At 36.2% G+C, this 274,999-nt stretch overlaps 3 protein-coding genes across 6 annotated transcripts; 2 read left to right on the top strand and 1 right to left on the bottom strand.

The window, feature by feature from the left end:
- Positions 1-41,439: 41,439 nt before the first annotated feature.
- Positions 41,440-43,750, bottom strand: LOC141395170 (uncharacterized). The gene is made up of 5 exons (XM_073970675.1): positions 43,474-43,750; positions 43,257-43,382; positions 43,092-43,189; positions 41,864-43,029; positions 41,440-41,734 (listed from the first exon to the last, which is right to left on the bottom strand). Exons 1-5 carry the CDS (start codon positions 43,535-43,537, stop codon positions 41,545-41,547), a joined length of 1,644 nt encoding a protein of 547 aa, XP_073826776.1. The 5' UTR covers positions 43,538-43,750; the 3' UTR covers positions 41,440-41,544.
- A 6,122-nt stretch (positions 43,751-49,872) lies between these two features.
- grp (serine/threonine-protein kinase grp) lies at positions 49,873-241,698 on the top strand. 2 transcript variants are annotated; one of them, XM_073970680.1, is made up of 8 exons: positions 49,873-50,118; positions 107,269-107,292; positions 147,599-149,116; positions 166,275-166,498; positions 223,415-223,592; positions 223,923-224,065; positions 232,082-232,291; positions 240,011-241,698. In XM_073970680.1, the coding sequence occupies exons 3-8, from the start codon at positions 148,944-148,946 to the stop codon at positions 240,676-240,678; spliced, it is 1,596 nt and encodes a 531-aa protein (XP_073826781.1). In that variant the 5' UTR covers positions 49,873-50,118; positions 107,269-107,292; positions 147,599-148,943; the 3' UTR covers positions 240,679-241,698. The 2 variants fall into 2 exon arrangements, with proteins under 2 accessions (XP_073826781.1, XP_073826782.1); XM_073970681.1 differs by lacking the exon at positions 49,873-50,118 and adding an exon at positions 96,958-97,732.
- Positions 49,876-65,526, top strand: squ (squash). 3 transcript variants are annotated; one of them, XM_073970676.1, is made up of 3 exons: positions 51,304-51,868; positions 51,934-52,034; positions 63,120-65,526. In XM_073970676.1, exon 3 carries the CDS (start codon positions 63,169-63,171, stop codon positions 64,954-64,956), a length of 1,788 nt encoding a protein of 595 aa, XP_073826777.1. In that variant the 5' UTR covers positions 51,304-51,868; positions 51,934-52,034; positions 63,120-63,168; the 3' UTR covers positions 64,957-65,526. The 3 variants fall into 3 exon arrangements, with proteins under 3 accessions (XP_073826780.1, XP_073826777.1, XP_073826778.1); XM_073970679.1 differs by lacking the exons at positions 51,304-51,868; positions 51,934-52,034 and adding an exon at positions 49,876-50,118; XM_073970677.1 differs by lacking the exons at positions 51,304-51,868; positions 51,934-52,034 and adding an exon at positions 59,158-59,288.
- Positions 241,699-274,999: the final 33,301 nt, after the last annotated feature.

Genomic DNA, 274,999 nt, shown 5'->3' on the forward strand with positions numbered 1-274,999 from the left:
CTTCAAAAACAAAACTACAACTCGTCAAACAAAAATAACGCTTTGTAAAACACTGATACTACCCGTGCTGATGTATGGTTCCGAAGCCTGGGTTCTTGCGCAAACAGGCATGGCAATGCTTGGCGTGTGTGAGAGAAAATTTTTTCGAAAGATCTACGGAACGATCTGCGTTGACGGTGAATATCGACGTCGTATGAACCACGAGCTGTATCTGCTATACAACGACATCAATATAGTTAAACGTATCGAGATGCAGCGATTGCGTTGGCTAGGCCATATCATAAGAATGGACGAAGATGAACCAGCTTAAAAGGCGTATAAATACGAACCGCTTGGCGGTGCACGCTGAATTGGCAGGCCAAGGAAGTGGATGAGTGCGAAGCAACAAATAGAGAGAATTGGAGATCTTTTCTTAGTTCGGCCTATAGAACAAATGTTCTGTAATGGGCCAGCTAAGTAAGTAAGTATGGAATAAATTTTAATTAAAATTTTGGCAAATAATTTCTACCTATAATATCGAATTTTGTAACGTAATTTTCTTAACAAACTAGTTTACTTAGATATCTAGCTAGTTCTGGGACTTGCAGTGAAATTTTGTGTAGAATATTTCTTCTTTTAACACCTTTCGTCTAAAACTAAACTTCATGTTACTTTCAAGCGTCAACTCGAAAAAATAACAAAACAAATTTATTCAAAAAAACAAGTAAGAACAGACTATAGTCGGACGGGGCCGACCATGTGATACCCTATACCACTATCCCTGTGCACTAGCTTTCCGGGCTAGCTGTTATAAGATGTGCATTAGAAATTTTACCAATTTTCACACAAAAGTTTTGATCAATTTAACCCGCTAAATATTATCCGATCATACCGTTGACTTGCACGCTACTTCTTCATCTCAAACCAAAACTACGTTTAAAATTTCGCGCCGATCGGACTATTATTGCGACCTACAGAGCGGCTACAAAATCGAGCAAAAATTTTGTTTTTGGTCCATTTCATCCCTTTAACATTTCACGATCATCGCCAAAAACTAATCAGTTCTATTCTGGTCCAAACCCGACCTCCATACTAAATTTCGTGACAATCGGTCCATAATTGCGGCCTCTAGCTTGATTACAATTTTTAATGGACGGACAGACGGACGGACGGACACACATCGCTAAATCGCTTTATCTCGTCGAGATATGAAGTTTGGTATACCACATGAGGGGTCTACGACGAATATTTCGCGGCGTTACATGAATTTTTGGGAAAACAAACTTATTATACCCTTTTCCACATTGTGGTATAGGGTATAAATATTTGGGTGTTTTGTTGGCAAACTTGATGTATATATTTTCTTGATACATATTGTAAATACAAATTTCATTTATTCGGCGACTTATATTGAAATTTGATGGAGAATATTTTTGTCGTTGACGTCTTCCAGCTAGAATGAAGTTTTGTGGGACAAAACTTAATAAACTCAGATAAAGTACAACATCAAACCTAAACTGTGATTTTACTTTTTGACAGATTCCTGGTGTTTAGGTACGATTAAGAGTTTTTGTGTATTCGAGGAACTATAGTAAAATTTTATGACAAATAATTTTGTTGAATACATATTTTGATCTGATACGATCACATTTTAAAGGAGTTTTCAACGTTTTTTGAAAAAAGGAACCAAAAAGACCTCTTTAGTGACTCGCATGAGGTTTAATTTTTTCATAAAAAGATACCCCGCATTGTTGTCAGTAATATTGCCAAAGACACTTTATACCTAAAATAAAAAAAAAAAAAAACTATTCCAACGACATGCCGAAGGAACAAGGGAAACTTCTCTCATGCTTAAGTGTGCAGAGTTATTTTATTATAATATGGAAGTTCTTCTTTGAAAAGACGACGGTCTTCTGTCCATCGAAGACCATTGATAAGTCTTCTATTTATGGTTGGTTGGTTTGAAGCCGTTGAAAGGCCTTCTATATATCGAATACCGTTGAAAGGGTTTCTTTCCATGGAAGATCGTTGAAAGGTCTTCTATCTATCTATCTATCTATCTATCTATCTATCTATCTATCTATCTATCTATCTATCTATCTATCTATCTATCTATCTATTTATCTATCAATCTATCTATCTATTTATCTATCTCAAACCATTGAATGGCTTTTTATTCATAGAAGACCGTTTAAAACACTTATGTCCACAGGAGATCCTTTAAATGTCTTATTTCTTTCTTCTTTATCTTTGAAATGTCTTCTGTATATAGAAGAAAGTATTTATATCCTTAGGCGACTGACGGTTGAAAGGTCTTCTGCCCACACACAGGGAATAGATATTGTTGAAACAATCATATTCTAAGAACAAAATAGTGTATTTTAAAAATCTGAAAATATATATTGTTGTTTCAACCATATATTTTTTATTAGGAAACATGATGACACAAAATACATTATTGGGCCAATAATACATATTTTAAGAATTTTAAATACCCCATTTTGTTCTTAGAATATGATTGTTCCAACAATATTTTTTCTCTGCGTGCATAGAAGACTGTCCAAAGGCCTTCTGTCCATAGAAGACCGTTGGAAAATCTCAAAATCGACATTTATTGTCTTCCTTGGGTAGACCTAAAAGTCTTTAAAAAATCCACTTTTATTGTCCACCTCTTTAAAAATTCCTCCTTGGGTCTATAAAAAATACCATGTTTACTGTCCTCCTTATGTCGACCAGATAATGATTGGGTCGAATAAAAACTCCTTTAAAATCCACATTTATTGTCCTACTTGGATCGAGCAAAAGATCTTTAAAAAATCCACGTTTACTGTCCTACTTGGGCGGAGCAATAAATCTTTAAAAAATCCACGTTTATTATCCTCCATGGGTAGAGCAAAAAGTATTTTAAAAATTCACGTTTATTATCCTCCATGGGTAGAGCAAAAAGTCTTTAAAAAATCCACGTTTATTATCCTCCTTGGGTCGAGCAAAAATCATTAAAAAATCTACGTTTAATGTTCTCCTTTAGTCGAGCAAAAAATCTTTAAAAAATCCACGTTTATTTTCCTACTTGGGTCGAGCAAAAGATCTCTAAAAAATCCACGTTTATTTTCCTACCTGGGTGGAGCACATTTTTTCAAAAATTTACGTTTAATGTTCTCCTTGGGTCGAGCAAAAAATCATTTAAAAATCTACGTTTAATGTTCTCCTTGGGTCGAGCAAAAAATCTTTAAAAAATCTACGTTTAATGCTCCCCTTGGGTCGAGCAAAAAATCTTTAAAAAATCTACGTTTAATGTTCTCCATGGGTCGAGCAAACAGTCTTTAAAAAATCTACGTTTAATGTTCTCCTTGGGTCGAGCAAAAAGTCTTTAAAAAATCCACGTTTATTATCCACCTTGGGTAGAGCAAAAAGTCTTTAAAAAATCCACGTTTATTATCCTCCTTGGGTAGAGCAAAAAGTCTTTAAAAAATCCTCGTTTATTATCCTCCTTGGGTAGAGCAAAAATCATTAAAAAATCTACGTTTAATGTTCTTTTTGGGTCGAGCAAAAATCATTAAAAAATCTACGTTTAATGTTCTCCTTGGGTCGAGCAAAAAATCTTTAAAAAAATCCACGTTTATTGTCCTACTTAGGTGGAGCAAAATTTCTTTTCAAAAATTTACGTTTATTTTCCTCCCTGGGTAGGGCAAAAAAATCTTTAAAAATTCACGTTTATTTTCCACCTTGGGTAGAGCAAAAAGTTTTTAAAAAATCCACGTTTATTGTCCTCCTTGGGTGGAGCAAAAAATCGTTCAAAAAATCCACGTTTATTGTCCTCCTTGGGTGGAACAAAAATCTTTAAAAAATCTACGATCATTGCGCTCCCAGGGTCGAGCAAAAAATCATTAAAAAATCTACGTTTAATATTGTCCTTGGGTCGAGCAAAAAATCTTTAAAAAATCTACGTTTAATGTTCTCCTTGGGTCAAGCAAAAAGTCTTTAAAAAATCTACGTTTACTGTTCCCCTTGGGTAGAGCAAAAAGTCTTTAAAAAATCTACTTTTAATGTTCTCCTTGGGTCGAGGAAAAAGTCTTTAAAAAATCTACGTTTAATGTTCTCCTTGGGTCGAGCAAAAAGTCTTTAAAAAATCCACGTTTTTGTCCTCCTTGGGTGGAGCAAAAAATCTTTAAAAATCCACGTTTATTGTCCTCCTTGGATAGAGCAAAAAGTCTTTAAAAAATCCACGTTTATTGTCCTTCTGGGCTGGAGCAATAAATCTTTATTTCAAAACCTGTAGAAATGGGCGGAACTTGCCACGCCATTTTAGGTTACTATCCGACGTAAACATTCAAAAAGCTTATACACCTGTCTTCTTTTTTCGGTCCTCTTTCATAATCTGGCCGAATTATCTTGTAATTATTTTTTTCTGTTGTACAGTGTAATCTAGTCACTCTTGCCATATTATCACCTCCCTCAATGCCAACCGGCCATTGAAACAATCTAAAATAATCATATATTACCTTTAACATTAAACTCAAAACAGGCATCCGATTTATATGTACATTTTGGTCACTTTATTTGTTCAATTTGTAATTTTGTATTTATAGTTTTTTACAACTCTGCACTTAGAAAATAAATAACGATACTTAAAACTAATACTAGATGTCACTGCAAGGATAAGCCACCCCTCCTCCTCTGACCAAATTTATGATGTTACACATCTCTTGGCCATGGGGGTGACGGGCGATGCTGAACGCACTCGTTGCATTTGCTTCTTCATGTGATCCATGTGGACCTTCAGTTTGCGGGTAAATGAAATTTGACGATTGATATTGATCAGCTCCTCCACATCGTATTCCGTAATGTGATCCACTGAATATGAGACCATTTCCTGGGTCAAATTTAATTTACTTTTCGAAAGTTTCAAAAGACGTCCTTGCGATTTACGCAATTCCTCACGATAGACAAACAACATATAGGGGATATTGTGGGAATTCGAAGAAGAACGTTGTGTTTCTGTGGATGAGGAGGATTTCGATGAGTTGGAGTTGCCAGACAACATTCCTTGTTCCTTGTGTTGCATTTTAGTGTAGGGGTGTTTGATCTTTTTCGAACAACTGTTGTTAACTGTTTGAAATGTTGTGGGTAAATGATGCTCTTTCTCAAATCTGTTAGAGATATTTATACCAAACTTCACTGTGTGATTACGGAAAGCCCAGGTAGATTTCAGCATGGTGTGCGCTTAGATATTCACCACAGGTAGTTGTACCAAAACAAATATTACGCTAAAACAAGTGACCTAAAAAGATTAATTCTTTTTCTCTTACAGGCCATCCAGCCAGCCACGTTTCGCAGGCGCTAAGGTCTCCGCCTTCGCCTGACTTCTGTTGCAAAATCACAGGTAAGGATTAAAAAATCACCGCTGTGGCCGCTAGTTCGCACGCGCATAACATGCATGTGTCAAATTAAAAATTCCTTTGATCCTCCTCGAGCCAAATCAACAGGGTCCTATCATAATATTACCTTTTAAATCTTTGTTGGATTTTGCATTTCACAACTATGGATTAAATTTAACTGGGATTAACTGCTCAGGAGATTACATGTTCAAACAAAAATGCATAGGCACTGTATGTAAAATTAGTAGATATTTTTATTTATGTTTTATATATATAATATATCATATAACTTCAGCGCTTTAGACATTCTTCTCTTTACAATAGACTCATGGGCTGTATTCTAACATGTAATACATTTAGGAGGTACTCTTTTTACAGAAGAGGTCTTCTCTTTGTGGGAGACCTTTAGGAGGTCTTCTATCTGTAGAAAACATTAAGAAGTCTTCTATCTGTAAAATAACTTTGCTTCTGTAGAAGACCTTAAGGAGATCTTCTATTTACAGAAGGACGGAAGATATTTAGGAAGTCTTCTATCAACCAAGGGGGACAATAAACGTGGATTTTTGAAAGACTTTTTGCTCTACCCAAGGAGAACAATAAACGTGGATTTTTTTAAAGATTTTTTGCTCCACCCAAGGAAGACAATAAATGTGGATTTTTAAAAGACTTTATGCTTTACCCAAGGAAGACATTAAAGTGGATTTTTTAAAGACTTTTTGCTCTGCTCAAGGAAGACAATAAACGTGGATTTTTTAATGATTTTGTCCTCGACCCAAGGAGGACAATAAGCGTGGATTTTTTAAAGATTTTTTGATCCACCCAAGAAGGACAACAAACGTGGATTTTTTAAAGATTTTTTGATCCACCAAGAAGGACAGTAAACGTGGATTTTTTAAAGATTTTTTGATCCACCCAAGGAGGACAATAAACGTGGATTTTTAAAGATTTTTTGCTCGACCTAAGGAGGACAATAAAAGTGGATTTTGTAAAGTTTTTTTTGTTCGACCAAAGAAGGACAATAAACCTGGATGTTTAAAGAACTTTTTCCTCCACCCTCCTTGGATTTTTTAAAGATTTTTTGATCCACTCATGAAGGACAATAAACGTAGAGTTTTAAAGATTTTTTGCTCGACCCAAGGAGGACAATAAACGTGGATTTTTTTTAAAAAATTTTCTCCATCCAAGGAAGACAATAAACGTAGATTTTTTAAAGATTTTTGCTCCACCCAAGGAGGACAATAAACGTGGATTTTTTAAAGACTTCTTGCACGACACAAGGAGGACAATAAATGTGTTTGTTTAGATTTTTTGCTCGACCCAAGGAGAACATTAAACGTAGATTTTTTAATGATATTTTGTTCGAATCAGGGAAAACAATAAACGTGTATTTTTTAATGATTTTTTGCTCGACCCAAGAAGGACAATAAACGTGGATTTTTAAAGATCTTTTACTCGAACCAAGGAGGGTAATAAAAGTGGATTTCTTAAAAGTTTTTGCTCCACCCAAGGAGGACAATAAACGTGGATTTTTTAAAAGTTTTTTGCTCCACCCAAGGAGCACAATAAACGTGGACTTTTTTAAAAGTTTTTTTGCTCCACCCAAGGAGGACAATAAAGGTGGATTTTTTAAAGATTTTTTGCTCCACCCAAGGAGGGCAATAAATGTGGAATTTTTAAGGATTTTTTTTTGCTCCACCCAAGGAGGACAAAAAACGTGGATTTTTTTAAAGATTTTTTGCTACACCCAAGGAAGACAATAAATGTGGATTTTTAAAAGATTTTTTGCTTCACGCAAGGATGACAATAAACGTGGATTTTTAAAAGATTTTTTGCTTCACGCAAGGATGACAATAAACGTGGATTTTTAAAAGATTTTTTGCTTCACGCAAGGATGACAATAAACGTGATTTTTTTAAAAATATTTTGCTCCGCCCAAGGAGGACAAATAACGTGGATTTTTTAAAGATCTTTTGCTCGACCCAAGGAGGACAATAAACGTGGATTTTTTTAAAAAATTTTTCTCCATCCAAGGAGGACAATAAACGTAGATTTTTTAAAGATTTTTGCTCCACCCAAGGAGGACAATAAACGTGGATTTTTTAAAGACTTCTTGCACGACACAAGGAGGACAATAAATGTGTTTGTTTAGATTTTTTGCTCGACCCAAGGAGAACATTAAACGTAGATTTTTTAATGATATTTTGTTCGAATCAGGGAAAACAATAAACGTGGATTTTTTAATGATTTTTTGCTCGACCCAAGAAGGACAATAAACGTGGATTTTTAAAGATCTTTTACTCGAACCAAGGAGGGTAATAGAAGTGGATTTCTTAAAAGTTTTTGCTCCACCCAAGGAGGACAATAAACGTGGATTTCTTAAAAGAAAATTCTCCACACAAGGAGGACAATAAACGTGGATTTTTTAAAAGTTTTTTGCTCCACCCAAGGAGGACAATAAAGGTGGATTTTTTAAAGATTTTTTGCTCCACCCAAGGAGGGCAATAAATGTGGAATTTTTAAGGATTTTTTTTTGCTCCACCCAATTAGGAAAAAAAACGTGGATTTTTTTAAAGATTTTTTGCTACACCCAAGGAAGACAATAAATTTGGATTTTTAAAAGATTTTTTGCTTCACGCAGGGATGACAATAAACGTGATTTTTTTAAAAATATTTTGCTCCGCCCAAGGAGGACAAATAACGTGGATTTTTTAAAGATCTTTTGCTCGACCCAAGAAGAACATTAAACGTAGATTTTTTAAAGATCTTTTGCTCGACCTAAGGAGAACAATAATAGTGGATGTTTTAAAGATTTATTGCTCGACCCAAGGAGAACATTAAACGTAGATTTTTTAATGATATTTTGTTCGAATCAGGAAGAACAATAAACGTGGATTTTTTAAAGATGTTTTTCTCGACCCAAGGACGACATTAAACGTAGATTTTTTAATGATTTTTTGCTCGACCCAAGAAGGCAATAAACGGTCTTCTATGAACAGAAGGCCCTTGCACAGTCTTCTATGGGCAGAAGACCTTTCATTGCTCTATCGCCTAAGGATAGAAATACTTCCGTCTATATACAGAAGACCTTTCAAAGATAAAGAAGAAAGAAAGAAGACATTTCATTGATCTTCTGTGGACATAAGTGTTTTAAACGGTCTTCTATGGAAAGAAACCCTTTCAACGGTATTCGGTACATAGAAGGCCTTTCAACGGCTTCAATAAAACCAACCAACCATGAATAGAAGTCTTCTCAATGGTCCTCGATGACATGCACACATAAGCATGATAGATGTTTCCCTTATTTATTCGGCATGTCGTTGGAAATAGTATTTTAATTACCAAAACGTGGACCTCTATCAACGTTTTCCGGTATAGAGTTTTTTTTAGAATTTTAAATGCCACACAGCTATGTATGGTATAATCTTTCAAATACTTCGTAATAGACACCGGGGGCAGCGCCTTCCTCCATCTTGGAAGAGAGAAGAATTAACTTCAGACCAAATACTACTGCTTGGAATAATTACTGAAGGCGTGTCAAACATTTATATCTCTGGAAGTCTAAAAGCCGCCCTCGCAGTCTGAAATCGGAGCAATATATCAAAAGTTTGGAGATCCTGCATCACGTTCAAAGCAACCTGGGGATTGTTTTTGATTGGTCCGGTGATCAGAAATGATGCAGTCCTTTGACCACTTCATAAATAAAGTCACGAAAAACCACATTGAATCAACAAGCACGAGGAAGGCAGACATTGGATTATTTGCAACGCAAAGCCAGCGTAAAATGGCATATGTGGAATCCCCGAACGACGATGAATGCTGATAGAAAGCATTGTGCAAAAATCCTATAGTGTAATGTAAAGATCTTTGGAAATTTTTCTCTGGGGAAACACGAAACGGACTAAATTAATCGTTTTCAGCCTTCTGGGCATGTTAAGATTATTCCGGATGATTATAAACACTTCCTGTCTACAACTGTTTACCACAATAATTAACGTCTGTAATGACAAAGAAAATATCATCATGGAATATCCTTGGGGAATGCATAGCTATAGAGGATGGACTGTCGAACAGTAATATTATTAAGTTGGTGTACAAATTTCCAATTGTAATTGGGTTTTTTCTCAAAATAACATAACATGTGTATAGGAATTATTCATTGCTTCACGTTGGAGTTTTCTCTAATTCAAGTTTAAAAGTTCCTGCCATCTTTAGAAGACGTTTAGGAGGCTTTCTATCTTCAGAAGACTTTTAACCCATTACCACCCATTGTACTCGCTTGAGTACAGAAAAAAGGCAAAATTTAGGCACCCACAATTTGTATAGCAAAGAGAATTAGGCAAAGTAGAGTTTACTTGTGCATTCCAGGCAAAGCATTTAATAGAGAAGTGAAGATAAAAGTAGACAAAAATGTACCGTTATTGTGCATGTTGTTTTGTTTTTGTACCACTTTGTCATATTTGCAAATTTTCGTTAGGTCAGCAATAATTTTGTTGCGTGGAGCAAAGACGTGTTTGATGAAACAAATGTATTTATTATTTTTGTGAAGAGGAGTGTTTGTTTGATCATTTTACATAAAGTTACATACATTTTTGTTTTTGTGGAAGAAAGTTATGTGAGTAGAAAAATCGCTGTACCCAACCGAGTACAATGGGCTGATATGTATATTTTTTTAGAATTTTCTTAAAATGGAAGCCTTTACAAATTTGAACAGCGCTCTTGATTTTGTGGAAAATGATTCTCACAGTAATTTCGATATAGCGATTATTCCACCAAATCCGCACTATATTACAGATGAGGAGGAGGGTAATCCAGATGACATTCTTTATGATCGTTTGCCAAATGATGTACCCGGTGAAGTCGAAGTATTTTTCGAAAATGATAGCGAAGACGATATTCCACTTGCACAGTTGCGACAAAAAGCCATGTCTTCAAAATCGACCAAAAATGCTCCTAAGTGGACAAAGAGACCTTGCGATATTCAAATGAATCAAACAAATTTTTTTATAGAGAATAAAGGCAAGATGATAGAAGAACTGGATGGGAAATCACCGGTGTCAATTTTTGAAGCTTTATTTGACGAAAAAGTTGTCAATTTAATCGTCGAGCAAACTTGCATTTATGCTTTACAAGCTAATGAACACAAATTTTCTTTTAACGCAGAAGATTTGAAAATATTCGTCGGTATTTTGTTGTACAGTGGATATCGTTCTATGCCTAGAGAAAACATGTATTGGCAGCTTTGCGAAGACACGCACACTCCAATCGTTTCTCAAAATATGTCGCGAAATAGATTTGTTGAAATAAAACGTTTCATTCACTTGGCGGATAACACTAAATTAGATACTACTGACAAAATGGCTAAGGTGAGACCTTTGTCAACACTTCTCTCGGCAAATTTTTGCAAGTACGGTTATATGCATGAAAAACTGTCAATTGATGAATCCATGGTGCGATACTTTGGAAGCCACTCCTCAAAACAATTCATAAGAGGAAAACCAGTAAGATTTGGATTTAAAAATTGGATGCTGACGAGCAGTTGTGGGTACTTATACCAGTTCGATACCTATTGTGGGGCCAAAGGTGTAAAATTAGACAGATCAAAGCTTCCCCTTGGATCCCGGGTCGTGCTTGATTTGTTAGACAACGTTCCATCCCCTTCAGATCATGTTATATTTTTTGACAATTTTTTTACGTCATATGATCTCCTGGTCGAATTAAAAGAAAGAGGATTTCGAGCTATTGGAACTGTTCGGGATACAAGAACAAAAAAATGCCCATTAGAATCGAACGCCTTTTTCAAAAAGCAAAAAAGAGGATACGTCGATTGCAGATTTGACAAAACCAATAAAATAATATTTGTTAAATGGAACGACAACAGTCCTGTAACCGTAGGATCCAATTTTGAAGGTGTTGAGCCTATGCATAGCGTATGCAGATGGTGTTCAACTCAAAAGGCGAAAAGTAGTGTTAACCAGCCTAACTTGATTGCAAAATATAATGCAGGAATGGGTGGCGTTGACCTCCACGATCAAGCTCTACAAAGTTATAGAATAAAATTCCGAGGAAAGAAATGGTGGTGGCCCCTCTTTACAACAATGTTGAGTTCCACTGTAGTAAATGCATGGAAATTATTTAAAGTTGCAAACAGATCACATATGGACTTGCTTGAGTTTCAACGAAATATTGTTAGATTTTATCTGCGAAACTATACCCAGAAAGCAAATATTTCCAAACGGTCACTGGCTCCAGATGTTGCAACTAGTCATGGAAACCACTTTCCGAAAAGGATAAAAAATCAATTACGATGTCGCGTGTGCCATTGTAGAATAAGGTGGTTATGTGAGCAATGTGATGTCGCTCTTTGCGTTGAAAAATTATGTTTTAAAAATTTTCATACCTTAGCAAAATAGCATACACATCTCCCCATTGTACCCATCCGAGTACAGCTCTAAAATCCAAATTAAAAATTTTTTTCTTTAAATTTTTTGTTATTTTCATATTCGTTAACTGCATTTAAATATAAATAAATATTTTTGATTTTAACTGGTCTTGGGTTTTAATGGGTTAAGAAGTCATTTATCTTTAGAAGACAGGAGGTCTTCTAGCAATAGAAGTGACTATATGTAGATGACTTTTAGGAGGCTTTCCACATTTGCTGAGCATTCGACCCTCCGTTGGTCTATATTCAATACGCCGATCGCACTCATTTATTGATATGATCTCCTTTTGTCCCTTTTAGAATTTTCCTCTCAACGTTTTTGGATCAAAAATGTATGAAATGATTTTCAATACAATTGTCTTTTAATCTTAAAACCAAATTACAATTGGAAATTTGTGCACCACCACCTTTATAATATTTCCATTCGACAGTCAATTCTCTTCACTTATGGATTTCCAAAGGACATTCCAACAATGATAATTTTTCCTTTGGACACTATATATAATAATTATGGTGGTATATAATTCTAAACAAGAAGTGTTTCTAATCACTCAACATAATCTTAACATGCCCAGAAGGCTGAGAACGATTAATTTATTTCGTTTGGTGTTTCCGCAGCGAAAATTTAACAAAGATCTTTACATTGCAACATGGAGTTTTTGCACAATTCTTTTATGCAGCATTCATCGTCGTTTGGGGTTTCCACATTTGCTATTTTCCTCTGGTTTTGGCTTGCAAATAATCCCATGTCTGCCGTAATAATGGTAGGTAGTTTTTTGTAGTTTTAAATTTATCTTCAAGATTTTTTAGCACATTTTTTCTACATTGTTGGGTATAATGTGGTACGCAAAAATTTTAGTAAAATAGCTTCTGCAATAGTTTTTCAATACATGGGATTTTGAAATCGAGGGCTGCGATAAAAAAAATTAATATCAAATGGATGAATATCACGCCCCTGTAGGTATACCACTAGTATAGCATTGCAACACATCGAAATAATGGTCAAAGATCCATACTTATATAAATATCAAAACAAGTAAAAATGTATCAGTCGGCTTTGGCGACAGAAATATACCCTCAGCCTGTGCAAATTGAAACACTTTTTTCACAAAAAACTTATGTATTTAGGGGGTTTCAAAATTTTGGTCTATGAACCGACAAAATTTTTGATTAGGATTGAAGTTCAAAAGTTTTGCGGAAAAGGTACATAAAGGAATGGACCGACATAGACCATGGGGTGCCATAGGGGGTTTTTACACCCTTCGGGCTGTTTTCTCAAGAAGTATGGACTTGCCCCTGAAACAACTTCGTAATTGAGGCAGCGAATGTAAGTTGCTTCAACAAAAATCAAAGTGATTCAATAGCAGGTCTTAAAGTGAACTTATCCAAAATTTTGTGTGGGAGGTACGGAATGGAGTGGAAAAATATAGTCCATATTCGAACCTGATCTATATCTGGTAGATATTATGAGAATGTGTAAAGTATGGGCCAAATCGGTCACTCCCATCAAGAGTTATCGTGCGCATAATTTTTCCGAATATTTTTGAACTTTTGTAGGGTAGGTAACTGAAGGAGTGGACCGATATGGCTTATTAACGAACTTAAACTAAGTTTGGAAACAATATTACGAAGGTCAAATTTTGGCCGGAATCGGCATTTCCGTTCGAAAATTATCTTGCGCTTCAACCCATAAACATGGTGTCATAGGGTTTGTTTTTCAACATTCAGGCTATTTTTTCAGGAAGTATGGACTTGCCCCTGACGAAACTTGTACCTTCGTATAGGGGACAGTGAATACAAGATGTTACAACAAAAACCAAGGCGATTCGAGAACAGGTCCTAAACTGAACTTTTCCGAAATTTTGTGTCGGAGGTACTGGAAGGAGTTTACCGATTGAGTCCATATTGGAACCTCATCTAAGTCTGGTAGAAATTTCATAATGTGCAAAGTATGGACCAAATCGGTTACTTGTTTCAAGAGTTATCGTACGCACAAATTTTTTTTCTCAGGAAGTATGGACTTGCCCCTAATGAAACTTACAGCGTCGTATAGAGGACAGCGAATACAACTTGCGTAAACAAAAATCAAAGCGATTCGAGACCAGGTCCTAAACTGAACATTTCCGAAATTTTGTGTGGGAGGTACCCGAAGGAGTGGACCGATTGAGTCCATATTGGAACCTCACCTAAGTTTTGTAGATATTACATGATGTGCAAAGTATGGACCAAATCGGTTATTCCCTACAAGAGTTATCGTGCGCACAAGTTTTGCGACAATTTTTGAACATTTGTGGGGGAGGTACCTGAAGGAGTGGACCTATATGGCCCACCTTTGAACTTAAATCGAATCTGGACAAAATATTTCGATACCCAAAATTTGAACCGAATCGATTGATCCGTTCGAGAGTTATCGTGCGCACCAGCCTGCCAGACAGACAGACAGACAGACGGACGGACATTGCTAGATCTACTCAAAATTGTCTGAAACGGATATCGTACAAACATACTTGGAGTCTAAAACCATTATTTCGATGAGGCACATTTTTGGTCGTATCAAAGTGTAAATACCCTCTTTAGCCTAAATAGAGATGGACAGTGGGTAAATACCCAATGGGTAAATACCCGGTAAATTGGGTAAATACCGGGTAAATACCCATTTGTGGGTATTTATTTGGGTATTTACTATATTGAATCGCTAATACAACATCTTAGACCCTATTTCTGGGTTTAGGCTATGAAATCGATTCAAAATGGATAGTTTTACAATACTTTAAACAAGTGGGTAAATACTTGGGTAAATACCCGAGTATTTACCCAAGTGTTGGGTAAAAACTCATTAACTGCCGAACCACTTGACGTAGGCTGACAAAATTTGGCTCAAATCTTACTTATGTCAAGAGAATATCTAGCATTGAAAATGGGGTCTCTGGGTCCATGTTTTGATATAGCCCCATATAATCGTACCTCCCGATTTAAGGTATTTTTTGTCTATTTGCCTCATTGTACAATCGTAGTGGCTGAAATTTGGCATAGTAAGTTCTCAATATGTAGCAAATACCCTTGCAAAAACTTGTCAACATAGGTCCACGTTTTCTAATAGCCCCCATATAAGTGTACCCCGATTTCGAGTATTTACCCAAATTTTGGGTAAAAACTCTTTAACTGGAGAACCACTTGACGTAGGCTGACAAAACTTAGCATAAATCTTTCTTATGTCAAAAGAACTTCTGGTACTGAACATGGGGTCTCTAGGTCCATGTTTTAATATAGCCCCCATATAGCCGTACCTCCCGATTTAATGTATTTTTCATCTATTAGCCACATTTTACAACCAAATTCGCTGTAAATTAGCACAGTGAGTCCTCAAGGAGTAGAAAATATCCTTGCAAAAATTTGTCAATATAGGTCCACGTTTCCTAATAGCCCCCATATAAGTGTACCCACATTTCGAGTATTTACCCAAATTTTGGGTAAAAACTCTTTAACTGCCGAACCACTTGACGTACGCTGTCGAAATTTGGCTCAAATCTTACTTATATCAAGGGAATATCTAGCATTGAAAAAGGGGTCTCTAGGTCCATGTTTTAATATGGCCTCCATATAGCCGTACCTCCCGATTTAAGGTATTTTTCATCTATTAGCCAGATTTTACAACCAAATTGGCTGTAATGTGGCACAGTGAGTCCTCAAGGAGTAGAAAATATCCTTGCAAAAATTTGTCAATATAGGTCCACGTTTTCTAATAGCCCCCATATAAGGGTACCCCGATTTCGAGTATTTACCCAAATTTTGGGTAAAAACTCATTAACTGCCGAACCACTTGACGTAGGCTGACAAAATTTGGCTCAAATCTTACTTATGTCAAAAGAACTTCTGGTACTGAACATGGGGTCTCTGGGTCCATGTTTTGATATAGCCCTCATATAGCTGTACCTCCCGATTTAAGGTATTTTTCATCTATTAGCCACATTTTACAACCAAATTGGCTGTAATTTGGCACAGTGAGTCCTCAATGAGCATTAAATATCCTTGCTAATATTTGTCAACGTAGGTCCACGCTTTCTTATAGCCCCCATATATGGGTACCCCGATTTCAAGTATTTACCCAAATAATATTTGGCTAGAAGCTTTCTTATATCAATAGTAATACTCGAAATCGGGGTACCCTTATATGGGGGCTACAGGAAAAAGTGGACCTACGTTGACAAATATTTGCAAGGATATATTATACTCTTTGAGGACTCACTGTGACAAATTACAGCCAATTTGGTTGTAAAATGTGGCTAATAGATGAAAAATACCTTAAATCGGGAGGTACGGCTATATGGGGGCTATATCAAAACATGAACCCAGAGACCCCATGTTCAGTACCAGAAGTTCTGTTGACATAAGAAAGACGTAAGCCAAATTTTGTCAGCCTACGTCAAGTGGTTCGGCAGTTAATGAGTTTTTACCCAACACTTGGGTAAATACTCGGGTATTTACCCAAGTATTTACCCACTAGTCTAAAGTATTGTAAAACTATCCATTTGAAACGAATTTACAACCTAAACCCAGGAATAGGGTGTAAAATGTTGTATTTGCCATTCAATATAGTAAATACCCGGTAAAATCCATCTCTAAGCCTAAATGCTGAGGGTATAAAAATCCACGTTTATTGTTCTCCTAGGGACGAGCAAACAATCTTTAAAAAATCCACGTTTTTTTATCCTGCTTTGGTCTTACAAAAAATCATTAAAAAATCCACGTTTATTGTCCTCTTTCGTTTGAGCAAAAAATCATTAAAAAATCTGTGTTTAATGTCCCCCTTGGGCCGAGCAAAAAATCTTTCAAAAATCAACCTTCATTGTCCCCCTTGGGCCGAGCAAAAAATCTTTCAAAAATCAACCTTCATTGTCCTCCTTGGGACGAGCAAAAAATGATTAAAAATCAACGTTTATTGCCCACCTTGGGTCGAACAAAAAATCTTTAAAAAATCCACGTTTATTGTCCTACTTGGGTCGAGCAAAAAATCTTTAAAAAATCCACGTTTATTGTCCTCCTTGGGTCGAGCAAAAAATCTTAAAAAAATCCACGTTTATTGTCCTACTTGGGTCGAGCAAAAAATCTTTAAAAAATCCACGTTTATTGTCCTACTTGGGTCGAGCAAAAAATCTTTAAAAAATCCACGTTTATTGTCCTACTTGGGTCGAGCAAAAAATCTTAAAAAAATCCACGTTTATTGTCCTACTTGGTTCGAGCAAAAAATCTTTAAAAAATCCACGTTTATTGTCCTACTTGGATCGAGCAAAAAATCTTTAAAAAATCCACGTTTATTGTCCTACTTGGGTCGAGCAAAAAATCTTTAAAAAATCCACGTTTATTGTCCTACTTGAGTCGAGCAAAAAATCTTTAAAAAATCCACGTTTATTGTCCTACTTGGGTCGAGCAAAAAATCTTAAAAAATCCACGTTTATTGTCCTACTTGGGTCGAGCAAAAAATCTTTAAAAAATCCACGTTTATTGTCCTACTTGGGTCGAGCAAAAAATCTTTAAAAAATCCACGTTTTCTGACCTCCTTTGGGTCGAGCAAAAAATCTTTAAAAAATCCATGTTTATGTCCTTGTTGGGCTGAGCAAAAAAAATCGTTAAAAAATCCACGTTTCCCGACCTCCTTTGGGTCGAGCAAAAAATCCATGTTTATGTCCTTGTTGGGCTGAGCAAAAAAAAATCGTTAAAAATCCACGTTTATTGTCCCCCAAGGGTTGAGTAAAAAATCCACTCTCATTGTCCATCTTTTTGTCCTCCTTGGGTCGAACAAAAAATCTTTAAAAAATTCACGTTTATTGTCCCACTTGGGTCGAGCAAAAAATCTTTAGAAAATCCAGGTTTATTGTCCTACTTGGGTCGAGCAAAAAATCTTTAAAAAATCCACGTTTATTGTCCTAATTGGGTCGAGCAATAAATCTTTAAAAATTCCACGTATTGACCTACTTGGGTCGAGCAAAAAATTTTTAAAAAATCCACGTTTATTGTTCTACTTGGGTCGAGCAAAAAATCTTAAAAAATCCTACTTGGGTCGAGCAAAAAATCTTTAAAAAATCCACGTTTCCTGACCTCCTTTGCGTCGAGCAAAAAATCTTTAAAAAATCCATGTTTATGTCCTTGTTGGGCTGAGCAAGAAAAAATCGTTAAAAATCCACGTTTATTGTCCCCCTGGGGTTGAGTAAAAAATCCACTCTCATTGTCCACCTCTTTGTCCTCCTTGGGTCGAGCAAAAAATCCACGTTTATTGTCCCACTTGGGTCGAGCAAAAAATCTTTAAAAAATCCACGATTATTGTCCTACTTGGGTCGAGCAAAAAATCTTTAAAAAATCCACAATTATTGTCCTACTTGGGTCGAGCAAAAAATCTTTAAAAAATCCACGATTATTGCCCTACTTGGGTCGAGCAAAAAATCTTGAAAAAATCCACGTTTATTGTCCTACTTGGGTCGAGCAAAAAATTTTTAAAAAATCCACGTTTATTGTCCTACTTGGGTCGAGCAAAAAATTTTTAAAAAATCCACGTTTATTGTCCTACTTGGGTCGAGCAAAACATCTTAAAAAAATCCACGTTTATTGTCCTACTTGGGTCGAAAAAAAATCTTTAAAAAATCCACGTTTTCTGACCTTCTTTGGGTCGAGCAAAAAATCTTTAAAAAATCCATGTTTATGTCCTTGTTGGGCTGAGCAAAAAAATCGTTAAAAAATCCACGTTTATTGTCCCCCAGGGGTTGAGTAAGCAAAACATCTTAAAAAAATCCACGTTTATTGTCCTACTTGGGTCGAAAAAAAATCTTTAAAAAATCCACGTTTCCTGACCTCCTTTGCGTCGAGCAAAAAATCTTTAAAAAATCCATGTTTATGTCCTTGTTGGGCTGAGCAAGAAAAAATCGTTAAAAATCCACGTTTATTGTCCCCCTGGGGTTGAGTAAAAAATCCACTCTCATTGTCCACCTCTTTGTCCTCCTTGGGTCGAGCAAAAAATCCACGTTTATTGTCCCACTTGGGTCGAGCAAAAAATCTTTAAAAAATCCACGATTATTGTCCTACTTGGGTCGAGCAAAAAATCTTTAAAAAATCCACAATTATTGTCCTACTTGGGTCGAGCAAAAAATCTTTAAAAAATCCACGATTATTGCCCTACTTGGGTCGAGCAAAAAATCTTGAAAAAATCCACGTTTATTGTCCTACTTGGGTCGAGCAAAAAATTTTTAAAAAATCCACGTTTATTGTCCTACTTGGGTCGAGCAAAAAATTTTTAAAAAATCCACGTTTATTGTCCTACTTGGGTCGAGCAAAACATCTTAAAAAAATCCACGTTTATTGTCCTACTTGGGTCGAAAAAAAATCTTTAAAAAATCCACGTTTTCTGACCTTCTTTGGGTCGAGCAAAAAATCTTTAAAAAATCCATGTTTATGTCCTTGTTGGGCTGAGCAAAAAAATCGTTAAAAAATCCACGTTTATTGTCCCCCAGGGGTTGAGTAAAAAATCCACTCTCATTATCCACCTTTTTGTCCTCCTTGGGTCGAACAAAAAATCTTTAAAAAATCTGCGTTTATTGTCCTCCTTGGGTCGAGCAAAAAATCTTTAAAAAATCCATGTTTATTGTCCTCCTTGGGTCGACCAAAATTATTGTAAAAAAATCCACGATTATTGTCCTCATTGGGTCGAACAAAAAATCGTTAAAAAATCCACGTTTATTGTCCTACTTGGGTCGAGCAAAAAATCTTTAAAAAATCCACGTTTATTGTCCTACTTGGGTCGAGCAAAAAATCTTTAAAAAATCCACGTTTATTGTCCTACTTGGATCGATCAAAAAATCTTTAAAAAATCCACGTTTATTGTCCTACTTGGGTCGAGCAAAAAATCTTTAAAAAATCCCCGTTTATTGTCCTTCTTGGGTCGAGCAAAAAATCTTTAAAAAAATCCCCGTTTATTGTCCTCCTTGGGTCGAGCAAAAAATCTTTAAAAAAATCCCCGTTTATTGTCTTCCTTGGGCCGAGCAAAAAATCTTTAAAAAATCCCCGTTTATTGTCCTCCTTGGGTCGAGCAAAAAATCTTTAAAAAATCCATGTGTAAAAAACCCACGATTATTGTCCTCATTGGGTCGTGCAAAAAATCTTTAAAAAATCTGCGTTTATTGTCCTCCTTGGGTCGAGCAAAAAATCTTTAAAAAATCCATGTTTATTGTCCTCCTTGGGTCGACCAAAATTATTGTAAAAAAATCCACGATTATTGTCCTCATTGGGTCGAACAAAAAATCGTTAAAAAATCCACGTTTCTTGTCCTCCTTGGGTCGAGCACAAAATTTTTAAAAAATCCACGATTATTTTCCTCCTTGTGTCGTGCAAAAAATCTTTAAAAAAACCACGTTTATTGTCCTCTTTGGTTCGATCAAAAATCTTTAAAAAATCCTCGTTTATTGTTCTCATTAGTTCTAGCAAACAATCTTTAAAAAATCCACATTTATTGTATTCTTTTCTTACCTATAAAGTCGTTTATAAGTATAGACCTTTCTGATTTTTTTAAAGATTTTCAAAAAAATGTTTTTCATAAAAAATTAACCTAGAACGGCAGCCTTCTGCAGTAGCATTCGAATTCGATTGAATAATAAAACCTTACAATTTTTATGATTTCCAATAAATATTTTATAAAGCCGAATTTGGTTCTGGAATTCCATTTGTTTGCAAAACATATTCTGCTACTGCAGTAGTAATAAAACCTAACCTAACTTTGCCTCTGTGTAAAGATTTTATTTGGTGTTGGGGATTTTCCAACAATTTCCAGGAATATTGTACAAATTCGTATGCAAATATTCCAAGAATGTTTAGAAAATATTTTTGCTAATAAATGCAAATAAACTCCGCAATAAGATACCATATAAGCCTCAGAGTCCTCAAGGTATATGTTTCAGTGTGGTGGTTAAACGAAAACCTAACATTTCAACAAAGGCTTAAAATATTGGATTTATTTTTTGGCCAACCAAAGAATTTTTCCACTGAAACCGTGTTGAAAATTCACAACTCATAAAATTAATGACCTGCTTGTGCGTGTAATTGCAAGCGATTTTACAGTTTATTACATGCCTAATTAGGTGCACAATGACACCACGAACCCAAAGAAGTTACAAGGAATCAATAAAAATCCCCGCTTAGCTGTTAATCTACTAAAAAAATGTGTGCGGTGTGTGTGCTCTCATAAACGGTTTTTTACCTGACCATTAATCCGTTTTTTAACGCACTATAAAATATAGGGCAGCGAACAATAGCGGCATCATTAGCAAAGTGTCATTTCTGGTGAAAACAGCAAAACCGAACGCGATAATTATGGCAACAAAAAGTTTAAAACGTGAACGTTCCACTTCATCATCATCATCGATGTCCTCAAAATCATCAGGAATACTGTCATCTTCCGTACCATCATCGATGTCATCCTCCAACTATTCCATACCCTATACCATTTTCATTTATCGCCAAGAACTGCGCAAGGGTCGTGACGAATTTATGCGATTGTCCAAAGTTAAATTGCATCTCACCGATAATTTGATAGTCAATACCATACAAAATATCACCAAATACGATGTGGCCGAAGTCATCAATATCAACGAACAAATGCAGTACAAAAAGCGTTTATTTTCGAAAATGTATAAAATCCGCAAATTAGAGAAGATGGGCTTGAAACACATTGACCCAAATCAAATTAGTGATGAATATTAGAATAAGTAACGAATATTTTGCTTCAGCGATAACATAGTTATCGAAGTCATTATACTTTTGTAGCATGCGATAGAATATTTAGAATTTAATTGGTTTTGTGATATAAAATATTTTCCTTGTAGGACTTTTAGTGCAATTTTATGGTGAATTTATTCAAAATAAATTTCTTAAAGTAATTTTTTAAAAATTTAAATAAAATTTGAAATTAAAAGAAATGGGGGTTAATTTTTGAATAAGTATAAAGTGCAGTTCACATTAGGTGTGTTCGTTTACTCAACAATTTGTACAAATTTGTACAAGTCCAGTAAATTCTTGTAATCGACTAAGGTCTTTTGTATTGTACTGCAAAGTAAACGAACAACATCCAGTAACAATTTGTACAAATTTTGAGTAAACGAACACACATATTGTCAGTTTTAAATGTCGATTTTTTTTTTGCAATTATCGATAACTGTCCAAACATCCAGCAACCACAAAATATTTTGTGGTTGCATGTGCATGATGAATGGCAAAATTGAACGGCCATACTAGCAAGTAACCGCAAAGCTGTCATTCAAAACGGACAATAGGTATGTTCGATAATTTCGCAAGTAAAAAGTACTTGTGATCGATTTCCGAGTTTGCCCATAGGTTGTGGACTTGGCGGTTTTACAGTTTCAAAAGAAAACTCGAAAATCGACGAATAGTCGATTATAATAAATTTTCTGCGGTTATGAAAAAGTCGAAAGTCGAGTTTTAAGACAACTAAACTAATTGCAAGACCGAAAAATCGCATTTTTAGTTTTAGACCAAAATCGAAAAGCGAAAAAATCGATTATTGCTTTCCATTACCTATCCCTAATGTGTATCCAGCTTAAGAACAATAGTCAACCATGACCAAGAGAGACCAACGAAACAATCTCCTATCCACCATATGAGTTCTGTTCCTTTACTTACCTCAGATTACCATTTTTATACCCTCAGCCTTTAGGCTAAGGAGGGTATATACACTTTGATACGATGAAAATGTGCCTCATCGAAATAATGGTTTTAGACCCCAAGTATGTTTGGACGAAATGTGTTTCAGACAATTTGGAGTCGATCTAACAATGTCCGTCTGTCTGTCCTGCTGGGTGGAGCGCACGATTCGGTTCAAACTTTCGTAATATTTTGGCCAAACTTAGTTTAAGTTCGAAGATGGGCTATATCTGTCCACTCCTTCCGGTACCTCCCCCACAAAAGTCCGAAAATGTTCGAAAATTTGTGCGCACGATAACTCTTGAAGGGGGTAACCGATTTGGTTTATACTTTGCCCATCGTGAAATATGAACCAGACTTAGATGAGGTTCCAATATGGACTTAATAGGTCTACTCCTTCGGGTACCTCCCACACAAAATTTCAGATAAGTTCAGTTTAGGACCTGCTCTCGAATCGCTTTGATTTTTGTTTTATCAACTTGTATTCACTGCCCCCCATACGACGGTACACGTTTCATCAGGGGCAAGTCCAAACTTCCTGAGAAAATAGCCTGAAAGTTTCACAAAACCCCTATGACACCGTTTGAGGTGGTTGGAGCGCAAGATAACTCTCCAAAGGATCTGCTGATTGGGTCCAAAATTTGGCCTTAGTAATATTTTGTCCAAACATAGTTTAAGTTCGAAGATAAGCCATATAGATCCACTCCTTCAGGTACCTCCCCCACAAAATTTCAAAAATGTTCGGAAAAATTGTTCGTACGGTAACTCTTGAAGGGAGTGGCCGAATTGGTCCATACTTTACACATCTTAATATATCTACCAGATATAGATCAGGTTCAAATATGGACTATATTTGTCCACTTTATCCAGTACCTCCCAAACAAAATTTCGGATAAGTTCACTTTAAGACCTGATATCGAATCATTTTGATTTTTGTTGAAGCAACTTGCATTCGCTGCCTCAATTACGACCGTAAAAGTTTTTTCAGGGGCAAGTCCATACTTCTTGAGCAAACAGCCCGAAGGGTGTAAAAACCCCCTATGGCACCATATGTAGTGGCTGGAGATCCACTTCCATAATGGTCAATGTCGATCCATTCCTTTAAGTATTTCCTCGGCAAAACGTTTGCTCAACATTTTTGTCGGTTCATACGCCCAACATTTTTAAAACCCTCTAAATACATACGTTTTTTGGAAAAAATTGTTTCAATATACACAGGCTGAGGGTATATCTCTGTCGGCCAAGCCGACTCATGCTTTTTTACTTGTTTTATTTTCATTCCATTTTTTATTTCTAATTCTATTTTTATTTTATTTTTTATTTTATTTTCCTTTAATTCATTTTATTTTATTATTTTATTTTGTTTCGTTTTATTTTATTATTTTTTCATTACTCATTTTTAATAACACCAGTTTCTTTTCATTTTTGTTCTCACGTCCCATTTTTACGTGTCTTATTTATCATTGCCAAGTAGAAAATAATGCAAAGCTAATCAAATGTTCTGTGGAACAAATAACATCCACACTTTGCAAGAGATCGGAGAGACTTAGCAAGATTGCGGAAAAATGAAGCAAGAGAGCACAAAAACTTTGCGAAAGAGAACGGTAATACTAAAATTTGCTTAGTACAAAGAGAAACTGAAAAGAATTTTTGTGGAACAAAAAAAATATCACTTTTCAAATAGCTAATTTTTGATAAGTGCAAAGTGAAAAGCGATAAGTTGTTTCGTGGAATAGGGTCCAGATCTACAATTTTTTCGTTCCTTTACTTTTCTGGTAAAAGTGGTCATGACAGAGAAATTTTGAGCAATTTTGACAGTTTTCTCTTTTACCGCTTTTACCATTAAAAAAGTAAAGGAACACCCGTGCATGTACTGCAACAATAGCATGTTATTGTGTTGCTGTGCTGGAAAAATCTTTGTTTTCTAATGTAAATGGTCCATTGATGATATGAGGAGGCACCCTGTTGCAGTTCTCAGGGCGACATTCTGTTCCCACAATATCCCCGAAGGGACAAGGGGAACTCCTCTCATACCAATGGGTGCACAAAGATTCATATTGGCTCAAATATATGAGACCTACATTTTATCGCCAAGTCCGAACGGCATATCTTACGACACCAAGCGTAGAGAAGTTTTTCATTGATGTTGTGGTCAGGGATTGAACCGCATACCTTCTGAGTACAAGGCGGACTTGCTTAACACTGCACCACGGTGACTCCCGCAGCATTCTGATACGTTTCAATATTTTTCCATCGCGTTGTACTTATATTTGCGGACCAAACTAGGGCCGCATAGACTTACCACAGACCGACCTCTCAAGTTATACATTCATATCTGGTCAATAAGATTTCTTTATATGCACCCCAAGTACTGCCGTCTGCTTTTCATCTCTTCATCTACTTGTTTGCTCTGTCTATGCTTAGGCCTGCCAATTCTGCTTGCACCGCCATGTGGGACGTATTTTAACCCCTTTTAATGGTTTCATCATCGCTCATTCTTATGATAGGGCCTAGCCAACGCAATCGTTGAATCTCGATACGTTTATCTATACCATAGGTGATCACTTCCTTACAGTAGCGTAAAAACAAACCACACGTATTCTCTCTTTATTTATCATTTGCTATTGCTTAGTAATGGGGAGAGTGTCTTACCACTACTAATACACGAACTATTCTGAGCACCCATGATCTATACTGATGTCGTTGTATATCAGATACAGCTTGTGGTTCATACGACGTCGATATCACCGTCAAAGCAGTTTGGTTCATATACATATCTCTCGAAGAATTTTTCTCTCAAACACACCAAGCACTGCCTTGTCTGCTGGCGCAAGTACCCAGGCTTCGGATCCATACGTCAGCACGGATAGTAACAGTGGTTTGTAAAGCGTTATTTTTGTTTGACGAGATCTGGCTTTGTTCTTAAACTGCTTACTTAAGCCAAAGTAGCATCTGTTGGACAATATAATTCTTCTTTTTATTTCAAAACTGATGTTGTTGTGTTTACGGCGAACTGTGGTTCACAAATGAATTTTCCTGGCCAAAAATCAAAATTTTGTTTTGTCAAAGATATTTAATTTGTATATGGGATTCGATAGCAACAAATTGAAACTAAGTAATCCAAAAAATTGATTCAAAATATTGGAAGGTGTGGGCGTGGCATGCTCCTAAAGATGAAAAATGTTTCCCAATTTTGGAAAATACGTAATTTTTGCAAATTTCTGGAGAAGGAAGCAGCTGTTTCTCAAAAACTATAATGGGTACTTTACACGAAATGTTATTTACATATCGACGCCTCCAAACAATAGTATGCTAAGTCGACTTAGCATGTTTTCAAGTTCTTTACATTTTTATATTTAACGTCCTTTAACTTAAATTCTGTCAAATTTTGGTAATAATCGGACAATCCGAACAGAAGTTATAAACAAATATGTACATAGCATAGTACTGAAGGTCAAAGCAATTTCCTAACTTTTAGAGCTTGTCCTGCAAAACTCACTGTTCTGAATTAGCAAGCTATTATTTGGAGGTGTTGAACGTCCTTTAACTTAAATTCTGTCAAATTTTGGTAATGATCGGTCAATCCGAACAGAAGTTATAAACAAATATTGACTTAGCATAGTACTGAAGTTCAAAAAAATTTCCACACTTTGAGAGCTTCTCCTGCAAAACTCACTTTTTAGACTTAGCATACTATTATTTGGAGGTGTCGATATGGGTTGTCACTTTCAAAATGTATATGCAAAGTGACAGCACATATGTAAAATAACATATCGTGTAAGCTACCCATAACAGATATTGTGTTCGTTGTTTTTTTGTTAGGTAGTTAGGACTAGAACTTTTAGGGAACAGTTTGGAACAAAGTTCCGTTTTCACAGAATGATGCCTGAGAGTGTACTCTTTCAGCCCATATGTACATAATTTGTAGCAGTCCCGTTCCATCCGTTTAACACTTTTTTTTTAATTTTTTTTGAAATTACATGGGTAAAAATTTGTTTTTTTTTCCATACCGTTTCCCGTATAAATTATAGGGTCATGGGCATTTTTAAAAAAATAAGAGTTTTTATAAGAGTTTTATGAAAACCCAAGGAGCATTTTTTCGATTTTGGACAAAAATTTAAATTTTTCGAAATTTTTTTTTTTTCAAAAAAATTTTTTTAATCTTTTTGTATTTTTATGGTTTGCTTTTTCGGGTTTGACCTTTCTAAATAGTTAGAACATTTGAAAACCTCAAAAACACTCATATTTTGATGCAAAATATAAAAAAGCTCAAATTTTTAACTTTGACCTTGAATTCCACGTTCGGCCCCATACAAATTACTATGTAAACAAAGATCGCTAGGTTGGCCCGGGTTAACTTAAACGGATCGCAATAAAATATAATATATAAAGTTTTTTGATCAAATAGAAAAGAAATTTAGGGCGTCCACGTATATTGTCCTACTTGGGTCGAGCAAAAAAATCTTTAAAAAATCCACGTTTATTGTCCTCCTTGGGTCAAGCAAAAATCCTAAAAAAATCCACATTTATTGTCCTCTTTGGGTCGAGCAAATTTTTTTGTTTAAATCACGGTTATTGTCCTCCTTGGGTCTAGCAAAAATTCTTTAAAAATCAACGTTCATTGTCCTCCTTGGGTAGAGCAAAAAATCTATAAAAAATCCACGTTTATTGGAATATTTATATTAGGCAATTTTTCTTGCGGCAATTGTCAGTTTGATGGAGAGAGAGAGAGGTGGGGCATATAGTAATCCTTTGCCCCTCAACACCCGCAGTTGCCTCAAGGAAAATTGCCTAATGTAAATAAAGACTTATCATGTAATCCTTTGGTCTGTTCCTTTACTTTTAAAAGTGGTAACAGTGGCAGAAAATGGTAAAAGGGAACACTTTGCGGGAAAGAGTGGTAAAAACTGGTAACCTCTGGCACGTAGAGGAACACGACTCTTATAAACTAATTTTTCATTAACAAAATTTAAAAAATTTTGTAGCAATTCTAAAGAAAAGTGAAAACATTACTTTTCACCTTCACTCCTGCCTTTAGGTAAAGGGTAACATTTTATTATTCCACCTTAGAGAATGATCCAAATCAGGTAATTTAGTCAACCAAATTTACCTCAACATTCATTCTGATTATAAAATATAAAGTGGTTACACTACCACTTCTGTATCAAAAATATTTCCAATTAAATAGAAATACATATTAGGGTTTATCCTCCTTTTGTTCAAATAAGGTGGTGGTGTTCAAATTACATCTACCGCTTTGTGTGGTGACTTGAATTGAATGTATGTACTTGTGTACCTTTACAATCTCTTCTATACAATTTTACCTAATTTACATGTACCACCATAAAACCACAATTTTGGCCTGTTTGAAATTTCATTGGAACACACTCGATATTTGTTGTTGTGTTTGAGATCACTCAAAATATTTGCTGCCTATGACAATTTATGATTAAGATTGTAACTTTTTAGTGAATGCAAGAATATTTTACACAGTTTAAACAGGGAATCAGTGTGGGCATTCTTGGAATACAATTGCCGAATATTGTGTTTGGGAATTCCCAATCACACAGGGATTCTTAGAAGATGAATTTTAAAAATGTTATGAAATGTTGTAGTTGTTTTAAATTGGTAAGAAAAATGCCAGAATTGCAAGAATCTGCTAATTTTTTACTATTTTTTTTTTTTTTTGATATCATAAACTTTATGGCAAAAAGTAAAAATTTATTATCGTAGTAAAAAATTTTAGATTCACCTGCAAGAATCTGGAACAATGGTCACAACCACAACTTCCCATTAGGAGGACCTGCCTTTCTAATACAGCAGTCTGTAGGGGGTAGCAGTAAAGTATGGCAATGTCAAGGTAGAGCCGATGAATAGCTGTTCCCTGCCTTATATGCCCGATATTAGTTCGCTTTTAGGGGCAATAACCGACTGGTGCTAGGTGACTTCAATGCTCATCATGAGCTTTGGTATTGGGTACAGCGCTGGCCAAGCAAATTTATAGTTCCACGTTTTGCACGGTGAAAGAAGGCGCTCCTACAAGGATAAGAGGAGAATGCCACTGCTCGCCAGTTATCGCTATTGTTACACCGGGTCTGATAAATGACGTATTCTAGCAACCCGTCATTTCCCTTGGCTCAGACCACCTTCCTATCATTGTCTACGTAAATAGAGCACCCGACTTCATAACCTCTGAACGCCGTATTTTTTCTAAACCATGGGAAAGCTGATTGGCAAGGGTTCAGAGAATTTACCCATCACCGCTTCAGAGAGCTGTCCATTCCCCCATATTCTCGGGTAGCTGAGATAACTTGTCGGGATATCATCACTGCACCAGCCGCTCGCTACATACCTGCTGGCGAATACCAGAAATCTGACCAAATTTCCCAGCAAAGTCGACGGAACTAGGAAATAAGCGCGATGAGCTTCGTCATGTAAACCCTGAGTTAGAGAACTTACTCTTGAGGTCAGCAGGCTAGTAGGCGAACATAAGCGGAGAAAGTGGTATTGGAGCTGTAGTGGAGACTGGTAAGAAGGAACATAGGATCTCAGTCACGTTTTGCAACGTTACGCTGACTGATCCGAAGAGGTGTGCCAGTTATTTTAATCGACAGTTTGTAAATCACCCAGGGAGTGAAAGTGCGAAGAGTACTTTTCTTCGCATTAAATCTCTTCCTGCCGAGGATTATTTGCTTGACCCTAGGATAACAATAAACGTGGATTTTTTAATGATGTTATTTAGCTCAACCAAGCAAGACAATAAACGTGGATATTGTAAAGATTTTTAGATCGGGCAATAAATGAGGACTTTTTTAATTACTTTTTTCCTCGACCCAAGGAGGACAATGAACGCAGATATTTTAATATTTTTTGTTCGGCACAAGGAGGACATAAACGTGTATCATTTACAAGTTTTTTACCTCGACCGAAGGGTGGCAATAAATTTGGATTTCTTAAAAAATTTTAGCACGATCCATGGAGGACAATAAACGAGGATTTTTTTTAAAGATTTTTTCTCTACCCAAGGAGTACAATAAACGTATATTTTTTTTAAAGATGTTTGCTCCACCTAAGGTGGACAATAAACGCCAATTTTTTAAAGATTTTTTTCTCCACCCAAGTAGGATAATAAACGTGGATTTAAAAAATTGCTCCACCCAAAGAGGACAATATACGTGACCAATATATCTGTGCTCAGTTTGTCACATCCGCATCTTTACACACATCCAACCTTCGGTGAGATGCAATAGATGTCAGGAGTGGGTGCATCTAAGGGGTTGCTCTGGACTTGTTCACGTGAGGGACTACGACAGGGACTATGTTGCTACATGCTGCGTGAGCACAGTCCCCAGTGAGTCGTCGTCGGATTTTCGAAACTCACTCGCCGTCTGACTACGAAACTCCCCCGCAGTCCCCTCGACAGCAACAGCACACGCAGCCTTTAACACCTGCCGTTGTTGTCCCAATCCCAGAGAATGCATCCTTTTTGCAATTTTATTGCAATGGACTCCGAGGTAGGATCGAGGAAATAGTAGATTTCATGAGTCGGAAGAACATCAAGGTCGCTGCGGTGCAAGAAACCAAGCTCAACAACAACTGTGGCTTACAACATTGTGATGGTTACAATGTGCTAAGGAAAGATGGCACCAGAAGTGAAGGTGGGGGATTAGCTTTCCTATTGCACCCGTCTGTCCAATACAGACCTATCTCGCTTGAGCCTGTCTCTAATGACCCGTACATGGAATGTATGGGGGCAGCAGTCAGGTGTGGAACTGCCGAGATAGAGTTGCTGAACGTATACATCCCGCCGAGAAATAGCTGTATCTCAGATTACCTGCCCGCTTTTCGAAGGACATAATAACCTGGTCCTGGGGGACTTTAATGCGCATTATGAGATGTGGCATTCGGCCCCCGGAAACGACCAGAGCGGTACAGCGCTGGCTGAGCAGATTAACAGCTCTACGTTTTGCGCGGTCAATGAGGACGCCCCTACCAGAATTAGAGGAGAGTGGCACAGCTCGCCAGACATAACCATCGTGTCACCTGGTCTGACAAATGACGTTACCTGGCAACCCGTCATTTCCCTTGGATCAGACCATCTCCCCATAAGTGTCTCCATTAGCAGACCACCCGATTTAATTACCTCTGAACGCCGCACATTCGTCAATCATAAGAAAGCTGATTGGCCGGGTTTCAGAGAGTTCACCAATCACCGCTTCAGAGAACTGCCCAATCCTTCTGATGTTCGGGTAGCAGCCGCTCGCCATATCCCTGCTGGTCGAATACCCGAAGAAAGACCAAACTTCCCAGCAGAGGCGACGGGATTAGGAAATGAGCGTGATGAGCTTCGCCGAACCAACCCCAATGGCCCCAGAGTCAGGGAGCTGACACTGGAAGTTAACAGGCTGGTCGGCTAGCATAAGCGAACAAGTGGTTAAATCATCTGAAGAGTTGCTACATTGGAGCGGGCATAGGTGAATTGTGGGCAACGGTTAAGTCACTCTCGAACCCTGGAAGAAGGGAAGATAGGATGACTGACCCGAAGAGGTGCGCAAGTTATTTCAATCGACAGTTTGTCGAGCACCCCGAGAATGACAGGGCGAAGAGAAGAGTATTAAGTCGCATCAGATCTCTTCCTGCCGAGGAGGAACCACCACAGTTTAAAATGGATGATTTTGCCAATGCCATCAGGAACCCTAAATCATCCAAAGCGTTGGACCCTGATGGAATCTCCATGGTAATGCTGAAGCAGCTGGATGAGCCGAGAGTGGAGTATCTCACTAAAGTTCTCAACTTGTCGCTATCCACCCTCATTGTTCCCGAAGTCTGGAAAATGGGCAGGGTGGTCCCACTACGGAAGCCCGGCAAGGATGCCAGCAAAAGTGAATCGTACAGGCCGATTTCGCTTTTGTCGCCCGTAGCAAAGACCCTTGAGGCCTTAGTCCTCCCCAGTATCAGAAATAGCTATCAAGTTACCGATCATCAGCATGGATTCCGTAAGCAGCACAGCACGACAACTGCGCTGCACGTCATTACCTCACATATTTGTCAAGGACTCAACCAGAGACGGCCGTGCGATAGAACAGTGATGGTGGCGCTTGACTTATCAAAAGCCTATGATACAGTCAGACACTCCACACTGTTTGAGGACATTGAGCAGACAACCCACCGGCCAAGCTTGAAACGTTGTATAGTCAATTATATGTGTGGAAGCCAGTCGTACGTGGAATTCAGGAACAAGAAGTTCAAACCCCGTAGGGTGAAACAGGGAGTTCCCCAAGATGGGGTGATATCTCCGGAACTGTTTAACCTCTACCTCTCCTGTATTCCGCCCCCTCCAGACGGCATCGAGATCGTAAGGTATGCTGATGATTGCACGATCCTGGCGTCGGGTACCTATCCTGATGACATCTGTGAGAGACTGAACAACTATTTAACCGATCTTACCACCTTTTTCCATTCGAGGAATATGAAAAAACCGCCACAAAATCAACAGCCACTCTGTTCACTACATGGACAGCGCAGTTTGGAAAAGAATTGAATGTCGTGGTCGACGGTAGCAGAATTCCGACCACAAACTGGCCCAAAATTTTAGGGGTCACATTCGACACTACTTTTAAGCAGAGCGCGCACGCCGCAGCTATCTGCGACAAACTGAAAAGTAGGAACAAGGTCATCAAGTCCCTAGCCGGCAGCACTTGGGGTGCAGATAAAGAAACCTTGTTGACCACATATAACGCGATTGGTCGGTCTGTGGTAAGCTATGCGGCGCCAGTCTGGTCCCCGAGACTATGTGATACGAATTGGAAAAATATTCAAACTTGCCAGAATGCCGCCCTGAGAACAGCTACAGGGTGCCTCCTCAAATATTCATTGGACCATCTACATGAGGACGCAAAGATTCTTCCAGTAAAGCAACACAATGAGATGCTTTCGTTGCAGTGCCTGCTTGGATGTTACCGTGTGAGCCATCCCAATCACCATCTTGTGGGTAGGCCCGACACATACAGGCAGATCAGGAAGGATATCCATGCTCTAGAGGGAGAGGTCCAACGAAACAGGAGAGAACCCCTAAATCAACAAGCGTATCACATTCGACAGCTTGTTCATGTCGTCCACGTATTCCAAATCTATCTGCGACAAGCTGAGATGTAGGAACAATGTCATCAAGTCGTTAGCCGGCAGCACTTGGGGTGCAGATAAAGAAACCTTGTTGACCACCGACCGCAGTTGGTCGGTGTGTGGTAAGCTATGCGGCGCCAGTATGGCCCTCGAATATAAGCTCAACACAATGGCATGCTTTAGTTGCAGTACTTGCTCGGGTGTTAACCTGAGAGCCATCCCAATCATCGTATGGTGGATAGGACCCCCCACCCAGACATGTCAGGAGGGATCTTCATGATCTAGAAAGAGAGGTCCAACGTTACAAGAGAGGACCTCTAGATCAACAAGCCTATCAAACAGTTTTAAATAGCATTCACACAGTTACGGTAACAGATGCCATAAACAACTATTCTGTGAATGCGTTCCTCGGAGAACATCTCCCATTTGTCACAGCTGAGAAGCGTCAGCTACCACGACAAACCAGAGTCAATCCCACAACGGCCGGTTTTATGTACCGGATTGACCCGAGGAACCATCTTCTCGGCCAGGGGCCGTCACCTCAGCAACTACTTGTTCGTGTTCGTCTTTATTTTTATTTGTCCCGGAATGCCTGCTCCGGATTCTTTTGGTCCGTGCCGGGATTGAGAGTAACCTCGGGCCATGGTTTGTCAACGTCTCATCCACCATAGGTCGGTGTCAATGAGATGCAACGGGTGCCAAGGATGGGTGTATTTCAGAAACTGTTCAGGCCTCACCTACCTGAGGGAGTATTACGACAGGGTTTATGTTGCCTCGTGCCGCCTGAGCTAGACTCTAGTGACCCATACTTGGAGTGTATGGGGGTAGCGGTAAGGTGTGGATCCGCCAAGATAGAACTGCTAAATGTGTATATCCCGCCGGTCAATAGCTGTGCCCCGCGTTATTTGCCTAACATCAGGCCTCCGTTGCGAGGTGATAACCGGCTGGTCCTAGGGGATTTCAATGCACATCACGAGTTATGGCATTCAGCTCTAGGGAATGACCAGAGAGGTACAGATCTGGCTGAGCAAATAGATAGCTCCACATTCTGCACTGCGAACGAGGACGCACCCACCAGGATTAGAGGAGACTGCCACAGTTCGCCTGGCATATCCATCGTGTCACCTGGTCTGACGAATGACGTGACATGGCAACCCGTCATTTCCCTTGGGTCGGACCATTTCCCTATCCTCATCTCCATAAACAGACCACCAGACATCATAACCTCTGAACGCCGCACTTTCATTAATCATGGAAAAGCGGATTGGCAAGGTTTCAGAGAGTTCACTAATCAACGCTTCAGAGAACTGCCCAGTCCCTCTGATGTTCGGGTAGCAGAGAGAAAGTTCCGAGACATCATCACTGTTGCAGCCGCTCGCTTTATCCCTGCTGGTCGAATACCTGCAATAAGACCCAATTTCCCAGCAGAGACGGCGGGATAGCTAATGAGCGTGATGAGCTTCGTCGTACGAACCCTAACGACCCCAGAGTCAGGAAACTGACAATGGAAGTCAATAGATTAGTCAGTGAACACAAGCGGAAAAAGTGGCTAGAACATCTGAAGTGCTGCAACATTGGAGCCGGCTGTAATAAATTGTGGACGACGGTTAAAGCGCTATCGAAACCTGGTAGGAGAGACGATCGGACATCTGTCACGTTTAACGGCGTGGCTGTGACAGATCCGAAAAGGTGCGCTGGCTATTTCTGCCGACAATTTATCGAGCACCCCGATAGCGACCGGGCGAAGAGAAGTGTTTTGCGTCGTTTGCGATCTCTTCCAGCCGAAGAGGCGCAAAGTCATCCAAAGCGCTTGGACCTAACGGAATTTCTATGGTGATGCTAAAACAGCTGGATGTCCCAGGAGTCGAGTATTGAAGTAAGGTCCTCAACGTATCGCTAGCCACTCTAATAGTTCCCGATGCCTGGAAGATGGGCAGGGTGGTCCCGCTGCTGAAACCTGGCAAAGATGCCAGTAAAGGTGGGTCATACAGGCCGATTTCACTTCTATCACCAGTAGCAAAGATACTCGAGGCATTACTCCTCCCCAGCATCAGAACGTGTTATCCAGTTGCAGATCATCAACACGGGTTCCGGAAGCAGCACAGTACCACAACAGCACTGCACGCCATTTCCACATATATTGGTCGAGGACTCAACCAGGACAAACCATGTCACAGAACAGTGATGGTAGCATTGGATCTGACCAAAGCGTTTGATACGGTCAGCCATGCTAGGCTGTTCGAGGATATCGAGAATACTACCCTACGGCCTTGTCTGAAACGCTGGGTCATCAATTATTTGTGTGGTCGCCAGTCATACGTGGAATTCAGAGACAGGAAGTCCAAACCCCGTAGAGTGAAGCAGGGAGTTCCCCAAGGAGGGGTGATATCTCCGGAACTGCTTAACCTCTACCTCTCTGCAATTCCACGCCCTCCCGACGGCATTGAGTTAATTACGTACGCGGATGATTGTACACTCATGGCGTCAGGTACCAATATCGCTAACGTTTGTGAAAGGCTAAATGCCTATCTCATTGATCTTGTAGAGTTTTTCCACGCGAGGAATATGAAAATATCCACCACTAAGTCAACAGCCACACTGTTCACCACATGGACGGCGCAAATGAAGCTCCCACTGAATGTGCAGGTCGACGGTGCAACTATTCCGACCACAAACTACCCCAAAGTCGATAGCATGTATAAGTCGTCCCAGCATACTACAGTTATCTGCGATAAGCTGAGAAACAGGAACAAGGTCCTCAAGTCCCTAGCCGGAAGCACTTGGGGTGCGGATAAAGAAACCTTGTAACCACATACAACGCGATAGGCCGGTATGTGGTAAGCTATGCGGCGCCAGCGTGGTTTGCTAACGTAAGTGATACGCAATGGGATAAACTACAAATCTGTCAGAATGCTGCCCTGAGAACAGCTACAGGATGTCACCTCATGTCTGCAGTGGACCATTTACATGAGGAGACAAAGATCCTTCCTGTGAGTCGTCACAACAGGATGTTGACGATGCAGTATTTGTTTGGATGCTATAGGCAAGACCACCCAAATCACCATCTGGTGGATATGCCTGAACCCCCCAGGCGAGTTAGGGAGGATTATAGAGATCTAGAGAGAGAGAGGTCCAAAGATATAAAAGAGAACCTCTAGATCAACGTGCATACCAGGCAGGTTTAAGAGACATTCATACTGATGCGGTTGCAGAGGCTCTGGTAGCCTACAGTGTGAATATAATCCTCGAAGATCATCCACCACCCGTGGCAGCGGAAGAACAGCAGCTGCCAAGACAAACGAGAGTCGTGTTGGCGCAACTTAGATCTGATAGCCGCCTCAATTCTTACTGGGCCAGGATTGATGGCACGCGGAATATCTGCCCAGCATGTGGCACCGGTCCGCATACTACGCAGCACCTGTTTAACTGCCCAGCCAATCCGACTGACTTAACTCCTCTCTCTCTTTGGACTAATCCAATTCGGGTGGGGTCCTTTCTGAGCTTGGAGCTGGAGGCAGAGCCGAATCAATAAAATAATGATTTACATGTACTTATAGAAACTGCTACAACAACAACAACAAACCAGAGTAGTTTTGTCTCAACTATGCTCGGGATGGTGTAGGCATCTAATGGGCCGATTCCGTACAGCGAGGCGAGTCATGTCGCGTCGTCTATCGTCTCTGTGACAAAATTTAAAAAATGCACTACGTACAGCGATAGAAAATAATCGTCGATAACAAGTTATTTTTATTTTTTTTTTTATTCGTTAGTAAAAATGTACGGCGACAGCTAATTTGTTGTCGCCGGAAAATGAACATTTCGGCGACAAAATTTGACGACGTCAGGCGATATTGCCATACGGAATCGAAAAATTGCATTTGGCAACGCGACTCGCCGTACGGAATCGGCCCATAAATTCCTATAGAGCAAGGATCGATGACACCGTGCACAACATCTTCCTAGCATGCGGCACAGGCCCGCACGACACCGTACCTCTCTTCAACTGCCCTGCCAAACCTTCTCAACTATTCCAGTAGCTTTGTGGCTACAACCCATCGAAGCGTCCACATTCCCAGAAAAAACCAACTTACAAACATATCATATACAGCCCAATTATGAACGGCATCTCACCGTGAGTTTTCTCTTTCTCGCCTCCTCCCCTATTATAAACATCATATCGCCGTGAGTGCTGATATGTTCTCACTCTTCCCTTATTATAAACAACAAGAGGGTAAGCAAAACTCACGTTCGTGAAAAAATTAGCTATTACAAATGTAAAAAAAGTGAGAAAAAGAGGCAAATTTCTGCTGAAATTTCTCACTACCGAAATCAAAGTGAGTTGAACAAAAAAATTTAAGTGTGAACATTTATTTTAAAAAATACGAATATTTTGTATCTGTAATGATAATTAATTGTATTTTAGGTTGAAAGTAACAAAAAATAATAAGAGATTTTTTATGTTGTCAGGTTATTGTTGACCTTTGGACGCTATTTTCTTTGGTTTTAATTTGGCTTAAGGTCAACTTAAAAATTTAAAAACAAATGGGCGTTTTTGTTTTTATTCTTATAAAAAGAAAGAAATATCATTATTATAAATTTCTACCATAATGTTTATAGTTGCATAAAACGAATGTTCTTGTTTTTTAAAGCTTAGGACATTGACCGCTAACATTTTTTCAGAGTTCTTTACGAATTCGGTCTGAATCTCTGAATTCTTTCAGAATTTGGTACAAAATTGGGTCTACCTTCAGTTCCAAGAATGGCATGTAACTATCCACTGGAGTTATATGACTAGGTTTGGCATCGCACCATTAAAAGACGCAGAGTGCTGTGCATGGTGCTATCAATATTTGCCTAAGAATTTAGACGACTGCAATATCCCAAGTATAGTTGAGCAAAAACTACTCTGGTTTGTTGGGGACTTTATTCACACTATATTTGTTTACATTAGAACCTGCGACTATGTGAAAGCTATTCAAAACTACTTGAAATGCTTGTTGAGCAAGGGATTCTATCCAGTATGGTTGGGCTTCCCTCTCTAGAACGTGAAGATCATTCTTGATGGACCTAGTGTGTCGGGCCAACCCACCCAACGTTTTAGTTACAGTACTTGCTCGGGCATTACCGTGAGAGCCATCCCTATCTCACGGTAATGCCCGAGCAAGTACTGTAACTAAAACGTTGCCCGTGGTATGTATCAGTGAAGCAAGGCCTAAATCGAGTTTTCAGGTATGGACAGATCAAAAAGGTACATTCTGCATAAAGCGGCTCACAACTATACAAGGACCCAATCAGGAGCAACCCATGTCTGCAATTGTTATTCCTAGAGAGAGTAATGTACACGATTTGGATCTTTTGGGGTCGCAGTCTTGGAAAGAATGGGAGATGGTGCTAAACACAACTTCCACTTCATTTCCTTGGTATTCCTCAGAATTTGCCATTTCTGTTATCACCCAAAATGCAACATTAAACATTTACTTATTGTAGCCATTTAATGACGTTTTTAAACGACATTTGTTCACTTTTTTACGATTTTCCAATAAATTTCACGAATTCTTCAGTGTAAATAAACAATTTTCACATATCTGCCAAAACAAAAGAACAGCTGTTACAGATGTTGCCATGTTGTTTTAATGTTGTATTTTCTTTTACCAATATCCATGTTCTTTTACAGTGGATTGTTAATAACTGACATTTTTCTTGCTAGAAATGTTTATTAATTTGAAAATTTATTTATTTTTTATACAAAAAATAAGAATTAATTAATCTCAAAGTTATTTGTGCAAAAAATGATGGTATGGCAACACAAATTATTATTTCAAGGGTTCACAAGTCGCGCCATTATTTTCCATTTTCCGACTTGTCAACCCTTGTTCACTTTTTGTGCTCCTCCCTGCTCAATCATAATAGCTCGAGCAGGTGAAAGTGAACTGCAACTCACTTGTGAGTAGCTCCCTACGTGAAGATTCATAATCGCTATGAAAATTTTTTTGTTTTTATTCTTATAAAAAGAAAGAAATATCATTGTTATTATAAATTTCTACCATATTGTTTATAGTTGCATAAAACAAATGTTCTTGTTTTTGAAAGCCAATCCCTGAGGATGACCATCAAAGATGGTTGAAATATTGGAAATTGAATAGATTCTACCTTATTGTGATAAGAGTTTCTTTATATTTTTAATCGCAATATGTTTTCGACAAAAACAAATATTAGGACATTTACCGCTAACATTTTTTCAGAGTTCTTTACGAATTCGGTCTGAATCTCTGAATTCTTTCAGAATTTGGTACAAAATTGGGTCTAACTTCAGTTCCAAGAATGGGATGTAACTATCCACTGAAGTTAAATGACTAGGTTTGGCATCGCACCTTTAAAAGACGAAGAGTGCTATGCATGGTGCTATCAACATTTGCCCTATAAGAATTTAGACGACTGCAATATCCCGAGTATAGTTGAGCAAAAACTACTCTGGTTTGTGGTGGACTTTATTCACACTATATTTGTTTACATTAGAAACTGCGACTATGTGAAAGCTATACAAACCTACTTGAAATGCTTGTTGAGCAAGGGGTTCTCTCCTGTATCGTTGGGCTTTCCTCTCTAGAAAGTGAAGATCATTCTTGATGGACCTAGTGTGTCGGGCCAACCTACTAGATGGTGATTGGGATGGCTCTCACGGTAACGCCCAAGCAAGTACTGTAACTAAAGCGTTCCCCGTTTTCAGGTATGGACAGATCAAAATGGTGCATACTGTATAAAGCGGTTCACAAATATACAAGGACCCAATCTGGAGCAACCCATGTCTGCGATTGTTGTTCCTAGAGAGAGTAATGTACACGATTTGGAACTTTTGGGGTCGCAGTCTTGGAAAAAATGGGTGCTGGTGCTAAAAAGATGACACGTCCAATCACTTGCCCTCAAGCTTGAATAGAATCAAATATTTTGATGGAATATAAGTCCAGACCGTTGCCCCAAAAAGATCCAAACCATTTTGAGATCTTAATCACGTCATCGTCGATAACCCAGTGGAATGGTATCTACACCAAGCAATTTCCTCGAATAGTATTTTAAGTACCGGTTGTTATATGCTACGGATACGCAGTGGAATGCAATAATCGGTTTTTCGATTATACGGTTTTCGTGAAAAACTTAAAACTCGATTTTCGGTTAGTCGATTATTTGAGAATGTACTAAAAGTCGACTTCGATTATTTCTCAACCGCCGAAACCCGATTATAATCGAATATAATCGACCATTTCCATTGATGCGATCCGTCCATTACGCGGTTTTAACACACCGAATAATCAACTACGACTAATAGTCGTCCACGATTAATAGTCGACTACGAATAATAATAGACTACGACTAATGGTCGACTACGAATAATAGTTGACTCCGTCGTTCGAAAGTCGATTAAGAATGATCGATTATCCGGTTTTCGCACAGTCAATAGTCGACTACGACTTTCAGAAATTTTGCGGCAAATAATCGATTAATCGATTAACCGAAATCGATTTTACGTATCCCTATTATATGCCATGAACAAAAAAAAATTGGAATTACAATTGAAATTTATTGAAATTGTATTTAAAATTCATTAAATTGGTTTAAGTGTTGAAGAAAGCATTAGGAATTATACTTAGCATTCATAGAATTGGTTCTTATACTGGAGAAAATATCGGATGTTTCACGAATTGTATTTACAATTCTTGGAATTGGCTAAATGCTGAACCTCATTTGAACCAATCATTGATCTCCTGTGATGTCCTAACATCGCTGGTACAGCTTCCACTCCATTTCCTTGGTATTCCTCAGAACTTGCCATTTCTGTTATCACCCAAAATGCAACATTAAACATTTACTTATTGTAGCCATTTAATGACGTTTTTAAACGACATTTGTTCACTTTTTTACGATTTTCCAATAAATTTCACGAATTCTTCAGTGTAAATTAACAATTTTCACATATCTGTCAAAACAAAAGAACAGCTGTTACAGATGTTGCCATGTTGTTTCAATGTTGTATTTTCTTTTACCAATATTCATGTTCTTTTACAGTGGATTTTTAATAACCGACATTTTTCTTGCTAGAAATGTTTATTAATTTGAAAATTTATTTACTTTTTATGCAAAAAATAAGAATTTAATAATCCCAAAGTTATTTGTGCAAAAAATGACGGTATGGTAACACAAATTATTATTTCAAGGGTTCACAAGTCGCGCCATTATTTTCCATTTTCCGACTTGTCAACCCTTGTTCACTTTTTGTGCTCCTCCCTGCCCAATCGTAATAGCTCGAGCAGGTGAAAGTGAACTGCAACTCACTTGTGAGTAGCTCCCTACGTGAAGATTCATAATCGCTATGATAGTGTTACAACAACAACGGGGAAGACAGGCTGCGCTTGAGAAGAAATAGGGGCCATAACAAATCGTGGACTTTGCAATGTAATCCCCGGCCTTAAAACCCAAGGTTTTCCAAGCACCTTTGCGAAATATACTTCATACAAAAGGGCAATCATGAATAAAAATTCCGTGCGGAATTTGTTCCCTTTCCCTAATTTCGCAACTTTTTATTTCGAGAGAGAGAATATTCCATAATTAAGTGATTGTAGCAGTTTTCAACGTTTTCAAATATTGATTTTTAAAAGAATTTTACTTTTCTAAATTATTTTCCGTGCGGAAAATTCCGAGGGAAGTATTTATGATCGCCCTGACAGTTGTCACCCATTTTTGCATCCCACAGCAGATATCCATGTATTTACAATTATCCTTAAAACGCCTTGAATTCAAATTTTTTATAGTGTAAATTGAGTAAAATCCTTTTGTATTTCTTAACTTGCTACTAAAAAGTGGGAGGTTTGTTTTATTAAATATAACTTCATTGTGAGGTTTCCATATATGCATTTGTGGTGATTCGCAAATTAATTACAGCAAGCCTTGCATTTCATTCATAAACTGGATATAGGCATCATCTTTGGAGGCGGCATTCTTTGTTTCGGCCGGCCGTGTTGTTGGTTCTTGTGTGAAAGGTTTTGTGCGATTGGGTTTGCGAGAATCATCACGTTTAACACGTAATGTTGAGGGAACAAAACGTGTTACATCGGCACTCAAATTTCTAGAAAGAAAAACGGAAATAATTAGGTTTAGTTCAAATTCTGCAAAGCTAGACTAAGGTCCAAATATCTCTCTCTAATTAATAACTGTCCCTAGTGAACAGTCGGAGCGAGTTTCATTTTTAACTTACCTAATTTGAGGTTTGGCCGTAATTGTCGTGACACCCTTACTATCCTTATTCTGCTGCTGTTGTTGTTGCTGTTGCATTTTATGATGAGCCATACGTGGTGGCATTCCGGGTGGTGGACCTGGTATACGTATACCCATTCGCGGCATACCACCCATACCTGGTGGTCTTGGTCCAGGTGGTGCACCGGGTGGCATGCGAATACCAAATCCATGCATACCTGGTGGTCTTGGTGGCGGCCTAAACATCATAGGTGGTGGGGGTGCCATGCCGGCCAGCGGTGGAGGTACTGGATGTCCATGCAGCGATATGTGAGGTTGGGGAGGTGCTGGTATATTTGGTAATGCTATGGCTACGGGAGGTATAGAAGCAGGTGTGGGTATTGCTGCTGTATCAGCATCACCAGATGAATGTGTCCGTCTGCGTTTAGAAGCCTCTTCATCATCATCGTCATCAGCCTCTTCATCACTAAAACTACACTCAGACAAATCACTTTTATTCTCATCGTCATCATCATCATCATCATCATCGTTGTCATCGTCATCATCTGTATTGGCACTGTCTTTATCCTTTTTGCTACCCTCCTTTGATGACTCAGTCTCTCCACGACTGGCAGCCACCTTTTTCTTGTGCACATTTTCCATTTCTTTCATAAAATCATCTATATTTTGACCCGATATTGCCAGCATACGTTGTTGCAAGGAGTTGGGTTTGGGTACCGATTTTGCGGACTTAGATTTGGAGACATATTTTTTCAGTACAACTTCATCGCCTTCAGCATCCGTATCCAAATCCGACATATCAGCCAACGTTGGAGGAGGTCCAATGGGAACGCCCAAGACTTCTTTGCGTTTAACCTCTTCCGTTTTCTCGGGAGGTTTCAATGCCGGCTCATTGAGTTTCTTTAATGCGCCCGGTGGTGCACCGGGGGCAAACGGTGGCAATGACAAGGCCGTAGGTGGAGGTGGTAATCTTTTGGGTCCAGTTGGGAAAGCGGCACCACCTCCAGCTGCCGGTGTTTGAGTGCTAGAAGGCAGAGGAATTTCATCGATTTGTACACTTTGAGCATGCTTTACACTTTCATAGTATTGTTGCTTTTTTAATCTCTTCTTTTCGTATTCCACTTCTTTGCGTTTTAATTCAGACCAATGTTCCGGATCGTCATTGTACTAAAATAAACAAGTGAAATTAAAATGTAACAAAGTTTCAAAATCAAGTAGAATCAACCTACATAAAGACGCATGACACGCTCAAATGTTTCTTTTAACTTTTTCCGTTTGTCCCTTAAGACTTTTTCATTTAGAGGTGATGGCTGGAGCACATTATATTCTAAAAAAAAGAAATGAGGAAATGTTATTGCATGTTTTCCAAGTTACACTTTTACTAGAATACCTACCCATTTCATCGATTTTTTCCATTTCCTCCAATATTTGACTAGGATCTTTATTCTTTAGCACTGCTGCCCTTACCATTTGCCTTTGTTTCTTGTTCTTCTTCAGTTCCTTTTTGCGGGCCTCCTTTCCTGTAATATGAGGACAAAAAATTTCCAGAAATGGTTAAAGGAACACTGCCATTGCTGGTACTACAATCATTTCTTGCTGCCTTGAACTTACTCGCTTGATCTGTTGGATTCATGTATTTACCACTTTTAGTGGTATTAATGGAGCGTCGCCCCATCTTTGCAGAACTCTTTTTTATGAACTTTTTTTAAGAAAAAACTTGAAATAGCTTAATAAATTTACAATTTTCTACTTGTTGTGATTTGTTTAGTGCTGCACGGCAGTTTGACAAGAGCACGACACATTACAGGGTGACTCTGAGAGACATTAACCCTGGACTACATGCATGGCCCAATAATAGGTCCTCCATCATGCGAATTCAAAGAATAACGAAGATTTTAAATGTCAAATTTCATAAACAGAGGCGAAAAAATTTTTGAGGCGAATTTCTTTTCTGTCAATTCAGGTAGATACATACAAAACATTTTTTTAGGAAAAAGTTGTTACCGTAGTTATTTTTGTTTGACGAAACAGAAAATACCAGCTGATCGAACTTGAACTGCTAAAATAAGTTATTGTAAATTAAATTCTCATACAAACACAACAAATGTTGACATTTTACGTGTACAACATAAAGTTTATTTGTTTTCTTTTTTCGAGATACATCTACCTGTTTCTATACAGTTCGACATTTCAATACCTCACAGCGAATTCAAATGACAAATATGAATTTTGACAGTTCAAATCGAAATCATCTGATTTTGCCGGAGGACCTATAATTGGGCCATGATTACATGTATTGCATGGTACAATAATACAGGTAGCATTATCATGCCAGCCGATGGTAACATAATGTGTCAATTGCATTGAATTTATGTCAAATTTTGACATCTTATGTTGCCAACAATTGCCGATGCGGCTACCTGTGTATTTGTACCATGATGTATTGATTGTCAAAAACCCAAAACTTGCCTGTGTGACGTAGGCATGATACAATAAGAAGGTAGCATTATCAGCCCAGCTGAAGCCCAGCTGATGGTAACAAAATGTGTCAATTGCATTGAATTTATGTCAAATTTTGACATCTTATGTTACCAAAAACGGCAGTTGCTGCTACCTTCTTATTGTATCATGGACATAGGCGTCTCAACAACTGCAAAAACAGTTGTAAAATTACCCAGCAAAAAATGGAAGTTGTGCAATTGGAGTTATGATTTCACAACATCTTTCGATGTAGTCCAGCAGAGTTATGAAAAATGCACTCCGTTCTATACATTTTATAAGCAGTTGCTTTAGAGATCCCTAGAATACAAAAACAGTTGGTTGGTCCCTACCCGACGCTGCCGACACAATTTCTTCAAAAGGAAACAAGTGTGAATATATTTCGAAGAATTTGTTATAAAATAAAAAATACAAACTAAAGTTGCGAATATTTTTGTGGTAATTTACGAGACGAAAATTTTTATTGGAGTGGATTTGGAGTCCATGCCGAAAGTTGAACTACTGATGGGAAGTCAACATAACAGTTGCGCTTGGATTAAATGGAGAACGGAGGAGGTACACTCAATTGTGATTGAATTTAATGGAAACTTTTTTTAATTTGTGTTTATATAATAAAGCTCTTTGTATTGTTGTTTTACACAAATAATAAATGAATTTTATTTATTCTGGGATATTTCGCAATAGCTTGCATTTTTACTGCATCTTTGGATTGATTAAAACACAATCCGAAGAGTGCCTTTAAATTCAACCCAAACGACTACATCAAAAGCTGTGATTTGGATCGAAAAGTGGATCCTAGCTGTGTGCTGTGGAAGCAAAATAGAGTGCATCCTAGCTGCGCGCTCTCTTGTAAAATTCATAAGTGAAATCATAGGAAAAGATGTACTCCAACGGCAAATGTACTGTACACTTGTAGTGATTCAACTGCATCCGCGGAAGCAAACTTTTTGCTGGGTATGAATGAAAATCGTCGATTTCTTTTTCGTTCACATATGCTCTGTTCTCCGTGCGGAGTTATTTTTTTCCATTTTTTTTCTCCCATCGGACGCCTCCCCAGGTGGTGGATAGAGGAACGCTCATCAGATATGGCGGGTACCGCAAAAATAAAATATGCGGGGCGAACCAAAGAAAAAAAAGGAAAACAAAGGCAGCGTTTGATCAACAGTTGGCGGCAGCAAACAGCGTCTGAATTCCAGGAGGAGCGGCTGAATATGTAGACGGAAACTATAAACCCTTCAGATGGCAACGGGAAACCCCTGAAGTATTATCCCATGATAATTATGCAATTTATGAACATAAATAATGAACGGCCCTCAGTCTCCGGCCAAACGAGGGTGCTAAGAATCCCCGGAGGTAAAACAAAAAATAACCCGAATATTGGTACTTGGAATGTGCGAAGTCTATATGAATCTGGAAAATTAGCTAACACTATTAACGAGATGAATAGAATGAATATTGACATACTTTGAGTTTGCGAAACATGGTGGCCTGATAATGGAGAATTTGTATCTCAAAATGTTAAAGTATTTCACTCAGGAAACCTAAATAGAAATCATAGAAACGGAGTAGGTGTCATTTTGAAAAGCCACATAGCGCAATGCGTAACAGGATTCATACCAAAATCTGATAGAGCAATGCTTATAAAGTTAGAAACAAAACCCTTAAAACTAAATACTATACAAATAGATGCGCCCACTGCAGACAAGGGTAAAGAAGATGTCGAAGATTTTTACGAAGATGTAAAATACTTAATAAATATGACAAAACCCCATGATATAAATATCATCCAAGGAGACTTTAATACCAAAGTTGGACAAGATATTGTACCAGGCATAACAGGCAAATTTGGACTAGGCGAGAGAAATGATAGAGGTGACAGACATATTCAATTCTGTCAGGAATATGGGTTTAAAATTACAAATACAATGTTCTGCCTGCCAAAAAGAAGATTGTATACCTGGAAATCCCCCCTAGACAAACCAACAAATATAATAAGAAACCAAATAGATTATATATTGATCAATAAACTCTTTTCTTCGTTTGTAATGAAAACATCCACATATCCAGGGGCAGATGTTCCGTCGGACCATATCCTGTTAATGACAAAAATACGAACAAAATTGAAGAGACACCCAAAGAGAACAATACGTGGAAAACTCAATACTGGAAAACTGGAGGAACCAAGAGTTAAGACCAGAATGAAAGAGATCATTGATGAAGAATTTAGAAGAATTGAAGCTACAGATAGTGAACAGATGTGGAATTCTGTTAAAAATACGCTAAAATCCATAGCGGACAATAATCTAGGAATCATGAAAAAAACACAAAAGAATGAATGGATGACAAAGGAGATACTGGATCTGATGGAGGAACGTCGAAAACATAAAAATCGAAACTGCGAAATATACTACGAATTAAAAAGAGAAATACAATCTGCAATCAGAAATGCGAAAAATAATCTCATAAACAGGCAATGCCAGGAGATTGAAAGATTGCAACAGTTAAATGACGATTTCAATATTCACAAGAAAATCAAAGAAATGGCAGGCGTATACCACAAATCAATACCAAAAATTTTATACAATAATGAAAATGAACCTATTTTTGATAAATCGGAAAAGATGGCAATATGGAAAGATTACATAAAGCTCCTGTTTACCGACCAGAACCGATCTACCTATGAGATGATGAGAAATGGACCGCCAGAAGGAACATCTATAACCAAGCAAGAAATTGAGTCAGCGATAAAATCCTTAAAAGTTAAAAAAGCATGTGGTCCTGACGAGATTCCATCGGAAATACTAAAGTTAATAGAGGGAGATAACATTAATTGGCTGAGATCAACGTTTATAACGATCCCAAAGAAAAACCAACCGAAACACTGCAGTGACTATAGACTTATCAGCTTAATGAGCCATGCTTTGAAGATTTTTCTAAAAATAATTCATGGGCGAATATATGAGAAGTGTGTGAAAGTTATGGGTGCATCCCAATTTGGTTTTAAAGAAGGCATAGGAACACGCGAAGCTCTTTCATCCCTACAAATCCTAGTCCAAAAATGCAAAACTGTTCAAAAAGATGTATACATATGCTTTATCGATTACGAGAAGGCTTTTGACACAATACAACATGATAAATTGATAGAGGTTGTAACGTCCATTGGTATTGGACAGAATGAAATTCGATGCATAAAAAGCTTGTATTGGCACCAGACTGCACATGTGGATGTAAATGGAGAATGTACAGAAGACATAGTAATATCTAAAGGTGTGAGACAAGGATATTATCCCCCCTATTGTTCAATGTCTACTCCGAAAGAATATTCCAAGAATCAATCAACGATATCAAAAAAGGAATTCTTATAAATGGAACTTTTCTCAACAATATTAGATATGCAGACGACACAACCATACTAGCTGATAGCTTTGCAGGACTCCAATACCTACTACATAGACTGGCAGCACACAGTGAAAGCTATGGTTTAAAGATAAACATCATGGTAGAATAAGAAAAGGTAGCAGCAATACACAGCTGACTGAACTGGGTTGTGACGTTAGTGTCAAATTTCATATGACATTTTATACATTTATTTCTATTTCGATGTACATTAGGGACATATATTTTTTGAGAAAAAAATATATCATTCGGAAAAAAACATTTCCAGAAAAACTTCTTCATATCAATGATATGTAACCTCCTCCAAGTTCGAACGATAAGCCGCGCAGTAAATCCCCGCTTGTAGAGGCGATATAACGTTTGTTAATATGTGAGGTATTTTGTTAAAATTTAAAAAATAAAGCCCTTATAAACATGTGCTTCTTTGATTTCTAAAACAAAACATTGAAACAGCTTCTCCTTTTTCTACGAATTTCCAGCGACCCCAAACTTTTCTGCAAGAATTTATGCATTTAGTAGAATGATGTGGAAACATAAAAATTGAAAATGTAACGAATTTTCATTCATGTTTTCCAAAATATTGAACCAAATGTGAAAAATTATTAGTTTTTTAAATTCCAATAATTTATAGACATTTCCTTGTTTTGTTTACAAATACAACTGGCAGTAACGTTACAAACAAAAACAAATTCCTTTGTGGTTGTTGTTCGAGTTGTATTTGTTGTAGTATTAACTTTACCTTATATTTGTTTTACCATGGATAAACATTAGAAAGACTAATGCTTGGTTTACATTTACGAAATCCACTCGATTTCAACTGTCAATTCCATTGGTTAATCGTCAAATGAAATCCAATGGATTTCAGATGTGATTTCATTTGACGTTTGAGCTATGGAATTGACAGTTGAAATCGAGTGGATTTCGTAAATGTAAACCTAGCATTAGAGTTTAGTATGGAACTCGATCTATAAACGCCAAAATAATGGGAAAGTTTCGTATGAAAATGTCAGCGTGTGGCTTTAGAGTAGGCCTGCTCACACACATACAAATACATTTTGTTATTGTGTTGGTTTTGAAATACACAAATTTCAATGTTTTCATTATTATAATTTTCGGCAAATAAAAATTCGTATTCAGTATCTTTATTCATTTTTTCAGTGTACGCATATAAATTCATAGACAAATTCGAAAACAGAACCTTCCTTATTGAATGTTCAATAGAGACTGATTGGTAATTTTGAAAATATTCAAAACAAAGACAAAAGCTCTCTTTTTAAATTGTGTGTGTGAGCAAATTGACACACACCGACAGCCCAGGTGCGCACTTTGAACAGGCATACTTTAGAGAAAGGAATTGACAGTTGAAATCGAGTGGATTTTTTATAAAGGGATTTGACTTTTCATATTCGATCAGCTGGTAGTTCTGCCATGATGTAACCCAAGCATTACTAGGCGTTTACACTAGACCAGGGTCGCCCGTTTGTATACTGCGGGCGCCCACTGACTTGTTTTGCTTTAGCCATTCTCCCTCATTCACAGTGTACGTGAGCAAAACACGACTGATAAATATCATGTGGTTGTTTTTTTTTTTTCACCTATGCATAAACACTTGCTTCAGTTTGATAGTGGGCGACGTGGGCGACACTGCACTAGACAGTTTGTCTTCAAATACAACTCTGATTTACTAACACATACATACATTTGTCGTTTGTCTCCCAGCTGTCCATCATTTTTTCACCGACAGTCGGGTCGACAAATTTTTGACATTTTTGTGAAAAAGAAGTGAGATGATAATTCAAATATGCTGAAAACAAAAGAATATGTACAAAAACAAAATATGTGAACGGAAAACGAAAAGGAATCGATGATTTTCATTCATAATTTTACAACTGTTTTTGAAGTTGTCTGGACGCCTACACACAGGCAAGTTTTGGGTTTTTGACAATCAATACATGAACTCAACTGTCCTGTCATTTGTAAACGCAGGGTAACCCTGTCATTTCAAAACTTATCAAAAGTCGACCATGAAAATTCGACTTTTCTATTTTCTCTTTGTCTTCGATTTTTAATGTCGATTAATGGAAAGTCCGACTTGCGTATCCCTGCCGCAAAGTTGAAGTAAACGGTTTTTGGTGTTTTTGCTGTGCTGTCATTCTGCAAAGAGTGTGTTTCTTTGTAATTTCCTTCTAAATAATAAACATAAATTAAACAATTAATAAAATTACATCAATTAAGTGCAAATAAACAGTGAAACGTAATAACAAGTGCCAAATTAACAGTTTTCAAGTGAAAAATTAAAAGCTAAACAAAAAAACTAGATACATGCTTTTGTTCTGAAACCGAGTTTGCGAAATTCTTGTGGTGAGTGTTAAGAAGAAAAATAAACATTTACCATATTGAAAAATTGTTAATACATTCGTTATCATAATTGGGAGCAACTAAAAATCTATACAATTTATTTGTGAAGAACTGCTGAAGTTTGCTTAAATTTATGTGTACCACTTTGATGTCTTTTTTTTCGGCATTTTATCTTTTCCCCTCGCTTATGGCATGTAAATTTTTGTTTAACTTTTTTTGGCGCAATTTTCTTTTGTTGTGCGACAGAGAACAAAAGCTCTCATATGGTTATTGTTTATATACGAGTAAGTGAGAAGGCAATAGTCCTATTCCCCCAACTCCCCTTTGACAATGGTTTCTTTTATTTTGTCATTCGTATGTGCAACAATTTTTCAGATGTTTTCTTTTATTGTATACCTTTATTGTGTGTTTTTACTTTGTGTCGAATATTCGCCGGTATCCATACGATTGTAATGTGTGCAAAATGAGGGAAGGAAGAAAACAAAAGACAATTGGAATACAAAGTTGCTGTTGGAATTAATGACGGCGTCATGCGGCTACCACTTGACTTTGTTAGAACGTTTTCACACGATAAGGTTTGCCTGCTCAAAAATGCGTTGTCCGTTTTGGTTCTCATTCGTAAATTGTGTCAGTGTTGAAACAAAATGTGGAAGTAAGTGAACGAAAACGTACATAAAGTACTTTTTTGATAAATTCGTTCAAGAAATACTTTTTATTTAATTTGTATTATACAAACATTACTTCAAGAAGATGTTATGATTTTTAATTAATTTCTTTTATAGTTTTCGTAATTGAGATTATTTTAAATGTTTTGAAAGAAAAATGTTCGAACAGAATTGTTTGTATAAAAGGGGACGAAAAAATCCATCAAGAAAAATTGCCTAATGTAAATCTGATCATGGTATAGTAATTACTGTTTCCTCACATATTTTTATAAAATTAAGAATGTGTGTGTGCGAAATGTTTAAGAAAAAAAATGTAAACAAATACTCATTTTTGTGTTAAATGCTGTAAGAAGTGACAATACTCACATAAACCTTTTTGGTACATTTATGTAAAACCGTACTTCTTTTTGTTCAAAAAGTACGCTTGTATAAAATGACTTCAAAAACGCAACACTAGATGTGAAAATTACGAATGAGAGTCAAAACGGAAACCACGTTTTTGAGCAGGCAAACCTTATCGTGTGAAAACGTTCTTATTTAAACGTTTCTTGTCAGTGTCCTTTAACTTTGGTTCTTTGCATTTTGGCAATTTCTATTGTAATTGTAGTTGTTACAAACAATTTTAACAACTTTTCAATCGATAAAAGTTAATGAATACAAATTTTAGTTTGTTTTAATTGCTAAATTCAACAATTAATTTATCCAACGTAGTTACCCTTTTCTTGGGCGACAATACTACCAACGATCTGCTACCAAACGAATAAAGTACCATAAAATACAACCCTGTACGAGTTTGATGAAGAAAAACAACACAAGGCTCTCTTCGCTCTCCTTTTGTTGTTACGCGAACTCACAAACACACATTAGCGGCGGCAAATAAAACTAAATTTTATGTTTGTGATTGATTTTGCTTTAGAATTTTAACAATAAATGCATAAAACATTAAATTCAGTGAATTTTAAGAGAAAATAAACAACATTTAATGAAGAATAATAAAATCAATACTTTATTGCTGTGTGAATACAAGTGTTGGTGAATTTCGTAATATTTTGCAAGACATCATATTTTTTACCAAAAAAAGTGTCAAAGTAAGCATAAAAAATTTGTCTTTGTAAAAAGGAACACTGATAAAGAAATGTTTTTACCCCAACAGGTAGAGACATTTTTTGTGTTCGATCGAGAAGCAGCAACAACACAAAGTGATTATTGAAGAAAGCACCTTGAACCCGGGAAGTTTAAAGGAAACCACAAACCGTAAGTAATACCGTTATTTCTTCTTTTTTTGGTGGATGTTTTATTGAAATCGATTCATTTATTTTTAAAGAAAATCTTTGGAAATTGGCTTTTTAACAAGAATTAACGGAACTCCAAAAGCAAGCATTTAATTAAGGCTATGTTGTAAAAAAAACAACAATTATATTGTAATTTTTGCAATTATGCAGAAATAAATTATAGTGTCTACGAGAAAGCCAAATTCAATTGGCAAATCGTGATAATCACTTAAGTCGTGTTCGTTTACGTGCCTGACGTGTTACCAGTTTTTTACCACTTTTTACCCCTTACTTTAAAAAAGCGTACAATTTACAGTTAGGCAAGAAAAGTATTGCAAAAACCAAAATTGAAGAAAATTTCATATTAATTGTTCGTTTATGGCAACAAATTATGTAAAAACTATACGGTTTTTTATGCAAATCTCTTGCTATAGGTCCTTACAACAATATTGCGTCAAAATATGCAAAGGGTATTTGCGATTTATGAGAAATACGGTCAAAAATAAGAATTAACTACTATTTGTGGGTGACAATAAAAGTATTGCAAAAATTACCAAATCGATGGTTTCTTCGAAAATTACCAAAGGTGTGTCCCTTAATGAGCTGTCTATCCACTTTGGACATTCATTGGAACATTAATGAGCTCAGTTAAACCAAAAATTAAGGCTCGGTATGTTCCACTCTAGGGATACTGGTTCCCCTATTTTTAGTAAATCTTGATCCTTCGTTGGAGGATGTTTTTGGAGTTTTTTCTTAAATTGGACCCAAACATTTTATGAGGGTTGATATCAGGATGTTAGCCCGATGTATTTAAGAGTTTTGTGTTGTTGTATTACATAGGCAATTTACACAAATAAGATTAACATGTCATTATCTGGTCTTTGGAATGGTGGTAGTTGACTTTGCTGGAGCTTTCGGGATCGATTTTTCTGACTTTCAGACTAATGACTATTAAATATTTCTTAATGATGTCAGTGGGGATGTCTTCCTAATCATTATTATATCCGTGAACCCAATTTCGCATACTATTATACATGGTAAAGAATATAGTACCCAAATATTCGGTATTCCAGCTTCTACAGTAGCGGTTTAATCTCCACATTTGATGGGTTTTATTGGATTTGGCGCAATTTTTTCGATTTATTATGATAGCAGAGGATAATATCTATCCAATTAGTAAAAATTAAATCATATCAATACCATCGAGAGACGAAATAGTGCTCTGTCGTAGGTCGTTTCGAAATACTACACTGGTGTCAATTTTTTCCTTATACTTTCCAGAGGTATTTCGATGTTTTCAAAGCCAAAATCGGACTGTTTTGCATTGTTCCATTATCTTACAATACATATTGAGTGAAATATTCATTCTTTGCGTACTTGCCTGTGGCCGATTCGTCATTGTTTATTGTTAATATGGCCCCATGCTTTTTTACCTGTCTGAAGACCCTTCATGACCGTATTTTTTATCACTGAACTTTATTACATTCAATACTGTTAGTTTATTAGTAGCCGCAAAAGTCTTAAAAATGCATAATGACCTCAAAAATTTGCAAAAATTTTATAGTTTTATAGTACTGATTTTCCTGTTGCAATACTTTTATTGTCACCCCCAAGCAGTAGTTAATTTTTATTTTTGACCGTATTTGTTATAAATCGCAAATAACCTTTGCATATTTTGATGGAATATTGTTGTAAGGACCTATAGCAAGAGATTTGCACAAAAAACCGTATAGTTTTTACATAATTTGTTGCCATAAACGAACAACTAATATGAAATTTTCTTCAATTTTGGTTTTTGCAATACTTTTCTTGCCTAACTGTATATGAGATCAATTCACCACTTTTATCATTTTTTGCCACTGTTACAATTTTTAAAAGTAAAGGAACAGTCCATTAGTGATAATGGAATTATTCTTCACTTTTAACTTCTTTCCGTAGAAGTAATCTGCAATTATCTGACACTACTTTACCACATGAACTGCAGAATTGGAATGTGAAGGTCGTTGACACGTATTCCAAACAACAACAAATCACTCATTTGAGGTTATGTTATGAGATAACCTCGCACAGTTTTTGTCTAAAAAATCAATCCAATAGCCTAGCCTCTTCACAGAATAGTTTGGCAACCGAAAGAGTTACTTTTGGACATTATTTTTTTTGCCTACATTTTCAAAGTCTGGGTTACATCATTTCTCCACTCAACTCCAAGAGAGAAGACAAGACTGTATATGCCAACTGCAGAGTTATAAACATCTTTCCTTCCCATCGCTTATAAAATATAATCAAAACATATCGTGTAAAAACGACCAAAACCTGTGGAAGATATTTACCATAGATCGAATTGAATGTATAACGTCCGGCCAAAATGATGTACAGACAGCAATAAACTGGCAGAAGAATAATAAGGCAGAAAGAGGAGATGGCTTACCCGCCGAGCTGTTCAAAACCGAAGGTAACACTCTGATAAGGAGTATGCGTAAACTGAGTACCATCTACCCCCAAGATTGGATCCTGAGCATCCACTTTCCCGTCCACAAGAATCGAGACAAAACTGTTTGTTCTAACTATATGGGTATATGCCTGCTCCATATCCCTTATAAGATTGTGTCAGAGATATAGGGGATTATTATGAACGGCAATTCCCCGTGAATTTTTTCACTTTCTCCCTTAAGTTGCCACGGCGGAAAAACAAAACTCACGGGGAAATTTAATTCATGATAACCCCAATTGTGTAAACGACTAAAACCTATGGTCAATGAAATAATTGGTCATATCAATGCGGTTTTGGACATGAAAGATCTACCATTGACCAGTTATTCATCTTGCGGCAAATCCTGGAAAGTATTCAATAGATCCAGATCAATTCTTACCGTATTTTTTGTCGATTTAAAGGTATTTCAACACATGTCTGAATTTGATATTCCTGCAAAATTCATTCGATTTTAAACTGATGCCAAGTTTTTTGGAGAGGTCCAATAGCTCTATATTCATGCAAGAATTCCACTGGCAAGAGCTGGGGACTGAGACCAAAGGGTCATCCATTGCCATCTTACGCCCAATTCTTACTTATGGTTCTCTGGTATAGTGGAATGCTTTGAGCAGCAAGACATCGTATCTTCATAAGCTAAACAACGTCTAAGAAACGGCATCAATCTGCTACATGACATTCATCCCCTGAATCTTGAAGTGCAGGAACTGGTAACCAATATGGTCACGCTGCAATTTTACGACGATCAGGACTACCACAGGGATCAATCCCACGGCAGCGGGTTCTCTCGTACCGGATTGACCCAGAACCACATAACATGCGTGTTCCGGCCAGCGGCTGCTGCCACCTCAGTGTACACATGTTTGTATTTGTTCCGGAATGCCTGCCGGAACGGAGGAAATCCCAGGACCAATATATTTGTGCTCGGTTTGTCACATCCGCATCATCACCCAAATGAGTGAGTGCATCTAAGGGTTTGTTCTGGACTTGTCCATGTGATGGACTACGACAGGGATTATGTTGCTGCAAGGTCGCGGCGGCGCAGGAAACCAAGCTCAACAACTGAAGCTTACAGCGTTATGATGGTTGCAACGTACTGAGGAAGGAGCGCACCAGCTTTTCTATTGCACCCGCCTGGCTGACTTCCGAAACGTCAGTTGCTATGTATATGCGCATGAAACTAGGGGTTCTTAGATCGAGTTCCCCACTACTGCAATTTCAATACAAACCCATTTCGCTTGACCCTGGCTCTAATGACTGTACATGGACTGTAAGGGTGTATAAGTCAGGGGTCGAACTGCAGAGGTAGAATTGCTTAAGGTGTACATCTCACCCATAAATAAGCTACTTTAGGAAGGTCATAACCTTCTGGAATGTTCCTGATGAGTTGAGGCATTCAGTCCTCGGTAATGACCAGAGAGGTTAGCGTTTTCTGAATAAAATGTATAGCTCTTGGTTTTGCGCAGTCAATGAGGACGCCCCTACCAGAATTACCGGAAAGTGTAACAGTTTGTCAGACATAACCATCGTGTCACCTCCCAGCAAACCAATCGTACCGACATCGTAACGAAATCGGAACAAAATTCGGACGATACGTCCGATATCTGATCCGAAATCGTAACGATATCTTAACGAAAGTTGTATGTAGTGGTTGACATAATTTCGGAACGAAATGTCGGAGCGACATCGGATCGATTTCGGTCCGATTTCGTAACGAAATCTGCAGAAAATCCTTGGGAAAGTCGGAAAGGAAATTTATTTCCGACATTCCGAATTCGGAGCGATATCGGTACAAAATCAGAACTATTTCCTCCCCGAAAAATCGTTTAGTAATCGGAACGAAATCTGGACGACTTTGCTTCCGAAATTGTTCAGACGTGTCGGACATCAGACATTTAGTTTGCTGGTCTGGTCTGACCAATGACGTCAACTGGCAACCCGTACTTTCTCTTGGATCAGACCATCTCCCCATAATTATCGCCATCAGCAGACCGCCCGATTTCATCAACTCGAAACGCCGCACTTTCATCAATCATGGGAAAACTAATTGGCTTAGTTTCAGAGAGTTTGTTAATCATCGCTTCAAAGATCCACCCATCCCTTCTGATGTTCGGGTAGTAGAAAGGACGTTCCGAGACATCACTGCTGCAGCCGCTCGTTTACATACCTTCTGGTCGAATAGCCGAAGTGAGACCAAACTTCCCAACAGAGGCGATGTGATTAGGAAATTAGCGTGATGAGCTTCGTCGTGCCAACCCCAGTGAACCCATACTCAGGGAGCTGACACTGGAAATTAACAGTTTGGTCGGTGAGCATAATGTTCCGTTCATGGTTAAATCATCTGAAAGGTAACAGGAATAAGTGAAGAGTGCACAACGGTTAAGTCGCTCTCGAACACTGGAAAGAAGGAAGATAGGACTTCAGTCACTTTGGACGACGTTACGCTGACTGATCCGAAGAGGTGCACAAGTTATTTCAATCCACAGTTTGTCGAGCACCCCGGACTTGACAGGGCGGAGAGAACAGTACTACGTCTCGTCAGATTTGTTCCTGCCGAGGATGAACCACCACAGTTTACAATGGATTATGTGGCGAATGCCATCAGGAACGCTAAATCATCCAAAGCGTTGGGCCCTGATGAAATCTCCATGGTAAAGCTGAAGAAGCTGGATGAGCCGGGATTGGAGTATCTCACTAAAATTCTCAACTTGTCGCTAGCCACCCTCATTGTTCCCGAAGTCTGGAAAAATGGGCAGGGTGGTCCCGCTACGGAAGCCAGGAAAGGATGCCAGCAAAAGTGAATCGTACAGGCCGATTTCGCTTTTGTCGCCCGTAACAAAGACCATTGATGCCTTAGTTCTCCCCAGTATAAGGAATAACTATCAAGTTGCCGACAACAGCGCTACACGCCATCTCCACATATATTTGTCAAGGACTCAACTAGAGACTGTCGTGTGATAAAACAGTGATGGTGGCGCTTGACTTATCAAAAGCCTTTACTACAGTCAGGCACTCCACGCAAGAAGTCCAAACCCCGTAGAGTGAAACAGGGAGTTCCCTGTATTCCGCCCCCTCCAGACGGCATCGAGATCGTAACGTATGCGGATTATTGCACGATCCTGACGTCAGGTACCTTCCCTGATGACATCTGTGAGAGACTGAACTCCTATTTAACCGTTCTTTCCACCTTTTTCCACGCGAGGAATATGCACATTTCCGCCACAAAATCTACAGCCACTCTGTTCAGCACATGGACAGCGCAGTTTGGAAGATAACTTAATGTCCTGGTAGACGGTAGCAGAATTCCGACCACAAACTGTCCCAAAATTGTAGGCGTCACATTCGACACTACTTTCAAGCCGTGCGCACACGCCTCTGCTATCTGCGACAGAATAAAAGGCAGGAACACGGTCCTCAAGTCCCTAGCCGGCAGCACTTGGGGTGCAGATAAAGAAACCCTGCTGACCACATATAACGCGATAGGTCGGTCTGTGGTAAACTATGCGGCGCCAGTTTGGTATGTGATACGAATTGTAAAAAGATTCAAACCTGTCAGAATGCCGCCCTGAGAACAGCAATAGGGTGCCTCCTCTTCAATGGACAATCCATCTACATGAGGAGGCAGCGATTCTTCCAGTAAAGCAACACAGTGAGATGTTTTCGTTGCAGTACTTGCTTGTGTGTTACCGTGAGAGCCATCCCAATCTGCATCTGCTGGCTAGGTCCGACACACCCAGGCATATCAGGAAGGATATTCATGCAAGGAGGTCCAACAATATAGGAGAGAAAACCCCTAGATCAACAGGCATATCAAGCAGGTTTAAATAGTATTCACACGGATGCAGTTGCTAAGGCCATAAGCAAATATAGTGCGAATAAAGTCCACGGAGTACATCCCCTATCTATCGCAGCTGAGGAGCGTCAGCTGCCACAACAAACCAGAGTAGTTTTGACTCAACTACACTCGGGATATTGCAGTCGCATGACATCTGCCCAGTATGCGGCATGGACACAAAGCACATTTTCAACTGCCCCGCCAAACCTACTCACCTAACTCCAGTGGATCTGTGGTTACATCCCATCGAAGCAGCCACTTTCCTTGAACTGGAGATAGACCCAGAGCCAGATTGAACAGAGGAACGAACATACAAACATAATAAACACTGTTACAACAACAACATAGATCATCTCTTATGCGTTTCCCAATGCTAGCCCGTAAACGTCATAGCCTCCTAGGTGTCAATTTTCCTCAAAGAATCGTATTTTATTCAAACACTTTAATAGCATCATCAAGTGCTTGTCCCCTATGGCAGTTTGTGGTCGGAATTCTGCTACCATCGACCCTGATATTCAACACCATGTGGTGAACAGAGTGGCCGTCGATTTAATGACGGATATCTGCATATTCCTCCCGTTGAAAAAAGGTGGTAAGATCGGTTAAATAGGAGTTCAGTCTCTCACAGATGTCATCAGGGTAGGTACCTGACGTCAGGTACATGCATTTGAATTTTCCAATTTAATAATATTTTTTCAAATCACTTTATCCATGATTTTATTTATGTACATTGATTTTTTTCAAATCATAGTTACCTATGACTTTATTTTTTGTGTACAATTGAAAATATTTGTGTGAACATTCATTTCGCAATCAATCTACACTTCAATTGGTGAAACCCTTGTGATTTGAACAATAAAGCTTCGAAGACTGCAATTCTGGGGAGGAGAAAATAGAAAAATCAAGGACACAGGGTAAGTGCACCAATACGAGGGCGGTTCGGAAACTTCTTAGCCTATCAATGAAAGAGAATAGTTAGTTTTTCAAAAATATTTTTATTTTTCAATATAATCCCCTGAAACTTCAATACACTTAGTCCAACGCTTTTCTAGCAATTCTATCCCTTGATTAAAATAGTTTTCCTCAAGGTCTTCAAAATAGTGGTTTACAACTGTAATTGCATCTTCATTTGAGGTAAAACGCTTGCCAGCAAGGAGTTTTTTAGATTTGGGAACAAGTAAAAGTCACTGGGAGCTAAATCAGGAGAATAAGGTGGGTGGTCAAGCAACTCGTACTTTAATTCGTTGATTTTAGCCATTGTTAAAACACTCTTGTTCGCTGGTGCGTTGTCTTGATGAAAAATTATTTGTTTGTGTTGTAAGCCAGGACGTTTTTCTCGAATTTGTACATTTAATTGATCCAAAAGGTTGCAATAGTACTCTGAATTTATTGCCTTACCTTTTTGCAGATAGTCAATCAATAAAATACCTTTGAAGTCCCAAAAAACCGTTGCCATAACCTTACCAGCCGATTGAATTGTTTTTGCTTCTTTGGGGCACTTCCTCCAGCTTCAGTCCATTGTTTGGATTGTTCTTTTGTCTCTGGAGTATAGTGGTGGATCCATGTCTCATCAACAGTTATGAAACGACGCTTAAAATCCATTTTATTTCGCTTAAAACGATCCAAACAAGCTTGAGAAATGTTCATTCTTATGCGTTTTTGATCGACTTTTAGCAAATGCGGCGGCACCCATCTTGCAGAAAGCTTTTTCATCTGTAGTTCTTCATGCAAAATTAAATGGACTCGATCATTTGAGATGCCCATGATATTAGCAATTTCACGCACTTTTATTCGTCGATCATTTAATACCATATCATGCACTTTGGATACAGTTTCTGTTGTTGTTGCTGTTTTTGGACGTCCACTACGTGGTTCATCTTCAATGCTTGTACGACCACGTTTAAATTCAGCAAACCAATTTTTTACTGTTGCATATGAAGGAGCACTTTCACCTAACACATTCACCATATCATTATGAATTTCTTGTCCCGATAAACCTTTTTTATACCCTCAGCCTTTAGACTAAAGAGGGTATTTACACTTTGATACGACCAAAAATGTGCCTCATCGAAATAATGGTTTTAGACCCCAAGTATGTTTGTACGATATCCGTTTCAGACAATTTTGAGTAGATCTAGCAATGTCCGTCCGTCCGTCTGTCTGTCTGGCAGGCTTGTGCGCACGATAACTCTCGAACGGATCAATCGATTCGGTTCAAATTTTGGGTATCGAAATATTTTGTCCAGATTCGATTTAAGTTCGAAGATGGGCCATATGGGTCCACTCCTTCTGGTACCTCCCCCACAAATGTTCAAAAATTGTCGCAAAATTTGTTCGCACCATAACTCTTGTAGGGAATAACCGATTTTGTCCATACTTTGCACATCGTGTAATTTCTACCAAACCTAGATGAGGTTCCAATATGGACTCAATCGGTCCACTCCTTCGGGTACCTCCCGCACAAAATTTCGGGAAAGTTCAGTTTAGGACCTGGTCTCGAATCGCTTTGATTTTTGTTTACGCAAGTTGTAATCGCTGTCCTCTATACGACGCTGTAAGTTTCATTAGGGACAAGTCCATACTTCCTGAGAAAATAGCCTGAAAGTTACAAAAAACCCTATGACACCGTGTGTAGTGGTTGGAGCGCAAGATAACTCTCGAACGGATCTGCCGATTCGGTCCAAAATTTGGATTTCGTAATATTTTGTCCAAACTTAGTTCAAGTTCAAAGATGGATTATATCGGTCCACTCCTTCCTGTGCCTCCCCCACAAAAGTTCGAAAATGTTCGGAAAATTTGTGCGTACGATAACTCTTGAAGGGAGTAACCGATTTGGTCCATACTTTGCACATTATGAAATTTCTACCAGACCTAGATGAGGTTCCAATATGGACTCAATCGGTAAACTCCTTCGAGTACCTCCCACACAAAATTTCGGAAAAGTTCAGTTTAGGACCTGATCTCGAATCGCCTTGGTTTTTGTTGTAACATCTTGTATTTACTGTCCCCTATACGAAGGTACAATTTTCCTCAGGGGCAAGTCCATACTTCCTGAAAAAATAGCCTGAAAGTTGAAAAACAAACCCTATGACACCATGTTTATGGGTGGAAGCGCAAGATAATTCTCGAACGGAAATGCCGATTCCGGCCAAAATTTGGCCTTCGTAATATTGTTTCCAAACTTAGTTTAAGTTCGTAGATAAGCCACATAGGTACCTACCCCACAAAAGTGCAAAAATATTCGGAAAAATTGTGCGCACGATAACTGTTGATGGGAGTGACCGATTTGGTACATACTTTACACATTCTCATAATATCTACCAGATATAATAAATCAGGTTCGAATATGGACTATATTTGTCCACTCCATCCCGTACCTCCCACACAAAATTTTGGATAAGTTCACTTTAAGACCTGCTATTGAATCACTTTGATTTTTGTTGAAGCAACTTACATTCGCTGCCTCAATTACGATGGTAAAAGTTGTTTCAGGGGCAAGTCCATACTTCTTGAGAAAACAGACCCCAAGGGTGTAAAAAACCCCCTATGGCACCCCCATGGTCTATGTCGGTCCATTCCTTTAAGTACCTTTTCCGCAAAATTTTTGAACTTTAATCCTAATTTTGAAACCCCCTAAATACATAAGTTTTTTTTGTGAAAAAGGTGTTTCAATTTGCACAGGCTGAGGGTATTTTTTACTTGTTATGTAAATATTTAATGACAACACGCATTTCTAATTTTTCCATTGTAAAAAATTGCGGATGCGTCTTTTTTGAACACCTGTTTCTATATGAAGGAGTTGCCAGATCGAAACAAAATTTAACATGTGTTCATAACAGAGATGGAAGTTTCCAAAACACTTAACTTTTTTCTGTTTATACTGCGCTTTTTGTGCTAGGCTAAGAAGTTTCCGAACTGCCCTCGTATTATGGTGGCATCTCCACTAATTTTTTCATAGGTTAGGTTAGGTTGAAAAGAGGGGTGATGCAGGATCACCACATGTCCGTGTGGACATGTTGTGCGCTCTAATTTGCGGTCAGGATGAGGTTGTAAATTTTGTGTATGAATTAGTTAAAATTCCTGATTATTCTATTTACGTTAGTCTAAGATTTCTAAGTTTTGAGCTCGATTGTCCTGATGTGGTCGAGTCCTTGTATTATGTCGCTCCCTAGTACTGTTTTCTCGGGTTTGTGAAGGCCTGGCAATGACAGAGTCAGTAATACTGTTATCAGTTTTGAGTATTATCTCGTTGCACGTCCGGATCATAAAAAAATGCAAAAAAAAACCGAATTCAGGCTTCAAAATGTCAGCATCAATTTTAGGTAGATGCAGTGGATATATCGAAAAATAATACACTAGTATCATGTTGTCCATGGAGTATTCTTTGATTCTTTCATTAGGCATAGGTCCATGAAATGTAAGGATAAGCCAAAAATTGAAAAAAATGGCTTCAACCCATTTTTATCCATTTTTCTACATTGGTAGTTCCACGTAAATTATTTTTAATGGTCGATATTATGAGATGCCTCCTAAAAAACTTAATTTTAAAGAAATTCAGCCACTTTATATAGAATATATCAACAACTCGGATTCATCGATTGAAAAACTTTTTTGGTTTTTACCATATGCATTTTATTTCCCCCCGAAATTTTCTTTAAATTCGTTTTCAAAACATCCACCATCCAGCATCCACAACACCTACATTATTTTCCAACAGTCGTGTTAAAATAATTTTTATTTTGCAGACTCCTACTCCATATATCCCTCCTCAAACTAAACTGTGATATACCCAATATGCCTTGGAAACCAGCCACCGATTTTGAAGAAGAAATTGTTAATCTTCAGCCTGATCATGATTTTATATTTGGCGCCCTATCCGAACCAGAACCCCAACCCTTTTATCCACGGCCGCAATCTCACATTGATTATGCCGCCATGAAGAAAAAACAGCTGAAAAAACAACAAGAAGAATATGAAAAAACTGGAAAAATAAATAATCGTTTGCATGCTATAGCTGAAATACAAAGTATAGCTGGAACAAAACCTCTTGGAGAACAGCCCACACTAGACGATTGGAGCAATAATAAAAATACCGAAAAAGAAATTGTAGCTATGATGCGACATTTTGGTTTGGGTCCTAGTGTTGAAGAGCCGCTAAATGAAAATTTAACCATAGCAACATATCCCATAAGTAATGGTGTGGAAATTGTAAAGAATAAATGTAAAAAGATACCTTTGCTATTCGATGATAACCTCTTCAAATTGAAGCCCAAAGAATCACCAACGAATTCATCATCGAATACCAGTTCAAATAGTTATGATAGTGCATGTGGTGAAAATAAAAACGGAGACTTGAATACATCGTCGTCATCATCATCCTTTAGCAGCATCAGTTGTGCCACAAAATCGTCATCTTCATTTCTTACACCATCTAGTGGTGATGATTCACTTGACATTTCACTGTCTGACTATCAAAAAGCCCAACCACAACGTTGTTCAGTGTTGGTGAAACAAGAGGAGAATACCATGTTTGAATATAGTAAACTAAAGGAGGAGAATGAGGAAGAAGACATCACCAAGAATAACGATAATGATAGCAGTTTTTGCACTGCTACTACTTCTTGTGATGAAACTGGTGGTTACGAAACTGCAACAACAACCTGTAGCAGCAGCAGCCATACGTTGAATCCAAATGCTTTGGAATATGTTCCATCTAAAGCATGTAATATATATGTTACCGTTAGCAACAATCGCATGATGAATGGAAATGTTGAGAATAGTTCCAATACACCTCGCTATGTCAGTTCTTCTTATAACTCGAACAATAACGGCGAACATTTTTATAATCCCCGTAATACACCGCCTCGCCTTGTCAATTCCATGTCATCTGAAAACTCGTACAATGGCAGCACTCATTTTGAGAATTCTCATAATACATATCATCGCCACATCAATCCTATGTCTTCTGAAAACTCGTACAATGACAGCACACATTTTGATAATTCTCGTAATACCTCTCCTCGCTATGCCAATTCCACTACTTCTGAAAACTCATACAATAGCAGGATGATAAATGGAAACTATGAGAATGCCTGTAATATATCTTATCGTTATGTAAATCCCTCCTCTTGTGGTAACTATAAAAATAGGAGCATGACAAATAAGCAATTGGAGAATCCCTATAGTGCATCCATGTGTGTTAATTCATCTTCTGACGAAGATATACTCACAGAACAAGCTCCCTCATTTCTTCAACGTTTTCTCGAACAACCACCAGCAAACGATTCACAAAAGCAAGATAAAAATCCTGCATCTTCAAGTCAATTTCCGCCGACCTATGCAAACATAGCTAAACATTCATTAGCCATACAACAAAAGCAACAAAATCATCAAACTAAAACACAACAGTCACCATCTTTAGTGCAACCAAATCACATCTTTAATTTTCCACCACTTCCAAAACAAACGCCATTATCACCACAACCACCATCATCTTCACGTCAACAAACTACATCAAATCTACGTTTTTATACTGCCCGCGAACTCTATGAAAGAAAACGTGGAGTTCATGCTATGAATTAGTTTTAAGATATTTTAGGTTAAATAATTGAATTGTTATTTTAAAGTATTGAATTATGTAATACTAACAAATCCCTTTTGGGGATTTTTTTGAAGTTACAGAGGATTAGAAGAAGCCTTCGTTCAAAACAAAATCCTTTTATAAACTTTTTCTAATGATGCAAAAAAAAAAAAAAAAAATTAAAAATTGGGTTAGGTTAGATTAGGTTAAAAAATGGCGCGTAACTGACATATAGAGCAGCTACTCGGAAATTTTTAATACAATCTATGATTGTTCATTCACAGGAGCTCTCCAAATAGTTTAGGTCCTTTTATTGAAATAGTTCGTTAGTTTAGCTCATAGCTCAAAATCTCAGAACTGTTTACCGGTTCCGGATCGTTTATTTACAATGGTACCATACATACATATGTTCCCACAACATCCCCGAAGGGACAAGGGAGACTTCTCTCATATCAATGAGTGCACGCCGATTCATATTGGCTCAATGATTGGGACCTACTTTTTATTGCCGAGTCCGAACGGCGTGTCTTACGACATCACTAAATGTCGCCAGCATTACTGAGGGGGAATTTTGCCATCGTTGAAAATTTGATGTTGCTTGGCCTGGGATTCGAACCGCAGACCTTCTGAGTGCAAGGCGGACGTGCTAACCATTGCACCACGGTGGCCCCCATATTTAGTGGTACCATATTTAGTAAATCCAGTGGTTTTAAATTGTCAGTTCCATTGCGTATACGTCAAATGTAAACATATGGGTCGATTCCGTATTGCGACACGAGTCGTGTCGCGTTGCCAGATGCAATTCTTACATTACGTATGACATAAGTCGTCCGACGCCGTCAAATTCTGTCGCCATAAAGTTCAATTTTAAAGAGGTATGGAAGGATGTTGCGGAGCAATTAAAAAGTTGTGGTCCACCAACCCGTACACCAGATGAATGGCACAGAGTGTGGATTCATTTTAAAGCTACAATAAAGAGAAAATTAGCTAATAATAAGAATACCGCAACTACACCAACTTTTGCACAAATTTGCCTCTATTGACTGCAACACTTCACTGATACCACTGATAATGTGTGTTGAGCCATACCGAGGTAAAAGTCATTGCCATGATCTTTGAAGACTTTCTTCTGCAAAAGAAAAACTGTAAAGCAGCACACACTTTAAGGAGTGACTGCATGGCTTTTAACCTACGGCTTTTTTAAAGTCATTTTTGTCTACTATATACAGAACAGCGTCTTTTGGAAGCCGAAAATAGCATTTACACCTAAATTATAAACAATTATTTTGATGATTGTTGGAAATAAAACATCTACTCACAATACTGATGCAGTTCTAAAGGATTCGATTTTCCTCTTAAATGTCTTCTTATGGGTCTATCTTGCATTGCCACTAAACTTGAGTTGCGTTGTCAGTTGTCTTCGCGACTGAGATGAAATGTACCATTAATGTCAACTCAACTGGGTGGTCGATAAACATGTTATCGATCAGCGTTTTTTCAAACTTGTGACCTCTATTCGCCAAAAAAAAAAAACAATTTTAAAAATTAATGCGCTTTGGATAACTCTTTTGTGTATTCTGGACAATATTTTAATATTTTGGCTGAGTTTTCGAGCAAATTTGGAAAACAACCCAAGATTGGAATATAACCTGGCCATTGAATCTTCGGATCGTCAAGTTTTATTTGCTGTTCCAAAAAATGATAAGTTCGGTGGAATTATTTTTTGATGATGAAGAAAATGTACAGGACATTGCATGTATTAGAAGAAATTTGAGGGACAAGTAAGTTGATGTTCATGTGGATAGATCTGTATAATCAGTAAATTATTTTAGGTTTAAGGCGTATTTTCGATTTCCAAAGGATGCCGTAGTTTACATTGTGGATCAACAGCAATACCCCCACTTTTAAAAGTGTGCGCAGCGTTGAGATTCTTTGCGGACGGAAGTTTCTAAAAGTCCCATGGCAATGATTTCAACAACTGCATGGCTCAATCTACATTGTCGAACGTATTGAAGGAAGTTGTCCACATGATAGAGGACAAATTGGATCGTTTCGAAGTTGACGGAGGAGGAAAAAAGACAAAATAAAAACCATTTTTATTCAAAAACGAAATTCTCTGCTGTAGTTGGCTGTATAGATGGAACACATGTTCGTCATTTGTACTTAAACTGAACCTACAGGATGTGTCACCAACTTCATTTGCAAAAGATTTGCTGATGTCTGCTCAAAAGGTGATAAATTCACTTTCTGTGATGGACCACCACCAGTGTCGTTGAAGTTTCTTTTATTTTGAGGCATTTTCTTTTTCAAGTTTGCTTTAAAGTGAATCCAGACTCTCTGCCACTCTTCAGGTGTTCGTGTTGGAGGTCCATGGCTGTTTAAACTGTCCGAAATGGACCTTCATCCGCTGTGGCTTTGGTTTCACCAAAAACCCAAACTCCTCGGGCTAAGTTTGGATTTTCACTCAATTAATATTTCGAACTGTTGCTTTGTCGTTATTTTCACCATATTGATACACAAAAATAATTAATGATGCAAAGAGTCAATAATTGTTAACAAAATGTTTATTTTTCCTTCTATTTTACTTCTTGATTCTTCGAAAATGTTCACTGCAACTGAAAATTGGTGGTTGCTGAAAAACAGCCGATTCGTCAACTGAGATTCGAAACTTCAGTTGAGTGTTGCCATACGTGGATCAATTTTGACAACTGGCAACGCCACTCAGCGTCAATTGTTATTTTTGATCGACCCCTTATAGATGCTACGTTAAGCATATCTCCTCTATCATCGAAAAATTTTTCCACCACTGAGCTTATAATTTTAGAAAAATATTCCTTTTGTTTACAAATTGTTCTGATATTTTTTCTCATTTATTTAAATCAAAACAAAAAACGCTCCGCTACATCGGCGATTATTTTCTATCGCTTTTCTATCGAGACGACTGACAACGCGACACGACTCGTGTCGCAATACGGAATCGACCCATTATTCTTATTTTTTCTTAAACATCACAGAAAAGAAATGAAATATTTAAAACTAAATTATAATAGATAAAGTCGAACTTCTCTATAACGTAGTAGTTGGGGACCGACGAATTACTACGTTATAGAGAAAATTCGTTATAGAGAAACCGGAACAAAATGGCAAATCATTCATTTTAAAGCAATGAAATGAATCTATGCATAGTTGTCATTGGAAATTGAAGGTATTTTGAATCAATTTTTATTCCAAGAGCGTTGATAAATGAGTTTGATTCTCGTTTTTAGGATGAACTTCAATAAAAGAGAAAGTGTGAACTAAAATGAATAACATTTTTTCAAATATTCGTTATAGAGAGATAATTTTGTGTGAGAATTTCCACTTGTGCGTTAAAAAAAACTTTGTTATAGAGAAGTATTGTTTATAGGGAAGTTTGCTATAGAGAGGTTAAAATATTTATTCTTTATAGAGAAAACTTCGTTATAGGGAAGTTCGTTATAGAGATGTTCGACTGTATTTGTATCCAAGTTCAAAGAAAAATATTCATTTTGAAGGGGATTCCTTCAGAACTGCAATGATCATCAACACGCAGACGAACAGAAGCACATGTACACTATCCCAGCAAAATGTTCGATGCCAAAGATGCTATTCAATCATGGATGCAAGTAATCTGGCATGTTGTTGTTGTTGTAATATTGTTTTTATTATGTTATATGTTCGTTCCTCTGTTCAATCTGGCTATGGGTCTATCTCTAGTTCCAGAAAAATGGGTAGATGGGTAGGTTTGGCGGGGCACTTAAAAAGGTGTTGTGTGTCGTGCGGGCCCATGCCGCATACTGGGCATATGTCTTGCACGGCGCGATCGATTTCCGCCCAATACGAATTTCGCCTATATTATAGGCGACTGCAATATCCCGAGCGTAGTTGAGCCAAAACTACTCTGGTTTGTCGTGGCAGCTGACGCTCCTCAGCTGCGATAGATGGAGGATGTACTCCGAGTACTTTATTCACACTATAATTGCTTAAGGCCTTGGCAACTGCGTCCGTGTGAATGCTATTCAATCCTGCTTGATATGCTTGTTGATCTAGGGGTTCTCTCCTGTATCGTTAGACCTCTCCCTCTAGAGCATGGATATCCTTCCTGATCTCCCTGAATGGGCTGGGCCTACCCACAAGATGGTGATTGGGATGGTGTACATGTTTGTAATCTGGCATGTAATCTGTTTAGGTGAATCACCTTTGAATTTTATATAAGATCCGGATCCTAAGCATGCCGTTTTCGCCGACCATTTGCCTGGCATTTGCACCAACTCTTTCACACAGATTAAAACAGTTGCCGTGAATTCAAGCCTTCGATAGCATCAGATTATTTAAAAATAAAAAAGCTTATCGTCACCTGAAATGCCCAAAGACGTAACCCTTTGAGGGTTACGACTTTTCGACATTTTTTTCTCAAAAACGATTTCCTGTACCACGGATGAATGACATTTTGCCTATTAATCACTAAAATAACGTTTATTCCATTGAAATATAAAAAAAGTTCACGCACAAATCGATTTTGAAAAATATTTTTTGAAAAATGTATGAAACGAATTTTTTTTCAAAAATTATTTTCTGTTGCACGAATATAAACTTAAGCCTACTAATAACTAAAATTACATTTATTCCAAGGCACATTTATAGAAAGTAGAAGTGACAATCAGCTGTATTTTTACTTTTTTTGTAAATTTGGTTTTCAAAACGTAATAGGGTCCACTCATGAAATTTGAAACTTCGAAATTTGCTACCATAAAATACTTCTTTTCATCATAAACGTGTAATAAAAATTAACTACGAGAGTTTTGAATGCGTTGTTTTCACATTTTGATTCAAATTTGTTCCATTATAGATGATTTTCAAAATGTATTTATTTATGTTTTTCCTGAAAAAAAAAAAAATTGGAACGACCCTATTATTCAATATTTATCTTTGACAATTAATTTTCAATAACAACAACTTTGTTTTTATAAATTTGTAAGTTGTTGTAATTCATGAATATACCTTATATAAATCTGCCTTGGTTTATTCCATTCAAATATTAAAAAACGTCATGCACACCCCACTTTGAATTTTTTTTTTTGAATATTTTTGTTTTTGTTAAAAAATTATATCTTTGAAAAAAAAAGCTTTTACGACACTTTTATGATTCTCAGAATTGAGGAAAATGAGAGAGACACAAATGTTATGACAGTTTGGTTATCTCATGTGGCTCTAAAGTTTATTTTCAATTATATACCTTCTTACAGTGCCTTTAAAAAATTGCCCATAATTCTGATAACTTCATATTTTAAAATCATTTTGTGCGTGAGGTTTTTTTCACCGAATTACCTTATAATTAAGATTTTATGTAATCTTATCAGAACGCTTGAATATTTTTCTGGTCAACTTTTGTAGCACAGTGCCATTTATCGACATTTTCCGAAAAGTTTGCACCTTCTCAAGACCGAAACTGCCTGAAAAAGCGTTCCAATGCTTTTGCGATGTATTAGAGAGTTCTTAATTACCGCCTTGGCTACAATTTTTGTCTTTGTGTGGGCTCGAAAATCTCAATGGTTTGGCTGTTATATGCCAAGATGTCAAAAAACGTAGTTAAAAAATTAAAGTCAAAATCGGGAGGCTCGATTTTTATCGTAGACATATGGTCCAGTAGACTTTTTTGCTCAGTTCAATCTCAGGAATCAGAAACGCGAAGGGCCTGTTAAGGGTTTTTTTTTTCTTCCACACAAATCGCCCCGGCCTAGCCATTATACATGTGTTCTTTTACTATCTTATGGATTTGAAAACGCAAAATAAACTATTTTGGATGCATTAAAAATATTATTTGTACATTAAAAGTTAATGCCAAGAAGCTCCTCTTTGAAATACAACCATCACTTTTAACTTTAAGTTAACCGGAACGCTACAAATCTGTTCGGTAAATCCAAACTATAACAAAAGAATACTTATTATAATGGGGGTATGTGTATTTAAATCAAAACAGAAAAGTCATCTCTATTAGATCGATGGAAATGGTTCAAATGCTAATGTAAAGATCGGATTTTTCATGACTTCCTTTGAATCAGTGGCATCGCATGGAACCATTTACTTCAAATTTTGCTGGGTATAAGCAACATCGTGTGCTTTCGTTCGGTTGAGGCATTCGTTGTTGTTACAACACAATGAAAGCACAATGTTTAGTGTTTACTTGTTATGGTGCCCATGGGCGGCCAGTATGTCCGGGTTCGCTTCCCAGCCAAGGTAACATCACATTTTCAACGGTGGTAAAAATACCCCTCAGTCTGATGTTGCGACATTTTCTGAGTATTTCAACCATGTAAAACTTCTTTACAAGTGGTATCGTAAAACACGCATTTCGGACTCGGCTATAGAAAGGAGATCCCGTATAATTGGGCTAATATGAATTGGTGTGCACTCATCTATGATGTTTGTGGGAACATATGTATGTCTGGAAGCAAAAGACGCTTCTATTATAATGTCAACATGATCCAAAAAGTGGTCTTATTTCCTGTTTAAGTATGTCGATAAGAAAATGAATGCGTAAGAAAAACTACCAAATTTGAGTGTGTTTTTCAAATTTGTTTTTTGTTTTGAAGCAAAAGCAAAGGAAATAATATTTCCAAAACTAAAGTTTGGGTGCGTTTCATGCGCACACATTTTCGTTTCGAAATACATAAACTGGGGGTTAAACTGGATTTCAGACCTAAAATGTTGAACTTTTGTGGAGGAGGTATGTGTAGGAATCGACCGGTATATAGCTAAACTTGGTCTAAGATTGAGAGAATTATTATGATGTACAAACGTTGGATCAAATCAAAGACACTCCTTCTGATAGATCTTGATAAGATTTTTTAGAGTTATCAGATCATAATAGTATGAAGAATGATCTTGCCTATCGTTGTAATCGTCGTACCATATGGGAAATTTTTTAGAACGTTTTGTTCTATAAACGAAACTAAGAATATATTTTCAACTGTATAACCTCTTCAAGTTGGCCTTCCCATTGCCAATGGCTCGTATTCATATGCCTTTATGGCGGGGGCATCTTTATCCTTTATTTTGGCATGAGTCTGGGTGCGGCAAGCGTTGTAACCCGATACGTTTTATTACAAATACAAACATTTTCAAACTGAGAAGCCACATTCTTAAAACTGGAGATATTCCAAGAGCCAGATTAAGCAGAAGACGAACATACAAACATATCAAATACTGTTACAACAACAACAACGTTTTACCACATCGATGCTAGTCGACTGGTACTGGCATCGTCAACGCATATTGATCATGAAATTAGCCTATTCTTAGATAAAACAAAATAGTTTTTAATAAAGTATTTTCACAAGCCTTAAGGTAGAAACACAATGAATTTTTGTTGCTTGCTCCACTTGCTTGGCGTGAAAGCGAAAAATTAAATTGTACTTTTTTCAATAGAACCACCCACAACGAAGCAAAATTTCAGGCGCCAAAGTTACAAATTGTTTAACTTTGGAATTTGTATTCGGCTTGATATTTGACAGTTCATTTAACACAACACAATTAATTTTAACAACAGCAATTGGCGGTGACTTGCTTGTTTTCATTTTAAATTATATTTTTCCGATAAATAATAACAACAATTATACGATGTTTGAGGAAAAATTAATAATGTGCAAAATACTTTTTTGTTTATCCAAAACAAATGATCGCCGACACCAAAAATGTCACGCTTCGAGGTGAGATACAAAAAAAAAAATGGTGGTGAAGCAATAATTTTGACATTTGGAAAGCAAGTAACAGGCTGATTGTGTTTCTACCTTTATATGGCGGTGTAGTGGTATTTTTGATAGTTGAAAAAAATAAAAAAACAAAATATATAACCCTTTTCTAGTATTATCCTCATCACTCAAGAATGAGAGGCGAAGATTGTTTGTCTGAAAGCTCTTCGCAGTAATTAATATATAATTAATCAAAACCCTTATTTGATTAGCATGAATCTCCTTGAATTTGTTTGGAAAAATTGTCAAACAAGTTTTACAAAATCAACAACTACATTTTAATCAATTATTCCACTAAATAATAGTTGATAGACATTCAATATTATCAATTATGTAACGTTTTACTTAAATACTTATTTAAGTTCGTTTTTCTTTTCTTTTATTTACAAGTTAATGCTTTTTTTTGAATTGTTTTAATTTATTTTATTTAAATTTTAAATTATTTTTTTCACTTACTAAATGTAAATACGAGAGTTACATTATTTGAAATAAATGAATTAATCCACTAATTGTGTTACAAGAGTGTTTTCAACACCTATCAGTACGTATTTTAATAATTACTGCTAAAAATGTTATTATGTGAAACGAAAACCTTTTTAATAAATCGTATGCTATGAACACATCATTTTTGTAAGCAATATAAACGAGCGTGGTTAATTTAAAAGGAAACAGGGAATTTATTCCTTTATTAAAGTTCGAACTACTTCTGTGTGTGTTTCATACAAAACGTCATAAGTCGACTTATGTAAATTTTGAGATATTGGTACCACGTAGTTGTACGTTTTGAGAGCTTTCCATATCACTATCTTTTTTGGCAAAGCTACGTAAGTGAGTCCTTTTGTAAAATAATTGTCATAAAAACTTATTAAAGCGACATTAGCAGCAATAAATCGAAAACATATTCATAAAAATAACACAAACAAAATTAAAATTTTGATTGTTTCATGGTACAATAAGGAAGGTAGAACAGGTTCGAAAAAACGATAGAAATTCAACCCTACACGTATGTCCGCTTCCTGTCAGAATTGTTATACTGGCATATGCAACAGGTTGCCTTTTTTGTCATTTTACCCAGTTCGTTAAAACGGCGCGAAAATGAATGAAACATAAATATTTGTTTTCACATATACATCGAAACACGGTCAAAAACTTATTTTCAAATTAAGTTTGATAAATATATTCTACAACGGCTCTGTAATTAACGATTTCATTGCAATTTATTTTGAATCTATTTTAAAAACATTTTTAATATTTTTCAAAACAAACACATACACACACAAAATAAAAACTTTACATTGACAAAAGTCGGTCACACTCAGAAAAAAATTGAAATCAGATGTGAGCTCTGTTATACCTTTCTATTTATACCATGGATTGTTTCTCTTTCAAGGGAAAACGACATAAAACTAAATGTGCTCTTTCTTGCTTTTAAAACACGATAATATTTATTTACTGTGATTCCATCACATTAACGTAATTTAGCAATTATCGAAAGGTCAGCTGTTCTTCCTGTGGGACCTTTTTGTTGAGCCATGGCTGGCGTCTTTCTAATATAAGCTACGTAAAGGGACTTGTGTTTGACAGTAAATTACATAAAAGCAGAAAATGAATATACGTTAAAAAAAAAAAAATAATAAAAAATATTGCAAATTTTTTATTCCTTACGATTGCCTTTGGCATGCTCTATGAATACCCAGTTGTTCAGGTAACTAGGGAATAACTAGCAATTTTGCTGGCTACTGGTAAACACAACTAGTTACCACCCAATCTGCTCGCAGTGCTATAGACTGGTGAATTTAACATGGGGATGTCATAGGAAGGGGTCTATTGTCCCCTCACTGCATTACCAGTAACCACCCAATTCGATAGTCATGTGAAAGCAATTGTCCCTTCATTGCATTACCAGTAACCAGTCAATTCTATAGTCTTGGGAAACCCAATTGTCCCTTCATTGCATTACCAGTAACCAGTCAATTCGGTAGTCAGAAATGATAGTCAAAATTACTAGGAAGTTGAAGTCAGATAGATGGGTAAATGCATGGGAGGAGTGGACCGATATAGTCTATATTTCAATCCCATACTGGACTGGATGAAATAATACGATGTACAAAGCCTGCATCAATCAAAAACTCCCTGCGAGGATTATCTTGCGGATTTGCCATTTTGGTTGGTGCCGTCAGGGTTTCTTGGAGCTTTTAGGCCAATATCTCAGGAATTATTGACTTACTCCGGCAAAAAATTGTACCGTCGTCAGCGTACGTAAAAATACTTTAAATAACATTTCCAATTGTTTCGTTTCGTATTTTCCATAGAAACAATACAAAACGAAACATAACCCACGTTGGCAGAGCTCGCTGTTTAGTTTTGTTTTGTTTACATTCGTGAGTGCGAACAAAACAAAAAGCGAAAAGTACTCAACTCCAAAAGAGCAGATAGAAAACGGAATAGTACTAAACACATGTGAATAAATCAAAAACGTTTGGTGGTTGATAAAATTCACTGTGGTATGCTGATGCTAACTTATAGGGTATAATACGATGTGCAAAGTTTTGACCAAATCGATTGCTCCCTTCGAGAGTTATCGTTCAGACCATTTTACAGAAAAATTTTTAACTTTTGTGGGGGAGGTACCAGAAGGAGTGAAGGAGTATGGCCCATCTTCCAACTTAAACTAAACTTTGGACAAAATATTACGATACCCAAAATTTGGTTCGAATCGGTTGAACTGTTCGAGAGTTATCGTGCGCAAAAGCCAGACAGACAGACATTTTTCGTATCAAAGTGTATACACCCTTCTAGCCTAAAGGCTGAGGGTATAATGACAGAATATTTTTCAATTTGTTTAATAGTACGTTTATATATAACTGGATTTAACAAACCCAGTAAGCTTCAAATGTCAATTCCTTTGCATATACGTCAAATAAATCCTCATTGAAAAGGTTAACCCTTCAAAAAGGCTATAATATAAACATGGCCTAAAAATAGAAATAATGTTGAAAAGAGATTACAAGAGAGAAGCATTGCCGATTACACTATCCATCAGTAGTCTATACAATAGTCAATATATTTATTACACGCCACATTACCCGTAACTAGAGAATTGACATGATAGGCAGGGAAGCCCATATCCAGTAAGAAAAACAATCTATAGGCTATTTTGTGTGCCATTTTTGGGTGTAAAGTCGCTAGGACCAATGAGTACATAGTTACATAACTACGTCAAAGTAGACAATTGCTATTTATTGAACAACTGGGTGTGTAAGAAAAAAAAAAACACAAAATCATCGACACGTCGTAAAAAATATTACAAAAAAATATTGTTTTCGATCTCTTGAAAATTTTGATTTTTAGACTTATGCCGTTTTCTATGAAAACCACAGATTTGTTCGATCGAAGTGAACATGTTTAAATGCAACTCCATATAGAAAGTAAGAATTGATCCCCCAGTTTATTATGACAGGGGGTATATAATACAAACTATCGACCATAACAGTAAGTTATCTTTTTTACTATTTGAAAGATTTTAAAAGAAAACGAAAATAAATACATTTAAATTTAACATTAACAATTTACACTTAATATGATGCATTTTTAATTGACTTACACTGTGCAACACTGAAAATGCAAACAACTTCTAATATACATTTTCTGAAAGTACATATTGAGACTAGAAAAACCTTAGTTGGGTTCCATGCTGTTCGATCGGATCTAAAACGATCCTTTTACTGATCGAGGCTTTATCTCAGAAACTAATAAGAATTTTGTTTTGCAGTCTTCAGCAATATTGTAGCTCTAAAGTAGAACTTACGTGTCAAATTGGCGAACTAAGAAAAGCGCATCAAAATAGTTAAAATATAGAAAAGTTTACATAACTTCTGGAAGTCTTGTCAGTAGCAGCTAACCTATTATGAGTTGAACCAAGTAAGCTTTCGCAAAAATGTTCCAAATAATGTGCCCAGCAATTCTTCAGAACAATCTGAAACTCTAAAATACCTATTTCGTGTTGTTTAGACGGTATTTCATATTATAATTTCTACAAAACATATTTCAAATAATGCTCATACAGGATTTCAATGCATTGTTGGCTCTGTTCCTTTACGTGCAAGAATCTTAAATTTTTAACAATTTTTACTCGAAAAGCGTTCTTTTACTTCAGACATAATACAATTCATATGGGATCAGTTCACAACTTTTACCACTTTTGCTGGTTTTACCATTTTCAAAAGTAAAGGAACAGACCAGTTGATATCATGGTGCACCTTAACTAACTTTTAATGAAGTTTTCATAGATGAGAAAAATAAAAAAACAAAAAAATCGCCGGAAGAATTTTCCAATAAATCGCAGTCAAAGTTCACCTTTTTAGAGCTTTTTTAGATTTTTACGATTTTGCTTGGAAACAACAAGCCCTATGGAAATGGGATTAGAGCAAATAATGTAGCAGTGAAAATTCTCTACAAGATTGACCTGAATGGTATTTACGTAGCTTTTACCATTTTTGAGATATAGATGTTCAAATTGGGACAATGTACTGACTGCATCGCCTCATTATATAAAAAAAATGTCATGCAGGCTGCACCTTAATTAACTTTAAATGAAAATTGATTACACCTGGGAAGTTTTTGCGGATTCTGAAACAGCAATGTTTAAAGATGATAAAAATTCAAAAACAAGAAAAAATAGCTGAAGGGATTTTTAAATAAATCGCGGTCAAAGTTCAAATTTTAAGGTTTATTTTAAGTTTTCAGGATTTTGCTTGGATGCGGCAAGTCGCATCGAAATGGGACTAAAGAAAATGTTGTTGCACTGAAAATCCTCTATTTTGAAAGACGAGTCCTTTCTAGAAGTCAATTTTTCAATATTCAGCCTTATTACGGTTGGCGTAGTCGTATCCAAAATTGCAATTTGACGTGTCGTAACGTCTAATTGGTATTATGTATGTCGTACACGACATTTTCGCAACGACTAATTGGTATTATGTATGTCGTATACGAGATATTACAACTCTGTATGCCATTCTTTTACAATTTTGCTACCACGAGAGGCGTTTTATTACGAGAAACGCAGTGGAATTAGTCGTTAGAGATTTTGTTGACGACAACAGACAAATTTCTTAAAACGTTAATAAAAACGAGCAAATAAAATGGATTTAAACAAAAGGTATGTGTCTATATAACAAAAAGATTATATATTCGTATAAATTTTATAATATTGCACATGTTTTAGAACAAAAGTCACCACAAAAAAGCAGTTTGACACAATGGTCCAGATTTTGCAGAACAATCCAAATTTGGCCAGAGGTTACAGCAATGGAATAAAAAAAAATAGCGTGAAAGAAGAGTGGAATAAAATTAGTACGAAACTCAACATTTTAGGACCGCCAGTACGAACAGGTGAGGGTTGGATGAAAGTCTGGGCTGACTACAAATTCAAGTAAAGGAAGAAGTTAGTTTACAATAAGGCGGAATGTCGTGCTACAGGTGGAGGATCCTTCAAACAGTACATACTAACAGACACGGAAGAAGCAGCATCCAGCTTGTTACAATTGGATACAATTGTAAACGCGGGCAATCAGTCAATTGGAATCCAGCAGCCTTCAACGCTTCGAGAAACAACCACTGAGGAAGAACTGTTTGAAGCATGTATAATCCATGAAGATTTAGAAAACTACGATCCCTGCACAGTTACTCCCCAAAGCGTAAGCAGGCCTCATGCAAAAGAGCCGCAGGTCGTAGTGAATCAGGATCCCCGCACAATAACCCCTGTAAGCATAGGTATCACTCATGGAAATGAGCAACAGGTCCAAGTGAACCAGGATCTATGCCCACTAGTCACAAATACCCCTCACAGAAATGGATTTCAGCAACAGCCACTGAGTATCAGTCATGGAAAATATGTTTGATTCTTGTCGTAACTGTTTTCGTCTTACTTTTAAATCGTTCGGAGCATATTCATCCTCATCGTCGGATATAAAATAACCCACACTTAACATTTTTATGGTTTATTAATAAATAATTGTTTTTTTATTTTAACTGACTCTATTTTTTTGTTTTCTTTTTTATAACAGGATGGCGTGTAATAGTCGAAAATGTTAATAATCTTCAACACCCTGTATTTTTGCAATCTATTACAAAACAGACGTAGTCGAAAATTTTACATAATACCAAAAATTATTGACTACGACAACGCCTACGACTACGTCTACGACACTTGAACGCCTACGACAACGCCAACCGTAATAAGGGTGATTATTAGTATGTTTTTCATGTCGAAAGATTTTATTTTAAGTGTATTCATTTCAGAACGCTAAGACGTCTGCAACATTTTCTGTAGGTTGGCGACGACCCAGGTTCAAATCCCAACCGGGCTCAGATCATTTGTAATATGATGTAATATATCGTATCTCATAATATATCATATCGATATGATGTAATATTGAAAAATTGACATCTACACCTTTTTCTGATGTAATTCGAATCATTTTTGTTTTAATTCAGGAATTCCATATGTGATTCGTAACATTTTATTTGTAATTCGAGAATTCCATTTGTAATTCGAAACATTTCAATTGTAATTCGAATTATTCCATTTGTAATTCGAATTATTCCATTTGTAATTCGAATTACTCCATTTGTAATTCGAATTATTCCATTTGTAATTCGGAACATTTCAAATCGATTCGAAATTCATTACACACCTGATTGCCTCGATTTGCTCCAAAAAGTCAATCAGGGCAATCATGAATAAAAATTCCGTGCGAAATTTATTCCCATTCCACAATTTTTTTATTTCCATATTTATGTCCAAAAAGGGAATATTTTTGTCGATTCGGTGAGAATATTCCATAATTAATCTAATATTCATGATTACCCTGAACATGTATGTATTTAGACATGTTTATATGAGGCCATAAAATATAAATCCGATCTAAACAACACAGAACGCGATTATGGTTTTTGTCGATTGGGTTTATACTTTCATAAAATGCGCAGTAGAAGTTGTTTGCACACAATTATGTTGCCCAGTGTAATGACATTTAACTTTAACATAATACTTACATATATAATAATCTGCTCAAAAATCCAACCCCACCTTCATTGTATAATCCTTAGTGATGGTGAAATAATTTGAGAAAATTGTTAAAAAATTTGAATAAATAAAATAAATATTATAAAAAAAATAACAAAGCTGTTTTATTTTCTTTAATGTAATATTCTTTGGTCTGCTCCAGAACTCCAAGAATCTGCAACTTTTTACTATTTTTTCGAAAAATTGTTATCGTAGTAAAAATGTGAGGATTCTTGCAGGTTCTGGAACAGGCATCTTCTGATGTTGTTTGTTGTGTTTGTGACTGCACCAAGGTAGATGAAGTCGTTATCTACCACACAATTTTAGATAACCACTTCCACAGTTGGCCCGAGTTCTGTGGATGCATTGCGCGTCGATACCATCAACTTGGATTATCGCCGATAATTGGCAAACCCACTTTAGCTGATTCTCTTTTGACTTTTTTAAAGGTACATTTACAGTCAAACTTCTCTATAACGTACATAGCACTTGGGGACCTACGAATTACTACGTTATAGAGAAAATTCATTATAGAGAGATTATTTTGTGCGAAAATTTCCACGTCTGCCTTAAAAATAACTTCGTTATCGAGAAGTTCTTTCTACTGTACGGCTGACTTCCGTATCGTTAGATGCTTTGCAAATGTCCGAAAATGTCTTAAGTATTGTATTTCATAACGCCCTAATACTTAAAAAATGCGAAGCTATGTATTTCAAAACGTCACAATTACGCATTTGTAGATGAAAGCCCTTGATGAGTATATTAAGAACCCAAAAGGAAATTTTCGCCATAGGTCAAGTTTCCGAGATATCGCGTGATGAACTTTTTGATTTTCCTCCCATAATGCCTGAGAAAATAGCTTTAAATATATGCTTAGCGTTATTGTAGCGTTGTTTTGAGATTTCGTACTGTATTTCATCCTTGTAACTCAATTCTTTTCATGTCCTTTTGCTCCTTTATTTCTGGAAACGTAGTGAAAGTCCCCCAAGGTGAGATTTTTCAACATCCAAATATTCTAAATTGCTTGACCGTCGCTATAAGCAATTTCGACTGTAGTCGCTATGTCCTAACGATTTTTTGTCGGTATAATGAGTTACAGAATTCCACTGCTGCTTGGCCACATTGCACAATCCGAAACAATGGAAATGCTAACGAAATAATACGACAACAAATAAAGAGAAAAGTCTGTTATACATCCCCCCAAAAGAGAAACCATTAATGGCCACAAAACTCTTTACTCTCCATTTGACAACCGGGTTTCATTTCACTGCTCTCTGTCTCGTTATCTCTCCTGAAAAATTACTTATCATAACATCTACCTGCAAACGGTAGCTGATTCGGGAGTTTTGTTTGACGACAATTGTGATTGTTGCTTCTTTGGGGACGAGACCCCTCAATCTTCTTTGTCCAAACAATATTCAACCCCAAACAAAACTCGCAAAACTTTTGAGAATGTTCCAGCAAAGAAACTGGAATATGCGTGCGTTGTCATGGATGGCCAGTCACATCCGTTTTCGTAACAGTAACCACACAAATATTCTCTCTTTCATAATGCCCGGTTTGATAAGTAAACACAAGAGAATTTCACCTCAATACAATCCATACGAATATATACACATGTTGTATTGAAACCCTAATGGGGGAAACCGACACTACTTGCACTGAGGGGTTAATGTTCGATTTACGTTGGCATTTTTTTGTTCTGTATTTTTGCAAAAATATTTTAGCAAATCCATCCACAAACAACGGGTGGTCGGACGGTTAGTCGTTCGTTCGGTCAAAACCCATGCCATTGGCAAAATATCCCATTGTTTTGTGTTCGGTGTGCAGAACTCTCAACATTGACACCAAGCAACACCACCACCCCGCAACAACATTTTCACTTTGCTTCGATTCCTTTCATGTGCAATATGTAACAGAAACTTATTTCATTCATTAACCTGTGCTAATAGGAGCGTAATGTAATGTAATTTAAGTTTGGAAAGGACAACATCTGAGGAAAATGGAAGAAAAATGGACAAACTTATTGGATTCTTTATAGACGAGGATTTTTTAGAGCTTTTAAACAATTATGTCAGAAAGCGTGGACTTGCCCACGCTGTAAACAGGATGACAATTACTGCTTTCGCTAACGATTTCAAAGCGATTATCAAACAAACCTTAAACTCCATTTAAGCGAAAATTTTGAACTTTTCTGATGGAGATGCTCCTAAATGTTGTCGTAGAACTTTATGAAAGTTTGGAACATATTTTACGATGTGCACGTCGGATACACAATTCGTAGATCGACGCAAAATTGCCTCAAACGGATTTCGTCAAAACTTACCACAGTTCGTTAAAAAAATCTCTTCAGGTAGCCTAGAAAAAATCTCTACAGGTTGTATAAAATATTCTGAAATGACTACCAACATACTAATTTTATCACTTGATTTTACTCTTATAGTAAACTTTTACTCTATTTTATTCTATTTCGAGCTCACTCAAAACAAAAGAGTGAAAAGCAAACTTCTTTGTACCCTTCGAGTACTCTCACAGGTACTTTTACTCGCGGGTAAAATCGACCTTCAGCTCGTCTATAAAGCGACCTTCAGCTCGTCTATAAAGACGACCTACAGCTCGTCTATAAAGACGACCTACAGCTCGTCTATAAAGACGACCTACAGCTCGTCTATAAAGACGACCTACAGCTCGTCTATAAAGACGACCTACAGCTCGTCTATAAAGACGACCTACAGCTCGTCTATAAAGACGACCTACAGCTCGTCTATAAAGACGACCTACAGCTCGTCTATAAAGACGACCTACAGCTCGTCTATAAAGACGACCTACAGCTCGTCTATAAAGACGACCTACAGCTCGTCTATAAAGACGACCTACAGCTCGTCTATAAAGACGACCTACAGCTCGTCTATAAAGACGACCTACAGCTCGTCTATAAAGACGGCCTACAGCTCGTCTATAAAGACGGCCTACAGCTCGTCTATAAAGACGACCTACAGCTCGTCTATAAAGACGACCTACAGCTCGTCTATAAAGACGACCTACAGCTCGTCTATAAAGACGACCTACAGCTCGTCTATAAAGACGACCTACAGCTCGTCTATAAAGACGACCTTTAGCTCGTCTATAAAGACGACCTTTAGCTCGTCTATAAAGACGACCTTTAGCTCGTCTATAAAGACGACCTTTAGCTCGTCTATAAAGACGACCTTTAGCTCGTCTATAAAGACGACCTTTAGCTCGTCTATAAAGACGACCTTTAGCTCGTCTATAAAGACGACCTTCAGCTCGTCTATAAGGACGACCTTCAGCTCGTCTATAAGGACGACCTTCAGCTCGTCTATAAGGACGACCTTCAGCTCGTCTATAAGGACGACCTTCAGCTCGTCTATAAGGACGACCTTCAGCTCGCCTATAAAGCCGACCTTCAGCTCGTCTATAAAGACGACCTTCAGTTCGTCTATAGAGACGACCTTCAGTTCGTCTATAGAGACGACCTTCAGTTCGTCTATAAAGACGACCTTCAGCTCGTCTATAAGGACGACCTTCAGCTCGTCTATAAGGACGACCTTCAGCTCGTCTATAAGGACGACCTTCAGCTCGTCTATAAAGACGAGCTTCAGCTCGCCTATAAAGCCGACCTTCAGCTCGCCTATAAAGCCGACCTTCAGCTCGCCTATAAAGCCGACCTTCAGCTCGCCTATAAAGCCGACCTTCAGCTCGCCTATAAAGCCGACCTTCAGCTCGCCTATAAAGCCGACCTTCAGCTCGCCTATAAAGCCGACCTTCAGCTCGCCTATAAAGCCGACCTTCAGCTCGCCTATAAAGCCGACCTTCAGCTCGCCTATAAAGCCGACCTTCAGCTCGCCTATAAAGCCGACCTTCAGCTCGCCTATAAAGCCGACCTTCAGCTCGCCTATAAAGCCGACCTTCAGCTCGCCTATAAAGCCGACCTTCAGCTCGCCTATAAAGCCGACCTTCAGCTCGCCTATAAAGCCGACCTTCAGCTCGCCTATAAAGCCGACCTTCAGCTCGCCTATAAAGCCGACCTTCAGCTCGCCTATAAAGCCGACCTTCAGCTCGCCTATAAAGCCGACCTTCAGCTCGCCTATAAAGCCGACCTTCAGCTCGCCTATAAAGCCGACCTTCAGCTCGCCTATAAAGCCGACCTTCAGCTCGCCTATAAAGCCGACCTTCAGCTCGCCTATAAAGCCGACCTTCAGCTCGTCTATAAAGCCGACCTTCAGCTCGTCTTTAAAGCCGACCTTCAGCTCGTCTATAAAGACTCCTTTAGGTCGCTATAAAGACTCCCTTCAGCTCGTCTATAAAGACGACCTTCAGCTCGTCTATAAAGCCTACCTTCAGCTCGTCTATAACGCCGACCTTCAGCTCGTCTATAAAGCCTACCTTCAGCTCGTCTATAACGCCGACCTTCAGCTCGTCTATAAAGCCGACCTTCAGCTCGTCTATAAAGACGACCTTCAGCTCGTATATAAAGTCGACCTTCAGCTCGTCTATAAAGCCGACCTTCAGCTCGTCCTTAAAGACTCCCTCGAACTGGCCTGTGAAACTAGCTTCAGCTCGTCTATAAAGACTCCCTCCAGCCCCCCTATAAAGACTCCCTTCACCTCCTCTATAAAGACTCTCTTCAGCTCGCCTATAAAGACTCCCTTCAGCTCATCAGTAAACACTTCCTTCAGCTCTTCTATAAAGACTCCCTTCAGCTCCTCTATAAAGACGCTCTCCAGCGCGTCCATAAAATCTCCGTTGAAAAATATCAAAGAAAAGAAAAACGGCCAGGAAAAGTTAATCGGGAAGATACACATAGCTTGCCTGCCTAACCTCCTGTCCAACTTCCTCATATTTTTCGCCTTCTTCTTCACCTTTTTTGCAGTTTTTGTTGCTGCTGCTTACAAAAGAAGATTTAACTTAATTTTATTCAGTTTTTTGTCGCTTAGCAACACAAGCGGCAGGCAGCAGGCAACAACGTGACACAAAGAACGCAAACTTAAAGAAATAATGAATGAATTGGATTTGAGCAGAAAAGCACAAGGAAAAGGAAAATAATGTGCAAACAAAAAACCGTGGAATGTCAAGACAATGAAAGGTGGTGGCACAAAAACCGGCAAAACCTCAACAGCAAGCAACAAACGAACGGACGACGTGGTGGTACACTCACTCGTCGTGGTACACACATCACTCGAACAAAAATTGCCAACTCATAACGAGTATTTTAGCTTCGTTTCAGTTTTTCGGATGGTTGGTGGATAGATGGATGGATGAATATGTTGCCAATGGATAATGTTGAATGTTGAACATGTACATCTGTATGTATGCGGCATGTTGCTGATGTCTTAGTTCCGAACTTGTTGTTGCTGCTGTTGCTTGGCAATCCAATAAGGTTAACTTCAAGGTAGCAGTGGAGTGGGAAGGTATAGGCTGGATGCTGGTGGAAAGTTGCCTTTTTTTGGTTTATTTTTTCTCTGTAAATTCTTGTTTAACATTTCATTGTCATAAAGCATCGCCGTCGTCATCATCCTTGTTATTATTAGTGGCAGCAAGAGCAAGGGTGTTCTATGCTGGCATGCTTATTTTGCGTAGGAATATGTCGCGAAAATTTTTATACAGAGCTTTAGATAATTGAAGATTTTGTAATGGTTCTGATCAGACTACTGATAATAATTATTTTAGGTAGCCTATAAAGACTATCTTCTACAAAGATTCCCTTCTGCTTATCTATAAAGACTCCCTTCTGATCGACTATAAAGACTTCCCCTTTAGGTCACTTTAGGTCGCCTATTAAGACTCCTTTTAGATCATCTCTAAGGACTAGCTTTGGCTCGTCCATGAATGCGATTCTAGGTCGTTTATAAAGATTTCCCTTAGGTCTTTTATAAAAACCTCCTTTAGGTCACTATAAAGACTTCCTTTAGGTCATCTTTGGAGACTGCATTCTAGTCGTCTTTGAAATACCAAATGATTGAACATCTGCTTCAATCTATCGCAAGGCTTTCTCGTTTAGAAATATTCAATATTCTTTAGTTTTTTTTGTGTATTATTTTGCCTTCGCAAATGTTACTCTTAAAATACATTGTGAAAACAGAGAGAAATAAAAACGGAGCGGGTGTTTAACCCCTATTCAATACAACGATGGGTATATTGGTTGCCCTTTATATTACACAAGCATTAACAGCAACAATTTCCAATCTTCCGAATCCGGAAAAAAACGAAATAGCAACAGCATCCCAGCAGCATCATCATCATCGTCACCAACAACAAGAATGATAGCAACAGATCTAAAAAGGAGAATTTAAGAAAAAAGAAATCCAAAAGATAGAGTAGGAAAAAAATGGCGCGCGCACTTATTTAACACATTTGCCGCACAGCAACTCAAGCGACAAAATGTTAAAACCATCGTCAACGCATGGAACGAAATAACTTACGTCGAAAACCCCCTACCCGAAATGAACCTAAAAAAAACATGGAACAGGCGATAAAGAATAAATCAAGACCGAAAGTTGCAAAGAGAAATCAACGAAAAAAAAGTTGTACGTGGATCTATATTTTTATATTGTTGTTGTTGTTGATGTTGCTTTTATTGCTACGATATGTCGTGCGTCTTCTGTCCTTCTAAGATATGTACGTATTTATGTGTGTATTTTTTTATTGAGAAAAGATAGGCTTTGATAAAAATAAATCATTGCACCATGGGATGAATTTTATTGAAATTCGAGTAAGAGACCACTTCACTTCAATGAAGGCAATTTTAGACTACATTCCGCCCATTAAAAATAACCTATTCCGTACGTCTGTAAAAACTTTAGAGCGTCCCTATGGACCATGTCGTTTATAAATACTACCTTGTGGTCATCTATAAAGACTACCTTGAGTTCGTCTATAAAGACTCCCTTGAGGTCGTCTATAAAGACTCATTTGAGATCGCTTATAAAGACTCCCTTGAGGTTGTCTATAAAGACTACCTTGATGTAGTCTATAAAGACTATCTTGAGGTCGTCTATAAACACTCCCTTGAGGTCGCTTATAAAGACTACCATGAGGTCGTCTATAAAGACTACCTTGAGGTCGTCTCTAAAGACTCCCTTAAGGTCGTCTCTAAAGACTACCTTGAAGTCGTCTATAAAGACCACCTTGAGGTCGTCTATAAAGACTACCTTGAGTTCCTCTATAAAGACTCCCTTGAGATCGCTTAAAAAGACTACATTGAGGTCGTCTATAAAGACTACCTTGTGGTCGTCTACAAAGACTCCCTTGAGGTCGCTTATAAAGAGGTTTATATTGAGGTTGTCTATAAAGACTCCCTTGAGGTTGTCTATAAAGACTCCCTTGAGGTTGTCAATAAAGACTCCCTTGAGGTCGCTTATAAAGACTCCCTTAAGGTTGTCTATAAAGACTGCCTTAAGGTCGCTTATAAAGACTACCTTGAGGTCGTCTGTAAAGACTCCCTTGAGGTCGTCTGTAAAGACTCCCTTGAGGTCGTCTGTAAAGACTCCCTTGAGGTCGTCTATAAAGACTCTCTTGAGGTTGTCTATAAAGACTTCCTTGAGGTTGTCTATAAAGACTCCCTTGAGGTCGTCTATAAAGACTCCCTTGAGGTCGCTTATAAAGACTCCCTTGAGGTCGTCTATAAAGATTCTTTTGAGGTCGCTTATAAAGACTCTCTTCAGGTTGTCTATAAAGACTCCCTTGAGGTCGTTTATAAAGACTAACTTGATGTCATCTATAAAGACTCCCTTGAGGTCGCTTATAATGACTACCTTGAGGTCGTCTATAAAGACTGCGTTGAGGTCGTCTATAAAGACTACCTTGAGGTCGTCTATAAAGACTACCTTGAGGTCGTCTATAAAGACTCCCTTGAGGTTCTCTATAAAGACTCCCTTGAGGTCGCTTATAATGACTCCCATGAGGTCGCTTATAAAGACTCCCTTGAGGTCGTCTCTAAAGACTACCTTGAGGTCGTCTATAACGACTCCGTTGAGGTCGTCTATAAAGACCCCCTTGAGGTCGCTTATAAAGACTCCCTTGAGGTCGTCTATAAACACTCCCTTGGGTTCGCCTATAAAGGCTCCCTTGAGGTCGCTTATAAAGACTACCTTGAGGTCGTCTATAAAGACTCCCTTGAGGTCGCTTATAAAGACTCCCTTGAGGTCGCTTATAAAAACTCCCTTGAGGTTGTCTATAAAGACTCTCTTCAGGTCGCTTATAAAGACTCCCTTGCGATCGCTTATAAAGACTCCCTTGAGGTCGCTAATAAAGACCCCCTTGAGGTCGCGTATAAAGACTTCCATGAGGTCGTCTATAAAAACCCCCTCGTGGTCGTCTATAAAGACTCCGTTGAGGTCGTCTATAAAGTCTACCTTGAGCTCGTCTATAAAGTCTCTCTTGAGGACGTCTGTAAAAACTCCTTTGAGGTCGTCTATAAAGACTCCCTTAAGGTCGTGTATAATAACTCCCTTGAGGTCGTGTATAATGACTCCCTTGAGGTCGTGTATAAAGACGCCCTTGATGTCGTCTGTAAAGTCTCTCTTGAGGTAGTCTGTAAAAAGAATCCCTTCAGCTCATCTGTAAAGACTCCATTCAGATCGTCTATAAAGACTGCCTAGTTCGTCTATAAGGACTCACATCAGTTCGTCTATAAAGACTCCCTTCAGCTCGTTCATAAAGACTGCCTTCAGCTCGTCTATAAAAACTCCCTTCAGCCCGTCTAAAAAGACTCCCTTCAGATCGTCCATAAAGATTGTCTTAGGTCGGCTATAAAGGCCCCCTTCAGCTCGTTTATATAGTCGCCCTTCACCTCGTCTATAAAGCCTCGTTTCTAAAGTCCCCTTCAGTTCTTCTATATAGAATCCCTTCAGTTCGTCTATAAAGGCTCCCTTCAGCTCGTCCATAAAGTCTCGCTTAACCTTGTCTATAAAGTCACGCTTACGTTCGTCTATCAAGTCTCCCTTCTGCCGGTCTATCTTCCTTCTTCCTTCTGATTTCTATAAAGTCATCTTCCATCGCCTGTGTATTAAGTCTCCTTTCGGCTCGTTCATGAAGTCTCGCTTAACCTCGTCTATAAAGTGTCCTTACAGCACGACTATAAAACCCACTGTGCAACAGGTCCAAAGATTTTAACAACAGTTGAAACAAAATGTACCCGAAAGTGGTTGGATGGTTGGAGTGCGACGAGTTGTTACACTAAAAAAATAAATAAAACAAAATTACGTATGACGACAATCAAGGAAACTATGACGCGAAAACGACGAGTGTGTACAACAAACTCAAAACTTTTCGAACTACACACACACACGAAGCTTTAAAACAAATTGTTAAAAAAAATTCTATACTTCTTAATTTTATCCCTCCATTTTGTTATTCCTTTTATCTTACTTCCTACATTCCTTGTCTCCTTTTAATACACCTATTTATGTACATACATACATATGTATGTATGTGGTAGAATATGAGATGCTGTTGCTCTTCCTTGCGCATTTACAAACTCTGCGCTACAAACATCACCTTTGATAACGATGCTGCTGGCAATTTCGAACCTAACGATGCTGATGCTGCCAGCAGTTAGAGTAGATCTGTCTGTCTGTTTGCGGCAATGATGTACGAGGTGTTGCTTTTTTATATTTTCCACCATTCTCTTATGGGGCCGTCCGTCTGTCCATTTTGTCGGTGGCGGCCGGTCTTTTTAAGTAAAAAAAAAATAAGATTTCTTGTTGCGCCGGCTTTCTCAATTTTCATGTAAGCTCGGTGCTCACAGTTCTTCGTATGTTATATTTTGGACATGAGACTCTTTCAACGTTAAAAAAGGCAGATACAAAGAAAAAGAGAATGCGAATAGTCTCTTGTCAGGAAAAATGGACATGGTTGGTCATCACTATTTCTCATAAGTAAAATTTATTAATCCACGTTTTATAGAGCCTTTAAAAAAATATTCTTAAAAAAATCCACTTTTTGTATAGCTTTGAACAAATATTCTTTAAAAACTTCACGTTTTGTATAGCCTTGAACAAATATTCTTTAAAAAATCCACGTTTTGTCGAGTCTTGAAAAAGATATTCTTTAAAAAATCCACGTTTTGTCGAGTCTTGAAAAAGATATTCTTTAAAAAATCCACGTTTTGTCGAGTCTTGAAAAAGATATTCTTTAAAAAATCCACGTTTTGTCGAGTCTTGAAAAAGATATTCTTTAAAAAATCCACGTTTTGTCGAGTCTTGAAAAAGATATTCTTTAAAAAATCCACGTTTTATAGAGCCTTGAAACAAAAAAAAAAAAAAAATATTAAAAAATCCACGTTTGTAGATGTTTCAAAAATATTCTTTAAAAAATCCACGTATTGTAGATTTTTTTTCAAAGCCTTTACAGACGTGGATTTTTTAAAATATATTTTTTCAAAACCTTTACAGACGTGGATTTTTTTTAAATATATTTTTTCAAAACCTTTACAGACGTGGATTTTTTTAAATATATTTTTTCAAACCCTTTACAGACGTGGATTTTTTTAATTTATATTTTTTTCAAAACCTTTACAGACGTGGATTTTTTTAAATATATTTTTTCAAAACCTTTGTAGACGTGGATTTTTTAAAATATATTTTTCAAAACCTTTGTAGACGTGGATTTTTTAAAATATATTTTTCAAAACCTTTGTAGACGTGGATTTTTTAAAATATATTTTTCAAAACCTTTGTAGACGTGGATTTTTTAAAATATATTTTTTCCAAAACCTTTACAGACGTGGATTTTTTAAAATATATTTTTCAAAACCTTTGTAGACGTGGATTTTTTAAAATATATTTTTTCAAAACCTTTACAGAGGTGGATTTTTTAAAGTATATTTTTTCAAAACCTTTGCAGACGTGGATTTTTTAAAATATATTTTTTTCAAAACCTTTACAGACGTGAATTTTTTAAAATATATTTTTTGAAACTCCTTATAGACGTGGATTTTTTAAAATATATTTTTTTGAAACTCCTTATAGACGTGGATTTTTTAAAATATATTTTTTGAAACTTCTTATAGACGTGGATTTTTTAAAATATATTTTTTGAAACTCTTTATAGACGTGGATTTTTTAAAACATATTTTTTGAAACTCCTTATAGACGTGGATTTTTTAAAATATATTTTTTGAAACTCCTTATAGACGTGGATTTTTTAAAATATATTTTTTGAAACTCCTTATAGACGTGGATTTTTTAAAATATATTTTTTTCAAAACCTTTACAGACGTGAATTTTTTAAAATATATTTTTTGAAACTCCTTATAGACGTGGATTTTTTAAAATATATTTTTTTGAAACTCCTTATAGACGTGGATTTTTTAAAATATATTTTTTGAAACTTCTTATAGACGTGGATTTTTTAAAATATATTTTTTGAAACTCCTTATAGACGTGAATTTTTTAAAATATATTTTTTGAAACTCCTTATAGACGTGGATTTTTTAAAATATATTTTTTTGAAACTCCTTATAGACGTGGATTTTTTAAAATATATTTTTTGAAACTTCTTATAGACGTGGATTTTTTAAAATATATTTTTTGAAACTCCTTATAGACGTGGATTTTTTAAAATATATTTTTTGAAACTCCTTATAGACGTGGATTTTTTAAAATATATTTTTTGAAACTCCTTATAGACGTGGATTTTTTAAAATATATTTTTTGAAACTCCTTATAGACGTGGATTTTTTAAAACATATTTTTTGAAACTCCTTATAGACGTGGATTTTTTAAAATATATTTTTTGAAACTCCTTATAGACGTGGATTTTTTAAAATATATTTTTTGAAACTCCTTATAGACGTGGATTTTTTAAAATATATTTTTTGAAACTCCTTATAGACGTGGATTTTTTAAAATATATTTTTTGAAACTCCTTATAGACGTGGATTTTTTAAAATATATTTTTTGAAACTCCTTATAGACGTGGATTTTTTAAAATATATTTTTTGAAACTCCTTATAGACGTGGATTTTTTAAAATATATTTTTTGAAACTTCTTATAGACGTGGATTTTTTAAAATATATTTTTTGAAACTCCTTATAGACGTGAATTTTTTAAAATATATTTTTTGAAACTCCTTATAGACGTGGATTTTTTAAAATATATTTTTTGAAACTTCTTATAGACGTGGATTTTTTAAAATATATTTTTTGAAACTCCTTATAGACGTGAATTTTTTAAAATATATTTTTTGAAACTCCTTATAGACGTGGATTTTTTAAAATATATTTTTTGAAACTCCTTATAGACGTGGATTTTTTAAAATATATTTTTTGAAACTCCTTATAGACGTGGATTTTTTAAAACATATTTTTTGAAACTCCTTATAGACGTGGATTTTTTAAAATATATTTTTTGAAACTCCTTATAGACGTGGATTTTTTAAAATATATTTTTTGAAACTCCTTATAGACGTGGATTTTTTAAAACATATTTTTTGAAACTCCTTATAGACGTGGATTTTTTAAAATATATTTTTTGAAACTCCTTATAGACGTGGATTTTTTAAAATATATTTTTTGAAACTCCTTATAGACGTGGATTTTTTAAAATATATTTTTTGAAACTCCTTATAGACGTGGATTTTTTAAAATATATTTTTTGAAACTCCTTATAGACGTGGATTTTTTAAAATATATTTTTTGAAACTTCTTATAGACGTGGATTTTTTAAAATATATTTTTTGAAACTCCTTATAGACGTGAATTTTTTAAAATATATTTTTTGAAACTCCTTATAGACGTGGATTTTTTAAAATATATTTTTTTGAAACTCCTTATAGACGTGGATTTTTTAAAATATATTTTTTGAAACTCCTTATAGACGTGGATTTTTTAAAATATATTTTTTGAAACTCCTTATAGACGTGGATTTTTTAAAATATATTTTTTGAAACTCCTTATAGACGTGGATTTTTTAAAATATATTTTTTGAAACTCCTTATAGACGTGGATTTTTTAAAATATATTTTTTGAAACTCCTTATAGACGTGGATTTTTTAAAACATATTTTTTGAAACTCCTTATAGACGTGGATTTTTTAAAATATATTTTTTGAAACTCCTTATAGACGTGGATTTTTTAAAATATATTTTTTGAAACTCCTTATAGACGTGGATTTTTTAAAATATATTTTTTGAAACTCCTTATAGACGTGGATTTTTTAAAATATATTTTTTGAAACTCCTTATAGACGTGGATTTTTTAAAATATATTTTTTGAAACTCCTTATAGACGTGGATTTTTTAAAATATATTTTTTGAAACTCCTTATAGACGTGGATTTTTTTAAATATATTTTTTGAAACTTCTTATAGACGTGGATTTTTTAAAATATATTTTTTGAAACTTCTTATAGACGTGGATTTTTTAAAATATATTTTTTGAAACTCCTTATAGACGTGAATTTTTTAAAATATATTTTTTGAAACTCCTTATAGACGTGGATTTTTTAAAATATATTTTTTGAAACTTCTTATAGACGTGGATTTTTTAAAATATATTTTTTGAAACTCCTTATAGACGTGGATTTTTTAAAATATATTTTTTGAAACTCCTTATAGACGTGGATTTTTTAAAATATATTTTTTGAAACTCCTTATAGACGTGGATTTTTTAAAATATATTTTTTGAAACTCCTTATAGACGTGGATTTTTTAAAACATATTTTTTGAAACTCCTTATAGACGTGGATTTTTTAAAATATATTTTTTGAAACTCCTTATAGACGTGGATTTTTTAAAATATATTTTTTGAAACTCCTTATAGACGTGGATTTTTTAAAATATATTTTTTGAAACTCCTTATAGACGTGGATTTTTTAAAATATATTTTTTGAAACTCCTTATAGACGTGGATTTTTTAAAATATATTTTTTGAAACTCCTTATAGACGTGGATTTTTTAAAATATATTTTTTGAAACTCCTTATAGACGTGGATTTTTTAAAATATATTTTTTGAAACTTCTTATAGACGTGGATTTTTTAAAATATATTTTTTGAAACTCCTTATAGACGTGAATTTTTTAAAATATATTTTTTTGAAACTCCTTATAGACGTGGATTTTTTAAAATATATTTTTTGAAACTTCTTATAGACGTGGATTTTTTAAAATATATTTTTTGAAACTCCTTATAGACGTGAATTTTTTAAAATATATTTTTTGAAACTCCTTATAGACGTGGATTTTTTAAAATATATTTTTTTGAAACTCCTTATAGACGTGGATTTTTTAAAATATATTGTTTGAAACTCCTTATAGACGTGGATTTTTTAAAATATATTTTTTGAAACTCCTTATAGACGTGGATTTTTTAAAATATATTTTTTGAAACTCCTTATAGACGTGGATTTTTTAAAATATATTTTTTGAAACTCCTTATAGACGTGGATTTTTTAAAATATATTTTTTGAAACTCCTTATAGACGTGGATTTTTTAAAATATATTTTTTGAAACTCCTTATAGACGTGGATTTTTTAAAATATATTTTTTGAAACTCCTTATAGACGTGGATTTTTTAAAATATATTTTTTGAAACTCCTTATAGACGTGGATTTTTTAAAATATATTTTTTGAAACTCCTTATAGACGTGGATTTTTTAAAATATATTTTTTGAAACTCCTTATAGACGTGGATTTTTTAAAATATATTTTTTGAAACTCCTTATAGACGTGGATTTTTTAAAATATATTTTTTGAAACTCCTTATAGACGTGGATTTTTTAAAATATATTTTTTGAAACTCCTTATAGACGTGGATTTTTTAAAATATATTTTTTGAAACTCCTTATAGACGTGGATTTTTTAAAATATATTTTTTGAAACTCCTTATAGACGTGGATTTTTTAAAATATATTTTTTGAAACTCCTTATAGACGTGGATTTTTTAAAATATATTTTTTGAAACTCCTTATAGACGTGGATTTTTTAAAATATATTTTTTGAAACTCCTTATAGACGTGGATTTTTTAAAATATATTTTTTGAAACTCCTTATAGACGTGGATTTTTTAAAATATATTTTTTGAAACTCCTTATAGACGTGGATTTTTTAAAATATATTTTTTGAAACTCCTTATAGACGTGGATTTTTTAAAATATATTTTTTGAAACTCCTTATAGACGTGGATTTTTTAAAATATATTTTTTGAAACTCCTTATAGACGTGGATTTTTTAAAATATATTTTTTGAAACTCCTTATAGACGTGGATTTTTTAAAATATATTTTTTGAAACTCCTTATAGACGTGGATTTTTTAAAATATATTTTTTGAAACTCCTTATAGACGTGGATTTTTTAAAATATATTTTTTGAAACTCCTTATAGACGTGGATTTTTTAAAATATATTTTTTGAAACTCCTTATAGACGTGGATTTTTTAAAATATATTTTTTGAAACTCCTTATAGACGTGGATTTTTTAAAATATATTTTTTCTAAACCTTTACAGACGTGGATTTTTTAAAATATATTTTTTTCAAAACCTTTACAGACGTGGATTTTTTAAAATATATTTTTTTCAAAACCTTTACAGACGTGGATTTTTTAAAATATATTTTTTTCAAAACCTTTACAGACGTGGATTTTTTAAAATATATTTTTTTCAAAACCTTTACAGACGGGGATTTCTTAAAATATATTTTTTCAAAACCTTTAAAAACGTGGATTTTTTAAAATATATTTTTTCAAAACCTTTACAGACGTGGATTTCTTAAAAAAATATTTTTTTTTAAACCTTTACAGACGTGGATTTTTTAAAATATATTTTTTCAAAACCTTTACAGACGTGGATTTCTTAAAATATATTTTTTCAAAACCTTTAAAAACGTGGATTTTTTTTAAATATATTTTTTCAAAACCTTTACAGACGTGGATGTCTTAAAATATATTTTTTCAAAACCTTTAAAAACGTGGATTTTTTAAAATATATTTTTTCAAAACCTTTACAGACATGGATTTTTTAAAATATATTTTTTCAAAACCTTTACAGACGTGGATTTTTTAAAATATATTTTTTCAAAACCTTTACAGAACTGGATTTTTTAAAATATATTTTTTAAAACCTTTACAGACATGGATTTTTTAAAATATATTTTTTCAAAACCGTTACAGACGTGGATTTTATAAAATATATTTTTTCAAAACCTTTACAGACGTGGATTATTTAAAATATATTTTTTCAAAACCTTTACAGACGTGGATATTTTAAAATATATTTTTTTCAAAACCTTTACAGACGTGGATTTTTTAAAATATATTTTTTTCAAAACCTTTACAGACGTGGATTTTTTAAAATATATTTTTTTCAAAACCTTTACAGACGTGGATTTTTTAAAATATATTTTTTCAAAACCTTTACAGACGTGGATTTTTTAAAATATATTTTTTCAAAACCTTTACAGACGTAAATTTTTTAAAATATTTTTTTTTTTCAAAACCTTTACAGACGGAAATTTTTTAAAATATTTTTTTTTTTTCAAAACCTTTACAGACGTAAATTTTTTAAAATATTTTTTTAAACCTTTACAGACGTGGATTTTTAAAATATATTTTTTCAAAGCCTTTTCAAACGTGGATTTTTTAAAATATATTTTTTCAAACCTTTTCAAACGTGGATTTTTTAAAATATATTTTTTGTGAACACGTTTTCACAATTATATCTGCTTTGAAACACTGTTCCCAGTTTAGTAAAAATTCCCCCCAAATCTTTGATTCGATTTTGCATTTATTCTTTTTTGCTCATGACAACTTTTATTGAGTGTTCTCCTCCTTATAATTAAATGAGAGAAGGTACCTACCGCTAAACTCTTTCACATTATGAAATAACAAAAGAGAGTTTCGTATTGAAACCAAGGAGGAGGAATTTTTATAAACGTGGTATGTGATGGTGGTTAAAGAAGGAAAAGAGACATGACAAAGACCAAGTAAGGAAAGGAAAGGTGGTACATACTTAAAACTTGGGTACAATGCATAGTTGTTGGGGTTCTGGTTGAAGTTGTTCGTGTGCTTTTTTTTTTTTGTGCAAATTTTTGTTGCTTCAAAAATGTTGGTCTTTCGCTCTCTCTTCTCTCGTGTGTGTGTGCAAGCCTGCCTCTTTGTTGTGACAATCAGGCTTTCGGGTTATTTGGCGCTCGTTAAAGTGGCGGTTTTGCAGTTTAATTTCAGCTTTCAGCATCAAAGGAAATAAGACAATAAAATTTGTAAAAATAAAAAATGTTTAAAGTAAAATAATTAAACAAAGAATAATAAACAATTAAAAGAATAGACATTGAGGATTGTAAATGTGAAAATTAAAATAAAAAAGTCACAAAAAACTAACCACCCTGAACATTTTTCTTTGGTGTATTGACTTTTGGTTTGCTCGGCTGGTTCTGTTATAGATACCCATCGTCTGGCTGGAATATTTGTCTTCTTATTGGTATCTATTGCCGCTGTCCAGCCAAAAAATTACTTCAAAGCATCCAAACCAAGCATCCAGTTTTCGGCGTTGTTTGGGTGTTTCCAATAAATTAAAATTCGAACGTAGTGTGGCGAGTGTCCACCAGCCCAGCAGTGTTGTGTTGTGTGAATATTAAAATTAATTACTTCTTTCGTGGACATGACATTGTCTTTTCAACAAATGGCGCCCATTTCATGTTTAAATTATTTGATCGAAAATAATAATTCAAAATTTCGAAATCGAATGAAACAATTCGTTAATAATAAACAATTAAAAGTAATGAAAACGCAGAAGTTGTGGATTTATTTAATAAAATTAAATATCGATCGCAGACAAACTAATGGCTGAACCTACAACACATCCATGGATTTTGTAAAAAAATCGAATTCATCCAGCTGAACGACCGGTCATTCGTTATGAAAATGAATTCTTCGTTAAGTTAACGGATTTTCCAACAAACTTTTTTAAGAGAAAATGGTTGATAAAATGTAAGCCTTACTTGATTTGTTGTTCCTTTTTTTTACTTAATTTTGTGTTTTTTTGTTTGTCATTATATAGTCATTCAACTCTCTATGTATTGAAAAAGTTCCAGTACATTGTTTTTTTGTACCTGTGTTTTCGTTGTTGCATGTGTATTTATAACCTCAAAATTTAATACTTCCAAATGAACGCTAAAAATATATATGTAGATATACATATAATAATATAAATAATTTTTAAAGTTCAATTAAAAATCTAAATTTTGTTATGTTTGCGTTTTTGTTTGTCGATTTCTCGGCATCAGTGTACCTCCTACAAAAATTAAATAAGTTAGCTTAAATGCAGAGTAAGGATTGTTCGAGGATCATTTTGCAAACTTTACCGAAGTCAGCCTTGTGGTGGCGATAAAACTTTTTTCGTGTACAATTCCATTCTTCGTTGCATAATAACCCGAAAGCTGTAAAAAATCTTTCGGTGACCAACTAAAACCAAAACTGAAACCAAGACCAAAGGATGGAGGAGGGTATAATTATATTTGTCATTCCGTTTGAAACACATCAAAATATTCGCCGAAGACACTAAAGTATATATGGGGATTTCTGAAAGAAATCGAAGCACCCTTTCATTCAGAAAGGGACTATAGAAGCACCCTTTCATTCAGAAAGGGACTATAGAAGCACCCTTTCATTCAGAAAGGGACTATAGAAGCACCCTTTCATTCAGAAAGGGACTATAGAAGCACCCTTTCATTCAGAAAGGGACTATAGAAGCACCCTTTCATTCAGAAAGGGACTATAGAAGCACCCTTTCATTCAGAAAGGGACTATAGAAGCACCCTTTCATTCAGAAAGGGACTATAGAAGCACCCTTTCATTCAGAAAGGGACTATAGAAGCACCCTTTCATTCAGAAAGGGACTATAGAAGCACCCTTTCATTCAGAAAGGGACTATAGAAGCACCCTTTCATTCAGAAAGGGACTATAGAAGCACCCTTTCATTCAGAAAGGGACTATAGAAGCACCCTTTCATTCAGAAAGGGACTATAGAAGCACCCTTTCATTCAGAAAGGGACTATAGAAGCACCCTTTCATTCAGAAAGGGACTATAGAAGCACCCTTTCATTCAGAAAGGGACTATAGAAGCACCCTTTCATTCAGAAAGGGACTATAGAAGCACCCTTTCATTCAGAAAGGGACTATAGAAGCACCCTTTCATTCAGAAAGGGACTATAGAAGCACCCTTTCATTCAGAAAGGGACTATAGAAGCACCCTTTCATTCAGAAAGGGACTATAGAAGCACCCTTTCATTCAGAAAGGGACTATAGAAGCACCCTTTCATTCAGAAAGGGACTATAGAAGCACCCTTTCATTCAGAAAGGGACTATAGAAGCACCCTTTCATTCAGAAAGGGACTATAGAAGCACCCTTTCATTCAGAAAGGGACTATAGAAGCACCCTTTCATTCAGAAAGGGACTATAGAAGCACCCTTTCATTCAGAAAGGGACTATAGAAGCACCCTTTCATTCAGAAAGGGACTATAGAAGCACCCTTTCATTCAGAAAGGGACTATAGAAGCACCCTTTCATTCAGAAAGGGGCTATAGAAGCACCCTTTCATTCAGAAAGGGACTATAGAAGCACCCTTTCATTCAGAAAGGGACTATAGAAGCACCCTTTCATTCAGAAAGGGACTATAGAAGCACCCTTTCATTCAGAAAGGGACTATAGAAGCACCCTTTCATTCAGAAAGGGACTATAGAAGCACCCTTTCTTTCAGAAAGGGACTATAGAAGCACCCTTTCTTTCAGAAAGGGACTATAGAAGCACCCTTTCTCTCAGAAAGGGACTATAGAAGCACCCTTTCTTTCAGAAAGGGACTATAGAAGCACCCTTTCTTTCAGAAAGGGACTATAGAAGCACCCTTTCTTTCAGAAAGGGACTATAGAAGCACCCTTTCTTTCAGAAAGGGACTATAGAAGCACCCTTTCTTTCAGAAAGGGACTATAGAAGCACCCTTTCTTTCAGAAAGGGACTATAGAAGCACCCTTTCTTTCAGAAAGGGACTATAGAAGCACCCTTTCTTTCAGAAAGGGACTATAGAAGCACCCTTTCTTTCAGAAAGGGACTATAGAAGCACCCTTTCTTTCAGAAAGGGACTATAGAAGCACCCTTTCTTTCAGAAAGGGACTATAGAAGCACCCTTTCTTTCAGAAAGGGACTATAGAAGCACCCTTTCTTTCAGAAAGGGACTATAGAAGCACCCTTTCTTTCAGAAAGGGACTATAGAAGCACCCTTTCTTTCAGAAAGGGACTATAGAAGCACCCTTTCTTTCAGAAAGGGACTATAGAAGCACCCTTTCTTTCAGAAAGGGACTATAGAAGCACCCTTTCTTTCAGAAAGGGACTATAGAAGCACCCTTTCTTTCAGAAAGGGACTATAGAAGCACCCTTTCTTTCAGAAAGGGACTATAGAAGCACCCTTTCTTTCAGAAAGGGACTATAGAAGCACCCTTTCTTTCAGAAAGGGACTATAGAAGCACCCTTTCTTTCAGAAAGGGACTATAGAAGCACCCTTTCTTTCAGAAAGGGACTATAGAAGCACCCTTTCTTTCAGAAAGGGACTATAGAAGCACCCTTTCTTTCAGAAAGGGACTATAGAAGCACCCTTTCTTTCAGAAAGGGACTATAGAAGCACCCTTTCTTTCAGAAAGGGACTATAGAAGCACCCTTTCTTTCAGAAAGGGACTATAGAAGCACCCTTTCTTTCAGAAAGGGACTATAGAAGCACCCTTTCTTTCAGAAAGGGACTATAGAAGCACCCTTTCATTCAGAAAGGGACTATAGAAGCACCCTTTCATTCAGAAAGGGACTATAGAAGCACCCTTTCATTCAGAAAGGGACTATAGAAGCACCCTTTCATTCAGAAAGGGACTATAGAAGCACCCTTTCATTCAGAAAGGGACTATAGAAGCACCCTTTCATTCAGAAAGGGACTATAGAAGCACCCTTTCATTCAGAAAGGGACTATAGAAGCACCCTTTCATTCAGAAAGGGACTATAGAAGCACCCTTTCATTCAGAAAGGGACTATAGAAGCACCCTTTCATTCAGAAAGGGACTATAGAAGCACCCTTTCATTCAGAAAGGGACTATAGAAGCACCCTTTCATTCAGAAAGGGACTATAGAAACACCCTTTCTTTCAGAAAGGGACTATAGAAGCACCCTTTCTTTCAGAAAGGGACTATAGAAACACCCTTTCTTTCAGAAAGGGACTATAGAAGCACCCTTTCTTTCAGAAAGGGACTATAGAAACACCCTTTCTTTCAGAAAGGGACTATAGAAGCACCCTTTCTTTCAGAAAGGGACTATAGAAGCACCCTTTCTCTCAGAAAGGGACTATAGAAGCACCCTTTCTTTCAGAAAGGGACTATAGAAGCACCCTTTCTTTCAGAAAGGGACTATAGAAGCACCCTTTCTTTCAGAAAGGGACTATAGAAGCACCCTTTCTTTCAGAAAGGGACTATAGAAGCACCCTTTCTTTCAGAAAGGGACTATAGAAGCACCCTTTCTTTCAGAAAGGGACTATAGAAGCACCCTTTCTTTCAGAAAGGGACTATAGAAGCACCCTTTCTTTCAGAAAGGGACTATAGAAGCACCCTTTCTTTCAGAAAGGGACTATAGAAGCACCCTTTCTTTCAGAAAGGGACTATAGAAGCACCCTTTCTTTCAGAAAGGGACTATAGAAGCACCCTTTCTTTCAGAAAGGGACTATAGAAGCACCCTTTCTTTCAGAAAGGGACTATAGAAGCACCCTTTCTTTTAGAAAGGGACTATAGAAGCACCCTTTCTTTTAGAAAGGGACTATAGAAGCACCCTTTCTTTCAGAAAGGGACTATAGAAGCACCCTTTCTTTCAGAAAGGGACTATAGAAGCACCCTTTCTTTCAGAAAGGGACTATAGAAGCACCCTTTCTTTCAGAAAGGGACTATAGAAGCACCCTTTCTTTCAGAAAGGGACTATAGAAGCACCCTTTCTTTCAGAAAGGGACTATAGAAGCACCCTTTCTTTCAGAAAGGGACTATAGAAGCACCCTTTCTTTCAGAAAGGGACTATAGAAGCACCCTTTCTTTCAGAAAGGGACTATAGAAGCACCCTTTCTTTCAGAAAGGGACTATAGAAGCACCCTTTCTTTCAGAAAGGGACTATAGAAGCACCCTTTCTTTCAGAAAGGGACTATAGAAGCACCCTTTCTTTTAGAAAGGGACTATAGAAGCACCCTTTCTTTTAGAAAGGGACTATAGAAGCACCCTTTCTTTCAGAAAGGGACTATAGAAGCACCCTTTCTTTCAGAAAGGGACTATAGAAGCACCCTTTCTTTCAGAAAGGGACTATAGAAGCACCCTTTCTTTCAGAAAGGGACTATAGAAGCACCCTTTCTTTCAGAAAGGGACTATAGAAGCACCCTTTCTTTCAGAAAGGGACTATAGAAGCACCCTTTCTTTCAGAAAGGGACTATAGAAGCACCCTTTCTTTCAGAAAGGGACTATAGAAGCACCCTTTCTTTCAGAAAGGGACTATAGAAGCACCCTTTCTTTCAGAAAGGGACTATAGAAGCACCCTTTCTTTCAGAAAGGGACTATAGAAGCACCCTTTCTTTCAGAAAGGGACTATAGAAGCACCCTTTCTTTCAGAAAGGGACTATAGAAGCACCCTTTCTTTCAGAAAGGGACTATAGAAGCACCCTTTCTTTCAGAAAGGGACTATAGAAGCACCCTTTCTTTCAGAAAGGGACTATAGAAGCACCCTTTCTTTCAGAAAGGGACTATAGAAGCACACTTTCTTTAAGAAAGGGACTATAGAAGCACCCTTTCTTTCAGAAAGGGACTATAGAAGCACCCTTTCTTTCATAAAGGGACTATAGAAGCACCCTTTCTTTCAGAAAGGGACTATAGAAGCACCCTTTCTTTCAGAAAGGGACTATAGAAGCACCATTTCTTTCAGAGAGGGACTATAGAAGCATCCTTTCTTTCAGAAAGGGACTCTAGAAGCACCCTTTCTTTCAGAAAGGGACTATAGAAGCACCCTTTCTTTCAGAGAGGGACTATAGAAGCATCCTTTCTTTCAGAAAGGGACTCTAGAAGCACCCTTTCTTTCAGAAAGGGACTATAGAAGCACCCTTTCTTTCAGAAAGGGACTATAGAAGCACCCTTTCTTTCAGAAAGGGACTATAGAAGCACCCTTTCTTTAAGAAAGGGACTATAGAAGCACCCTTTCTTTCAGAAAGGGACTATAGAAGCACCCTTTCTTTCATAAAGGGACTATAGAAGCACCCTTTCTTTCAGAAAGGGACTATAGAAGCACCCTTTCTTTCAGAAAGGGACTATAGAAGCACCATTTCTTTCAGAGAGGGACTATAGAAGCATCCTTTCTTTCAGAAAGGGACTCTAGAAGCACCCTTTCTTTCAGAAAGGGACTATAGAAGCACCCTTTCTTTCAGAGAGGGACTATAGAAGCATCCTTTCTTTCAGAAAGGGACTCTAGAAGCACCCTTTCTTTCAGAAAGGGACTATAGAAGCACCCTTTCTTTCAGAAAGGGACTATAGAAGCACCCTTTCTTTCAGAAAAGGTCTTCAGAAAGGGTCTATAGAAGCACACTTTCTTTCAGAAAGGTTCTATAGAAACACCCTTTCTTTTAGAAAGGGTCTATAGAAGCAATCTTTCATTCAGAGACGGTCTATAGAAGCACCATTTCATTCAGAAAGGGTCTATAGAAGCACTCTTTCTTTCAGAAAGGATCTATAGAACCACACTTTCTTTCAGAAAGGGTCTATAGAAACACCCTATCTTGTAGAAATGGTCTGTAGAAGTGCCCTTTCTTTCAGAAAGGGTCTATAGAAGCACCCATTCTTTAAGAAATGGTCTGTAGAAGCATTCTTTCTTTCAGAAAGGGTCTATAGAAGGGCCTTTTGTTTAAGAAAGGGTCTATAGAAGCACACTTTCTTTCAGAAAGGGACTATAGAAGCAGCCTTTCTTTCAGAAAGGGTCTATAGAAGTACCGTTTGTTTAAGAAAGGGTCCATAGAAGCACACTTTCTTTAAGAAAGGGTCTATAAAAGAAATGGTCTATAGAAGCACCCTTTCTTTAGGAAATGGTCTATAGAAGCACCGTTTCTTTCAGAAAGTGTCTTTACAAGCACCCTTTCTTTCAGAAAGGGTCTATAGAAGCCCCCCTTTTTTCAGAAAGGGTCTATAGTTGCCCCCTTTTTTCGGAAAGGATCTATAAAAGCACTCTATCTTTCAGAAACTGAATATAGAGCACCCTTTCTTTGAGAAAGGGAATATAGAGCACCTTTCCTTTCAGAAAGGGTCTTTAGAAGAAACACCCTTTCTTTCAGAAAGGGTCTATATAGCACCTTTTTTTCAGGAAGGGTCTTTAGAAGAAGCACCCTTTCTTTCGGAAAGGGTCTATAAAGCACCTTTTCTTTCAGAAAGGGTTTATAGAAGCACCCTTTCTATCAGAAAGGGTCAATAGGAGCACTCTTTCTTTCTAAAAGGGACTATAAAAGCACCCTTTCTTTATGAAAGGGTCTATAGAAGCACGCGTTCCTTCAGACAGGGTCAATAAAAGTACTCTTTTTTCAGAAAGGGTCTATAGAAGCAATGTTTCTTTCAGAAAGGGTCAATAAGAGCACCCTTTCATTTAGAAAGGGTCTATAGAAGCCCCCTTTCTTTCAGAAATTGACTATAGAAGCACCCTTTCATTCAGATAGGGCCTATAGAAGCACCATGTCTTTCAGAAAAGGTCTATAGAAGCACTCTTTATTTCAGATAGGGACTATAAAAGCGGGATTTCTTTCAGAAAGGGTCTAAAGAAGCACTCTTTATTTCAAAAAGGGTCTATAGAAGCACCCTTTCTTTCAGAAAAGGTCTACAGAAGCACCCTTTCTTTCGGAAGGGGTCTATAGAAGCACCCTTTCTTTCATAAAAGGTCTACAGAAGCACCCTTTCTTTCGGAAGGGGTCTATAGAAGCACCCTTTCTTTCAGAAAGGGAATATAGAAACATCGCTGAAATTTGGCATTTAGTTTTCGCTAGGGGTATTACACATTCCTACAGAGAATTGTCGGTATAAATCCATGATTTAATATAGCTCACATGTAACGGTACATCCCGATTTGTTGTATTTCTTGGGTTCTTTGTTACATTTTGGATACAGAAGTTTTAAGCGGAAGATTGTTAATACAAAGCTATGTTTTGGTAAGGATATGTCTAGGATCGTTTCGAAATTTTTACAGCAGATCGTCGTCGTGGCTCATATTATGACAGTAATATTTTTTTCACAAAACTTTGATTTTTTCAAAATATTTTTTTCACAAAACGTAGATTTTTTCAAAATAATTTTTTCACAAAATGTGGATTTAAAAAAAATCACAAAACATGGATTTTTACAAAATAATTTTTTCACAAAATGTGGATTAAAAAAAAAAATCACAAATCGTGGATTTTTACAAAATATGTTTTGTTCTCAACATTTGAAATTTTTCAAAATAATTTTTTCACAAAATGTGGATTTTTACAAAATATATTTTTCACAAAATTTGATTTTTTTCAAAATAATTTTTTCACAAAGTGTGGACTTTTTCAAAATAAGTTTTCACAAACCATGGATTTTTTAAAATAATTTTTTACATGACTTAGAATTTTTAAAAATAATTTTTCAACATAACTTGGATTTTCCAAATAATTTTTCTATAGAAAAAATCCTTTAGTGCCTAAGAGTTTTTTATAGGAAACACCGTCCAGAGGAACTTTTTTCTATAGATAAAACAATTGTTTGCTATCAAAATAATTTTTTCACAGGACGAGGATTTTCTTTCAAAATAAAGTTTTCATAAAGCGTGGATTTATTCAAAATAATTTTTACACAAAACGCAGATTTATTCAAAATAATTTTTCACAAAACGCGGATTTATTCAAAATAATTTTTTCACAAAATTCGGATTTTTTTCAACATATTTTTTTTTTACAAAACGCGGATATTTTCAAAAAAAAAAAAAAAAAAAAAAAAAATCACAGAACGCCGGTTTTTTCAAAATAGTGGAATGGATTAAGCCTGACTATTTTGAAAAGCAAAATAGAAGTCATCGCAAATAAAAAACTCCAACCCTCCCACAAAACGTGGATTCTGTCGAAATATTTTTTTTTACAAAACCTGCAATTTTCAAAATATTTTTTTCACAAAATGTGAATATTTTTTTAAAATAATTTTTTCACAAAACGTGGATATTTTTTAAATAATTTTTTTACAAAATGTGAATTTTTCCAAATTAATTTTTTTCACAATATGTGGATTTTTCAAAATATTTTTTTTACAAAACGTGGATATTTTCAAAATAATTTTTTTGAATTTCAAAATAATTTTTTCACAAACCGTGGATGTTTTCAAAATATTTTGTTCACAAATTGTACATTTTTTCGAATTAATTTTTTCACAAAACGTGGATATTTTCGAAAAAAATTGTACACTGGACGTTGATATTTTTAATAAACGATCGTAGCATAGTGGTTGGGTGTGTGGTACTTCGCTAGAATTCATTTTTCAATACAAATTCCTTAGGTCATGTTAGCTCGATTAATTCAATTAATTAATTAAAAATATTTTTAATAACTTGAGATTACTCAAAATTGTTTTCTATAGATACATTGTTTTCTGTGCAAAAATTATCCTCAGGGGCTTGAGAACATTTTTTCTATATAAAAAACTCAAAATCCTAACGTTCATAAGGATTTTTATAGGCTGTTTGAGGATTGTTTTTATGGGAAATTTTGTTTCCATAGATGTATTATCTATCCTCCTATTATCATCCTCAGATTACTGTGGAAGTTTTTGCTATAGAAAACGTAGTTTCACTTCTTTTGATGGAGAAACTTTGTTTTACAAAACTTTGGTTTGTCCGCTGAAAGCTAATGACTAAAAGTAGTGGTATAGGGTATCACATGGTCCTTCCCTCACTGACTGTAGCCTTTGCTTACTTCTTCGATTATGCAATGGTTTGGCGCAATCCTTTTGTCGAACTAAATTCCTGGTAATATTTTCAGCTTTATGGCGTTTCAGCTCAGTAGTGCGATACTCTATTTCATTGAGTTACCGACAAAAATCGGTAACATTAAAACGAAAAATCATGAATGAAAAGTTCAAATAAAAGTTGACAGCACTGTTGCTATCGGTGGAACTTTACGACTACTTTTTATTGGTCGCTAACTTACCGAATAATATCGTTAATTACCTCAGTTTGTCTTCGTATATGCCTTAAACTAATATTTTGGTAATGCTTTTTCCTTTAAGGCTAAACTTTTCTTTTGTTTAAGGAGGACATTTCTTGGAAGTTTTTTTGAAGACCTTTCTAAAAGAAGATCATTGATCTTCTATATGAAGACCATTTGTATTCAACGATGTTGAAAAAGTCTTCTTTAATTCATATATTTTTAAAACCATATACTCATCACTGAATAGCTAATAAATCTACTTTCCTTCTTTTATTTCAGATATAACAATATTTCATTTTAACGGTATGTATTGTTGCAATAAAAACAATTATTAAAAATAAAATATTGTTTTAAGTCTGGGCTATATCCAACTTTAATACTCTTTTTATGTAACGATATGTCATAAATTTTTGCAAGAGGATGCAAGGTGAACTGGTTATGTGGTTACTAATGTTCCCAATGAATATTTCTGGTACATTAAATTTCAAATGAAGTAATCAACACACATTTGTTAATGATTTTATGATGATCTTTTTATTTGAAAAAGCAACAATTTTACAAATTGTCACACGACATAAAATTCATAAATTCATTTCCTTTCTTCAATTTGTCCTCGCTTTTCTGCCCAACCGGCAAAATGTACAACAAACATGTTTGCGCCAGCCTTAATTTTTCTCACTTCTTTTTGGTTTAATTTGTGGTGGATGGATGCACGTTGATGCCATGCAATAATCACACCGAACACACAAAAAAAACTTAAGACCAAGGAATTACATTGAAAACCTGAAAGGCTGGTTTAACCACTTGCTGTTAGAGGGGCTCCTTCCTGTAACCTTTCATAACGAGTTAAGACGATGCTATTGTCTGCCGCCATCATCATCAGCATCTAGGACGGCAAAGAAATCGCCAACCTAAAAAGCCACATATTTTTGGGTTGTTAAATAAATGTGCGCGTCTAACCAGTCCCGTCCGTCATATGATTGGGTGGCTGGCTGCATGCCTTTTGATGGCTACTGTTGTTAAGGAAAAAGGTTTGCATGAGTTTTTTTTATTCTGTCTCCTTGGTCATCAGTGATGGGCTGTATAAAAAGTATCTTGAAGGTGTGTTTCTAAAGATTTTTTTTGAAGTGTTTATAAACGAGGATTTTTTTAAATCCATATATTTATAATATTTTTTGAAAATTATGCAAATTGTGGATTTAAAAAAATCTTTTTGAAAATTCTACAAAACGTCAATTTTTATTTTTTTTAATTCTACAAAACGTCATTTTTATTTTATTTTTTTTGAAAATTCTACAAAACTTCAATTTTTATTATTTTAATTTTACAAACCGTGGGTTTAAAAAAAACTATTTTTTGAAAATTCTACAAACCGTGGATATAAAAAAAATATTTTTTGAAAATTCTACAAACCGTGGATTTAAAAAAAATATTTCTTTTAAATTCTACAAACCGTACATTTAAAAAATATTTCTTTTAAATTCTACAAACCGTGGATTAAAAAAAAAATATTTCTTGAAAATTCTACAAACCGGGGATTGAAAAAATAAAAAATAAAATAAAAATGTTAAAAAAAATATTTTTTGAAAAATCTACAAACCTGGATTTTTTACAAAATTATTTTTTGAAAATTCTACAAAAACGTTTTTTTAAATTATTTCTTTGAAAATTCAACAATGCGTCAATTTAAAAAAAAATATTCTTTGAAAATTGTACAAAATTTTTTAAAAAAAAATATTTTTTGAAAATTCTACAAGACGTGGATTTTTAAAGAAAGATTTTTTGAAAATTCTACAAAACGTGGATTAAAAAAAAAAGATTTTTTGAAAATTCTACAAAATCTCAATTTTTAGAAAATATTTTTGAAAAATTCTACAAAGATTAAATTTTAAATTTTTTTTTTTTGAAAATGCCACAAAACGCCTATATTAATTTTTTTTATTTTTTTCAAATTCTACAAATCGTCAAAAAATTAAAATTATACAAAAAAAGTATTTTTTTTAATTCAATAGTATTTTTTGAAAATTCTACAAAACGTGGATTTAAAAAAATATTTCTTGAAAATTCTACAAACCGTGAATTTAAAAAAAAATAAAAATGTTTAAAAAATATTTTTTTAAAAATCTACAAACTTGGATTTTTAAAAAAATATTTTTTGAAAAATTCTTCAAACCGTGGAATTAAAAAAAAATATTTTTTGAAAATTCTACAAACCGTGGAATTAAACAAATATTTCTTTTAACTTCTACCAACCGTGGATTTAAAAAAAAATATTTCGTTTAACTTCTACAAACCGGGGATTAAAAAAAAATAAAATAAAAATGTTTAAAAAAATATTTTTTTTAAAATCTACAAACATGTATTTTTTACAGAAATATTTTTTGAAATTTCTCCAAAAATCGTGTATTTTTAAAAGAATATTTTCTTTGAAAATTCTACAAAAACGTGGATTTAAAAAAATATTTTTTGAAAATTCTACAATACGTCAATTTTTAAAAAAAATATTTTTTGAAAATTCTACAAAACGTCAATTTTTAAAAAAATATTTTTTGAAAATTCTTCAAGACGTGGAATTTTAAATTTTTTTTTTGAAAATTCTACAAAACGTCGTTTTTTAAAAAAATATTTTTTGAAAATTCTACAAAATGTAAATTTTTAGAAAATATTTTTGAAAAATTCTACAAAGGTTAAATTCTTAAAAAAATATTTTTTGAAAATGTCACAAAACGCCAATATTATTATTATTATTATTCTTTTTAAATTCAAAATGTGGTTTTTTAAAAAAATATATATTTTTTACGATTTTTGACTATTTACTTCGACCTTTATTTTAAATATTCTAATTATATTAATTAAAACGAGCTCGATGTCTTGATGTTGTTGTTTTTATTTATGTATTATTTTATTCAATATTTCGTCTTTCTTCGAAAGACATCATCAGGATAAATAATATTTAAAGCTATTACAACAATAACAATATTTTTGCAAAGCGTCGATCTAGTGTCTCTGCCATCTGTTTTTTTTTTTAATTCAATAGTATTTTTTGAAAATTTTAAAAAATGTGGATTTAAAAAAACATATTTTTTCGAAATATCTACAGAAGGTGGATTTGAAAAAAAATATTTTTTTGGAAATATCTACAAAACTTGGATTTAAAAAAAAAAAATAAAAAAATATTTTTTTTTTAAATCTACAAAATATGGATTTTTTAAAAATTTATATTTTTTGAAAAATCTATATAATACGAATTTTTTAAAAAATATTTTTTGAAAATTCTACGAATTGTGGATTTTTTAAAAAATCTACAAAACATGCATTTTTTACAAAATATTTTTTTAAATCTACAAAATTTGGTTTAAAAAAAACATGTTTTTGGAAAATCTACAAAATGTGAATTTTTTAATTTTTTTAAATCTACAAAATGTGAATTTTTTAATTTTTTCCGAATCTACAAATCGTGAGTTAAAATAATGAAAAATCTACAATACGTACACTCTTAAAAAAAATTTATTTTAAAATATCTACGAAATGTGTGGATTTTTTAAGAAATATTTTTTATAAAATCTACAAAACGTGGATTTTTTAAGAAACATTTTTTTTTTTGGAAAATCTACAAAACTTGAATTTTTATTTTTTTTTTTTTTTGAAAAATCTACAAAACCTAATTTTTTCTTTTTGAAACAAAACGTTAGTTTTTTTTTTTTTAAATTGAAAAATCTACAACACGAGCTTTTAATAAAATATTTTTTTTTTTTTTTTTTTTTGAAAAATCTACAAAACTTGTATTTTTTTTTTGAAAATATTTTTTTCGGAACATCATCAAATCTGCGCAATTTGTTTTAAAAAAGTATTGTTTTTCAAAAGTCTATACGCTTTAAAAATATTTTTTTTGAAAAATCTATGAAGTGGATTTTTCTAAAATGTTTTTTGAAAAATCTGCAAAACTCGGATTTTTTTTAAAAATAGTTTTTAGAAAATCTAGAACAAGTGGATGTTTTAAAGAAATATTGTTTTGAAAATTTTCCAAAAATACATTTTTTTAAAATTCAATAGCATTTTTTGAAAATTTTACAAAACGTGGATTTAAAAAAAAAATTTCGAAATATGTACAAAGGATTTAAAAAAAAATATTTTTTCAAAATATCTATAGAACGTGGATTTTATTTTTTTCGAAATATCTACAAAACGTGGATTAAAAAAAAATATTTTTTTGGAAATATCTACAAAATTTGGATTTAAAAAAATTAAAAAAAGCATTTTTTAACTAATATTTTTTTTAAAAATCTACAAAATATGGATTTTTTAAAAAATATTTTTGTTTTTTGAAAAATCTACAGAATTTGAAATTTTTAAAAAAATATTTTTTGAATATTCTACGAATTGTGGATTTTTTAAAAAATCTAAAAAAACCCCTTTTTTTAAAAAATATTTTTTTTAATCTACAAAATTTGGATTAAAAAAACACACATATTTTTGGAAAATCTAAAAAACGTGAATTTTTAATTTTTTTTTAAATCTACAAAATGTGAATTTTTGATTTTTTTTCAAATCTACAAATCGTGAGTGAAAAAAATGAAAAATCTACAACACGTACACTCTTAAAAAAATATTTACAAAATGTGTGGATTTTTTAAAAAATATTTTTTAGAAAATTTACAAAACGTGGATTTTTTAAAGAAACATTTTTTGGAAAATCTTAAAACTTGAATTTTTAATTTTTTTGAAAAATCTACAAGACCTGATTTTTTTTCTTTCTGGAAAATGTACAATACGTTGGTTTAAAAAAATTGAAAAATCTACAACACGTGCTTTTTTTAAAAAACATATTTATTTTGAAAAATCTACAAAACGTAGATTCTTTAAAAAATATTTTTTTTTGAAAAATCAACAAAACTTGTTTTTTTTTTTGAAAATATTTTCGAAACATCATTAAATCTGCGAAATTTGTTTTAAAAAGCATTGTTTTTCAAAAGTCTATAAAACGTGGATTTTTTAAAAAAATATTTTTCCAAACTTTAAAAAGTTTAAAAATCTACAAAACATGAGTTTAATTTTTTTAAATCTACAGCACATGTATTATTTAAAATATATATTTTTTTAACAATTTACAAAATATTGATTTTTTAAGAAATATTTTTATAAATCTACAAAATGTGGATTCTTAAAATTTATTTTTTTTTTGTTTTTGAAAAATCTACAAAATTTGGATTTTTAAAAAATAAATTTTTAAAATATAAATTGATTCTTTGAAATGTATATTTTTGAAAAATCTACAAAATGTGGATTTTTTAAAAAAATATTTTTTTTTGACAAATGAATTTTTAAAAAAAAATATTTTTTTTGAGAAATCTACACAATGTGAATTTTTTAAAAAATATTTTTGTGAAAAATCTACATGAAGTGGATTTTTGTAAAAATATTTTTTAAAAAAATCTGCAAAACCTAGATTTTCTTGAAAAATCCACAAAACGTGGATTAAAACAGCTACGAAATGTGAATTTGTTAAAAATATGTTTCTTAAAATTTAACACTTTCACGGACGTGAATGCTATAGCATTCCGATGCAAAATGACGTGAATGCTATAGCATTCACATTGTCAGCCAATTTTTGTTCATTTACTTGTATACAATCTTAAGTTTTGGTGATTAATATACATAATACGATTTATTTCAACAAGATACCTTCTGTAATAAATAAATAAAATAATAATAATAATCAATAATTAATAAATAAAAACAAAAAAACAAATTTCGAAAATAATTGGGTGTCATTTTATTCACCTCTCTGAATTTGCTTGCGTCCGCCACCGTGTTAACATTCGTTGATTTTTTTTTTTTTTTGAAAATATTTTTTAAATATCTAAAATACGTGCATTTAAGAAATATATGTGTATATTTTTTGAAACTTCTATAAATCATGTTTTTTTAATATTTTTTGAAGATGGATTTAAATTTGTTTTTAAATCATATACAGTCCAATCATGAATATCTACTCCCCGTGAGTTTTCTCACCTTCCCTCTTCAATTGAAACGGCAGAAAGACAAAACTCACGGTGAGTTGACATTCATGATTTCCCTGATATAGAACTACTATTTTTAAGAACCCACAAAACGAGTTTTCGACATTTTTGACATCCCATCTCTAACATCCCACGATATTGTGGCATTAAAACGTCAACGTTTCCATGTGTGATGCAGCCGCTGCTTGCCATCCAATCTCAAGTTGTAACTTGGTTGCTTGTTGCTTTCATCCTCATGCTGCCTTAAGAATAAAATACCTCATACCGTCGTTTATGCCACAGTAAAAAAGCATTAAAATGATGCTTACGCGAAGATGATGTGTGCTGTGGTGTACGTGAAAAGTTTACTTTTTGCCGAATGCTTAGCAGCGCCAACTTGACTTCCTTGAGCTGATATTTTATTGTGCCACATTTTTACTTCTTAATGCCATTGCCAATGTTGTACAGAACGACCTGAACTGAAGAAAACTGCATAGCAACCAAAAGTTGATATTAGCTAGGATTTTCTTTACGCCATAAAAACGTTAAAATTTGAAAATCTTCAGGTAAAAGAAAACATGGCGGTATAACAGAAAAAAACTACAGCTAATCTTTGAACTTATGTTGCAGATTGGTGTCTTAGAGTAGGTGGAAGATTTCGTAGAAAACAATCACCTACAATTTAGAATGTATTTTTTTTTTTCAAATAGATGGATGTGTACAGAGTCTTGTCTTCTTTACATAATCAATATTTATTTTCAAACACCTCTCTATGACATGAGAAGATCTTCTATAGAAAGACCTGATCGTCTTCCTTTAGCGAGACACAGTAGTCATATATTAAAAAACCTAGTGGCCTTTTGTAGGAACAACCAAAAGTCTCTTTTAGGAAGACCTATTAAAGGCATGCATGTAAGTCCTACTGATGTTCTACTGGTCCTATTGGTCTTCTATACACTGTTGCTGTTGTCAGGAGCAAACATGAACCTCGCACATTTGTGGCCTACTGTCAAAGGAGAAATAAAGAAACACGAAATTCACTTACGTTACAAAGTTATTTTTAGCCCTTACTTGTCTTAAAATAGCTAAGCAAAAAGTTGGCTAACAACACCAACGTTTGTTTAATATCCAGTTTAACCAGTAACTATGACAACAGTGGGCATGTTGAAATTTTGACCAAAGTACAGACAATAACTGCAGGCAAGAAACTGCAAATGATGTTGTTACAATTTGGCATGTCCAAAAAACTGAGTTGTTACGGCCAGAGGCATGTACATATATACATGGATTTGTGCATTGCATTTTCTTCTGTATTCTACTTTTCTTCCATCTCCTTCATTCTATTTTTTATCCTTGTTTCATGCGATAATAACTGTCAATTATTTCTAATTATTAGGAAGAACAACAGGTCTTCTATAGGATGAGCTTCTGGTCTTCTAAAGAGGACCTATCTTCTATGAGAAGATCTACAGGTCTTCTATGGGAAGACCTACAGGTCATCTATATGAAGACGTCAGGTCTTCTATGGAAAGAGCTACTGAGACCCTGAGGACTACTAAAAAAGTTCTCACACCCCTTTCTATACAAAACAGTTATCCCACCTCACGACTGCGGTTTTTATACCCTCAGCATTTATGCTAACGAGGGTATATACACTTTCATACGACCAAATGTGCCTCATCGAAATAATGGTTTTAGACCCCAAGTATGTTTGGACGAAATGTGTTTCAGACAATTTGGAGTTGATTTAGCCATGTCCGTCCGTCTGTCTGTCTGGCTGGCTGGTGCGCACGATAACTCTCGAACGGAGCAACCGATTCGGTTCAAAAATTGGCTTTCGTAATATTTTGCCCAAACTTAGTTTAAGTTCCAAGATGGGTTATATCGGTCCACTCCTTCCGGTACCTCCGCCACAAAAGTTCGAAAATGTTCGGAAAATGTGTGCGCACGATAACTCTTGAAGGGAGTAATCGATTTGGCCCACACTTTGTACATCGTGAAAGTTCTACCAGAGTTAGATGAAGTTTAAATATGGACTCAATCGGTCCACAACTTCGGGTACCTCCCACACAAAATTTCGGAAAAGTTCTCGAATCGCTTTGATTTTTGTTGTAACAACTTGTATTCGCTGTCCCCCATACGACGGTACAAGTTTCATAAGGGGCAAGTCCATACTTCCTGAGAAAATAGCCTTGTAGGTGCAAAAAACCCCTATGACCAAAATTGGCCTTCGTAATATTTTGTCCAAACATGGTTTAAGTTCGAAGATAAACCATGTCGGTCCACTCCTTCAGGTACCTCACTCACAAAAATTAAAAAATCTTCGGAAAAAATATGCGCACGATAACTCTTGAAGGGAGTGACTGATGTAATCCATACTCTGCACATCCTAATATATCTACCAGATATAGATCAGGTTCGATTATGGACTATATTTGTCCACTCCTTTGGTTACCTCCCACACAAAATTTCGGATAAGTTCACTTTAAGACCTGCTCTCGAATCACTTTGATTTTTGTTGAAGCGATTTGCATTCGCTACCTCCATTACGACGGTAAAAGGGGCAGGGGCAGGTCCATACTTCTTGGGAAAACATCCCGAAAGTTGTAAAAACCCCTATGGCACCATATGTGGCTCTCGAACTGTTCTACCGATTTGGTGCAACATTTGGTCTTCGTCATATTATATCCAAACTTAGTTTCATGGGGCAATACCGGTCCCCAACTTCAGCTACTTCTCCCCAATATTTAATGTCACTAAAATGTTAGGACGATATCACTTGAATGGTGCAACCAATTTGGTCCAAACTTTGGATCTCCTAATATTTTGTCAAAATTTAGTTTAACTTCAAAAATGGCCCATATCGGTCCTCCCTAAGGTTACCTCCCCCACAAAAGTTCAACATTTGTGTTAATTCCTAATCCACATGTTTGTCGCAATTTCAAATATTGAAAAAGGGCCACAAAATTCTGAAGAGACGCTAAATATGTACGTTCTATCTGTCCGTAGATGAAAGTTTCAATTCACATTGGCTGAGGGTATACCTCTGTCGGCAAAGCCGACTGACACTTTTTTACTTGTTTTTATTGAAAAAATATCACAACCTCAAGGTTGTGTTTTTTCTATAAATAAAAAAATCTCAGACCCTTAGTTTTTTATAGCAAAATTTCTCACAACCAGCCTCAGGACTGAGGTCTTTTCTAAAAAATTTCGTATCCACACGACTGATTTTTTTTCAATGGAAAATACTCAGACCCTCACGTCTTCTATGGGACTGAGCCGAGGTTCTTTCTATACAAAAAATTCTCAGACCCTCAGGAGTGCGGTTATTGCTATAGAACAAATTTTCACATCCTCGGGACTAAGGGTTTTTAAGAAACATTTCTCACAACCTCAGGACTGAGGTTCTTTCTATACAAAAATTCTTAGACCATCAGTGCTGCGGTGTTTTCTATAGAAAAAATGCTCACACCCTCGGAACTGAGGTTTTTCTATACAAAAAATGTCTAACAACCTCAGGACTGAGGTCTTTTCTAAAAAAAATCGTACCCTCACGACTGTGAGAAAAAATACTCAGACTTTCAGGTCTTCTATGGGACTGAGGTTCTTCCTATAAAAAAATTCGTAGAACCTCAGTAGTGCGGTTCTTTCTACAGAAACAATTTTCACACCCTAAGGACTGAGTTTTTTTTCCTATAAAAAATTCTCACTGAGTTTCTTTCCATACAAAAAAAAAAAAAAAAAAAAATCAGACCCTCAGGAATGCCGTTTTTCAATTGAAAAAATCTCAGGACTACGTTTTCTTCTATAAAAAAATCCTCAGACCCTTAGGACTGAGGATTTTATATAATAAAATTTCATACACCCTCATGACATGAGGTTCCTTCTATACAAAAAATTCTCACACCCTATAGACTGAGGTTTTTTTCTATACAAAAAATGCTCGCACCATAACAACTGAGTTTTTTCTATACGAAAAATATCCACCCTGAGGTCTTCTTTAGCAAGACCTACAGGTCTTCTATAGAAGACCTACAGGTCGTCTAGGGGAAACCCTATGGGTCTTCTGGTCTTCTAAAGGAAGATTTACAGGTCTTCTAGAGAAAGACCTACAGGTCTTCTATAGGAAGACCTTCAATAGGAAGACCTACAGGTCTTCTACAGGAAGACCGGTCGTCTATAGGAAGACCTACCGGTCTTGTAGAGGAAGACCTACCGGTCGTCTATAGGAAGACCTACCGGTCGTCTATAGGAAGACCTACCGGTCGTCTATAGGAAGACCTACCGGTCGTCTATAGGAAGACCTACAGGTCTTCCAAAAGAAGACCTACAGGTCTTCCAAAGGAAGAACTATAGGTCTTCCAAAGGAAGAACTATAGGTCTTCTATAGGAAGACCTACAGGTCTTCTAGAGGAAGACCTACAGGTCTTCTAGAGGAAGACCTACCGGTCTTCTAGAGGAAGACCTGCCGGTCTTCTAGAGGAAGACCTACCGGTCTTCTAGAGGAAGACCTACAGGTCTTCTAGAGGAAGACCTACAGGTCTTCTAGAGGAAGACCTACAGGTCTTCTATAGGTATACCTATAGGTCTTATATAGGAAGTCCTGCAGGTCTTCTGTGAGATCTACTGATATTCTATAAGAAAGCCTCCTTTTATTTTTAATTTTCTATCAATACTAGTGGTGGTGGGTTGGGAAGATAATGATGAGGTATGAAAAACCTCATAAAAAGGTGTTTAATGGTATTGTTTATTTTTTACTATCCTCACTTCCGAAAGGAAGGAAAAACGGGATGAACTTATTCAATAAAACAAATTCTCTCCCTGTGGGTGGTGGCATGCTATGCCAAACTGTTAAAAACACTTGTGACGAAAATGGGGAAGGGTGGAAAATTTGCAATGTAACGACATTTGTTGCAAATTTTATAGGTTTGATTTTTTTTTTTTGTTTCTTTTGCGTTTAATATTGTGCGAAAATGTGTCTCAAATACTAAAGACGTCGGCCTTTTTTATGGTATTTTCTTTGACTCCTGCTTTTTTCTACATTTTTTTGCTGTATTAACTTTTTTAATGCTTTCTTCGTCCTTTGTTGTTTGTTCTTCAAATATTGTTTTGACTGCTGTTACATGTAAATCGACTGACTGACAAAGTTCAGTAACAGTTACAAAGAAGAGCGGCGGTTATGAGCAGCAGCATCAGCATGTGTTGTGTTTTACAACAATGAGCGGCGGCGGGTTTTGATGACCATGGATGGTGTAGTTGCTGATGCTTTAGACAGCATCTTTGCCACCTCTTCCAACACCATTTTCTTCGCCATAATCGTAATGATGTTGCTGTGTAGTCATGTAATAATAGTAATGGCGGTAATAGCATCAGGGTGTTGCCAAATGATAATGGATTTTATGGAGGCTTTAAATAAGGCTGCTTCTTGCCGCCTGAAATGCTGGAATGTGGGCTTTTTATGCCTCGCCACCCTCCCAAACCTATCTAATGACTGTTGTTATAGTAAAACCGCTAAGATGTTTTTTCTTGTTTGAATTTTTGTGCTAAACATTTTTACACGCCCATTTATGAATTAATTTATAATATTCTTTTAAGGGATCAGGATGTGTTATTTGTCGTAAAGTAGTATTAGAGGTTTAGTTTAACACATGGCAATTAGGGAAACTTATTGAGTATTTCAGAAATCTTAAAATTTGGAGTTCCTCAAATGGAATGACAAAGGGTTCAAATGAAAATAATGGATTTGTCGCTAAAATGCACTGCAGTTTAAGGAGTGTTTGTGAAATATTGACGGATTACTACAACGATATCATATTTTTCCGTAGGCAATACCATAATCGCTGACATAACGATCCGAACGCTTTAAAAAATTTTACGGTGACCAACTTAAATGGTGGCTGGTGATCACGAAGACAGTGACCGATTTGGTCCAACCTTTGCACATCGAAATTTTTTTCTGAAACTTAACTGAAGTACGAAGGTGGATCCTCGATTATCTCTACTACAAAAGAGCAAACATTTATAGTTAGGTATGGTTTAAGGGATGTTCGCTGACACTTGTGAAACTTTCATTTAAGGTAGTACTTGTGGTCTTGATAACAAATATGTATATGGGCAAGTCCATACATCCTAATATAACGTCCGAAGAACTGTACTAAGTCATCGCATTACGATTTCAAGATTCGTTGCTGTTACATTGGGTGAAGTAGTCCTGACACTTTTTCCGTTTATACTCTCCTATTAGCCTATTGACTTAAAGATTGAATCTCACAAGTCTTGGGTTGTTTTGGGACTTAAAATAAGGTTAGCATTTTATTTTCTGCTCGGAAGATTTTTATTTGGAGGCCACAATGTCTACTTATGCAGAAAAAATGATCTGCTTATAGAAGACAAGAATGTCTTCTTTTAGACTGCCAAAAGGTATTTTAAAGAAGGCCACAAGGTCATCTTATTGAAGGCCAAACTGTATTTTATGGAAGGCCCGAATAGCAGGGCAGAAGGCCAGCAAACCTTCTTACAGAAGGTAAGAAGATTTTCTTATAGAAGCCGGGGAAATCTTCTTGTAAAATAAGGCTTGAATGTCTTCCAACAGAAGGCCAGGAGATCTTCTTATAGGCCAGGGGGTATTCTTGTAGTCGGCCAGAAGGTCTTCTGATAGCTTAGCCTCTTGACTTAAAAAATAAAACCCAGTCTTTGGCTGTTTTGAAACTTAAAATAAGGTCAGAATTTTATTTTCTGCTCGGTAGATTTTTAATTGGAGGCCAGAAAAAATATCTGCTTATAGAAGACAAGAATAGACAAGAATAGAATTTAGAGGTATTTTAAGGTATTTTAAAGAAGGCCAGAAGGTCATCTTATTGAAGGCTAAGCGGCATTTTATAGAAGGCCCGAATGGCAGGGTATAGAAGGACAGAAGGCCAGCAAGACTTCTTCTAGAAGTCTTCAATTAGATACATTTTATAAGAAGATATTCAGTTCTTATAAAATGTCTCTAATTGAAGACCAGAATAACCTTTTACAGAAGGGGAAAAAATCTCACAGAAGACCAGGCGGTCTTCCTATAAAAGGCCAGATGGTCTTCCTATAGATGGCCAGATAGTCTTCTTATTGAAGGCCACAAGTTATTATAGAATACCAGAAGGTTTTTTATGTTATACCAGAAGGCCGGAAGGTCTTCTTCTTAAAGAAGGCCAGAATAAAATCTTATAGAAGGCCAGTAGATATTCTTATAGAATCCCGGGAGATGTTCTTATAGAAGTCCGGGAGATCTTCTTAGATAAGTTTTTGTAAAATAAGGCATAAATGTCTTCTTACATAAGGCCAAATTGTCTTCTAATTGAATGCCAGGAGATCTTCTTATTTGCCAGAGGGTCTTCTTATAGACGGCCAGAAGGTCTTCTATAGGAGGCCAGAGGATTTTCTTGTAGAAGGCCAGAAGATCTTTTTGTAGAATGCCAGAAGATCTTCTTGTAGAAGGCCAGAAGGTCTGCTTATAGAAGGCCAGATGGTCCTATTATAGAAGGTCACAAGGTATACTTACAGAAGACCAGAAGGTCTTCTTATAAAAGGTCAAAAGATGTTTTTAGAAGATCAGATGTTCTTCTTATTGAAGGCAACATGTTCTTCTTATAGAAGGCCAGATGGTCGTCTTATAGAAGTCTGGTTATGGAAGGTCAGAATAGCTTCTTATATGAGGCTCGAAGGTCTTCTTGTAAAAGGCCAGAAAGTCTGCTTATAGAAGGTCAAAAGTTGTTTTTTTTTTAGAAGGCCAGTAAATCTGCTTATACAAGCATCGGAAGCTCTTTTTATAGAAGGCCACTGTGTCTTCTTATAGAAGGTCCTATTTGTAGTAGTGTTAATATGTTCGATTGTGTATTATTTCAGTTATCAGGTCATGGTTCCACTGTATCCAGACTCAAAAGTTCAGCAACTTGGACTGGTAGCATTCATAAAGAATCTGGAGACAGGTGAGTGGTCTGCTTGTAGAAGGCCTGAATGTCAGCTTATAGAAGGTGCAAAGTCTTTTTTTAAAAGGCCAGAAGGTCCGCTTGTACATGCGTTGGAAGCTCTTCTTATAGAAGGCCACAATGTCTTCTTGTAGGAAGCCCGAATGTGTTCTTATAGGACTCAACAATTCTGCAACTTGGGCTGGCTGCGTCCATAAAGAATCAGGAGACAGGTTAGTGGGGTTAGCCGGGCAGCTAAAAAGGTCTTCTTGTATATGGCCAGAAGAACTTCTTATAGAAGGCCAGATGTTCTTCTTATAGAAGGCGAGATTGTCGTCTTAGAGAAGTCAGCTTATAGAAGGCCAGAATGTCTTCTTATATGAGGCCCGAAGGTCTTCTTGTAGAAGGCGAAAAGTTATTTTTTTAAAGGCCAGAAGGTCTGCTTATAGAAGGGTCGGAAGCTCTTCTTATAGAAGGCCACAGTGTCTTCTTATAGGAGGCCCGAATGTGTTGTTAAAGGAGTTCCGAAGGTCCTATTTGTAGCAACGTAAATATGTTCGATCGTGTAATTTCAGTTCTCAGTTAATGGGTTCTCTGTATCCAGACTCAAAAATTCTGCAACTTGGACTGGTTGCGTCCATAAAGAATCAGGAGACAGGTGAGTGGGGTTAGCCGGGCAGCTAAAAAGGTCTTCTTGTATATGGCCAGAAGAACTTCTTATAGAAGGCCAGATGTTCTTCTTATAGAAGGCCAGATGGTCGTATCATAGAAGTCTGCTTATAGAAGGCCAGAATATCTTCTTATATGAGGCCCGAAGATCTTCTTGCAGAAGGCCAGAAGGTCTGCTTATAGAAAGAAGTGTCGGAAGCTCTTCTTATAGGAGGCCCGAATGTGTTCTTTTAGGAGGTCAGAAGGTCCTATTTGTGGCAACGTAAATATGTTCGCTCGTGTATTATTTCAGTTACAGGTTACATATCCCCTGTATCCAGACTGCAACTTGGACTGGTTGAGTCCATAAAAAATCAGGAGACAGGTGAGTGCGGTTACGGGGGCAGCTAAACAAATGCAGCGGTCCCAATCCACATACCGGGCATATTCTGGGTATCATGGCATCAATTTGGCCCCAATACAAATTATGACGGCTGTCCGGATCTTAACTGGGCTAAAACCATTTGTGTTTGCCTTGGCAGTTGGAGTTCTTTCGCTTCGATGGATGGGGGTGGTCCCCAAGTACGGCATTTATACTGCATCTCTGTACTGCTTGCGCGTTTCCTCATGAAAATGGTCCAGTGGTGTCAAGAGGAGGCACATGTGGTAGTCCTCAGGGCGGCATTCTGGCAGGTTTAAATATTCTTCCAATGCATAGCGCTAACGTTTCCAATGTGAGAGTGAATTTAGCGGCGAATATTTTCATGTTCCTCAGAAGGTCTTCTTATACATGACGCGAAGGGCCTGAAGGCCTGAATGTATTCTTATAAAAGGCCAGGACGTATTCTTATACTCGTATTAAGCCAGAAGGTCTTCTTATAGAAGGCCAGAAGGTCTGCTTGTAGAAGACCAAATGGTTTTCTTATCGACTACCAGAAAGTCTTCATATAGACAGGCAGAAGGTCATCTTGTAGAGGTCCAGAAGATTGTTTCATAAAAGGTCAAAAGTTGTTTTTTTAGAAGGCAAGGAGGAAGTCTTCTTATAGAATGTCAAATTCTTCTTATAAAAGACCAGAAGGACTGCTTATTGGATGCTCGAATGTCTTCATATAGAAGGCCACAAGTTCTTCTTATAGAACTCCAGAACGTCTCCTTATAGAAGACTAGAATATCTTCTTATATATTTCCAGAGGGTATTGTTGTATAAGGCTAGAAGGTCTTCTTAAAGAAGGCCAGAAGGTCTTATATAGACGACCAGAAGGGGTTCTTTTTACAGAAAGTCAGACAGATCAGACAGGTCATCTTGTAGAGGCGCAGAAGATTTCCTCAAAAAGGGTCAACCGTTGTTTATTAGAAGGCAAGCAAGTCAAGGTCAGAAGGTCTTCTTATATAAGACTAGTAGGTCTTCTTATAAAAGACCAGAAATCCTTCTTACTAGATGCTCGAATGTCATCATATAGAAGACCACAAATTCTTCTTATACATAGAACTCCAGAACGTCTCCTTATAGAATATCAGAATATCTTCTTGTAGATAGCCAGAAGGTATTCTTATGAGGCTAGAAAGTCTTCTTATAGAAGGAAGGTCAGAATAGATTCTTATAGAAAATCAAAAGTGTTTCTTTAGAAAGCCAGAAAATCTGCTGCATGCCTTCTCATAGGAGACACGAAGGTCTTCTAATTAAAGGGTTGAAAAACTTCTTACAAGAGACATGAAGATCTAAAACAGAAAGTTTTCTTATAGAACGGCAACAGGTCTTTCGTCGTCTCTGTTCGGACATTACATATGTCATCGACGATTCTTATAGTAGACCCGAAGCTCTTCTTATACATGACCCGAAGGTCCTGAAGGCCTGAATGTATTCTTATGAAATACCAGAAAGTATTCTTGTATAACGCCCCAAGATATGGAAGGTATAAAAGACCAGAAATGATTCTTGTATAAGGCCAGAAGATCTTCTTATAGAAGGTTGGAAGGTCTGCTTATAGAAGGCGAGAAGGTCTGCTTATAGGAGGTCAAAAGATCTGCTTATAGACAACCAAAGGTCTTTCGGAAATGTTCTTTTATTTTTGGTCTTCTACCATGGTGTTCAGAGGTTATGAAATCGGTCTGAACTGTGCTGACAGATGTATGAGAAAGATAAGATTCTTGATTAGGGTAAAATTCTGAGTTGATCTATGCATGTCCTTCCCTCTGTGGTAATCACTCTAGCATCCACAAAAATGGAGATAGGACGCTGAAATTTTGGGAAGATGCGTTTTTTGTTTGCAGGCAGGTCAAGCTCGATTTTGAACTGTATCGGCCCAGGTTTTGGTATAGCCGGTATATAACGGTACCTCCCGGTATTTTGCCACAATTTTTAAAATTTGAGATTCTCAGTAGCCACGAAACTTCTCCATCAAAAATCGTCAACATAACCACAATTTTTAACCGAACTAGCTGTAATTTGAGATTTGAGTTTCTCGTTGGCCACGAAACTTCTCCACTAAAAATCGTCAACATAGGACCATGTTTTGGTATATCTCCCATATAAAGGTACCTCCCGATTTGACTTTTGATGTCTCAGTGGTCACGAAACTTGTTCACTAAAATCGTCAATATGTGTAGGTCCATGTCTTGGTATAACTCCCATATAACGGTAGCTCCTGATTTTCGTTATTTTGAGGATATTAGCTACAATTGTTGACATTTGAGGTTCTCAGTAGCCACGAAACTTCTCCACCAAAAATCGTCAACATAAGTCCATGTTTTGGTAAAACCCCCATATAACGGTACCTCCCGATTTTCGGTATTTTGAGGATTTTAGCCACAATTTTTTCCCAAACTAGCTGTAATTTGACATTTGAGGTTCTCTCTAGCCACGAAACTTCTCCACTAAAAATCGTCAACATAGATCCATGTTTTGGTATATCTCCCATATAAAGGTACCTCCCAATTTTCGGAATTTTGAGGATTTTAGCTAGACTTTTTAACCGAACTAGCTGCAATTTGACATTTGATGTTCTCAGTGGTCACGAAACTTCTCTAAAAATCGTCAACATAGGTCCATGTCTTGGTATAGCCCCCATATAACGGTACCTTCCGATTATCGGTATTTTGAGGATTTTAGCCAAAATTTTTTTTCCCAAACTAGCTGTAATTTTACATTTGAGGTTCTCTGTAGCCAAGAAACTTCTCCACCAAAAATCGTCAAAATAGGTCCATGTTTTCAAATAGCTCCCATATAACGATACCTCCCGATTTTCGGTATTTTGAGGATATTAGCTACAATTTTTGACATTTGAGGTTTTCAGTAGCCACGAAACTTCTCCAGCAAAGATCGTCAACATAAGTCATTTTTTTTGGTAAAACCCCCATATAACGGTAGCTCCAAATTTTTTCGTCAACATAGGTCCATGTCTTGGTATAGCCCCCATATAACGGTACCTTCCGATTTTCGGTATTTTGGGGATATTAGCTACAATTTTTGACATTTGAGGTTCTCAGTAGCCACGAAACTTCTCCACCAAAAATCGTCAACATAAGTCCATGTTTTGGTAAAAACCCCATATAACGGTACCTCCCGATTTTCGGTATTTTGAGGGTTTTAGTCACAATTTTTTCCCCAAACTAGCTGTAATTTGACATTTGAGGTTCTCAGTAGCCACGAAACTTCTCCACCAAAAATCGTCAAAATAGGTCCATGTTTTGGTATATCTCCCATATAACGGTACCTCCCGATTTTCGTTATTTTGAGGATTTTAGCTACAATTTTTAACCGAACTAGTTGCAATTTGACATTTGATGTCTCAGTGGTCACGAAACTTGTTCACTAAAAATCGTCAACATATGTCCATGTCTTGGTATAGCCCCCATATAACAGTACCTTCCGATTTTCGGTATTTTGAGGATATTAGCTACAATTTTTAACCGAACTAGCTGTAATTTGACATTTGAGGTTCTCAGTGGCCTCGAAACTTTTCCCAAAAATTCGAACTAGCTGTAATATGACTTTTGAATTTTCGGTGGTCACGTAACTTCTTCACTAAAAATCGTCAACATAGGTCCATGTTTAGGTATAGCTCCGATATAACGGTACCTCCCGATTGTCAGTATTTTGAGGGTCTTAACTACATTGTTTGAAGGAACCACCCGTTATTTGACTTTTGAGGGTCCCTGTAGTTATAAAACTTTTCTCCAAAAATTTTAAAGATAGGTCGACACTTTGTTATAGCCCTGTAGGTTGTGCCTTTGATCTTTCTGAACACATTTTTATACCCTCAGCATTTATGCTAACGACGGTATATACACTTTCATACGGGCAAAATGTGCCTCATCGAAATAATGGTTTTAGACCCCAAGTATGTTTGGACGAAATGTGTTTCAGACAATTTGGAGTCGATTGAGCAACGTCCGTCCGTCTGTCTGTCTGGCTGGCTGGTGCGCACGATAACTCTCGAACGGATAAACCGATTCGGTTTAAATTTTGACTTTCGTAATATTTTACCCAAACTTAGTTTAAGTTTGAAGATAAGCCATATCGACTCACTCCTTCAGGTACCTCCCGCACAAAAGTTCAAAAATGTTCGGAAAAATTTTTAGTACGGTAACTCTTGAAGGGGGTGGCTGAATTGGTGTATCCTTAACACATCCCAATATATCTACCAGATATAGATCAGGTTCAAATATGGACTATATTTGTCCACTCCATCCGGTACCTCCCACACAGAATTTTGGATAAGTTCACTTTAAGACCTGATATCGAATCACTTTGATTTTTGTTGAAGCAACTTGCATTCGCTGCCTCAATTACGATGGTAAAAGTTTTTTTTAGGGGCAAGTCCATACTTCATGAGCAAACAGCCCGAAACTTTCTTATTTTAATCTAAAGTTATCTTTTAACTGGTGCTACTTGCCGTTATCTTTTAACAGGTACTACTATGGATGTATTGAATCAGTTGTGAATAATTTGTCAAAAATTAAAGAATCTTCATTCTTTAAAATAGAAAATCTCTAAGTTTCTACAAATTATTCACAACTGGTTCTGAACACAGATAAATTATGGGGGACTTCTTTAATGATTCACTGCATCCGTAGTAGTATCGCCAACATCGTTGTCTTCTTCTAATGCCAATTACATTATAATCCCCTTAAGGAGAACATAATTTATTGACATTTATATAAAAATATCCTTTGGATGCCTTAAAACATGACCCTTTGGTTTTTGCTATTATTAGGGCCATTTGATGTTCCTGCTAACATCATTCATTACCACAAATCCATTTTGTATTCTTGTTGCATCACAACACCAACAACAAGCACTATAAAAGCAACAGCAGATTCCTCCTAAACGACCCTAAAAAAATATTACCATTATCATATTCATTTTCACAGTATTTTGCATACAAATTGCCCATTTAAGAACAAAAGCAACAACAGCAATTTTTTGGAAGATGTTTCCTTTCTTCTTCAAGATATTGAATAGAACCTAGGGTGGAAGGGTCTTCACAAAACAAAATTTACATCAGTTACACAAGGTGTGTAATTTGAAGAAGATTTTATGATACGGAAACATGTTTACAATACACCAACAACGACAAACCAAAAAAAGGATAATACAATTGGGAATTATCCTAGAAAACAAAACATGTTAGCTTGTTGATTGTTTTTAGGTTTTTTTCTGTCTTGCTTCCTTGATATTACCAGCCAAAGAAGCAACAGGATATAATGTTCAACCAACCAGGACATACATCAGTGTAAAACAAGAGTGTGTAGCATATTTTCCATCTACACGAATGTTTTACAAATTTACACTTTAACATGACATTTAAGGTACACTAGGAAGATGGAAATGTGGCAGAGGATGGGCAGAGATAGAGAAATAATATTTGTTCCTGAGGCCAAAATAAGATTTGATTCTTTATCGTAACCAAGCATCATGTTTGGGTTTACAAATATTACAACTCAGTTATTGCAATGTACATTTTATTCAGATTACATTTAAAACAAAACGAATCTTAGAATGGCAAACAGCAATGGAATTGGAGGGAGATGTTGTTGTAAAATGTATATGAAGAGAAGGATAGTAAGTATCAGTATTAGACCAGAAGGGCTTTTAGAAGGAAAAATTACTACTTTTAGATTGCCAAATGTCTTCTATGTTGGACTAAGTGGTCATGTTACAGAATGGGAGAAGGTCTGCTTATAGTAAGCCAGAAGGTCTTGTTATAAGAAGCCAGAAGTTCTGGTTATAGAAGATAAAAAAGGCCTTCTCACAAAAGGTCTTATAGTAAGTCAGATGGTTTCCTTGTAGAAAACCAGAAGATGCTTTTCTTATACATGGCCAGTGGATGGTCTTGTTATAAAAGACCAGAAGAAGGTCTTATTATAGAACACCTGAAGGTCCTCTTATAGAAGACTAGAATGCCTTCCTATAGGAGACCAGAAGGTCTTTTATAGCCAGTCTTAAGTTAAGCTTATAGAAATCTAGAATTGTCTTCTTATTGAATTGTCGGATGGGTCGAGAAAACATTGGGTGAGATGGCCAGAAGAAGATCTTTTCATAGACCAACAGGTTTTCTTAATGAAGATAACAATGAATGTTTATAGAAGGTCAGAACATCGGCTAAAATACTTTTATCTTTTAGAAGGCCAAAACGTCTTACAGAAAATCAGAAGATCTGCTTATAGAAAGCCAGAAGATCTGCTTTGAGAAGATCAAAAGTTCTGCTTATAGAAGGCCGGAAGGTCTTCCTGTAAAAGACCAGATGGCCTGTTTTTAGGAGGTCAGAAAATCTTCTTATAGAAGGCCACAAAGTCATTTTATAGCAGCCCAGAAAGACCTTTTATAAGAGGTTAGAAGGTCCTCTTATAGAAAGCCGAAGACAAGAAGAAGACCTTCTTTGGAAGACCAGAAGATGGTATTATATACGAAGAAAAGAAGGTCTTTGTTCAGAAGGCGGGAAGGTCTTCTTATGGAAGATCAGAAGAAAGGCTTCTTATAAAAGACCAGAAGATGGTATTCATAAAGAAGACCAGAAAAAGTTATTTTTATAGAAGACCAGAAGAAGGACTTCTTCCTGTAAAAGACCAGAAGGATTGTTTTTAGGAAGTCAGAAGGTCTTCATAAGAGGCCAGAAGGTCTTCTTATAGAAGGTCGGATGGTTTTCTTATAGAAGACCAAAAGAAGGTGTTCTTATGGAAGACCAGAAGAAAGGCTTCTTACAAAAGACCAGAAGATGGTCTTCTTCTAGAAGATTTTTTAATGGACTATAAAGGACTTTTTATAGATGACAGGAAAAAAGTCCTCTTATTGAAGACAAGAAGAAGGTCTTTTTATATAAGACCAGAACGTCTACTTATAGGAGGCCAGAAGGTCTGCTTATAGACGGCCACAATGCCTTTTTATAGAATGCTAAGAGATCTTATAAAAGGTCACAAGTTTTTCATATAGAAGGCGGGACGGTCTTCATATAGGAAGCCAACCGTTTTCTTCTAAAATCCCAATGGATTTTCTTATAGTTCGGCTTATAGAAGGTTTTCTTATAGAAAGCTGGAAAGTCTTCTTTTAGAAGGCCCGAAGATCTTCTAATAGAAGACCAGAAGATCTTCTTATAGCAGACCAGTTGGTCCTCTTCTAGAAATCCAGCAGATATTCTTATGGACGTATAAACACGATCCACGATTATTGCCCTGACAGTATCCCAAAAACATTCTATTTAAATCCGCAATTATTGTCCTGAAGGTATCTCAAAAGTTCCATTAAACTTCTACGATCATTGCCCCCCAAGCTTCGAAGGTACCTTGAAAATATTTTTTTAATACACGATTTTTACTATGAAGATGAAAATAAGTTTTTTTTTTAAAATCCACGATTATTGCCCTGACGGTACCTTGAAAATAATTGTTTTAAAAGTCCACGATTATTGCCCTGAAGTTACCTTAAAAATATTTTTTTTAAATTGCCCTGAAAATACCTTGAAAAAAATTTTTTTTTTAAATTCACGATTCTTGCCCTTGAAAATAATATTTTTTAAAAATCCACGGTTATTGCCCTGAAAATACCTTGAAAATAATTTTCAAAAGTCCACAATTATTGCACTGAAGGTACCTTGAAAATATTTTTTAAAAAATCCACGATTATTGTCCTGAAGGTACCTTGAAAATAAGATTTTAAAAATCCACGTTTTTTGCCCTGAAGGTACCTTGAAAATAATTTTTAAAAAATCTACGATTATTGTCCTGAAGGTACCTTGAAAATGATTTTTTAAAAATCCACGATTTTTGCCCTGAAGGTACCTTGAAAATACGTTTTTAAAAATCCACGATTTTTGCCCTGAAGGTACCTTGAAAATAATTTTTTAAAAATCCACGATTATTGCCCTGAAGGTACCTTGAAAATAATTTTTTAAAAATCCACGATTATTGCCCTGAAGGTACCTTAAATAATATTTTAAAAATCCACGATTATTGCCCTGAAGGTACCTTGAAAATAATTTTTTAAAAATCCACGACTATTGCACTGAAGGTACCTTAAAAGGATTCTTTTAAAAATCCACGATTAGTGGCCTGAAGGTATCTTAAAAGGATTCTTTTAAAAATCCACGATTACTGGCCTGAAAATACCGCAAAAATATTCTTTTAAAAATCCACGATTATTTGCCTTAAGGTACCTTAAAAGGATTCTTTTAAAAATCCACGATTATTGTCCTGAAGGTACCTTAAAAATATTCTTTTAAAAATCCACGATTATTGCCCTGAAGGTACCTTAAAAATATTCTTTTAAAAATCCACGATTATTGCCCTGAAGGTACCTTAAAAATATTATTTTAAAAATCCACGATTATTGCCCTGAAGGTACCTTAAAAATATTCTTTTAAAAATCCACGATTATTGCCCTGAAGGTACCTTAAAAATATTATTTTAAAAATCCACGATTATGGCCCTGAAGGTACCTTAAAAATATTTTTTTAAAAATCGACGATTATTGGCCTGAAGGTACCTTAAAAATATTCTTTTAAAAATCCATGATTATTGCCCTGAAGGTACTTTAAAAATATTCTTTTAAAAATTCACGATTATTGCGCTGAAGGTACCTTAAAATATTCCTTTAAAAATCCACGATTATTGCCCTGAAGGTACCTTAAAAATATTCTTTTAAAAATCCACGATTATGGCCCTGAAGGTACCTTAAAAATCCACGATTATTGCCCTGAAGATACCTTAAAAATATTATTTTAAAAATCCACGATTATTGCCCTGAAGGTACCTTAAAAATATTATTTTAAAAATCCACGATTATTGCCCTGAAGGTACCTTAAAAATATTCTTTTAAAAATCCACCATTATTGTCCTGAAGGTACCTTAAAAATATTCTTTTAAAAATCCACGATTATTGCCCTGAAGGTACCTTAAAAATATTCTTTTAAAAATCCACGATTATTGCCCTGAAGGTACCTTAAAAATATTCTTTTAAAAATCCACGATTATTGCCCTGAAGGTACCTTAAAAATATTCTTTTAAAAATCCACGATTATTGCCCCGAAGGTACCTTAAAAATATTATTTTAAAAATCCACTATTATTGCCCTGAAGATACCTTAAAAATATTCTTTTAAAAATCCACCATTATTGTCCTGAAGGTACCTTAAAAATATTCTTTTAAAAATCCACGATTATTGCACTGAAGGTACCTTAAAAATATTCTTTTAAAAATCCACGATTATTGCCCTGAAGGTACCTTAAAAATATTCTTTTAAAAATCCACGATTATTGCCCTGAAGGTACCTTAAAAATATTCTTTTAAAAATCCACGATTATTGCCCTGAAGGTACCTTAAAAATATTCTTTAAAAAATCCACGATTATGGCCCTGAAGGTACCTTAAAAATATTCTTTAAAAAATCCACGATTATGGCCCTGAAGGTACCTTAAAAATATTTTTTTAAAAATCCACGATTATTGCACTGAAGGTACCTTAAAAATATTCTTTTAAAAATCCACGATTATTGCACTGAAGGTACCTTAAAAATATTCTTTTAAAAATCCACGATTATTGCACTGAAGGTACCTTAAAAATATTATTTTAAAAATCCACGATTATTGCACTGAAGGTACCTTAAAAATATTCTTTTAAAAATCCACGATTATTGCACTGAAGGTACCTTAAAAATATTCTTTTAAAAATCCACGATTATTGCACTGAAGGTACCTTAAAAATATTCTTTTAAAAATCCACGATTATTGCACTGAAGGTACCTTAAAAATATTCTTTTAAAAATCCACGATTATTGCACTGAAGGTACCTTAAAAATATTCTTTTAAAAATCCACGATTATTGCACTGAAGGTACCTTAAAAATATTCTTTTAAAAATCCACGATTATTGCACTGAAGGTACCATAAAAATATTCTTTTAAAAATCCACGATTATTGCACTGAAGGTACCATAAAAATATTCTTTTAAAAATCCACGATTATTGCACTGAAGGTACCATAAAAATATTCTTTTAAAAATCCACGATTATTGCACTGAAGGTACCTTAAAAGTATTCTTTTAAAAATCTACGATTATTGCCCTGAATCTACCTTACAAATATTCTTTTAAAAATCCACGATTATTGCCCTGAAGGTACCTTAAAAGTATTCTTTTAAAAATCTACGATTATTGCCCTGAATCTACCTTACAAATATTCTTTTAAAAATCCACGATTATTGCACTGAAGGTACCTTAAAAATATTCTTTTAAAAATCCACGATTATTGCACTGAAGGTACCTTAAAAATATTCTTTTAAAAATCCACGATTATGGCCCTGAAGGTACCTTAAAAATATTCTTTTAAAAATCCACGATTATTGCCCTGAAGTTACCTTAAAAATATTCTTTTAAAAATCCAAGATTATTGCCCTCAAGTTACCTTAAAAATATTCTTTTAAAAATCCACGATTATTGCCCTGAAGTTACCTTAAAATATTCTTTTAAAAATCCACGATTATTGCCCTGAAGTTACCTTAAAAATATTCTTTTAAAAATCCACGATTATTGACCTGAAGGTATCCTAAAAATATTCTTCTAAAAATCCACGATTATGGTCCTGAAGGTACCTTAAAAATATTCTTTTAAAAATCCGCGATTATTGCTCTGAAGTTACCTCAAAAATATTCTTTTAAAAATTCACGATTATTGCCCTTCCTGGAAGATTTTGGTAAGGCTTATCTGCGCTCCTAAATTGTTACCCTAAACATTTTGTTATTTTTTTTTTGTTTTTTGGTGATTGACGTTGCAGCTTCCTTTTGTTTTTAAGGGATGCAAACGAGGGTGTGGTACCTATGAAAATAACTTAAGAAAGGAAGAACATAAAATAGCAGAGAAATGTTCATTATCTGTGGAGATTTTCGAATCATGTAACTCGATTTTATGAATTTTGTTTCCTAAAAAAGTTGTGGGGGAATCTGAAAAGAGAGTTTCTTTTTCTTTGCGTTATTCCCAACAAAAAAAAAACTTTTTCATTTTCATGTTTTATTATGAACCTCTTGGAGTCATCGATATTATGTGTATACCGGCAACCACATGCCACTTCTTCCTCGTGTTCATGTTGTTTCATAACATGTTAGGGTTCATATCGCACCATTTTAGAACTTCAGTTCTGCCACAATTTGATTTCTTGTTTTGTTGACTTCTAGGCGATTTCTTTCTTTTTGCAAATTTCATAACTTTAATCCTCAATCCCCTGCTGTTGTTGTTTTTGCATCTTTTAAATGAAACATGAAGTGTTGCCACAACTCCCATTATATAGAAATTCTCTCTCATTATTCTATCCCGCAAAATCCTGAACATTTTTTTTGCGCATGACCTTATTTTTCATTGTTGTTCCAGGAGAGAGAAACTGTGTGGGAAATGCGTAAAAACTGTAACCGTTTTACTATAGTGGAGAAGCCAAGCATGATTCGTTGAAACCATGACCATGCCAAAATAGGGAATATAGAAAAAAATCTCTGCATTTTCCCGGCACTCCATCTCCATCACTCGCTCACTCTCTCTCGAATGTAGTTGCTTCTAGCCATGCTTTAATTTTTGTTTGCATACGTTTTTGCGTTTTCAGGGTGCAAATGGAGTCTTGATGGGAATATAACACGGTGGCGGCGGGTTCATTGCTGAGCAGGTTTTGTAAATGACCCGTAATACTCTTTACTCCATTGCCGTATCATCTTTTTTCTTGCGGCTTTATGGTATACACATATCTTTTAGCATTGCTGCGCTATACTTGTTACATACAATATTTGTTTTGACTTTCCTACTCCTTCTCACCTCCCCCCTGCATTAATGTTTGTTGGCTTTGGGAAGTTTAAATCTAAAAGAAAATCATGCTTATATTTTTAATAGGGAAACTTTAATTATCAAAAAACTTTCATCATCATCATACAATCTACGGTTTCATTAATAGCTCGCAAAAGTTAAACTTATAAACTTGGATAGTTATTCTAAAAAAATCTTTATGAACATGTGCTTAATAAATTATCAGGACATTGTTATGCTCTAAAATGCCTTTTTCATGAAGACCTTCAGGTCTTTGGTATGAAAACTATCTGATCAACAACTTATTTTTATGCAGTACCGGAGGGAGGGTCTTTATAGAGCACCGGAAGGTTGACCAGAAAGTCTTCCTATGGAAGAAGAAGGCAGAAGGTCTGTATACAAGAGAACAGACGGACTAGAAGAATTTCATGAATAATACCATAAGGTTATCTAACGTAAGCTTAGAGGATATTGCCATAGAAAACCAGAAAGTCTTCAAATAGAAGGGCAGGCAAACTTCCTTCAGTAGGTGGTTTCTGATAAAAGTTGTATATAAGGTCTTATTATACAAACTTCCTTCAGAAGGTGGTTTCTGATAAAAGTCGTATATAAGGTCTTATTATACCAGAAGGTCTTCTTATAGAATGGGAGATTGCCGTGTTATAAAATCCAGACGGACTTATTTTTGAAGAACAGAAGGGCTCTTTGAAGGAGATCTGAATTCCTTCGAATATGCTATTATTAAAGAAGGTTTCTTTTCTAACGGAAGATCATAAAAGACCACATGGACTTCTTACAGAAGTCCACAATACCGAAGTCCTGAATGTCTTTTCTCATTGACGATCAGCTGCTGCTTTAGTATCCAATAGGGTTTTCATATAGAAAGTGAGCTGTAGCCGGGCCAAACTTTTTGTACCCTCCACCACAAGTTGTATTGAAGTAAAATGGAACCATTACTTTCCTTTCGTTTATGAAGAAGACTAAATACCAAATTTCAGCAATTTCGGTAAAACCTTTAAAATACCGAAATTCGGGAGGTAACGTTCTATGGGGGGCTATATGAAAGCGTGAACCTATACCTATAAAATCCAGGAGCAAATTTCATCCTTTCGTTGAGATATCTAGCCCACAACCTTCAAAATACTGAAAATCGGGTGGTACCATAAATAGCCCATTTTCAATACCATCCTAGGAGTGATAAAAACTCCTATACCAAATAATAAAGTTATATCTTAAAAATTGCGAGCTGTATCTTGATTTCAAGAGGCAGGCGGACAAACAGACGGATATGTTTATATCGAGTTAAAATTTTGTGCTGATCAAGAATATATATATTTTATGGGGTCTCCGACGAATATTTCGATGTGTTACAAACGGAATGAAAAATATAACCTCCATATTATGGTGGAGGGTATAATTATAAAAGTACCTACATCTGGCGATTCTGTCAGGAATCGAACCTGGAATCTTCTGATACGTAGTCATTCGATAAAAATGTATTTTAAATGAAAAAAAAACTCGTAAAATAAAAATTATAAAAGTCTTGAATTAACATCTGGCGATCCTGTCAGGAGTCGAACTTGGAATCTTCTGATACGTAGTCATTCGATAAAAATGTATTTTAAATGAAACAAGTGAGCCAAGGCTATAGTCGGGTCGGGACCGACTATGGGATACCCTACACCACTTCCCCTGTGCATAAGTTTTTGACTGGTAAAATTCAAAATATTAAAATTGGGATAGCTTAGCGCCTTTGTTCTGAATGTCTTCAATAATACAGGTCAATTTTATTGAAACGCATTTAAGTGCATCGTCAGAATAACTCATATAAAAAAATGGAAAAGTGGGATGTACGCCAACCATCAACCATCACATTCCGACCCCTGAATAATATCAGACCATTACCAAAATCAATAGGTTTTTTCCTCTGTGGGACCCCCATTAAAACCCAAAATTTCGTGACGGTCCAATCAAAATTACGACGTGTAGCGTGGGTCCTCTTCAACAAACAGACAATGTTGTCGAGATCTCAGCGTTCTAAGCCACTGCCAATGTATCATATCAACAAACTAGTCGACATGATGCCAATGTATCATATCAACAAAACTAGTCGACATGATATCCAAAACTTCAAAAACTGAAGGCATTACAATTCATGAAGGAAACCCCCCTTCGATTGTATATGTGTATGTATTGAGAAAATGATTCCTAGACAAGACACTAGGGTGACTTGATAAAGAAAAAGACTTCCATAAATACTTCATAATTACAAAATTGTAAAAATGTTTGTATAAATAGAAGTTATCAAAATCAGCCTTTGTCTTCTAGCCATTAGCATTCAAATACGCCTGATGAGCTTGGCTTAAACCACCAGGCGAAACGATCGTAGCGTAATGGTTGAGTGTGTGGTATTTCGCTAGAATTCATTTTTCAATACAAAACTCCTTTGGCCATATTAGCTCGATTAATCCAATTAATTAAAAAATAGGATGTATTGCCGACTATTGCGATATCTCCGTTATTTTGCCACATACGCCAACATGCTTTACATCATTGTAAAGATGGGATTTTCTACTTCTATAGTCGGACTTTGGTTTTGGAAGGTCCACAACCAATGCTGTGCTATTCGTCATTATTATTAAAATCACAAAAATGAATTGTTGTGTTTTATTAGAGGCTATTGCGATATCATCATTGTTTGACCACCTACGACAACCTGCGTTACATCGTTGCAAAGGTGATATTTTCTACTTTCATTAGTTGAGTTTTGCTTTTGATATTCCCTTATATAGAAGCGGAGATATTCGCTTTGAAATAAAACGTTGACTTTTTCTCCAAATAAGTTTTTTGCCCATTCCGACCCCTGAATATTATCCGACCATCACCATAATCAATAGGCTTCTTCCTCTGTAGGACTCCCATTAACCCCCAAAGTTTCGTGACGATCCGATCAGAATTGCATGATTACAAAAAAATGGAAAAAAGGGATGTATTAACGACTATTGCGACATCTCCGTTATTTGGCCACCTACGCCAACCTAATTTGCATCATTGTAAAGATGGGCTTTTCTACTTTCATCGTCAGACTTTGTTTTTGGAAGGTCACCAACCAAAGCTGTCATATTCGTCATTATAATTAAAATCGCAAAAATGAAAAGTTGTGTTCTATTAGCGGCTATTGCGATATCTTCGTTATTTGACCACCTGCGACAACCTACTTTACATCGTTGCAAAATCGATATTTTCTACTTTCACTAGCAGGTTATGCTTTTGATATAGCCCTTATAGAAGCGGAGATATTCGCTTTGAAATAAAACGTTGACTTTTTCTCCAAATAAGTTTTTTGCAAATTCCGACCCCTAAATATTATCCGACCATCACTAAATTAAATAGGCTTCTTCCCCTCCGGGACCCCCATCAACATCCAAAATTTGGTGACGATCCGATCAAAATTACGACTTGTAGCGTGGTTTCTTTAAAAGTGGAAAAATGGGATGTATTACCGACTATTGTGATATCTCCATTATTTGGCCACCTACACTAACCTACTTTGAATCATTGCACGATGGGGCCAATAGCAGGTTTTCGAGGCAAAAAGTCAATTTTTGAAGTGAACAATTTGAAAAAAATAATAACGGATTTCGTTTGCCAACACTCTGAATCACTAAAAATAAAAAAATAAATCAATCTGGTAACATCACATTGCGACATACTGATCTGGCAATGGTGACATATTTTCTTATGCATCATTTTCCGACATTCATTATAAATAAGTAGTGAAAGCATTTTAGGCGCCAAAAAGAACATTTCAACATTTTTATATTTTTTAAACATGGAAAGCTCTTCAATGGGTATGTAAAATAAGATAGTGTTAACAAATAATAAAAATGTTATGTGTGGTAAATGTATTTTTGAGTTAAGATGTTATGTCTTTTTTGGAGTATTTTGCTTTGTTATCCATGTGTTCTCTGGAGTATAACTTTTGAGATCTAGGTAGATCTAGGATATTATATATATGTGGTGAAAGGTATTAATGTGTACTATCGTTTTGTGAAAAAATTAGCTGCGCCCAGCTGCGCCTTTTTATAAAAATCTGATTTCAGATGTCGTAATACTAAAAATATGGACATTTTTATGTTTTGGTTGGAGAATAATCGGAAACCCATTAATGTTATCAATTGGATTTCGGAAAAATTTAATAGACGTATATAATAATATATATATAATATATCATTTCAAAGATATCGCAGGCAAACTTGGCTTTTGTGGCGGAATCTTAGCCGAGTTTTACTAAATTTGGAACCTTTTTTATTAACTTATAACAGACCACAGACAAAACCATGAAATTTGAACATATGTATATAAGGGAGCTATTTCTATATCTGAACCGATTTCAATATAACTTGACAAACTTATTTGTAGTCCGAATTCCGTAACATTTTCCAAATTTTATTGTAATTTGCTGGAATTTGCATGCTGGGTCAATCATTTGTCTGAAATCGGGCGAACATATATATGGGAGCTATATCCAATTCTGAACCGATTTCAATATGATTTGCCAAAAATGTTTCTAGACCAAAATCCGTCACACATTTAAAATTTCATCAAGATTGGAAATACATAGCGGGATTGGTGCCCAGGTACCTAAAATCGGGCGAAAATAAATATGGGAGCAATACCAAAATCTGAACCGATTTCAATGTAACTTGGCAAACTTATTTGTAGTCCTAATTCCGTGGTATTTTCCAAATCGCATAAAAATTGGGCAGAATTTGCGTATTTGGTCCATCAATTGCTTGAAATCGGGCGAACATATATACGGGAGCTATATGTATATATGAACCGATATGAACCAAATTTGGCATATTAGTTTTTTAAGCCCATTATAAACATCTGTACAAAATTTGGAAGGTCTAGCTTGCCCCAGTGATTTGTTGCCTCGAAAACCTCTCATTGGCCCCATCGTGCATTGTAAAGACAGGATTTTCTACTTTTATAGCCTGGCTTTGTTTTTGGAAAGTCCCCAACAAAAGCTGTGTTATTCGTCATTAGAATTAAAATCGAATAAATGAAAAGTTGGGTTCTATTAGCGACTATTGCGATATCTTCGTTGTTTGACCACCTACGACAACCTACTATACATGGTTGTAAAGGTGATATTTTCTGCTTTCACTAGCAGGTTTTGCCCTTGATATACCCGTTTATAGATACGGAGATATTCGCTTTGAAATAAAGCGTTGACTTTTTCCCCAAATAAGTTTTTTGCCCATTCCGACCCCAGAATATTATCCGACCATCACCAAAATCAATAGGCTTCTTCCCCTCCGGGACCCTCATCAACACCCAAAATTTGGTAACGATCCGACCAAAATTGCGACCTGTAGCGTGATTACAAGGTTTAGATGGACAGACGGACGGACTGACGGACGGACACACATAGATCACACAGATCGACTCAGCTCGTCGAGACATTCATTTTGGTATATATAAGTATGGGTCTACGACCATTATTTCGATGCGTTACAAACTTTTTGGCCAAAACCAACTTATAATACCCTCCCCACATAGTGGTGTAGGGTATAAAAAACTCGTAAAATAAAAATTATAAAAGTCTTGAATCAACATCTGGCGATCCTGTCAGGTGTCAACCTGGAATCTTCTGATACGTAGTCATTCGATAAAAATGTATTTTAAATGAAAAAAAAAAAACGTAAAATAAAAAGTATAAAAGTCTTGAATCAACATCTGGCGATCCTGTCAGGTGTCAACCTGGAATCTTCTGATACGTAGTCATTCGATAAAAATGTATTTTAAATGAAAAAAAACGTAAAATAAAAATTATAAAAGTCTTGAATCAACATCTGGCGATCCTGTCAGGAGTCGAACCTGGAATCTTCTGATACGTAGTCATTCGATAAAAATGTATTTTAAATGAAAAACAAGTAAAAAAGTATCAGTCGGCTTTGCCGACAGAGATATACCCTCAGCCTGTGTATATTGAAACAATTTTTTTTCCAAAAAACGCATGTATTTAGGGAGTTTTAAAAATTTTGGGCGTTTGAACTAACAAAAATGTTGATTAGGATTTAATATCAAAAGTTTTGCGGAGGAGATACTAAAAAGAATGGATCTCCAGCCACTACATATGGTACCATAGGGGTTTTTTAGAACTTCAGGGATATTTGCTCAAGAAGTATGAACTTGCCCCTGAAACAACTTTTACCATCGCAATTGAGGCAGCAATGCAAGTTGCTTCAGCAAAAATCAAAGTGATTCGAAAGCAGGTCTTAAAGTGAACATGTATCCGAAATTTTGAGTGGGAGGTACCGGATGGAGTGGACAAATATAGTCCATATTTGAACCTGATCTATATCTGGTAGATATATTAGGATGTGTAAAGTATGGACCAATTCGGCCACTCTCTTCAAGAGTTATCGTGCGCACAATGTTTCCGAACATTTTTGAACTTTTGTGGGGGAGATACCTGAAGGAGTGGACCGATTTGGCTTATCTTCGAACTTAAACTATGTTTGGACAAAATATTACTAAGGCCAAACTTTGGACCGAATCGGCAGACCTGTTCGAGAGTTATTTTGCCCTCCAACCTCCTCACACGGTGTCATAGGGGTTTTTTGCAACTTTCAGGCTATTTTCTCAGGAAGTATGGACTTGCCCCTGATGAAACTTATACCGTCGTATGGAGGGCAGTGAATACAAGTTGCTAAAGCAAAAATCAAAGCGATTCGAGAGATGTTCCTAAACTGAACTTTTCCAAAATTTTGTGTGGGAGGTACCCGACGGAGTGGACCGATTGAGTCCATATTAAAACATGATCTAAGTCTGGTACACGCTCCACGATGGGCAAAGTATGGACCAAATCGGTAAAACCCTTCAAGAGTTATCGTGCGTACAAATTTTCCGAACATTTTCGAACTTTTGTGGGGGAGGTACCGGAAGGAGTGGACCGATATAGCTCATCTTCGAACTTAAACTAAGTTTGGACAAAATATTACGAAAGCCAAAATTTAAACCGAATCGGTTCATCCGTTCGAGAGTTATCGTGCGCTCCAGCCAGCCAGACAGACAGACAGACAGACGGACGGACATTGCTCAATCGACTCCAAATTGTCTGAAACACATTTCGTCCAAACATACTTGGGGTCTAAAACCATTATTTCGATGAGGCACATTTTGCCCGTATGAAAGTGTATATACCCTTCATAGCCTAAAGGCTGAGGGTATAAAAACTCGACTCAGCTCGTCGAGACATTCATTTTGGTATATATAAGTATGGGTCTACGACCATTATTTCGATGCGTTACAAACTTTTTGGCCAAAACCAACTTATAATACCCTCCCCACATAGTGGTGTAGGGTATAAAAAACTCGTAAAATAAAAAGTATAAAAGTCTTGAATCAACATCTGGCGATCCTGTCAGGAATCGAACCTGGAATCTTCTGATACGTAGTGTTTCGATAAAAATGTATTTTAAATGAAAAAAACTCGTAAAATAAAAATTATAAAAGTCTTGAATCAACATCTGGCGATCCTGTCAGGTGTCAACCTGGAATCTTCTGATACGTAGTCATTCGATAAAAATGTATTTTAAATGAAAAAAAAAACGTAAAATAAAAATTATAAAAGTCTTGAATCAACATCTGGCGATCCTGTCAGGTGTCAACCTGGAATCTTCTGATACGTAGTCATTCGATAAAAATGTATTTTAAATGAAAAAAAAAAAACGTAAAATAAAAATTATAAAAGTCTTGAATCAACATCTGGCGATCCTGTCAGGAGTCGAACCTGGAATCTTCTGATACGTAGTCATTCGATAAAAATGTATTTTAAATGAAAAAAAAACTCGTAAAATAAAAATTATAAAAGTCTTGAATCAACATCTGGCGATCCTGTCAGGAGTCGAACCTCGAATCTTCTGATACGTAGTCATTCGATAAAAATGTATTTTAAATGAAAAAAAACTCGTAAAAGCAGAATTTATGGCCTCCTATAAGCAGATCTTCTGGCCTTTTAGAAGCAGACCTTCAGGGCTTTTATAAAAATACCTTTTGGTATTTATAAGAAGACCTTTTGGGTTTCTATAGAAATATCTTCTGGACATCTGCATGAATTTCTTTTGGCCCTCTATAAGCAGACCTTTTAGCTTTCTATAAGTAGACATTTTTACCTTCTAAAAAGACTTGACTTTCATAAGAAGATCTTCTGATGATATACATGAGCTCGTAGTGGCTTTCTATAAACAGAACTTCGATCTTCTACAAAACCCGTTGACCTTCCATAAGAAAACATTTTAGCCCTCTAAACGAAGACCTTTTGTCCTTCTTCAGTTCATCTATATGAAGACCTTTTGGACATTTCTATAAACAGACTTTCTGGACTTCTATTACACTGTGCAGCATTTTTAAGGTAATCTTGTGCAAACAGTTTGAGATGACGATTTTTTGAAAGTATAGACCCAAACGACAAGAACCCTAGTAGGGTTTTGTTGTGTCAGATCCAGCTTGGATTTTATGGCCCCATCTAAACATGGTTTGTTTATTGACTTTTTAAAGCAATTCGGATCTATATCTGTGAAACCAATGCGAATCTTCTTCAAACCTCTGAAGCAAATTTGTAGATAAGGACAAGAATAAAATATTTGGAGAAATAGTGAACTCGAACAACGCTGGAATGTAATACACAACTCTTCAGAGCATGTCATTGTTGTAGAGTGCCTCTATCACGTAGTTTTTCAGATATGCGAGAATAAACTGTTGGTGTAAACTGTGTTTGAAGTACGTGTTGTAAAAGATATGATGCAAAATACAACTGAAACAACATGAAGTAAGCATTTTAGAGTTTCAGAATATTCTGAAGAATTGCTAAGAACTTTATTTGGAATATTTTTGCAAAATGTTACTTGGTACAACTCTCAATAGTTTAGCTGATAATGACCAGAATTTCAGAAATTATGTAAAACTAGTAGACCCCGGTCCGCATTGCTGACCTGTCGTAATGAGTTTTAATGACAACTTTATATGGACTTTTGCTGGACAATTCAAAAATAGGTATTTTCTACCTCACTTTTTCGGTCCATTGTCAAACCCAGGATGATTTTAAATTTATCAACAGATTTTGTCTGTAACCTATCGCTTCTCTTTCGACTTTGTCAGCCCATTGGTGCTGTTTAGGAGTTGTTATCGTCCATGTTCCCTGTCTTTATCCTAAAGCGATCTAATTACGAAAGTTAAAAAAATGGTTAAGACGAATTCTCCCGTCCAACTGTTTTTACTGTATAGGAAGTTCAATTGGACTTCTATAGGAAGACATGATGCTCTTTAATAGGAAGACTCACTGGTATTTTATAGGAAGACTTACTGGTATTTTATAGGAAGAACTAATGGAATACCACCTGGAGATTAGTATGTGCTGTTATAGAGGAGCAATAGGTCTTATTATGGAAAATTATTGAAATTTAACTTTTTTATAAAAGAACAAATATAAAAGTCCAGCAGATGTTCCTTTAGAAGACCTGTAGGACTTCCTAAATAAATTCACTTAATTTTCCTATAGAAGACCCACGATAATATTGGACCAGTCGGAAGTTTGCTTAACGTGAGTACTGCATTCTGACTGACCATACATTATGGCCTTCTGTATAAACTTTTGGTTGATGACTGAGTTTTCAAGGAGATGTTTCCAAATAATCTAGGTTTAACAATTACGTTTACTTGGTATGACACTTGGAATTCAGTAGGGCCCACGAAGACAGCCAAATGCTTTGGACGGGAAGTATTTGCTTAAAGAATGAAGGAGAAAAGTTAGAAAAAGCAATGATCTCTACATACGTGCTAGAGGCTTGACTGTTTAATTGTAGATTTTCTGGTTGTTTGGTAGTTCAACACACGATAAAGTATGGTCAAAGAAGCCTTCTACGGAGGTCTTCTATTCTATAGAAGCCTCCTACGGAGGTCTTCTATTCTATAGAAGCCTCCTACGAAGGTCTTCTATTCTATATAAGCCCCCTACGGAGGTCTTCTATTCTATATAAGCATCCTACGGAGGTCTTCTATTCTATATAAGCCTCCTACGGAGGTCTTCTATTCTATAGAAGCCTCATACGGAGGTCTTCTATTCTATATAAGCATCCTACGGAGGTCTTCTATTCTATATAAGCCTCCTACGGAGGTCTTCTATTCTATAGAAGCCTCCTACGGAGTTCTTCTATTCTATAGAAGCCTCCTACGGAGTTCTTCTATTCTATAGAAGCCTCCTACGGAGGTCTTCTATTCTATAGAAGCCTCCTACGGAGGTCTTCTATTCTATAGAAGCCTCCTACGGAGGTCTTCTATTCTATAGAAGCCTCCTACGGAGGTCTTCTATTCTATAGAAGCCTCCTACGGAGGTCTTCTATTCTATAGAAGCCTCCTACGGAGGTCTTCTATTCTATAGAGGCCTCCTACGGAGGTCTTCTATTCTATAGAAGCCTCCTACGGAGGTCTTCTATTCTAAAGAAGCCTCCTACGGAGGTCTTCTATTCTATAGAAGCCTCCTACGGAGGTCTTCTATTCTATAGAAGCCTCCTACGGAGGTCTTCTATTCTATAGAAGCCTCCTACGGAGGTCTTCTATTCTATAGAAGCCTCCTACGGAGGTCTTCTATTCTATAGAAGCCTCCTACGGAGGTCTTCTATTCTATAGAAGCCTCCTACGGAGGTCTTCTATTCTATAGAAGCCTCCAACGGAGGTCTTCTATTCTATAGAAGCTTCCTACGGAGGTCTTCTATTCTATAGAAGCCTCCAACGGAGGTCTTCTATTCTATAGAAGCCTCCAACGGAGGTCTTCTATTCTATAGAAACCTCCAACGGAGGTCTTCTATTCTATAGAAACCTCCAACGGAGGTCTTCTATTCTATAGAAACCTCCAACGGAGGTCTTCTATTCTATAGAAACCTCCAACGGAGGTCTTCTATTCTATAGAAACCTCCAACGGAGGTCTTCTATTCTATAGAAACCTCCAACGGAGGTCTTCTATTCTATAGAAACCTCCAACGGAGGTCTTCTATTCTATAGAAACCTCCAACGGTTCTATAGAAGCCTCCTACGGAGGTCTTCTATTCTATAGAAGCCTCCTACGGAGGTCTTCTCGTCTATAGAAGCCTCGTACGAAGGTCTTCTATTCTATAGAAGCCTCCTACGGAGGTCTTCTATTCTATAGAAGCATCCAACGGTGGTCTCCTATTCTATACGAGCCTCGTAAGGAGGTCTTATATTCTATAGAAGCCTCCTACGGTGGTCTTCTAGTCTATAGAAGCCTCGTACGGAGGTCTTCTATTCTATAGAAGCCTCCTACGGAGGTCTTTTATTCTATAAAAGCCTCGTACGGAGGTCTTTTATTCTATAGAAGCCTCCTACGGAGGTCTTCTATTCTATAGAAGCCTCCTACGGAGGTCTTCTACTCTATAGAAGCCTCCTACGGAGGTCTTCTACTCTATAGAAGCCTCCTACGGAGGTCTTCTATTCTATAGAAGCCTCCTACGGAGGTCTTCTATTCTCTAGAAGCCTCCTACGGAGGTCTTTTATTCTATAGAAGCCTCCTACGGAGGTCTTCTATTCTATAGAAGCCTCCTACGGAGGTCTCCTATTCTATAGAAGCTTCATACGGAGGTCTTATATTCTATAGAAGACTCGTACGGAGGTCTTATATTCTATAGAAGCCTCATACGGAGGTCTTCTATTCTATAGAAGCCTCGTACGGAGGTCTTCTATTCTATAGAAGCCACCTACGGCGGTCTTCTATTCTATAGAAGCCACCTACGGCGGTCTTCTATTCTATAGAAGCCTCGTACGGAGGTCTTCTATTCTATAGAAGCCTCGTACGGAGGTCTTCTATTCTATAGAAGCCTCGTACGGAGGTCTTCTATTCTATAGAAGCCTCGTACGGAGGTCTTCTATTCTAAAGAAGCCTCGTACGGAGGTCTTCTATTCTATAGAAGCCTCGTACGGAGGTCTTCTATTCTATAGAAGCCTCGTACGGAGGTCTTCTATTCTATAGAAGCCTCCTACGGAGGTCTTCTATTCTAAAGAAGCCTCCTACCGAAGTCTTCTATTCTATAGAAGCGTCGTACGGAAGTCTTCTATTCTATAGAAGCATCCTACGGAGGTCTCCTATTCTATACAAGCCTCGTAAGGAGGTCTTCTATTCTATAGAAGCCTCCTACGGAGGTCTCCTATTCTATAGAAGCTTCATACGGAGGTCTTATATTCTATAGAAGCCTCTTACGGAGGTCTTCTATTCTATAGAAGCCTCTTACGGAGGTCTTCTATTCTATAGAAGCGTCGTACGGAAGTCTTCTATTCTAGAGAAGCATCCTACGGAGGTCTCCTATTCCATACGAGCCTCGTAAGGAGGTCTTCTATTCTATAGAAGCCTCCTACGGAGGTCTCCTATTCTATAGAAGCTTCATACGGAGGTCTTATATTCTATAGAAGCCTCGTACGGAGGTCTTATATTCTATAGAAGCCACCTACGGCGGTCTTCTATTTTTGAAATTATCCACAATTTCATCAATTTATGAATTGGTTTAATCCCTTATCCCGAGAAAAAATTCCAGACCATCGTGTTCCGCCTTTGAAATATTTAGGATTTAACCGTTGCGCCCATTTGTTCTACGCATTACGCCATCTGAATCCTTTAAATTCAGCTTAGAACAGCACAGTCCTCAATTTTTTGACACTCCAGTTGAGATGGGTCTTGACGAATTCTAGTCTGGCTTTTTCTTTTTTTGAAAGGTTTGTTTTGTTTTTGCTGGACGTCGACTGAATACGTCGGCATCTACCGCTCTTCTGTGAATCGCTCTTTTGCCAATTTTTAAACCTAAGCGATATTGTGTTTGACCGGAACATGCTGCCTAGCCTAATTTTTGGATGATTATGAACTATATAAGATACTGTTTTGGTACAGCCCCTTCCAGGGTCCACGTTTGGTATAGTCCTCATATAACGGTACCTCCGGATTTTCAGTATTTTTAGGGTTTAAGTTACATCTTCCTAAAAAATAATTATTTCCCCTGAAATAATTATTAATTTAATATCCTTTATGCCAGAATAAATGATAAGCAACGAAATATTGACTTTACCAGTTTTTTGGTTCCTTAATTTGGGGGCGTGGTGCTTTAGTTTTGTCCACTTATATATGCGACTTAAAGGGTTTTTTGAATTAACATTTTTATAAAATTTTGAATTCCTTAAGTTTGTGTTTTCTTTCAATAATGCAGATAGATATAAATTAATAAAAAGAAAAATAAAACAATAAATTTATAACACAGTTTTCTTAAAAAATTATTATTTAAAAAAAGGCACTGAGGGGGTGTTTAAGTTTTGGCAGATACTGTATTTAAATTGTATTATGCCCATTCTTTTTTGTTGACCTTAAGACTGTATTCCACATTTTAAGTAAAAAATAACAAAATTTTATGAATAAATATGTATATTTGCATTCATTACACTTTTTATGGTACATCCTTGTTATCCTTCATTGAAATAGATTACAATTAGATAAATTATGTGGACCAAAATTGACGGAAGTTTCTTTTTTTTTCTTGGCCGGATATTTGACTAACAATTAATTAAGTTTTATTTGATTAGGATAGATGGTCATCCTGTGAGCACTTTATCCTTAATATAATAACAAGGATAATTCATTTCAATTTCATGTCATGACATTTTTTCTTCTTCTTTCATTTCAGATCAAGAGAAGCTAATCAAAAAAGTAGCCGGGGAAATAAATTAATACTGACAAGCAAAGAAGAAAAATAAGAAATAAAGGAACCTACCAAAAGGAAGGACATAACCCCGAATGTCAACATCAATCGTGCCTTATTCGTGCGGTGGTAACAAGTAATAAATTATGAACAATCAAAGACAAAAATGCATATCTAAGCAGATTGGTGGATAATTTTCGGCAGTAGTAACACCACATAAATAGCAACACGTCGTATTGTCCTTTGTGATTTTGGGCAAACAAACAAAAAAAAAAGAAGCCAACCAACCAACACACATACAACCTACCTCAAATTCCAGCCTGGCAACCAGACTAGAAATCAAAAGAAGGAAAAGAAACAAACAAGGAAACCAAATCAACGAAACATAACCCTAAACCAAGTTGTCCTCGCCAAAGCAACAACAACAGAAACAAACACATCATTTAATCATCATAGCAGCAACAGCAGCAACACCACACGAGCAAGCGATCAACCGGCAACAGCAACTCCAAAAGCCATACGAAGTAGTCATTTAGCCAAAACAAGCGACCGACCAACCAACCAACCATCTGTATAGCAATTTTTGAGGTTGTTGGTGTTGCTTTATTAACGTACGTTATGACTTGAAGGCCAGACACATTATTCAACCATCATCACCAGGAACAGAAACATAGCCAAGTGAACCACCAAACAACCAGCCAGCCAGCCAAGCAGCCAAGCCGGTCATTTACCAGGAAAAAAGAACAACAACAGCAACAACGAAAAATCAACAACCAGAAAAGCCAAAAACTTAACATATCTACAATCATTTCATTTCCATATAACTTTAAGCAACAACAACAACGACTACTACAACACCAAGAAGAACAAAAAACTGAACTTTCCTTTGGCCTAGCACACATACACAAACACACACACTCAAGCACAACGGGCTACTGGCTCTTCTACACATCCCCACCGAAACTTGTTATCAACGACGTCATTGGATATTTGCCAAAAAGGAGACAACAACAACAAAAAAAACGACAACTGGCGACCAACACCACCACCTCTACCACCATCATCACTTTCCATAAAAGGAAATAACAACAACAACGAAACATCAGCCAAAAAACAAAGAAACAAGTTTCACTGCCCAAATTCATTCAGCCACCAAAGCAACAGCGGCAGCATCAGCCAGGCAGGCAGGCATCTTTGTCCCAACTTTTGTCATTAAAGCAAAGTCCTGCATTTCGAGCTGGTGGTGGCGTTGTGGTGCTCTTTTGTGGTCACGACCAGCAAACTTTTAACACGTTTCGTTAGGCCCAACCATTCCGAGTAACGCAAAAATATGTCTACGTCAATATTAGCCGCCTTATCATCCTCTTCTAATGGCAATGGTGGTAATACCGATAATCACAATTCCCAACAGCCTCCTCCCCCGTCCTCCAGTGCCGCCAGTAATCGTGAATTTGTTGAAGGTTGGACATTGGCCCAGACATTGGGTGAAGGTGCATATGGCGAGTAAGTATTGTAAAATATTTCTGATTTAAGTTCTGAATTTGAATTCTTGAGAAATGTTTGGAGGGTTGTATGACCTTCAACCCAGGATACATCTTAAATATAACAAGTAAGAACGGCGTTATGTTCAGCCTGGTCGAACTTGTGGAACAATTAGTTTTCTTTTTTATGATGAAGACTAAATACCAAATTCCAGCAATTTCGGTAAAACGATGTGGGTTACTTTCAAAATACCGAAATTCGGGAGGTACCGTTCTATGGGTGCTATATGGAGGCGTGTACCTGTACGGACAAATTTCGGTGGGAAAGTTTTATACGACCAACGAAGACTAAATACCAAATTTTAGCCATTTCGGTGAAATATTGAAGCCACCAACTTTGACCTATACCTACAAATCTCAGATGGAAAGTTTGGCACCCCCAAGGAAGACTGAATACCAAATTTCAGGCATTTCGGAAGAATATTGAGGCCACAACTTTCAAAATGCCGAAAATCGGGAGGTACCGTTCTATAGGGGCTATATGAAGGCGTAGACCTGTACCGACCCATTTCTGGGGGAAAGTTTTATACAACCAACAAAGATTAAATAAAAAAATTCAGCCATTTCGGTGGAATATTGAGACCACAACCTTCAAACTACCGAAAATCGAGATGTACTGTTCTATGGGGGCTATATGAAGGCGTGGCCCTATACCGACAAATTTCATATGGAAAGTTGTATACCCCAATTGAAGACTTAATACAAAATTTCATCCATTTGGGAGGAATATTGAGGCCACAACCTTTAAAATACCGAAAATCCGGAGGTACCATTCTATGGGGGCTATGGACCTATACCGACAAATTTCATATGGAAAGTTTTATACCCCAAGTTAAGACTAAATACCAAATTTCAGCCATTTCGATGGAATATTGAGGCCACAACCTTCAAAATACCGAAAATCGGGAAGTACTGTGCTATGGGGGCTATATGAAGGCGTGGACCTATACGGACAAATTTCATAAGGAACGTTTAATACCCCAAATTAAGACTACATACCAAATTTCAGCCATTTATTTGGAATATTGAGGCCACGACCTTCAAAATACCGAAAATCTGGAGGTATCGATCTATGGGGGCTATATGAAGGCGTGGACCTATACCGACAAATCTCATGAGGAAAGTTTTAAACACCAAATGAAGACTAAATTCCAAATTTCAGCCACTTCGGTGGAATATTGAGGCCACAACCTTAAAAATACCGAAAATCGGGAGGTACTGTTCTATGGGGCTATATGAAGGCGTGGACCTATACCGACAAATTTCATATGGTAATTACTATACCCCAAATGAAGACTTGATACAAAATTTCAGCCATTTGGGAGAAATATTGGGGCCACAACCTTCAAAATACCGAGAATCCGGAGTTACCATTCTTTAGGGGCTAAATGAAGGCGTGGACCTATACCGACAAGTTTCATATGGGACGTTTAATACCCCAAATTAAGATTAAATACCAAATATCAGCCATTTCGGTGGAATATTGAGGACACAACCTTCAAAATACCGAAAATCGGTAGGTACCGTTCTATGGGGGCAATATGAAGGCGTGGACCTATACCGACAAATTTCATGTGGCAAGTTTTATACCCCAAATTAAGACTAAATACCAAATTTAAGCAAGTTGGGAGGAATATTGAGGCACAACCTTCAAAATACCGAAAATCCGGACGTATCATTCTTTAGGGGCTATATGAAGGCGTGGACCTATACCGACAAATTTCATATGGAAAGTTTTATACCCCAAATGAAGACTAAATTCCAAATTTAAGCAAGTTGGGAGGAATATTGAGGCCACAACCTTCAAAATGCCGAAAATCTGGAGGTATCGATCTATAGGGGCTATATGAAGGTGTGGGCCTATACCGACAGATTCCATATGGAAAGTTTTATACCCCAAATTAAGACTAAATACCAAATTTCAGCCATTTCGGTGGAATATTGAGGTCGAAAATCTGGAGGTATTGATCTATAGGGGCTATATGAAGGCGTGGACCTGTACCGACATTTTTCTGGGAGAAAGTTTTATTTATATCTCTTGAATCGAGTAACCATCCATACTTTGCACATCGATAAATTTCTGCCAGACATAGATGAGATTCCAATATGCACTCTATCGGTCCACTCCACTTCATGTACCTCCCACACAAAATTTCGGAAAAAGTTCCGTTTAGGACCTGCTTTCGAATCGCTTTGTTTTTCGTTGTAATAACTTGTATTCGCTGCCACCATTACGACGATACAAGTTTTATCAGGGGCAAGTCCATACTTCCTGAGAAAATAGCCTGAAAGTTGCAAAAAAACTCTATGACACCGTGTGTAGTGTTTGGAGCGCAAGATAACTCCCGAACGGATCTGCAGATTCGTTTAAAAATGTCATCTTCGTAATATTTTATACAAACTAAGTTTACGTTCGAAGATAAGCCATATCGGTCCACTTTTTCAGGTACCTACCCCACAAAAGTTCAAAAATGTTCGGAAAACTTGTGCGCACGATAATTCTTGAAGGGAGTGGTCGATCTGGTTCATAATTTACACATCCTAATATAGCTACCAGATATAGATCAGGTTCGAATATGGACAATATTTGCCCAATCCTTCGGTTACCTCCGACATAAAATTTCGGATAAGTTCACTTTAAAACCTGCTCTCGAATCACTTTGATTTTTGTTGAAGCAACATGCATTCGCAGCCTCAATTACAACGGTAAAAGTTTTTTTTCAGGGGCAAGTCCATACTTCTTGAGAAAAGGTGTAAAAACCCACTATGGCACCATGTGTTGTGGATTGAGCGGGCGCGGTAGCTCGCTTTCGATCCGATTTGATCCAAAATTTGGCAATCGTAATATTTAGCCAAAAGTTAAATCAGGTTCTAAGATGGGCCTTATCGGTCCACTCCTTTGGGTACCTCTCCCACACTCGAAAGCAGTAAATGATTTGGTCCATACCTTGGACATGGTAATATTTCTACGAGACATAGATCCAGTTAGAATATGAACCAATGCCAACACGTTCGGTTACCTCCCACATCAATTTTCGGAATAGTTCAGGTTAGGACCTCCTATCGTATCTTTTTGACTTTTATTGCAACAGGTTGCATTCAAGGCCCCTATTACGATGGTACAAGTTTTTGTCAGTGGCAAGTTTATACTTCTTGAGAAAATGACCCGAGAACTGTAAAAAACACATACGGCAAGCAAGTATAGTGGCTGGTGCACACGACAACTCCCGAACCTGAATACTGCGTTGGTCCACACTTTGCATACAGTAATATTTCTTCGAATATTAGATACAATTCGAAGATGGTGCTTATAGGTTCACTTCATACGGTACCTTCCCCACAAAAGTTCGAAAATATTCGCTAAAATGGTACGCGATTTGGTCCGAAATATTTGTCCAAGCTTAGCTTGTGTTCAAAAGTAGGCCCTATCGATTTATACCTTAGGGTACCACCTACACAAATGGTCAACATTTTTGTATAAGTGCTGTTAAGGTTCTGTGCGAGAATCCTTTCGAAATTTTTAACGAAGGTGCTCTTAGTAACCCTGTTTACAGCGATAAGATGTTTTTCGTGGCAAGTCCATGTTTCCTGATATAAGGGCCCTATCGGGAGGAGTGACTCCGAAAATAAGACACACTTCCAAAATGGGCTATGTCGGTCCATCCCTTTAGGCACCTCCCCCGCAAACCTTTGGAGATTTTTACCTAATCCATATCTACGCCCAAAATTCTGAAAACCCCCTAAATACATACTTACTTACTTAGCTGGCCCATTACAGAACATTTGTTCTATAGGCCGAACTCTATTTGTTGCTTCACACTCTGGAATACCGCGCCTTTTCATCTCATCATCCACTTGTTTGCGTCATCTATTCTTTGGCCTGCCAATTCTGCGTGCACCGCCATCTGGCCCGAATTTATACGCCTTTTTGGCGGGTTCATCATCGCTCATTCTTATTATATGGCCTAGCCAAAGAAATCGCTGCATCTCGATACGTTTAACTATTTTGATGTCGTTGTATAGCAGATACAGCTCGTGGTTAATACGACGTCGATATTCACCGCCAACGCAGATCGGTCCGTAGATCTTCGGAACCATACGTCAGCACGGTTAGTTTTGTAAAGCGTTATTTTTGTTTGACAAGTTGTGGCTTTGTTTTTGAAGTGCTTACTTAAGCCAAAGTAGCATCTGTTGGCCAATACAATTCTTCTTTTTATTTCACAACTGATGTCGTTTGTTGTGTTTACGGCGGTGCCGAGGTATACGAAGTCTTTTACTACCTCAAAATTATAAGAAACAACTTCAACAGTTGGTCCGATCTCAATGGACGCATTGCGTGTCGACACCATCAGCTTGGTCCTCTCGCCGTTTACCGCCAGACCCATTTTAGCAGATTCTCCTTCGACCTTCATAAAGGTATCGGTTATTTCTTTTACTGATCGTCCCATGATGTCTATATCATCAGCATAAGCAAGTAACATGTAGCTATTGGTGTAGATTGTGCCACTTCTTTTGACGTTTTCTTCTCGTATTACCTTTTCTAGCAGGATGTTGAAAAGATCACACGAAAGGCTGTCTCCTTGCCTGAAACATCTTTTGGTACAAAACTCTTCGGAGAGGTTCTTTCCTATTTTAACTGAAGATCTTGTGTCATTTAGAGTCATTTTACAAAGCCGGATGAGCTTTGCGGGGATAACAAATTCAGACATGGCTTGGAACAACTTTGATCGTAGGGGATTGTTGAAGGATGCTTTATAATCAACAAAAAAGTGTTAGGTGTCGATCTGCATCTCTTGGGTCTTCTCCAGGATTTGCCGCAGGGTAAATAACTGGTCAATGGTGGACTTGCCAGGTCTAAAGCCGCATTGGTATGGTACAATTATTTCGTTGACCATAGCCTTTAGTCGTTCGCACAATATCCCAGACACTATCTTATAGGCAATAGGGAGTAGACTTATGCCCCTATAGTTAGAGCATAAAGTCTTATCACCCTTCTTGTGGACGGGGCACAGGGTACTCAGGTTCCAATCGTCGGATACGCGTTCTTCCTGCCAGATGGAGCTAACTAGCTGAAGCATACACCTTATCAGCGTGTCGCCTCCGGTTTTAAAAAGCTTGGCTGTTAAGCTACGGCTCCTGCTGCCTTATTATTCTTCAGTCGGTTTAATGCTGCCTTTACCTCCTCTTGGCCGGGTGGTATACATTCAATACCATCTTCTGGGATTGGATCTGTGGTATCTTCGTCGACTTCGCTACTATTGGATACCAACAGTTTGGAAAAAAGGATCTTTCCATATCCTTAGCACAGTATCGGTATCAGTTACCAGATTACCTTGCTGATCCCTACAGGAGGATGTGCCAATTCCAAAGCCATCAGTTTGATGTTTCACTCTTTGGTAGCATTTTCGCACTTCATTCTGTCTCCTGTACATCTCGATTTGTTCACACTCCTGCTTTTCCATCTCTCTCTTTTTCCTGCGGATAATACGTTTCTCCTCTCTCCTTTTCTCCCGATACCTGTCTCGTGCGCTACGCAGCACGAGACTCCTGGTCATACCATGGATTCCTTGGTGGAGGATACCAGACCAAGTACTGATTTTGCGGCTGTTTACATGGAGTGGGCAATGTTTTGCCATTGTCCTGATATGTTATCGGGACGAGAAGTGCTTTGATTAAGCAGTTGGACCAGTTGAGTGGAATATGCTGTGGCTATCTGTTGTGATTGCAGCTTTATGATGTCCAACTTCTGTTTTTGATCGTGTTGTGTCTGATCGCACTTTGTTTGCTACGTTTAATCTGGTACGTACCTTTGCTGTAGCAAGGTAGTGGTCCGAGTCTATGTTTGCACCTCGGAATGATCTTACATCCAACACGCTCGATGAATGTCTTCCATCTATCACAATGTGATCAATTTGATTTCTTGTTCTTTGATCTGGTGACAGCCAGGTGCCCTTATGAATATCGAGATGCTTAAATTTGGTACTGCTAACTACCATATTTTTTGCAACTGCAAAGTCTATCAGCCTCATACCATTGTCAGATGTTTCACTGTGGAGACTGAATTTTCCGACTGTTGGGCCAAAGATATTCTCCTTTCCAATTTTGGCATTAAAATCGCCTAGTATAATTTTAATGTCATGGGCAGGGCAACGGTCATAAGTTTCATCTAAGCGCTCGTAAAATATATCTTTTGTTTTTAGTGGGAGCATAAGCGCAAATAAAGCTGATGTTGAAGAATTTTGCTTTTAATCGAATTGCAGCGGGTCTTTCATTCACTGGGGTGAAGCTGGAGACCAGATGTTTTAACCTCCGATCAACTACAAATCGGCAACCAAACTCATGCTTTGTGTTATGGCAGCTATAATACAGTGCATCACCTTTAGGTGTTGTTGTGACGCCTTTCCCGTTCCATCGTATTTCCTGTATGGCAGTAATATCGGCCTGCAACTTCTCTATAAAGAGTGCGAACATTCCAGGTGCAGATTCGTAGATCATGGTCCTTAAAACGTTTGCGGGGTTCGTCAACTTTAGAGGGGTTTGTTTTTCTTTTCTTTCGTTTTTTCATAGTAGGCTGTTTTTCTAGGGTAGGGTTACTAACCCGACGCCCAAACCCAAGTTTTTAACGTTCTTATGGGTGAACGCGCTGCACATGTTAGCTCACTACCTTTAACGGGTGTTAATGGCAGTTCCCCTGGTGACACCACGGGGAGGTCAGTGTCCACTTGAGATGAAAGAGGGACTAAGATAAATCCTGGGCTTTGCCATGTTAAAGCCGGTTAGGACCGTTCCTTGGTATCATCCATCCTCTCCACTATGTTACTGGGGTACTTACGCAAGTATTTACCCCCATGTTTAAAGTACTGTTAAACACTCTATTTTGAAACGATTTCACAACCTAAACCTTGGAATTGGGTGTTAGAAGTTGTATTGACGATGCAATATAGTAAATACCCAAATAAATACCCACCGGGTATTTTCCCGCTGTCCATCTCTATGTATATGGTCATGTACTTTTATACTTCCTATTATACCCAGCAATAAAGGGAAATTTGTTGTGAATATATAAGTAAAATAAAAAACAAAACAGTTAACAGATCCTTTACAAAATTATTTGACACATAATAAACAGCCGACTTTTATAAATAATTTTGGTAGTCGCAACGGAATGCACCCGGACATTTTAACCTACAATTTAAATACCCATTGAAATTTCATTGGTTTTGTAAGAGTTTTCGTATGAAAATAGCGCAAATGTGTCCTTCACACTTTTGAGCATTATATATTTTTATTTAACCTTATTTGTTTTTTTAATGATTCAAAATTTAAATGCAAAATAATTTTTTTTCTGTCATAAATTTGTTGCTTGACATTTAAAAAGAAAGAAAAACTTTGACGAATTGAAAACTTTTTTGTATTGAAATACATCACACAAAAGCGAAACAAATGATAATGGCAAAAAATGCAAAATACTCACACACATACACACATACATACATACACACAAACAAACAAAGTCAATAAACCGGAAACCTATGAACAACTTCCTTCCGGCATTTTCAGTTTTTCATCTTTTGTCCATCATCATCAGACCGCTCGCTAGTGATGGGCTGCTATTCGGCGGCGTGATAATAGTAGGAGTAAGGTGAGCAACCTCCTCTCTTAATCAAACAAAAAAATATTTCTCTATCATAAAACAAAAGTGCGCAGGTCAGTAGTTTAAAGTTGGAGATGAGAGATACAGAGATGGAGAGCAAAAGTTACATTCAGAATTTAACAATGAAACCTTAAAGGTGTTTTTCGTATTACTTTATGTTGCTGTTTTTGTTGTTGTTGTAGGAGAGAATAAAGAGAAATACAATTGGACAGCAGTGAAATAAATTCATGTTACCTAGTATACAGCATAGCATAGTGTGCTGGTTTTTTGGTATTTTCCGACCAAAAACGATGTAATAAAGTAATATTTATCGTTATGAGGACTTCTACCAATGGGATATGTTTAAGAGGAGTTTTATCCATAGGAGACCATAAAATCGTTATATGAGGTGTTCTATCTGTTGAAGACCTTCAGGAGTTCTATTAAATGTACAATACCTTTACGAGGTCTTTTATCTTCAATTGACCTTTAAAAAAAGTGTTAAAGACCGTCATGAGGTCTTCTATGTGTATCTATAGAAGAAGCTTTTATAAGGTCGTTTATATGTAGAAGACTTTTATGAGGTCTTCTAACTGTAGAAAACCCTTTTGAGGTCTTCTCTCTGTAGAATACCTTTATGAGGTCTTCTATCTGTAGAAGACGGCCTTTATGAGATATCCTATCTGTAGAAGAAGGTCTTTATGAGATCTTCTATATGTAGAAGACGATTTTTATGGGGTCTTCTATCTATAGAATAAACCGTTTTGACATCTTCTCTCTGTAGAAGACCTTTATTAAGTCTTCTATCTGTAGAAGACCTTTATGAGGTATTCTATCTATAGAAGAAGCCTTTATGAGGTCTTCTATATGTAGAAGACCTTCATGATATCTTTTATCTGTAGAAGACCGTTGTGAGGTTTTCTCTCTGTAGAAGATCTTTATGAGGTCTCCTATCTTTAGTTGACCTTTAAAACGTCTTTTAACTGTTACAGACCGTCATGAAGTCTTTTCTCTATCATGAAACATCTGTAGAAGGCCTTTAACAGGTCTTCTATCCATAGAAGAAGCTTTTATGAGGGCTTCTATATGTAGAAGACCTTTAAGAGGCCCTTGTGAGGTTTTCTTTCTGTAGAAGACCTTTATGAGGCAGACGGTCTTTATGAGGTATTCTATCTGTAGAAGAAGGTCTTTATGAGATCTTCTATATGTAGAAGAAGATTTTTATGGGGTCTTCTATCTATAGAATAACCTCTTATGAGATCTTCTCTCTGTAGAATATCTTTATGAGGTCTTCTATTTATAGAAGAAGCCCTTATGAGGTCTTCTATATGTAAAAGAACTTAATGAGATCTTCTATCTGTAGAAGATCCTTGTGAGGTTTTCTCTCTGTAGAAGATCTTTATGAGGTCTCCTATCTGTAGAAGACGGGGGTAGAAAAAGAAGATTTTTTATGGTGCCTTCTATCTATAGATTAAGCCCTTATGAGATCTCTCTGTGGAAGACCTTTCTGAAGTATTTTATCTGCAAAAAATGCATTTATGAGGTCTTCTGTCTGTAAAAGAAATCCTAATGAGGTATTCTATCTTTGGAAGAAGCTTTCTTGGGGGTCTTCTATCTAAAGAAGACGCCCTTATGGGGCCTTTTATCTGTAGGCGACCCTCTTAAGGTCTTTTATCGGTAGAAAATACTTTATCGAAATCATCTATCTGCAGAAGAAAGCATTTATGAGGTCGTATATCTTTTGACGAAGACATTTACGAGGTATTCCATCTGTAGAATACCTTTATGGGGACTTCTATCCTTTGAAAATACCTCTCTGTGATTTCCTATCTGTAGAAGAAATATTTATGTGGTCCTGTATCTGGAGAAGAATACCTTTATGAGGTCTTCTATCGGTAGAAAATACTTTAACGAAGTCATCTATCTGTAGAAGAGGGCATTTATGAGGTCATATATCTTTTGACGAAGACATTTATGAGGTATTCCATCTGTAGAATACCTTTATGGGGACTTCTATCCTTTGAAAACACCTCTCTGTGATTTCCTATCTGTAGAAGAAATCTTTATGTGGTCCTGTATCTGGAGAAGAATACCTTTATGAGGTCTTCTATCGGTAGAAAATACTTTAACGAAGTCACCTATCTGTAGAAGAGGGCATTTATGAGGTCGTCTATCTTTTGACGAAGACATTTATGAGGTATTCCATCTGTAGAAGACCTTTATGGGGACTTCTATCCTTTGAAAACACTTTTATATGGTTTCCTATCTGTAGAAGAAACCTTTATGTGGTCCTGTATCTGGAGAAGAATACCTTAATGAGGTCTTCTATGTGAAGAAGAACACCTTTATGAGGTCTTCTGTTTGGAAAAGGTCTTTATGAGGCCATTTATTGGTGGAAGGAAACCTTTATTAGGTGTTCTTTCTGTAGCAGAACACCTACATAATAGTTCTCTTGTCGGTAGAAGAAGACCTTTACCAGGTCTGCTGTTTGTCGATGAAAACCTTTATGCGGTCTTCCATATTTGCCCCCCCCCATCCCATGCGTACGTCCCTGGGTATTTTGTTCGTAAAAGAAGTCCTTTATCAGGCCTCCTGTATATTTATGAACACCCTTTATGAGGTCTTCTATCTGTGACCTTTACGAGGTAACCTATCTGTAAAATACCTTTACGAAGTCTTCTATCTGTAGATGACTTTTATGAGGACTTTTGTCTGTAGAAAAAGGCCTTTATGAGGTGTCCTATTTGTATAAGGAAACCAGCGTACGAAAAAAAAAACCTTTATGAAACGTTTGCGAACGTTTCGTTTCGTATTTTCAATAAAACAAAAGAAAACAAAACATAACCCAAGTTGACGGAACTCGCTGTTTAGTTTTCTTTTCTTTACATTCGTAAGTGCGAACAAAACAAAAAATGAAAATATCTCAACTTTACAACAACTCATAGAAACCGAAACCGTACAATACATACTGTAAACGTTTGCAAACGTTTGGTAGTTGATTAAAACTTCCACCGCAGTATATTCCATGTATTTGATGCTAGCTTATAGGGTTGTTAAGCAATCAAATGTGTGTGTGCCTGAATGTGTCATTGATAATTTAGCACGTTTGCTGCAGCAAACGTTTGCAAACGATGTATTTTTGTTTCGTTCGTGAGTGAAACAACTCGGAACAGCATAGACGAAGTAAATTTCAGCAATCGTACAGTTTTGTTCTTCTCGGGTTGAAAAGTTTATGCTTTTGTTTTGAAAACGAAACAATTCAGAAAAAATGAAAAGTTTGTGTGAATTGTACGGGAATCGTTTCGTTTGTTTGCGTTCATTGAAGAAAACCCTTACGAGGTGTTCTGTAGCAAAACTCCTTTATATGAGGTCTTTTGTCGGTAGAATAAGACTTTTATCAGGTCTTCTATTTGTGGATGAAGACCTTTATGAGGCCTTCTATCTGTAGAGCATCTTTACGAGGTAATCTATCTATAGAAGACCTTTACGAAGTCTTCTATCTGTAGAAGAATGCCTGTACGACGTCTTATTTCTGTAGCAGAACACCTTGATATGAGCTCTTTTCTTCGTAGAAGAAGACCTTTGTCAGATCTCCTGTCGGTGGATGAAGACCTTTATGAGGTCTTCTATCTGTGACCTTTATGAGGTAACCTATCTGTAAAAGACCTGTGCGAATTCTTCTAACTGTAGAAGAAGACTTTTGTATAAGAAAACCATTACGAGGTCTTCTGTAGCAAAACTCCTTTATATGAGGTCTTTTGTCGGTAGAATAAGACCTTTATCAGGTCTTCTGTTTGTGGATGAAGATCTTTATGAGGCCTTCTATCTGTAGGAGACCTTTACGAGGTAATCTATCTATAGAAGATTTTTACGAAGTTTTCTATCTGTAGAAGATGACCTTTATTAAGACTTCTGTCTGTAGAAGAAGGCCTTTACGAGGCCTTCTATCTTCTGATGGCCTATACGACGTCTTCTATCTGTGGTAGAACACCTTTATATGAGGTCTTTTCGGTAAAAGAAGACCTTTAACAGGTCTCCTGTCTGTTGATGAAGACCATTATAATGTCTTTTATCTGTAGGTGACCTTTACGAGCTAACCTATCTGTAAAATACCTTTACGAAGTCTTCTATCTGCAGATGATGACCTTTATGAGGACTTTTGTCTGCAGAAGAAGGCATTTATGAGGTCTCCTGTCTGTATAAGAAGACACTTACGAGGTCTTCTATCTTCAGAAGGCCTTTACGAGGTCTTCTATCTTCAGAAGACCTTTACGAGTTCTTCTTTCTGTAGCAGAACACCTTTATATGAGGTCTTTTGTCGGTAGAAGAAGAGCTTTACCAGGTCTGCTGCATATTTGTATAAGAAAACCACCGTACGGAAAAAACTTTATGAAACGTTTGCAAAGGTTTCTTTTCGTATTTTCAATAAAAACAAAACGAAACATAACCCAAGTTGACCGAACTCGCTGTTTAGTTTTCTTTTGTTTACATTCGTAAGTGCGAACAAAACGAAAAATGAAAAGTTCTCAACTTCACAACAACTCATAGAAAACGAAAACGTACAATACACACTACAAACGTTTGCAAACGTTTGGTAGTTGAGTAAAACATCCACCGCAGTATATTCCAAGTATTTTATGCTAGCTTATAGGGTAGTTAAGCAATCGAATGTGTGTGCGTCTGAATGTGTCGTTGATAATTTCGCACAGCAAACGTTTGCACACGATTCATTTTGTTTCGTTCGTGAGTGAAACAACTCAGAACAGCATAGACGAAGTACATTTCAGCAATCCTACAGTTTTGTTCTTCTTCAGTTGAAAAGTTTGTGGTTTTGTTTTGAGAACGAAACGATTAAGAAAAAATGAAACGTTTGTGACTTTGTGTGAATTGTACGGGAATCGTTTCGTTTGTTTGCGTTCATTGAAGACAACCCTTACGAGGTCTTCTGTAGCAAAACTCCTTTATATGAGGTCTTTTGTCGGTAGAATAAGACCTTTATCAGGTCTTCTGTTTGTGGATGAAGATCTTTATGAGGCCTTCTATCTGTAGAACACCTTTACGAGGTAATCTATCTATAGAAGACCTTTACGAAATCTTCTATCTGTAGAAGATGACCTTTATTAGGACTTCTGTCTGTAGAAGAAGGCCTTTACGAGGTCTTCTATCTTCTGATGGCCTATACGACGTCTTCTATCTGTGGCAGAACACCTTTATATGAGGTCTTTTGTCGGTAAAAGAAGACCTTTAACAGGTCTCCTGTCTGTTGATGAAGATAATTATAAGGTCTTTTATCTATAGATGACCTTTAAGAGGTAACCTATCTGTAAAATACCTTAACGAAGTCTTCTATCTATCTTTTATGAGGACTTTTGTCTGTAGAAGAAGGCATTTATGAGGACTCCTGTCTGTATAAGAAGACACTTACGAGATATTCTATCTTCAGAAGGCCTTTACGAGGTCGTCTATCTTCAGAAGACTTTTACGAGGTGTTCTATATTCAGACCTTTACGAAATCTTCTATCATCGGAAGACTTTTACGACGTGTTTTATCTTCAGAAGAATTTTACGAGTTCTTCTATCGGTAGCAGAACACCTTTATATGAGGTCTTTTGTCGGTAGATGTTTGTGGGTGAAGACCTTTATGAAGTATTCTATCTGTAGGAGACCTTTACGAGTTAATATATCTATAGAAGACCTTTAAAAAGACCTCTATCTATAGAAGATGACCTTTATAAGGATTTCTGTCCGGAGAAAATTACCTTTATGAGGACTCCTGTCCGTAGAAATGACCTTTATGAGGACTTTTGTCTGTAGAAGAAGACCCTTTCGAGGTCATCTATATGTAGCAGAAGACCTTTCCCAGGTCTTATGTCTGTAGATGAAGACTTTTAGGGGATCTCCCGCTTGTAGAAGAGCTTTACGAAGTCTTCTATCTGTAGAAGATGACCATTATGAAGATTTTGTCTGTAGAAGAAGACCTTTACGGGGTCTCCTGTCTGCAGAAGAAGATCTTTTCGAGGTCTTCTGTACCATTATGCGATATCCTGCTTGTAGAAGACCTTTACGAGGTTTCCTGTTTGTTTACCATTTTTAGATTTTTAGCGACCACAAAACATACATTTTTTAAAGATTTTTAGAAGCCACAAACCGTGGATTTTTTAGAGATTTTTAAAGGCCACAGACGGAGGATTTTAGATTTTTAGAGGCCACAATCCGTGGATTGTTTAGGGATTTATAGAAAAAATTCCTCCGCTCTAAAAACATTAGATTTTTTAAAGGTTTATAGAAAAAAATGAGGTGGTTTATACGTATAGTAAAAAAATCTCAGGAGCCTGAGGCGTATTTTTTCGTATAGAAAAAATCCTCGGGGCCCTGAGGTGGTTTTTTCGTATAGAAAAAATCCTCAGGGCCCTGAGGTTTTTTTTCGTATAGAAAAAATTCCTCAGGTCCCTGAGGTGGTTTTTTCGTATAGAAAAAAATCCCCAGGACCCTGAGGTGTTTTTTCCACACCCTGAGGTGTTTTTTTCTTATAGAAAAAAATTCATCAGGTCCCTGAGCTGGGTTTTTTCGTATAGAAAAAAATTCCTCAGGTCCCTGAGTTGGTTTTTTTCGTATAGAACAAAATTCCTCAGGTCCCGGAGCTGTTTTTTTTTTCGTATAGAAAAAAATTCCTCAGGTCCCTGAGTTGGTTTTTTTCGTATAGAAAAAAATTCCTCAGGTCCCTGAGTTGGTTTTTTTCGTATAGAAAAAAATTCCTCAGGTCCCTGAGTTGGTTTTTTTCGTATAGAAAAAAATTCCTCAGGTCCCTGAGTTGGTTTTTTTCGTATAGAAAAAAATTCCTCAGGTCCCTGAGTTGGTTTTTTTCGTATAGAAAAAAATTCCTCAGGTCCCTGAGTTGGTTTTTTTCGTATAGAAAAAAATTCCTCAGGTCCCTGAGTTGGTTTTTTTCGTATAGAAAAAAATTCCTCAGGTCCCTGAGTTGGTTTTTTCGTATAGAAAAAAATTCCTCAGGTCCCTGAGTTGGTTTTTTTCGTATAGAAAAAAATTCCTCAGGTCCCTGAGTTGGTTTTTTTCGTATAGAAAAAAATTCCTCAGGTCCCTGAGTTGGTTTTTTTCGTATAGAAAAAAATTCCTCAGGTCCCTGAGTTGGTTTTTTTCGTATAGAAAAAAATTCCTCAGGTCCCTGAGTTGGTTTTTTTCGTATAGAAAAAAAATTCCTCAGGTCCCTGAGTTGGGTTTTTTCGTATAGAAAAAAATTCCTCAGGTCCCTGAGTTGGTTTTTTTCGTATAGAAAAAATTCCTCAGTAGTGGGATTCTGTAACTCACTTTTGCTGTTATAGATAATTGTCGGTAAAATTAAAATGCTTATAATTTCGATAATTAACGAAATTTTTCGGTAAGTTAACGATGAATAAAAAGTAGTCGCTAGCCTCTACCGACACAAACAGTGATGTCAACTTTTCTTTATGTTTTTAGCCATAATTTTGCGATTTAATTTTACCGATTTTTGTCGGTAACAGCAAAAATGAGCTACAGAATCCCATACATTTTTTAAAGATTTTTAGAAGCCACAAACCGTGGATTTTTTAGAGATTTTTAAAGGCCACAGACGGACGATTTTAGATTTTTAGAGGCCACAATCCGTGGATTGTTTAGGGATTTATAGAAAAAATTCCTCCGCTCTAAAAACATTAGATTTTTTAAAGGTTTATAGAAAAAAATGAGGTGGTTTATACGTATAGTAAAAAAATCTCAGGAGCCTGAGGCGTATTTTTTCGTATAGAAAAAATCCTCGGGGCCCTGAGGTGGTTTTTTCGTATAGAAAAAATCCTCAGGGCCCTGAGGTTTTTTTTCGTATAGAAAAAATTCCTCAGGTCCCTGAGGTGGTTTTTTCGTATAGAAAAAAATCCCCAGGACCCTGAGGTGTTTTTTCCACACCCTGAGGTGTTTTTTTCTTATAGAAAAAAATTCATCAGGTCCCTGAGCTGGGTTTTTTCGTATAGAAAAAAATTCCTCAGGTCCCTGAGTTGGTTTTTTTCGTATAGAACAAAATTCCTCAGGTCCCGGAGCTGTTTTTTTTTTCGTATAGAAAAAAATTCCTCAGGTCCCTGAGTTGGTTTTTTTCGTATAGAAAAAAATTCCTCAGGTCCCTGAGTTGGTTTTTTTCGTATAGAAAAAAATTCCTCAGGTCCCTGAGTTGGTTTTTTTCGTATAGAAAAAAATTCCTCAGGTCCCTGAGTTGGTTTTTTTCGTATAGAAAAAAATTCCTCAGGTCCCTGAGTTGGTTTTTTTCGTATAGAAAAAAATTCCTCAGGTCCCTGAGTTGGTTTTTTTCGTATAGAAAAAAATTCCTCAGGTCCCTGAGTTGGTTTTTTTCGTATAGAAAAAAATTCCTCAGGTCCCTGAGTTGGTTTTTTCGTATAGAAAAAAATTCCTCAGGTCCCTGAGTTGGTTTTTTTCGTATAGAAAAAAATTCCTCAGGTCCCTGAGTTGGTTTTTTTCGTATAGAAAAAAATTCCTCAGGTCCCTGAGTTGGTTTTTTTCGTATAGAAAAAAATTCCTCAGGTCCCTGAGTTGGTTTTTTTCGTATAGAAAAAAATTCCTCAGGTCCCTGAGTTGGTTTTTTTCGTATAGAAAAAAAATTCCTCAGGTCCCTGAGTTGGGTTTTTTCGTATAGAAAAAAATTCCTCAGGTCCCTGAGTTGGTTTTTTTCGTATAGAAAAAATTCCTCAGTAGTGGGATTCTGTAACTCACTTTTGCTGTTATAGATAATTGTCGGTAAAATTAAAATGCTTATAATTTCGATAATTAACGAAATTTTTCGGTAAGTTAACGATGAATAAAAAGTAGTCGCTAGCCTCTACCGACACAAACAGTGATGTCAACTTTTCTTTATGTTTTTAGCCATAATTTTGCGATTTAATTTTACCGATTTTTGTCGGTAACAGCAAAAATGAGCTACAGAATCCCACTACAGGTCCCTGAGTTGGTTTTTTTCGTATAGAAAAAAATTCCTCAGGTCCCTGAGTTGGTTTTTTTCGTATAGAAAAAAATTCCTCAGGTCCCTGAGGTGGTTTTTTCGTATAGAAAAAAATTCCTCAGGTCCCCTCGTATAAAAAAAATCTGAGGTCCCTGAGGTGTTTTGCTTGTTTTATCAATCAGTATTAGGTCTTCCTTTATGAGGCCTTCTAACTGTAGAATACTTTAATGAAGTTGCCATGGCAACTCTATGCATCAAGCGGAGGATACATCACAACGTGTTTTAGTTTGAGAATTCTGTAACCGAACGCCCACGTTGTTGAATTGATTTGTATTAATCGCCGCACAGTTGTAATAATAATCCAAAGAGAGCACAGATACGTTGTATCCTTTGTTGTCTCAAAGTTTTTGTATCACAAGTTTCCTTTTGTGTTGTATTTGTTACACCGCCGCATCTCATGTTAGCTTTTATCTCACGCTCTCACTCTCTCTCTCATTTTCGTTACAGAGTAAAATTGTTGATTAATCGTCAAACCGGTGAAGCTGTTGCTATGAAAATGGTCGATTTGAAAAAACATTCGGATGCCATCATGTCGGTGCGTAAAGAAATTTGCATACAGAAAATGTTACAGGACCAGCATATCTTGAGATTTTTCGGTAATCGTTCGCATGGTCACATTGAATACATATTTTTGGAATATGCAGCCGGTGGTGAATTATTCGATCGAATAGGTAAGTTGTGGAATTTGAAGTGATTTATTTGAATGTTTAAAAAATATATTTATATGAGTCTAAAAAGTGTTGGTATAATTAAATCCTGCGGAAAGTTTTGCCAATTTATTACAACCGGTGTTTGGTGTAAATTTGTGTGTATTTTTGTGTAAACTATTATAACTCATATTATATCCCGTGACAAAGCCCCCTCACTATAGTTTTTTTCCTGACAAACAATTATACATGCAGCATTTATCCTTCTCTCCTCCTCCTGCTCCCCTTCTCATTTAGCTTATCCTAACAAGCAGGGTATTGATTTCAATTGTTTATTTGTTTGGATTGGATTGATGAATGTATTCATCATCGTCATCGTCAACATCAGCAACAGCAGCAGCACAGCATTATTTGCATCATTAGAGGACTCCTCCCTCCCTTCCTCCCTCTATCACAATCCCATTATAACAGGTCTTTCAATTGTTTGTTTGTTTGTTTGTATGATGTAGTGCCCACTCACTGGAGCTTCGGAGCTGTGCTATTGATGCTGCTGATGCTTAATGAAGCCATTATAAAATACAAATGATTGGAAAATTCATTTCCATTTTTTTTTGTTTGTAATGAGTTTTGTGGTTCATTATCGAATCATCAACCCATCATCGACCCATTCACTCATTTATTATTTCAATAGTTATGGCTCTGAAGTGTTTGACTTTAGACGAATTACAAATGAAATCGCATTAAAAGTTTTGTATTTTTATAATTATCTAAGCAAATACAACAAACTTTTTTTGTTATTATAAAACTAAACTACAATGAAAAATTTCCAGTTGAAAAGTTGTGTAAAGAAAAGCAAAAAGTCGTTAATGAAATTAGTGAATGGCTAGGATCGAAATGAAACATTTTCGGAAGAAGAAAATATGACTATTTCGAAATCAATTTAAAACGCGAAATGTTCATTGGATATTTGTGAATTCAATTCTCAGGTTACTTTAGTAATCTTCAGCATCATGTATGTATGGAATCTGTGCCTATTTTGATACCCTCAGCATTTATGCTAACGAGAGTATATACACTTTCATACGGGCAAAATGTGCCTCACGAAATAATGGTTTTAGACCCCAAGTATGTTTGGACGAATTCCGTTTCAGACAATTTGGAGTTGATTTAGCCATGTCCGTCCGTCTATCTGGCTGGCTGGAGCGCACAATAACTCTCAAAAGGATGAACTGATTTGGTCCAAAATTTGGCCTTCGTTATATTTTGTTCAAACTTAGTTTAAATTCGAGGATTAGCCATATCCGTCCAGTCCATTCGGAAAAATTGTGCGCACGATAACTCTTGAAGGCAGTAATCGATCAATCTGATGAGGTTGCAATATCGGACATATCGGGCCACTTCCTCGAGTACCTCCCACACAAAATTTCGGAAAAGTGCACTTTAAGACCTGCTCTCGGATAGCTTTCATTCTTTTTGCAAGAACTTGTATTCGCTGCCCCCATTACGACGGTACAAGTTTTTTCAGGGGCAAGTCCATACTTCCTGAGAAAATATTCTGAAAGCTGTAAAAAGCCCTACGCCACCATGAGTAGCGCCTGGAGCGCTTAAGGTCCTTCTTCATCCTACATACAAAAGTCCTCGTAAAGGTCATCTTCTACAGATAGAAGACTTCGTAAAGGTCTTCTACACCTAGATTACCTCATGAAGGTCTTCTACAAGAAGGAGATCCCAATCGGGCGATACCTTTATATGGGGGCTACACATAAACGTGGACTTATATTTAACATTTTTTTGCGAGGATGTATTTTGTTCACACAGAACTCCAAAATGCAAAATTTCAATCAAATCGCTTGGAAAATATGTCTAAATTCGTCGAAATTCCAAAAATCGGGCGGTAGCTTTATATGGGAGCTATACTTAAATGTGGACCCACATCCACTAAATTTTTTTCTATCTTTTTGCCTCGTTATAATACTATGTTTCAAATTTCGAGGCGGTAGCTCTATTAGAACTATTTTTGGCACTCCTTTCCATACAAGTGGGACCACTTTGCACTCCTTTCCATACAAGTGGGACCACTTTGCACTCCTCTGATACCTCCTCCAACCTTTGTCCAACTCAAGTTAAACTCCGAAAATGTTACATATCAGTCTTCTCATTAGGGCACCTCCCCCACAAAAGCTCAACATGTTTTTATACTCTCCGCCATAATATGGAGGGTATAATTAAATTGGTCATTTGATCGGAGACCAACCTATAAAGTATATACATTCTTGATCAGGGTAAAATTCTAAGTCGATATAACCGTATCCGCCTGTCAGTCCGTCCATCTGTTGAAATCAAAATAAAGCTCCCAATTTTTAAGCTAGAGCTTTGTAATTTCATATAGAAGTTTCTATTATTCCTAGGAAGTTTGGTTTTGCAAATGGGCTATATCAGTCCACGTTTTGATATAGCCCCCATAAAACGGTACCAACCGATTTTCGGTACTTTGAAGGTTTTAGCTTTATTATCACACCGAAATGGCTGAAATTTGGTATTTAGTCTTCGTTGGGGATATAAAACTTTTCCCCAGAATTTTGTCGGTGTAGGCCCATGCTTTTCTTTTGTCCCCATAGAACCGTACCTCCCGATTTTCGGTATTTTGAAGGTTGTGGCCACAATAATCCACCGAAATGGTTGGAGTTTGGTATTTGGTCTTCATTTGGGGTACAAAATTTTCCATATGAAATTTGTCGGTATAGGTCCACGTTTTAATATAGTCCCCATAGAACGGTACCTCCCGATTTTCGGTATTTTGAGGGTTGTGGCCTCAATATTCATTTGAAGTGGCTGAAATTTGGTATTTAGTCTTCGTTGGTGGTATATAAATTTTCCCCAGAATTTTGTCGGTACAGGTCCACGCCTTAATATAGCCCCCATATAACGGTACCTCCCGATTTTCGGTATTTTAAAGGTTATGGCCACAATAATCCATCGAAATGGCTGAAATTTGGTATTTAGTCTTCGTTGGGGGTTTTCAACTTCCCCCTCTAAATAAGTCGGTATAGGTCCATGCCTTCATATACCCCCATATAACGGTTCATCCGTTTTCGTTGGTGGTATAAAACTTTCCTTCAGAAATGTGTCAGTACATGTTCATTGGGGGTATTCAACTCTCCCCTCTAAATTTGTCGGTATAAGCCCACACCTTCATATAGCCCCCATAGAAAGGTACCTCCCGATTTTCGATACTTTGAAGGTTGTGACCTCAATATTCCTCCGAAATGGCTGAAAATTGGTATTTAATCTTCGTTGGTGGTATACAACTTTTCCCCCGATTTTTGTCGGTACAGGTTCACGCCTTAATATAGCCCCAATAGAACGGTACCTCCCGATTTTCCGTATTTTGAAGGTTGAGGCCTCAATATTCCTCCGAAATGGCTGAAATTTTGGTATTTAGTCCTCATTTGGGGAATAAAACTTTCTCCCAGAAATTTGTCGGTATATGTCCACGCCTTAATAGAGCCCCTAAGAACAGTACCACCCGATATTCGGTATTTTGAAAGTTGTGGCTTCAATATTCCACCGAAATGGCTGAAATTTGGTATTCAGTCTTCGTTGGTGGTATAAAACTTTCCCCCAGAAATGTGTCGGTACAGGCCCACGCCTTAATATAGCCCCTATAGAACGGTACCTCCCGATTTTCGGTAGTTTGAAGGCTGAAATTTGGTATTTAGTCTTCGTTGGGGGTGTAAAACTTTCCACCTGAAATTTCTAGGTAAAATTCCACGCCTTCATATTGCCCCCATAGAAGTCTACCTTCCGATTTGCGGTATTTTGAAGGTTGTGGCTTCAATATTCCACCGAATGGCTGAAATTTGGTATTAAATCTTCGTTGGTGGTATAAAACTTTCATCCAGAAATGTGTCGGTACAGGTCCACGCCTTCATATTGCCCCAATAGAAGTGTACCTCCCGATTTTCGGTATTTTGAAGGTCGTGGCTACAATATTCCACCGAAATGGCTGACATTTGGTATTAAATCTTCGTTGGTGGTATAAAACTTTCTCCTCAACATTTTTCCTTACAGGTCCACGCCTTCATATAGCCCCCATAGAACGGGGCTACATTGTTTTATCGAAATTGCTGGAATTTGGGTATTTAGGAAACTAATTATTCATTCAGGTTTACATCAATACAACTCGTGGTGGAGGGTATAACAAGTTCGGCCTGGCCGAACTTAACGCCGTTCTTACTTGTTGTTTAAGTTCAGTTTAGGATATGTTCGAAGGTAGTTTGGAAAATTCTGTTTATGTTCTACGTGGGCAAGTACATGCTTCCTGACTTAGTGGTCCAAAAGCTCTAACAACTGAAATGACTGGTAGTGCGATATCTATAGATTCGATATTGTCAATAGATGAAAGTTTTAATTTACACATGCTGAGGGTATATCTCTGTATTACAGTATTACTAGCAAAGTGCCCGCTACTTCGTATGCGGAAAGGATATATAAAACAAGTAAAAAAGTGTCAGTCGGCTTTGCCGACAAATATATACCCTCAGCCAATGTGAAGTGAAACTTTCACATACGGACAGATCGAATGTATTTAAGGCCTCTTCAGAATTTTGTGACCCTTTTGGGACATTTGAACTTGCCGACAAAAATGTGGATTAGGAATTAACTGCACTAAGACACAAATGTTGAACTTTTGTGGGGGAGGTACCCTTAGGGAGAACCGATATGGGCCATTTTAGAAGTTAAACTAAATTTTGACAAAATATTAGGAGATCCAAAGTTTGGACCAAATTGGTTGCCCCATTCAAGATATCGTCCTAGCATTTTAGTGAAATAATGTTGGAGAAGTACCGGAAGTTGTGGACCGGTATTGCCCCATGAAACTAAGTTTTGATATAATATGACGAAGACCAAATGTTGGACCAAATCGGTTGAACAGTTCGAGAGTTATCGTGCTCTCCGACCGCCACATATGATGGCAAAGGGTTTTTTTTACACCTTTCGGGCTGTTTTCCAAAGAAATATGGACTTGCCCCCGAAAAAACATTTACCGTCGTAATGGAGGTAGCGAATGCAAATCGCTTCAATAAAAATCAAAGTGATTCGAAAGCAGGTCTTAAAGTGAACTTATCCGAAATTTTGTGTGAGAGGTACCAGAAGGAGTAGACAAATATAGTCCATATTCGAACCTGATCTATATCTGGTAGATATGTTAGGATGTGCAAAGTATGAATTACATCGGTCACTCCCTTCAAGAGTTATAGTGTGCACATTTTTTTCGAACATTTTTGAACTTTTGTGGGGGAGATACCTGAAGCAGTGGACCGATACGGCTTATCTTTGAACTTAAACTATATTTTCCCAAAATATTACGAAGGCCAAATTATGGACCGAATCGGCAGATCCATTTGAGAGTTATCTTGAGCTTCAACAACTACACACGGCGTCACAGATGTTTTGTTGTACCTTTCAGGCTATTTTCTCAGGCAGTATGGATGAAACTTGTACTGTCGTATCGGGGGAAGTGAATACAAGTTGCTACAACAAAAAACGAAGCGATTGAATAACAGGTCCTAAACTGAACTTCTCCGAAATTTTGTGTGGGAGGTACCCGAAGGAGTGGACCGATTGAGTCTGGTAAAAATTTCACGATGTGCAAAGTATGGGCCAAATCGGTTACTTCCTTCAAGAGTTATCATGCGCACAATTTTTCCGAACATTTTCGAACTTTTGTGGGGGAGGTACCGGAAGGATTGGACCGATATAGTCCATCTTCGAACTTAACTAAGTTTGGACTAATTGTTGCGAAAGCGAAATTTTGGACCGAATCGGTTGATCCATTCGAGAGTTATCGTGCGCACCAGCCAGACAGACAGACGGATGGAAATTGCTCAATCGACTTCAAACTGTCTAAAACACATTTCGTCCAAACATACATGGGGTCTAAAACCGTTATTTCGATCAGGCACATTTTGCCCGTATGAAAGTGTATATACCCTCGTTAGCATAAATGCTGAGGATATAAAAAGGGCAGAGGCGATTACCCGCTCCGCTAAAATTTAACAAAATACATGGCTTATTTTCACCCGGGGAAATCCCTGTACATCATCTGAAAATTACATGAAAATCGGTTCAGAAGTTTTGGAGATATTTAAAAAAGGCATAGTTGGGCCCTTAGGTCCCAAATAAGGACCTAGGGTGGGCGACACACCACCATTGGAAATTGATTTTCAAATCGAATTAAAAAAAATATTTTTCAGGAAAATCGGTTCAGTTGTTTCAGATAAATAACATATTTAAAAAAGTGGGCGTGGCCGGGTCTTTACGCCCTATATAAGTACCTAGGGTCAGATATTTCTAACCAAACGTTCGCAAGTTTTGTTTAGAGTTTAAAAAAAAAAAAAAATAGGCCCTAGGGGAGGTACCCCGCCCCCTCCGAAATTCAACAAAATGTGTAGCCTTTTTTCACCAGGGTGAAATTCTGAAATTTTTAGGAAAATTGCTTCAGTAGTTTCAGAGATGTAACATATTCAAAAAGTAGGCGTGGCCGGTCAGTTCTGTAGTATTGGCTATATAACATTTTTAAAAAGTGGACGTGCTAAAATAGCGCTTTAAAAAATTAGGCATGTGGGGCAACTAACCCGCCCCTTCCGAAATTAAAAAAAATATATATATAGCCTATTTCCTTGACGGGTATTCCCTCTACATTCTCTGAAATTGTCAACAAAATCTGTTCTGCGGTTTTTGAGTCTATACGGAACATACATACTAACATACACACATTGTCTTTTATATATAAGATTATATATAGTTGTACAGCTCGTTTTAACTTATGACAAGTAGAGTTGAATCCAACGCAGTCCTCCTCCCTATTTGTCACATTTATTCATTAGGATCCCCTTTCAACTATAAGGTAGGCAGGCTTATAAAATGATCACAACATATTTCACGTCCCTTACTCAACGCAACAACAACTTTGTTATTTCTTCAGTTTCCGAATGGGTTAATGTTACACATAGAGACAGACACAGGGGAAACTTCAATTGTTTAGCACCCTTCAGGATGAAAAAATAACAACAACAACCATGATTTTATTTTTTTTCCACGTTTTTCTTTTAATACTTTCAACTTAAAAGGGTGTAAAAGCAAAAAAAAAAAAATAAATAAAATAAAAAGTTAAAGACAAATTTGTAATGTTGGGGAAAAATATTGTCAAAGAAAAGGTGGGTGGTATGTCGTAGGTTCAAGAAAAGTGTACACAACCTATTAAGTGGCAGGCAGGCAGTCAGGCAGCAGTGGAAGCAGTTGCTAATATTTATGATGCGACGACTTTTGATGCCCAACTGCTGCTTGACTGTAAGCAGTTGCTTAGCAGCAGCAGCAACAACAACAAGAACCGAGTAAAAGTGGCACTTTTCAATGTTATTGTTGTGTGTTTGTGAAATATTATAGCTCTTAACTTTGATAAACCACATTCATAAGTATTCGCAGGAGTACTTATTTTTCAACTACTACATTTTCACATCTTCATCTTCATCTACCACCGAACTGTTTGTCCTTTTTGTCGTGTGCATTAAATCCTTTGAAAAAAAAAGAAAAAAGTAAAATAATATATTTGCCTTTAAAGGTGTAAAGGTGTATAGGTGGATGGGGTGGGTGGATGGGGAGTAGATTGTATATTCCTCCTCGTAAGCAACAACTGGTTTTATATCATAATGATGTGGCTCATGTCATCTCTCCCCCTTTAGTTTTTTCTTCTTACTGTTTACAGGAAATGCATGCATTTCTTCTTATAGAAAGCCATGACTCAGCATGTTTTGCTGCAACCCATATTCACATCCTTTCCTACCAATCTGTCTCCTTCTTCTTCTCCATATAAGTGGAAAGATAGACAGACCGACCGACAGACCATGAAGGTAAACATATTTAATGGACATTTTAGTTTTGTTTAAAGTTTCCCATTTTTTGCCAAAAGCGTTGAAAAGGAAATACCATGAAATTACATTATCATAATGAAAAGAGAAAAAAGAGTATTAAACATAAAATAAGGACTAAATATTTGGGTTTTAATTAATAAATAAATACAGACCTATTTAGAGTCTGTGGATATAGTTGAATTAATTAGTGGGATATGATGTTAAGTCATCGGATCTTTCTGATTTAAGTTTAAGAAATACTAAAATGTGCACGGGTTGGACCAACGGAAGTAAATGTTTATACCCTCAGTCTTCAGACTAACGAGGATTTTTCCACTTTCATATGACCAAAATGTGCCTCATCGAAAATAATGATCTTAGACCCTATGTATGTTTGGACGAAATCTGTTTCATACAATTTGGAGTTGATGTAGCATTCACCGTCTGTCTGTCTGGCTCGCACGACTACTGTCGAACGGATCAAACGATTCGGTCCAACATTTTTTTAGGGTACCTCCCAAACAAAATTTCGGAAAAGTTCCGTTTAGTAGCTCCTCTCGAATCGCTTTGATTTTTGTTGTAGCAATTTGTATTCGCCACACCCATTACGACGGTACAAGTTTTATCAGGGCAAGTCCATACTTTCTGAGAAAATACCCCGAAAGGTTAAAAATCCCCTATGGTACCATATGTAGTGGTTGGAGCGCACGATAACTCTCGAACGGATCTGCCGAATCGGTCTAAAATTTGGCAATCGTAATATTTTTTCCGAACTTAGTTTAAGACCGAAAATGAACCATATGAGTCCATTCCTTTAGGTAAAATAGTGCGAACAGTAACTTACGAAGGCAGTAATCGATTTGGTCCATACTTTACACATGTAATATTTCTACGAGACATAGATCAGACAAAAAAAATCACACTTTTGAACTTCAAACCAAATATATATTTTTTTGTCGGTAGAGGCCATAAAATCTGCGTTGGTGGTATTAGATTCGATATTTTCAATAGATTAAATGTTCAATTCTCACACACAGAAACAAATTGTAGGCATTTGATAAAAAAATACAAAGACTTAATCAAAAATTTATCGATTTTCGGACGATAAAAAAATTGTCATATTGACAAAATTCGATAAAATTATTTGATCACAAAGTAAAAATACAACTGATAAAATATTTCACATATTGACAAAAAATATTTATCAAAATATTCCACATTGTGCTTGATAAAAACAAAATATTTTCTTAATGAACAAATTTGTTGAATACATTTTTTCGCTAGAGAAAAAATGACACCGTATTTAATAGTAATTTTTCGTGCTCTATGCGGCTATGCGGTAGTATGTTTGATATTTGCAAAAATTGGAAAAAAGTTATAACCCTAATGTTTATTGGTAGCTATTCTAACCACCACTGAATACTGATACAAAATTTGGAATATTTTAATACATATTTTTGTCAATATGTGAAATATTTTATCAGTTCAATATAAAAAAATCGATAAATATTTTAGTGAATATGACAATTTTTTTTTATCGCCGGAAAATCGATCATTTTTTTCTGATACTTTTTTACTTGTTATTGTAACAACTTGTTTTCGCTGACCCATTACAACGGTACAAGTTTCTTCAGAGCAAGTCTATACTTTCTGAGAAATTAGGCCGAAAGCTGTAAAAAAAAACAGAAAAAATAAGCCATGCGTGAACGGATAATGCATGTTATATTCCATGAGATAGAGGCCCAAAAATTGATTTTTTTTCTAAATTTGAAAATTGCTCAAAAAAGGCTCTTGTCTCATGATGCAAAATAATTGTGAATAAATACGAACGCGGTGCTTCAAACAACGTTTATATGATCGTCACAGACGACGAATCTTGGATCCATGCGTATGAGTCCAAATCAAAACAGCAATCGACCGTGGTAGTCTTCGTAGGCTAACCAAATCCAACGAAAGTTGTTCACAGAAAAGCACATCGAAGCAAATGGTCGTATGTTTACCATGTGGCTACTATACGACTTGTGGAACATAAGACGGTTAATTCTTAGTGGTACACTACATTTTTTTTACCTGAAGAATCCTGAGAAATTCGAAAAAAAACGAACAAGAGAAGACGAATCATTGTGCGATTCAAACTAGCGTCTTTTTTACCAGACAAAACGTGGAATTGATGGGTCACCCGCCGTACAGCCCTGACTTGGAACCAAATGACGTCTACGTCTACGTATTTTCGTCGCCAGAAGATGCTGTGTTGGGATGCTGTGGGTAGAAAAATCAAAATTCGACCATGAGAAGTGAAATTTTTGATGTTCTCTAAACCCAAAAATCGACTTTTTTCAGACCAAAAAGTCGAGAGACTAAACAATTTATCGAAGTCGACTTGCGTAACCCTAGTTGTGATTGAAGATCCACCATCCAAATGCATTAGTAACGACGGCAGGTGCTGTCATGAGGGCCTTTCAAAACGTTATTCCGTTGGACGGCAATCGAATTTCGATAGTGAACTGAACACCACCGTCCATCAACAGGAAGTCTTCTCTGAAGCCATGACTACATATGCAACAAAGTCCTAAAACAACATTCTCCAGCCATCTTTCAAGGCAAACACCTTTCGTCTGTCGGTCTGGCTGGAGCTGGTTCAAAATTTGGCCTTCGTAATATTTTGTCCTCCCCCACAAAAGTTCGAAAATGTTCAGAAAAATTGTTCCGCTGATAACTCTCGGAGGGAGTGACGGATTTGGTCCATACTTTGCACATTGTGAGGTTCAGTCCACACTTTCGGGTACCTTCACACAAAATTTCGGAACAGATCAGTTCAGGACCTCATCTCAAATCGCTTTGATTTTTGTTGTAACAACTTGTATTCGCTACCCCCATTACGATGGTACAAGCATTATCAGGGGCAAGTCCATACTCCCTGAGAAAATTGCCCGAAAGGTGTAAAAAGCCCCTATGCACCATGTATAGTGGTTGGAGTGCACGATAAATCTCGAACGGATATGCAGATTCGGTCCAAAATTTGGTTATCGTAATATTTTGTCCGAACTTAGTTTAAGCTCGAAGATGATCCATATCTCGGTACACTCTTTTAGCCACCTTCCCCAAAAAATTTCTAAAATGTTGGGAAAAATTGTGCGCATGATAACTCTTGAAGGGAGTAATCGATTTGGTCCATACTTTGCATATCGTGAAATTTTTACCAGATATAGATGAGGTTCCAATATGGACTCTATCGGTCCACTCCTGTAGTGCGATTCTCTAATTCATTTTTTGAGTTACCGACAAATGTCGATAAAATTAAAATGCTTATGAGTTCGTTAATGAATAATATCTTATTCGGTATGTTAGCGACCAATAAAAAGTAGTCGAAAAGTTCTACCGATAGAAACAGTGTTGTCAACTTTTATTTGAAATTTTCATTCATAATTTTGCCTTTTAATGTTACCGATTTTTGCCGGTAACAACTGGTATCTACCCAACAAAGTTTGGGATAAGCTCAGTTTAAGGCTCTCGAATCGCTTTGATTTTTGTTGTAACGACTTGTATTTGCTGCCCCCATTACTACGGTACAAGTTTTTATACCCTACACCACTATGTGGGGAGGGTATTTTAAGTTGGTTTTGGCCAAAAAGTTTGCAACGCATCGAAATAATGGTCGTAGACCCATACTTATATATTTCAAAATGAATGTCTCGACGAGCTGAGTCGATCTGGCTATGTGTGTCCGTCCGTCCGTCCGTCTGTCCATCTAAACCTTGTAATCATGCTACAGGTCGCAATTTTGATCGAATCGTCACGAAATTTTGGGTGTTGATGGGGGTCCCGGAGGGGAAGAAGCCTATTGATTTTGGTGATGGTCGGATACTATTTAGGGGTCGGAATGGGCAAAAAACGTATGTGGGTAAAAAGTAGAAAATATCACCTTTCTAATGATGTAAAATAGGTTCTCGTAGGTGATCAAACAACGAAGATATCACAATAGTCGCAAATTAAACCCAAATTTTCATTTTTGCGATTTTAGTTATAATGACGAATATTACAGTTTGGTTGGGGACTTTCCAAAAGCAAAGCCTGACTATGAAAGTAGAAGATCCCGTCTTTACAATAATGCAAACTAGGTCGGTGTAGGTGACCAAATAACGTAGATATCGCAATAGTCGGTAATACATCCTTTTTTCCACTTTTTCTGCAATCACACTACAGGTCGGAATTTTGATCGGATCATCACGAAATTTTCTCACAGAGATAGAAGCCTATTCATGTTGGTGATGTCGATATATTAATTATTTTGGAGCAGTTCGCCTTAAGTCATTTGGTATAAAAGCCAGATAGGTGAAAACTTTCGTATCTCCATAAAAGAAATGTTTTCGAGTGAAAAGATTATGCACAGAGTTAGTGGTGTAGGGTATTACATAGTCGGCCCCGTACCGACTATAGTCTTTTCTCACTTGTTTTTTTCATGGGCAAGTCCATACTTCCTGAGAAGAAAAAACTGAAAGCTGTAAAAACCCCTATGGCACCATGTGCAGTGACTGGAGCGCACAATAACTCTCGAACGGATGAACCGATTTGATCCAAAATTTGGCCCTTGTAATATTTTGTCAAAACTTAATTTAGTTCGAAGATGAGCTATATCGGCCCCCCCCCCACAAAAGTTTCGAACTTTTCGCTAAAATAGTACACGCTATATCTGTTGAACGGAGCAAACGATTTGGTCCAAACATTTGATTTCCTAATATTTGTCCAAATGTAGTTAGAATTCGAAAATGGTCCATATCGGTCTTCTCCTTAGGGCACTTCCCCCGCAAAAGCTCAACATTTTTGTTTAAATGCAGCTTAGAATCTGTTCGAAGATCCGTTGGAAAATTATACCGATGCTACTCCTTGTGTCCTGTCCTGTTTACAGCGATATTATGTTTTTTCGTGGGCAAGTCCAAGTTTCCTGATACAGTGGTCCAAAACCTCTAAGTTATACGGTGACCAACTGAAATGACTCCCAAAATATGATCACATCCATAATATCGATCCATTCCTTCAGGTACATCCTCCGCATTACTTGCGGCTTTAATCCAAATGTCAAAAAGGAGCCACAATATCTAAAAAAATACATAATTATGGGGGAAAAGAATTTTGGATGTGTAGCCGGTTCTCGATTCTATATCGTCTATAGAGGAAAGTTAGAACTCACACAGGCTGAGAGTATGTCTCTGTCGGCAAAGCCGACTGACACTTTTTCACTTGTTTTAATTAATTTCTCGTTTGCAAGTGAAAAAGGAAAGCCGAAAATTTATTTACACATAAAAATTTATTTAAACATATTGGAAGTGTTGCCACGGCGTGTTAGCGTTCAAAGCCAAACGCATAACTTCCGAAGGATGCATTAGCAAACGTTTGTCGTGAAAGTCATACAGGTTGGCTGGGAAAAATGCTCGTGACGATAAATGAAACGATTTGAGAAATGAAAAGTTCGATGACAGAGAAGCCACTCCACAGCCGATGTGTCTGATGAGCAACATAACTAACAACGAAACCGGTCACATAATTTGGTTGTTTGTGTGGATTCGAATTATCGGCTTTACTTTCTTCACTTGTAAAAAAATCATCGATCATTAAGCTCAACTCCAAGGAAAAATTAATTCAAGTCCCTGAAACAGCACTTCCACCTTGTATTACATCAACATGGTTTCGGGGACATCACCTCTTTTCATAGAAATAACCACAATAACTGTGGATGACCTAAATCAGCGACCATCACCCGAACGGACCATTGTGAATGATGTGTTGCTGTTCCCTTTATAAGCGGAATAGTGTTCCACCATTGTATCTCCTTTTGCCAATTCTCTATGTCATAGTTATACAGTTGCCACTTCTCATAGTTATACAAAGGAATAAATATTTTTCCCATGAATTTCTTGTCATGTAAAATACTTTTTCCGGTGGTCCTTAGTGCTAAGTTTCTGTGAATTGATTTGTCGTGTAAAATGGAATCCTTTTTGAAAATCTTTTCAAAAATATTTTCAATACTTTTACATCTCTCCTCTGATTGTAAGTTTAATTCAATTAAATCTCAAAGTGTTTGCAAGGAAACGAAATTATTCCATTGCAATGAATTGCACTCTACTTCTCTAAATGAGAAATTGCAATGCCAACCAACCCACCCTCCCCCCATTCCCAATGAGTATTGATTGTCATTTGCATTTCTAATGGAGATGTTAATCTTGTCACTTTGTGACTTGTAAGTTCTGGCAAATTGATAGACATTGAAAAGTCCAAAGGAACAAGAGCCAGCAGCTTTACGTTTTATTTCTCCTTGTGTGATATTGTGCTAGGAGGGTATGTGGGGTATCATGAAGATCTGAAAAAAAAAACGAAAAAAAGTAGTTTACATTGTGTATTTTAATTTGTTAGAGTTTGTCTTCTTGTGATTTTAATTTTCTCCAAAGTATTGATATTTCGTAAAACATTAATTTGAATTAAATTTATTTAGTGCAATCATTGAGAATTTCGATTCCTTACTTATGTGGCCTTCTACAGAACATTTGTCCTATAAGCCGAAATATAAGGATAGATTTCCACTCCTCTCTATTTGATGCATTTTTATACCATCAGCATTTATGCTAACGACGGTATATACACTTTCATACGCACAAAATGTGCCTCATTGAAATATTGGTTTCAGACCCCAAGTATAGTATGTTTGGACAAAATGTGTTTCAGACAATTTGGAGTCGATTTAACAATGTCTGTCCGTCCGTCTGTCTGCCTGTCTCGGTAACTCTCGAACGGATTAAACGATTTCGTCTAAAATTTTGTTTTCGTAATATTTTGTCCAAACTTAGTTTATGTTCAAAGATGGGTCATATCGGTCCACTCCGTCGGGAACCTCCCACCAAAAAGTTCAAATTTTTCAGTAGAGACCAACCGATTTAGTCCATACTTTGCACATCGTAATATTTCAACCAGGAATACATTAAGTTCGAATGGGGACTATATCGGTAGACTCCTTCGAGTAATTTCGGAAAAGTGCAGTTTAAGACGTCCTCTCAAATTGTTTTGGTTTTTGTTGTAACAACTTGTATTCGCTGCTCCCATTACGACGGTATAAGTTATTTCAGGGGCAAGTCCATACTTCCTGAGAAAATGGCCCGAAAGTTGTAAAAAAAACCGCTGTGACACCATGTGTAGTGGATGAGACCAAGATAATTCCCAAACGGATAAACCGAATCGGTTCAAAATTTAGCAGTCGTAATATCTTGCGTAAACTTAAATGAAGTTTTAAGATGAGCTATATCGATCCACTCCTTTGGGTACCTACCCCACAAAAGTTCAAAACCTTTCGTAAAATGGTGCGCACGATAACTCCCGAAAGCAGTAACTGATTTGCTCCATAAGTTGCACATCGTAATATTTCCACGGCACATAGATCCGGATAGAATATGGACTGTATATGTCAACTCCTTCGGGTACCTCCCACACAAAATTTCGGAAAAGTGCAGTTTAGGATCTCCTCTCGAATCGTTTTGATTTTTCTTGCAACAGCTTGCACTCAAGGCCCTTATTATGATGGTAAAAGTTTTTTGAGTGACAAATCCATACTTCTTGAGAAAATAACTCGAAAGCTGTGAAAAACCCCTACGGCCAGCAAGTACCACTTTCGAATTTCACCACCAGCCACGGGCACGACTGCTCTCGAACAGAATACTGCGTTGGTCCACACTCTGCATATCGTAATATTTCTTCGAATATTAAGTAAAATTCGAAGCTGGTGCTTATATAGGTCCACTCCGGTACGATACATCCCCCCTAAAAGTTCGAAAATATTCGCTAAAATGGTACGCGCGATATCTCATAAACGGAGCAACCGATTTAGTCCAAACTTTGGATCTTGAAATATTCTGTTCAACATTTTTGTGCGCTTAAGGGTCTGTTCGAAATGTTTATCGAAGGTACTCCTAGTGGCCCTGTTAACAGCGATATTGTGTTTTTCGTGGACAAGTCCATGTTTCCTGATATAATGCTCCAAAAGCTCTAAATTATATGGTGATCAACTGAAATGACTGGTGGGCGCGATATTTATTAAGAGGGATGACTCCCAAAATAAGACCCACTTCAAAAATTGACCTATCGGTCCATTCCTTCCTTCCCTGTAAAACTTTTGAGCTTTATCCAAATCCATATTCACCCAAAATTCTTAAAACCCTCTACGTATTTTTATACCCTCAGGATTTATGCTAACGAGAGTATATACACATTCATACGGGCAAAGTGTGCCTCATCAAAATAATGGATTTAGACCCCAAGTATGTTTAGACGAAATGTGTTTCAGACAATTTGGAGTCGATTGAGCAATGTCCGTCTATCTGTCCGTCTGTCCATCTGTCGGTCTGGCGCGCACGATAACTCTCGAAGGGATGAAGCGATTCGGTCCAAAATTTTGCTTTCGTAATATATTGTCCAAACTTAGTTTAAGTTCTAAGATGGGCTATATCGATCCACTCCTTCCGGTACCTCCCCCACAAAAGTTCGAAAATGTTCGGAAAATTTGTGCGCACGATAACTCTTGAAGGGAGTAACCAATTTGGTCCATACTTTGGACATCGTGAAATTTCTACCAATCTTAGATGATGTTCCAATATGGACTCAGTCGGTCCACGGCTTCGGGTACCTCCCACACAAAATTTAGGAAAAGTTCAGTTTAGAACCTGCTCTCGAATCGTTTTAATTTTTGTTGTAACAAGTTGTATTCACGGCCCCTCGTACGACGGTACAAGTTTCATCAGGGGCAAAACCATACTTTCTGAGAAAATAGCCTGAAAGATTCAAAAAAACCTCTACGACACCGTGTGTAGTGGTTGAAGCGCAAGATAACTCTCGAACGGATCTGCCGATTCGATCCAAAATATAGTCTTCATAATATTTTGTCCAAACTTAGTTTAAGTTATCTTCTTAGGGTACCTCTCCTACAAAAGTTCAACGTTTGTGCCTAATGGACTATGTCGGTCCATTCTGTCAAATACCTCCTCTGCAACACTTCTTAACTTTAATACTAATCAACATTTTTGTCGGCAAGTTCGAATGTCCAAGAAGGGCCACAAAATTCTGAAAAGACCCTTGACATAGGCTGAGGGTATATCTCTGTCGGCAAAGCCGACTGATACTTTTTTACTTGTTTTTTTATTTTAGTTTTAGCCTCATTATCACACCGAAATGTCTGAAATTTGGTACTTAGTTTTTGTTGAAATTTGTCAGTATAGCTGCACGCCTTCCTATAGCCCCCATAGAACGGTACCACCCGATTTTCGGTATTTTGAAGGTTTTAGCCTTATTATCATACTGAAATGGCTGAAATTCGATTCTTAGTCTTCGTTGGGGGTATAAAACTTTCTCCCAGAAATTTGCCGGTATAGGTCCACGCCTTCATATAGCCCCCCATAGAACGGTACCTCCCGATTTTCGGTATTTTGAAGTTTGTGGCCACAGCAATCCACTGAAATGGCTGAAATTTGGTAGTTAGTCTTTCTGGAAGGTTAAAGCCTTTCTGTCTGAAATTCGTCGGTATAGATCCAAGTTTCGATATATATATCAGTATAGGTCAGCGGGTTCATATATCCCCCATAGAAGTGTACCTCTTGATTTTCGGTATTTTGAAGGTTCTACCGAAATATCGGAACTTTGGCATTTAGTCTTCTTTGAGTATAAAAACTTTCCGCCAACAATGTTTAGGTATAGATCGACGTTTTGATATAGCCCCCATGGAACGGTATCTCCCGAATTTCGATATTTTAAAGGTTAGCCACATTGTCTTACCGACGTCTCTACTAGTTTGTTTAGGTAGGTTAAAAAATTATCGGACGAAAATGTTCACAACTAAATTCCATTTTTTGCAAAGGGATTTTTTTCAAGTCACTTTTAACACAACACATGTTAGTATGTAAAACTGTCCTGAGCAGGTATAGATTAGAAAAAACTTAAAAAAAAAGTCAAAGGGGTCCTGGCAACACGCAGTGTTGCCTAGGCCAGAAAGTTGTCGAACAGCCCTCGTATAAGTTTTAAAGCAATACCAAATGTGTTGGTGATGACGGTCAAATATCCAATTTTAATATTTTGAAATGATGAGCAATGGCTATAGTCGGGACGGGGCCGACTATGCGATAACCTACACCACTACACCTGTGCATAAGCTTTTCACTGATAAACATTTATTTTGGGGAGTATTATCCGGCTATCACCAAACTCAATACGCTTATTCCTCTCTGGGACCCAATAAAAAAATGGAAAATTGGATGCGTTACCGACTACTGTGATATCTCCCTCATTTGGCCACCTTCGCCAACCTACTTTACATCAATGTAAAGGTGTTATTTTCATCTACCATTGATAGGCTTTGCAAGATCGTGTAGGAACGGTCGTCCAAGAGTTTTAAATCTTCTTTGCAATTGTGCAGGGCAGGAGCAGAGGAGGTGTTCAACCGTGTGTTCCTCTTCTTCGTTTCCGCAGCTGCGACAGTAGTCATTGTGTGGAATATGTAAGCGCTTTGCATGGTTACCAATGGCCCAATGACTGGTTAGCACCGCAATTAGTCTTGCCAGGTTCCGTCGATTTTGGCTAATCAGGAACTTTGTACGTTTGATGTTGTAGTGTGGTCATGTAGATTTTGATATTTTGCAGGTTTCGGTCTTGTCCCATCTGATCTCTGCTTGTGAAAGATAGTATTTGAAGATATCCCCTTTAACTACTCCCATTGGTGTTGCGACTGACGCCCTTGGAAGTTCGTTAGAGGCAGATCCCGCTCTAGCTAGTTCGTCTGCTTTTTCGTTTCCAACAAGACCCTTATGACCTGGGATCCAAGTAAGAACTACTCTGGTCAGAAGCCCTAGCTTAGCAAGTTTTTCTTTACATTCCTTCACCAGCTTTGATGTGACAATGTTTGATTCAATGCTAGAAGCGCCGCTTGACTGTCGACAAAAATTCCTATTGAGTTTGGTGAGGGGTGCTGTAGAAGTATATTACAAGCTTCCTTTATATCCAGTATCTCCGCCTGAAAAACAATGCAATCTTCAGGTAGCTTTGTGGATTTAGATATGTTTGCTTCTTCCGAGTAGACACCAGAGCCGACTCCACAATTCATCTTAGAGCCGTATACAAGAGCTGTATACAATGATGTCATACCCCGTCAGTGGAGTTCTATTTTTCCATTCTTTCCTGCTTGGAAATTTAACTTTAAAAGGCTGATCAAAAGTTATTGCAGGTGTGCAGTAATCAGCATTAGTTGCTATTTTTCCTGGTAGTTTGAGAAGCACACAGGCATGTCCGTAAGCTCTGTTCCTAGAGCACGTAGCCTTGTAGCATTGCAGGCCGCAGTTGCTTTGATGTGTAGATCTATTGGCAGTATATGCATCATTGTATTGAGGGCTTCAGCCGGACAAGTTCCCATTGCCCCTGTCACCCCGATGCATGCCGATCTTTGTATGCTGTATAGTTTTCTCTGAATTGTTTTCTTTCCCACTGTTGGCCACCAAACTAGTACTCCATATGTGAGTATTGGTCTTATTATGCTGGTGTACATCCATAACACCATTTTGGGTTTGAGACCCCAGCAGCTCCCAAACATTTTGCGACATGTGTAGTATGCAACGGTTGCTTTATGAGCACGATGTTCCATGTTACGTTTCCATGACAGTTTTGAATCTAGGATAACGCCTAGGTATTTGGCGTGATCTGATAGTGGTATTTCTTGACCTCGTAGTCGAGGAAGATTGGTGATTGCATATTTGGTTTTTGTAGTAAATAGCACCATTTCAGTCTTCCCTGGATTCACCCCCAGACCACTACTTGTGGCCCAAGTATCCAGTGATTTCAGGGCTCCGCTCATGATGTCACTCAGCACGGACGGAAATAAACCAGAGACGAGCATTACCACATCGTCCGCATAAGCAACCACCTTAATCCCCATATGGTCAAGTTTGCTTAGGATTTCATTAATCAGATATTCGTAAAAGAAGAACACTTTGAATCCTTCTCCACATGAGTTTTTTACACATTCCCACGGCTAATGCCATCAACATAATCGATAGGCAACTCGATCCCATCAAAATTGCGACCTATAGCGTGATTTCCCAAATCAAAAATGTAACTTTTACGAATGTCCGTCGTTTTGATCGACGCCAACCTACTTTGCCCCCTTATTTTTTTTTGCACATTCTCCGACCCCTGAATATTATCCTAGCATGACCAAATTAAACACCAAAAATTTCGTGATCCCATCAAATTTTCGACCTGTAGCGTGATTACAAAAAAAAAAAAAAAAAAAAATTGAAAATGGGATGCATTACCGCTTTTTGCGATATCTCCGTTGTTTGACCACATACGCCAACCTACTTTGCATCGTTGTAAAGGTGGGATATTCTGCTTTCATATTCAGGCTTTGCTTTTGGAAAGCCTCTAACCAAAAAACTTTTTACCCGTTTCGACCCTTGAATATTATCCGACGATCACCAAAATAAATAGGCTTATTCCCCTCCGGGACCCTAATCTACAACCAAAATTTGTTGACGATCCGATTAAAACTCCTCCAAAACATAGTTTTTGAACGCTTCACAAGCATCTTCTGGCGACAAAATCGTTTACCACGCTTTTTTTCTTGATATGTTGGAATCAACTGAAGTCATTGGGTTCCAAGTAAGGGCTGTACGGCAGATGACCCATCAATTCCACGTTTTATCCGGTCAAAAATGCGCTGGTTGGCTGGTGAATCGATGTGTGTGAGGTCGCATTGTCATGATGCAGAATGATCTGTCTTCTCTTGTTCGTTTTTCGAATTTCTCAGGAGACTTCAGGCAAACAAATTGTAGTGTACCACTCAGAATTAACAGTCCTACATTTCTCAAGCCGTATAGTCGCCACACGGCCAGTTTTGTCGAAGAAAAAGATGCCCATTTGCTTCGAAGTGCTTCTTCCATGAACAACTTTCGTTGGATTTGGCTCGCTTTCGAAAACCTAAACGGTCGATTGCAGTTTTCTTGCGGGCTCCTAAGAATAGATTGAAGATTCGTCGATCTTATAAACGTCGTTTGAAGCACCGCGATCGTGTTTTTCAGCAATTTTGCCGGATCTAACGAGAAAAATCCATTTTTGCGGCCATGTCTTCATGCAATATCAAATGTTAGTTGGTGGAAGAAATGCCCAAGGATGCCCACGGTGCTCTTGAAGCAACTTTAAATGGAAGTTTTTGCGGATTCTGAATCTACAATGTTCATAGATGAGAAAAATCATGAAAAAAAAATCGCCGGAGCGCTTTTTAAATAAATCGCGATTCAAATTCACATTTTTAGGTTTTCACGATTTTGCTTGGAAACCGCATGCCCTATCGAAATGTTGTGGCTATGAAAATTTTCTTCAAGATTGACCTTCATGACAATTTCTTAGGTTTTACCGTTATTGAGATATAGAAGTTCAAATTTGGACAATGCATAGACTGTATCGCTCCTTATAAAACAATGCCATGACTGCAATTTCCCAACTTAAATTGATATATCTCAAAAATGGTACAACCTAGGAAAAAATTACGAAAGCCAATCTTGTAGAGAATTTTCACAGCTTAAAGATCCTCTCTAGTCCCATTTCGATAAGACTTACCGTTTTCATGCAAATCGTGAAAACCTAACAAAAAAGCTAAATATGTGACCATTTGGTTATCTTGCATAATTTGTTCACGACCTTCGTTTTTTAGAGATTATCCACATCGAAAGTTCTGAAATGTGATGCGAAAATGTTCACAAGTAAAATCCATTTTTTTGCAATGTGAAGTCACTGTAAACAACACAACACGTGGTCATATGACAAACTGTCTTTAGTACGCTTAGGCTAAAAACTATCAATCTTTCAAAAAACAATCTCAACACACGGTGTTGCCTAGGCCAGATAGTTTTCGTGCAGCCCTCGTAGCAAACTTACCATCCACACCAATTCACTATTACATTCCTCTTCCCTCTCTATTTCAAATTTCACTCCAATTCCTTTACTGCGCCACCACCACCAAAAACACATTTTAAACTCGAAAAGTCATCTGTAATAACTAGAAATTCCATTAAAATCACAGGTAGTTGTAATAAATAAAATTAGTAACAACAACTACTATCACTACGATGAAGAAGAAGAACAACAACACCAAATCAGACAAATTCCTCTCCTGACAAAACATCTAACCTAAAGTAGAATGTTCTTTTTTTGCATAGTCATCGCCATTGTGTCCAGCCGGCAATAAACTAAAATCTCTCTAGTCATGCTAGACCTTTTTCGTAGCCTTTTTTAGTAATCTCCTCTTCTTCTTCTTCTGGATGTATTTTTATTACATCCCACATGGTTTAGTTGGTAGTTGGTGGTGGCCTGGGCTCCATGCTTGCTTGCCTTAGATTACCAAGGTAGGTGCAACTACCTACCTACCTGTATGCGTCGTTACACACTCACGCAAAAGTTGTGTGTTTTCCCTCGTAAAAATACACTTTTGTGTCCGAAGTTAGTTACCACTAATGAAAATTAACAATGACGTTGAAAAAATGCGATTACTAAATCTTTGTGCTGCTGCTGTAGTGTAGGTTAGTGATTGGTGTTGTTGTTGTGTGCTGGCCCCTTATGTGGAATCACTTGTTTTCAGTGTAGCGCACAATATAAATAATTTATGATTGTGCCCTTTTTTCGAACATTTGTTTAATAGCATCCCTTTTAATATATTATCCATAAAAACATCATTATCTCTTTCCTCTCGATTTTCCACATTAATTTTATTGTTGTTTTATAATATTTTTGAGGGTGCATATACAAAGAATGTTATCAGGGGATTTATGACTCTCTTGAATTTTAATAAAATCCTTTATTTCTGAACGGATTAGATTTGGAAGGAAACAATTTTTGTTCATGGTTTATCTTTTACGAAAAATATCCTTAAACACCCACAATTTGTGGTTTCCATATCCTTGAAAAATATTTGTAAATATAGGTGTCCTTCTCAATTGCCCAAAATCCAACTTTTAGACCCTCAGCATTTATGCCAACGAGGGTATGCACATTTTCATACTGACAAAATGTACCTCTTCGAAGTATGTTTGGACGAAATCCGTTGCAGAAAATTTAGAGACGATTTAGCAATGTCTGTCCGTCGCTCTGTCTGCCTGGCTGTAGCGCACAATAAGTCTAGAACGTATTAACAGATTTGGTCCAAAATTTGGCTTTCGTAATATTTTCTCCAAGCTTAGTATAAGTTAGAAGATGGGCAATATCGGTCCACTCCCTCGGGTAACTCCCCACAAAAGTTTTTTTTTGCAAAAATTATGCGCACGATAACACACTAAGGGACTAACCGATTTGGTCCATACTTTGCACATCGTTATATTTCTTCCAGACATAGATCAAGATCAAATATGTACTATTTCCTTCCACACCTTTGGATACCTATCACACAAAATTTCGGAAAAGTGCAGTTTAAGACCTCCTCTCAAATCGTTTTGATTTTTGTTCTAACAACTGGTATTCGCTGTCCCCATTACGACGGTGCAAGTTTTTTCAGGGGCAAATCCATACTTCCTAAGAAAATGGCCCGAAAGTTGTAAAAATCTGATAAGGCACCATGTGTAGTGGATGCAGCGCATGATAACTCTCCAACGGATAAACCAATTCGATCCAAAATTTGGCAGTCTTAAATCAAGTTCTAAGCTGGGCCATATCGGTCCACTATTTTGGATACCCTTCCCCACAAAAGTTCAAAACTTTTCGCTAAAATGGTGCGCACAATAACTCTTGAAGGCAGTAATCGATGATTTGATCCATACTGTGCACATCGTGATATTTGTACAAGACATAGATCAGGTTATAATATGGACTATATATGTCAACTCCTTCGGGTACCTCCCACACAAATTTCGAACAAAGTGCAGTTTAGGACCTCCTCCCGAATCGTTCTGATTTTTCTTGCCCCAGGTTGCACTCAAAGTCCCTATTACCATGGTACAAGTTTTTTTGAGTGGTAAGTCCATACTTCTTGAGATGTATGTACCGAAAACTGTAAAAACCCCCTACGGCCAGCATGTGCAGTGGCTGGTGCGCACGACAACTCTCGAACCGAATACTGCGCTGGTCTACATTTTGCATATTAGAATATTAGATACAATTCGAAGATGGTGTTTATAGGTCCACTTCTTCTGGTACCTTCTCCACAAAAGTTCGAAAATATTCGCTAAAATTCGCGATATCTCATAAACGGAGCAACTGATTTGCTCCAAATTTTGGATCTCGTAATACTGTGTCCAAACTTAGTTTGTGTTCAAAAGTGGGCTCTATCGGTCCACTCGTTGGCGTACCACGCACACAAATGTTCAACATATTTGTCTAAGTGTTCGAGAATCCTTTGGAAATGTTTACCGAACGTACTCCTAGTGTCACTGTTTACAGCGATAACATGTTTTTCGTGGGCAAGTCCATTTTTTCTGATGTAATGGTTCAAAGCTCTAAATTTACGGTGACCAACTGAAATAATTGGTTGGCGCGATATCTATCAAGAGAAATGATTCCCAAAAATAAGACACACTTCCAAAACGGACACAGGCTGAGGGTATATCTATGTCGGCAAAGCCGACTGATACTTTTACTTGTTGTTTTTTGTTTTTTTTTTGTGGTTTTGTGGCAAAAATTGCAGCCTAGGATACCCTTATTTTTTAAAAGCGTTTTGTGGTGCCAACTCTCTCTGATTATTTTTGTTAGCTTTTTTAGAACATAAAGATATAGTCCTTCATAGATCGCTTTAAAAAAAAATAATTTAAAACAAGTAAGAAAGTATCAGTCAGCTGTGCTGACGGAGATACATATACCCTCAGCCACTGACAAAAAAAAAAACACATTCACGTGTTTGCTTTAAAATCTGTATGTACCGTAATGTGGGTCTATACCAAATCATTGGCATATACCAAAAATTTTTAGTAACCAAACTTCTTCATAAAGGACTCTAAATATTAAATTACCTTAAACTAAGTTTGAAAAAGTTGTAGAGTTATCTGCACAATAGCCATTTTAGTACATGCCGGTAGGGTTTTGGAGCTTGGACCATTATCTCAGGAAGTATTAACTTACTCAGGAAAAATATTGTACCGTTGTAAAAGAGGCCGCTAGAACAACTTACTGAAAAAAGAATCTAAACGATGCGAAAGAAGATCTTAAACTTGACTTTTTTCGAATTTTGTGTGGGAGGTACCCGAAGGCGTGGACCGATATAGTCCATATTCCAAACTGATACATGACTGGATGAAACAATATGATGTGCAAAGTCTACACCAATCCCTGCGAGAATTATCTTGCGGATTTGCCATTTTGGTTGGTGCCGTCAGGGTTTCTTGGAACTTTTAGGCCAATATATCAGGATGTATGGACTTGTGCAAGAAAAAAATTGTACCGTCGTAAAGGAAGCCGCAAGGACAACCTACTGAAAAAAATTTCAAAACGATCCGAGAGGAACTATTAAACTTCACTTTATCCGAATTTTGTGTGGGAGGTACCTGAAAGAGTGAACCAATATAGTCCATATTCGAACCCGACCTATATCTGGAAGGAATAATACGATGTGCAAAGTATGGACAGACAGACAGGCAGACGGACGGACTTGGATAAATCGACTCCAAATTGTTTGAAACGAATTTCGTCCAAACATACTTGGGGTCTAAAACCGTTATTTCGATGAGGCAGATTTTTGGTCGTATCAAAGTGTATATACCCTTTCTAGCCTAAAGGCTGAGGGTATAAAAATGTTAGATCTTACTGATCGTTTGGTTTAAAAATGATGATCTTTTTAGCTTAAAAAAGTAACGTTTTATGGTCATAAAAGGAGCAAAAATTGTTTTTAAAAATAAAATCGATCGATGAAGGACTAGATTTTGATTTCCTTGATAGCCCCAAAAAATTGTATTACAATTGTTTCAATAGTTTTCGAACTAGAGTTGTCACCGATTTCAAAACATCATTACGAAAAAAATACTTTTTTAAATCCTACACCACCATGTGGGGAGAGTATTATAAGTGGGATTTGTAACGCATGGAAATAATGGTCGTGGACCTATACTTATATATACTAAAATGAATGTCTCGACGATCTGTTGGGTATGTGTTCGTCCGTCTACCCATCTAAATGATGTAATCCCGCTACAGGTCGAATTTTTGATCGGGTCATCAGGATAGAGGTCCTGTAGGGGAAGAAGCCTACTGATTTTGGTATTGGTCGGGTCATATTTAGGGTTCAAACGACGGAGATATCGCAATAGTCGGTAATACATACCATTTTTCAATTTTTTTGTAATCACGCTACAGGTCGGAATGGGCAAAAAACGTATGTGAAGAAAACTACAAGGTTTTATTATAATGCGAATATATCCGCTTCTATTACGAGTTTGCCTTCTAATGAATGTGGAAAACTTCACCTTTACAACAATGTAAAGTAGGTTGACAAAAAAAAAAAAAAAAAACAAAAAAAACATTGTTCCACAACATCCCATACGGGACAAGGGAGACTTCTCTCATATCAATGAGTGCACCCCGATTCATATTTAGCTCAATGATATGGGACCTACTGTTTATCGCCGAGTCCGAACGGCGTGTCCTAAGACACCACTTATAGAGAAGTTTTTCAAGGCTGAAATACTCAGGAAATGTCGCCAACATTCTGCGTGCAAGGCGGGCGTGCATACCATTGCACCACGGTGGCACCCGTAAAGTAGGTTGCCGTAGGTGGAAAAACAACGAAGATATCGCCAAAGCCGCTAATCCGAACCAAGTTTTAATTTTTTTGGATTTGAATTGTAATGACGAGTATCACAGCTCTGGCTGGTGGACTTCCAAAAGCAAAGCATGCCTATGAAAGGGCGTACAGAAATAAGGCCCCAGGAAATAACACCCCAAATTGAAAATGAAAATAGGCCCCAAACAGGTATATGAAAAACAACAACAAAACTTTTGGGGTCTAATTTCGTCTTTTTGGGACCTTTTTTCATTCAACTGTTGGGGCCAAATTGTCTCCACAACAAGTAAATCGAAAATTTGAAAATCAAATTGGGGTCTAAATAATATTGGGGCCTAATTGAATTTTTCATTAGGGCCTTTTTGCACATGTTTGGGGCCTAAATATATTTTAGTGTTTAACAAAAACAAGAAATTGGGGTGCATTTTCTAAAGTTTTTATTAAGATATGATCAAACAAGTGAGCAAAGGCTATAGTCGGGACGGGGCCGACCATGTGATACCCTACACCACTACCCCTGTGCATAAGCTTTTCACTGGTAAACATTTCTTTTAGGGAATATAATCCGACTACCACCGAAAATAATATGCCTCTTTCTCTCTGGGACCCCCATAAGCAACCAAAATTTCGTGACCATCCGATCAAAATTACGACCTGTAGCTTGATTGCAAAAAATGGAAGAATTGGATGCATTGCCGACTATTGTGGTATCTCCCTTGTTTGACCACATTCGCCAACCTGCTCTACACCAATGTAAAGGTAATATTTTCTTCTTCCATTGGCAGGCTTTGCCGTTAGAATACCCTACTAGAAGCCGATATATTCACAAAGAATAAAACTTTGAATTTGTCTCCAAATGAGTTTTTCCCCATTCCGACCCCTAAATATTATCCGACTATCACCCCCATCTACCCCCAAAATTTCGTCACTATCCGGTCAAAATTCCAACTTGTAGCGTGATTACAAAAAATGGAAAAATTGGGTATATTACTGAATTTTGCAATATCTCGGTGTGCTCACTTACGCCAACATACTTTGCAACAATATAAACGAGATCTTTTCTTCTTCCATTGACGGGTATTCCTTTTGGAATACTCCAACCAGAAGCGGAGATATTCGCATAAGAAAAAAACGTTGACTTTCCTCCACATAAGCTTTTCGCTTATTCCCATTCCTGAATATTATCCGACCATCACCAAACTAAATTGACATCTTCCTCTGCGGGACCCGCATCCACTCCCAAAAAATTCGTGACGATCCGATCAAAATTGCGACCTGTAGCGTGATTACAAACAAATCAGAAAATGTGATACATAACCGATTATTGCGATATCTTTGTTGTTTTAGCATCTACGAAAACCTAATTTACATCGTTGTTAAGGTCATATTTTCTTCTTTCCTTACCAGGTTTTGCTTTTGATATACCTCTTAAAGAAACGGAGATATTGGCTTTGAAATAAAACGTAGACCTTTTCCCCAAATAAGTTTTTGCCCATTCCGAGCCCTGAATATTATCCGATATCATCAAAATCAGTAGGCATCTTCCTCTGTGGGACCCCCATTAACCCCTAAAATTTCGAAACGATCCGATCAAAATTGCGACCTGTGGCGTGATTACAAAAAAATCGGAAAATGAGATGCATTATCGACTATTGCCATATCTCTGCTATTTGACCACCTACGACAACTTACTTTACATCGTTGTAAAGGTGGTATTTTCTACTTTCCTTGCCAAGTTTTGCTTTAGATATACCTCTTTAAGAAACAGAGATATTGGCTTTGAAATAAAATGTTGACTTTTCTCCAAATAAGTGTTTGCCCATTCCGACCCCTAAATATTATCCGACCATCACCAAAATCAATAGGCTTCTTAATCTGTGAGACCCCCATTAACCCTCAAATTTTCGTGACGATCCGATCAAAATTGCGACCTGTAGCGTGATTTCCAAAAAAATGGAAAAATGGGATGTATTAACGACTATTGCGATATCTCCGTTATTTGGTCACCTACGCAAACCTAGTTTGCATTATTGTAAACATAGAATCTTCTGCTTTCATGGGCAGGCTTTGATTTTGGAAAGTCCCCAACCGAAGCTGTGATATTCGTCATTATAATTAAAATCGCAAAACTGAAAATTTGGGTTTTATTTGCGACTATTGTCATATCTTCGTTGTTTGATCACCTACGAGAACCTACTTTACATCATTAGAAAGGTGATATTTTCTACTTTCAATATCAGGTTGTACTTTTGGTATACCCCATACAGAAGTTGAGATATTCGCTTTGGAAGAAAACGTTGTCTTTTTATCCACATAAGTTTTTTGCCCATTCCGACCCCTAAATATTATCCGACCATCACCAAAATCAATAGGCTTCTTCCCCTCCGGGACCCCCATCAACATCCCAAATTTCGTGACGATCCGATCAAAATTGCGACCTGTAGCGTGATTACAAGGTTTAGATGGACAGACGGACAGACGGACGGACGGACGGACTGACGGACGGACACACATAGCCAGATCGACTCAGCTCGTCGAGACATTCATTTTGGTATATATAAGTATGGGTCTACGACCATTATTTCGATGCGTTACAAACTTTTTGCCCAAAACCAACTTATAATACCCTCCCCACATAGTGGTGTAGGGTATAAAAATGGGGTGCAATTTCGAAAACTTTATTAAGAAAAAAGCGAAAAATTAAAGGACTCAAAATAACAATAATTTTTATTATTAATAAGCAAAAGTAAACACTTATTTCATAGAATTCAAAAAATTATATGATAAGTAATAATAATTGGTAATAATTATTACTAATGTTGCAGATTTTGACAGTTGTGTAAAGGAAAAGCTGCTGAAAAAATGTTTCAGCAACATTAAGAAAGTAAAAAAGATACACCTATTAACAATGTTTAATTTATATACCTCATCTTCCATTGGGAGCATTTTTGTGCATATAGCGTTTTCTTCAAACACCAACCTATTTAAAAATGCTAAGGCATTTATTTTTCCTTTTTTACAGAGGAAGGAAGGAAAATATACTTAAAAAAATAGCGAGAATTTTTAAATATATTTTTCTTCAGCTACTCTCCTAATTCTGTTTGACTTGACTTGGAGAGAAAAAATATATTTAAAAAATCGCGCGATTTTTTAGATATATTTTTTCTCTCCAAATCAAGTCAAAAAGAATTAGAAAGAAATGGAGAGTAGCTGAAGAAAAATATATTTAAAAAATCAAACAAATTTAGAAAAAAAGGGAGAGTAGCTGAAGAAAAATCGCGCGATTTTTTAAATATATTTTTCTTCAGCTACTCTCCCTTTTTTTCTAAATCTGTTTGAATGGATTTGGAATGAAAAAATATATTAAAAAAATCGCGCGATTTTTTTTAGTATATTTTTTCTCTCCAAATCAAGTCAAGCAGAATTAGGAGAGTAGCTGAAGAAAAATATATTTAAAAAATCGCGCGATTTTTTAAATATATTTTTTCTCTCCAAATCAATTCAAACAGAATTAAAAAAAATGGAGAGTAGCTGAAGAAAAATATATTTAAAAAATCGCGCGATTTTTTTAAATATATTTTTCTTCAGCTACTCTCCACTTTTTATAATTCTGTTTGATTTTTTAAATTATTTTTTTAAAATATTTTTCTTCAGCTACTTTCCATTTCTTTCTAATTCTGTTTGACTTGATTTGGAGATATGGAGTAGTTAAAGTCTAGCTCTGTTCCAGAACTAAAAAGTTTTTACAATTTTTACCACTTTTACACATTTTGCGTTCCCGTACACAAAATTTATATGAAAATCGTTTACGGCTTTTATAACTTTTACGACTTTTACCACTTTATAAAGTACGGGAACAAGCCATCTGTCTCGGGTTTGTTTGGTTTTGGTCAGACCGAAATTTGTCCACACCTTTTCGAGCATGAATGCTTCAACTATTTGATGGGGAGTTTTTGGAGCCGGCACAAATTTTTTGCTAACGATGTGCTGCAAACTTCTTTGTATTTTGTTAAAATATATACTTTGGATTCTTGCTGAAAACTATAAAAATATATACATACATATATGTATATAGAAATTGGTACAGAAATACTCACTTATCACAATATTTCTGAAAAACATTACGAACGGTACTTGATACCGACGATCCACTTCCCAAAGATTTTGCGATTCCTACGCAATCGTCTTTAATTTTATTTAAAATTTTAATTTTTATCACATTCATAGACGCCTGCTAGTACACTTGAAAATAAGAGCTTGTTTCTAGGTGGCTTTAACATGCTACAATCGTAAAAAAGTACAGTCATCAATTAGTTACATATTACAAACTATTGAATGAATATCTTTAAAAATATTTTTTGAAATTACACCCCAAATTTAGGGCTTCATTTACACCCCAAACTTAAGTGAATAAATATTTTGGGGCGTGAATGCATACTTTGGGGCCTAATTGCATTTTCGTTGTTTGGGGTGATAATGCATTTTGCAAATGCACCCCAATTCCAAAAATGCATTTTGGCCCCAATGAAATTTTGGGGCATAATTGCAATATTTTTTTGGGGCCAAATTTCATAGTTTGGGGCCTTTTTGTATTGGGGCAATTTTTCAAATTGTAAAAACACCCCAAAAATTGGGGTCCATTTTCATTCCCGTTTGGGGCGTTATTTCTTGGGGCTTTATTTCTGTACGCCTATGAAAGTAGAAAATCTCACCTTTACAATGATGCAAAGTAGGTTGACCTAGGTGGCCAAACGACGGGGAGATATTGCAATAGTCGGTAGTACATCCCATTTTCCATTTTTGTATACCCTCCACCATATTATGGAGGATATATTAAGTTTGTTTTTCTGTTTGTAACACATTGAAATATACATTTCGGACACTATAAAGTATATATATTCTTGATCGGGATAAAATTCTGAGTCGATATAGCCATGTCAGTCTGTTTAATCACTCTACCGTCCACAATTATTGAGCTAGAGAGCTGTATTTTTGCACCCGAATGTCTTTTCTCCGTAGGCAGGTCAAGTTCGAAGATGGGCTATATCGGGCCACGTTTTGGTACAGCCCTTATATAACGGTACCTCCCGATTTTCGTTTTTTTTGGGGCTTTTAGCTACATTTATTAACCAAACTACCTGTAAATTGACTCTTGGGGTTCCCAGTGGTCAATAAACTACTCCACCAAAAATCGTCAACATAGGTCCATGTTTTGATATAGCCCCCTTATAACGGTACCTCCCGATTTTCGGTATTTTGAGGATTTTAGCTACAATTTTTAACCGAACTACCTGTAATTTGAGAGTTCAGGTTCCCAGTGATCAGAACACATTTTCTCCAAAAATTGTCAACATAGGTCCATGTGTTGGTGTAGCATCCTTATAACCTGATTTTCGGTATTTTCAGGATTTTAGCTAAAAAATTTAACCAAAATATCTGTAATTTGGCATTTAAGGTTCACAGTGGGAACAAAACATCTCCACCAAAAACCGTCAACATAGGTCCATGTTTTGGTATAGCCCCCACGTAACGGTACCTCTCGATTTACGGTATTTTGAGGATTTTGGCTACATTTTTGACTAAACTACCTGCAATTTAATATTTAAGGTTCACAGTGGTTACAAAACATCTCCACCAAAAATCGTTAATATAGGTCCATGTTTTGGTATAGCCCCCACGTAACGGTACCTCTCGATTTACGGTATTTTGAGGATTTTGGCTACATTTTTTACTAAACTACCTGCAATTTAATATTTAAGGTTCACAGTGGTTACAAAACATCTCCACCAAAAATCGTTAATATAGGTCCATGTTTTGGTATAGCCCCCACGTAACGGTACCTCTCGATTTACGGTATTTTGAGTATTTTGGCTACATTTTTGACTAAACTACCTGCAATTTAATATTTAAGGTTCACAGTGGTTACAAAACATCTCCACCAAAAATCGTTAATATAGGTCCATGTTTTGGTATAAGGGTACCTCCCGGTCTTCGGTATTTTGAGGCTCAATCAACATTGTTTGACGGAACTACCAATAATTTGACTTGTGAGATTCCCTGCAGTTGTAAAACTTTTCCACCAAAAATTGTAAAGATAGGTAGGCGGTACGTTTTACCTGGCTGAAAGGACAATAATTATTCCATTTTAATTATGACTATTTATTTCATGGTGGAGGGTATATAAAGGCCTGGCCGAACTTAAAGTTTTTTTACTTGTTGTTTTTTGTAATCAATAGTAGGTAATCTATCCCTTTTTTCCAGGTCGAAATTTCGATCGAATCGTCACGAAATTTTGGTGCTTTATTTTGATCGGATCGTTATGAAATTTTGTTGGCCCCAGAATTCTATTTAGTTTGGTGATGGTTACATAATATTCAGGGGTCGGAATGGGTAGCAAAATCCAACGTTTTGTTCTTATGCGAATACCTGCACTGCTAGTCGGGGTATTCCAAAAGCAAAGCATGTCAATAGAAGAAGAAAGTTCACCTTTACAAAGATCCAAAGTTTTTATAGTCATGCTACAGATCGAAATTTTGATCGGATCGTCACAACATTTTGAGGTCTGATGGGGGTCCCAGACAGAAGGAAGGCTATTGATTTTGGCAATGTTCAGATAATATTCAGGCGTCGCAATGGCATATATTAAAATATCTCTTCAAGCAAAGCCTGTCAATAGAAGAAGAAGAAACGTTTACAAAGTTGGTTGAATTGTAATGACGAATATCCCAGCTTTGGTTAGGTGTATTTCAACAAAAGAACAATCATGACATTCTGAGGTTTAAATTGATTCCAATTGTGTTGCCAAAGTGGCCAATTACTTGAGATATTGACAAAGACGCTCAGATATCTCATTTTTTTGTGGAATTTTATTTCCAATGCGGATATCTGTGTTGGCATTGATGGTAAAATATCAGAGTTATTGCAAAATCCACTAAGCTATCCCAATTTTAGTATTTGGAAGTATTTTTTTTTTTAACCCAGATAAAGCCACTGGTCGTTTAAACGCCACAAAAAATAATTGCAAAAATTGACGTAAAACTCGGTTTTTTTGAATATTTTTGTGGGGTTTTTTGCATTTGTTATAGTATTGTCTGTTATTTGTCATTTCACGCTTATAAATCTTCATTTGACCTATGCATTTCCACGCAATTGGCCTAAACCCCAAGCTATTCAAAAAAATCGACTTTTTTCGTAATTTTCGACTTTTGATGAAAAATGAAAATATGCGATAAAATTTTAATTTGTTATTACAAAAAATACCTCTGTTTCTCTTTTCTTTTTCTCTTACAAAATTACACTGTGCAACATTTTTAAGGTGATCCTATGCAAACAATTCGAACTGAGGATTTTTTGAAAGTACAGACCCAAACGACAAGAAACAAGTTGGGTTCAGATTTTATGGCCCCATCTAAACATGGTTAAATACTGAGTTTTTAAAGAAATTCGGGGCTATATCTCTGAAACCAATGCGAATCTTCTTCTGTCCTCTGAAGCAAATTTGTTGATAAGGACAAGAATAAAATATTTGTAGAAATAATGATCTCGAAAAACAACATTTATTGCCTCAAATTTTAAAATATATGCAAAAAATCCACAATATTTTTTTTTTGAATATTTACTTTTGGAAAAATATTCCCTGGAATGTAATACACAACTCTTCAGAACATGTCATTGTTGTAAAATGCCTCTATCCCGTTGTTTTAAGTACATTTTTCATCCACGATTTAATAGAAATGTCAATAATGTAGTGAAATCCGAAATGCGAGAATAAACTGTTCGTGTGAACTGTGTTTGAAATACGTGTTCTAAAAGATATGATGCAAAATACCGCTGAAACAACATGAAGTAAGCATTTTAGAGTTTCAGAATGTTCTAAAGAATTGTTGAGAACTTTATTTGGAAGATTTTTGCAATAGGTTACTTGGTTCAACTCCCAATAGTTTAGCCGATACTGACCAGAATTTCAGCAATTTAAATTTTCAATTTTCTATATTTTATAGATTTTGATGCCCTAGATGGAGTTTTTCTTATGTGTTTTTTTTTCAAAATATAAGTTCTACTAGTTCAGGGCTACAATATTGCCAAAGACAACAAGGCCAAATTCCTAATCGTTTCTGAGATAAAGGTCCTATAAACACAAAAAACTTTAGTTTTAGCCCGGTTTAGATGAGGCCATAAAATCCGAAGTGGACCTGACAGGACAAAACCCTACTAGGGTTTTTGTAGTCTAAATATGTACTTTCAAAAAATGCATACTAGAAGTTGTTTGCATTTTCAGTGTTACATAGTGTTATTCGGGGCAATCATAAATATTTCCCACCGAATTTTTCCGCACGAAAAAAAATATTTAAAATGGTGAACTTCTTTAAAAGTCAATATTTTAAAACGCGGAAAATACTAGAATCACCAAATTATAAAATATTCTCGTCTAATCGACAAAAATTATGCCCTTTTTGGACATACGAATATACAATACGAAAATATAAAATTGTGAAATTGGGAAAACGAGACAATTCGGCACGGAATTTTTATTCATGATTTCCCTGATTAATTATTTTTGTTTGTTAGGGCTAAGTCATTTGGTATAAAAGCTTACTGAAAAATGTTTACCAGTGAAAAGCTTATGCACAGGATTAGTGGATTAGGGTACCACATAGTCGGTCCCGTTCCGACTATAGCCTTTGCTCACTTCTTAGTTTTTTTTTTTCGATTTTCTAAAATTTCCAAGTGTGCGTCAGTCACGCCTTAAAGCCGGTCAGGACCTCTACTTGTTTTATAAATAGTTTTTGTAAATTTTATAATTTAATGTTATTTCGAATGTAATGAACAATTTTAAAATTTCCTTAGAAAATCATTTAAATTTTCCCGCCTTAATATTCACACTTGGCTTGTGTTAGGAAATACCAAATGCCACCACCAATACATTTGTAGATATCTTCCTACTATTCTAAATCTGTCATTATTATGGAGATGAATTTTTCATAAAATTTTCAAGAAATGATGGACAACTTGCCCTGCCTTCATCCATCCCTGCTACCAACTGATCTCTGTTATCGTAGGTAAACTATCTTGGGTGAGTGTTGGACAAATGTGTATTTGTTAGTTTTACATTTGTAATTGTTGCTGGTGTTGCTTTTGTATTTTTTTGATTCATTTTAACCTGGCCAAACTAAAATATTTTCTTTTAATTCTACCAAATGAAACAGGTTTTGTGTGTGTGTCTTTGTGTTTTCACAGGCACAGGATATAACTTGGTCATTGTTGGGTTAGAAGGAGGTGAAGTAGTAGAGGTAGTGGTAATTCCTGTGTTGGTGTTAGTTTATTGTATAATCATTCTTAATCATCTATTTAAGCCGGTGTTTCAATTTCCCATCTTCTTACCTGCTGCTTTGGATCCTTTTTTCCAGTTGCGATGACCTTGTTTCGTTGTTGTTGTTGCCTTTTTCATTTGGTCATCCATCCCCCATGTTCTTTTGGGAATTTTAATTCTCTACATTTTGAGTGTAACAATCACAGCAGCTCGATATTTAGTTTATTTTCAACGTTGCTCTTAAACAGTTAGTACCTACTTTTAAGCGATGGCAGAGAGATATGCCCGGTGGCAAACGGTTATTTGTTCAGTGTTTTTAAAATTATGTTAATTTAACGGCAAATTGTTAAACTGCTTATGTTTAAAAGGCAGTCGGAAATAAATATTTAAATATTGTTGTAAAATTGTGTTTGGAATACAAGTGCACCTACTACCTTCCTTTAAATATCCGCCTGCAGTGCAAAAGATTTGACACTTGGTTTTTTATTTGCTGCTGAATTTGTGTGAAAGTTAATAAATCTTGATAAAAACAAGTGCTGGAATAATTAATAGCCACACACACCATCATCATCAGCATGTTTGCGGTCCCTTTGTATCATTACCTGCTGCTGCTGTTAGCTTTATTTGCTTCCATCCCCTTGTGGTTGGCAAATATTGTCCATCGGTGCTTTCTGTATGTGACGCGCATTGTGGCGTTAATAAATTATCCCTAAAATGGTTTGTATTTTATTTTCAATATTAACTTAATTTTGAATTACTTTCTGTTTGTGATTAGTTGAAAAAAATGGAAGTAGAATCTTTAGGAAGGAGACCTTTAAAAGAACATTCAAAAAAAGGGAACAAAGACTATAGTCGGGACGGGACTGACTATGTGATATGTGAAATATTAAAATTGGTATAGCTTTTAGGGTGCCACCGTGGTGCAATGATATGCACAACCGCCTTGCACGCTGAAGGTCGTGGGTTCGATTCCCCGTCCAGTTAACATCAAAATTTTCAACGGTGGCAACATACCCCTCAGTAATGTTGGCGACATTTCCTGAGTATTTCTGACATGTAAAACTTCTCTACAAAGTGGTGTCTTAAGACACGCCGTTCGGACACGGCGATAACCAGTAGGTCCCATATCATTGAGGTAACATGAATCGGGGTGCACTCATTGATATGAGAGAAGTCTCCCTTGTCCCGTATGGGATGTTTGTGGAACAATTATTATAGCTTTTAGTGGATTTTGCAATAACTCTGATATTGTACCATCAATGCCAACACAGATATCCGGATTGGAAATCAAATTCCACAAATTCGAAATAGGGATATCTGAGCGTCTTTGTCAATATCTCAAGTATTTGACTACTTTGGTAACACAATTGGGTTCAATTTAAACCTCAGAATATCATAATTGTTCTTTTGTTGAAATACACCTAAACAAAGCTGGAATATTCGTCATTACAATTCAACCTACTTTGTGAACATTTATTTTTCCATTGACAGGCTTTGCTTTACCCCTACTAGAAGAGGGGAGATATTTTCACATTTTGTCCATTGCAATGCCTGAATATTATCTGACCATTGCCAAGATCAATGGCCTCCTTCCTCTCTGGGACCCCCATCAGACCTCAAAATGTTGTGACGATCCGATCCAAATTTCGACTTGTAGCTCGACGACCAAAACTTTGCATCTCTGTAAAGGTTAACGTTTCTCCTTTTATTGACAGGCCTTGCTTTTGGAATACCCCGACTAGCAGTGGAGATATTCACATAAGAATAAAACCTTGAATTTTGCACCACATTAGTTTTTTGCCCATTCCGACCCATCTAAACAGCCTTTGACATATTTGTGGTGAATATATAATTGAAAAATATAGATTTGATATGAACATATTTTAAAGGAGTTTTTGAAAAATTTTCGAAAAAAGGACAAAAAGACCCCTTTGAGGGTTAAAATTTTTAACAAAAATATTCCCCACGTCCTCAGCAAAGTTGCCATTGACACTATATACCTTAAATACAAGGATTCCAAGATATCTTCACTCGAATATTACGAAAAAAATAATAGAAATGGACGGACCTTGCCCCGCCTACTTTGGTTACTTTCCGATGTAACTTTAAAAACGCCGATACACTTGACTCATATTTTTCAGTTTTAATTGTTAATGTTTAAATGTTTACCAGTGAAAAACTTATGCACCGTGGTAGTAGTGTAGGGTATCACATAGTCGTACCCGTTCCGACCCTTGAATATTATGCAACCATCACCAAACTCAATAGGCTTCTTTCTATCTGGGACCCCTCCCCCTTTCATTAGCCACCAACATTTCGTGACGATCCGATCAAAATTGCAACTACGGACAGATCGAATGTATTTAAGGTCTCTTCAGAATTTTGTCGCCCTTTTTGGACATTTGAACTTGCCGACAAAAATTTGGATTAGGAATTAACTGCACTAAGACACAAATGTTGAACTTTTCTGGGGGAGGTACCCTTAGGGAGGACCGATATGGGCCATTTTAGAAGTTAAACTAAATTTTTACAAAATATTGGACCAAATGTTTGGACCATTACCCCATTCAAGTGATATCGTCCTAGCATTTTAGTGACATTTTTTAAATATTGGGGAGAAGTACTGGAAGTTGTGGACCGGTATTGCCCCATGAAACTAAGTTTGGACATAATATGACGAAGACCAAATGTTGGACCACATCGGTTCAACAGTTAGTTCGAGAGTTATCGTGCTCCCCGATGGTGACATAGGGATTTTTTACACCTTTCGGGCTGTTTTCCTAAGAAATATGGACTTGCCCCTGAAAAAACTTTTACCGTCGTGACGATCCGATCAAAATTGCAACCTGAACAAGTAAAAAAGTGTCAGTCGGCTTTGTCGACAGATATATACCCTCAGCCAATGTGAAGTGAAACTTTCAACTACGGACAGATCGAACGTATTTAAGGTCTCTTCAGAATTTTGTGGACTTGCCGACAAAAATGTGGATTAGGAATTAACTGCACTAAGACACAAATGTTGAACTTTTGTAGGGCAGGTACCCTTAGGGAAGGCCGATATGGGCCATTTTAGAAGTTAAACTAAATTTTTACAAAATATTTGAAGATCCAAAGTTTGGACCAAATTGGTTACCCCATTCAAGTGATATTGTCCTAGCATTTTAGTGACATTTTTTAAATATTGGGGAAAAGTACCGGAAGTTGTGGACCGGTATTGCCGCATGAAACTAGGTTTGGACATAATATGACGAAGACCAAATGTTGGACCAAATTGGACCAAGAGTTATCGTGCTCTCCGATGGTGACATAGGGATTTTTTTACACCTTTCGGGCTGTTTTCCTAAGAAATATGGACTTGCCCCTGAAAAAACTTTTACCGTTGTAATGGAGGTAGCGAATGCAAATCGCTTCAACAAAAATCAAAGTGATTCGAGAGCAGGTCTTAAAGTGAATTTATCCAAAATGTGTGTGGGAGGTACCCGAAGGAGTGGACAAATATAGTCTATATTCGAACCTGACCTATACCTGGTAGATATATTAGGATGTGTAAAGTATGGATTACATCGGTCACTCCCTTCAAGAGTTATCGTGCCCACAAATTTTCCGAACATTTTTGAACCTGAAGGAGTGGACCGATGTAGCTTATCTTCGAATTTAAACTATGTTTGGACAAAATATTAAGAAAGCCACATTTTGGACCGAATCGGTTGATCCATTCTTTAGCTCCATCCACTACACACGGTGTCATAGGGGGCTTTTTGCATCTTTCAGGCTATTTTCTCAGGAAGTATGGACTTGCCCCTGATTAAACTTATACAGTCGTATGGGGGGCAGTGAATACAAGATGCTACAACAAAAATCAAAGCGATTCGAGAGCAGGTGCTAATCTGAACTTATCCGAAATTGTGTGTGGTAGACATTTCACGATGTGCAAAGTATGGACCAAATCGGTTACTTCCTTTAAGAGTTATCGTGCGCACAAATTTTCCGAACATTTTCGAACTTTTGTGGGGGAGGTACCGGAAGGAGTGGACCGATATAACCCATCTTCGAACTTATACTAAGTATGGACAAAATATTACGAAAGCCAAATTTTGGACAGAATCTTTTAATCCCTTCGAGAGTTATCATGCGCTCCAGCCAGCCAGACAGACGGACGGACATGGCTAAATCAACTCCAAATTGTCTGAAACACATTTCGTCCAAACATACTTGGGGTCTAAAACCATTATTTCGATGAGGCACATTTTGTCCGTATTAAAGTGTATATACCCTCGTTAGCATAAATGCTGAGGGTATAAAAATGGGATGCGATATCTCCATTGTTTGACCACCTACGCCAACCTACATATCTATATGTTCCTTTTGGAATACTCCTACTAGAAGCGGAGATATTAACATAAGAATGAAACGCTGAATTTTCTCCAGATAAGTTTTTGCCAATTCCGACAACTGAATAAAAAATCGATCTAAATTGCGACCTCTAGCGTGATTAAAAAAAAAAAAAAAATAATAATGGAATGAATTACCGACTATTGCTATATCTCCGTTATTTGGCCACCTACGTCAACCTACTTTGCATCATTGTAAAGGTGAGATTTTTTACTTTCATAGGCATGCTTTGCTTTTGGAAAACCACCAGCCAGAGCTGTGATACTCGACATAACAATTGAAATCCCAAAAATTAAAACTTGGGTTGGATAAGCGACTTTTGCGATATCTCCGTGCACCTACGGCAACCTACTTTGCATTATTTTCCACTTTCATTAGGGGGCTTTGCTTTTTGGAAAACTCGTAATAGAAACGGAGATATTCGCATTATAATAAAACCTTGTCTTTTTCTCCAGATACGTTTTTTGCCCATTCCGAACTCTGAATATGATCCGACCATCACCAAAATCAATAGGCTTCTTCTCCTCCAGGACCCCATTAACCCCCAAAATTTCGTGACGAACCGACCAAAATTGCGACCTGTAGTGTGATTACAAGGTTTATATGGACAGACGTACGGACACACATAGCTAGATCGACTCAGCTCATCGAGACATTCATTTTGGTATATATAAGCATAGGTCTACGACCATTATGTCGTTGCGTTACAAACTTGTTGGCCAAAACCAATTTATAATACCCTCCCGACATAGTGATGTAGGGTATAACAAGCAAAGATAGACCCCGTCTGGATATAGTAGTCAGAGTCTTAGCACACGCAGAGAAGAGATATTGTATCATATTCTAAAAGCAATATAGTGTATTTTAAAAATGTGAAAATATATATTTTTGTTTCAAACATATATGTATTTTGCGTCAGGAAACATAATATCACAAAATATATTGTTGCAACAACAACATATATTTTTAGATTTTTAAAATACACTATTTTGCTCTTAGAATATGATTGCTCCTACAATATCTCTTCTCTGCGTGCAGTTCCAAAGATAGACTGTTGCACTGTTCCAGAACTGCAAGAATCTACTAATTTTTACTACGATAAAAATTTTTCCTTTATGTTATCGGAAAAATTTTGAAAAATTAGTAGATTCTTGCAGTTCTGGAACAGACCAATTGTAAACTCCATGTACCGAGCAATCAATTCATAAGGTTATATCCATCAAAAGTTTAACAATTATCTCCTCCTCCTCCTCTTAGTTTAATTCTGAAAATTTGTTACCCTGTGTAGTTGTTGTATTAAAATGACTGGGTGTTACTATAACAAATTGAAAATCCACACCGAAAACCTGTGAAACTCAAACATAATATTATCTCAATATCCATTCATCCTTTCAAAGTTGGTTGTGTGTGTGTAGAACAAAGTTTACTATTACGCTGCGTGTGGTCATGTTTGAACAAAAAGGATATTTAATGGCAATAAAAAAAATCATGCAATCATAAGCACAGCAAGGACGTCAACAACAACTAAACGTAATTTTCCACAAATGGCAAACAAGTTTAAACATTTGTAAACTAACAACTACGCGGTCATATTCTGGGTCATATTCTGTGTAGTGATTCTGTAGTCCATAGAAATTGCCACATTACAAACATTGGAATTACATTTGGCAGATTGTAATACGTATTAAAAAAAATAATAATCTCAAATTACTTTCCACAATTTCATATTGTAAAATACTATTACATCTAACAAAGCATTAACAAATTGAATTAAAAAAATGTGTTTTGTTTTAAAAAAATATCCTAAAATCCTTGGAATATTTTTTTCACATTCCTTGGCAATTTTATTATTTTTTTCTACAATAAAGTTTGAATTTCTAGTGGTTGCTGGGCTTTATTTTATAAATTATAAATTTTCTATTGCCACAAAACTACCGACTATTTCCTTAAAATCCAGGTTTTAGAACTTTTGACAAATAATCAATCGAATTAATTGTGACTCTTTCCGTTCGGCATTATGTGTGACTATATATTCATTCCGAATATCATCTTTTCTACAGTATTTAAAAATTTTTAAATTTTTTAAAATAAAATTTGAATTTCCTATTTTTGAAAAATATTCAATTATGTCAGATTTCTATTCGACGTTCCTGAACAAATTCTGAAATTATTGGAACAAAATATTCAATCCTGACAAAATTTCAAAGCTCAATTAAGAAATTTACTTAAATCCTAAAATCTGTTTTAATTAATTGAATTAACAAAATATTTCGCATTTTATTTATGTAGTTATTTCTTTATTTTTTAATCCTAAAATTGTTGGAATATGTTTTCCACAGCCCTTAACAAAAATTTTTATAATAAATTTTGAATTTTCTAAGGCAATCAAACTTTATTTGATCTAAAATTTCCTTGAAATCATGATTACACACCAATTTTGAAAAATAATCAGTCGAATTGTTTTTAACACTCTCAAGAAAATTCTCAAAATCTGTCAAGAGTTCCGTTCGACATATCTGAATAAATTCCGTACTTGTTGAAACAAACTATTCACGCCTGATAAATTTCAAAGCTTAATTAAGAAATCGATATAAATTCTAAATATTTTTTCCAAAACAAAAATCCAAATATTTTTTCCACAGTCCTTGACAATTTTACAATTTTTTGACTATAAAATTGAACCTACTTCTGTTCGACATTTCTGAACAAATTATATTCAGACTGCAAATTTTCAAATTTAAATCCCCAAATTTATTTAGTTAATTTTATAAAAAATAAACAAATATTTTGTGTTTCCAAGAAAATTCTCGAAATCTGTCAGAATTCCGTTCGACATTTCTGAACAAATTCTGAACTTGTTGAAACTAAATATTCACACCTGACAAGTTTCAAAGCTCAATTAAGAAATCGATTTAAATTTTAAAAATTATTTTAATCATTTGAAATAAAAAATATTTGTCTAAAAAATTCCAAAATTCTTGAAATATTTTTTTCCACAGTCCTTGACAAATTTACAATTTATTGACAATAAAATTTCCTATTGGCACTAAACTATATTTAATCTAATATTTCTTTAATATTGTTATTAAACTAGTTTTGAAAAATATTCAGTCGTATTAGTTGCGACAATAAAGAAATTTCCCGAATTCTGTTCGACATTTCTGAACAAATTCTATTCAGACTTGAAATTTTAATCCCAAAATCTATTTAATTAATTGAAATAAAAATTAACAAATATTTCAAATAATTCTCGAAATCTGTCAGAATTCCATTCGACATTTCTGAACAAATTCTGAACTTGTTGAAACTAAGTATTCAAACCTGACAAGTTTCAAAGCTCAATTAATTATTTTAATTATTTGAAATAAAAATATTTTGTCTAAAACATCCCAAAATTCTTGAAATATTTTTATCCACAGTCCTTGACAATTTTACAATTTATTGACAATAAAATTTCCTATTGGCACTAAACTATATTTTATCCAATATTTCCTTAATATTGTTATTATACTAGTTTTGAAAAATATTCAGTCGTATTAGTTGCGACTGAATAAAGAAATTTCCCGAATTCTGTTCGACATTTCTGAACAAATTCTATTCAGACTTCAAATTTTAATCCCAAAATCTATTTAATTAATTGAAATAAAAATGAACAAATATTTTGTGTTTCCAAGAAAATTCTCGAAATCTGTCAGAATTCCGTTCGACATTTCTGAACAAATTCTGAACTTGTTGAAACAAAATATTCACACATGCATGTCAAGTTTCAAAGATCAATTAAGAAATCGATTTCGATTCTAAAAATTATTTAAAAAAACAAATTTTAAGAGACATAAATAAAGAAATGGTCCAACAAATTCCAAAATTCTTCTTGAAATATTTTTTTCTAAGTAAAATTTGAATCAAGAAATTTCAGAATTCTGTTTGACATTTCATTAAAGTTCTAAATATGCCAATTTTTAAAAATATTTAGCCGAATTAATTGCCACTCTTTCAAGATATTTCTGAGAAAATTCTGAACTTTTTGTAAGAACATGTTCAGACTTGAAAAGTTTCAAAACTCAATTAAGAAATTTATTTAGAATTTAATTTGTTAATTTAAAAATATAAAAAAAAAATGTTTTTGTTTTAGAAAAAAAAAATCTAAAATTCTTGTAATATATATTTTTAATTAATTTTTCTTGGAGTCGAGCTGATGATTTTTGCAAGTAGAAATATATTATTCGGAATATATGTAATATATTTTTCCGAATTCATGGAAATTTTATTTTTTTTACAAAAAAATTTGAATCAAGAAATTGTCCGAATATTGTCAGAAATCATTTCGAAATTTCTGATAAAATTCTGAACTTATTAAAACAATATATTTTGACTAAAAAAATTGTTAAATTGAATTAAAAATAACAAAATGTTCTGTATTTTAGAAAAAACTAAAAATTCTTTTTTTCCAAAGTCCTTTTTACAATAAAATTTGAATCAAGAAATTTCCCGAATTGAAACAACATTTTTAGACTTGAATAGCTTAGTCAAGAAAATTATTTAAATCCTAATATATGTTTTAGTTAATTAAAATAAAAAAATATTTTTAATTGATTGAACTAGTTGAGCTAACATGACCTAAGAAGTATATATTGAAAAGTGAATACTAGCGTATTTTTCAATACAAACTTCTTAAGTCATGTTAGCTCGATTAGTTCAATTAATTAAAAACGTTCATAGGTAAGTGACCTTCGTCCTGATGGGGCAACAATAAATAAAAAAAATATTTTTTTTTTGTAGAAAAAATCTAAATGTCTGAGTATTTTTCCGCAGTTCTTGAAAATTTTAACATTTTTACAACTTTATAATAACCCTCTGCCTTTGGTCTACGGACGGCATATACACTCTGTTACGGTTAAAGTGTGCTTCATCCAAATAGTGGTTTAGGACCCCAAGTATGTTTGGACGAAATAAGTTTCAGATAATTTGGTGTCGATTAGTCCGGTCCGTCGTAATTTTTTTTCCAAACTTTAATTAAGTGCAGGTATATACAATATTGGTAAACATTTTCCTACTCCTTCGGATATCTCCTCCACACATTTTCGAAAGAATGGTGCGAACTCTCGAACGGAGTAACCGATTTGGTTCAGATTTTGGACATCGTAATATTTCTTCCATGAAAAGATCAGGTTCGAATATGGACATTTTTTGCCAAGACACAATGCAAGATATTTCGTTAACGTATGTCATCGAAGAGTCGATTTTTTACTGGGCCGTTTGGACCTACATACATATATCATTGGTAATAGGAGTGATCTGCCCACTCAGTTTAGACTCTTTCGATTTATCGAAATATGTTCCTTAATAAAACTATTTCAAATCTCCAATACCAGGGATTTATTTTTTCGTAAACAAACATCAAATTTAAATTTTTCTCGAGTTCTGTCAGAAACTTGACCGACATTTCTGAGCACATTCTGAACTTATTAAAACAACATATTTCGATTTTCCGCAAATAACAAAAAAAAAATATTACGAGCATTAGATTAAAATTTTCCATGAAAGATGTAATCTTCAATTTTCGTAATGTCGATTTGGGGGACACTTTCCAGACACAAACTCTTCTGAATATATTCTGGTCTAATTATTAAAATAACATATTGTCGGACTGAAAAATGGTTTTGAAACTTAATCAAAAATTTATTCAATTCCTATATCATTGAAAATTCTCCTATATTATTGATTTTATTTATTATTATTATTATACCCTCAGCCTTTAGGCTATGAAGGGTATATACACTTTCATACGGGCAAAATGTGCCTCATCGAAATAATGGTTTTAGACCCCAAGTATGTTTGGACGAAATGTGTTTCAGACAATTTGGAGTCGATTGAGCAATGTCCGTCCGTCTGTCTGTCTGTCTGGCTGGCTGGAGCGCACGATAACTCTCGAAGGGATGAACCGATTCGGTTCAAATTTTGGCTTTCGTAATATTTTGTCCAAACTTAGTTTAAGTTCGAAGATGAGCTATATCGGTCCACTCCTTCCGGTACCTCCCCCACAAAAGTTCGAAAATGTTCGGAAAATTTGTACGCACGATAACTCTTGAAGGGTGTAACCGATTTGGTCCATACTTTGCCCATCGTGGAGTGTGTACCAGACTTAGATCAGGTTTTAATATGGACTCAATCGGTCCACTCCGTCGGGTACCTCCCACACAAAATTTTGGAAAAGTTCAGTTTAGGAACATCTCTCGAATCGCTTTGATTTTTGCTTTAGCAACTTGTATTCACTGCCCTCCATACGACGGTATAAGTTTCATCAGGGGCAAGTCCATACGTCCTGAGAAAATAGCCTGAAAGTTGCAAAAAAAAACCCCTATGACGCCGTGTGAGGAGGTTGGAGGGCAAAATAACTCTCGAACAGGTCTGCCGATTCGGTCCAAAGTTTGGCCTTAGTAATATTTTGTCCAAACATAGTTTAAGTTCGAAGATAAGCCATATCGGTCCACTCCTTCAGGTACCTCCCCCACAAAAGTTCAAAAATGTTCGGAAAAATTGTGCGTACGATAACTCTTGAAGAGAGTGGCCGAATTGGTCCATACTTTACACATCCTAATATATCTACCAGATATAGATCAGGTTCAAATATGGACTATATTTGTCCACTCCATCCGGTACCTCCCACTCAAAATTTCGGATACATGTTCACTTTAAGACCTGCTTTCGAATCACTTTGATTTTTGTTGAAGCAACTTGCATTGCTGCCTCAATTGCGATGGTAAAAGTTGTTTCAGGGGCAAGTTCATACTTCTTGAGCAAACATCCCTGAAGTTCTAAAAAACCCCTATGGTACCATATGTAGTGGCTGGAGATCCATTCTTTTTAGTATCTCCTCCGCAAAACCTTTGATATTAAATCCTAATCAACATTTTTGTCAGTTCAAACGCCCAAAATTTTTAAAACTCTCTAAATACATGCGTTTTTTGGAAAAAAATTGTTTCAATATACACAGGCTGAGGGTATATCTCTGTCGGCAAAGCCGACTGATACTTTTTTACTTGTTTTTTTGTACAATCATCTCCAAATCGACATCCCTAGTGGTTGGTTGTTAGTAGTGGTCATCATCATCATCATGTATCCCATTCATTCACACATCATGCCAAGTAATTTGGAGAAATTTAATATTATTTTTTAATTTGTTTGCTGCGTGATATAATAAAATAGAATTATTTGTACAAGGCCATCGTCGTCGAGGAACACACCACCAACAGCTGCTAAATAACATTTTCGAAACAGCAGATGTGTGAGTGTGTGTGTGTGTGTGTGTTTACGGAGAAATTAGTTTTAATTACTTTTATATATAAAAATAAGTATTTCGTTAAAATTAAACAGTTTAATATTAATATCATTATTACATAAGTTAGGAATAGTTTAAATTTGCCAGTTGTGTTTTTTTTAACTTTTAATAAAGTCATTATGTTGAATTTGATAAAAACGTGGAGCTTACTATCTAATTAATGATTTCAAATATACAAATGAATTTAGGACACAAGGAACTGAAATTTAATTTTAAAGCGTTGAAGTCCGTCTTTTTTCTACCAAATGATTCTATTAAACAAAGATAAATGCACAATATAGTGATTTGGTTGGGGTCCACAATTCGAAAATTAAGTTTTTAAACGTAAAATTCTGAGGAGTATGTGAGTAGTCAGTCATTTAATACATCTTCACCGACCTGGAGAAACGGGTTAAGTTGATGTTAAAAAGAGTCTTGATTTAAAATTGTCATAACGAACGAAGGGCATCTACAATATTGGAGTGCATACTTTTAGGCGCAAAATAGTAATCAGCGAAACTGAAATATAGAATAGTATTAATAATTCTATGGTAGTGATCGGCCGAATACTGTCGGACGTTATTTTTATAAGAAACAAGTAAAAAAGTATCAACCGGCATGTCCGACAAAGATATACCTTCAGCCCCGGACCTAAAGAAAAGATGTAACACACAATACTTCTTATGTGTACATAATACAATGTACAACATTTGTACGTTTCTCCCTTCGAGGGTTATCTTACGTACTACCCAGGTTTGTTGGTGCCGGCAGGCTTTTTTGGAGTTTTTGGGCGGTTGTCTCAAGAAGTAAAGAGCGAGTTGTTACAAAAAACATCAAAGGGATTCGCCTTATCGTGCGCTCCAAAAACTACCCATGCACAGTGGTTCCGCCCGTGAACAAAAATCGAAAAATTGATGGCGACAAATTAGATTGCGATTGAAATAAATATTCTCTAAACATATCAAATCGTCAAAATTCCGAAAATCGGGAGTTACGTTTATATGGGAGCTATCCCTAAACATGGACCATTACTGAACATTTTTTGCAAGGAGGTATTTTGCTCACTCAGAACCCAAAATGCAAAATTACAGCCAAATCGATTGGAAAATGTGGGTAAAATCGTCAAAATTTCGAAAATAGGAAGGTACTTTTATATGGGGGCTATACCTAAACGTAGACCGATATTGACCATTTTTTGCATGGAGGTATTTGGTTCACTCAGAACTCAAAATGCCAAATTACAGCCAAAATCGTAAAAATACCAAAAGTCGGGCGGTACCTTTCTATGGGAGCTATACCCAAATATGGACCTACATTCACTAAAAATGATTTTCTATCTTTTTGGCTTATTATAAAACTACGTTTAAAATTTGGAGACGGTAGCTCGATTAGAACTATTTTCGGCACTCTTTTCCATACAAGTGGGACCACTGTGTCATGTTGCCTATTAGGGTAACCCTAGTACTACCACATAAAATGCAACAATCTGGCAGCATCGTAGCAGTGTTGCATGCATCAGTAGTTTTAAGTTATTATCTCTCTCTACTCATTGTCAGTACACAGTCAGTTAGTTACTTTGCAACCACCAATTAATAGACATCTCATCTGTACATATTTCGTCATATTTCATTGTTCTTCATAATTAATACTTTATTTCAACTCATAAAACAACTTAAAGTTTTATTCAATAAATGAATTGATTGTTATGTTTAAACATCGTCTTTCATTCAATCGACCACCTCCGTAAGAACATAACAATTTGGCGACGAGGATTTTGGAACAAATATGTATCATTCTCGCTAACAATTTGGCGACGAGGATTGTGAATTGAAAACAGCACTCAGTAACAAAAGGAATTTCACAATTTCATCAGAACTTTCAACAAGGCTGCGTAATAACATCAAGACATCGCACACAATAAAAGTTGTGGCAGGAAGATTTTCAAGGAAAACATCAAAACGCACAGGCGCAAGTTCATCAGGAACATTCTAACAAGAATTTTCAAGAAATCTTCAGCGATCAACACTCACACAAACAACAGTTTGCAGTCTCACACATACAGAATTTTTTTTCAGCTCAACACACACACCATAGCAACGTGGGAAATTTCATCATTTTTGCAGCGCACACATACAGACATACGACGGCAGCGTCTCTAACAAAATTGTAACGGCTAAAAACACAGACACTAGAAAAATCTAGACATGTCGGAACAAGCGAATATTGTAAAATTACTTGCACAGCAGCAAGAGCAAATAGCTAAGCAGCAGGAACAATTTGCGCACCAACAGGAATTACTAAATAAACTCACACAAATCATCGCTGGACAACAAGGTGCAAACACAGTTTCATCATCAATTCCAGGTGAATCATCAGTGGCAAAAGCCCACCTCATGGAATCTTTAGCTAATTCCATGACGGATTTTCACTATGAGCCTGACAGTGGTTTATTATTTGAATCGTGGTACAATCGTTTCAAACACATCTTCGAAAGGGAAGCAAGTGCACTGGACGATGCAGACAAAGTAGGACTTTTGTGGAGAAAAATGTCCAATCACATTCATGAACGATTCAAGAATTTCGTGTTACCAAAACAACCTCAAGAACTTTCATTGGCAGACACAATCAAGCATCTCACAAGACTATTTGGCCGAACAGAAACACAAGTAAGTTTACGTTATAAGTGTCTCCAAATCACAAAGATGGAAAATGAAGATTTTAAAGAATACGCTAGTCGTGTCAATCTTCAGTGTGAACTTTTTAAACTGGATGACTTAACTACAGACCAGTTCAAGTGTTTAATTTTCATACTTGGTCTTAAATCATCACAAGACAGTGACATCAGAATCCGTTTATTAAGGCATCTTAATGAAAGTAAGGAAGTAGTCAACTTAGAAAAGCTTGTTGATGAAACACAAAGCATTTTGGATTTGAAAAGTGACACAGCACTAATTGAGGGAAGCCAAAAACAGTGCAACAAAATTGGTAAGCCTCAACAAAAACAAAAGATACCAAAAACAGCATGTTGGTATTGTGGAGATATGCATTATGCAAAACATTGCCCCTACTCCAAGCACAAGTGTACCAAGTGTCAACAGATTGGTCACAAAGATGGTTTTTGCAACAGCATGCACAGGCAGAGCAAACCAAATCACAACAACAACAAACCTCAACAGAGCAAAACCAATCATGACCAAAATTCTAAGAAGAACAGTGTGACTCATCAGAATTTCAACAAGAATAAATCAAAATTCAATACAAAAACTATATTGTCAACAAAGCAAGTACACTTCAAGGAATTAAGAAAATATGTCACAGTGAGTATTAATTCAAAACAAGTGAAATTACAAGTGGATACAGCCTCCGACATAAGCATAATTTCTGAGTCAACTTGGAAACGCATAGGAAAACCTGAAACAAACCCAACAACAGAGACCGCCAATGCTGCAAATGCTGAGGAGATGAAATTTCTAGCTAAATGTTCAACAGAAGTCTCAATAGGAGATAAATGTGAAATAGTGGAATGCTATATTTCAGACGTGGAATCACTAAATGTAATGGGCATAGATTGGATTGAGAAATTTAATTTATGGAACATTCCAATTACAACATGGTGTCATCAAATAAATTTCAACGATGAAATATCAAAAATAAAATCATCATTCAAAGAAGTATTTGACAACAGTTCAATGGGTTTATGTACCAAAACAAAAGTAAACATCAAGGTACTTCCAAACGCAAAAGAAGTTTTTATACCAAAAAGACCAGTTCCATACGCAGCACGCAGTGAAATAGAAACCGAACTGCAACGTCTTGAAAATTTAGGTATAATAACTCCAGTGGACACATCAAAGTGGGCAGCACCTATAGTCGTAAGTAAACGCAATGGAAAAGTAAGAATTTGCGGAGACTATTCAACAGGTCTAAACAATGCCATAGAACCTAATCAATATCCGTTGCCTACACCAGAAGAGATTTTTGCAGAATGTCACAACTGCACAGTTTTTACCCATTTGGATCTATCAGACGCCTACCTACAAACAGAAGTAGATGACGACAGTAAGGAGTTGTTAACAGTCAACACCCACAAGGGATTGTTCAAATTCAACAGATTACCTCCAGGAGTGAAATGTGCACCAGGTGCATTTCAACGAATAATGGATCAACTATGCACAGGTATAGATGGCGTTAAGGCATATATCGATGATATTATGATTGCCAGTCCAGACATTGAACAGCATAAGCAATCCTTACAAACATTACTGCAACGTATTCAAGAATTCGGATTTCGTCTAAAATTTGAAAAATGTGCATTCTTTCAAAGCTCAATTATTTATTTGGGACAAATAATTGATAAAACAGGAATACGTCCAGATCCAGAAAAAATCAAAGCCGTTCAACAGCTCAAAGTGCCTGAAAATATATCCGAGGTAAGATCTTTATTAGGTTCAATTAATCATTATGGAAAATATGTTCCTAATATGAGAAATCTGAGAAAGCCTCTTGATGACCTTTTAAAGAAGGAAGCTCATTTCAAATGGACAACCGAGTGCCAGGCAGCACTAGATAAATTCAAAAGTATTCTTTCATCAGATCTCTTGCTCACACACTATGATCCAAATTTACCAGTCCATATAGCAGCTGACGCATCAAGTCATGGTATTGGTGCTGTTATATATCATATATTTCCAAATGGAAGTATGAAAGCAATTCATCATATTTCAAGGTCATTGACTCCTGCAGAAAGAAATTATAGTCAAATTGAAAAGGAAGGTCTCGCTTTAATTTTTGCAGTACAAAAATTTCACCGTATGATACTTGGTCGAAAATTCACTCTTCATACAGACCATAAACCATTATTAGCCATATTTGGGTCTAAAAAAGGCATACCTGTTTATACAGCGAATAGACTTCAAAGATGGGCGCTAATTCTACTTGGTTATGATTTTGACATCAAGTATACGAACACTCAAGACTTCGGACATGCCGATGTTCTCTCAAGGCTTATAAAATCTCATGAGAAACCTTCAGATGATTTCATAATAGCATCAATCAACTTTGAGCAGGACATACAAAAAGATTTAAATGAATCAATATCAAAATTTCCAGTAACAAATGCTATGATTGCAGAAGAAACAAAATCTGATAAAATTTTTCAGAAAATTTTATCATACATGGAAAAAGGATGGCCTGAAAAACAAAATCAAGTGGACCAACAAGTAGCACCTTATTTCAAACATAAGGATGAATTATCACAGGTTGACGGATGTCTACTTTTAAATTCAAGAATAATTATTCCACAAAAATTCAGGAAGAAAATTTTAACACAACTTCATCGTGGACATTTCGCAATTGAAAAATGCAAAACGCTCGCAAGGAGTTATGTCTATTGGCCCAACATAGACAAAGATATTGAAGACTACGTCAAAAGATGTCAAAATTGTCAATTAGTATGTAAAAATCCAGTCAAGACAGACTTATCATCATGGCCATTAACAACAAGACCGCTAGAACGAGTTCACATCGACTACGCTGGTCCAATTAAAGGATTTTACTACCTCTTAATAGTGGATGCATACTCAAAGTATCCAGTCATTTATCAAACATCCTCAATCACAGCTACGTCTACAATCAAATTAATGAACGAGTACGTTTCACAATTCGGAAACCCGGAGCAGCTCGTGTCAGACAACGGAACACAGTTCTGTTCCAACAATTTTGAGCAATGGTGCAAGGAAAGAGCCATTCAACATACACGCACAGTTCGTTTTCATCCCAGCTCAAACGGACAAGCCGAAAGGTTTGTTGACACTTTCAAAGGATCACTCAAAAAAATGGAAGGGGAAGGAACGATACCGGAAATACTTTGCAAGTTTCAAGAAGTATACAGATCTATGCCAAATGTAAATTCACCAAATGGTTCATCACCTGCAGAAGCATTTCTAGGACGCAAAATGAGAACCATATTCGACGCTCTTAGAAAGCCTTCAACATCAGCTCTGGAAAGAAACGAGAAAATGGAAAATCAGTATAATGCCAAACACGGAACTAAGCCTAAATCGTTCAAGCCAGGAGATTTAGTATATGCAAAAGAGTTCCGTCACAACAAATCAGAATGGGTTCCTGGAGAAATAATCAACAGAACAGGTACAGTCACTTACGACACAGCAATATGGGTCGGAAGTCGCAAAAAGTTAATCAAGGCTCATGCAGATCAACTTCGAACAAGATTAGCAGATGAGGTTCCTCCATCATCAGACAACGCATTACCTCTTGATATATTACTTCAAGACTTCAACATTCAATTGCCTCCTACGGATCATACAGCATCACAACAGTCAAGTGAAGATTTCATTACTCCACCAAGTTCACCCATCATCAACTATCAACCAAGAAGGATCATACAGAGAAGACAGCCAGTTGAAGTAATATCCAGAAGCCCGGTTCAAACTTAAAAGGGGAGATATTAGGGTAACCCTAGTACTACCACATAAAATGCAACAATCTGGCAGCATCGTAGCAGTGTTGCATGCATCAGTAGTTTTAAGTTATTATCTCTCTCTACTCATTGTCAGTACACAGTCAGTTAGTTACTTTGCAACCACCAATTAATAGACATCTCATCTGTACATATTTCGTCATATTTCATTGTTCTTCATAATTAATACTTTATTTCAACTCATAAAACAACTTAAAGTTTTATTCAATAAATGAATTGATTGTTATGTTTAAACATCGTCTTTCATTCAATCGACCACCTCCGTAAGAACATAACATTGCCATAGGGTTTTTTTTACAGTTTTCGGACCATTTTTTCAGGAAGTATGGACTTGCCCCTGAAAAAACGTGTACTGTCGTTATAGGGGCAGCGAATACAAGTGGTTACAAAAAGAAGCGAAATGATTCTAGAGCAGACCTTAAACTGCACTTTTCCCAAGTTTTGTGTGGGAGGTACTCGAAGGAGTGGGCCTATGTAGTCCATATTCGAATCTGATCTATGTCCCGTACAGATATTACGATATGATAAGTATGGACCAAATCTGTTACTGCCTTCGAGAATTTTCGTCCAATTTAGAGAAACATTTTCCTGGTGGAGGTACCTAAATGAGTGCACCGATATGGCAAATCTTCGAACATAAAAAATATTATGAACGTTAAATTTTTTGATCCGTTCGTGGGTTATCGTGCGCTCCAATCACTACACATGATGCCATAGGGGGTTTTTACAACTTTCGGGCTATTTTCTCAGGAAGTATGGGCTTGCCCCTGATTGAAAATTGTACCGTCGTAATGGGTGCAGCGAATACAAGTTGTTAAAATAAAAATCAAAGCGATTCGAGAGCTGGTCCTAAACTGAACTCTTCCGAAAATTTGTGTGGGAGGTACCGGAAGGAGTGAACCGATAGAGTCCATATTGGGATCTCATTTATGACTGATAGAAGTTTCACGATGTGCAAAGTGCAAAGAGTTATCGTACGCACATTGTTTCCGAACATATTCGAACTTTTGTGGGGATGTACCCGAGAGAGCGAGCCGATATGGTTTATTAAGAAAGCCAAATCGGTTAATCAGTTCGAGAGTTATCGTGCTCTCCAGCCAGACAGACATACGGACGGACTTTGCTAAATCGATTCCAAATTGTCTAAAACGGATTTCGTCCAAACATACTTGGGGTCTAAAACCATTATTTCGATAAGGCACGTTTTGCTCGTATGAAAGTAGTGTATATACCCTCGTTAGCATAATGCTGAGGATATAAAAATCTTAATTTGTCCCAAAAGTGAAAACTTCCTTCGCAGATTTGAAACCTATGTTCTTTTGATTTCGTTTTTATACCCTCAGCATTTATGCTAACGAGGGTATATACACTTTCATACGGGCAAAATGTGCCTCATCGAAATAATGGTTTTAGACCCCAAGTATGTTTGGACGAAATGTGTTTCAGACAATTTAGAGTCGATTTAGCAATGTCCGTCCGTCTGTCTGTCTGGCTGGCTGGAGCGCACGATAACTCTCGAACGGATAAACCGATTCGGTTCAAATCTGCCTTCGTAATATTTTACCCAAACTTAGTTTAAGTTCGAAGATGGGCTATATCGGCCCACTCCTTCCGGTATTTCCGCCACAAAAGTTCGAAAATGTTCGGAAAAGTTGTGCGCACTCTTGAAGGGAGCAACCCATTTGGTCCATACTTTGTCCATCGTAAAATGTGCACCAGACTTAGATAAGGTTTCAATATGGACTCAATCGGTCCACTCCTTCGGGTACCTCCCACACAAAATTTCGGAAAAGTTCAGTTTAGGGCCATCTCTCGAATCGCTTTGATTTTTGTTTTAGCGACTTGTATTCACTGCCCTCCATACGACGGTACAAGTTTTATCAGGTGCGAGTCTATACATCCTGACAAAATAGCCTGAAAGTTGCAAAAAAAAAACCCTATGACACTGTGTGAGGCGGTTGGAGCGCAAGATAACTCTCGAACGGATCTGCCGATTCGGTCCAAAATTTGGCCTTAGTAATATTTTGTCCAAACATAGTTTAAGTTTGAAGATAAGCCATATCGGTCCACTCCTTCAGGTACCTCCCCCACAAAAGTTCAAAAATGTTCGGAAAAATTGTTCGTACCGTAACTCTTAAAGGGAGTGGCCGAATTGGTCTATACTTTACACATACTAATATATCTACCAGATATAGATCAGGTTGAAATATAGACAATATTTGTCCACTCCATCCGGTACCTCCCACACAAAATTTCGGATAAGTTCACTTTAAGACCTGATATGGAATCACTTTGATTTTTGTTGAAGCAACTTGCATTCGCTGCCTCAATTATGATGGTAAAAGTTTTTTTATAGGCAAGTCCATACTTCTTGAGCAAACAGCCCGAAGAGTGTAAAAAACCCCCTATGGCACCATATGTTGTGGCAGGAGATCCACTTCCATAACGGTCAATGTCTATCCATTCCTTTTAGTATCTCCTCCGCAAAACGTTTGATCTTTAATCCTAATCAACATTTTTGTCGGTTCAAACGCCCGAAACTTTTAAAATCCACACAGGCTGAGGGTATATCTCTGTCGGCAAAGCCGACTGATACTTTTTACTTGTTAACCTCTAAACTTTGCGAATTTTTCTTCCTCTATGTTTAGATTTTTTCCTATCCTATTATACCCTTAACTTGTTTTCCAAAATGTAACCAATACTAATTTCGTATTTTTTCCTTAATTTTCATTACAGAACCTGATGTGGGCATGCCGCAACATGAGGCACAACGCTATTTCACCCAGCTATTATCCGGTGTACAATATTTGCATCAACGTGGCATTACACATCGTGATTTGAAGCCCGAAAATCTACTACTGGACGAACATGATAATATAAAGATATCTGATTTTGGAATGGCGACCATGTTTAGGTATTTAGGTACACTCACAATTTACGCTATAAGGAACTAATGGAATTTTTAAAATAATACTAACAAAAATCAGGCAAAAGGAAAATTGATTACAGCCTAAAACATATGGTATGTTGGAGAACTGCAAGAAACTAGTAATTTGTAATATTTTTTTATTTTTTTTTTTTCGATATCATAAAGGAACAATTGTTATCGTAGTAAAAAGTTGCAGATTCTTGCAGGTTCTGGAGCAGACATATAACTTTCTTGTAATCGATTTTCTTCTGTATAAATATTTATAATTTCTACTAATTTTTATAACCAACTATCATTTTCTTATTCATACCTTAGATGCAAAGGAAAAGAACGCTTATTGGACAAACGTTGCGGTACACTGCCCTATGTTGCCCCTGAGGTTTTACTAAAACCCTATCATGCCCAGCCCGCTGATATTTGGTCATGTGGTATTATTTTGGTTACAATGTTAGCTGGCGGTAAGTAGTTTGTGTTATTTTTCACTATCTTATTCTTCATCCGTGTGTGTGTGTTATCATCTTAAGCTGCTTGCGGCGGCATCTCATCTCAGTGCACTCGACTTGTGATTTTTAACATTAATTTCCTTCATTTTTCTTAAGTTACTTTTTGCACTTTCACTACTGATGTTGGTAGAGTTGGTTGTGGTGGAAAATAGTTAATTGCCTGCAAGGCTTACCACCACCACATCAACTTTTTCAGCATGGTAAACAAAAAGTGCGCAACACTACTAACATCAGCATCATCATCATCATCACCACCAACATTGTTCTTCTTATAAACAAATTCAAGTGTTGCCTTCTTCATTGTTTTAAAACTTTGTTTTTCCTGATTCATTTCAATGGTATTTCTTGTAGAATGGCTTATTAAGAACTTTGTATCGAGTTTTGTTTTCATGTTCTTTTTGTTCTTATACCAAATAGTTAATAGAATTTTGAGGTGAGAAGTTTTAGTTGAAGTTTTTTTAATTGAAATTTTTAGGGATTTTTAAAAATTACCATGGACAAGTTTGAGATTATTGGAAAACTGTTACACAACAACTAAAGAACTTTGTTTGGATAATACAACAATAATCCAGGATATTTGACAATATTTGATAACATATTTACTATTTGGTCTGCAAGTGTGACAAAGTTATGGTGGGATTTAGGAAAATAGGAAAAATATCATTGGTAATGCACTCTACCAAGGCCTACAGAAGGTCGGCCATTCAGAGTACTGTTAACAACATTTGACAACAAGCATAATAGATTGTTCATTATTGTGATTTGATTTCCTTTGTATTTTATGTCACAATAATGTATTTGACAGCAAACTAAATAGTCAGGGCTAACTAGTTTGGGCTGAGTATCCGACTGTGCACTCTACTTTGTGGTGCTTAATTTTAATTTAAATTTTTAAGTTGACTATAATTTTCTGACAAGTTGTCGCATAAAAAAATGTATGAGAAAGGTATATTGATTAGCATACTTTTAGGCGAAATATTTTAAAAAAAATTATTCCAGCCAGATTAACTTTAAAATTTTATAAGAAATTTGTTTTCAAACATAAATAAAAAATGTTCGTTATAAGAGCCAAACAAATCGTATTAAAAATTTTTGACATAGAGGAGGTTTTAATCCCGTTTCATTATAATAAGCCATTTTTTCTGTTCCTAACATAATTTTATTTTGTGGTTACTAATTTATTTAATCAAACACAATTGCATGTTATGTTTAGAATAATATATGACTATATAAGAAGTGTTTATTATATAAACTCAAATATTATAAAACAATAAAGCCTTATTAAATGTACCCTTTGTTAAATGAAAAATAAAAACTAAAAATAAAATAAAAACATCAACCAGCAGCGCCAAAGGTTTATGTGTCAGCATCATCATCATCATCATCCCTAGCAAACACAATTTCTTCGTCTTTTAAGCTTTTAGCAGCATCCATCCGCAACATTCTCCATTGATTTTTTAAAATACACTGTGGATGTCCTCTGTCGATCTTCTCCTCTCTGCACTATTTCTGTATTGCAAAAATCTAAACAAAAAATATAAATAAAACATTCATTGTTCACTTTTTTGTTGATTATTTTATGTGCATTTTTATACCTTCAGCCTTTAGGGTAGGAAAAGGGTATATACACTTTCATACGGGCAAAATGTGCCTCATCGAAATAATGGTTTTAGACCCCAAGTATGTTTGGACGAAATGTGTTTCAGACAATTTGGAGTTGATTTAGCCATGTCTGTCCGTCTGTCTGTCTGGCTGGTGCGCACGATAACTCTCGAACTGATTAACCGATTTGGCTTTCTTAATATTTTGTTCAAACTTAGTTTAAGTTCGAAGATGAGCTATATCGGTCCACTTCTTCCGGCACCTCCTCCACAAAAGTTCGGAGATGTTTGGAAAATTTGGGCGCACATTAACTCTTGAAGGGAGTAACATTTTGCACATCGTGTAATTTCTACCAGACTCAGACTCCTCCACTCGGACCACTTCGGGTACCTCCCACACAAAATTTCGGAAAAGTTCAGTTTAGGACCTGCTCTCGAATCGCTTTGATTTTTGTTGTAGCGGCTTGTATTCACTGCCCCCCATACCACGGTTCAAGTTTCATCAGGGGCAAGTCGATACTTCCTGAGAAAATAGCCTGAAAGTTGCAAAAAAACCCCTATGACACAGTGTGTAGTGGTTGGAGCGCTATATAACTCTTGAACGGATATGCCGATTCGGTGCAAAATGTGACCTTCGTAATATTTTTTGCAAACTTAGTTTAAATTCGAAGATCCACTCCTTCAGGTACCTCCCCCACAAAAGTTCAAAAATGTTCGGAAAATTTGTGCGCACGATAACTCTTGATGGTAGAGACCGATTTGGGCCATACATTACACATCCTAATATATATACCAGATATATGTAGGTCAGGTTCGAATATGGACTATATTTGTCCACTCTTACGGGTACCTCCCACACAAATTCTTTAAGACCCGCTCTCGAATCATTTTGATTTTTGTTGAAACAACTTGTATTCGCTGCCTCAATTACGACAGTAAAACTTTTTTTAGGGGCAAGTCCATATTTCTTAAGAAAACAGCCCGAAAGTTGTAAAAACCCCCTATGGCACCATATGTAGTGGCTTGGGAGCTCGAACCGAATACTACGTTCGTCCACACTTTGGATATCGTAATATTTCTTCGAATATTAGATGAAATTAGAAGGTGGTTCTTATAGGTCCACTCCTTCGGGACCTCCCTCACAAAAGTTCGAAAATATTCGCTAAAATCGTACGCGCGACGTAGCAACCGATTTGGTCCAAACTTTGGATCTCTAAATAGGCTAGTATGGTAAAAAAGCGCTATCTACCAATATTCCCGCAAATTTTTGCGTTTTAATCCTATCCATATTTTTGTCGGTTCATATGACCAAAATTTTGAAAACCAGCCTAAATACATACATTTTTTTGGGAAAGAAGTATTTCAATCCACACAGGCTGATGAGGGTATATCTCGGTGGGCAAAGCCGACTGATACTTTTTTACTTGTTTAAATTCATTGTTGTAAATAAATTTAAAAACTAACGGTACACTTCTGGCCAAGGCACAGTGGTCCCACTTGTATGGAAAAGAGTGCCAAAAATAGTTCTAATCGAGCTCGAAATTTTAAACGTAGGTTTATAACAATCCATAAAGAAAGAAATTCATTTTGAGTGGATGTAGGTCCATATTTGGGTATAGCTCCCATAAAAAGGTACCGCCCGATTTTTGGTATTTTGACGATTTTGGCCAAATTTACCTACAGATTTGGATGTTTTTTTATACCCTCAGCATTTATGCTAACGAGAGTATATACACTTTCATACGGGCAAAATGTGCCTCATCGAAATAATGGTTTTAGACCCCAAGTATGTTTGGACGAAATGTGTTTCAGACAATTTGGAGTCGATTGAGCAATGTCCGTCCGTCTGTCTGGCTGGAGCGCACGATAACTCTCGAACGGATGAACCGATTCTGTTGAAATTTTGGCTTTCGTAATATTTTGCCCGAACTTAGTTTAAGTTCGAAGATGGGCTATATCGGTCCACTCCTTCCGGGACCTCCCACACAAAAGTTCGAAAATGCTCGAAAAATTTGTGCGCACGATAACTCCTGAAGGGAGTAACCGATTTCGTCCATACTTTGCACATCCTGAAATGTGTACCAGACTAAGATAAGGTTACAATACGGACTCAATCGGTCCATTCCTTCGGGTACCCCCCACACAAAATTTTGGTAAAGTTCAGTTCAGGGCCATCTCTCGAATCGCTTTGATTTTTGTTTTAACAACTTATATTCACTGCCCCCATACGACGGTACAAGCTTCATTAGGGGCAAGTCCATACTTCGTGAGAAAATGGCATGAAAGTTGCAAAAAAACCCCTATGACACCGTGTGAGGTGGTTGGAGCGCAAGATAACTCTAGAACGGATCTGCCGATTCAGTCCAACATTTGGCCTTAGTAATATTTAATATAGATCAGGTTCAAATATGGACTATATTTGTCCACTCCTTCGGGTACCTCCCACACAAAATTTCGGATAAGTTCACTTTAAGACCTGCTCTCGAATCACTTTGATTTTCGTTGAAGCGATTTGCATTCGCTACGTCCATTACGATGGTAAAAGTTCAGGGGCAAGTCCATATTTCTTGGGAAAGCAGTCCGAAAGGTGTAAAAAACCCTATGTCACCATATGTGGCGGTCGGAGAGCACGATAATTTTCGAACTGTTCAACCGCTTTGGTCCAACATTTGGTCTCCGTCATTATACCCTACACCACTATGTGGGGAGGGTATTATAAGTTGGTTTTGGCCAAAAAGTTTGTAACGCATCGAAATAATGGTCGTAGACCCATACTTATATATATAAAAATGAATGTCTCGACGAGCTGAGTCGATCTGGCTATTTGTGTCCGTCCGTCAGTCCGTCTGTCCATCTAAACCTTGTAATCACGCTACAGGTCGCAATTTTGATCGGATCGTCACGAAATTTTGGATGTTGATGGGGGTCCCGGAGAGGAAGAAGCCTATTGATTTTGGTGATGTTCGGATAATATTTAGGGGTCGGAAAGGGCAAAAAACTTAGGTGGATAAAAAGACAACGTTTTTTTTTTTTCAAAACCAATATCTCAGCTTCTGTATAGGGTATACCAAAAGAAAACCCGACAATGAAAGCAGAAAATATCACCTTTCTAATGATGTAAAGTAGGTGATCGTAGGTGATCAAACAACGAAGATATCGCAATAGTAGCAAATAAAACCCCAATTTTCATTTTTGCGATTTTAATTATATTGACAAATATCACAGCTTTGGTTGAAAATTTTTCAAAAGCAAAGCCTGACTATGAAAGTAGAAGATCCCGTCTTTACTATGATGCAAACTATGTCGGCGCAGGTAACCAAATAACGGAGATATCGCAATAGTCGGTAATACATTTTTTTATTTTTCCATTTTTCTATTTTTTTGGAAATCACGCTACAGGTCGCAATATTGATCGGATCGTCACGAAAATTTTAGGGTTAATGGGGGTCTCACAGATGAAGAAGCATATTGATTTTGATGATGGTCGGATAATATTTAGGGGTCGGAATGGGCACACACTTATTTGGAGAAAGGTCAACGTTTTATTTCAAAGCCAATATCTCTGTTTCTTTAAGAGGTATATCAAAAGCAAAATCTGGCAAGGAAAGTAGAAAATATCACCTTTACAACGATGTAAATCAGGTTGTCGTCGGTGGTCAAATAGCAGGGATATGGCAATAGTCGATAATGCATCCCATTTCCGATTTTTTGTAATCACGCCACAGGTCGCAATTTTGATCGGATGGTCACGAAATTTTGGGGGTTAATGGGGGTCCCAAATAGAAAGAAGCCTATTGATTTTGATGATAGTCGGATAATATTCAGGGGTCGGAATGGGCAAACACTTATTTGGAGAAAGGTCAACGTTTTATTTCAAAGCCAATATCTCTGTTTCTTTAAGAGGTATATCAAAAGCAAAATCTGGCAAGGAAAGTAGAAAATATCACCTTTACAACGATGTAAATTAGGTTGTCATAGGTGGTCAAATAGCAGGGATATGGCAATAGTCGATAATGCATCCCATTTCCGATTTTTTTGTAATCACGCCACAGGTCGCAATTTTGATCGGATCGTCACGAAAGTTTAGGGGTTAATGGGGGTCCCAAAAAGGGGGAAAAAGCCTACTGATTTTAATGATGGTCGGATAATATTCAAGGGTCGGAATGGGCAAAAACTTATTTGGAGAAAAGGTCTACGTTTTATTTCAAGGCCCATATCTCTGTTTCTTTAAGAGGTATATCAAAAGCAAAACCTGGCAAGAAAAGTAGAAAATATCACCTTTACAACGATGTAAAGTAGGTTGTCGTAGCTGCTCAAACAACAGAGATATCGCAATAGTCGGTAATGCATCCTATTTTCCGATTTGTTTGTAATCACGCTACAGGTCGCAATTTTAATCGGATCGTCACGAATTTTTTGGGAGTTGATGCGGGTCCCACATAGGAAGAAGCTTATTGATTTTGGTGATAGCCGGATAATATTTAGGGGTCGGAATGGGGAAAAACTCATTTGGAGACAAATTCAAAGTTTTATTCTTTGTGAATATATTGGCTTCTAGTAGGGGTATTCCAACGACAAAGCCTGTCAATGAAAGAAGAAAATATTACCTTTACATTGGTGTAAAGCAGGTTGGTGAAGGTGGTCAAACAAGGGAGATACCACAATAGTCGGTAATGCATCCAATTCTTCCATTTTTTTGCAATCAAGCTACAGGTCGTAATTTTGATAGGATGGTCACGAAATTTTTGTTGCTTATGGGGGTCCCAGAGACAAAGAGGCATATTATTTTTGATTGTATTCGATATATATTCCCTAACAGAAATGTTTACCAGTCTTTGCTCACTTGTATTATATCTAAACTTAGTTTCATGGGGCAATACCGGTCCACAACTTCCGGTACTTCTCCCCAATTTCACTAAAAGCTAGGACGATATCGCTTGACTGGGGCAACCAATTTGGTCCAAACTTTGGATCTCCTTATATTTTGTCAAAATTTAGTGTAACTTCCCTAAAGGTACCTCCCCCACAAAAGTTCATCATTTGCGTTTTAGTGCAGTTAATTCCTAATCCACATTTTTGTCGGCAAGTTCAAATGTCCACAAATTGCCACAAAATTCTGAGATAGGTGATAGTTTCACTTCACGTTTGCTGAGGGTATATATCTGTTGGCAAAGCCTACTGACACTTTTTTACTTGTTTTTGTATTAGTGCGGCTTATAAGTAAATTCTCAGACTAATTAAATTGGTTCTATTGGAATTTTCATTACTAATGGATACATCAGCATACTATCAAAGCTGTTGCCTTTATTTTCAACTTCTGTAGTGCGATTCGACTGCTTTTTATTCATCGCTAACATACCAAAAAAATCGGTAATTACCGAAATTATAAGCATTTTAATTTTACAGACAATTGTCTGTAACTCAAAAAATGAGTTAGAAGTGCGATTCTCTAACTCATTTTTTGATAATGTTCGATTAATGATGTCAATATCATAGACATTACGAAGAAACATGTGCTATTTTCTGTTTAGTGTGTCACTAATTCTCCAACATTATCACTTAATAGGTTCTTATCTTGTCATAGCCTCGTTATTTCTGGAACAGATTACATTTAATCCAGAGGTGAACAAATCTAAGCGGGACTCAATGAGCCAGGCATAGGACAACCTTGGGTATAAATAGTAGTTAATGTGTTTTTAAAGTATAATTCCCCTGGAGCTATTTATGTGGGATGTTGTTTTTAAATTTTTGTAATCTTCTGGTTCTAAAAACTCTTCGCATTCAACATTTAATTTGTTTTTAATAGTGAAAACTTGTGTTATTATTTATAAATATTGTATTATTATTCTTATTGTATATATTGTGTGTGTGTCACCATTGTCATTCATGTTATCATTGTTATGTGGAATCACCAGCCAAATCACAAAAAAGAAATAAATAAAATATGCCTCCAACAAAAGAAAAAAGAAATGCAACAAATTTACTCACCATTCAAGAAATTATGCTTTCGTGTTTGTTTTTGTTTGTCATACAAAATCATTTTTGCTGTTTCTTTGGTATTCTAGCTGTAGATTTTCTTGTTTGGAAAACTATTTTTAAATATCATCTAAAGCTTTTATACCAAAGCTCCAGCTTAAATTGCTTGTCATCACCCCCACAACCACCGCCACCGACTGCACCATCAAATGCAAATTAAAAAAATTATATATAAAATATCAGCAAAAAATAACCACCCATGTGTTTATCACTCAACAGCAAATGCCATATAAATGTCACCCATCATAAATATAACGAAAAATTGCACATAAATATTTAAGGATATTTTATACAATTTATTAATATTTGTTTTCTTTTATATATATTCATTTAGAACTGCCTTGGGATGAACCATCGGTCCAGTGTCAAGAATTCATCAACTGGAAGGATAATGATCGTTGGTCCACACAGACACCCTGGAGTAAATTGGATACCTTGGCTATATCGCTGCTACGCAAAGTGCTGGCCACTAATCCCAACTATCGTTTGACCCTGGATAAAATTATGGCCCATAAATGGTGCCACATGGAATTCAGAGATAATGGTAAGTATTTGGAGAAGGGAATTGTTAATAGTTGTTATATTTTAAGAGTGAATTTTAAAGTGTGAATCAGTGTAAATAGAGAGTTACTAAAAAATATGTTTAAAACAGTGCTATTTGTTCTAATTAAAATGAGAGAAGTTCAAGTTTAATGACCTGTTTCACTAAAACGATTCAAAGTCAAATTCGTTCGAACTGCTTACTATCAAAGTTCTGTTTTTTTGAGAATATTTAATAAATTTTTGTTTTTAGTTAAACAAAAATTTGTACAATAACAAAAGTTTAGTAGTAATTCGCATGAATTTAAAATTTGAATCGTCTTAGAAAAACTGGCCAGACGTTTTTGCCATATTACCAAGATTAAACCCTATAACTTTGTGAAACTCTAAGCGCTTTGTGTCATAAGATTTGTCTCAGTTTACAAGAAATTGAAATTTTAGCAAAAATTTAATCTTTGTGCTGTTTAAATTTGTGTTTGTTTTAAATAAAAACTGTGCGCTTTATTTTATTGAATGCGTTGAAAACTTTGGTTCAGGTACTTAGTGACTCTCAATGTTATTTAAATTATTCTGGGGTTCACTTTGTACCTGGCCTGACGTTTTCAAAAACCTCTAGACAAAATTTCGTGCTAAATATAATTTAAAAAAAATCCTTTCATAAGACTGCGTAACTTATCATAGCTTTGGCGCTTTAGCTGTATGATAGATTTGATACCTTCATAAAGCTAGATTACCAAAGCATTGAAAATACGCTAAAATCTTCGAAAAAAATTGGTAAAAAATATTTGTAAATTTTGTGAAATGTTTTAAGAATTATTTTTTTAATTGTTAGGGTTCAATAAGTAATCTATGTTGGTTGTTAGAATGTCTAGTGTAGGCCATTAAAAGACTATTGCTTTGTTCCAGAACCTGCAAGAAGCTACTATTTTTTACTACGATAACATTTTTTCCTTTATGTTATCGGAAAAAATAGTAAAAATTAGTAGATTCTTGCAGTATTGGAACAGACCTTATATTTATAAGCAACAAAACAATATAATAATACTTACATATGTTCCCACAATCATCCCCGAAGGGACCAACTTCTCTGACATCAATGAGTGCACCCCGATTCATATTAGCTTAATGATTTGTTGTTGTTGTTTTTGTAATAGCATATAAACCTACGCAGAAGCATAGGTTTGATGCTGGGTTGGCAGCCGCTGGCCGGAACGCTATGGTTTCGGGTCAACCCGGTGTGAAAGAACCCGCTGCCGTGGGATTGACCGATTTGGTAGACACTTTTTATCGACGAGTCCGAGAGAATGACAAAAATAATCAGGTCGCTTACATTACAGGGGGGTGCTTTTGCCACCGTCGAACATGCGATGTGGTCTGGTCTAAAAATTGTTTCCGGGAATTCAGTATTGCATTCAGCCGGATATGCGTTCCATTGCACCACGTCGACAACCAAATTTTGGACACAATTAAGCGAATTTAACTAAGCAAGTCAAGAAGTGCAGTCAAGTCCAAATTCAGAATGCAATCCTTCGGTTTGCTCCATGACGTATATACAAATACAACTCTAGGAATTTCCAAAATTAAAACAGTCTCTAGTCGCAAGAAACGTTCATGTCACTAATTATATGAGTGATGAATTCTATAAATTTCTCATCATGACAGACATTTTTTGCTGACCATTTTGGTTCTTATCCAATGTGGCAGACTCTCTCAAATGACCCCTCACTAACAATCAATAAAAAAACCCAAGCCGAATGGCAATCGGATCCGGTAAAAACGTAGGGGAAAAGGGATTATGGTTAGGGGTTACTATGATTTTTTTTCAAAGAAACTACCAATATTTTTAAAAAGGTCTTTCTTTCATCTGAGAGAGCATATCTTATACTACTTTTGGAATTTTTGTTGTTGAAAAATATTGCATAGTCTTGTGGTAAATGGCTACCTGCGAATCCTTTTGTTGTAAAAGCGTTTTTTTACGGCGACAACGATAGCTTGATAAAGAATGGGCCGATCTTCGTATGTTTTTGTGGGCAGTTAGACAAGATTTTTTTGTATTTAATAAGCTCATCAAAATGTATGAAGATTGTTCCATTCGTTTTCGAGCTTACGTTGGCACCGACTTCAGAAATGTCATTTCGAGAAAACGCATTTCAAGTTATGCCTCTACACACAAAACACCATGGGTTCTTCACTTTGAACGGTCATATCTTCGCCAATTTTGCTCCGATCGACTAGACTTTACTATCTGTACTTCAAATTATGCCAATAAAATTTTGTTTGATTTGTTATAGCCACTTAAGGTTCCTGCAATATGTTATCAAGACCCCAGAACCTTGGGAAAAGGAAGTAAGATGAAATCTCATGGACACAAGACCAAATAGCCTCTGTCCTTTCTTTGATTGTAAGTTTAGGACACCGACAGAGGAATCATCGACTGTTTCAGTCTCTTCTATACTTCACATAGCCTGCAGTACCCAATGTTTTTGTCCACCACTTATTTGACATAGATATAATGCTGCAATGACAAGTTATGACCCCAACCACAATTCTAGGAATCCCACGGTAGCGGTTTCTTCGTACCGGATTGACCAGAAACCAAAAACGTTTCTTTAAGGGTTTCTCTGCGTTTATCTTATGGGGTTTATAGAGAAAGAAGCCAAGCAACAGCAGTCCTCTGCCTGAATATCAGAGGATTTTTGGAACCTATACTTTTAAAAAGTCTTAGAATTAATCGAGAAGGCCCCTAATCCCTTTAAAGCAGCCGGGCTAGGTACATACATACCCAGCAAAATGTTTGCCTCCAAAGATGCAGTTAAATGATATGTACAAGTGATCTGGATGTGCATCAAATTATGCATTTTCACTGATGATTTTTACAAGAGCTTGACTACTGAAAGATGCACTCAAAAGCACTGCATTTTAACTAACCCTTTGGCACTGCATTTTAACTGACCCTTTGGCATTGCATTTTAACTAACCCTTTTGCACTGCATTTTAACTGACCCTCTGGCACTGCATTTTAACTGACCCTTTGGCATTGCATTTTAACTAACCCTTTGGGGTAGAATAGGAGGCAGTCCAAAGCACGTGTTTGGTACAGGCATTCTGCGGAAATTGTGCAAGCCATTACAAAATATGCCAGAACAAATAAAATGCATTTATTATTTGTGCAAAACAAAAATATTAACAACTTTATTACATTAACACAAATTATGAAAATTCTCCATTGAATTCAATCGCAAACATGGGTGTTTCCTCCGCTTGCATTTGTTCCAAGCTGAACTGTTTTTGCTTCATTTGCTAAATGGGTTGTCTTCCCATCACCAGTTAAGATTTCGACACGTACTCCAACAGCACTACATTCGGAAATTTTCTTCTGGTGAGTTGCCGGAAAAATGTTCACAAATTTAATATTATTTAAATATTAAATATTATTTAGTTTGTATTAACAAATGTTTGGACATGTTAACACGGTTATCTCTTTTTGGAAAATGAAAGCCGCTGCCTGTAGAGATGTACAATCTGATTTATGTACATATAGGGATCTCTAACAACTGCTAATAAAATGTAGCGAACGGAGTGCCTTTTTCACGACTCCGTTTGGACTGCATCCGGATGCTGTTAAATTGTGAGGAATTGGGGTGCCTTTTTCACGACTCCGTTGAACTGCATCCGGATGTTGCTAAAATGTGACAAGTGGATGTGATTCTTTGGATTGCATCCAAATGCGGTTAAAATGTGAGGACTGGAGTGCCTTTTTCACGACTCCAGTTGAACTGCATCAAAACATGCCGTGACAGAACTAGTCCACATTGCACTACTTCCAATTTATTTTGCTGGGTATGTATACTGTAACTACTCTACCTGCGAAGACCGCCAGTTCCACTAGTCCACTCATTCATATACTATCTCTCTCTCTGTTTGCCCAATCTGGCTATCTTTCCCCTGGAGAAATCTTATATGTCAAAGCCGTGAACAACGCTACACGTTAAGATCCTTGAGCCTTAAAGCACATATGGATGATTGATACTGCACTGGACTATCCAAGGGTTGAATATTCAGTACAACATTCAATGCTGCGTGAGGTACAATTTTTATTGCTCCATTAATGAGAACTGTAGTGCGATTCTCTAACTCATTTTTGAGTTATCGATAAATGTCGGTAAAATTAAAACGCTAAATTAATAATGAAAAGTTTTAATTTAAGTTGACAACACTCTTGTTATCGGTAGGACTTAACGACTACTACATTTTTGTCGCTACCTTACCGAAAAATGTCGTTAATCATCGAAGTTATAAGCGTTTTAATTTTACCCATTTTTGTCGGTAACTCAAAAAATGAGTTACAGAATTCCACTACTGACGCTGTATTAATTAGGGCATGTCACAAAACGAGGCTGACATCATAGACATGATAGGGCAGACCCCCGATATTTCTTCCACTCATAGATCATATTGGAATATAGTGTACATCGGTCCACTCCATTTCAAAATTTTTCGCAAAATTGGAGTTTAAGGACATTTCACGGTTGCAGCAGGTTGTCCTCTCGGTAGCTATTATAACAGTACTTCCTGAGATAATCGCCCAAGAGCTCTTAAAACCCTGCCGGCAACAACAAAAATGACTGCTTGACCCAATAACTTACGTATTGAACATCCGATTTAGGCGAAACTTCCACAAAGTAGCATTTCATCCAAACGTATATTCAGTTCCAGCATGGTCTATATCGAATAATACCTTCTATCTCCCTTACAAAAAATATAAAAGACAATGAATAGGAAAGATTCGTCGTTGGAGACGTGTGTAGAGTTGAGAATGTAGAAAAATTGAAGAATGACAACCCTTCACAATAAAGGTAATTTTGATGAATGCTCTCACTTGGGAATGCTCTAGTCTATTTCCCCCGTGCAATTTATTAGATGTGTCTTACTTGCAAGTTCTATCGAATGCGGCAGTGACCAGTTATCTACATTGGAAATGAGGATTTCAGATTTAATAGAAAAGGACTTAAGTGCTTCATGAGCAGCTTGGCAAAAACAATCCACAAAAACCACGATATATCTTTCCGCACTTACTACCCACCTCACAATTCTAGAGCTTCGCAGTAGCCAGTCCTCAGTTTTTATCGGATACTTTAATCCTCACATTGTATGCCAGTGTCCTCTTCCATTTTTGAGCCATGAATCAGTATAAATGGATAGACTTTTCTAAAAATGTCTGCCGTGTTGAAGCTATAGATTGGTGCGATATAGTCGCTAGTTTTAGAACCAATTTTCGGGTTGCTTGCATGTTCTAAGTGTGATGAAATGAGTCACTATGCACTTCTGCAAGGGAGAAATGGAACCACTTCGTCCAATGGTTGCAGATTTCGAATCGCATTCCCATGTGGTGTACTTCTGACAGCTTCAGTGATTAGGGGCATTACTTTGATTATGTACTATGTTCAGTTACGGAGCGCTACCACCATACAAGACATACATTTGTTATGATAGGGAGGCAGATCAAATTTCAATACAATCAAATTATTATATAAGGTTTGTGTCCCAGCTTAGGTTAGGTTAAAGGACAAGCAGCTGTCATACAGACAGCCACTCCACTCGGAGACCTTGTGGTCCATTGTATTCATCTTGTTAAAGTACTTAAAGATTAAGTTGTAGAAAAGAAAATAGTAGGTGCCATAGGTGGAAGCACAAAGGTATATAGTAGAATTTGAGAGATATCGAAAGATTATATACGATTTAGGTTTAGAGAAGAGAGAGAGTTTGCTATGTTATGGCGAGTAGAAGCAGGGTTGTTCGCTCGGTTTGACCGAAGATTGTCAGAGATTGGATCGTGTGTTCCCCTATGATTCTCATTCTACGAGTCACGAGCATTAGACATCGGCATAATAAGAGTGCGATCGTCTCCGTCTCCTTCTTATCCTCGCACAACCTGCAGTAGTCAACATCAAGGCAAATATAGAAGGTAGCCGATTCGGCGAATTGCTACAACAAAGCAACTTTTGCCGTAACATAATACGTCAAAATTTGTAAAGAGAATCAATTCGCCTTGGCGCTTAAATTTGCAGCGATTTAGCTTCGGCCAATCAGAACAAGATGTTTGTTTACATTTCACAATTTTATTTGACATTTCATATTCAATCAGCTGATACGAGTCGGCTACATTCTTTAATGTGCCTTGGTCAACATCATCATCTAGTTCCCTCTTGCAGCACATCGCCCTTACTCTGCAGTGACCCGTGATTACTCCTACAGTTAGTTTCAGATCGGATTTCCCTATGGAAATGCCTTGGAAACCCTACAACAGGGTTCGTTGTTCTGGCATCTTTGTTCTAACTGCCGCATGCAATGGCACAAGGGTGGTTGACTCAGATCCGCAAGGCTCCATTTCATCCGCTTTTTCATTTCCCTCGATATTGCATTGGACCACAGGACCCATCACAAAATAAGAATTGATTTAAAGCGCCGCAGACTTGATTTAGTGGAATCTAGGTGATTTGAGGGCCGCTTGACCATCCACATAGATAGTCACCGGTCCAGCTATGTCCCCTTCAATGATTCTTATCAACTCTGCTGCTTTAATGACAGCAAAGATTTCGGCTTGAAAGACACTAAAATTTTCTTTCAACCTGTAGGAGAGCCGTAGATTGAAGGTATCACTGTTGTTGTAGCAGCATGGCAGCCGCTGGCCGAAACTCTATGGTTTCGGGTCAATCCGGTACGTTAGAACTCGCTGCCGTGGGTATCGCTATAGACGCCGGGCCCTGTTCCCTTTTCCATCTTGGAGCCACCGGTATATACCTCTATACTGGGTAGAGGTGGAGAGTTGTGGGTCCAGGCCTTCCTGTTGGGTATCCGAACATAAATCTCGTCGAAGTGTAATTGTGGTGATATACATATAATCACTGATAACCTCCGATCCCAATGATAGTCCAGATCGTCGCAAAATAGCAGCGTGGCCATATTCGGAGTTGCACCATGAATTTATCTCCTTGAGTCGGAGAGCACTCTTTGCTGCCAGCTCTTGCACCACAAGATTCAACGGATCAAGATCCGGTAGTACATTGAGGGCAGCTTGTGGAGTGTTTTTCATGGCACCGGCAATTAAAAGTGATGCCGCTCTTTGAACTGTGTTTATTTTGTGAAGAAAGGATGTCTCCCTTGTCCCGTCTGGGATGTTTGTGGAACAATTATTATTATACTATTTTAATACACGACATTATGATGCTTCAGCCTGGCGGCAGATCCTGCCATGGGCATTAAAATCGTTTTGTATTTATTAACAGTTAAATTTTATTTTACAACAGTGGGCTGTCAATAGCCAACCAAAATATGTTTTTTTATGTTATCTTCTTGAACGAATTTTTTGTTTTTTAATTGTGTTTATTTACTTTTTACAGTGTTTTATTTAACTTGTTTTTAACTTGTTTTTTTTTTAATTTGCTTTGTGTTGTGTTTTGTTTGTGCTTATTTATGATTTTTGCATATTATTTGATCTTTGGTGATTTTAGCTGTATGGTTGTTTTCATAAAACTTTAGATTCCATAGAGCTTTATTACCAAAAACCAAATGATGTTTGCGTTTTATTGTTCAACATTTTATTTACTTTTTAATTCCTAGTGAAGTGAAATCCTCTGTTACTCAAATCTAACAGAAACCCCCAAAAAATATCAATCTCCCAACCCTTTATAACCTCTTGTTTTATTACACTTGTTTTCCACAGATCGTGCTCGTGATTTGGTCGACTCAGCTGCCGCCTTGGAAATACGTTCACCGAAAGCCAAAAGACCGCGACAAATGTCCAGCAATCACAGTGGTAGCGGTAGTAACCTTGATGATTCGATTTCACGTAATTATTGTTCACAACCCTTGCCAGTATTACGCAATGATCTGGAAGCCCCAGCAAATCCTCAAGAAGCTGACAATCTACCGGCAGCAGCACGTGAACATCGTTTAGGTTTCTGTTTCTCACAGCCGGCAATGTTGGATGATTTACTCCTTTGCACACAAATGAATCAAACACAATCGGCATCACAAAACCTATTCCAACGTTTGGTACGTCGTATGACACGATTCTTTGTTTCAACACGCCATGATGACACCATTAAACGATTACGGGCCACAATTGAAAAGTTGGGTTACACATATAAAATTTGTGAAGATAATCTTGTGGTGACCATTAGTACGATAGATAAATCGAAATTGAATCTGGTGTTTAAGGCTCATATCATAGAAATGGATGGTAAAATTCTGCTAGATTTCCGCCTATCGAAAGGTTGTGGTTTAGAATTTAAACGTCGTTTTATACGTATCAAACAGCTGATGGAGGATATTGTGCAAAAGGGCCCCGTTACATGGCCCATTGCAATTGCCACAAATTGTGTGCCCTAAAGAGGGGAGGAGGAGGAGGCAGAAAAAGGAGAAGAAGCGGACTTTAGAAACTAGCCACCAACATATTTTAAAGGTTGTTTTTCTTTTCTATTACTTTTTAAAGGAAATTATTTTGCCTAAGTTATTTTTTACTATTTCTTTAATTCTATTTATTATCGTTTAAAGATGCTACAACAAAACAAAAAATGTAAAGTTAGCTAACCTATAATGTTGAATCGTGTTATTTTGGAAATATTTTTTTTAAATGTAGCAACATCTACCTATTTATACTAACAATGTTCTAAACTACATTTAGTTTGTACTCGTCTTATAACTTTTCTTAATGTTATTTCTTATTTTATTCTCTAAACCTAAGGTATTTATTGGTTATAAGAGATATTTCTATAAGTAATTGTCACAAATTTACCATTTAGAACATTTTACATTAGACTAGAAGGAACTGAAAATTCTACACGCATTATGCGCATTTAAACAAGAATTTTCCGGTAGCAGTAGTGCGATTCTCTAACTCATTTTTGAGTTACCGACAAAAATCGTTAAAATTAAAACGCAAAATTATGAATGAAAAGTTCAAAAATGTTTACAACACTCTCGCTACCGTTAGAACTTTACGAATACTTTTTATTCGTCGCTAACTTGCCGAAAAAGGTCGTTAATTACCGAAATCATAAGCATTTTAATTTTACCGATTTTTGACGGTAACTCAAAAAATGTTTTAGAGAATCGCACTACTGAACACAACAATTATTGTTGTTGATTGAAAATGTTTTAAGTTTGTATATTAATCTTATAACCGATAAATACATTTTCAGACCTTTGCTTAATATATTCATTCATGTTTCCTTTTGTGTCCACCTTATTTAAATTGTAACTCTCCGAAAAAGTGGAGTTGTGTCTTGAACTACAGAAATGCCTTAAATGTAGACTCGTTGTTTATTTTTTTATGTGTACGAATATTATTTATATACTAAAGTGAACTGTGAACAAATAAAAATGTATTTTTTATAAATAAAAATTAAATTAAATGTTTGTTTTAATAATTGCAGTCGAACTTCTCTATAACGTTGGGTAAGGTCTATGTTCTAGAGAGAAATTATGTTCTGATAGAGAAACTGTTTTGTGTAATACAATTTCATTTGAGCTTTTAAAAAATCGTTACAGTATTCATTATAGAGGGCTTCGATATATAGAAGATCGACGGTGTCAATAAACAGTGAGTTAGGTAGGATATACCTATAGTGCGATTCTCTAAATAATTTTTTGAGTTACCCACAAATGTCGGTAAAATTAAAACGCAAAATTATGAATGAAAAGTTCCAAAAAAATTTACAACACTGTTGCTATCAGTAGAACTTTACGACTGTTTTCTTTTCTTCGCTAAGTTACCGAAAAATATCGTTAATTACCGAAGCATTTTAAATTTACCTATATTTGTCGGTAACTGAAAAAATGAGTTAGAGAATCGCACTACTAGGCTCTCGCTATATGAATGTAGGCTAGGTATACGACTTGTTTGAAGTCTTTATTATATGTAAACAAGTAAAAAAGTGTCAGTCGGCTTTGCCGACAGATAGATACCCTCAGCCAATGTGAAGTGAAACTTTCACCTACGGACAGATCGAATGTATTAAAGGTCTCTTTAGAATTTTGTGGCCCTTTTTGGGCATTTGAACTTGCCGTCAAAAATGTGTATTAGGAATTAACTGCACTAAGACACAAATGTCGAACTTTTGTAGGGCATGTACCCTTAGGGAGGACCGATATGGGCCAATTTAGAATTTAAACTAAAATATTAGGATATCCAAAGTGCTCTCCGACCGCCACATATGGTGACATGGGGGTTTTTTTTACACCTTTCGGGCTGTTTTCCCAAGAAATATGGACTTGCCCCTAAAAAAACTTTTACCGTCGTAATGGATGTAGCGAATGCAAGTTGCTTCAACAAAAATCAAAGTGATTCGAGAGCAGGTCTTAAAGTGAACTTATCCGAAATTATCAGCCCTATTCTGAACGCATGGGAGTTGGGAATTTTTTCCCATTCCCACATTTTCGTATTCTGAACAAAATTTTGTGGGAGTTTTTTTCCCATTTCCCATCTCCCCTCATTCTGAATGAAGTTCGAATTGGGAATTTGTTCCCATGGGAAAAAAGTATACATTCTCTATCTTGAATTGTGGGAGAATTTTGTGTCTTTTTGTGGGAAAAATCTCCCCAGCAAACAGTGTGGGAGTTTGAAAAAAAAATTCAAGAAATTTCATATTTTTATGAAATTTCATATTTTAAGACATCTACACGACAAAATTATTGCAAATATTTATAATCGCCAAGTGTTTGCTTAATAAAAGCATACAAAATGTACTGTAAAATATGTCATTAGTAGACTTCGGATTTTGCATATTCTTATATGATACAAAAACCTGCAAGAATCTAACATGTTTTACACCGATAAAAAATTTTCCTTTATGTTATCGAACAAAACAAAAAAAGTAGTAAAAATTAGTAGATTTTTGCAGTTCTGGAACAGACCATATGTATTGAAATACGAGAAAAAGAGTCATGGTTGATTCTATTAACGCAGAACAACAAGTAAAAACAAATCAATTTCAAAAGAATTTTTGGCAATAATTATTAAAATATATTGGAAAATAACCATAATATATACAATCTTTACAACTTTTATTCATTTTCGTAATATAACTTTCGGGTTTTTTAAATCAGACGACCAACGTTCTATTGAAAACGTGTTAGTCTCCTCAACGACACGACAAAGATCACAGGCGTACATACATATATGCCAAATTATTGCAATGCTATTCCATTTTCCGAAATGCCTTTTCTTGAATAGGATCGTTATTTTTGAATGTAGAAGCTTGAAATTTTGCAAGGGCATGTGTTTTAGTTTTAGATTTAATCACAAACGTATTTTATTATTATTATTATTATTATTTTTTTTTTTTTTTGAGATACGTCTTCGGATTTTTATGGTGACGATATGTAATAACAAGCAAAAATATGTAATAATCGAGAAAAATATCCGAACTTATCTTTTTGAATTTTTTTAAAAATATGCTAAATACGAGTTCTAGCGATCATTAGGAATAAGTACAACTAGCGATATACTCGTTAAACCCCTGACTAAAATTACTCGGTATCAACATACAATTTTTAAATCGTTACAAACTTAAAAAGTTCCTATTACTTTTTACATAAAAATTATGTTTGCCTACTAATTAAAAAATGCTTACAACAATTCGCACAATCTGAAGAAAATGTGCTTATTAGAACAACATCACACATCGTTGACTCCATTCACTTAAAAAATCCATAAATCAATGCATGGTTGTTGAATTAAGTAAGTTGTGCTTTTGCTAATCTAATTCAAAAACCGCGAATTCAATGCAAATAGGCATTTTGTATTACAAAACAAAATTACAGCCCCCTAAAAGTATGCTATCATAATTTGGTGTAACTAATTTCGAATTTCGAAAATTCAATTCCCATGATTTGATGTTCCCACGTCGTTGAGAATATGGAAAACGTGGGAATGGGAAATTTCGCTCCCATGGGAAACAGTTCCCATGGGAATGTTCAGAATAGGGCTGTATGTGTGAGAGGTACCAGATGGAGTCGACAAATATATTCCATATTCGAACCTGATCTATAGCTGGTAGATATATTAGGATGTGCAAAGTATGGATTTCATCGGTCACTCCCTTCAAGAGTTATCGTGCACAAAATTTTTATGAACATTTTTGAAGTTTTGTGGGGGAAGTACCTGAAGGAGTGGACCGATATAGCCCATCTTCGAATTTAAACTATGTTTTGATAAAATATGAGAGAAGTCTCCCTTGTCCCGTATGGGATGTTGTGGAACAATGTTTTGTTGTTTGATAAAATATTACGAAGGCCAAATTTTGGACCGAATCGGCAGATCCGTGCGAGAGTTATCTTGCGCTCCAATCACTACACACGGTGTCATAGGGTTTTTTTGTAACTTTCAGGCTATTTTCTCAGGAAGTATGGACTTGCCCCTAATGAAACATACAGCGTCGTATAGGGGACAGCGAATACAACTTGCGTAAACAAAAATCAAAGCGATTCGAGAGCAGGGGCCTAATTACGTGATTCGATATCGAGTTGTTTCGACCCGAGTACTCAAAGTTGGGATGACAACATTCGTTATCGAGTAAAATTATCGAGAAATTGAGCATAAATTTGCGAGTAATTTCTCGTAGCCAAATGGCCTATCGTAAACAAACGAAATGAAAGATTTCTTATTGTATTTTTGTTTAAAATGTAAAAAATTGTTGTTTATTGACGGTTTATAGAGGAAAAATGATATTAGTAAATAATTGTGAGCATTCTTTACACAAAATAACAAGAGAAATTGGGAAAAGTCCTTTTCAGTCGTTTTGAGAAATTGTGATAAAATTAGAATTAAAATAAATACATATGCATGCTATCATTAACCAAAAATTAGTGTTTGCAATCGTTAAAATACATGTTGAAAAAATATGAATTTCTGCAAAACAAAAAATTATTTAATATTAATAGCCTTCACTTTATAGGTGAACAACTTTTAATAAAGTGCATTTTAAACAGTTCATCCCCCGTTGTTTATCAAAGGAAATACTCTCTCAGAGAGGCTAAGTCAAAACACCCACCAAATTCTCTCATTTATTTTGAGAGAGAATTATTAAGGTAGATGTATTAGCAAACTGTAACAAGAAAGTCAAAACAATTTTGCAAACATTACTAATTTTCATATTTTCTTAGCACAACTTCATTCCGAAATTATTATTCAATGTATTGTTCAAAAAATTCCACAAATATTTACATTTTTCATCCATAATTTTGTTTTTTAGTTTTTGCTTTGAAATAAACACATTTTTTTGACATCTACCTTCATAACATTCCATGAAGAAGACATAGTTCGATTACCGGTTACTCTCGAAACATTCGATCAACGATTTCGATCGAGTCTTATCATACCGTTTTTTTCTCGTGTCGAAAACTTATTCACGAGTAAATTCACGATCGAATCGACTCACATAATTAGGCCCCAGGTCTTAAACTGAACTTTACTGAAATTTTGTGTGGGAGGTACCCGAAGGAGTGGACCGATTGAGTCCATATTGGAACCTCATCTAAGTCTGGTAGAAATTTCACGATGTGCAAAGTATGGACCATATCGGTTACTTCCTTCAATTTTTGAACATTTGTGGGGGAGGTACCTGAGGGAGTGGACCTATATGGCCCATCTTCGAACTTAAATCGAATCTGGACAAAATATTTCGATACCCAAAATTTGAACCGAATCGATTGATCCGTTCGAGAGTTATCGTGCGCACCAGCCTGCCAGACAGACGGACGGACATTGCTAGATCTACTCAAAATTGTCTGAAACGGATATCCTACAAACATACTTGGGGTCTAGAACCATTATTTCGATGAGGCACATTTTTGGTCATATCAAAGTGTAAATACCCTCTTTAGCCTAAAGGCTGGGGCTGTATAAAAATCACATAAAGCAGCAAAACCTTGTTTTGCGAATATTTGTCGAGGATTCAACGAGGATAAGCCGTGCCAACCAGCAACAGGGTACCTCTTCATGTCTTCAGTGGACCATCTACATGAGAAGGATGAGATACTTTCGTTGCAGTATTTGCTAGGGTGTTACTGTGAGAGCCATCCCAATCACCATCTGATGGGTAGGTTCGACCCACCCAGGCACATCAAGAAGATAGCGAGGTCCAGCGATAGTGGAGATAACCCCTAGATCAACAAGCACATCAAGCAGGTTAGAACATCATTCACACGGACGCATTTGCTATGGCCATAAGCAACTATAGTGTGAATAAAGTCCTCGGAGTACATCCGCCATCTATCGCAGCTGAGGAGTGTCAGCTGTGCACGACAAACCAGAGTAGTTCTGGCTGCTGTCGCCTAAAATCTTATAGGACAAAGATCGATCGCAACGTGCAAAACATCTGCCCAGCGTGCGGCAAGGGCTCGCACAACACAATGCAACTTTTCAACTGCCCTGCCAAATCTACTCATCTAACTCCAGTGGATCTGTGGTTACATCCCATCTAAGCAGCCACATTCCTGGAGCTGGAAATAGTCCAAAGATTGAGCAGAAGAACGCAGACACAAACATACAATAATAAACACTGTTAGTCGAAGGTCACACTAGAATGGTTTCATTGAAACTTTTAGGGATTCTTAAATCGAGTTCCCCACTACAGCAACTTCATGATTTTACTCTAGTATGGAAATCGACCTAGGAACCCTAGATTTCATGAAATTGTTTCAATGAAACCAGCTATTGTGACCTTCGACTTACAACAACAACTGATAAGCACGATAATTTCCTAAGTGAGTACTCGATTTGGCCCAATTTTATAATTTCTTCACCCTCTCCAAACAAAAGTTCAACATTTTTGGTTAAGAGCAATTTAAGGTCTGTTCGAAGATTGTTTTAAAATTTTTACCGAAGGTACTCCTTATGACAAGTCCATTCTTCTTTTCAACATGCTTAACCAGTTCAAAAAATCCTACTGTGATCAACAAAGAGAGTCACTGACATTGGTCCAACCATCATAATGTTTCTTTCCATCTTAAGTTAAGTTCGAAAATGGACTATATCGAACAACACCTTCTGGTACCTCTTTCACAAAAGTTCAAAAAGTTCGCTTAAGTTCATTTAAGGGCTGTTCGAAAATTATTTTAAAATTATTATTGAAGGTAAATCCAAAATTCTTGACATTTTGAAGTTTGGAATAAACCGGTTACCCCCTTCTTGCGCACAAGTCTGTCTGACAGACCAACAGAAATAGCTAAGTCGGCTCCAAATTGGTTTTAAGTACATTTCTGATTGCATCAAAGTGTTTATGGCTCATTAGCCTAAATGCTGACGATAGCTCTGTTCCTTTACGTTCAAGAATCTTCAAGTTTTACCACTTTTTACTCGAGAAGCGTTCCTTTACTTCAGACACAATACAATTCATATGGGAGGAGTTTACAACTTTTATTACGTTTGCCGGTTTTACCATTTTCAGAAGTAAAGGAACAGACCAGATATGTGATGACAACAGTGAACTCGATATTATTTTCGGTAGATTCTGGCTAATAGAATCGGGATGCACTAATTGATATGAGAGAAGTCCACCGACATCATCCCCGAAGGCGTATGTTTTTGGTACAATTGAATTGGCATTAATATAACTTTTTGACTTTAGTTTCAGGGAATCATCACAACGACATGCAAAATCAACTTGTTTCCCATAGTTCACACATTTTTCATCAAAATTTCCTTAAAAATCCCCAATTGCCCTTACTTCTGTTGAGTTAAAGATGTTTTGAATTTTTTTTTTGTTTTCCTTCAGATTCAGAGACTCATCACAACGACACGTAAAATCAATTTGTTTTTCTATTGTTTAATACCGGAGCAGCAAGCATTTTTCATCAAAATTCCCTAACAAATTCCTCAGTTTCTATTAATTCTTTTGAATTAAAGATGTTTTCAAAGTTCACAATATTTCTCCATTTTAAATTCCATTAATTCGTTATTTATTAAAACAAACAAAAACTTGAACATTTCCACTAAACAATGGTGAACATTTTATAAAACTAGCTCCATTAATTACTGAGTTATAGCCATTTGAAGTTTACCTTGTGACAAAATATAGCTGCTACACGGTTCTGTTCGCCTGTTACTACAAAAACGAAAATGAAATAATCGTAATTTCTCAAAAACGGCAAAACAACAATGTTGCCATATTGTTAGTACAATTTCTCATTGCTACACAAATTTATTTATTAAAGCATAATTTTAGGCTGTGTGTTAAAAAAATTTATAACAATAATCGTATTGCTTTACTCTTTTCATTTAGTGCCTAAAACTATGCTAAATATTTATACAGTACCAGAAAAAAAGGCAAATTCCAGAAAATATATTACTATTACGAAGATAACGGTAGAAAAGAGTTACAACTGCTAAATTAGAGCCCCAAAAAGTCTACGTTCACCTTGTATGTTGTAATAATACCGTTAGTTTTTTTTTAAATTTTTTGCAGTTTTCTCCCATTTTTAATCAATATTGTCCCAACAGGTCATTTTATGAGCTCGTTTGCACAAATAACTTAAAAAAGTAAATTATTTCAAGAATGGAAAACAAGGGCAAAGAAATTAGCACTGATAAAAGGAAAATTCTCGGTAAATATTCGAAAAGGCTATCGAAATATTGGTGAAACTGTGGGTAGAACATATTAGTCCATACAGAGAGTGATAATTAACTAAAAACAAACCGGAATTATTAAGTCAAAGCTCTGATCTGGACGGTCAAAGCACAGATTTGGACGGTCAAAAATATTATCAGAACGGGAGAAGCGTAACATAATTACTATACTTAAAAAAGACCGTCCAGTAACTACTCTTAAAATTGTTGAAAATGTGAAAGTGGCATCCAAAAAAAGTATTTGTGCAGAAACCGCCAGAAAAGTACTGCATAAAGCTGGATATAACGGTAGAGGCGCACGGCGAAAGCCATAAATATCACTAGTGAACAGGCAGAAAGGTATTGAATTTGCTATGCTATGGCTTTAACATAATTTCATAGCAGTTTTATACCCCTCCACCATAGGATGCAAACTTATGACCTGTTTCACTAAGACGATTCGAATAAAAATTCTTTCGAACTACAATCTATTGTAATGTTCACAGTTCAAAAGTTTTATTAGAATGAAAAAATATTTTTACAATTTTCATAATTTGACACATATATAAATTTCAAAGCATACATTGTGATTTTAGATATTTCTAAACAAAGTAGAAATTTGTTCAACACTCCTCCTCTTTGTTTAGAAGTCCAATCAAAGATCTTAAGTATTGCAGCCGATTTCTTGGTAAAGGCTTTGTTAACAAATCGGCTACCATTTCTTCAGTTGGGCAATATTTCAGATTTACAAAATTTTGATTACAATAATCTTTCACAAAATTGTATTTAATATCTATATGTTTTGATCTTGCATTGAATTTCTCATTGAAAACCATCTTGATACAGCTTTGATTGTCTTCGTATATAGTGATAGGAGTAATGACACTAAAACACATTTCTGTTAAAAGGCCATGAATCCACTTAGCCTCTTTACATCCTTCAACCAAAGCAATATACTCTGCCTCTGCAGTCGATAAAGACACACTTGATTGTTTTCGACAAGACCAACTAATTATTTCTCCATTCAGATAAAAAACATAGCCACTATGAGATTTTCGATCAATCTTATTCTCTGCCCAATCAGCATCGACGTATCCGTGTAATTGATCATTTTCCAAAACACTGCTAAGTTTTAAAAATAGTTTTGCTGTCCCCTTCAAATACTTTATAATACGTTTCACTTCGTTCCAATCTTCGGTAGTTGGTCCATCCACTTTTTGAGAAAGAATTGCCACACTTGCTGCAATGTCAGGTCTTGTATTGGTCGCAATATATAGGAGACATCCAATTGCTCGTTGATACATTTTATTGTCCAGTAGTTTTTCTGCCTCTGATGTTCTGTTGTAAGCTGGATTTAGAGGAATATCTGAGTACTTTGTATCTCGAAGTCCGAAATTATTCACTATCTTTATTATATAGCTTTCTTGATTTAACATGTAGCTTCCATCTTTGTTACGAACTACTTGCATTCCTAGATAATGTTTGATCGGTCCCAAATTTGTTATAAGAAATTTACTACTTAGCTTCTTGAATACTTCTTCGATAAATTCAATATTTTTACTTGCTACTATTATGTCATCGACATAAACCAAAAGGTATTGAATATTTTCTCCGCAAATATTTGTATATAAACATGGATCTATAGCACTTTGTTGAAAACCGTATTCTATTAATGCCGTATGAAAGCATTGGTTCCACGAACGAGCCGCTTGTTTCAGACCATACAGACTTTTCTTAAGCAAGCATACTTTATTTGGTTCATCTCTTGATTGGAATCCAGGCGGTTGTTTCATATAAATCGTTTCATGTAAATCACCATTTAAAAAAGCGGTCTTCACGTCAAAGTGATATAAATGCATTTGATTCTTTCCTGCTATTGAAAATAAAATTCTTGATGTTGTATGTCTAACAACGGGAGCAAATACTTCATCGTAGTCTATGCCAAATTTTTGATTATATCCTTGAGCTACTAAACGAGCCTTAAATCGTTCAACTTCGCCCTTTTCATTTGTCTTTTTTTTAAAAACCCATTTACATCCAATAGCATTTCTACCTGGAGGAAGGTCGACGAGAATCCACGTACCATTTTCATATATTGAAGCCAGTTCTTCTTTCATGGCTGATATCCATTGAGCTTTCTCCTCCTTAATTAAAATGGCCTCATTAAAATTACTTGGTTCTTTCGTGATAATGGCCGAATTTATTTGATATCTTTGAGGTAAGACTCCTTTATTAGCGCGACTCGATATTCTTCTTTCTGGAATTGGACTTTGTATGGCATCTTCAAAATTTTCATTGGAATCTGATATATGTTCGACATTTTCACTCAATTCTTCAAGTTCTGTGTTATCATTTTCAATTGTCTCCTCAGGGTCATTATCTTCATCTTCCAAAAGATCCACACTTTCTAAGTTATTGACAACACTACTTTTTTCTTGATTTTTACATTCCTCTTTGAGACTATATGGCAAAAGTACTAAACTATGAGATTGATTTGAAGATACGCCATCACTGATCAGTTCCTTATTTAAAAATGTAACATCCCGTGAAATTTCAATTTTGTTACTACTCGGATCAAGAATTCTGAAACCCTTAGAATTGGGGTCATATCCGACAAATATCTTTCGGCTTGATTTAGCATCCAATTTTCTCCTTTTTTCTTTTGGTACATGCACATAACAATAACAACCAAATGTATGCAAATTTTTCAAACTTGGTTTCCTTTTGAACTTCAATTCATATGGTGTTGTTGCAACACTTCGTGAAGGCAATCGATTCTGAATGTAATTTGCCGTCATTAATGCCTCTCCCCAAATGGCTTTATTGAGTTTTGAATCAACCAACATGCATTTTACCATCTCCATTAAAGTGCGATTCTTTCGTTCTGCAACCCCATTTTGTTGGGGGCTATATGGAACTGTATATTGAATTTCTGTACCACATGTATTTAAGAACGTCTTCAATTTTTGATTTATATATTCTCCTCCTCTATCTGACCTAATAGCCTTTGGGAAATTGCCGGTCTGATTTCGTACTGTATTCCAAAACTCTACTATTTTGTAATAGACTTCATCTTTTGTCTTCAAAAGATATACAGTGCAATATCTACTATAGTCATCTATTAGAGTTATAAAGTACTTATAACCACTATAAGTCGCAGGATATATTGCGCCACAAACATCAGAATGAATTAGATCAAAACAGCTCTTCGATCGGCTTAGGCTTTCCTTCGGGAATGATGTTCTGACCATTTTGCCTTGTAAACACACCTCGCAAGGTGCATCATGTTTATTGCAAATACCAATTTGTAAATCATCTGCTAAATCTTCTCTCTTTAATTTTCGAATATCCGCTTCATTGTGATGACCAAGAACACGATGCCAATAGTGTATACAACCTTTATTACAATCATCAACGGACAGAGCTTTTTCAGAATTAGAATTTAGAACATATAAACCATTCTTAAGAACTGCTTTGCAAATGATTTTAGAATCTTTCAGTATTACACATTCTTTCTCAAAAAAACTGACTTTGTACCCTTTCTCAGTGATCTTTCTTACTGAAAGCAAGTTAGAATTAAAGTCAGGTACAAAATAAACATCACTAATACTTAGGATGGCTGAATCCGTTCTTATTTTGCATACACCTTTTCCTTTGGATTGAGACCGACTTCCATTTGCTACACTTATTGTCTGAGATTGGTCGTTGAAATCCAGTTGATTGAATAATTTTTGGTTTCTTGAAATGTGACAACTTGCTCCAGAGTCTATAATCCACACAGTGTCATCGTCTTCTTTATTTGCTGTCATCAAAACGTATTCGGTCTCTTGATTTTCTCGCATACATTCACTTACATTGGCATATTTTCTGTTTTTCCTGCACCACTCTTGATACTTTTTTCGTTCCGAATGTGTATCAACTGATTATCTTCTACACATAAACTTATAATGGCAAATGCCTCTTTATCGCGTTTCTTCCAAATCTCAGATTCTTCCGGTGTGGGAGACTCTATGACAGACCAAAGATCTTCCTTTATCAAATACATTTTGAGTTTAAAGTTCCAATTATAATAATTATCTTGGTTAAGCTTTTCAATTCCAAGGAACTTATTGTTGTCGCCCATCGTAATCCTTTTAGTTGCGAAAGTCTTCCTTTTATCCTTGTATGTAATGTGAAAACTATAGGCCCATAACCTATTGTAATGTTCACAGTTCAAAAGTTTTATTAGAATGAAAAAATATTTTTACAATTTTCATAATTTGACACATATATAAATTTCAAAGCATACATTGTGATTTTAGATATTTCTAAACAAAGTAGAAATTTGTTCAACACAATCAAGCTTCTGTTTTTGAAAAATATTTGAATTGTTTTTATTTTGAATCAAACAAAACTTTCCTACAACAACTGAAGTTCGGTAGTAATTCGAACGATTTTGAATTCGAATCGTCTTAGAGAAACAGACCATAAATAGCTTTTTCGTTTGAACTAAACATTTTCTGAACAAATTAACCGTGGACGAGACACGTCAGCCATATCAAATTAAATAAAATTTTCTTAAATCCAAAAAATAGTAAAAAACAAATAAGAAAATATCAGTCGACTTTACCGACAAAGATATACCCTCAGCCTATGTGAATTGAAATTTTTATCTATGGACAGACCGAATACCCATTACACAACCACAATCCTTTTCCTCAAAAATTATGTATTTAGGGGATTTTCAGAATTTTGGACATTTGATATTGCCGACAAAAATATGGGTTTGGATTAAAGAACAAAGGTGCTGCGGAGGACATATTTACTTGAAGGCATGGACCGACATTTTGAAATTTGGATTATTGAATTATTATTATAATTATTATTTTGGTAGTTATTCCCTTCGATAGATATAGCGACCACTAGTCACTTCAGTGTGCCACCTTATAATTTAGAGCGTTTGGACCATTATGTCAGGAAGCTTGGAATTGCCCTTGTCGACACTTAAGAGATAAATCGAATCCTTTAGATTTGCCATCAGTATTGTGAGTATGTTTGGTTTCCAACATTCATCAAAATAATTGTTAATTTTTTAGGTTTAAAGCCTATTTTCGGCTTCCAAAAGACGCTGTTTTTTATATAGTAGAGGCATTAAAAAATGACTTTAAAACCCCAGAGATCAACAGCAATACAGCCACACCTTAAAGTGTGTGCTTCTTTAAGATTTTTTGCAGAAGGAAGCTTTCAAAAATCCCATGGCAATGACTTTAACCTCGGGATGGCTCAGCCCATATTGTCAAAGGTATTAAGTGAAGTTCTGGAGTTAATGGAGGAAAAACTGTGTAAAATTTGGATTGTTTCCAAATTAATAGACGAGGACATAAAAACTATTTTTATACAAAAACAAATTTCCCGAGAGTTTTCACGTACATATAATAGGACCAAAGGAAGATCTTGGCCATTTATATCTGAATAGAAAATGATATTTTAGTTTAAATGTTTCATTTTTTTTCATTTTGAGGATTTTCATTTTCTACCTCAGCAGATAATCCAATTTCACTGTTATTATCATCCCATGTCTCTTCAATTCCGTAGATCGTACCTGCAGGATCTGAAACCATATTAATTTGCAGTAAATCTGCTACCGCTTGCTCCATCGACGACAAAGATATTTCTTGTGGTGTTCCGTCCACCTCCTGTAGCTGTAATGTTCTTATTTTGAAAAGTCTGACTCCACGAGCTACGTTTGGGTGGGCTTCCATTTTTTGAAGCAGCATTTCAAATTGCTGTTTTGTAGTAATTTTTATCAATATAAGTACTGAGACACCAAAAACGTATATAATATTAAATAAATTCACTTAAAATAAATAAAAATGTTACTTACGTTTCAATTTTTCGTTTTTAAAAATGCGCGGCGACAGCTAATTTGTTGTCGCCGGAAAATGAACTTTATGGCGACAGAATTTGACGTCGTCGGGCGACTTTTGCTATACGTAATGGAAAATTTGGAACTGGCAACGCGACACGACTCGCGTCGCAATACGGAATCGACCCATAAATTTGGAAAAAATATTACGAGATCCAAAGTGTGAACAACCGATTTGCTCCATTCAAGTGATATCGTGCTTACCATTTTACCCAATAATTTTGAACTTTTGTGGGGGAAGTGCCGGACGGAACTGTATCTAAAATTCTCAGAAATATTACAATATGCAAAGTTTGGACCCGCGCAGTATCCCGCTCGAAAGTTGTCGTGCGCACCAACCATCACCATGTGTAATTGGCGTAGGGATTTTTTATAGCTTTCGGGTCATTTTCTCAGGAAGTATGGACTTGCCACTGAAAAAATGTGTACCTTCGTAATACAGGCCTCAAGCACAAGCTGTTGCAAAAAAATCAAAACTATTCGAGAGGAGATATTAAACTATACTGAACTGAAATTATGTGTGGAAGGTACTCTAAAGAGTGGTCGGATATAGTTAATATAAGAGAAACTGATCAAGTCTGTTGGAAATATTACGATGTGCAATGTATTGATCAAATCGGTTACTTCCTTCGGGAGTTATTCTAGGCGGACAGAATTAGCAAAAAGACTTTTTGTTTGCAAAAAATACGGGCAACCAAAATTATCAAAATAAATATTTTTTGGTAAAGTTATACTGTAACAGGCGTTCAGGAACAATTATAAGTGAGTAACAGTTTCCTCTATGTTGTATGCATTATTTGTTACATACTGTGATGGCGGGTACCATTGGCGTCAAACAGACTCTTATCTAACTAATTTTAACGTTCTCAAATAAAGAGTTCTCGACGTTATTGAATTTCTGTGGGCCTAATAAACAAACAAGCACATCTCACGAAACTCGACTTTGTTTTTTTACACAACCCTAATGATATTAAAACTTAGAAAAAGTAAGAAGTATAAGCGGTCCTAGTTAAAATACAAAAGAACAATCCACCCACAACTACTCCGTGCTGAATAGAGAAGAATTTCTCCTAGGAAACTAAAACGAAATAGGCGGACAGAATTAGAAGAAAGTATTTTTGTTTGCAACAAAATTATTTATTTAAGCCGTCATCAGACCATCTGTTTTTTACATATAGAATGTAGCTTTTCATACTCACATATAAATTCATATGTACTACAAAATTGTCATTTTACATACAGTTTATGATTTTTGCTATCATACGTGGTAATGTTTTTTATATGACATAACCTAAAAATGTAAACAACAGCTTTGCCAAACAAACAAAACTGTTGTTCTCTTTATGTTTACAGACGAGAATAGAGCGCGCTCTAATTGAAAAAATGTACATACAGTTTGCCAAGGAAATGTTTTCAAACTGAGAAAACGAACACTTTTTTTCATGCATTAAGTAGTAAAAAATTACAAATAGTTGTGATAAAAATGTCGGTATTCAAGACCAAATTGAATGGATGTACAGTATGCAAAGTTCATATTCGTACACCTCTAAAAAAATTAATAAAACCGTTATAATTTCCATATTTTATGTGCAAATATGAAATAATTGATAGGAATTACCATAACGAAGAAAGATTTAAGAATAACAAAACAAATGTTTAATTTACTCCGTCATTTAGGTATAGATGGCGCCTGTGTGGGTGGCAAAGTTCGTATTCGTACACCTATAAGCTCTGTATATTTGGAGTTTTTAAGGATTTTCAAAGCAAAATACCGTACGTTTTTGTTCTTTTCTTCTTTTGGAATGCCTCTGCTATAGAAATATGTAAAAATAACGGTAATTTTATTAAAAATTGTGCATGAATAAAAAGTCGGACGAATATTTGAAATACTTAAGAAAAATGTGCTAGATATGATTAACTATTGCAATTTATTCCCGAATTTTGGACGAAAATAGCTAATAGCAGTCTTTCTGTAACAATATTCGAGGTCTAATATAAAAAAAATGTGGTCAGCGTTTGGAAATGCAAAGAAACGTAATCCGGGCTTAGGTGAAGTCAACACATTTTTGGTTTTTACTTGGTGAAAATCACAAGTTTCGTTTTATATTTGACATTAAATGTATAGAAGTTTTAGAATACGGTTTCGAAAATCATTTTGTGTCAAGACATATCGGAAATTACGAGGAATAATCAATTTTTAAGGAAGAAAATTTCCCCAGAAATAATGAATTTCTTCAAAAGGTTACCCCACGTTCTTTCCTAGAAAATTTACTTCATTCTTTTGACATTTTTGTACTCATTTTGGATACTTCGCTAAAGAAATATAATTTTCAAGAAACCATTATTTTCGCAATTTTAGCGGTCATAACCCTCGTTCATAGTAAGCGTAGAATTTCAGACGTACGCAGACAGTATGAAAACTTGTACAGTTTCATTTTTCTTCATAATTTCTCACAGTTTACGACATAAAATGATTTTCGAAACCGTATTCTAAAACTTCAATACATTTTCCCCCAGTTTTTGTAAAAAAATTTATTCTTCTCACACGAATTGTCAAATTTTGTAGATCGATTGACTCGCTTTAGCGCAAATGTAGAGCGCTGATTTTTAAATGAGGAATTCTTAGCTGTATATGGAACGGGTATACGAAAAATTAGGTATGTATGTCTTCTGGGGGTTGACCTATAGATGCCTAAATTATAACGAATATAGACGAACGAACAAAAATAAGTTACAAAAACAGGGGGTTTATGTCAAATATAATGCGGGGCATACACTATACTGCCAAACTGCACTGCCAAATGAACCCTTGTGTACGTGTGTGATTGAATAGTGTGTGGCATTCCTTCAATCCATATTCCAAAAATGATGAATTTTCCTCCAAAACTCGATTTTGGGTTGAAGTTTTCCAATTTTTTTAATTTCCTCACAAATAATATTTGTTGTTTTCAAAAATTATTTGTTGGTTACTTGGAAAATAAACAAAATTCATCGGATTGAAAGGGGTTCATTTACAAAATCAAAACTATTTTGATTTCAATCCTGCCAAAACTACTCCCAAATACATTGACAAAAACTTCAAAATTTACTAATACTATTACAAATGCTGTCCTGCATGCCCATAGTGTATGCCCGGCATAAAACGAAACTTGCGATTTTTACCAAGTAAAAACCAAAAATGTGTCTACTTTACGTAAGCCCGGATTACGTTTCTTTGCATTTCCAAACGCTGACAACATTTATTTTCATATTAGACCTCGAATATTGTTACAGAAGGACTGCTATTACCTATTTTCGTCCAAAATTCGGGAATAAATTGCAATAGTTAATCATATCTAGCACATTTTTCTTAAGTATTTCAAATATTCGTCCGACTTTTTATTCATGCAACATTTTTAATAAAATTACCGTTATTTTTACATATTTCTATAGCAGAGACATTCCAAACGAAGAAAAGAACAACAATTTGCGGTATTTTGCTTTGAATATCCTTAAAAACTTCAAATATATAGTGCTTAGAGCTGTACGAATACGAACTTTGCCATCCACAAAGGCGCCACCTATAACTGAATCAATTAAAAATTAGTTTTGTTATTCTTAAATCTTTCTTCGTTATGGTAATTCCTATCAATTATTTTATATTTGCACATAAAATATGGAATTAATAACGATTTTATTCATTTTTTTGGGGTGTACGAATATGAACTTTGCATACTGTATAAAAAATTATCCTGCCCATAAAGCTATAATGTAACAGGCGCCCAGAAAATATTATAAGTGAGTAATAGTGTCCTCTATGATGCATAAACTATTTGTTAATTTTTTTATAATTAACATGCAAGGAGAGATCACCATGACGTCCTCTGTATATTTCATAAAAATGTTAACCCCTCTTTTAGAGGCCCTTAAGTAGGCTTCGTTCGAGAATATGAAACTTGAGAACCAAATCTTCTTTGGATTGTTTAATGCATTTTTCAAATAACAAAACTTGTACATTTATATAAGTGTAATCCGGCAGGTCTTAAACTCGATCCAAACCAAAAGTTTATAGTACTTAACTTAAGCGCACATATTTTGAACTTTTGTAGAATAGTAACCGGAAGAGTGGAATGGAAAATTTTAACAAAATATCCGATATTTATCGTGAACACCAACCAGCACACAGACAGACGAATGTAAAAGGCAAGTAGCTCTTTTCATAGAAATTGTTCTGATCTTAGAACTTGAAGGACATGTTGGTCTTCATGTTGATCGTGAAATACCACAAGGTCTTTCATAGTAGTCCAATAGGTCCTCTCATAGAATGATAAAAAGGCCAGTAGATGTTCTAGCAGAATACTTTTAGTACTTCTAACAGAAGACTTGTAGCACTACTATATAAATAAAAAAATAAATCAAAACAAGTGAGGGCGATAGTAGGAAGGGGCCGATCATGCGATTCCCTGCACCACTACTCCTGGACACTAGCTTTCCACGAAATTTCTGTTCCACGATTGTGATAAGATACCAGAGATCGGACAATTATTGCGACATACACAGCAGCAACAACATCGGATAAAATTATGTTTTTGGTGCTTTTCACGCCCTTTTTGATCAATACTACACTGAACATTGAGTCACACTGAAAGAGAAACACCTTCATGTCCAAAAATGTTTTGCAATTATATTAAAAAGTATTTTTTTAATTTGATCGGTAAGGACTACACTTGGCTCCTAATATATTGTCCATATAATGTCATTCTTATATAGGAAGATACATATATGATGTCAGATGTCAAAGTCAACCACTTTAATAAAACCTCAAATTTGGTACTATTGAGCATTAGACAGGACTACTTTTGGTTAGAAAATTGAATATTATGCATTTGGCATTGATTCCAAGAGATCTGTTAGATATTAGATCGAACTGCACGCCAATCTTCCTGTTATACATGTTGAAGGTCCTTATTGTAAGGAAAATATATTATCGGCTTAATTTTTGGAACTTTTTTTTGCAGTAAGGTGCCCCAAAGACTTTACGATATATATAATATTAACCACTTGACTGTCCGAGCATTCCTGACAGGTAAAGTCAACTCTATACGAAGGATTGGGTCGTAATATTTTACATAACGATCCATTTCCTGGCCGCTGAAAAACATGTCATTTCCCTTTAATTTAACAGATTTTTCCTATTAACGATCACAATTAAAATATTTAGACGTTGTACGAATTTTCCGCTTAGTTTCCATCCATAAAGCCACAGAAGGTACAGAGATATTTCATACTGGACCTGAGACCTTAAAGTTTGTTCTCTGAGTTTTTCAGTTTCCTTAAAATGCAATAAATATGGGTTAAATGGTCAATATGAGTTAAATTCTTAATAAAAAATCAGAAGTTTTTCCTACAAACACATCGTTAGGCCACCGATGTGAAATATGTAAATATAACGAAATGACTAGATCGCCATCTACGGTTCTTGGAAGGAAACTGTGGGGCAAATGTGTATTACACTCTAGGAATAATGTCTGAATATTAAAATTATGATATTCTACTGGAAAAAATATCATATGAAGAGATATTGCGAAACATTTGCAGAATTTTCTGCAGTCAGGATATGGATCGCAACGATATGTAACAAAATTACTACCAAATCCATCGTATGTAGTTCACTTTATCTATAAGGGATTCTCTGGCAGTCATGTGGTTAACAAAATATGTAAATTGTTTAAGCACCTAAATTCAGCAAAGCTCCGAAAATTAGGCCGAAAACATTTTTGGTAATGCAGGTGGTTTACTTTCAGTGTGAGTCACTGTATATCTGTATATTCTTATCGGAAACCGACCTCCATACAAATTGGTGACGATCGGTCTATAATTGTGCCTGGAGTTTGATTAAAATTTTTGTGGACGGACGGCAAACATAACATGATCGTTTCATTTTGTCAATGTATGAAGATTGGTAACAAAAAGGGGGTCTAGGACGAATGTTCCACTCTTTCCACATTAAGGTGTACGGTATTAAGAAATTGATTCAACTTGAACACTTACGCAAAAGGGGCAATTATAATTCTATTGTCATAGAACTTCACTAATTATAATAACGCCTTTGCTTACATGTTTTGTCATAGATTTCTTATAAAATGAATAAACGATCTCTCAAATTAAAAATAAAAAGTTTATCTCTCTATGATACAAATATAAAATAAAAATTTGTTTGATAAATGTAGAAAAAATGAATTTTGCCCGGAGTCGGGCTTTTTTTCACGACTCCGACACCATCAAAATTTGCTAGACTCCGAAACCCTTCTCAGAATATGGAAAGAACATTTTTCCAAACCACATATCCAATATCAGAAGATGGTATTGAATGTATACCGCCCGACCAAGATGAGGTAAGGACAATAATAAAGCGACTGAGGAATAATAAGGTAGGGGTGACCCCCCACTTGTAAAGGCCAAAAAGGTCATTTTTTTTCCAAGAAAACTACCAAAATTGTTTGGTAGATTTTTGTTTTCATCTGGAATAGACATCTTAATCAAGTGTCTTAATTTTTTCTGACCGTCCAACCTAGCTCGGAGACTAATTTACCGATTCTCATACATTTTTGTGGCCTTATTTAGAACATAAAGATCGAGTCCTTCATCGATCGATTTTTTAAAAATATTAGATTTTACTGTAATTTTGGAACAAAAAAGTCAAACATTTAATTTTTGGTTTAAAAAACTGACTGAAACTGAGTTGGCACCGGTTTCAAAATGGCATTTTGAGAAAAGCACGTTTTTAGTTTCTATTTTGGATACAAAACACAATCATCCTGATCATGAACGTAAAAATGTCATGACCTTAGTGTTCATTCAACAGCTCTGAATGCTCTCACATACCAAAAATTGGGTAATTGGAATGCATGGATGGCATGCGAAAATAGGCGATAATTAAACTTGTCTCATATAAAAAAACTTAATCTTATTTATAGTAATATTAAAACGGACTAAAATGCCTGGGTAATAAATTTCGCCCAATTTCGATTTTATCTGGAAATGGTAATTTATCGGGTTAATTGTAATATTGTATAATAAGCCATATGGTACTCACTGTCTGGTCTCCTTATTTGGGCATTCGAGATGGAATGATTAGATTCCAATAATTGGATATGCATTCCTATAGGCAGGTGGGGTGGGGCACATCATAAACAAACACTATCTCCGCTATTAAGGAAGACTTGGGCTGATAACCCAGATAATTCTTGCCATCTTCACTTTCCCGCCTAGTAAGATATTCACAACTTTATGTTTGTTTTATATTTTTTGTATTTTTTATTCATATTCTTTCAACATTTCAGTTATTATTTCAAATATATTCATATATATAGGTATTTTTATTTAAGACGATTTATATACGAGAGAGAGTTTATCAACTTTTAAGTAATATGTTAATGTGTGTATATATATTTATGTATATGTAGGTAGTTGTAATAATATCTAGTTGCTAATTTGTTGTTATTCGCTTTTCATCCACTCATTGTTGTTGTTAATATATCTTAATATTTAGGCTAATATATTTCATTTACACGGTATATTCTGATGACATTATATGATTTTAATATAGATTTTTACTACAATTTCCATATATAAATTTATCTATATATTCTGCATAGATATGGAACTATGTTTTGTATGTTTTCATAATATAATGAATAACAAGTTTGAAATTGTCAAAAATAAATATTAACTTTGTCCATTATTTAATAAAATAAATAATTAAAAACAATAAAAAAATGTTTTTCTTTTCATAATAAATTCAGGCAGTTCATAAATCATTTTAACTCGATGATTTATATTAACAAATAAAAGTTCAAAATAGTAATAAAAACATTTTGAAATTATTTTAAAACAGGGGTCAGGCTTTCTATGTACAAACGGTTCAAAGATGGAAGAAGGTGTCGACGCTGGCGTCCACGGTGCAAAGCTAGTTCTTGAATATTCCAAGCTAAGACGTCGCCAAACGGCACTTAATGCCACTAGTAGCTGGATTCTCTAACGCATTTTTTGGTAATCGACAAAAATCGGTAAAATTTAAAATCTTATAATTTCGTTAATTAACGAAGTTTGTCGGTAAGTTAGCAACCAAAATAAAGTAGTTGCTAAGTACTACCGATAGACACAGTGTTGTCAACTTTCATTTGTACTTTTCATTCATAATTTTGCGTTTTAATTTTACCAATTTTTGTCGGTAACCAAAAAATGCCTTAGAGAATCCCGCTACAGATCCTTTGGCATCCAATCTGAGGCGGTCATTGTTTACAGAAATCGTACAAATGTGTTCTGTATACGTTGGGTACCACTGTTGGGTATACCCTGCGACATTATGCTAAACGGGAAATCAGATGAACTCGATAGATATAAACCAGCAATAAGGGCACGGACACTACAATGCTAAGAGCATTTACCAGCAAATCGTTAATTGCAGCAGGCTCTGTGATGATAAAGAAGAGACTGAGAGTGATGGAACGTATATTTTCCCACTGTTCAGTGTTATCTAAGGCGTTCACTTTCCTCAAAGTCTCACCTTTAGCCCCATGTTTGATTAATCCATCAACATGCACTAACACTGAGGTGTCAAGTTGGCCAACAACTGTATTTAAACGGAGTCTCCTCAACGAACATTTGTTCCCAAAATATTTTTCGCATTAATATCTCTGAGAGAGTCTATCCTTTGCCAAACAACTACATATGAGAATAAAGACAACGTATGTTGTAGATCCGATAACGTATATGGACGAGCATGAAAGCTCAATGAGTATTAAGATTAGTTGTCAAGTCCTTGCCGTGTTGTTGTTGGTGTTGTTGTCTTAACTTTCCCATTTTCATCATCTCACTCTTCCTAACTATTGACCGCCGTGAATCCCTCACTACTGTCGCCAGCAGCTCAAGCTCTTGTGTAACTAAGAAATGAACTGTAGCTCAGGGCGAGGAACTGGATGACATAAACGTCTAAATAAACGGAGCAGAGGGTACTCCTCAATCTTATGGAGTAAAATGTCCCTTTAAGTAACGTTTTAGGCAAGAAGGATCGGAGGAGGAAAGTCGTAAGGGAGAATCGCCCATCAATAGGAAAAATGATTCGCTGATACCGCAAACTTCCAAAAATACCAAAGCCAAAGAAGCAATGGACCAGAAAGTGTACCGAATGGCAGTTTAGTTCTGCATTTGGTACGCAAATAAAGATCCGAAATACTTTCAGTGAAAGGGTATTTCTGCTGATAAGATCGAACCTTAAGTTTGTGAGAAAGCTCGAGGAAAGAAAGAGGAAACTTCTAATCAAAAATGTCCACTTCAGTAACAGAAGGAGGTGATGATTGATGTACTGTACATGCATGCGGTACAGGCTCGCACTCAACTGACCCCACCAGTAACTTCGTGGTTATAACCATTCGACTGCATTGTTTGCCTTGGGTGACGAAGAAGATTAGTGAAAAGATATCTAGTGCAGAGACCAACATCTCTTCCGAGGATGTGGACGACAGTATGACCGGCTTTCAGGATAAAGAATAGCAAATTTCCTCATTCAGACAGTTGTTGTTTTTGTAGCAACATGAAACCTACGTAAAAGCATAGGCTTAATGCTGGGTTGGAACCCGCTGCCGTGGGATTGCAGACAGTGAATGGCTCTGATGCACACAGGGACGGTTGCAAGCTGGCCGCGATTTCTCCCGCTAAGATCCCACCCAAAGTTGCAGCAACGACGTGGGTGCCACCTCCCGACGCGGATGAAGCAGATCCGCAAACAAAACTAATACTTCCAGGATATGGGTGGTACAGTGATGAAGATCACAATGGACAGCCACTAGCTGTCAACAAAGCATCAAACCTATCCTTCTAGGTAGGATTCATGCTGCTACAACAACAATGGACAGTAGGAACGCAAACCATATTAAGGCATGTAACGGAGGACTGTTTTTCGGGCTGGGGTGGCTTCACTTCTGCTTCCCGTAGTCGTAGTAAGGATTGTATACAGCATGGCCTTTGCTTGGTGCAAAAAAACCTGCATCGCCGAATCCTCCTCTGTCTTACAAAATCCAAAGTAGACATCGGTTTGATCAAGGAACCCCAATTTGTGTTAAAACTGCCAAGACAAAGCTCTTAGTCCCCTGAGATTCGGGTTGAGGCCTCTGTTAGACCACCGATTTGCTGTTTCCTCGACAAGCTCTACGCAAAGTATGTGGCAAGACAGACCTGTAGTGCTCTAACTCATTTGTTGACTTATCGACAAAAATCGGTAACATTAAAACGCAAAATTATGAACGAAGAGTTAAAATAAAAATTTACAACACTGTTGCTATCTGTGGAACTTTTTCAATTCGAGTAGCATAGCGTATGTGCATAAGTATCTATACACACCTAAACCTAACCTTAGTAGCCTGCATAAGTCGAATTATAAGGCAGCCTTCGACAGCCCCGTACGTTCAACGGTATTCTAAGCCATATATGATGATTTTGGTATTCCCGCAAAGCTCATTAGGCTTTGTAAGATGACATTAACTGATACTCGGTCCTCAGTAAAAATAGGAAAGAACCTCTCCGAACAGTTTACTTCCAAAATAGGTTTCAGACAAGACGACCTCTCGTGCGATCTCTTCAACATACTGTTGAAAAGGGTTATTCGAGATGCCAAAGTCAAAAGAAGTGGGAGAAAAATTCGAAAGAGAATCTGCTGAAGTCGGTCTGGCAGTAAACAGCAATAAAACCATGGGTACTTGCAATGCTAGGTTTGTTCAAGTGGAAAATTCTTCGAAATATCTACGGGCCAATCCGCGTTGACGGTGAATATTGGCGTCTAAGGAACCACGAGCTGTACAAACGCATCGAGTTGCAACGATTGCGTTGGCTAGGCCATGTCCTTAGAATATGCGATGGCGACCACACTAAAAAAGGGTATAAATACGGGCCCCATGGTGGTACACGCAGAACGGAAAAGCCAAGGTTTAAATGGAGTCAAAAAGTGGAAAACGAAAACCGAAAAGAGGAACTGAGATCTTTTCTTAGTTTAGCTTATGGAACAAATGTTCTGCAGAGGGCCAGCCAAGTATGTATATAAGTCGAAAGCAAAATATAGAGTATCGCCGCCAACAGTATTTGTCTGAAATATAACACTATGCAACACTGAAAATGCAAACAACTTCTAGTATGCATTTTTTGAAAGTACATATTTAGACTACAAAAACCCTAGTAGGTTTTTGTCCTGTCAGATCCAGTTTGGATTTTATGATCTCTTCTAAACCGGGCTAAATCTACACTTTTTTGCATTTATCATGCCTTTATATCAAAAAACGAATAGGAATTTGGCCTTGCTGTCCTTAGCAATATTGTAGCCCTAAACTAGTAGAACTTATCTTTTGAAAAAACCACATAAGATAAACTCCATCTAGGACATCAAAATCTATAAAAATATATGTAGAAAATTTTACATAATTGCCGAAATTCTGATCATTACCGGCTAAACTATTGGGAGTTGAACCAAGTAACCTCCTGAAAAATCTTCCAAATAAAGTTCTCAACTATTCTTCAGAACATTCTGAAATTCTAAAATGCTTACTTCAAGTTGTTTCAGCGGTATTTTGCATCATATATTTTACAACACGTATTTCAAACACAGTTCACACCAACAGTTTATTCTCGCATTTTGGATTTTACCACATTTTTGACATATTTATTAATTCGTCGTTAATAAATACACTGAAAACAACGGGATAGAGGCATTTTACAACAATGACATGTGACATGATATTCCAGTGAACATTTTTCCAAAAGAAAATATTCAGAAAAAATTAACGGCTATGAAAATACGGTGCGAAATGTATAAAAATTATGGAAATGTTCGATATTTTATAAAATTGAGGCACTAAATTTAGTTTTACGACTTCATTATTTCTCCAAATATTTTATTCTTGTCCTTATCTACAAATTTGATCCAGAGGTCAGAAGAAGATTCGCTTTGGTTTCAGAAATATAGCCCCGAATTTCTTTAAAAACTCAATATTTGACCATGTTTAGATGGGGTCATAAAATCCGCGCTGGATCTGACACTATAAAACCCAACTAGGGTTTCTTGTCGTTGGGGTCTGTTCTTTAAAAAAATTCTCAGTTTAAATTGTTTGCACAATATTACCTTAAAAATGTTGCACAGTGTGTTTCGCTCCAAGCACACTGTCTCATTTATCTTTTGAATAATCTTTGAATATTTGAAACCCCTTGCCTTTTTTTGTGTTAAATGTAAATTCGAATTAGAATTGCATGGAAACCCAATCTTAGAAGAAAAAACATGTCCTCGGGACGACTGATATTAAATGGTAATAAAGTCGGGTTTCTTAATGCTCCTTTAGAATTTAAAATATTTTTGAAAATAATGGACAATAAGCATTTGGGCCGACTTCGGTATTGCCCGTTGCTTTGTATTCGTGCATGACGAAACTAGGGTTTCTTAAATCGATTTCCCCACTACTTTCATGCACGAGAATACAAATCAACTGACAATACGGAAGTCAGCCTTGTTTTATAATTAATTTGAAAGTCTGAAAAACTTAACAATTTATTGAGGTTATGTATATACCATGCATGCATATGTATGTTTACAGTTATAAGCAATTTTTTATTACTTAAATGTTACTTTTTTCCTATATGGTTATAATGCATTTCAAAGTTTTTTTTTTCATAATAGTCCTTATAATAATATTGATATTTATATAAATTCCTTAAATATATGTTAATAATGCTGGTTGTTGGTTTTCTATATTGTTAATACATACAAATAATTACGATAATAATAATAATAGAAAAACGACATATTACGTTAATATTTTTTCTATGTTCTTTGTACAATTTAAGGCATATTACATTGTTATTTTTTTTAAATTTATTTAATTCGAATGAAAAATGAAAACAAAAAATGGGAATTATAACATATACAATAGCTTATTTATAAACAGTATTTTATGTTATATTATAAATCCAATAATATATTTCTTATAGAAGAAATAACAATTAACAAAATTGGTTTTAAAACAAATAAACTAAAAACCTATAATATGGGGCTTATAATTTGATTTTGTTTTTTTGTTTTTCTAGGAAAAATAATGCACACAATGATGATGTTGTCAATGATGTTGTCGATTTGTATAAAAATATGTTGTTAAGAAACAATTATAAAGTAATTATGCATATATATTTTTGAAATATGTATATATTTGATTTTGAAATCAAGGTACATATAGATGTGTGTTAAACCTTAATAATATTTGATTTATATTTAGATTTTGTTTCTTTTCTAATTTATCTTAACGTTATTACACATTTTTTTCTAGTAATAATTTTATTTAAATATTTATACTAGTAAAAAATGTTGTTATATATGTAAAAAAATTCATAAGAAACAAGATGATGTTTTTTTATTTCACTTCATTATTTTTTTTTAATATTTGCACTTAATTTTTAGAATATATTTTATATGAATAAAAAATAAAAGGGATGAAATGGAACAATGAGAAAAAATGGGGGTTATTCTGAACGAAAATTCCCCGTGAGTTTTCTCTTTCCGCCGTTTTAATTTAAGGGAGAAAGTGAAACAACTCACGGGGAATTTTCGTCCAGAATAACCCCAAATAATAAAAAATACCATCAATGATCGTTAAAGCTCTTATTGCACGGATTCAAAAGTTTCTCGTCAACGAGTAAAAACAAAACATAATGGGGAACCGAAACTTTTGTATTACTGAAGGCAAATCAATAACATGCTAGCTTACCCAATTTGAGGTTTCAGTTCAGTTTTGATTGAATTTATAATTAAATTTTGCTTATAACAAAATTGTAAATAACAACTTCTATAGGATCCAAATTTCCAAAAAAATCTATGTTTTAGTTCACATTTTGTAAATTACAAAAGAAAATACTTTTCTTTTGTGGAAAAATAATCTCTCTTTTTGTTTATTATTTACTCTTAATTTGTTATTAAAAGTAGTATAAACAATATATCGTATTAGTTAGTTTAGAGTTAGAGATATAGAAAAATTAGAGATATCAGTCTATTACTCAATTTGAATTAGAGTCATAGTGATGTCAGAATGTTTTCGATTAAACAAGTAAAAATATTAAATAAAAAGTATAAAAGCTGAGGAGGTCAGAAAAAAATATTTTAAAATACTTATGCAAATTTTCAAAATCTTGACTTAAATGCCCTTTATATATAACCGGATTTAACAAACCCACTGGGTTTCAAAAGCCAATTCCAATGGGTATACGTCAAATAAATCCTCATAAAGAAGGTTAACCCTGCACAAGGCTATAATATAAACAGGATATTATACTTTTTTGAATAGGGGTTATGACCGCTTGCAAATTTTACAAAATCGGATTTTTTGGCTCATTTTAAAGTACTGGTAGAATTTAATATGTCTAGTCGATCGGACAAAAATTGGCTGAGATATGAGCGTTAGAAAGGAACAATTCATTGTGATTTGTATGTAACATCGAAGTAAAAACTTTTTAACGAGGTTTTCTCGAAATTGCATTTTTGAAAGCGGTACCCACTGTAAGTACCGCCCTAACGCAAACCACCGACAACCACTGACATGAACTCGAAAAGTCACATTGAGGAGCGGTCATTGCACTCTACTACCACAAGAACTTGATTGATAAACGTTGGAGAATTATTGTAAAATATGGGGTCCTGCCTGGTGGCAGGCAATTGAAAATAAGGCATATCCATCCAAACTGCTAAGTGTGCAAAAAGGACTGTTTAAAATCTAAACTCCTAAGCAATCCAACGTACTCCTTATGCTGCTCTGAATGCGTATCTCCTGGTTCAGGTAAAATGGGGACTACTGATTCTGTGGTATGGGGAATCAGAACGGTCTGTCCGAAGACATCCCTTGTAGAGAAGTATTACATGGCTAAAATACTCAGGAAATACATTAAGCTGAGCGGTATATTTGCCATCGTTGAAAAGGTGATGTTGTCCGGCTTGGTTATAGAATCCCGATATTCAGTGTTCAAGACGGATGTGCTTACCATTGTACTACGGTGACACTGAATCCTAATTATTCCAAGCAAAGATACCTGGGCTTGAAGTAAACCTTCTCTAGATGGTATGGATATATATACTCAGATGAAACTAAGATGGAGGAAGACATGGACCAAGGTGTCCACTTTGAAATCCACTCATTAAGAACACATACAAGCTCAGTGAAAACTTCAGCGTCTTTCATGCGGCTATTTTACATATCAGCAAAGCAAAGTCGATAAGAAGAATTTAACTCAGAGCGATGTGAAAGGAGACGTGTCTCTCTATTTGCCGGTAGTCAGTTGTAAACACGGTAAAGTCGAAAGCAATTCACGATTGCAGAATGTAATATTGTTAAACATTGTTGGATTTCCGTTCATGCAAGATGATGGGGAAGGAACAAGTTCGGTCGATCGTTCTAAAAATTAGTGAAGAGGCTACCGATATTGTATCACATCGGCAAACTTTGTAAGATTCACTTTAAGAATACGGGTGAAGATGGTAAATGTAATCTGGTTGCAGAATATCCAGGGCATCCACTATGACAGGGATGAAAATTACTGTGGGCATAATTACAGGACACTGCATAGCCCGATGATCTCACATAGTAGATCTCACTCCTTACTCTTCCTCTAACACATAGGAGGTTATTCTGAACGAAAATTCTCCGTGAGTTTTGCCTTTCTACCGTTTCAACTTAAGGAAAAAAATGAAATAAAACATGTAAAAAATATCAGTCGGCTTGCCGACAGAGATATACCCTCAGCCTATGTGAATTGAAACTTTCATCTACGGACAGATCGAATGTATTGAGGGCCTTTTCAGAATTTTGTGGCCCTTTTTGAACATTTGAACTTACAGACAAAAATGTGTATTAGGATTAAAGTTCTACTTGAAGGAATGGACCGACGTAGTACATTATGAAAGTGGATCTTATTTTGGGGGTCATATCTTTTCGATCGGTCATCGTATAACATTTGGACCAGTATGCTAGGAAACATGAACTTTTCCACGGAAAACATAATATCGCTGTTAACAGGACCACAACCAATAGCATCGGTATATATTTCCCAAGGATCTTTGAACAGACCTTAAACTACACTTAAATAAAAATGTTGAAGTTTTGTGGAGGAAATACCTTAAGGAGGGCACAATATGGACCATTTTAGAAGTTAAACGAAATCTGGACAAACTTTTAGAAGATCCAAAGTTTGGACCAAAATGGTTACCCTGTTCAAGAAAGTGTATCGTGCATACCATTTTAGTGACATTTTTTTTTAAATTTTGGGGGGAAGTACTGGAAGTTGTGGACCGGTATTGCCCATCTGCGAACTGAAACTAAGTTTGGACCAAATATGACGAAGGCCAGATTTCGGACCAAATCCGTTGACCAGTTCGAGCGCTATAGTGCGCTCCAGCCACTACACATGGTGCCATAGGGATTTTTACAACTTTCGGGCTATTTTCACAGAAAGTATTTACTTGCCCCAGAATAAACTTGTACCATCGTAAAGGGCGTCAGCTTCAACAAAAATCAAAGTCTTAAAATGAACTTATCCGAAATTTTGTGTGGGAGGTACCCGAAGGAGTGGACAGATATAGTCTATATTCGAACCTGATCTATAACTGGTAAATATGTTAAGATGTGTAAAGTATGGACTAAATCGGTAACTTCCTTCAAGAATTATAGTGCGCACAATTTTTCCGAACATTTTTGAAGGAGTGGACCGATATGGGTTATCTTCGAACTTAAAATAATCGGCAGATCCGTTCGAGAGTTATCTTGCGCTCCAACAACTGCACACGGTGTCATAGAAGTTTTTTGGCACCTTTCAGGCTATTTGGGCTTGCCCCTCATGAAACTTGTACCTCATATGAGGGGCAGTGAATACAAGTTTTTACAACAAAAATCAAAGCGATTAGTGAGCTGGTCCTAAACTGAACTTTTCCGAAATTTTTGTGTGGGAGGTACCTGAAGGATGAAACGGATTTCGTCCAAACATACTTGGGGTCTAAAACCATTATTTCGATGAGGCCCATTTTGCCCGTATGGAAGTGTACAAAATAAAATCTCACGGGGCATTTTCAGAAAAACCCCAATATATATGAAAACACTATGCAACACTGAAAATGCAAACAACTTCTAGTATGGATTTTTTTAAAAGTACTCGTATTTAGACTACAAAAACCCTAGTTGGGTTTTGTCCTGTCAGATCCAGTTCGGATTTTATGGCCTCATCTAAACCGGGCTAAATCTACACTTTTTTTGCATTTATCAGGCCTTTATCTCAGAAACGAATAGGAATTTGGCCCTGCTGTCTTTAGGAATATTGTAGCCCTAAACTAGTAGAACTTATCTTTTGAAGAAACCACATAAGAAAAACTCCATCTAGGGCATCAAAGTCTGTAAAATATAGAAAATTTTACATAATTGCTGAAATTCTGGTCAGTATCTGCTAAACTATTGGGAGTTGAACCAAGTAACCTTTTGCAAAAATCTTCCAAATAAAGTTCTCAACAATTGTTTAGAACATTCTGAAACTCTAAAATGCTTACTTCAAGTTGTATCAGCGGTATTTTGCATTATATCTTTTACAACACGGATTTCAAACACAGTTCACACCAACAGTTTATTCTCCCATTTCGAATTTCACTACATTATTGACATTTTTATTAAATCGTCGTTGAAAAATGTACTGAAAACAATAGCATAGAGGCATTTTACAACAATGACATGCTCTGAGGAGTTGTGCATTACATTCCAGGGAATATTTTTCCAAAAGAAAATATTCAGAAAAAATAACGGTTTTGGAGATACGGTGTGAAATTTATAAAAATTGTGGTATTTTTGCATATATTTTGAAATTTGAGGCAATAAGTGTAGTTTTTCGAGTTCATTATTTCTCCCAATATTTTATTCTTGTCCTTATCTACAAATTTGCTTCAGAGGTCAGAAGTAGATTCGCATTGGTTTCAGAGATATAACCCCGAATTTCTTTAAAAACTCAATATTTAACCATGTTTAGATGGGACCATAAAATACGAGCTGGATCTGACACAACAAAACCCAACTAGGGTTTCTTGTCGTTTGGGTCTGTACTTTCAAAAAATCCTCAGTTCGAATTGTTTGCACAAGATCACCTTAAAAATGTTGCACAGTGAAATCATTGTGTTTATCATTACATTACAATGCTTGGTTATGTATTTTACCTCAAGAAGGGATGTCAGTGGTGTTTGCTACTGAAGACTAGTTAATATTTAGAAGATATAGAGACAATAGGGCTTCTACTTTGTATGTTGTCCGATGTTATCGAAGAAGGAATCGAGTATTTGGTTGCTACCAGAAAAATACTCTTACTTTCTTTTTATCAGACATTGATCCCATTACCAATTACAACTTTGGCAAGGACATCTTCCTTCCTTTCTCCTCCACAACGCCATTTACATGGATAATTCTTTTATTCCCTATCCCTAACATTATTTCCATACTATCCAGGATAAACACAGTGTTTCCAAGCAGAAGTATTTGCAATCTGCAAAAAAGCTGATATGATAACAAGTTTGGACGCTGAAATTTTTTAACTTGTCACAATCTTTGTGGAAAGTCAATCGGCTCTTAAAGCCATCAAATCATACAACATTAAATCCGAGGCTTTCTAGAAGTGCACATTGGGAACGCTATAAAATTTTTTCTGACTCTGCTGGATACTAGAACACTGTGACATCGAGGGAAACGGAAAACCGAACTTGCCAGAAATCGATATCAGCCAAGAAGCATACGAATCTTCAACGGCTATATTAGATCGGTTGAATCGCTTTTATGAAAGAGCCGAAGAATGATACAATGACGAACGACTAATCCAAGTCGACGCCCTATGACCGAAGTCATTACTGGTCACGGCGTGTCAGACGTCGGAAATTGATTTTACCATTGGTAGAGTATAAAATTGTTTTATGTTAAAGAACATTAACATGTTTATCAGTTGCACGATTTCTAAGTAAATACAAGTAAAAAAGTATCAGTCGGCTTTGCCGACAGAGACATACCCTCAGCCAATGTGAATTTAAACTTTCATCTACGGGCAGATCGAATGTATTTAGAGTCTTTCCTGAATTTTCTGGTCCTTTTTGGACATTTGAACTTGCCGACAAAAACCTGGATTAGGGTTAAAGCTCAAAAGTGTTGCAGATGATGGACCGACATAGTCTATTATGGAAGCGGATCTTATTTTGAGAGTCATATCTTTTCGATAGATACGGCGCCCACTAGTTTTTTTCAGTGGGCAATCCTATAGCTTTGGGAAGCATAGACTTGTCCACGGAAAACATAATATGACTGTAAACAGCGAACACCATCGGTATACATTTCCAAAGGAACTTTGAACAGACCCCAAACTGCACTTAGACACAAATGTTGAACTTTTGTGGGGAAGGTACCCTAACCCCCTGTTTTTATACCCTCCACCATAGGATGGGGGTATATTAAGTTTGTCACTACGTTTGTAACTACTCGAAATAATCATTGTAGACCAAAGTATATATATTCTTGATCAGCGTGCAATTCTACATCGATATAGCCATGTCCGTCCGTCTGTCCGTCTGTGGAAATCACTCTAGCGTCCGAACGGATTGACGTAGGTGGATGAAATTTTGGGAAAATATGTTATATTTACGTAGGACTTTTGGTATTGAAAGCGGGCTATGTAGGTCGACGCTTTCGTATAGCCCCCATACAAAATGACGCGTCGTCGTTTTAAGGAATTTTTAAGATATTTGGCCCATTTTACCACCGAATTGGTTGTAATTTGGTACTTTGTGTCTCCAGAGGCCAAAAAATATTCCTACCAAAGTTGGGTTATATAGGTCCACGTTTTGGTATAGCCCCCATATAAGGCCCCATATAAAGTACGCGTCATTTTAATATATTTTGAATGTATTAGACCCATTTGACCACAGAATTGGGGGTAATTTGGTATTTTGTGTCTTCAGAGGCCAGAAAACATCCCACGCCATCATATAGCCCCCATAGAACGGTACCTTCCGAATTTCGGTATTTTGAAGGTTGTGGCCACATTAATCCACCGAAATGGCTGAAATTTGTGGTGGAGGGTATAAAAAGTTCGGCCCGACCGAACTTAACGCTTTTCCTACTTGTTGTAACTTA

Source organism: Musca autumnalis, unplaced genomic scaffold, assembly GCF_047663935.1.
Source record: "Musca autumnalis isolate F117 unplaced genomic scaffold, ASM4766393v1 scaffold_2, whole genome shotgun sequence".
Classification (NCBI taxonomy): domain Eukaryota; kingdom Metazoa; phylum Arthropoda; class Insecta; order Diptera; family Muscidae; genus Musca; species Musca autumnalis.

What these genes read in the sequence shown, in the direction of transcription:
- LOC141395170 (XM_073970675.1), bottom strand. Translation starts at nt 43,537, where the DNA reads ATGGGGCGACGCTCCATTAATACCACTAAAAGTGGTAAATACATGAAT. An exon ending in GAATCCAACAGATCAAGCGA is followed by an intron (nt 43,383 to 43,473) that starts GTAAGTTCAAGG and finishes CTCATATTACAG; the next exon opens with GAAAGGAGGCCCGCAAAAAG. An exon ending in AGCGTGTCATGCGTCTTTAT is followed by an intron (nt 43,030 to 43,091) that starts GTAGGTTGATTC and finishes TGTTTATTTTAG; the next exon opens with TACAATGACGATCCGGAACA.
- squ (XM_073970679.1), top strand. Translation starts at nt 63,169, where the DNA reads ATGCCTTGGAAACCAGCCACCGATTTTGAAGAAGAAATTGTTAATCTT.
- grp (XM_073970680.1), top strand. Translation starts at nt 148,944, where the DNA reads ATGTCTACGTCAATATTAGCCGCCTTATCATCCTCTTCTAATGGCAAT. An exon ending in GGTGAAGGTGCATATGGCGA is followed by an intron (nt 149,117 to 166,274) that starts GTAAGTATTGTA and finishes TTTTCGTTACAG; the next exon opens with AGTAAAATTGTTGATTAATC. An exon ending in TGAATTATTCGATCGAATAG is followed by an intron (nt 166,499 to 223,414) that starts GTAAGTTGTGGA and finishes TTTTCATTACAG; the next exon opens with AACCTGATGTGGGCATGCCG.